The sequence below is a fragment of the Bufo bufo genome, chromosome 1 (genome assembly GCF_905171765.1).
Source record: "Bufo bufo chromosome 1, aBufBuf1.1, whole genome shotgun sequence".
Classification (NCBI taxonomy): Eukaryota; Metazoa; Chordata; class Amphibia; order Anura; family Bufonidae; genus Bufo; species Bufo bufo.
This window is the reverse complement of record NC_053389.1, coordinates 111,935,447-112,223,804: the sequence shown is the minus strand read 5'-3', so window position 1 is coordinate 112,223,804 and position 288,358 is coordinate 111,935,447. Positions and strand designations below refer to the sequence as shown.

General features: G+C 44.5%; 1 protein-coding gene across 1 annotated transcript; it reads right to left on the bottom strand.

Annotated features, from left to right (window-relative positions):
* Positions 1-88,315: 88,315 nt before the first annotated feature.
* Positions 88,316-271,167, bottom strand: TMEM88B (transmembrane protein 88B). The gene is made up of 2 exons (XM_040427982.1): positions 270,475-271,167; positions 88,316-89,625 (listed from the first exon to the last, which is right to left on the bottom strand). Exons 1-2 carry the CDS (start codon positions 270,742-270,744, stop codon positions 89,356-89,358), a joined length of 540 nt encoding a protein of 179 aa, XP_040283916.1. The 5' UTR covers positions 270,745-271,167; the 3' UTR covers positions 88,316-89,355.
* Positions 271,168-288,358: the final 17,191 nt, after the last annotated feature.

Sequence of the window (288,358 nt, the reverse complement as noted above, 5' to 3'; positions counted from 1 at the left end):
GGAAATCTTGAATTTCAGGTCTCTAGGATTGTGGATTCTCGTCTTGTCCGCGGTTCCCTCCAGTACCTCGTTCATTGGGAGGGTTATGGTCCTGATGAGAGGATGTGGGTCCCAGTGACGGACATTAAGGCCTCTCGTCTCATCAGGGCTTTCCATAGGTCCCATCCTGAGAAGGTGGGCTCTGAGTGTCCGGAGTCCACTCCTAGAGGGAGGGGTACTGTCACAGCCAGACAGCTGAGAAGCGCTCACAGGAGCTTCTCAGATCCTCCTCCTTAAATTTCTTTGTTTTGGTTTAGTTTTTCATCTCGTTAGTCTATCTCAGCTGTCATGCAGTTGGACTGATTGCTACCCTTTAAGTTCCTCCCCATAATGCAGTAGTGTGCGGCTGATACAACTTCCTGGAGTGTGTGTGCATGCTGTTCCCAGTTCCCAGTCGTCAGTCGTCTGCAAGATAAGTGCTGTTTATGTATTTATGATTTTGTCTTTTCTGGATCCAGGTGACCCTGACACCCTCCGTGTCAGTGTAGGGAGCCGGTGGTCGTGTCCCTTCACTATTGTAGGGTCTTCAGGTAATAGATAGCTGAGGAACGTGGATATGCGGCCATCAACCTTTGGGGTGTTCGCATAGGCTGAGCAGTGAGGGAGAGTGGCAGGTCTATTGCAGGGGTCTCCCTTTGTTCCTTAGTTGTGGATCCAGAGAGACATTGTTTATATGGTATTGTCTTGTTTCCTGTACACCATCCGTGACACATATGGGGTGTTTCTGTAAACTACAGAATCAGGGCCATAAATATTGAGTTTGATTTGGCTGTTAACCCTTGCTTTGTAACTGGAAAAAAAATTATTAAAATGGAAAATCTGCCAAAAAAGTGAAATTTTGAAATTGTATCTCTATTTTCCATTAATTCTTGTGGAACACCTAAATTGTTAACAAAGTTTGTAAAATTAGTTTTGAATACCTTGAGGGGTGTAGTTTATAGAATGGGTGGTTTCTATTATGTAAGCCTCGCAAAGTGACTTCAGACCTGAACTGGTCCCTAAAAATTGGGTTTTTGAAAATTTCTAAAAAATTTCAAGATTTGCTTCTAAACTTCTAAGCCTTGTAACATCCCCCAAAAATTAAATATCATTCCCAAAATAATCCAAACATGAAGTAGACATATGGGAAATGTAAAGTAATAACTATTTTTGGAGGTATTACTATGTATTATAGAAGTAGAGAAATTAAAACTTGGAAATAAGCAATTTTTTATAAATTTTTGGTAAATTTGGTATTTTTTTTTATGAATAATAATAATAAAAAAAATTTTTACTTCATTTTACCAGTGTCATGAAGTACAATATGTGACGAAAAGGGGTTAAAAACTGTAGAATATTTTTTTATGAGACAACCCCTTTAAGAAGCAAATGCCTCTTAATAAATTAGTCACGTCTCTGTGAGCCAGAAATTCGAGTCATAGCTAGCATACACTTAATTAAAGCTATAATAAAACTGGCGAGCAGGGGAAGCTCTGCCCCTCCCACTAAGCCCCACCCCATTTTTCTTCTTTTCAAAAAAATGTCAAAAAACTGAAAAAGTTGCAATTTATGTGCACCATAATTTGCAATAATTTTTTTTATTTTACGGCACTGGACTTCATAAAACGTCTCCTAGTATGTGTGATGTCTGCTATAAATGACTCCTGGAAATCATGTACAGGTCAACGACTGTAAACTCAAAAGAGCCAGATCTCAGCATTTCCTATGAATATCCCTCAGAACACATCGACCCATCTATTCCCTATGCAATTGCTTCCATGCTCTGTGATCTCCTCCAATACACTGTGCAGCATTTAATCTGCATTCTGCACTTCTCTTTCATCTTGTCCTATTTTATGAAATCTTAATTAAATGTAAAGTCAGTGACCGCTGCTGCCCCAGCAGGGAAATATTTGCATGTTTGAAATATTTAATAGCCATCTATTACTTCGGGTTTCATAAACGTCTCATCTATTATATACAGTCTTCAGTGTGGTGGAAAATCTCTGTCTTGTAACTTTTTGAGCCCATGATCTACAATTCAAAATAGGTCCCTGAGGATTTTACGACTTGAAGAGCCGGGAAAAAACACGTAAGAGTGAATATAGCATAGGTGTTACAGAAAACAAGACATTGAGGGTTTGCAGGATTGGTGAAAATTAATATCTCAGCTGAAAGAAACAAATTATTGTTATTATTAGTACTGGATACCCCACACAGAAATTGTGTTCATGAAAGCTTCTGTTCCCTTTCTTCTATGGAGTCTTCACTTTTTAGGGCATCAGGTTTGTGCTCCAGAGCTGCACTTCCTTCTTTTTTTTGTATGGAGAGCTGCTTTTGATCAGCTGGTCACCCAGCGGCATACAAATATATTGATTCTTCACTTCTCTTCCCTCCGAATCCCTGGATACTTGTTATTCTTGTTCATGGCTTTCCTAGTCTTGCTGCTTCACCATTAATAAGTCAAGAAGAGCAAGGCTCTCTATTCCTAGTATAAAGGAGCACACACATGACAGGTAACGTTTACTCCTGTAGCTGGCAATACAAACTCCACCTCAGGCAGTGTCGGACTGGGGTGCCTAGGGCCCACCAGTAAAAATGTAGTTTGGGGGCACACCATACGGATACATTCATGTATTACCTGCTCACACAGCAGTAAGAAGCCACCAGATGATTGAATATGGGAGACCTGCAGCAACTTTGAGAAGGTAGGTCCTGGGGAGAAGAGGACACTGGTAGCTTTCCTCTATACCCAGAAGCTATCTCAGCTCTGATCCTGTCTATAATAATAAACGGGAGTATCTATAATAATCTATCAAGTTTTTTATATGAACCTGGGCAGGTTGAGGTGCTGTACATTGAATATACAGTGGATATAAAAAGTCTACACACCCCTGTTAAAAAGTCAGGTTTCTGTGCTATAAAAAAAATGAGACAAAGATAAATCATTTCAGAACTTTTTCCACCTTTAATGTGACCTATAAACTGTACCACTCAATTAAAAAAAAACTGAAATCTTTTAGGCCTCGCGGGTGCGTTACGGGAACACCCGCGATTTTTCATCCATCACATGATTCATCACCCTGGTAAAAGATCATGTGATGGATCATGTGATGACCGGAGTGACGTCACCACAGGTCCTGTTCAGCAAAGGAGACAGAAGGAGATGCCGGGCTGCGCGAGCAAGTGGATTAAGGTGAGTTAAATTTTATTTTTTATTTTTTAACCCCTCCAGCGCTATTTAACTATGCATTCTGTATTCAGAATGCTATTATTTTCCCTTATAACCATGTTATAAGGGAAAATAATAATGATCGGGTCTCCATCCCGATCGTCTCCTAGCAACCGTGCGTGAAAATCGCACCGCATCCGCACTTGCTTGCGATTTTAACGCAACCCCATTCACTTCTATGGGGCCTGCGTTGTGTGAAAAACGCAGAATATAGAGCATGCTGCGATTTTCACGCAACGCACAAGTGGATAATGTGGATAAGTGCAAGATAATGCACCTGGGGCGTAAAAACCCAAGGGCAGAATATAGAATATTTGACACAGTCCTGACCTCAGTATCTGAGGAAAGGGATTTAGGAGTAATTATTTCAGAAGACTTAAAGGTGGGAAGACAATGTAATAGAGCAGCACGAAATGCCAGCAGAATGCTTGGATGTATAGGGAGAGGTATAAGCAGTAGAAAGAGTGAAGTGCTTATGCCGCTGTACAGAACACTAGTGAGACCTCATTTGGAGTATTGTGCTCAGTACTGGAGGCCATATCTCCAGAAGGATATAGATACTCTAGAGAGAGTTCAGAGAAGAGCTACTAAACTAGTACATGGATTGCAGGATAAAACTTACCAGGAAAGGTTAAAGGACCTTAACATGTATAGCTTGGAAGAAAGAAGAGACAGAGGGGATATGATAGAAACTTTTAAATACATAAAGGGAATCAACTCGGTAAAGGAGGAGAGCATATTTAAAAGAAGAAAAACTACCACAAGAGGACACAGTTTTAAATTAGAGGGGCAAAGGTTTAAAAGTAATATAAGGAAGTATTACTTTACTGAGAGAGTAGTGGATGCATGGAATAGCCTTCCTGCAGAAGTGGTAGCTGCAAATACAGTGAAGGGGTTTAAGCATGCATGGGATAGGCATAAGGCTATCCTTCATATAAGATAGGGCCAGGGACTATCCATAGGATTCAGATATATTGGGCAGACTAGATGGGCCAAATGGTTCTTATCTGCCGACACATTCTATGTTTCTATGTTTCTATGATGCATGAAATTCACCGCTCATGTGAACAGCCCCATAGAAATGAATGGGTCGGTATTCAGTGCGGGTGCAATGCGTTCAACTCACGCATCGCATCCGCGCGGAATACTCGCCCTTGTGAAAGGGGCCTTAGGTGGAGGGAAGAAAACAAAACAAAAAAATAAAAATGTTGTTGCATAAGTGTGCACACCCTCTTATAACTGGGGATGTAGCTGTGTTCAGAATTAAGCAATCCCATTCAAAATCATGTTAAATAGGAGTCAGCATACACCTGCCATCATTTAAATTGCCTCTGATTAACCCCAAATAATGTTCAGCTGCTCTAGTTGGACTTTCCTGAAATTTTCATAGTCGCATCCCACAGCAAAAGCCATGGTCCACAGAGAGCTTCCAAGGATATTATTGTTTAAAGGTATCAGTCAGGAGAAGGGTACAAAAGAATTTCCAAGGCATTAGATATACCATGGAACACAGTGAAGACTGTCATCATCAAGTGGAGAAAATAGGGCACAACAGTGACATTACCAAGAACTGGACGTCCCTCCAAAATTGATGAAAAGACGAGAAGAAAACTTGTCTGGGAGGCTACCAAGAGGCCTACAGCAACATTAAAGGAGCTGCAGGAATATCTGGCAAGTACTGGCTGTGTGGTACATGTGACAATAATCTCCCGTATTCTTCATATGTCTTGGCTATGGGGTAGAGTGGCAAGACGAAAGCCTTTTCTTACGAAGAAAAACATCCAAGCCAGGCTACATTTTGCAAAAACACATCTGAAGTCTCCCAAAAGCATGTGGGAAAAGTTGTTATGGTCTGATAAAACCAAGGTTGAACTTTTTGGCCATAATTCCAAAAGATATGTTTGGCGCAAAAACAACACTGCACATCACCAAAAGAACACTATACCCACAGTGAAGCATGGTGGTGGCAGCATCATGCTTTGGGGCTGTTTTTCTTCAGCTGGAACTGGGGCATTAGTTAAGCTAGAGGGAATTATGAACAGTTCTAAATGGCAGTCAATATTGACACAAAACCTTCAGGCTTCTGCTAGAAAGCTGAGCATGAAGAGGAACTTCATCTTTCAGCATGACAACGACCCAAAGCATACATCCAAATCAACAAAGGAATGGCTTCACCAGAAGAAGATTAAAGTTTTGGAATGGCCCAGCTAGAGCTCAGACCTTAATCTGATTGAAAATCTGTGGGGTGATCTGAAGAGGGCTGTGCACAGGAGATGCCCTCGCAATCTGACAGATTTTGAGTGTTTTTGCAAAGAAGAGTGGGCAAATCTTGCTGTGCCATGCTGATAGACTCATACCCAAAAAGACTGAGTGCTGTAATAAAAATCAAAAGGTGCTTCAACAAATTATTAGTTTAAGGGTGTGCACACTTATGCAACCATATTATTTAATTTTTATATTTTTTTCTTCCCTCTACCTAAAAGATTTCAGTTTGTTTTCCAATTGAGTTGTACAGTTTATATGTCACATTAAGGCCTCATGCACACGGACGTTTTTTTTTGCGGTCCGCAAAACGGATTTCCGTTGTTCCGTGATCCGTGACCGTTTTTTCGTCCGTGGGTCTTCCTTGATTTTTGGAGGATCCACGGACATGAAAAAAAAGTCATTTTGGTGTCCGCCTGGCCGTGCGGAGCCAAACGGATCCGTCCTGACTTACAATGCAAGTCAATGGGGACGGATCCGTTTGACGTTGACACAATATGGTGCAATTGCAAACGGATCCGTCCCCCATTGACTTTAAATGTAAAGTCAGGAGTTAATATACCATAGGATCGGAGTTTTCTCCAATCCGATGGTATATTTTAACTTGAAGCGTCCCCATCACCATGGGAACGCCTCTATGTTAGAATATACCTTCGGATTTGAGTTAGATCGTCAAAACTCAGATCCGACAGTATATTCTAACACAGAGGCGTTCCCATAGTGATGGGGACGCTTCAAGATAGAATATACTAAGAACTTTGTACATGACTGCCCCCTGCTGCCTGGCAGCACCCGATCTCTTACAGGGGGCTGTGATCAGCACAATTAACCCCTCAGGTGCCGCACTCCCCTGTATTTAACTCATTGGTGGCCAGTGCGGCCCCCCTCCCTCCCCTGTATTTAACTCATTGGTGGCCAGTGCAGCCACCCTCCCTCCCTCCCCTGTATTTAACTCATTGGTGGCCAGTGCGGCCCCCCTCCCTCCCCAGTATTATATTCATTGGTGGCCAGTGCGGCCTACCCTCTCCCCCCCACCTAATTAAAATCACCTTCCCCCCATGATTGGTGGCCAGTGCGGCCTCCCCTCCCCCCCCTAATTAAAAATCACCCCCCCATCATTGGTGGCCAGTGCGGCCTCCCCTCTCCCCCCCTCCCTAATTAAAATCACCCCCCCATCATTGGTGGCCAGTGCTGCCTCCCCTCTCCCCCCCCCCTAATTAAAATCACCTTCCCCCTTCATTGGTGGCAGCGGAGAGTTCCGATCGGAATCCCAGTTTAATCACTGGGGCTCCGATCGGTAACCATGGCAACCAGGACGCTACTGCAGTCCTGGTTGCCAAGGTTACTTAGCAATTTTAGAAGCATTATACTTACCTGCGATGTCTGTGACCGGCCTGGCTCTCCTCCTACTGGTAAGTGAAAGGTCTGTGCGGCGCATTGCCTATATAGCACAGACCTGTCACTTACCAGTAGGAGGAGCGCCCGGCCGGTCACAGACATCGCAGGTAAGTATAATGCTTCTAAAAATTGCTAAGTAACCATGGCAACCAGGACTGCAGTAGCGTCCTGGTTGCCATTGTTACCGATCGGATCCCCAGCGATTAAACTGGGACTCCGATCGGAACTCTCCGCTGCCACCAATGATGGGGGAAGGTGATTTTAATTAGGGGGGGGGGGAGAGGGGAGGCCGCACTGGCCACCAATGAATATAATACTGGGGAGGGAGGGGGGCTGCACTGGCCACCAATGAGTTAAATACAGGGGAGGGAGGGGGGCCACACTGGCCACCAATGAGTTAAATACAGGGGAGGGGGGTCTGCCCCCTCCTGCCTGGCAGCACCTGATCTCTTACAGGGGGCTATGATATGCACAATTAACCTCTCAGGTGCGGCACCTGAGGGGTTAATTGTGCGGATCACAGCCCCCTGTAAGAGATCGGGTGCTGCCAGGCAGCAGGGGGCAGTCATGTACAAAGTTCTTAGTATATTCTAACTTGAAGCGTCCCCATCACCATGGGAACGCCTCTGTGTTAGAATATACTGTCGGATTTGAGTTTTCACTAAGTGAAAACTCAGCTCTGAAAAAGCTTTTATGTGTGAAAGTAGCCTACGGCCACGGATCACGGACGCGGATGCCAATCTTGTGTGCATCCGTGCTTTTTCATGGACCCATTGACTTGAATGGGTCCGTGAACCGTTGTCCGTAAAAAAAATAGGACAGGTCTTTTTTTTTTTGACGGACAGGAAACACGGATCACGGCCGCGGATGAACAACGGTGCATTTACCGAGTTTTCAACGGACCCATTGAAAGTCAATGGGTCCGCAGAAAATCACGGAAAACGGAACAACGGCCACGGATGCACACAATGGTCGTGTGCATGAGGCCTAAAGGTGGAAAAAGTTCTGAAATTATTTATCTTTGTCCATTTTTTTACATCACAGAAACCTGACATTTTAACAGGGGTGTGTAGACCTTATATCCACTGTATGTATATAGTGCAGTAAGTCTACTGTGCTATGTGGCACTTGTGCAGGTGGTGGTAGACTAGGGGCCCACCTTGCTCAGGGGCCCACCAGTGGATTCACCTGTACCCCTTGGGCCAGTCCAAGCCTGGCCTCAGGTTCGTTAGAGTCACCTTATGGTTTCCATTAATTTCAATGAAGGGCACAACCTTGGAGAAAACAACTATGACAAATTGCCCGTCTGGAATTGCATATCGTGTATCTATACGAGCGAGTTTCAACACTGACAAGCGTTGGCAATTTGGAGTTTGATGCTCACTTAGCAGGCACTCTATGGGCTAGATGTGGGGGTGGGTGGTAGTGCAGCGACCGGGCCACAGGGGCAACACGTGAGCTACGGTGGGCAGATGGGGGTAGTAGTAGTTTTACTCATGGTTAGCAGCGCTCCCTGGGCTAGCGTGCAGTGAAGGGAAAGACGGTACCAGTTCCTTTGGGGAACTCTCTGTTTGTCCAGGGAATCCCGGCAGATTGTGTTTGAGGTGCCCTGAGTGGAATAGGTTTTGGTTAAGGTGCCTTGGCGGCAGGGCCCCTGGTGTTCGTGATGCCAGCACAGCTAGGTGCAAAGGAAGTTGGTAGAAAGGATGAGGAGCCCCCTCGCGCCGGCCCGCAACTAACTTTAGACAGGCAGGACAGTCAGTAGGAGATGAGCGCTTCCATTGTGAAAGCGCTCATCTCCAGTCATCTGTATCGCAGTCCTCAGGACAGCGATACAGATGGCTGTGCGGCAGGGGAGGGAGAGGTGTGTCCCTTTCCCTTCCTCTGATAGGCTGCAGGCACTAGACCAGCAGCCTATCAGAGGCCGGCGCAGGTGGTGCGATGACGTCATCGCGCCGCCTGACCCCTGAGCCGTACACAGCGCGGGACACAGGCCGGAAGAGGCCTGCATCGCATCGCTGCCAAGGAGGTAAGTATAAGTGTTTTTTTTCTTTTTTTTTCTTTCTGTACAATACTGGGGGGGCGGCTGGCTATGGCTATGGCTAGTGGCACATGATGGGGGGCCGCCTATGACTACTGGCAAATGATAGGGAGGGGCACTATGGCTATTGGCAAATGATAGGGGGGGCCCTATGGCTACTGGCACATGATAGGGGGGGCCGCCTATGGCTAGTGGCACATGATGGGGGGGCCGCCTATGACCACTGGCAAATGATAGGGGGGGCTATGGCTAGTGGCACATGATAGGGGGGGCCCTATGGCTAGTGGCACATGATAGGGGGGCCCTATGGCTAGTGGCACATGATAGGGGGGGGGGCCCTATGACTACTGGCACATGATAGGCGGGGGGCCGCCGCCTATGGCTACTGGCAAATGATAGGGGGGGCCCTATGGCTAGTGGCACATGATAGGGGGGGCCCTATGGCTACTGGCACATGATAGGGGGGGGGCTGCCTATGGCTACTGGCACATGTTGATGGGGGGCTCAGGCTACTGGCACATGATAGGGGGGCCCTATGGCTACTGGCACATGATAGGGGGGGGGCGCCTATGGCTACCGGCACATGTTGATGGGGGCTCAGGCTACTGGCACATGATTGGGGGACATCTATGGGGGCACTTCTTACTGGCACATTATTGGTGACACTATAGGGGCATCTACTGAGGCCACAAAGAACGGTTATTTTATATGGGGGGCTCTGTATAGGGGCATTTTATACAGGGACACATTGTGGTGGGTACTATGAGAAGGGGTATTTTATGCTTACAAATTATGAGGGACACTGAGGGCATCTACTGGTGCACTATATATCGGGCATTTTATACTGGTACATTATGGGGGGCACTAGGGGGGAGAGGAGCACTATGGGGGCATTTACTGGGGTCACTATATAGGGGTATTTTACATTGGCACATTATGGGAGCACTTTGGGGACATTAGCTCAACTGGGGGCATTACAAGGGGGTATTTTTTGCACATTATAAGGAGAATTATTTCTACTGGGGGGGCATTATGATGGGCTTTATTACTCCCCCATGGTATGACCCCCTAGTAGCAGCGCCATCCTCTCCCTGCTCTGCTATCCCTCTGCCCCTTCTCCAAATCCTTATTATGAAATCTTTCTCATTAGGATAAAGCACAACATCAGCTCCGCCGAGCCCCCGGCCAAAGTGTGGAAGTGGCGTCCGAGATCCCCAAGGGTCAGGTAACTGTAAGTGTTCATGTGAAATATGTTTATGTTATACACATATAGCCTCCACTGTGCCCCAAAATATACAGTTTCTTCTGTAAAAGTCATCAAGTGTCATGGGGGGGGGCCCCTTATTGTTTTTCGCCCCAGGGCCCCATTTCACCTAGAACCGGCTCTGGTAGTCAGTACAGTTCAATTGTAATTAGCAAACGTAAAAATCCAAATACTGTATTAGCTCAGCTGTTATCCTTGTAACAGGCTTGGCAATTGTAACTTGAGGAGTTCTTCTTCTCTCTATATCTGTCTATACTTTACCCACACTCCAGCAATCAGGTACTGGATATTATAACTTCTTACTTGCAATTAGCAATCCACAGGCAAAAACCTCTGCTCCATTATTTATACAGGATTCTTTCATATACTCTGATCCACAATGTCCATAGAGGCATGTGGTAATAGACAACTTTGCACCTAGTCACTGGTGCTGTGAAGTCCATAAGCTAATGCTGCTCCTATCTCCACTAGACTTGCTCTATATCCATACGTTGACTCTCTGGTCTGTGCTAGGTAGCCGTAAGAAATTTGTCCACACTACCTGTCACGGCCATGCCCATGACTGTGACTCCTTTACCGCATGCAGTTGCCTGCGGTTTTGTATGGGTGTTCAACCACGGGTGAGGGCCGCTTGTCTGTGGCCTCACTTGTGGTTGCTGCGGGCAACTAGTGTTGTATTTTGCAGCAGAGCAGCCTGAGCGTCGCTAGGCAGCTTGCTGCCCTGGCATGCGGTCACACCTAGCAACCTTTATGTTAGGTGTGTGTATGTTATGCACGTTGTATGTATTGTGTGCACTTCCCATTTATGTGTCTTTCCCTTCTGTGGTACTGGAAGGGTTAACTTCCTTCCCAGTGTGTGTGTGATGTCACTGGGTGTGTCCAACCCTTGGGTGTGGCCACTTGGGCCTATATAGACCCTCTCTCTATCAGGGCTCAGTAGGTTGCTTCAGTCTTGCTAGCTGAAGCAGCCTCCTGTGTTTTCCATCCGCCTGTGAGAGCCACCACTGTGGTCATAGTTTATGTTTATGTTTTCTTGTATGTCATGTTGTATGTGATGTTCTGTTGGGACCTTCCTTGTTACTTTGTGCAGTTTACGGTTCTGGATTCCTGTTGCACAGGGATCCAGTCAGCAAGGCTGTGGCAGGTTGGTGGAACTTCTAGTTCGCCTGCCATACCCGTAAAGCTGTTTGTGTTCCCCTTTTTCCCAACAGCTTGGCTAGTGAGACTCCTGCTCCTCCACGTTTAGGAGGAGTAGGTCGTCTTACCCTGAGTCCTAGCGCAGGGACCGGACGGAGGGTGAGTTAGGGATCCGAGGTTCCTGCGCATGGGTCCTCCTACCTTTAAGGTCGGCCCATGCAGTTAGGAGTTAGGGTCAGGGTAGGGACGCTGTTAGGAGGTGACCTGCTCCCTATCCTGTTCTCCTGGCCGAGTAGGCCAACAGCATCTGGCATCGCACGGCTGAGGATTTCCCCCATCCTCAGCCGTGACACTACCTCAGCTTGATCAGGGCCAAGGGACTACAGTGGCAGTTACATATTGGTCTTTTCTGGTTCGCCTCCTCACACATCACTAACTTGCTTCCTTCTACTCCTGTCCTACTTCCTCTCTTTTCCTCTCACTGTTCTTCCCTGCATTGGCACACCCTCAGCTATATACAGGTGAAACTCGAAAAATTAGAATATCGTGCAAAGTTCATTTATTTCAGTAATGCAACTTAAAAAGGTGAAACTAACATATGAGATAGACTCATTACATGGAAAGCGAGATATTTCAAGCCTTTATTTGGTATAATTTGGATGATTATGGTTTACAGCTTATGAAACCCCAAAGTCTCAATTTTAAGATACCCTTTGCTCAGGGGGTATGGATTAATTACTTAATTAGCTGACTAGAGTGTGACACTTTGAGCCTAGAATATTGAACCTTTTCAAAAAATTCTAATTTTAAGCTGCATTAATACAATACCTTTTAATTTGCATTACTGAAATAAATGGACTTTTGCAGGATATTCTAATTTTTTGAGTTTCACCTGTATATGTGGTGCCAGCACCACCTAGGGGTGAATAGATGTAATGACACACTAACAGCCTGTTATAAGGAATTTACAGTTTGATACAACAATACATTGACACAAGATCTACAGAAGTTTAAAGTCCCCACGACCATCACTGAGTGGGACACTGCAGTTGCGTGGAGGCTCAGGAAAGAGAGGTAGGTAGCTGGATAAATGGTTACAAAGCAGGGTACAGGGAAGAGTGCCAGGGAGGCTAGCCCGGATCTGACACACCCCAACAAGTTTGGAAGCCTGGTAAATAAGGGGGATGTCAGTTCATTGAGAGCACTGCTGCAGCAAGACACTTCTTCTGCAAAGTCAGGGGCATGTCAGCTCCAGTAAGCCAGGGGACCAGGAGAGCAGGGCAGGCCAAACAGGTGCTGGTAGTGGGACAGATAGGGTACAGATAGGGCGATCTGTCACAAAGACCGGGATCGTCAAACGGTGTGTTGTCTTTCTGGCGCTCAAGTTCCACATAACACGGATCAGGTTGACAGATTACTGGGAGGGGCTGGTGAAGACCCAGTAGTCATGGTCCACATTGGAACGAATGACAAAGTTAGAGGTAGGTGGAGCTTCCTTAAAAATGTTCCTGGAGAACTGGGCCGATTTCTTTGTCGGCTACAGGCTCTATCGTAGGGATGGGCTGCACCTCAATGGGGAAGGCGTAACTGTGTTGGGGGAGAAGATGGCTAGAAGGTTGAAGACCTTAAACTAGGGACTGGGGGAAGGTAATTACGTTATAGAAGGGGAAGATAGTGCAGATAGAGACCGGGGGCAAAAGAATGGAAGGAGGGACTAGAACAGTTCAGAAGGAAAGGTGTAGGTTAAAAATATACATAAACCTCTTAATTGTATGTATACTAATGCCAGAAGCCTGACTAATAAAACTGGGGAGCTGGAATTAGTGATGTGTGAGGAGGACTATGACATAGTGGGAATAACTGAGACATGAATGGATGATAGCTATGACTGAGCAGTTAACATACAGGATTACAGTCTGTTTAGAAAGGATCGTCAAAACCGAAAAGGTGGAGGGATTTGCCTTTATGTAAAGTCCTGTCTAAAGCCCACAGTCCGGGAAGCAGGGGCATTGCTAGGTTAAACAATTCGGGGCCTGGGCCCCTGATGTTTTGTCCCAGGCCCCGAATGTCCTGCCTGCCTGCTAGATACAACTGTATTACCATCCTCAGGACCGCAATACAATTGAATCTAATGCCCTGCAAGAGCTGAAGGACCTGTGATGACATCATGTGACCAGTGCAGGAGAGGACGGCTCAGCATTGAAGAGAAGTCCTGGGAAGAAGCTGTGGTGAGGTCTGCTACATGAGGAGAGGTAAGTGAAGGGAGAGGCAGAGCAATGCTGAGAGTTGTAGTTATTTAACAGGGACTGAATGTTAGGGCTGGAGGGAGGGAAGTTATTTACATAGGACTGTGTGTTGGAGGTGACTGGGGAGGGGGTGATGTTATTTACATGGAACTTCATGTTGGAGATGGCTGGGGCAGAGTGATGTTATTTACATGGGACTATATGTTGAGAGATAATGTTATTTACATGGGGTTGCATGTTGGAAGTGGCTGGGGAGGGGTGATGTTATTTACATGGGACTGAATATTGAGGTGTTGATGTTATTTACACGGGACTGTATGTTGAAGGCGGCTGGGGAGGGGGTGATGTCATTTATTTGGGACTGTATATTGGAGGGGGCAGGAGAGAAGGTGTGATGTTATTTACAAGGGACTGTATTTTGGAGGGGGCTAGATAGATGGTGTGATGGCATTTACATGGGACTCTATGGCGGAAGGAAGAAAATAATGGTATTTACATGGGACTGTATGGTGGAGGGGCTGAGGAATTATAATTCCTGAGGACACTAAATGGAGGAATATAACTACAGGGGGCACTATAAATACTGGGGGCGCTTCAGGGTGAGCATTATAACAGTAGGGGGCAGTATAAATACTGGGGGCACTGTAGAGGTATTATAAATCCAGGGGACATTATCGGCATTCTTCTTACTACTGGGGGCTCTATAGGAGGGACTTATAGATCCACCATATTTCTAGTAAGAGCACTATGGGGGGCCTTATTACTACTGAAGGGTCTGTAGATAGCTTTATTACCACTGGGGGAACAATAGGGGGCTTTATTTCTACTGGGGGCTCTGTGAGGGCATTATTAATGCTGGAGGGCTCTTCTACTAATGGAGGCACTCTTGGGGAGCATTACAGCTGTTGGGGGCAATGTAGGGGGCAGTATTACTAATGAGGGCATTCTAGAAGGGAATTATTATTGGTAATATGAGGAGCACTATTACTGTGGGGTGGGGGGGACTATCTGTATGGCACCATTATTTCTTCAGGATAGTATTTGGAGGTATTGGGGGCACAGTGAGCGGCAGGATAACACTGTTGGGACTCCAGGTTGGGGGATGATGATAGAAAAGTGAGGAACCTAAGATGTCCGTGTGTCACACTCTGCAGAGACGAGGAGCGACTGAAAGAAGATGTCCGGACCAAATGGAGAAGATGATGACAGAGAAGATCTACATCAGAGGAGACGTCACCTGGGAGGAACTGGATGTGACAGATATGTGCTGCTGTATAGTTGTATATCAAGTACAGTCAGGGCCGGTTTTAGACAAAATGTGGCCCTGGGCAAAATCAAAAGTGGGCCCCAATTCTTGTAATAATGTATCAACAACACAGTTACATTCTGTCAATTCCGGCCCTCCCTCACAGATTTACACTGCATAAAGCTCCTCACACAGTTCTTCACGCTCATGGCCCCAGAGTACGCCACATGCCCCCGCCCCTCACAGCAACGAGTTCCCCTCACTCACAGCATCTGAGAGTGTTAAAAAATTGAAGCGTGGGATTCCTCTTAAGGCACGCTTTCCCCCAGCAGAGATTGGGGAAAGCACCCTGTTCTATAAATAAGCCACTGCCTGTACTAGGCTTCCAGGCTCATTGTTAGTATATCCCAGTTCAGGCCACTAGATGGCAGCACTGAACTGTGATATAGTGATTTCTATACAGACTAATGGAGCAATTTACATCTGATGAAGTTGTGGTCCACTTGGGGTCTTAACAAAAAGTAAAAAAAAAAAAAAATGTAAAAAAAGTTTTGAAAATATAAAAAAAAAAGTTAAATTAAAATCACCCCCATTTTCCCTAAAATAAAAAGAAACAAAAAAATATTATTATGGGCAACGCCGCATGCAAAAACGCCCATACTATTAAAATATTTTTTTTAAAGTTAGCCCATATGGTGAATGGCTTAACAGATTTAAAAAAAAAAAAAAAGGCCAATTCATGTTTTTTTCATTACACTATCTTCCAAGAAAATTGAATAAAAAGTGATCAAGTCACACACACACACCAAAATGGTATTGTCAAAAACGACAGATCGTCCCGCCAAAAATGAGCCCCCACACATCTACGTAGACATAACTATAAAAAAGTTATGAGGGTCAGAATATCGCGATGAAAAGAAAAAAAAATTTTTTTACGCAGTCCTGATGAGGCTGATGAGCGGGGGTGCTGTTAGGGTTGCCACCTTTCCCAACAAAAAATACTGGTTACACAAGTTTAAAAAGTTGGTGTGGGTTAATACGGGTGTTATTTGATCACATTTTACATTTTGCTCCATTTTTTTTCTCAATAAAATCAAACTTTTCACTGTGTATTTAAGTTTTATCTAGCCTCTATTTTTAAAATGTATCTGTGTGGATTCGAACTCACAACCATCTACATTAAATGAAAGAACCTTAAGCACTGGGCTATAGAGCTCAATGCTAAGTCATTGCTGAAAAACCTCATAGAAGTTTCTCTTGTAGGAAAAACCTCATAGAAGTTTCTCTGCTTCAGGACTCCATTCTGGAGTCCTGAAGCAGAGGGCCCCTTAGAGGATCAGCCCAGTTTGCCACCCCCTAACGCAGGCCCTGAGTACAGTAAAATGTCTTCAGTGCTAGTTTTTTTGTTTTTTTGGGGGGGAGGGGCATTGGTCGACTTGGGCCATATGCATTGGGGCTTTGACCCTGAATCTTTTGAAACCCTAGCAACTCCTCTGCCGGGAAGATACAAGTCAGGGAAATGAACATTTGGAGTCATTGTGGGTAAAAATACATGGAGGAAAAAACAATAATAAAATACTTATAGGAGTTTATTATAAACCACCTTATATACCAGAGTCCACAGAAAATCTACTACTAAATGAAACAGACGAGGCTGCAAATCATAATGAGGTCATTATTATGGGGGACTAAACAAAAATCACAAAAAAAAGATTTAAAAAAACATCCTACATGATATGATAAATGAATATGCGGATATACTATACATGGCTACATTTATGACAGAAAAATCACATAATAGATGCAAATATTATATATGGACTAAGCCCTCACTCTGATATGATAAAATATGATGCAAAAAGTATGAATAATAGGAGGGCACTCAAAATATCCGGGACCACCAGGAATCAAATGTCTATTACCACATTTAATATAAAAAGTTAATAACATAAAATAGTACATACATGAGATAAAATATGATACGGTACAAGCGTGGTATGAATGTGCCCTCGGGCATAAAACACCTGGATGGCACCAAGCAAGCAATGCGATGGTACCACACAGGTAATATAGTAGCCGCTCTTACAAGCTGTGGGCTAAGTCCTGGGTAGGTAATCTGGATCCCAATGTAATGTCCTCTGGGAATCTATATTGATGTTGGTCTATAAATTAGACCGCACTGCCATAGGTAGTGTAACCATGGTGTATCGATAAATATAGCCCCATGGGGCAAGGTACATTAGCCCTCTTCTTTTGCTTGGCAGAGATGGAAAACAGTCTTTGCTTCGCCGCCCGGACTCACCTTGGTGTCCCGTGTGGTCTGTAGGTCTGATACGCGGCGTCCCACGTGACCTGGCGGCACACGACGTGATACACGCGGCTCATTAGGGAACAGCTCGATTAGTGCTATGTTGGGTCCTAGAGTCCGGACCATGTGATTGTCCACAAATCCAGTCGATAGAGATCCAGGGGTCTGCCTGTTGGTATCAGCACCTTAGGAACTTGAAAGAAAAAGAAGAACTTTGCTGTCTCAAACCGGACACGTTTCAGGGATCACAGCCTTTCCTCAGCGGTAATGACAGCATCTAGATCCAATACACCTTATATACCCTCCATTATTTCAATGAGGGATTCTGGGAACTCAGTGGAGTAGAACACCCGACATGGAACATTTGTATCTCTCACTTGCTCATGTGGTATTGGTACATTTGACATTATGACAATCTCTTCAAATACATAAGTTGCTGGGCTAAAACCAAAATAACAACATAATACAACATACATCAACTTTGTTTCCCATCCATTTACATCCCGGGATGTCCATATTACTTTGTAGTCAAAAAACGCACCTGCGGTAGAGTGTTGTAACGAGGGGTTATTTCAGTCAACGTTGCTCTTCTATCAGCTTGAATCAGTCGGCCCATTCTCCTCTGACCTCTAGCATCCACAAGGCATTTTTGCCCACAGGACTGCCGCATACTGGATGTTTTTCCCTTTTCACACCATTCTTTGTAAACCCTAGAAATGGTTGTGCGTGAAAATCCCAGTAACTGAGCAAATTGTGAAATACTCAGACCGGCCCATCTGGCACCAACAACCATGCCACGCTCAAAATTGCTTAAATCCCTTTCTTTCCCATTCTGACATTCAGTTTGGAGTTCAGGAGATTGTCTTGACCAGGACCACCCCCCTAAATGCATTGAAGCAACTGCCATGTGATTGCTTGACTAGATAATTGCATTAATGAGAAATAGAACAGGTGTTCCTAATAATTTTTTAGGTGAGTGTATATCCGATATAGAGGACAGCCTCCCCCGAATTCGAATTTTAGCATGCCAAACCATGTGTCATTCATGTAAGCATCCTTCAAGCCACATGTACATCCTATGATAAATAACCATACATACAGTACAGACCAAAAGTTTGGACACACCTTCTCATTCAAAGAGTTTTCTTTATTTTCATGACTATGAAAATTGTAGATTCACACGGAAGGCATCAAAACTATGAATTAACACATGTGGACTTATATACATAACAAACAAGTGTGAAACAACTGAAAATATGTCATGTTCTAGGTTCTTCAAAGTAGCCACCTTTTGCTTTGATTACTGCTTTGCACAGTCTTGGCGTTCTCTTGATGAGCTTCAAGATGTAGTCCCCTGAAATGGTTTTCACTTCACAGGTGTGCCCTGTCAGGTTTAATAAGTGGGATTTCTTGCCTTATAAATGGGGTTGGGACCATCAGTGGCGTTGAGCAGAAGTCAGGTGGATACACAGCTGATAGTCCTACTGAATAGACTGTTAGAATTTGCATTATGGCAAGAAAAAAGCAGCTAAGTAAAAAAAAAACGAGTGGCCATCATTACTTTAAGAAATGAAGGTCAGTCAGTCAGCCGAAAAATTGGGAAAACTTTGAAAGTAAGGGCTATTTGACCATGAAGGAGAGTGATGGGGTGCTGCGCCAGATGACCTGGCCTCCACAGTCACCGAACCTGGACCCAATCGAGATGGTTTGGGGTGAGCTGGACCGCAGAGTGAAGGCAAAAGGGCCAACAAGTGCTAAGCATCTCTGGGAACTCCTTCAAGACTGTTGGAAGTCCATTTCAGGGGACTACCTCTTGAAGCTCATCAAGAGAACGCCAAGAGTGTGCAAAGCAGTAATCAAAGCAAAAGGTGGCTACTTTGAAGAACCTAGAATATGACATATTTTCAGTTGTTTCACACTTGTTTGTTATGTATATAATTTCACATGTGTTAATTCATAGTTTTGATGCCTTCATAGTCATGAAAATAAAGAAAACTCTTTGAATGAGGTGTGTCCAAACTTTTGGTCTGTACTGTATATGGGATGGTATATAGGCTGAAAAGATATATGCTCTATTAGAATATTATTAGGCTCGGGTCAATGTAAATTTTAGTGTGCAGTGATAAAATAGTACAAATTATGGGATCTAATTTACGGCAGTAGAGTGAAATAAATACATTACTCCTACAGTGAGGTCACAGCTATCCCTAAGTCCAAATATGTAATTTTCAAAATTTCAAAATACAACCCATAGTCCGTGGTTGTTTACCAGACAGTGACATAGATAAAATCACTTCCGTCTGTTTCGATATACCAATAACTTTCATGCTTCACGCATGAGGACAATCTTCAAAGCACTGTAAACATCACTACAAGGCTAGGCCACCAGCCAGACACAGATATCACAGAACCAGCCACATTCATAAGAAACAGGAGAACGTCAGTCTTTCAATGATGCCCAAAGGGGCCTGAGATTTAAAACGATGGATCCATGTGCATTCCTTCTGTAAAATTTTCCTGTCCCAGTCCCCGCCTCTAGGTGACGGTTGGACTAATTCAAGTACAGAAAATTTCAGACATCCAGGATTGCCCCCATGTATTTCATTAACATGCGAGGCCACTGGGGTGATATTCTTTTTGATGACATCATTTACATGCTCGCAGATCCTTCTCCGTACTTCCCTAATTGTCTTACCTATGTAGTCCTTGGGACAGGGACATTGACAGATATATATAGCCCCCTTGATGCAGCAGTTACAGAAGACCCTGATCTTAAAGACTCGTCCAGTGGCCGTACATGTTATTGTTTTGGATGTTGATATGTATTTACATGCTTTGCATGATCCACACCTATACATCCCTATCGGCTTGTGATCAAGCCACGTACCCTCCCTAATGGGGGGCGTATAGTGGCTATGGACAAGTCGGTCCTTTAGACTCCTCCCACGTCTGTAACGGACACATGGTCTCTCCGTCAAGATGTCACATAGATCCTGGTCCATTCGTAGTATGGGCCAATATCTATTCAACGTCATCATGACCTGGTGATTGGCTGAGTCATATGTTGATATGATTCGGGGGGGAGGTTGTTGTGTCCCGTCCTGACCTTTATGTTTAGGTACTAAGAGGCTATTTCGGTCCTGTTACGCTGCATTCTTAAACGCTTCATTAAGGCATTCCTGAGGGTACCCCCTATCTTTAAACCTCATTTGAAGCTTTTTAGCTTCATGGTAAAAGGTCTGCTCCTCCGAACTATTCCGTCGTACACGGAGATACTGTCCCCTCGGTATCCCCCGTTTAAGTGGGGCGGGGTGGTGACTTTCCCAGTGCAAGAGGGAATTGGTCGCGGTCATCTTTCTATGGATGTCAGCAGTCAATTTGTCACCGATCATTGTGACACGGACATCCCAAGATAATGGGTTGCATCAAAAGGGGCATAGATGCCCGTGATGAGAACATAGTCCTACCACTTTAGGGTACTTTCACACTTGCGTTTTTCTTTTCCGGCACTGAGTTCCGTCAAAAGGGCTCAATGCCGGAAAAGAACTGATCAGATATATCCCCATGCATTCTGAAAAGATGACCCTATTGTGTCAGCATTCCTGTATATCTACACCATAAGCTTAAGTAATATTTTATAGGAAATCCTGAATTCTCCAGCCTATATACATGTTACAAGTGGTTGTTGTTGTATACAACAACCAGAGGCCCAGATTAGTGCTACACCTTATAACTAAATGTTGTTATCTGCTTTGGTTTTCGACCTTATTTATCTGAACTGTCTTACAGGAAAACGGTTGGTTGCCAATAGAACCAGTCAGTGCTCAGCTTTCATTCCATATACTGTTCTGAAAAAATTAAAGCTGTGCCCTGAAATGACTGCTAGGAGAACTATGAGACAATTGTAATAAATGCGGCCCACATAGTTGCCAACTGTACCGAATTTGGTGGGACTGTCCCTGACTGGGCTGTCCAAGGACCAGAAATTGGCATGGCTAACATACACCCTGTCCATAAGGGCGGGCCTTAGATGCCCCAATTTTAACAACCACAAAGTTAGTAAGTATGGGCCCATGGTGTGTGATGTGTGTATTCTTGTGTATCTGGCCTAGAAAAGTCGCAAACATTGGCAAAACTGGCCACCTTTTAAACCATGTTTTTCAAAAGTGGGGCAGTGGCATTAGTAAGAGGGGGAGTGGCCTACACAGCTGACAAGTTTAGCAATACTTTCACCAGAAAATAGGTTTCAAACAGCAGAGGGCCCGCAGTTAATATCTGTGACCGGCAATAATGCCAATCGTAGGCATTTTACTCTTTAGATGCAATGGTCAAGCATTACCAGGGCATCTAAATGGTGAAAAACCAAGAACTTATGACCAGTTACCCCGTGTAGCAATCAGGGAAGCCGGTCCTTCGTTCTAATACACTACTGAAGAGACCCAGCGTATTAGAGCTGCAGTGCCAAATGGAGCTTATACTATAGTTCTATGGATCTACAGTATTCACTAAAACAAATCTAACTAGTACATATTGTAGGCTAAAAAAAATTAAAATAAAGTTAGACATTTTAAAGTTAAAAATTTAAATCACCCACTTTTCCCTAGAATAAAAAAAATACCTAAACAATACAAAAGTAAACACCACTGGCATCGTCACATCCGAAAACGCCCATACTATTAAAATATAAAAATTTATCCAATCCATTTTTTCCTCGCTTCACTTACCCCAGGGGTGCACAACCTGCGGCCCGGGGGCCACATGCGGCCCTTGATACCATTCTGTGCGGCCCCCAACCATCTAGTAACAGACATGTATGCCTATGTCTTGTGGCTGCTCAGATGTATTTTTCATGTATTTCTCCCATTAGATGGGAGTCCTGGAAGTGTAACTAGACATTAATGGTATATAATGTGTGTTCAATATGCCATAAGTACAATATTTCAGTTGTTAATACACCTTTAAATTTTAATTTCGGCCCTCGTCATTGGTTCAGTCTGGCAATGTGGCCCCCAACCAGGAAACGTTGTGCACCCCTGACTTACCCCATGTGATCAAAAAGTCACACTTTCCAAAATGATATCAATAAAAACTAACGATCATCCCTCAAAAAATTTGCCCCCAAACAGCTCGGTAGACATAACTATAAAAAAATTATGTGGGTCAGAATATGGCAATGTAAAAAGTTTTTCTTTTTTCAGTATTAAAACACCAAAAAACGATACGTTATCTTTGTAGTCATGCTGATCCAGAGAATTAAGGGCACAGTTCAATCCACATAAGGATTGCGATAGGAACAACTCCACCCCAATTGGATTTTTTTCCCACTTCCCACTACGTTATATGCCATATTAAATGGTGGCATTAGAAAGTACAAATTGTCATTATATGGCTATGAGAAAGAAAAAAGAAAAAGTCATGGCTCCGTGAAGACGAAAACGCAAAAAAATAAAAAAAAATAAAAATAAAAAAAATCAGAGAAGACACTAGACTTAAGCCATTGATTTTACACCTTTTATTAGCAATAAGCAGAGGAGCCATTAAAGACAATGGCTTGTATTGTATCACAATAAATGATGGGAGTTGTGGTTCTTCTCTAAGGTCCAGCACGCAATGTTACTGTCCATAAAGAAGAATCATTGTTCTAAGGTCCTAAGAGAAGAATCAGTGATCCAGAGTAAGGTGAAGAAAAACCCTGGAGATCTGAGTCTCAGGGGAAAAAATAATTCCTTCCTTACCCCACATGTGGCGATCGGACATCACCCTGCGTCATATCTTCCCATCTGCCTACTGACATCACCTGCTCCGAGGAGCTTACAATCTACTAAAAGGACTCCCCTGCTGCTGAGTAATTATACCTCCTATTGTGCCCCCTATTTTGTCTCTGGTTGTAATAATGTCCCCGCAATGCCCCCCAGTAATATATCCCCCACTGCCCCCAATGTCCCTATAGCGCCCACAGTAACGACCCCCCCCCCCCACTGTCCCAGTAATGTCCCCAGTGCCCACAGTAATGTTCCACACTGCCCCCCGTGATCTCCCTATAGCGCCCACAGTAATGTCCCCCACTAAACTCCCTATAGTGCCTACAGAAATGTCCCTCCACTGGCCATCGCAATCTCCCTATAGTGCCCACAGTAATGTCCCCCCCCCCCCCCATTGCACTCACTGGTAACGGGGCCCAGTTATTGTACTTAATGCCAGACCCCCGTCAGAGTGCTTATCACAGCAGCATCACATCCAGTCGGTCCGGCATCTATCAGTCCCCAGCGGTGCCCTACTAGTAGTATTCACTAATGATGCGGGTGACTGATGTGCAGACATAGCCCCCAACCCAGCCAGTCACCCCATGACAGCAGTATCGCCAGAATGCTTTATCCGAATTCGATTCGCATAAAACTTTGTTTTAATACTGTACGGAGCGAGCACTCCGTACATTATTAGAATGTATTGGCTCCGATGAGCTGAAGTTATAACTTCACGAAGTCTCGCGAGACTTTGTGCAATAACTTCGGAAATTAATTTCTACTGTAAAAATCCTTAATACCGAACTTGGGTTCGGTTCCAAGGTACCACTTGGAAACGAACCCGAGTTCGATACAAATGTTTTTTACAGTAGAAATGAATTTCCGAAGTTATTACACAAAGTCTCGCAAGACTTTGAGAAGTAATAACTTCAGCTCATCGGAGCCAATATATTCTAATACTGTATGGAGTGCTCGGAAGCATCCGAAGTCGATTCGCTGATCCCTACTAGCCAGTAGCCCAAGCCCTGAATTTTGTGCTCTAACAGGTGCCCAAGGTACTGTTATAATACGGATGCACTGGCATACATGCAGGGGTCGCAGTTGTGACCGGGCCCGGCACTCCAGGGGCCCGGCCGCCTGTGGACCCCCCAGGCCGCTGGCAGGGGCCCCGCTGTACTCACATGTAATGGAGCACTCTGATGGGGCCCAGCATGAAGTACAGTGGCAATTTTGGGCTCCATCAGAGCGCTCCATGCCTCCATTACATGTATAATATGGTGGGGGAGCGTACTCACTCACACCCGGCCAGGCAGTTCCGTTTCCATAGTGAAGCAGGGAAACCTCTCTGCTCCCTGCTTCACTGATCTTCAGAGCTCAGGAGCTGCTGGCTGTGGGAGGAGAGCTAAAAGCCCGGGAATCTGCCACCTGTCATCAGGGAAGAAGGTAAGTATGTGTTGTTGTTTTTTTTCTAACGCTGCAGACTGGGGGCAGGGGGGGTGTTTGATGGGCACAACTAGAGTGAGGGGGCACAAAAGTGGGTATCTCAACTGAGGGGCACCTAATCTGCCATAACTAATTTGAGGGGACACATAATCTGGCATAACCACTCTGAGGGGGCACATATCTGGGCATATCTACTTTGAGGGGGCACATAACTGGGCATAAATACTGTGAAGGGGCACATAATCTGGCATTACTACTGTGAGGGGGCACATAATCTGGCATAACCACTCTGAGGGGGCACATAATCTGGGCATATCTACTGTGAGGGGGCACATAACTGGGCATTACTACTGTGAGGGGGCACATATTTGGCATTACTACTGTGAGGGAGCACATAATCTGGCATTACTACTATGAGGGAGGCACATATCTGGGCATAACTACTGTAAGGGGACACATATTTGGCATAACTACTATGAGGGGGCACATATCTGGGCATAACTACTGTGACAGGAACAAAAGGTGGGTATAACTACTGTGAGGGGCCACAAGGTGGGCATTAGTACTGTGTGGTTGCACTTAGGGGAAATGTCCTAGATTACCCTGCTATACATTGGCATGGCTCAGTCTTACAGGCCAGCACAGTGCCCCCTGCTGGTGATTTCACAGGGGCAGTCACCATCCCTTCCTAATGTGATTATTCTTTTTTTCTCACCACAGGGACCTTGTTCTGGATCCAGCGGACATCACGCCGACGCCAGCGACACCCTGGATGAGGTAGGACCAGATTTTATTAGGACTGGGTGAGTGTAGCCATGCATTGGGCTTAGGGCTCTTTCACACGAGCGGATCCCGTGCGTGGAATCTGCTGCGTGAAAGAGAGCTAAGCCCCGTTCCGGACTGCAGAGACACGGAGCATTAACATGACTGATAATGCTCCGTGCCTCTCTCTGATCTTTTTACTACAAAATCACAGTGAGATAAAGTTGTCACCGTGATTTTGTAGTAAAAAGATCACAGTCAATCATGTTACTGCTCCGTGTCTCTGCTGTCCAGAATGGGGCTTGGCACTCATTCACGCAGCGGATTAGCCGCACGAAAAGAGCCCTTAGTAAGAAAATCTGCCGCTTCTTTGTAAAAAATGTTTGCACTGTGACCCATAACACTATAGTTACACCACTGGTAGGTAGTAGGGGAGGGGTAAGTAGGTTGGGGGGGGGCAAAGGGAGGGGGCCCCATGGATCAGTTTCGCATCGGGGCCCCATGGATTGTGTGTACACCACTGTACTTTTGTCTTGCTATATAGCAGAGGAATCTTTGTTTCGTCAGGCCTAGATACAACTGATACCTCTTAACCACTATAGCTACGTCACTGGTCAAAGAGACTCTGCAGTGTTTGGGAGAACTTTTCATGGCGGGGGCCAATAGGGAAAAATAAAAAGGTGAATGACTCCAGTCAGACACATCAGTTGTGACTGGATTAAATATAAAAACATCCTTCTAGGAAATGAAAGGGTTAATCTGACACAGTATTATGACTCTCACTTCCTCAGTAACAAAAGCTCCAGTTAGGACACAACTTCCCATTCTTCATGCATTGTGGCCCTGCGGGGACTTGAGGCTTTAATTTGACAGTATATTGTGTCTAGATTGAAGCTGCTGCACTCGGAATTGTGCATGAGAAGAAATGTAGGGAGGTGTTTTTCTACTGTCAGGTTAACCTGCAGACAAAAGCTCTCAAAATTAATAGGGTTGTAGTTTTCTGCCTGCAGAATAAACAATAAAGAAGCTGCTGATAGGAGAACGATACCCTGAAGTCTCCTGATATATTTTTCTTCTAGAGTTTAACTGTTGTTCCATCTAAAGCCAAAGGCTCTTAAAAGTGAAATTAATTTTAAAGTAGCAGAAAACGATAGTATGGGTTATAAGGGATTTTTTGTAATTATTAACAATAAACTAAATTATAACACTCAGTGGTCAGTCTGCTAGCAAAAAAGTTATTTTTTAGAGATTTTCTTGTATTATAAGTGCAGTGACCCTGCCGAAAGGATTAATGCCAAAATGTGCTGTGTTTCACTGCAAAAAAGTTAATATGACTTATGGTGGCCAACCCCTTTAAGTATAAAAACAAATAAAGTGCCCCAGACAATAACTAAAGCCAAGAGGAATTTTTTTTTATAAATAGGTGGTTGGCTCTCACCTAGTGGCTATGACAGGTGCTACTAACTCACAATTGGGTGCCCGACCCCAAGGTAAATTAGTGAGAGAAATAGAAAAAAGGAGTGAGCACTCCCAACACTTGGACCATAGGAATATAAGGAATATATTTATTAATTGTAAGTAGAGTTGAGCGAACACCTGGATGTTCGGGTTCGAGAAGTTCGGCCAAACTTCCCGGAAATGTTCGGGTTCGGGATCCGAACCCGAACCGAACTTCGTCCCGAACCCGAACCCCATTGAAGTCAAAGGGGACCCGAACTTTTGGGCACTAAAAAGGCTGTAAAACAGCCCAGGAAAGAGCTAGAGGGCTGCAAAAGGCAGCAACATGTAGGTAAATCCCCTGCAAACAAATGTGGATAGGGAAATTAATTAAAATAAAAATAAAAAAAATAAAAATGACCCAATATCAATTGGACAGAGGTCCCATAGCAGAGAATCTGGCTTCACGTCAGCAGAGAATCAGTCTCTTCATGCCATAGCAAAGAATCTGGCTTCATGTCAGCAGAGAATCAGTCTCTTCATGCCATAGCAGAGAATCTGGCTTCATGTCACCCACCACTGGTACAGGCCACTGTCACATATTTAGGCCCCGGCACCCAGACAGAGGAGAGAGGTCCCGTAACAGAGAATCTGGCCTTATGTCAGCACAGAATCTGTCTTCATGTCATAGCAGAGAATCAGGCTTCACGTCACCCACCACTGGAACAGGCCACTGTCACACATTTAGGCCCAGGCACTCAGGCAGAGGAGAGAGGTCCCGTAACAGAGAATCTGGCCTTATGTCAGCACAGAATCAGTCTTCATGTCATAGCAGAAAATCAGGCTTCACATCACCCACCACTGGAACAGGCCACTGTCACACATTTAGGCCCAGGCACCCAGGCAGAGGAGAGAGGTCCCGTAACAGAGAATCTGGCCTTATGTCAGCACAGAATCTGTCTTCATGTCATAGCAGAGAATCAGGCTTCACGTCACCCACCACTGGAACAGGCCACTGTCACACATTTAGGCCCAGGCACCCAGGCAGAGGAGAGAGGTCCCGTAACAGAGAATCTGGCCTTATGTCAGCACAGAATCTGTCTTCATGTCATAGCAGAGAATCAGGCTTCACATCACCCACCACTGGAACAGGCCACTGTCACACATTTAGGCCCAGGCACCCAGGCAGAGGAGAGAGGTCCCGTAACAGAGAATCTGGCCTTATGTCAGCACAGAATCTGTCTTCATGTCATAGCAGAGAATCAGGCTTCACGTCACCCACCACTGGAACAGGCCACTGTCACACATTTAGGCCCAGGCACCCAGGAAGAGGAGAGAGGTCCCGTAACAGAGAATCTGGCCTTATGTCAGCATAGAATCTGTCTTCATGTCCTAGCAGAGAATCAGGCTTCACGTCACCCACCACTGGAACAGGCCACTGTCACACATTTAGGCCCAGGCACCCGGGCAGAGGAGAGAGGTCCCGTAACAGAGAATCTGGCCTTATGTCAGCGCAGAATCTGTCTTCATGTCATAGCAGAGAATCAGGCTTCACGTCACCCACCACTGGAACAGGCCACTGTCACACATTTAGGCCCAGGCACCCAGGCAGAGGAGAGAGGTCCCGTAACAGAGAATCTGGCCTTATGTCAGCGCAGAATCAGTCTTCATGTCATAGCAGAGAATCAGGCTTCACGTCACCCACCACTGGAACAGGCCACTGTCACACATTTAGGCCCAGGCACCCAGGCAGAGGAGAGAGGTCCCGTAACAAAGAATCTGGCCTTATGTCAGTGCAGAATCAGTCTTCATGTCATAGCAGAGAATCAGGCTTCACGTCACCAACCACTGGAACAGGCCACTGTCACACATTTAGGCCCAGGCACCCAGGCAGAGGAGAGAGGTCCCGTAACAGAGAATCTGGCCTTATGTCAGCATAGAATCTGTCTTCATGTCCTAGCAGAGAATCAGGCTTCACGTCACCCACCACTGGAACAGGCCACTGTCACACATTTAGGCCCAGGCACCCGGGCAGAGGAGAGAGGTCCCGTAACAGAGAATCTGGCCTTATGTCAGCGCAGAATCTGTCTTCATGTCATAGCAGAGAATCAGGCTTCACGTCACCCACCACTGGAACAGGCCACTGTCACACATTTAGGCCCAGGCACCCAGGCAGAGGAGAGAGGTCCCGTAACAGAGAATCTGGCCTTATGTCAGCGCAGAATCAGTCTTCATGTCATAGCAGAGAATCAGGCTTCACGTCACCCACCACTGGAACAGGCCACTGTCACACATTTAGGCCCAGGCACCCAGGCAGAGGAGAGAGGTCCCGTAACAAAGAATCTGGCCTTATGTCAGTGCAGAATCAGTCTTCATGTCATAGCAGAGAATCAGGCTTCACGTCACCAACCACTGGAACAGGCCACTGTCACACATTTAGGCCCAGGCACCCAGGCAGAGGAGAGAGGTCCCGTAACAGAGAATCTGGCCTTATGTCAGCACAGAATCTGTCTTCATGTCATAGCAGAGAATCAGGCTTCACGTCACCCACCACTGGAACAGGCCACTGTCACACATTTAGGCCCAGGCACCCAGGCAGAGGAGAGAGGTCCCGTAACAGAGAATCTGGCCTTATGTCAGCGCAGAATCAGTCTTCATGTCATAGCAGAGAATCAGGCTTCACGTCACCCACCACTGGAACAGGCCACTGTCACACATTTAGGCCCAGGCACCCAGGCAGAGGAGAGATTCATTCAACTTTGGGTTGCCCCGCAATATAATGGTAAAATGAAATTAAAAATAGTATTGAATGAGGAAGTGCCCTGGAGTAGAATAATATATTGTTAAGGGGAGGTAGTTAATATCTAATCTGCACAAGGGATGGACAGGTCCTGTGGGATCCATGCCTGGTTCATTTTTATGAACGTCAGCTTGTCCACATTGGCTGTAGACAGGCGGCTGCGTTTGTCTGTAATGACGCCCCCTGCCGTGCTGAATACACGTTCAGACAAAACGCTGGCCGCCGGGCAGGCCAGCACCTCCAAGGCATAAAAGGCTAGTTCTGGCCACGTGGACAATTTGGAGACCCAGAAGTTGAATGGGGCCGAACCATCAGTCAGTCCGTGGAGGGGTGTGCACAGGTACTGTTCCACCATGTTAGTGAAATGTTGCCTCCTGCTAACACGTTCCGTATCAGGTGGTGGTGCAGTTAGCTGTGGCGTGTTGACAAAACTTTTCCACATCTCTGCCATGCTAACCCTGCCCTCAGAGGAGCTGGCCGTGACACAGCTGCGTTGGCGACCTCTTGCTCCTCCTCTGCCTTCGCCTTGGGATTCCACTGGTTCCCCTGTGACATTTGGGAATGCTCTCAGTAGCGCGTCTACCAACGTGCGCTTGTACTCGCGCATCTTCCTATCACGCTCCAGTGTAGGAAGTAAGGTGGGCACATTGTCTTTGTACCGGGGATCCAGCAGGGTGGCAACCCAGTAGTCCGCACACGTTAAAATGTGGGCAACTCTGCTGTCGTTGCGCAGGCACTGCAGCATGTAGTCGCTCATGTGTGCCAGGCTGCCCAGAGGTAAGGACAAGCTGTCCTCTGTGGGAGGCGTATCGTCATCGTCCTGTGTTTCCCCCCAGCCACGCACCAGTGATGGGCCCGAGCTGCTTTGGGTGCCACCCCGCTGTGAACATGCTTCATCCTCCTCCACCTCCTCCTCATCCTCGTCCTCCTCGTCCTCCAGTAGTGGGCCCTGTCTGGCCACATTTGTACCTGGCCTCTGGTGTTGCAAAAAACCTCCCTCTGAGTCACTTCGAAGAGACTGGCCTGAAAGTGCTAAAAATGACCCCTCTTCCTCCTCTTCCTCCTGGGCCACCTCCTCTTCCATCATCGCCCTAAGTGTTTTCTCAAGGAGACATAGAAGTGGTATTGTAACGCTGATAACGGCGTCATCGCCACTGGCCATGTTGGTGGAGTACTCAAAACAACGCAACAGGGCACACAGGTCTCGCATGGAGGCCCAGTCATTGGTGGTGAAGTGTGTCTGATCCGCAGTGCGACTGACCCGTGCGTGCTGCAGCTGAAACTCCACTATGGCCTGCTGCTGCTCGCACAGTCTGTCCAGCATATGCAAGGTGGAGTTCCACCTGGTGGGTACGTCGCATATGAGGCGGTGAGCGGGAAGGCCGAAGTTACGCTGTAGCGCAGACAGGTGAGCAGCGGCAGGGTGTGAACGCCGGAAGCGCGAACAGACGGCCCGCACTTTATGCAGCAGCTCTGACATGTCGGGGTAGTTGCGAATGAACTTCTGCACCACCAAATTCAGCACATGCGCCAGGCAAGGGATGTGCGTCAAACCGGCTAGTCCCAGAGCTGCAACGAGATTTCGCCCATTATCGCACACCACCAGGCCGGGCTTGAGGCTCACCGGCAGCAACCACTCGTCGGTCTGTTGTTCTATACCCCGCCACAACTCCTGTGCGGTGTGGGGCCTGTCCCCCAAACATATGAGTTTCAGAATGGCCTGCTGACGTTTACCCCGGGCTGTGCTGAAGTTGGTGGTGAAGGTGTGTGGCTGAGTAGATGAGCAGGTGGAAGAAGAGGAGGAGGAAGCTGAGTAGGAGGAGGAGGAGACAGGAGGCAAAGAATGTTGCCCTGCGATCCTTGGCGGCGGAAGGACGTGCGCCAAACAGCTCTCCGCCTGGGGCCCAGCCGCCACTACATTTACCCAGTGTGCAGTTAGGGAGATATAGCGTCCCTGGCCGTGCTTACTGGTCCACGTATCTGTGGTTAGGTGGACCTTGCCACAGATGGCGTTGCGCAGTGCACACTTGATTTTATCGGACACTTGTTTGTGCAGGGAAGGCACGGCTCTCTTGGAGAAGTAGTGGCGGCTGGGAACAACATACTGTGGGACAGCAAGTGACATGAGCTGTTTGAAGCTGTGTGTGTCCACCAGCCTAAATGACAGCATTTCATAGGCCAGTAGTTTAGAAATGCTGGCATTCAGGGCCAGGGATCGAGGGTGGCTAGGTGGGAATTTACGCTTTCTCTCAAATGTTTGTGAGATGGAGAGCTGAACGCTGCCGTGTGACATGGTTGAGATGCTTGGTGACGCAGGTGGTGGTGTTGGTGTTACATCCCATGTTTGCTGGGCGGCAGGTGACAACGTTCCTCCAGAGGCAGAGGAAGAGGCCGAGGCGGCGGCAGCAGCAGCAGAAGAGGCCGAGGCGGCGGCAGCAGCAGAAGAGGCCGAGGCGGCAGCAGCAGAAGAGGTAGCAGGGGGAGCCTGAGTGACTTCTTTGTTTTTAAGTTGTTTACTCCACTGCAGTTCATGCTTTGCATGCAGGTGCCTGGTCATGCAGGTTGTGCTAAGGTTCAGAACGTTAATGCCTCGCTTCAGGCTCTGATGGCACAGCGTGCAAACCACTCGGGTCTTGTCATCAGCACATTGTTTGAAGAAGTGCCATGCCAGGGAACTCCTTGAAGCTGCCTTTGGGGTGCTCGGTCCCAGATGGCGGCGGTCAGTAGCAGGCGGAGTCTCTTGGCGGCGGGTGTTCTGATTTTGCCCACTGCTCCCTCTTTTGCTACTCTGTTGGCTCGGTCTCACCACTGCCTCTTCCTCCGAACTGTGAAAGTCAGTGGCACGACCTTCATTCCATGTGGGGTCTAGGACCTCATCGTCCCCTGCATCGTCTTCCACCCAGTCTTGATCCCTGACCTCCTGTTCAGTCTGCACACTGCAGAAAGACGCAGCAGTTGGCACCTGTGTTTCGTCATCATCAGAGACGTGCTGAGGTGGTATTCCCATGTCCTCATCATCAGGAAAAATAAGTGGTTGTGCGTTAGTGCATTCTATCTCTTCCACCCCTGGGGAAGGGCTAGGTGGATGCCCTTGGGAAACCCTGGCAGCAGAGTCTTCAAACAGCATAAGAGACTGCTGCATAACTTGAGGCTCAGACAGTTTCCCTGATATGCATGGGGGTGATGTGACAGACCGATGGGCTTGGTTTTCATGCGCCATCTGTGCGCTTTCTGCAGAAGACTGGGTGGGAGATAATGTGAACGTGCTGGATCCACTGTCGGCCACCCAATTGACTAATGCCTGTACCTGCTCAGGCCTTACCATCCTTAGAACGGCATTGGGCCCCACAAAATATCGCTGTAAATTCTGCTGGCTACTGGGACCTGAGGTAGTTGGTTCACTAGAACGTGTGGCTGTGGCAGAACGGCCACGTCCTCTACCAGCACCAGAGGGTCCACTAACACCACCACGACCATGTCCACGTCCGCGTCCCTTATTAGATGTTTTCCTCATTGTTCCCGTTCACCACAATTTTGAGAATGGCAAATTTGGGAATAGTTTTTCAACCCAGAACAAAAAGTGTGCTTTTACGGTCACTACAAATAACTTGACCAGCTAAAACAGTACAGATTTGCTTGAATAGAAATGTCAGGCCTGTTTTTTTTTTGCGCTGTGTGACAGGTATAGGTTTAATCACAGAATTAGACTTCTATCTGCACGGTAGCGTGTGTCTTAGGTTTTTCTGAATGACACTATCAGCACCTTCAATGTAAGATATCCTTTTTGGGATAGATTTCAAGTAGGCCTCATATACCAGAAACTAGTTATTTTGAGAATGGCAAACTTGGGAATAGTTTTTCAACCCAGAACAAAAAGTGTGCTTTTACGGTCACTACAAATAACTTGACCAGCTAAAACAGTACAGATTTGGTTGAATAGAAATGTCAGGCCTGTTTTTTTTTGCGCTGTGTGACAGGTATAAGTTTAATCACAGAATTAGACTTCTATCTGCACGGTAGCGTGTGTCTTAGGTTTTTCTGAATGACACTATCAGCACCTTCAATGTAAGATATCCTTTTTGGGATAGATTTCAAGTAGGCCTCATATACCAGAAACTAGTTATTTTGAGAATGGCAAATTTGGTAATAGTTTTTCAACCCAGAACAAAAAGTGTGCTTTTACGGTCACTACAAATAACTTGACCAGCTAAAACAGTACAGATTTGGTTGAATAGAAATGTCAGGTCTATTTTTTAGGCGCTGGGTGACAGGCTCAACTTGCTCCTGATGTAGTATATGGCCAAAAAATAACCACACTATTGATGGTTAAATGCACTTGGGTGACACAGGCTCAGCCTGCACCAGATGTAGTATATGGCCAAAGAATAACCAGACTGTTGATGGTTAAATGCACTTCGGTGACACAGGCTCAGCCTGCAGCTGATGTAGGATATAGCACAAAATAACCACACTATTGATGGTTAAATACACTTGGTGATAGCTTGTGCTGGCGCACCACAAGTCACAAAATGGCCGCTGATCACCCCAGAAAAAAGTGATCTAAAAACGCTCTGGGCAGCCTCAAAAAAGTGAGCAAGTCGATATTAGCACTTCAATGATCCACAGCTGCAGATCGATCACAGAATGAAGTCTTTTGGAGGAGTTAATCTGCCTAATCTCGCCCTAACGTCGCAGCAGCAACCTCTCCCTACGCTTGTATCAGCAGAGTGACGTGCAGCGCTACGTGACCCAAGCTTATATAGAGGCTGGGTCACATGCTGCACTGGCCAATCACAGCCATGCCAATAGTAGGCAAGGCTGTGATGGCCTCTTGGGGCAAGTAGTATGACGCTTCTTGATTGGCTGCTTTGCAGCCTTTCAAAAAGCGCCAAGGAAGCGCCGAACACCGAACCCGAACCCAGACTTTTACGAAAATGTTCGGGTCCGTGTCACGGACACCCCAAAATTCAGTACGAACCCGAACTATACAGTTCGGGTTCGCTCATCCATACACGCAAGGTCTCCCTCCTCACGCCAGCACATGTCCAGACCCATTTGAAGTTTGCCAATGACGATCTGGATGATCCAGAGGAGGCATGGGAGAAGGTCATGTGTTCAGATGAGACCAAAATAGAACTTTTTGGTATCAACTCCACTCGCCGTGTTTGGAGGAAGAAGAAGAAGAATGAGTACAACCCCAAGAACACAGTCCCAACCGTGAAGCATGGGGGTGTAAAAATCATACTTTGGGGGTGCTTTTCTGCAAAGGGGACAGGACGACTGCATCGTATTGAAGGGAGGATGGATGGGGCCATGTAACTCAAGATTTTTGCCAACAACCTCCTTCCCTCAGTAAGAGCATTGAAGATGGGTTGTGGCTGGGTCTTCCAGCTTAACAATGACCCAAAGCACACAGCCAGGGCAACTAAGGCGTGGCTCCGTAGGAAGCATTTCAAGGTCCTGGAGTGGGAGCTGAAACTCAATGTAGCCCAGCGACAGCCCCGACACTTAAAAGATCTGGAGAAGATCTGTATGGAGGAGTGGGCCAAAATCCTTGCTGCAGTGTGTGCAAACTTGGTCAAGAACTACAGGAAACTTCTGACCTATGTAATTGCAAACAAAGGTTTCTGTACCAAATGTTAAGTTCTGTTTTTCTATTGTATCGAATACTTATTGTATGCAATAAAATGCAAGTTAATTATTTAAAAATCATATAATGTGATTTTCTGGATTTTTTTTGCAATAAAAATCACAGACCTCTCCATTCTTTGTAGGTGGGAAAAGTAGCAAAATTGCCAGTGTATCAAATACTTATTTTCCCCACTGTATGTCTTGAACATTTTAGTGTTACATCTTGCAGAATATTTTAGCTTTAAGAACTGTGCTTTAGATGCCCTAATACAGATTCAAATTATTTCTCAGTTTTGTAGAACCAAAGATTTAATTTAGGGGATTGATCTTCAAAAGGGAGATTTCCTTGTTTTTATCATTGTATAGCTTCCCTGTTATGTCAGTAATCCCAAAATGCAGATATTTCAGTTTTACCTCCGCTAGGTAGAAATTCTGTATATATGAGTCTTGTTAAAAAAAAACACTCAACATATCATAAAGGCCTCATGCACACGACCGTTGTTTTGGTCCGCATCCGAGCCGCAGTTTTTGCGGCTTGGATGCGGACCCATTCACTTCAATGTGGCCACAAAAGATGCGGACAGCACTCCGTGCGCTGTCCGCATCCGTTGCTCCGTTCCGTGGTCCGCAAAAAAAATATAACCAGTCCTATTCTTGTCCGTTTTGTGGACAAGAATAGGCAGTTATATCAATGGCTGTCTGTGCCGTTCCGCAAATTGCGGAACGCACATGGACGCCATCCATGTTTTGCGGACCGCAAAACACACAACGGTCGTGTGCATGAGGCCGAAAAGTGATGTATTATGTTTTAGGGCGAGCAAATGTGTTCAGCAGAAGAACTTAAACTCAGCTGGGCATATACACTCACCTAAAGAATTTTTAGGAACACCTGTTCTATTTCTCATTAATGCAATTATCTAGTCAACCAATTACATGGCAGTTGCTTCAATGCATTTAGGGGTGTGGTCCTGGTGAAGACAATCTCCTGAACTCCAAACTGAATGTCAGAATGGGAAAGAAAGGTGATTTAAGCAATTTTGAGCGTGGCATGGTTGTTGGTGCCAGACGGGCCGGTCTGAGTATTTCACAATCTGCTCAGTTACTGGGATTTTCACGCACAACCATTTCTAGGGTTTACAAAAAATGATGTGAAAAGGGAAAAACATCCAGTATGCGGCAGTCCTGTGGGCGAAAATGCCTTGTGGATGCTAGAGGTCAGAGGAGAATGGGCCGACTGATTCAAGCTGATAGAAGAGCAACGTTGACTGAAATAACCACTCGTTACAACCGAGGTATGCAGCAGAGCATTTGTGAAGCCACAACACGCACAACCTTGAGGCGGATGGACTACAACAGCAGAAGACCCCACCGGGTACCACTCATCTCCTCTGCAAATAGGGAAAAAAAGGCTACAATTTGCACAAGCTCACCAAAATTGGACTGTTGAAGACTGGAAAAATGTTTCCTGGTCTGATGAGTCTCAATTTCTGTTGAGACATTCAAATGGTAGAGTCCGAATTTGGCGTAAACAGAATGAGAACATGTATCCATCCTCTGATGGCTACTTCCAGCAGGATAATGCACCATGTCACAAAGCTCGAATCATTTCAAATTGGTTTCTTGAACATGACAATGAGTTCACTGTACTAAAATGGCCCCCACAGTCACCAGATCTCAACCCAATAGAGCATCTTTGGGATGTGGTGGAACGGGAGCTTCGTGCCCTGGATGTGCATCCCTCAAATCTCCATCAACTGCAAGATGCTATCCTATCAATATGGGCCAACATTTCTAAAGAATGCTATCAGCACCTTGTTGAATCAATGCCACGTAGAATTAAGGCAGTTCTGAAGGCAAAAGGGGGTCCAACACCGTATTAGTATGGTGTTCCTAATAATTCTTTAGGTGTGTATATGGAGCAGCTGTCATTTAAAGAGGACCTTTCACCACTCCTGACATGTCTGTTTTAATAGCTTCATGCATTCCCCGTGTAATAACATTTCTGGAGCATCTATTCTTATGTCTGTATGTTGTGCCATTTCTTTATTATTTCTGCTAGAAATGATGAATTAATTACTAGCAGTCTGCAGTAAGGGTACAGAGGGGTGGTAAAAAGTTGGGGGGGTTGTTCCTGCACAGTCTGAAAATGGCAGCACTGATTGGATAGAGTAAGTCTGTGCAGGGACACCCCCCCCCCCCCCCCCAACTGGTTACTACCCTTCTGTACCCTTACTGCAGACTGCTAGCAATTCATTCATAACTTCTAGTTGAAATAATGAAATGTTTAAACTGTAAAGTGTTCAATTTCCCTGCAGCACCACCGCAGGTAAATTGAAGAATTGCACTGAAATCCATGTGCTGTCTGTGTAATGTATAGACACAATGGTCCTCCAAGAGACCCTCTTTGTAGCCACTCTTTGTGTGGCTAGCAGATGAAGTTCCTAAATGGAGGACCACCTTCTATCAACTCAAAATTCTCTTATTCTATCAAATACTATGTAAGCCCCTCCACATAGTGAATAGCAATAGTAATTTATTTTGTTCTTCTTTAAGAAAGGTATGAATAGTCAGTCATTCTAGTTTGGCTATAGCAATGGTCTCCAACCTGTGGATCCCCAACTGCTTCCACCTATACATTCAAGCATGCTGTGAGTTGCAGTGTCATAACATCTGTAGGAATAGAGGTTGGAAAAAAACCTGTCCAAGGCTGTCATCAGTAGTATCTGGGCCAGTGGCGTAACTACCGGGGAAGCAGGGAAAAGGGCTGCTTCAGGGCCCGGGCTGACAAGGGGCTCGTCCGCCCGGGAGCAGTGTCTCACTGTCAGACAACATGAGTATTATCTCAGGCCAGGCCCTTCACTTACAGTGCGGTCGCATCAGCATCAGTCCCTGGCCGCTGACAGCCGATCCCCCTCCCCCCACAGATTTTCCTCACTGCCTGTCTCTGCCAGCATAGCGCGCGGCTCCGTCCACTAGCGCGCTATGCTAATTAAGCCTGCCTACTAAGTTCTTGTCCTGACTGGAGAGTGTGGCAGGAGAGAGAGGAAGCGTGGCAGGCAAGAGGAGCAGCACGGCAGCGGCACAGCAGTGAGCGCACATCACTCACTCCTCGGCTTTTAAGGTATGTGCGCACTGCATGTGCCCCCCTGGCCCTTTCAGTGCAGCTCCTGGCCCCTATCTGCGCCCTCCTGGCCCTTGTCTGTGCCCCCTGGCCCCTTGGCCATTATCTGCACCCCCCTGGCCCCTGTATGTGCCCCCCTCCCCCGGCCACTGTATGCATCTCCCTGGTTATTGTCTGTGCCCCCTCTGGCCCTTATCTGCACCCCCTGGCTCTTGTCTGTGCCCCCCTGGCCCTTTCAGTGCATCCCCTGGCCCTTATCTGTGTCTCCCTGGCTCTTGTCTGTGCCCCCCTGGCCCTTGTCTGTGCCCCCCCCTGGCCCTTGTCTGTGCCCCCCCTGGCCCCTGTCTGTGCCCCCCCTGGCCCCTTTCAGTGCAGCCCCTGGCCCTTATCTGTGCCCCCCTGGCCCTTGTCTGTGCGCCCCTGGCCTTTGTCTGTGCCCCCCCTGGCCCTGGCCTGTGCCCCCTTGGCTCTTATCTGCACCCCAATGGCCCCTGTCTGTGCCACCCTTCCCCGGCCCCTGTCTGCATCTCCCTGGCTCTTGTCTGTGCCCTCTCTGGCCCTTATCTGTGCCCCCCTGGCTCTTGTCTGTGCCCCCCCCCCTGGCCCTTGTCTGTGCCCCCGGTCCCTTGTCTATGCCTCCCTGGTCCCTTGTCTATGCAACCCTGGCCCTTGTCTGCGCCCCTGGCCCTTGTTTGCACCCCTGGCTTTTGTTTGTACCCCTGGCTCTTATCTACGCCCCCCTGGTCCTGGCCTGTGCCCTCCGGTCCTGTGCCCCCCAGCCCCTGTCTGCACCTCCCTGGCCCTTGTATGTGCCCTCCCTGACCCTTGTATGTGCCCCACCTGGCCCTTGCTTGTGCCCCTGGCCCTTGTCTGCACCCCCCTGACCTTTGCCTGCGCCCCCCGGCCCCTGTCTGCGCCCCCCTGGGCCTGGCCCCTTTCTGCGATCTTGACTAGCCAAAGGAGTGGTGTTTCCATGGGAGGATGGAGTTGCTAACTGCGGCGGGGGTTGGGGGGGCCCGTATAAAAGTTTGCTGTGGGGCCCAGTCACTTCTAGCTATGCCCTTGATCTGGGCCCCATGCAAACTAAAGATTTTTCAGACTAAAGAATATATCAAATTTGCCACACACATTTCGGAGATCCGTGCTGCGAAGGCCAATAAGATTATAGTGTGCAATGTGCTTTAAAAGGGGCATAGATGCCCGTGATGAGAACATAGTCCTGCCACTTTACAAATCACTAGTCAGACCACACATGGAGTACTGTGTACAGTTCTGGGCTCCTGTGAACAAGGCAGACATAGCAGAGCTGGAGAGGGTTCAGAGGAGGGCAACTAAAGTAATAACTGGAATGGGTGGACTACAGTACTCTGAAAGATTATCAAAATTAGAGTTATTCAGTTTAGTAGAAAGACGACTGAGGGGAGATCTAATAACTATATATATAAAAGATTTCTCCCATCACCCACTTAAACCCAGGACTGTGACCGTGTTAAGGGACATCATCTGCGTCTGGAGGAAAGAACGTTTCTACGCAAACATAGAAGATTCTTTACGGTAAGAGCAGTGAGACTATGGAACTCTCTGCCTGAGGAGGTGGTGATGGTGACTTCACTAAAAGAGTTCAAGAGGGGCCTGGATGTATTTCTGGAGGGTAATAATATTACAGGTTAGGCTCCATTCACACGTCCGTAGTGTATTGCGGATCCGCAATACACCCGGCCGGCACCTCCATAGAAATGCCTATTCTTGTCGGACAAGAATAGGACATGTTATATTTTTTTCCGGAGCCGCGGACCGGAATATCGTCGCGCTCCGGAAATTCGGATGCGGACAGCACACTGTGTGCTGTCCGCATCCATTCCTGCCCCATAAAGAATGAATGGGTCCGCACCCGTTCCGCAATTTGAGGAACGGATGCGGACCCATTCTGCGGAGGTGTGAATGGAGCCTTAGGCCAAATGCACACGGCTGTGGAACATGGACATGAGCGGTCCGTGGTATCCTGGCCTGGCATCCTGCTGAGAGCAGGAGCGCACGGCGTCATTGGTTGCTATGACGCCGTGCGCTTCATGCCGCCGCTGCAGTACAGTAATACACAAACAATGACGCTGTGCGCTCCTGCTCTCAGCAGGATGCCAGGCCGGTATACCACGGACCGTTCATGTCCGTGTTCCACTGCCGTGTGCATTCGGCCTTATAGTTACTAGAGAGGGGTCGTTGATCCAAGGAGTTATTCTGATTGCCTGATTGGAGTCGGGAAGGAATTTTTCCCCTAAAATTAGGAAAATTGGCTTATACCTTATGGGGGGGGGGTTTTGCCTTCCTCTGGATCAACTTGCAGGATAACAGACTGAACTGGATGGACAGATGTACAGTGCCTTGCAAAAGTATTCACCCCCCTTGACTTTTTTTCATATTTTGGTGCCTCACAACCTGGAATTAACATGGATTGTTTGAGGATTTGCATCATTTAATGTACAGAACATGCCCACGACTTTGAAGATATTTTTTTTTATTGTGAAGCAAACAGCAAATAGGAGAAAATAACAGAAAAAGTCAATGTGCATAACTATTCACCCCCTAATGTCAATACTTTGTAGAGCCGCCTTTTGCAGCAATCACAGCTCCATGTCGCTTTGGATAAGTCTCTATCAGCTTGCCACATCTTACCACTGGGATTTTTGACCATTCCTTCTTGCAAAACTGCTCCAGCTCCTTCCAATTGGATGGTTTGCGCTTGTGAACAGCAATCTTTAAGTCTGACCACAGATTTTCTATTGGATTGAGATCTGGGCTTTGACTAGGCCATTCCAACACATTTACATGTTTCCCCTTAAACCACTGAAGTGTTGCTTTAGCAGTGTGTTTGGGGTCATTGTCCTGCTGGAAGGTGAACCTCCGTCCTAGCCTCAAATCACGCACAGAGTGATACAGGTTTTGCTCTAGAATATCCCTGTATTTAGCACCATCCATCTTTGCCTCAACTCTGACCAGTTTCCCAGTCCCGGCTGATGAAAAAACATCCCCACAGCATGATGCTGCCACCACCATGTTTTACTGTGGGGATGGTGTTCTTTGGGTGATGTGATGTGTTGGGTTTGCGCCAGACATAGCGTTTTCTTTGATGGCCGAAAAGTTAAATTTTAGTTTGATCAGACCAGAGCACCTTCCTCCATACATTTTTGGGAGTTTCCCACATGCCTTTTTGTTTTTAGCTGAAAGTAATGGCTTTCTTCTGGCCATAACTCTATGGAGCGTACGGCTTATTGTCGTTCTATGTACAGATACTCCAGTCTCTGCTGTGGAACTCTGCAGCTTCTCCAGGGTTACCTTAGGTCTCTGTGCTGCCTCTCTGATTAATGCCCTCCTTGCCCGGTCCGTGAGTTTTGGTGGGCGGCCATCACATGGCAGGTTTGCTGTTGTGCCATGTTCTTTCCATTTGGTTATGATAGATTTGATGGTGCTCCTGGGGATCATCAAAGATTTGGATATTTTATTTATAACCTAACCCTGACTTGTACTTCTAAACAACATTGTCCCTTACTTGTTTGGAGAGTTCCTTGGTCTCCATGGCAGTGTTTGGTTAGTGATGCCTCTTTCATAGGTGTTGCAGCCTCTGGGGTCTTTCAAAAAAGGTATGTATATGTAATGATAGATCATGTGACACTTAGATTGCACACAGATGGACATCATTTCACTAATTATGTGACTTCTGAAGGTAATTGGTTGCACCAGAGCTTTTTATGGGCTTCCTAACAAAGGGGGTAAATACATACGCAACATGCCAATTTTCTGTTTTCTAGTTCTAAACAATAGTTTTATTTATACAGTACAGACCAAAAGTTTGGACACACCTTCTCATTCAAAGAGTTTTCTTTATCTTCATGACTATGAAGGCATCAAAACTATGAATTAACACATGTGGAATTATATACATAACAAACAAGTGTGAAACAACTGAAAATATGTCATATTCTAGGTTCTTCAAAGTAGCCACCTTTTGCTTTGATTACTGCTTTGCACACTCTTGGCATTCTCTTGATGAGCTTCAAGAGGTAGTCCCCTGAAATGGTCTTCCAACAGTCTTGAAGGAGTTCCCAGAGATGCTTAGCACTTGTTGGCCCTTTTGCCTTCACTCTGCGGTCCAGCTCACTCCAAACCATCTCGATTAGGTTCAGGTCCGGTGACTGTAGAGGCCAGGTCATCTGGCGCAGCACCCCATCACTCTCCTTCATGGTCAAATAGCCCTTACTTTCAAAGTTTTCCCAATTTTTCGGCTGACTGACTGACCTTCATTTCTTAAAGTAATGATGGCCACTCGTTTTTCTTTACTTAGCTGCTTTTTTCTTGCCATAATACAAATTCTAACAGTCTATTCAGTAGGACTATCAGCTGTGTATCCACCTGACTTCTCCTCAACGCAACTGATGGTCCCAACCCCATTTATAAGGCAAGAAATCACACTTATTAAACCTGACAGGGCACACCTGTGAAGTGAAAACCATTTCAGGGGACTACCTCTGTGAAGTGAAAACTATTTCAGGGGACTACCTCTTGAAGCTCATTAAGAGAATGCCAAGAGTGTGCAAAGCAGTAATCAAAGCAAAAGGTGGCTACTTTGAAGAACCTAGAATATGACATATTTTCAGTCGTTTCACACTTGTTTGTTATGTATATAATTCCACATGTGTTAATTCATAGTTTTGATGCCTTCAGTGTGAATCTACAATTTTCATAGTCATGAAAATAAAGAAAACTCTTTGAATGAGAAGGTGTGTCCAAACTTTTGGTCTGTACTGTATATTGTATCTCATTTAACTTCACCAACTTAGACTATTGTGTTCTGATCCATCACATAAAATTCAGATTAACAAAACATTGAACTAAAGGCTGTATTGTAACAAAATACAAAAAAAAGAAAAGGGGGGTGAATACTTTTTGCAAGGAACTGTATTTTTTCAGCCTTACAAACTATATGACGTATTTTGTGGGTTCTATGTGCAATTTAAATATCATGAAACAAACATACCCTACTTTTTCCCATAGATTAGGTTTATTGTGCAGGTCTCATACAGAGACATCTGGGAGGCAAAAGAGAACTGAGAGGTGAAGATGGGCACCAGGGCTAATTAACTGAGCCCCAATATCAGAACACATGTATTGCCCATAGGGTGGCCATGCATTGGTCTAAACACCTCTGCTGATCTACTGTGCATGCACTATTCTATTGTTACCTTTAGGGTTGTAGTTCTTATACAAGTATTTCTCGTATCACTATTGACTTTATATGTTGGAATCATGCAGTAAATCCTGTTTATTTCATTGCACACAGTTACCAATGCAATTCACAAGACGTTCTTTACACTTCAGCGGGTAACTCAATCCCTCATCTGTTGAGTCATATTTGTCCTGACAATTGAGGCTTCCAATGTTCTTTTCTTACAGCTACTTTACAGCTTATTTCCTTGTACTACATGACCAGGGGATTTTACAATTTGAAAAACAAAAAATATAGAATTTCAACCTTTTAAGCTTCCATTATCAAAATTGCACAACATAGAGGGTTTTGCAAGGCCTAAGAGATATGTTGTGTAATTCAAGTCAAGGATGCAGGAACGATGTATGAGCACTGAAAAGACTATTTAATATAAGCTAAGTGCTGCCAGATTGGGTTTGCAGAGCAGAAAGGGAATATATTTTAATATAGCTGCTCAGCTTCATCCTTTGCTGCAGTAATGGACACGTGGATAGGGTCAACACTGTCACTGAAAAATTCTGTTAAATCTATTTTCTAATCTCATACAAACTCTCATGTCACCAGAAAATTCACCGGTAAACCAGGCACAATGTCTTGTAGGTCTAGCTTATCTAAATGTAATATTTTTCGCTTAGCAATCTATTGCTTCATTCTGGAGAAAAAGTACTTTTAACCCAAAAGCAAATGAGCAGTTAAGTGCACCAAGGGTTGACCCAAGCCACTCTGTGCACCGTTGCTCCACTGCCAGCCCCTCCTTCTCCTTCTTAATTCACCTACCTAGGTTCCTGCATCGAGATCTAACCTGGGTCGGTCAATCAGGAAGGAAAGGGAGTAGCAGGCCGAGGAAGCAGGAGAAGCAATGGTCCACTGTCTTGTTTCTGGGACAGGCAGCAGCTGAAAACAGCTGATCGGTTGAAGTGCCAGGTGTTGAACTCCCACCGATCTGATATTGATGACCTCATCTGAGGATACGTCAATATCTGGGAAAACTCCATTAAGGCCTTCTTTCACTTGGGTCGACTGACAAGGCAATGGTCAACAATGAACAGTTTGTTACAGATAATTGTCTCATTGTTGAGAATAGGGGAGAGGAGTGCTAAATTTCGCTTCTGAGATCACAAGTCCCCATACAGATTCATGTTTGTGACCAGCAGATCTCTGTATACACAGAATGATCTGCTGCTGGCAGACAATGATTTCTGGTGTGCCATCAAAGATTCAATCCTCCCCTGGACATGGGTCTGCTTGTTCATCGGGTGCTTGGTGGCATATTTACAGAGTTGGCATGTTCCTTCCTGATAATTGCACCGATTCTTGACATAAGTAAAGGGCCTATCACCTCTGCTATGGCAGGTAACAGACGTGCGGTGCGGAGGGGAGGGAAGAGGAGTATCACGAGGGAGGAGTGGTGACCCCCTAGCTCATCTGGCACTGGCACCTGGCTGCCCTGACGTCCCTAGATAGACTGCTAACCCATTCGTTAATCACGTGCCTCGTCCCTGGCTTACCCTGAAATAAGCCCTAGGTAGTGACTAGGGCGGTGGGAGCTCTAGTCCTCACCAGTGACACCTAGAGTAACAACAGGGAAAGGACAAACAACACAAACACAATAAACAACCCCTGAATGGAGACAACAAACAGAAGACAACAAACAGGAGAGAACCTGGGTCTAAGCAAGCAGGAAGGGAGAATATATAGTAGCTGGGAGTGGCTGACAGAGAACAGCTGAAAGGAAAAGATACAGATTCCTAAAAGGGACACAAAGGATCCCAAACCTAAACAGGAAAACCTGGACCGGAATCTATTCTCACCACTAGGTCATGGAGCGATCTCTTGAGAAACAGAGCGCGTAGCCACCTGCTGTGACCTTCTGAACCCAGGCACAACAGGGTCAACGAAAGGTCGTGACACCCTTGTGACATGGCCTTTAGGTTAAGTTTTGTGTTGGAGACTCTGTTGCAGATTCTATCTTGTACACAGCACTATTTTCTCCAAAAACCTTGATGGACCACATTATAAGTTAAAAGGCTTTATCTGGCACATTTGGTGTCCATCATGTGACGGATTTGGTTCTTTGCATTTTAAGTAGTGTTGAGCGAAGCAAAGCATTTACAGCAGAATTGGTTTGAGCTTCGTGTTAACGAATCAGTTTTTCCTAAAATGGCGGCTGCACGTGTTACAAAGTGAAAGTAAGAAGGCCGGGAACGCGAGATCACCCATAATGCCATGCAATCTGCAGATAGCCATCTCCTGCCATTGTCCTGTGAGCTGGGCATAGAGAGAGACATAGCAAGCCTCATGCGCTAGGGACAGTGTTGCTGAAAACGATTAGTAGACAAATTTAATACCAATAAGATGGAAGCGTTTATTATTCCAGTGCCCATCGTGCCATCCAACACCAACCAGTCTGCACCCTTTAGGAGGGGCCAAGTCTTAATGATAACCATTCTCATCTTTTAATGGCTTTAGAAAAGTCTGCAAGATGCAGAGAGAGGAGGAGCTGTCATGGATGGTGTTGCAGAAAACTAGAAGTCATAAATAAAGATCCAACTGACTTGATCCCAAACTAAGGAACATATGGGTGAGCCCTATAAAAGCCCTAGAGCTCTCCCTGACTGCTCAGCCCATGCAAAGATCTTTGTACAAAATTATTTGAGCCCGTCTGCCGCACGCCATTTGGCACCGGGAGTGGTGTGGAGTGGGCCCGGCGTGCATGTTGGTACCTGCATTCCTTGGATACAATGGAGGCCATTTTGGCACCAAAAATGACAGAAAGTAAGGCAGGCCCAGCATGCATGTGGAACCTACACTCGCTGAATTATATGCTAGCCGTCATGGCACATAAGAGATAGAATTTAGTGTTAGGTTCCCGTCTTCCAGAGATCGCCTTGACGTGCGGCAGATGGGCTCAAATAATTTTGTACAAAATTATTTGCCAAGCATCTCTAACTTATTAGTATAGCACGTGCAATTATTATGCATTTTTGTACTTTATTTGATTTGCAGAGAGCTGTTGCATTGCATGTTTTGTTTTACAGTGTTGTTCTCAGCCATAGAAACGTGCCCCTGCGCTTTGGGATGTGGAGACTGACCCCCTTTTTCTTTGCAATAGCCACTCCTCAGGGACAACTACAGCATCATCTACCTGGTTGAAACCACCTAAAGGTTCTTACCATTGTGGTGGATGCATCGCATGCCTATACATTAGACAGGGTCACACATTTAAGAGCCATGTGACTAATAAAATGTATGACATCAAACAATTTGTGAATTGCCGCACAAGAGGGGTAATATATCGGGCGCAGTGTGGCTGCGGACTTGAATATGTGGGCAAGACAAGACGGTAGCTGCGCAGGAGAATAGGGGAACATTTGGGGGACCTACGTCAAGGGAGGGATACCCCCCTGGCGCGTCATGTGACATCGGCCCATGGAGGTGACTACTCACGGGTCCGGTTCATGGGCATTGAAGCTGTCTTACCCCCCCTAGGGGGGGGGGATATTGGGATCAAAAGATCCTTCAAAGAGAAACTTGGTGGATTTTTTAACTAAAAAGTGTCCAGCCAAGAGGTTTAAATGAACAGCTTTCATTTGGCTGTTTCATTTGAAATAACCCTGAGTCTCCTGCACAGCCCCCAATATAGGTCTAGTTCAATCGGCCTATCTTGCTGTGGAGATACATCTTTATTTGTTGAATATTTCATGACTAAGAAATGCATCAGTAAGATCCCTATTTGATGGATGGGGAACAATGTGAATGACTTTGTTCATAACCTTTGAACTCTTTACTGGCCTTTAAATACTCTGGGCAATGGTCCATAAGCCGGAAGTCAAAACGGAAGCCTTTAAGAAGCATTCCGTTTTGATCCGTCATAATAGAAGTCTATGGGAATCATAATGGATCTGTCTGGTTCCCGTTATGCAAGACAGAAAACAAAGTCCTAAAAACAGGACTTTTTTTCCCTTCTGCATAACATAAACCAAACAGATCCGTTATGATTGCCCATAGAGTTCTATTACGACGGAAAGCAAAATGGAATGCCTTTTAAAGGCATCCATTTTGCATTCCGTCATAATACAAGTCTATGGGCAGAATAACGGATCCGTCCTGGTTTCTGTTATGCAGAACTGGACTCCTGCATAATAGAAACCAGGACTGATCCATTATGCTGCCCATAGACCTGTATTATAAAGGATCAGAACAGAACACCTCTTAAAGGCTTCCGTTTTGACTTCCGTCTTATGGATTCCGTTATTTTAGCTTTTTATTTTTTATTGTTAAAAAACACTTTTTTGTCACTTTTTGAAATTGTTATTTATGTCCCATTATGGGACTTCAACATTTAAGGGTCGGATCCCTGTTTCAATGCAGTACAATACATGCTGTATTGTACTGCATTGACTGCCAGTGTCTGTGGGCTGGGTCCCATAGGCCTCTAGCTGCCGGGAACCAAGGCCTTTGAAAGGTTTAGGGCTGCTGCAGCAACTATCGGGACCCTGTCATCGTAGCGCAGGACCCGATGGGGTGGGAGAAGAAGCCCCCTCCCTCTGCAAACCTCTTGCATGCCGCATGAGCGTTGATCGCAGTATATAGTGGTTAATACATCAGCATAAGTGTTTTCACCAATGCTGGTAGATACAGCCGGGCCCTTCAGATGTTCGTGATGGCGCATGGGGGGAAGGGGGCTAACTGCAGGACAAGAATGCTTGTCTAAGTACGAGAAGGACCCGCTATTTAGATTGAGCATTCTCATTCTACATTGCAAAGGACTTAATGTGCCCAAATGTGCATTTTAAACCTGGGGCATATTCGGCACTCAGTTGTATCAATTAATGAATCATGATTAGAGATGAGCAAATAGGTTCAGAAATTTGACCCGAATTTTTTTTAAAATACAGGGTTGGTAGAATTCTAATTTGTGTGATTTGATTTGGCAAAAGCGAGGCACGAGAAAGAAATATAGAGAGAAAGAGAAGGCATGATAGAGATACTTGATTTCCGTAGAAATTATTCAGACCGGAATCAAATAGGACTGGCAACTTGACCAAATTGGACCCTAATCAAATTTTAAGAAATTTGTTGATCTCAAATAATTATGACAGACCAAAACACATTGTGGGCTGCAGATTGTGCATGTGGGCTTCAGATGACATAGCTACATTGCAGTCACTGATCAGAGTTGTGTTGTACTGGAGAAGAGGTCTAAAGCAGCCTAAACTGAAGCAAATAAGTAGCAGGCAATTATTATGCTTAAAGACTATTTCCAATTTTGCAACCAAATGATTTTATGTTGTCCAAAAGCATCTAAAATTAAAAAGGAAGCAAAGAACCAGACCACACCGGATTTGTTTGTAGTCTGTAACTGTAAGTCACTTGGGCCTGAATAAGAGATGTAGACATGTACCATAGGATATTTTCAGTCAAGGCTATTGGTCAAGTTACTTCATTTTTTTATACAATAGAATAATTAAACCAAATGGTTCATACAAGAAGCTTGAAGATCTACAATAATATCACTGACATCATTGACAGATATGATTTTGTGTTAGAGGTGCTTCATAAAATTTGTCTGAGCTTTTCTGGAAGAAAAGACGGGCCATAGATTTTAAAAATGTGGTGTAATAAGATAAAATGTGGGGACTCGTAGATCCAGGGTGGTCCACAGCTGCCACTGTCACCAGACTGACCTTTTACCTGCTATGAAATTATATCATTTTCAGAAGGAATCAGTGGTTCCACTGCTGTTTATGCCATTACAGTTTCATAAAACTCATAAACAATTCTAAAAGAATGACACACTCCACATTGTAAAGTAATTATTTGACCACAATAAATTATGCAAAATTACGCAATGCAAGATAAACATTTTGTACCTTCCTGATTGAAAAACAGTGTTCTTCCAGTTTAAGTTAGGGAAGCAAAGAAGTAATATCACCAGGATTATGGACAACTTCCTGTGTCTACCTATCTTTCCTACTATATTTTGTAACTGCCATTTTGTATTTTCCATGTCACTGTGTGCTGTCCCAGCTATGGCTTCTGTACTAGAATCCATTATAATTGTATTGTGTTGTACCGATTAACCACTATACTTAGTGTACTTCGCTGACATCTAGTAGTCATTGTTATATTTGGTTTATGTAAGTTATCTATGTTGTAATTAATCCTGTAACGCCTCCTCCTCTGTGAGCTGATATGCTGTTCCTGCAGTCCTTTACCTTTTTGTTGGACATACATCACAGAGCTGGAGAGAGCATTTTCCTTTGAACTCTATCATCATTTCTTAATGTAATCACTGATAATGTGAAAAGTCTCTTATAGCATATCCTTTTAAGCTCGATATGAGCTTTGGATTGGAGAAAACTTTAAATCGATGTTTGGCTTACCGTCTAGCGTCTGCTGTCTCCCTATTGCTTCAATGGAGCTTTAAATATTTGCCGGCTTATTCAGTCGCTCCATACAGCAAGCTGGTTTAAATTTCGCAGGAGTTCCAAAGATCGCAGGAGTTGCCACTCTGTTCCGCAATTTCCTTTGGTGCAGCTTTCGACGATAAGAATAGTTAATCCTTTACTGTAGAGATTTTCTTCTGTATGGCCATACAATATTATCGGAGGCTTTTCAATGCAGGTACATCACTTGTTTCACCATACGCGTTACGGGTAGATTCACTCTCCCTTCCTCAGTGGTCAAGTGTCTGCCTGCTCTGCCTCCATTTTTATCCATTCCTTTGATTGCTTCCCAAATCTCGGACACCTGTTGTTCATGCTACTCCCAGTTTGCAAGGGAATCCTCCCACATAATCAAGGGATAATTCTATACAGCCTTGATTTTTACAAAAAAAATAATAATTTTTTTCCCTCTTGCAGTTTCCATGCGTTTTTTATGCGTTTTTTTGGGGACACATGCGTTTTTTGGCCCAGATGTCCCAATTGGTGTGATATATCATTATGTGAAATATAAACTTGATATCTGATTGCCAACACTTAGAAAATGACTTTTTATAATAAAATATTATTAAACAAATTTTCAAGATTAAAATATCAATATAAGAATATAAAACAATAAATAATAAATGTGAGGAATCTTGAAAGTTTCATAGGAATCCTAGAGTTTGATACAATTATTCGGATTTGATAGAGAAAGAAGGGTGGGTATCTCGGAGCCAAGGACACGTCGCAGCGCCGATAGACGGCCTAGCATGCGACGTGCCGTCGGCCACGAGACATCCAACCTACATAAATCCAAAAATTTCCAACTCCGAATTAAGGCCTTTCGGTTGTAGAGATTCAAATTCATAAATGCGTCTGGATTCTATCCTAGACATTTGTCTGATAAAATCACCGCCTCTCCAGTGTTTCTCCACCTTCTCCAGTGCCGTAAACACCAGACTTGATGGATCCTGATTATGCATCTCTTTATAATGTTTAGATAGGGAATGTTTATCGTACCCCTTCCTGATGTTGGCAATATGTTCGGCCACTCTTTTTTTGAATGGCCTCTTGGTACGTCCTATATATTGTCTGTTACAGGGGCACTGGAGAAGGTAGATAACTCCACTGGAGTCACATGTAAGACAATCTTCTATCTCCCAATTATAGTTGTTCTGAGTCGAGGGGACATTAGTCGTCAGGCGGGGTTTTTTATTCATTCTACAACCCATACACCTTCCACATTTATAAAAACCCTTCAAACTCAGCCAAGTTCCTGAAAAACTCAACTTATTCTGTTTCCACGGTTTTACGGTAGGGGCCACCTTGATACCTAGATTGGGTGCCCTAGTGAAGGTAATCGTCGGAACAGTCGGGAGTAAGTGTCCCACAATTTTGTCATTCAACACATGGTGCCAATGGGTTTTAATAATTTTCTGAATCTTCCTATAATTCTCATTAAATGGAAGAACAACTCTCATGGCTTCTTTATTTTGTGTTTTATCTTCCTCATTATCCATCTCATTTTTATCTTTATTGTCCTCCTTATTAAAGAACTCTCTTCTATCTAATTTCCTAATTTGGTTGAGTGACTCCTCCACTAAGTTTTCAGGATATTCCTTCTCAATAAATTGTCTTTTCATCTCAATGGCTTCCATCTCAAAAGTATGTCCCTCTGTGCAGTTCCGCTTAATCCTACGGAACTGACCAGAGGGAACATTTGTCAGCCATTTCGGCAGGTGACAGCTAGAAAAATCGATATAACTATTTCTAGCTGTGGATTTACAAAATGTCTCACATATATATTTATTATCAGATTGTGTGATTAATAAATCCAAGAATTCGGTGCTCTCCTGTATGTTTGAGGTAAAGACCAGATTTAAATTATTAATATTGATTGTTTCTAGGAATTTTTCCAATTCTTCTTTACTCTTTTTCCAGATGAAGATCACATCATCTATATAACGGCGCCACAGGGCCAGATCCGTCCCCAGCCTTGGCTTGATGAGGTTGTACTCCCACTCAGCCAAGAACAAATTAGCAAATCAAGGCTGTATAGAATTATCCCTTGATTATGTGGGAGGATTCCCTTGCAAACTGGGAGTAGCATGAACAACAGGTGTCCGAGATTTGGGAAGCAATCAAAGGAATGGATAAAAATGGAGGCAGAGCAGGCAGACACTTGACCACTGAGGAAGGGAGAGTGAATCTACCCGTAACGCGTATGGTGAAACAAGTGATGTACCTGCATTGAAAAGCCTCCGATAATATTGTATGGCCATACAGAAGAAAATCTCTACAGTAAAGGATTAACTATTCTTATCGTCGAAAGCTGCACCAAAGGAAATTGCGGAACAGAGTGGCAACTCCTGCGATCTTTGGAACTCCTGCGAAATTTAAACCAGCTTGCTGTATGGAGCGACTGAATAAGCCGGCAAATATTTAAAGCTCCATTGAAGCAATAGGGAGACAGCAGACGCTAGACGGTAAGCCAAACATCGATTTAAAGTTTTCTCCAATCCAAAGCTCATATCGAGCTTAAAAGGATATGCTATAAGAGACTTTTCACATTATCAGGATTCCTGTGGACACTTTATGAACATATTGCGCTCCCAGTGAATACACCTACAACATTTTCAGTGACATTCAGTTTCCCAAATTGGGATAGAGCGCTAGAAGATAATACCCCCTCTTTCCCAAATAACAGCATATACTTGAAGTTTCTTGGTGTGATATATATTATTGAATTTATCGACACTATTGAGTCATATGAATATAGTGTTGATCATATCTACCACAATATATGTGATTGTAATGTTGTATATTATTGCTACATTGTTCTTATAAATTTTATTACTTGTATTTTATGGGGATATAATAAATATTTTCTGCACATGTCAATTTGGTTGCCAAGTGTATGAGTGCTCGCTCATTACTCTATTACTACATTTGCCTTTAAGAGAGGGTGGGGTGATTCCCTCTATATGAGCTTGCAGCACCATACCTTAACTACTTGCTAGTGAGCCACCACAACCTACCACTATTTCTTAATGTACATTCAATAAAATACTTAAAGGCATAGCTATTGCATCTCTCTGTGGAATTCTACATGCAACTGGTGTCAATAGGGAATTAGTATAGTGAGTTCACTATCTTCCATTGCTTGTACAAGAGATTGCCACTGACACTCATCAAAGACTTCTATAATGTACGTCGGTGGCAAAATACACTGTATACTTCGTTCTTAACCATTGCTGTAGCACCAAGCTCCAAGAGTAGAAGTTGTACATGTTCATCAGTGCTTGATGGAGCCCAAAGTCCCCTCTGCAACATGAGAATACAACAGTATTATAAATGGCACATGGACCCATTACAGATCTTGCATTGGGGCCCAGGAGTTTCAACTAACTCGGTTTGAAATTTCACTATTAATAATCTTTGTAATGCTTCTGTATACTATATTAATGATTATACAACATTGCTAAATGCACTGCTCTCAAATTATGGGCTCATGCACACAAACGTATTTCGTTTCCTTATCCGTTTCGTTTTTTTCCGGACCGTATGCGGAACCATTAATTTCAATGGTAAGGGAAAGGATTTTAGCAGCTCTCACCTCTGGTCACCTGCCTGAAGCACGGAAAGGGAAGTGGCTTGAACCTAGCCACACTTGATAAGTCCAAGAACAAAGAGAAAGGTTGATTCCAGCTTCAGCATATAAAAAGTTTTCTTTATTCGGCTTGTAATAAAATCCAACAAAGATGTCACATGGAGAGACACAAGATTGTGACGCGTTTCGGGCTGTGGTATTAAGCCCTTCTTCAAGACAATACAAAAGTGTACTAAAAACAAATACTTTATATACCACACAAATGGGTTACTCCTCCTTCTTAGTTAATTGGAGACTGTGTCCCAGACCCAGGTGTTCCAAGATTAGGAGATCCTCCCTGGAGCACGTGGGTGGGGACGCAGTGCTTCACAGAATTGCACACTCAGAGACCACATATAAACATGTTGATGCACTACATATACTGCAGAGTTAAATCATGTTTTCTGTTCAAACCCTTTGGTATGCAAGTGTCAAGAATGAACATCCAATATGTTTCCCTACTTAGAAGCTTCTGTTTGCGATCGCCTCCTCTGACAGGTGTGGACACCACTTCCACTCCCTGTACAGAAAACGCAGAAATATCGCCCTTGTGAACAGTGGCAAAATGTCTCGTAGCCGCTGAGACATTACGGGACATAAAATGAGGGACATCGCTCAGATGTTTTCTTATACGCACCTTCAGTTCATTAGTGGTACAGCCCACGTATTGTAGGTTGCATATTTTGCATGTTATGACATAAACTACATGGTCTGTTTTACAATTTATATATTGCTTGAGTATGTGTTGTTTGTTATTGGCCCTAGATGTGACCTCTTTCGAGATGAGCATGTGTCGACAGCATATACATTTGTTGCTGCCGCATTTATAATTTCCGTTTGTTTTGGGCCAGCTGTTCATTCTGGGGAAATTCTCCCTATATAGACTGGGGCTGATTTTTTGCCCTACTGTAGGGGCTTTTTTTGCTACACATCTAATCCCTGTTGAAGCTATATTTTTCCATTCTTCATTATAGTTCAAAACATGAAGATGTTTGCGTATAATTTTGCAAATCTTAAAGTAGTCTCTACTATAATTAGTAATAAAAGTGATGGGTTTTTCTTTATTAATAGAAGTGTCCTTAATCATAATATTTTTATTTTTATTCTTATTTTTATTTTTATTTTTATTTTCGTGTCCCCTGTCATTAATGTCCCCATCAGCATTTTTGTTCTCATTATCTATGTTCTTATTTTTATGATTTTTTGGAAAAATTAGGGTTTCTCTATCTTTTGATCTGGCAAAATTGATTCCTCTCTCTATATTAGTTTGGGTGTAACCCCTCACCTTAAGTCTGGCTGCAATATTTTTAGCTTCTCTTTCAAAGAGCTCTGGGGTAGAGCAATTTCTCTTCGCCCTTATCATTTCTCCCTTGGGGATATTTTTTAGGACGTGTGGTGGATGGCAGGAGGAGGCAGAGAGAATGGTATTACCAGCTGTAGATTTTCTATGGGTGTATGTAACCACCCTGCTGGTGTCATTATCACCTTCCAGACATAAATCCAGAAAAACAATTCTCCCTGGATCGCTGGAAAAGGTGAGTTTTATTGATGTAGTACAATTATTTAGATATTCTATACAGTCAGCTATCCTCTCTGTGTCCCCCTGCCACACCCACAGCATATCGTCGATATAACGACCGTACCATTTGAAATCTTCTCTATAGGGATTGTTGTCAGAAAAGAGAAAATTATTCTCCCACCACGCCATATATATATTTGCTATTGACGGTGAGTATTTAGCTCCCATAGGGATTCCTGATTGCTGTAGGTAATATTTTTTGTTGAACATAAAATAATTATGTCTCATCAAAAAATCCAGAACCAAACATAAAAATTCCTGCAGTTCTAGAGTGTAATTACTATAATGTTCCAGAAACCATTTTAAAGCAACAATAGCGGATTCGTGGGGGATGTTAGTATATAATGAGGAGATATCTGCTGTCACCCATGTAAAGTTTTTATGCCAGTCAAAGGAGAGAAAATTAACCAAAACTGTGCTGGTGTCTCTTAGATATCCTGGTATTAATGGCACAAGGGGTTGTAGCAGGGAGTCGGCCCACTCCGATAAATTTTCGGAGTATGAGCCTATACCTGCCACAATTGGACGTAATGGGGAGGGAAACCAGGTTTATGGATTTTGGGGAGCGCATGAAAAATAGGTGTAATTGCATGTTCCACATACATGAACTCAACTTCTCTTTTGGATAGTATGCCCAAGGAGTGACCCTTATCCAAAACAGTTTTCAGGGTTTTCTGACAAGGGAGGAGAGGATTGCAATCCAATGAAAGATAAGTATTGGAGTCTTTAAGCATATCCAGTATCTGATTCTTATAAAGCTCACTATCAAGGATTACGACCGCTCCTCCCTTGTCAGCTTTCCTTATCACAACATCATGCATATTTTGCAATTCCAGAAAGGCTTTATGTTCGTTTTTTGTCAGATTATTTTTCATTACTTTGTCATCTGAGATAACTTTTAAAGCACATAAATCCCTCTGGATCAAATTCTGAAATCTGTCAAGGACCTCGGATCGGGACTGTATGGGGTAAAAACTCTTATTAGAGATTTTATATGTGGTGGATCTATTACACATACAGTCCCGCTCCAAACCCCCACACATTTCCTGGAGTGAGGCAATCTGCACCAGATCTGCAAAGGTAAAACATGGACACATGTTCTCAATTGTGACATCACATGGTGTATCATTAACATTAGATGCATCTTCTGTTGTAACATTAATATCATCATTAATAACTGAGAAATGTTTCTTTAGTGTCATTTTTCTAGCAAGTTTGTTGACATCTATTATTGTGTGATATAGATCAAAACTGCGGGATGGGGAGAAAGAGAAACCCTTTCTCAGAACCCTCTCCTGGAAAGGGGAGACGGGCCTTGAGGAAAGGTTAATCACCTGTATGTCATTGGCTGTTTCTTGCGGCTCGGATATCGCCGGCCTTTTTCGGTGTTTTCTCCCCGCCCTGCGTTTTTTGCTTGATTACGGTGACTGGCGCCTCCTGTTGCAGATCCCTCCACATGGGTATTGGAGCTTTCCGCATTGTCTGAATTAGAATCCAAAGAGTCCATGTCCGTGGAACTGAATGACACACCTGTATTGCGTTTTGCTCTGGATTTAAATCGATTCATTTTCTTGAGAATGGATCGGGGAGTTCCTGATTTGGTATTAGACCATGTGTATACTGAATTGGTACTGTAATCCAGGAGATCTCGATTAAATTTGTTCTGCTTGAACTCAATAAGCATGTCCTCCAGTTTATTAAGGTTTTCATTTAGTTTGGCATCCATATCCTGGAAGCTCTCATCCAATTCATGGTGTTTTAATTCCTCTTGTAATATTTTGATCTCATCATGGGTTTCTTTTAGAGCAGTTTCTTCATGTGAAATAATTAACTCCATTAATTTGATAGAACATTCTGATAGAGTGTTGTACCATTGTGTGGTAAAAGATTCAGAGTAAGTCGTGATTGGTTGCTTTCTTAGCCGCAATCCCCTAGGCACCATATTTTTATCTAGGTATTTCTTTAGGGATGTGCAGTCCCACCACGTCGGGGGCGTGGCTTGCTCATGGCAGAGTGAAGACGTGCGTTGCTGCAGCTCTCCCGCCATTCTAACGAATCAAGCTATTTCCACGATTCCTATCAGTCTATAACCGACAAATATGGGGAGGAAGACAGCCAAGAACACGGCGGACACTGACCAGCCGGGGGATGGAGCCGGTATTCAGAAGTTTTTCGGCTCCCAGTCGAGCACAGCGGGACATCAAGGAGCTCCCAAGATGGCCGCCGGCACCTCCACGCCGCTTACAGAAAGTGCCCCCCGGTCGGTTCCCTCGGACACTGACTCCAGGAGTCCCTCCTCATGCGCCTCCGATATCGGATGGGACCTGCGGGCACAACTGCGAGCCCTACCTACAAAGGACGACCTGGAACACTCGGTCTCCCGCCTCGAGCAAACATACAAGACAGAGATGGAGGTACTGAAGGGGGAGATCGTGCACTTGGGTCACCGGGTGGAGGCTGAAAAAACGCAGGAGGTTGTCTTTGATCACCTAGCAGACCATCAGCAGGTGCTTTCGGCCCACTCCTCACAGATATCCCAGATCTTATCCCACATTGACGACATCGACAATCGTCACCGTAGAAATAACTTACGGATTAGGGGTCTGCCGGAGTCCGTCACACCGACCGAATTGGAGGCCTCAGTTCAGGAGTTGTTTAGCTCCCTACTGCAGGGCTCGTCCGATTCCCCCATTGAGCTCGACCGAGTCCACAGGGCTCTTGGGCCTAAGTCTGCTGACCCCAATAGACCGCGGGACATTGTGTGCCGGGTACATTTTTTCAGAGTCAAGGAGGACATTATGAAAGCAGCGCGCCAGTCCGAGGACTTGTCCTACCAGGGGACCCCGATTCAGATCTTACCTGACTTATCAAGGAGGACACTGCAATTACGGAGAGCGGTGCGCCCTATTCTTACCTTGTTGAAGGAAAGGGACATCATTTACCGTTGGGGCTTCCCATTTCAACTTCATGCCAGGAAGGACGGCAAGACAGCGACGTTCCGAGACCTGGAGGATCTCCCGAGGTTCCTGGAGTCCTTTTCGCTGCCAAAGATTTCTCTCCCTGACTGGCCAGTGATGCCGTCTCCTGCACAGCTGCCAGACAGAGTACAGTGGGCACAAGTTTCTCCACGGTCCGCAAAGGCCAAGAAGTCCCCGTGACTTTGGGAGTTAATCTCCATTCTTTAGGCCCACATACTGGGCTTTCTGCCCATTGTTCTACATAATCTTTTCTGATTATTGTCGGTTCACATGGTTTTCATTTTTTTTTTTTTTCTCTATTACTCACCTATATGTGATTCCTGTATTGTTGCCAGCCCTGGCTGTGTCTAGGCCTTGATCTGGGATCGCTATATACGGGTAGTACTATGGTTATATAATAGCTATTCGCCTGTTTTCTGTTCAGTTTAAATGGCGGGAGAGTGTCTGCTCATCCTGGGCTTCTACTGCTCCCTCCGATTGAGGATGTGTGGCAGAGACTTCCCTGAGATGTTGTCTTCTCAGCTAGTTTGCCACTGGTTCATGCCTCTTGTTTTTAATGTGAGTTTATGTCTTGTCTTCCCTGTATTGTCTTGTTTTGTTTTCCTTGCTGTTCTTCCCCCTCCCCCTTCTGTCCCTGACAATAAGGTACTTTGGTCTTTTGCACCTATTTTCTTAGATGGCGTCCGTTAGAATTAGCTCTTATAATGTGAATGGATTCAATGAACCTGCTAAGCGCAATCAAATTTTGTATAACATGCATAAACAAAGGGTCTCTATAGCTCTTTTGCAGGAGACACATTTTAAAACTGGTCATGTGCCCTCCTGCAAAAACAGGTATTTCACGACTTGGTCGCATTGTACACATTCCGAGTCCAAATCTCGGGGCGTCTCCATTGCGGTACACAAATCGCTACCGTGCGAAATCTTAGACACAGTCTCTGACATTTCTGGTCGTTTCCTCTTTATTAAGGTCTCCATATCGTCAAAACTTTTGATAATTGCTAACGTTTACTTTCCTAATTCAGGTCAGTCTCATTTCGCGTCCAAGATGTGCTCCGCCTTGACTGAGTTCGCGGATGGCCTGCCGATCATATTGGGTGGCGATATCAACTTTCCTCTGGACGTGTCTCTAGATGCCTCCTCCGGTAGGTCCTCTATCTCTCCTGGGGTGGCCCGTAGCTTCAAGAGACAGCTCAGATCGCTCAAATTGGTAGACGTGTGGCGAATTTTATTCCCTACCACGAAAGACTACACATACTTCTCCGCATCTCACAACACATATCACCGCCTGGACTATGTATTTATTTCCCATTCCCTACTTGACTTGCGCCCAGCCGCGGGGATTGAACCTGCTTTATTTTCAGATCATTCCATGACATGGGTGACACTTGATATCGGCGACTCCTCCAGGTCATTTGGTTCCTGGAAACTCAATGACAATATACTTAGGGACCCTATCTGCGCTGCGGATATCAGATCCGCCCTCACTGACTTTGCCTTAAACCACGAATCCGACCCTTCAGTGGGAAGCCCTGAAATGTGTAATAAGAGGCAGATTTATTTCACACGCTTCTAGACTCAAGAAAATTAGAGCTGGGGAAGTCAAATCACTACTGATAAAACTGGCGGATCTGGAGCAGAAACATAAGGGATCACTCTCAAATGAGGTTTTTCAGGAGTTATGTGAGACCCGTACAGCCTTGAGGAAAATAATAGATCAAAAGTACCTGGGCGCTAGGGACAGACTGCAAAAGCTCTTTTATGGTCATGGTGATAAAAGTGGCAGATTGTTGGCGAGGATGCTGCGGCCCAAATCAAACGCCTCTTACATTCCTTCCCTGAATAGTAGATCAGGTGGGAAAATACATGCTACAAAAGATATACTGCAAGAGTTCCGCTCCTACTATGAAGAATTATATAACATTAAAGGGAAGTATGCGGATCTATCCTTAGAAGCTAAATCTAAAAAGATTAGGGACTATATGTCCAGTTTACTAGGTCCAACTCTGACCGTCGGACAGAAAGAGGAATTGGAAGGCGAAATAACAGAGATAGAGATCCATAGATCTATTAAGGGATTGGTAGTTGGCAAGAGCCCAGGGCCAGATGGCTTCACGCCTCGCTTTTATAAGAACTTTTTGAACGAGATCTCTTCCCCCTTTGCTAGAATGTGCAACTCCTTGGCGAAGGGCTCGTCTTTCCCTCCTCAGGCTTTAATGGCCCACATTTGTGTTATCCCGAAACCCGGGAAAGATCCGTTAGTCTGTGGCAATTATCGCCCTATCTCTCTGATCAACGTGGATGTGAAGATCTATGCAAAAATATTGGCAGATCGAATGAAGCCCTTCATTCCATCTTTGATCCATGTGGACCAAGCGGGCTTTGTTCCTGGGAGGGAAACGCGAGATAACACCATCCGGACCATGGCTATTATCGACCATGCTAGCAAGGGGGGATCTCCTCTCTGTCTCTTGTCGATCGACGCAGAGAAGGCGTTCGACCGAGTGGATTGGTCCTTCCTATCTGAATCCCTAAAGGCGTTTGGTTTTGGCCCCAACATGATAGACAGGATCTTAGCTTTGTACCGAGATCCTAGCGCCCAGGTCCGAGTTAACGGATCACTATCAACTCCCTTCCGTATCCATAATGGAACCAGACAAGGTTGTCCACTTTCCCCTCTGTTATACATTATGGTTATGGAATTTTTAGCTAGAGCTCTACGGGCAAATGACTCCATCAGGGGCCTAAGTACGGGTGATTTAGAGTCCAAGATTGCTATTTATGCAGATGACCTCCTGATTTTCTGCACAGATCCGCTAGTTGGCTTCCCTAACATTCTAAAGGAATTTGCGGTCTTTGGTGACCTCAGTAATTTTAAAGTTAATCTCCATAAGTCCGAGGTCCTCAATATCTCTCTGCCCCAGGTACTGATTAGTAACCTACAGTCCGCTTTTCCCTTTCGCTGGGCTCGTGGACACATATCTTATCTAGGCACGATCATTCCCTCCGACTTGTCCAGCCTCTTTTCTCTGAATTTTGCTCCCCTTATCGAGGAGGTCCGTAGGGACTTGAAAGACTGGAAGGGGTTGCCACTATCCTGGTTTGGTAGGATTCACACACTTAAAATGAACATTCTCCCTCGTATATTATACCTTTTCCGCACCATACCAATACCCCTCTCGAACACCTTTTTCAGGACTCTGAGATCTGTGATCCTTAAATTTATCTGGGCTGGGTCCTCCCCTAGATTGGGGATGAGATTCTTAACGCGCAACAGGGTGAGGGGAGGAGTGGGGGTTCCGGATTTACCAAATTACCATAAAGCAGCAATCCTTTCCTACATCTTAGATTGGTTCCATAATGGGCGCTCTAAAAGGTGGGTCCAATTCGAGAAGCAGGTGGTAGGGTTCCCATCCCAAAATCTACTCTGGATTTCTAAAGCCAGGAGACCCTCGCGACTCCCCTTACTGACATTGGGTATATTGAAAGTTTGGGACAGAATTGCAATTCCCTTGGGTCTTACTCAGTTCCCCAGCCCTCTAACTCCCCTTTTTAACAATCCTGACTTTCCTTTGGGCCTAGGTTGTATGTCCTTTTTGGGGTTAGACCGCGCGGACAATCCTACGGTTTCTAGGGTCTGGGTGAGGGGATCCCTTCAGCCAATATCATCCTTCCCGGGCGGGTCAGCTAGGGGGGCTTGGCTTAAATACATTAGTCTGAGAGATTTTTTAACTTCACTTGGCCCCAATAACACTTTATCCAGAGATCTTTTACCATTTGAGGCGCTTTGCACCCAAACATCCCCACCTACACATCTGGTGTCTCTGATCTACGGGCTGCTCCAGGGGAGAGATGATGCCAAATCTGACCTTCCATTTGTGAAGGCTTGGGAACGTGACTTGGGGAAATCTTTTCCTACTGACATATCGGAGAAGGCATTTGAGATATCCTTTAAATCATCAATAAGCAGTAGTCTTCAGGAGAAGAATTTTAAAATTATGTCCAGATGGTACAGGACTCCGGTCCTGCTGCACTCTTTTTTCCCTTCTTGTCCTAGTTCCTGTTGGCGATGTGGCCAGGAGGAGGGTAACATGTCTCATATCTGGTGGTCCTGCAACAAAATCACTCCATTTTGGGAGGCTATTAATGATCTATACGACATGGTTTGTGGCAGTTCCTCCAGATGGACTCTAGAAGGCGCTTTGCTTTCTATGTTCCCTAGCACTATATCTACCCTGAAAAAGGGTCTTTTGAGGTTCTTTGTTCAGGCTGCACGTCTGGTTATCCCTAGATTTTGGAAATCCACGCGCGCCCCTCTCCCCGGGGACTGGCTCTCCACTTTTGAAAAAATATATAGAATGGAGGAACTTTGGGCGGAAGACATGGGCAATACTAATAAGTTCCTGAAAATCTGGACTCCTTGGATTCTATTTAAGGGTTCTCCTGATTTCATCACGTGGCTGAACAGGGGGTCGTCAGTCCCCAGGGAGATTGCACATCCCATTGGATCTTAACTCACATGTATTTGGCACGCCTTAACAAATTATATTTTACACAGTCCTTTCTACCTCGACTTGTCAGTTCAGGGATTCCCCCCCCCCCCCCCTGTTTTCCCTTCTGGGTCCTGTCTTGTTTGTCTAAATTTGTTATGTATCCTATGTAGGAGCTCTTGATACCTCTTTCCCGCAACTGGGTCTTTAAGATGCTTTTATTCTGATGTTGGGATCATATGTTATTTCTTTGCTCAAATTCATGCTCACATGGTATTTGCATACTTTTACTGTGACCATCTTCCTGTATGATGATATTCTATTTGGTCCTGATTTATGTTCGGGCTATCCTTAAATGTAATGTGATTATTTTGGCTCTTGATAATAAAAGTATTTGAACAACAGTCCCACCACGTCTTCAACTCCTTTGCCAAGAGTTTCTCCAGTGACGTCATTTTTATTTTTAAATCAATTTCACCCTGTTTGGAACATCCAAACAGGGTGAAATTGATTTAAAAATAAAAATGACGTCACTGGAGAAACTCTTGGCAAAGGAGTTGAAGACGTGGTGTGACTGCACATCCCTAAAGAAATACCTAGATAAAAATATGGTGCCTAGGGGATTGCGGCTAAGAAAGCAACCAACCACGACTTACTCTGAATCTTTTACCACACAATGGTACAACACTCTATCAGAATGTTCTATCAAATTAATGGAGTTAATTATTTCACATGAAGAAACTGCTCTAAAAGAAACCCATGATGAGATCAAAATATTACAAGAGGAATTAAAACACCATGAATTGGACGAGAGCTTCCAGGATATGGATGCCAAACTAAATGAAAACCTTAATAAACTGGAGGACATGCTTATTGAGTTCAAGCAGAACAAATTTAATCGAGATCTCCTGGATTACAGTACCAATTCAGTATACACATGGTCTAATACCAAATCAGGAACTCCCCGATCCATTCTCAAGAAAATGAATCGATTTAAATCCAGAGCAAAACGCAATACAGGTGTGTCATTCAGTTCCACGGACATGGACTCTTTGGATTCTAATTCAGACAATGCGGAAAGCTCCAATACCCATGTGGAGGGATCTGCAACAGGAGGCTCCAGTCACCGTAATCAAGCAAAAAACGCAGGGCGGGGAGAAAACACCGAAAAAGGCTGGCGATATCCGAGCCGCAAGAAACAGCCAATGACATACAGGTGATTAACCTTTCCTCAAGGCCCGTCTCCCCTTTCCAGGAGAGGGTTCTGAGAAAGGGTTTCTCTTTCTCCCCATCCCGCAGTTTTGATCTATATCACACAATAATAGATGTCAACAAACTTGCTAGAAAAATGACACTAAAGAAACATTTCTCAGTTATTAATGATGATATTAATGTTACAACAGAAGATGCATCTAATGTTAATGATACACCATGTGATGTCACAATTGAGAACATGTGTCCATGTTTTACCTTTGCAGATCTGGTGCAGATTGCCTCACTCCAGGAAATGTGTGGGGGTTTGGAGCGGGACTGTATGTGTAATAGATCCACCACATATAAAATCTCTAATAAGAGTTTTTACCCCATACAGTCCCGATCCGAGGTCCTTGACAGATTTCAGGATTTGATCCAGAGGGATTTATGTGCTTTAAAAGTTATCTCAGATGACAAAGTAATGAAAAATAATCTGACAAAAAATGAACATAAAGCCTTTCTGGAATTGCAAAATATGCATGATGTTGTGATAAGGAAAGCTGACAAGGGAGGAGCGGTCGTAATCCTTGATAGTGAGCTTTATAAGAATCAGATACTGGATATGCTTAAAGACTCCAATACTTATCTTTCATTGGATTGCAATCCTCTCCTCCCTTGTCAGAAAACCCTGAAAACTGTTTTGGATAAGGGTCACTCCTTGGGCATACTATCCAAAAGAGAAGTTGAGTTCATGTATGTGGAACATGCAATTACACCTATTTTTCATGCGCTCCCCAAAATCCATAAACCTGGTTTCCCTCCCCATTACGTCCAATTGTGGCAGGTATAGGCTCATACTCCGAAAATTTATCGGAGTGGGCCGACTCCCTGCTACAACCCCTTGTGCCATTAATACCAGGATATCTAAGAGACACCAGCACAGTTTTGGTTAATTTTCTCTCCTTTGACTGGCATAAAAACTTTACATGGGTGACAGCAGATATCTCCTCATTATATACTAACATACCCCACGAATCCGCTATTGTTGCTTTAAAATGGTTTCTGGAACATTATAGTAATTACACTCTAGAACTGCAGGAATTTTTATGTTTGGTTCTGGATTTTTTGATGAGACATAATTATTTTATGTTCAACAAAAAATATTACCTACAGCAATCAGGAATCCCTATGGGAGCTAAATACTCACCGTCAATAGCAAATATATATATGGCGTGGTGGGAGAATAATTTTCTCTTTTCTGACAACAATCCCTATAGAGAAGATTTCAAATGGTACGGTCGTTATATCGACGATATGCTGTGGGTGTGGCAGGGGGACACAGAGAGGATAGCTGACTGTATAGAATATCTAAATAATTGTACTACATCAATAAAACTCACCTTTTCCAGCGATCCAGGGAGAATTGTTTTTCTGGATTTATGTCTGGAAGGTGATAATGACACCAGCAGGGTGGTTACATACACCCATAGAAAGTCTACAGCTGGTAATACCATTCTCTCTGCCTCCTCCTGCCATCCACCACACGTCCTAAAAAATATCCCCAAGGGAGAAATGATAAGGGCGAAGAGAAATTGCTCTACCCCAGAGCTCTTTGAAAGAGAAGCTAAAAATATTGCAGCCAGACTTAAGGTGAGGGGTTACACCCAAACTAATATAGAGAGAGGAATCAATTTTGCCAGATCAAAAGATAGAGAAACCCTAATTTTTCCAAAAAATCATAAAAATAAGAACATAGATAATGAGAACAAAAATGCTGATGGGGACATTAATGACAGGGGACACGAAAATAAAAATAAAAATAAGAATAAAAATAAAAATATTATGATTAAGGACACTACTATTAATAAAGAAAAACCCATCACTTTTATTACTAATTATAGTAGAGACTACTTTAAGATTTGCAAAATTATACGCAAACATCTTCATGTTTTGAACTATAATGAAGAATGGAAAAATATAGCTTCAACAGGGATTAGATGTGTAGCAAAAAAAGCCCCTACAGTAGGGCAAAAAATCAGCCCCAGTCTATATAGGGAGAATTTCCCCAGAATGAACAGCTGGCCCAAAACAAACGGAAATTATAAATGCGGCAGCAACAAATGTATATGCTGTCGACACATGCTCATCTCGAAAGAGGTCACATCTAGGGCCAATAACAAACAACACATACTCAAGCAATATATAAATTGTAAAACAGACCATGTAGTTTATGTCATAACATGCAAAATATGCAACCTACAATACGTGGGCTGTACCACTAATGAACTGAAGGTGCGTATAAGAAAACATCTGAGCGATGTCCCTCATTTTATGTCCCGTAATGTCTCAGCGGCTACGAGACATTTTGCCACTGTTCACAAGGGCGATATTTCTGCGTTTTCTGTACAGGGAGTGGAAGTGGTGTCCACACCTGTCAGAGGAGGCGATCGCAAACAGAAGCTTCTAAGTAGGGAAACATATTGGATGTTCATTCTTGACACTTGCATACCAAAGGGTTTGAACAGAAAACATGATTTAACTCTGCAGTATATGTAGTGCATCAACATGTTTATATGTGGTCTCTGAGTGTGCAATTCTGTGAAGCACTGCGTCCCCACCCACGTGCTCCAGGGAGGATCTCCTAATCTTGGAACACCTGGGTCTGGGACACAGTCTCCAATTAACTAAGAAGGAGGAGTAACCCATTTGTGTGGTATATAAAGTATTTGTTTTTAGTACACTTTTGTATTGTCTTGAAGAAGGGCTTAATACCACAGCCCGAAACGCGTCACAATCTTGTGTCTCTCCATGTGACATCTTTGTTGGATTTTATTACAAGCCGAATAAAGAAAACTTTTTATATGCTGAAGCTGGAATCAACCTTTCTCTTTGTTCTTGGACTTATTAATTTCAATGGGTCTGCAAAAAAAAGGAAGTTACTCATTGTGCATTCCGTTTCCGTATGTCCGTTCCGCAAAAGAATAGAACATGTCCTATTATTGTTTTCGCATTAAGGACAAGGATAGGACTGTTCTATTAGGGGCCAGCTGTTCCATTCCGCAAAATACGGAATGCACAAGGACGTCATCCGTATTTTTTTTCCGGATCCGTGTTTTGGGGACTGCAAAATACATACGGTCGTGTGCATGAACCCTAAGCCTCATTCACACGTCTGTGTCCATGCTCAAATCCATGCGAAGGTGGTCAGTGATGTATCCGTGAAGCTGTCCGTAAAGGATCCGTGTTGGGTCCGTGTGTCTGTTTTTTGCTGTCTGTGAGCCATCCGTGTTTCACTGACACTGCACAGATGAAAAAATTATTTTCAAAGCATTTCTTCCTAACGATCCGTGAAACACGGATGCAACACGGATGGAATCTGTGTTTCATCCGTGGTTTTCGCAGACCCATAGACTATAATGGGAGTGATTGATCCGTGAACACTGATATGTGAATACACACATTAAAATGAATGGGGACGTGTGCTGTCTGAGGAGAACATGTACAGCACACGTCCGTGGAAAACTGAGGCTTTGGCCTCATGCACACGACAGTATTTTTTCACGGTCCGCAAAACAGGGTTCCGTTGGTCCGTGATCCGTGACCGTTTTTGCGTCCGTGGGTCTTCCTTGATTTTTGGAGGATCCACGGACATTAAAAAAAGTTGTTTTGGTGTCCGCCTGGCCGTGCGGAGCCAAACGGATCCGTCCTGACTTACAATGCAAGTCAATGTGGATGGATCCGTTTGACGTTGACACAATATGGTGCAATTGCAAATGGATCCGTCCCCCATTGACTTTCAATGTAAAGTCAGGAGTTAATATACCATAGGATCGGAGTTTTCTCCAATCCGATGGTATATTTTAACTTGAAGCGTCCCCATCACCAAGAGAACGCCTCTATGTTAGAATATACCATCGGATTTGATCTAGATCGTGAAACTCATATCCGACAGTATATTCCAACACAGAGGCGTTCCCATAGTGATGGGGACGCTTCAAGTTAGAATATCCTACGAACTGTGTACATAACTGCCCCCTGCTGCCTGGCAGCACCCGATCTTAAGATCCGATCTTAAGATCCGGGGATTGGGCTGGCGACTCCATAACGTCAATCTTGTTGGTCTGGAACAAAGATGTTGCAGGTTTACTGGTGTATTTGGGGTCGTTGTCTTGTTGGAACACCTATTTCAAGGGCATTTCCTCTTCAGCATAAGGCAGCATGACCTCTTCAAGTATTCTGATGTATTCAAACTGATCCATGATCCCTGGTATGCGATAAATAGGCCCAACACCTTAGTATGAGAAACATCCCCATATCATGACGCTTGCGCCACCATGCTTCACTGTCTTCACAGTGTATTGTGGCTTGAATTCAGTGTTTGGGGGTCGTCTCCGGCCACTAGACCCAAAAAGAACAATCTTACTTTCATCAGTGCACAAAATGTCTCTTTAGGCCAGTCAATGTGCTCTTTGGCAAATTGTAACCTCTTCAGCACATGTCTTTTTATTAACAGTGGGACTTTGCGGGGGCTTCTTGCAGATAGCTTGGCTTCACATAGGCGTCTTCTAATTGTAACAGTGCTCACAGGTAACTTTAGACCTTCTTTGATCTTCCTGGAGCTGATTGTTGGCTGAGTCCTTGCCATTTTGGCTATTCTTCTATCCATTCATATAGTAGTTTTTCACTTTCTTCCACGTCCTTCAGGTTTTGGTTGCCATTTTAAAGCATTTGCGATCATTTTAGCTGAGCAGCCTATCATTTTGTGCACTTCTTTATATGTTTCCCCTCTCCAATCAACTTTTTAGTCAAGGTATGCTGTTCTTCTGAACAATGTCTGGAACGACCCATTTTCCTTAGAATTTCAGAGAGAAATGCACTGTAACCAGCATGTACAACATTTGCTGCCTTCCTTCCTTAAATAAGGGCAATAATTGCCACCTGTTTTTCAAAGAATGAATGAGCTCACTCATTGAACTAAACACTGCTATTATTTTGAACATGCCCCTTTCAATAAGTGATTGAATTATAGAGAATCAGTAGCATGCATGTCATGACTGTTGGGTCTGTTGGGTTTCTATTACTCTACTACACCTGCTGGTAAATTATTTGCCATGTAGAAATATAATTTCTACCAAAAACAGTGATTGATCAGGTTAGTGATGTCTGACTGCTATTATTTTGAACACAACTGTAGCATAAATACAAATTTTGGGCTTTAAATGGAATTTAAAAGAACAATAAATGTTGAAGGAGTTTTTCAAGATCACACACAATCAAACTCTGTGGGAAGGGGGAGATTGCATAAAAGACCCTTAAAGGGAACCTGTCACCGGGATTTGGGGTATAGAGCTGAGGACATGGGTTGCTAGATGGCCGCTAGCACATCCGCAATACCCAGTCCCCATAGCTCTGTGTGCTTTTATTGTGTAAAAAAAAGATTTGGGTATTGCAGATGTGGGTATTGCAGATGTGCTAGTGGCAGTCTAGCAAGCCATGTCCTCAGTTCTATACTCAAAATCCCGGTGACAGGTTCCCTTTAACCCCTTAGTGACCACCCATACGTGTTTTTACGGCGGTCACTAAGGGACCTTAGGCTGGGCCGCCGCGTTTTTACGGCGGCCCAGTCTAAGCGCTGCACGGCTCCCCCGTGCAGCGGGGAGCGCGGACCTGGCCCTGCTCTAACAGCCGGGACCGGCAGGAGTGCCGATCCGCGCTGTTTAACCCTTTACATGCTGGGCACAATGGCGCCCGCTGCATGTAAAGTGGTGACAGAGGGAGCGGACTCCCTCTGTCTCCCATCAGTACCCCGAAAATGCGATCGCGGGGTGCTGATGTGTTGGGAAGCTTACCTTGCTTCCGATCAGGGCCCTGAGCCTGTCTTCAGTTATCTCCAGCAGGCTGTGCTTCTCTGGCGCAGCCTGCTGGTCAATGTTTGAATAGCATTGCTATTGAAATGCAATGCATTATAGAGATAATGCATTACATTTTAAAAGCAATCAAAATACTGTATATTATAGTCCCCTTGTGGGACTATTAAGTAGTAAAAAAAATTGAAAAAAATACACATTTATTAAATAAAAAAATCCATAAAATAAAAAAATATGCTTTTTTTCCATTGAAAATACGCTTTTCAATGAAAAAAATTGCAAAAAGAAAATATCCCCCATATGTTTGGTATTGCCGCGTCCGTAATGACCGGGACTACATAAATATTACATAAATTATCCCCTATGGTGAACGCCATAAAAATAAAAAAATAAAAAGACAGAATTTCGAATTTATTCTTAGTTTCCACCGAAAAAAAACGTAATAACAAGCGATCAAAAAGCGGCATTTACTCCAAAATCATACCAATGAAAAATACAAGTCGTCTTTCAAAAATCAAACCCTCACACAATTCCATATAAAAAAAATAAAAAAAGTTATGGGTCTTGTGAAGTGGCAATGCAAAATAATTTTTTTGGTTAATAAAAGGGGTTTTATTGCAAAAAAAGTTGTAAAACGTAAACAAAATTATAAGTATTTAGTATCACTGTAATCGTACTGACCCAGAGAATAAAGATATTATGTTATTTGTACCTAAAAATGAACGCCATAAAATTTATAATGTAAAAACGCAGTGGCAGTATTGCTATTTTTCCCCATCTCCCTCCCAGAAAGAGTTAATAAAAGTTAATCAGAAAGTTATGTGTACCCCAAAATAGCGTCATTAAAAACTACAACTTGTCCCGTAAAAAACAAGCCCTCATAAAGCTATATAGACGAAAAAATGAAAAGTTATAGCTCTTGGAACGAGACCATATAAAAAGGAAGAAAAACGCTTGGTCATAAAGGCCCAAACAGGCTTGGTCACTAAGGTGTTAACACACCCAACCTGCAAGTACCACCGATCTGGTACTGACCACTGAACTTTGTTTAGTTGGATGCAGCAAAGACATGCCTGTCTACACATGTGACCACTGCAGCCAATCACTGGAATCAGCTGTGTACAGCATGAGATCACTGAAGCCAGTTAGATCGGATCTCGGTGATTTTTGGATATGTTGTTCACCCAGATCAGAGCTATCCATGGATGTATACATTATGGGGATGTGTGGGGTTTTGAGGTGTTTTCTGTGTGTTGGGAAAAATGTGTGTTTTCTGTCTGGTAGTGATTAAGTTAGCCTATTACGTTTGGTAATTGTATTTTGTGGATTGCGTCTCAGACAATGCCAGTGTGGTAGTTAATTGCGTCTCAGACAATGCTCATTGTATTTTGTTGATTGCGTTACAGACAGAGGGAAGGGGATTTTGTGTACAATTGCTGGGAGGGTTTCAATACTGTAAATTACAAGGGCCCCAGGGGGAGTGTCCCTTGCTAGGAGACCTGCATAAAAGGCTGAAAAATAACCCATTAAAGAGTTCCTGCTTTGCCCCTTTATGAAGTCTTGGCTCATGTTTGGGGGATGGGATAACTACACTCTTGGGGATTGCTATATCATAATACTCCCCTGAGTATAAGCTCTTGTAAGAGCTTGTTCCTGGTTCCTGTCTCTGCATTTAGGAGAGGTTCACCCACTGGAGCCTGGAGCCTTGTCGTAGGTCCAGGGTGGTTAGGAGACGGCGAGACCTCCACCAAGCTTCGGCGGTTCGTGGGGTCTGCAGTGCTGACGGTGTCAAGTGGAGTGCTTGGAGTCCTCTGGAAGCACTAGGAGCATCTATCAATGGAGGTACCCGGTCGGGGTGCTAGGCATTCCGTTACAGTGTTGATCCTTTTTTTCCCGGTAACTGATGAAGACTGCCCTTCAAGGATGTAGCTATAGTGGGTGCAGTGGTAACAGTCTCACCTGGGGACTTGGTGACTGAGAGGCCTCTCTACCGTGTTAAAAAGACACCAGTATTATAAATGATGCATGGTAGGTGGTGGTGGTGGTGGTGGTGGTCGTGGTCTTGTTATAGATTTTACACTGAGGACCAGGAGCTTCATGGCAGTCTTCTGTTGCCCTTCATGCTTAGGAAATTTCATGACCTTACACAAAAATAGACAGAGTAAACCACGGCACTCAATTGAAAGGTATAAAAGTGAAAAAAATGTATTCCATCCAAAGATTAATAATATAACATTTTTTCACTTTTACATTTTATCACTATTCAATTGAGTGTCATGGTTTATTCTGTCTGATTTCGTAAAAGCATCTACCACTGAGCACCTTCCAGTTACGACTAGAAGTGCCTACCAACCACGTCTGTCTTACACAAAAGTACACATGCGACTTCTATTCACCTAAATCCTCTGATCTTTCAACTAATTCAACCATTTCCAAACACACAACGTTTTGTTTCTTATACCATGAAGATTGTGATATTGCATCTGGATTTAGTTTCTAGTTCACAGCACTTGAGGCGGAAAGCTGTAAAGAGCTCTAACTGGCTCATCTGTTCTCAAGCCATTCTTTTCTTGTGTGAATAATATACCGTATGAGTGGATATAAAAAATAACTTGCCAAACTGTAACATTGACCTGCGCTATTTATGGCATTGCATTCCCTTGAGTGGTATATAAGTATATAGAGCTTTCTTAGAACATATTCTTCAGCTGTAAATAGCTCAGTATGTCCTATTGATTGAAATTAGTCACAAGGCTGATGGCACAGAGGCACTTGAATTAAATGTGTGCCTGTGTCAGTATATATTCTGTATCTATACATACACCTAAAATATCTTTTATGACATCCCCTTCTTAATCCACAGGCATTAATATGGAGCTGCCCCCCCCCCCCCCCCCCCCCCCCTTTGCAGCTAAAACAACTTCCAAGTCTTTCTGCAAGATTTTGGATTGTGTCTTTGGGATTTTTTGCTCATTCATCCAGGAGAGCATTTGTGAGGTCAGACACTGATGTTGGATGAGAGAGTCTGGTTCACAATCTCCGTTCTACTTCATCCCAAAGGTGTTTGATGGGGTTGAGAGCAGTCAAGTTCTTCAACATCAAACTCACCAACCATGCCTTTATGCATTGTGCCAACTGTAAAGTTGGTGGGAGGGATAATGCTATGGGGTTTGTAGAGGTAATCAGTTGGCACTCTGGAAGGTTGTGGTGCTCATATCCTGGGTTGCATGCCCATACATCCAAGTAGAAGAGGAACCGTCAAGCCCTCTCATCCAACATCAGTGTCTGAACTCACAAATGCTCTTCTGGACAAATGATCACAGATACGCGAATTTGAAAAAAATTCTATTCGGCCGCTTTGCCGAATTTTCCTAAATGATTCGATCCGAATTTATTTGCGGCGAATCACGTTAAAAAACAGCTATTTCCTGGCTGCAGAGAGCCTGTATAGTGGTGTAGAACACAGTGCATTGCAGTAACATGCATAGGGAGTCTGCTGTGGTAGTGAAACAATACTGTGAGTCAGTATGACACACAGATGACAGGCGTCGCTCTTAGAATCACTGCAAACTTCACTTATTTGGGCAGTTACGGGGCCAAAACTGACCAAATAACTCAAGTATGAACTCAGCCTTACAGGTCGATGTTAGCGTCAAGAAGAAGCGCACTCCATTTACATCATCGTCAGCTGATTCCAAATAGATGTCTACAGAACCTGTTCTATTAAGCACTTATACAAGTAGAGCCCCCGACAGAGTGGATAGGGTGTCAGCAGTAAGTTTGTGTTGACTTCACTGATTATTTTGCCCTTCCTCTGATGCATCAGAACAATTACCCCCAAAAAACGGATCCTGTCTATTGATCATCTGCCTTCACTCGGTCAGCAATCCATCAGAATTGCTAATGCCAAAAAAACAGGAGTGGATCCAAACCAGAGATGACCCGTGAATGGAACATTTGCATGTCTTCTGTGTTTTGTACCCACTCCTGCTTTTGGCTACCAAATCATAAGCCAATTCTGATGGGACCATACAGGCCTTACAGCTGCTACACAGACAGGATCCATTGTGTGTCTAATTTTTCCTTCCTTCTGACAGATCAGAAGAAGGGTCAAATAAATGGTGATGTCATCCAGGCCAAAAAGGCAAAATAGTGGCCCAGTCATGGAGTGGGGAGGGTGGGAGAACAACTTGAGAAGTCCACAGAGTGGCCCAATGACATAGTGGTGAGGTGGAAGCAGCATGAGGAGACCACAGAGTGGCCCAGTGACAAAGTGGTGAGGTGGCAGCAGCATCAGGAGGCCACAGAGTGGCAAGGTGACATAATGTGGAGGTGGCAGCATCCGCATGAGGAGACTGCAGAGTGACCCGGTGACAGAGTGAGGAGGTGGGTGGAAATAACAGTACAGTACAGTACAGATGATGGTGGGTGTAAGAAGGAGCACTTGGTATCAGATGTGTGGCATCAGGCGGGTGGCAGCATCAGAATAGTAGCTGAGGCAGGTAGCCAGAAGAAACCTGTCTCTTTTGTCAAGGTTTGGGTGAGGCAGCATGGATGATCTAATCTGATGCATCAGGCATTGGTAGGTGGAAATCCTGGCTGATCCACATTTGATTCATCTTGACAAAGGTCAGTCTCTCCACATTTTGGGTGGACAGGTGAGTTCTCCTTGGGGTAACTATGGCCCCCGCCACACTAAACACCCGCTCTGATGCCACACTACTGGCTGGGAAGAACAGCTTTTCCAGGGCAAACTCGGCCAGTTGCAGCCACAAATCCAGTTTGGCTGCCCAGTAGTCCAGCGGATCTTCGATGACGAGTGGCAGGGTGCACTCAAAGTATGCCACCACCTGCTGGTTCAGGTTCTGCTCTATGTCTAGCTGCTGGTGAGTAGTTTCTTCACTATGCGGGTGAAGAAATCTGCTCATCAGTGACTCTAGACTCAGGCTGCTACTGATGGAGCAGGTACTGCTCCTGCCACCCCCTCCCCCCCCCTCCAGCAGCCATGGCAGTGGAACATGAGCGCAGAGGGCCCCCCGGTCAGACCTGCGAGAGAATGGACAATGGCGCAGATAGGCAGCGGCCAACTTACTACATAGGATGTCTCTATAGTAGTTCAGTTTGTCCTCCCTCTCAGCAGGTGTAAAAAAGGCCCCCATTTTGGACCAGTAGCAAGAGTCTAACATGGTGGAGAGCAAGCAAGCGAGCACGCATCGGGGCATTTGCGCAAGTGACTCGGAGGGACTCCATCTCCACTGCATACTGCCACGGTGTGCCTGGGTCATCTGCCTCGTCTTCCTCATCTCCCTCTTGCTCCTCCGGCTGCTCCTGCTCTTCCTCTCCTGTCACCTATGTAGAAAAACCACCCATTTCGCTACACATTGCTTGTGCTCCAATGTCCTCCTCCTCCTCGCTCAGCCCCCACAGGACTCATGTGGTCGTGAGATGTAGGCGCCACATCTCCAGTCCCCTGACCAGCCAGATTTACCAGCATCTTTTCCAGGATATGAATCAGTGGAATGATGTTGTTCATCCCGTCCTCCTCAAAGGGCACAAGCAAACAGCAGGTGTCACGCATGAGCTGTCACTGGCTAACATCGAAGTTACACAGGAGAGTACCTCTGTCCTCCTGGATCATCAAGAAATTGTTTATGGTCTTTTTCTGTTCGTATAGTCGGTCCAACATATAGAGGATGGAATTACAACAGGTGTAAACGTCGTATATCAGCCTATGTTGGGGGACGCCGTTCTGCCTCTACAGCTCAAGGAGGGTGTGCTTGGCGGTGTACGAGTGGCTAAAGTGCATGCAAATTTTCCTGGCCATTTTTAGGATGTCTTGCAGATGGGTGGAAGACTTCAGGAACCGCTTTACAACCAGATTGAACACGTGCACCATGCAGGGCGCATGGCTCAGCCCTCCTTGACTCAGTTCTTCCCGTTGTCGTCACCATGGTTCAGATTTTGAGTTGTCGTGGAGAAAGCCAGGATTTGATTTCTTGATGAAGGACACGGACTCCGTTCGGCCAGGCAAATAAGGTGCAGAACAGCGTGACACCGCCGTGCCCTGAACATGTGGTATGCTGCTGGAGCACTGTGAATTGTCCCTGCAGTGGAGGCTGAGGACACGGTGGAGGATGAGGAGGCAGGCAGACATTGTCACAGGACCAACGGCGTGAGAATGTGGAGGCCAAGTTGCTGGTGTGGCTGGGCAGGAACCACATTTACCCAGTGGGCCGTAAAGGACATACAGTATATTGTCCTTCACCGTAGTTACAGCTACCGACCAATTTTCCCAAAAAAGGCTGTATCACAAACAAATTTCACAACTGAATGGCTAATCGACGAATTGTTTGTCCCTACGGAAGATACTCTACATTCACCGACCAATTTTCCCAAAAAAGGCGGTATCACAAAAAGATTTCACCACTGAATGACAATGTAAATTCACCGCAGAACGGCTAATAACACATACTTATTTTTGCTATTAATACAGCGCAACAATGTCTGTATGACAATGTAAATTCACCCAAAAATAATAATTATAACAATCACAATTCACCACAGAACGGCTAATAGGACACATGTATCTATCCTATTAATACACCCCGTAAATGGCTGTAGTACAATGAACTTTACTGCTGAACAGCAAATAATTTTTTTTTTTTGCCACAAATACACGCCAAAAAGGCTGTAATTTTTCTCACTTCAACACACAACGGCTAATACGCCCTTTTTCTTTTTCCCCACTAATACACACCAAAAAGGGCTTTAGAACATATAACCGCGGCCGTGAACGGCAAATACTTTTTTTTTGCCACTAATACACGCCAAAAAGGGCTGTATTTTTCTCACTTCACCACACAACGGCTAATAAACCCTTTTTTTTCCCCCACTAATACACGCCAAAAAAAGGCTTTAGTATATTTATATATAACTGCACCGCACAAGGACTAATAAGACCCCAATAGCAAGAACGGTTTGCTGGAATTACAGAGGTATTGCAAATCTGAAATGAGCAGCAGTATTATGGCAATTTGGATCCGCAGTTAGTGCAGCAAGGTGTAATAGGATTGTTCCCTTACCCAGGCTGTAACCTCTCCTGTTCTGCTTCAATACTGTGGAATGATTCCTCCCTATTAGGGATGAGCGAACCCGAACTGTATGAGCGGACCCGAACCCGAACATTTTCGTAAAAGTCTGTGTTCGGGTTCGGTGTTCAGCGCTTTCTTGGCGCTTTTTGAAAGGCTGCAAAGCAGCCAATCAACAAGCGTCATACTACTTGCCCCAAGAGGCCATCACAGCCTGGGTCACGTTGCGCTGCACGTCACTCTGCTGATTGAAGCATGGGGAGAGGTTGCAGCTGCGACGTTAGGGCGAGATTAGGCAGCGATTAACTCCTCCAAAAGACTTCATTCTGTGATCGATCTGCAGCTGTGGATATTGAAGTGCTAGTATTGACTTGCTCACTTTTTTGAGGCTGCCCAGAGCGTTTTTAGATCACTTTTTTTCTGGGGTGATCGGCGGCCATTTTGTGACTTGTGGTGCGCCAGCACAAGCTATCACCAAGTGTATTTAACCATCAATAGTGTGGTTATTTTGTGCTATATCCTACATCAGCTGCAGGCTGAGCCTGTGTCACCGAAGTGCATTTAACCATCAACAGTCTGGTTATTTTTTGGCCATATACTACATCTGGTGCAGGCTGAGCCTGTGTCACCGAAGTGCATTTAACCATCAACAGTGTGGTTATTTTTTGGCCATATACTACATCAGGGGCAAGTTGAGCCTGTCACCCAGCGCCTAAAAAATAGACCTGACATTTCTATTCAACCAAATCTGTACTGTTTTAGCTGGTCAAGTTATTTGTAGTGACCGTAAAAGCACACTTTTTGTTCTGGGTTGAAAAACTATTCCCAAATTTGCCATTCTCAAAATAACTAGTTTCTGGTATATGAGGCCTACTTGAAATCTATCCCAAAAAGGATATCTTACATTGAAGGTACTGATAGTGTCATTCAGAAAAACCTAAGACACACGCTACCATGCAGATAGAAGTCTGATTCTGAGATTTAACCTTAACCTGTCACACAGTGCAAAAAAAAACAGGTCTCACATTTCTATTCAAGCAAATCTGTACTGTTTTAGCTGGTCAAGTTATTTGTAGCGACCGTAAAAGCCCTTTTTTTTTTCTGGGTTGAAAAACTATTCCCAAATTTGCCATTCTCAAAATAACTAGTTTCTGGTATATGAGGCCTACTTGAAATCTATCCCAAAAAGGATATCTTACATTGAAGGTACTGATAGTGTCATTCAGAAAAACCTAAGACACACGCTACCGTGCAGATAGAAGTCTGATTCTGAGATTAAACCTTAACCTGTCACACAGTGCAAAAAAAAACAGGTCTCACATTTCTATTCAAGCAAATCTGTACTGTTTTAGCTGGTCAAGTTATTTGTAGTGACCGTAAAAGCACACTTTTTGTTCTGGGTTGAAAAACTATTCCCAAATTTGCCATTCTCAAAATAACTAGTTTCTGGTATATGAGGCCTACTTGAAATCTATCCCAAAAAGGATATCTTACATTGAAGGTACTGATAGTGTCATTCAGAAAAACCTAAGACACACGCTACCATGCAGATAGAAGTCTGATTCTGAGATTTAACCTTAACCTGTCACACAGTGCAAAAAAAAACAGGTCTCACATTTCTATTCAAGCAAATCTGTACTGTTTTAGCTGGTCAAGTTATTTGTAGCGACCGTAAAAGCCCTTTTTTTTTTCTGGGTTGAAAAACTATTCCCAAATTTGCCATTCTCAAAATAACTAGTTTCTGGTATATGAGGCCTACTTGAAATCTATCCCAAAAAGGATATCTTACATTGAAGGTACTGATAGTGTCATTCAGAAAAACCTAAGACACACGCTACCGTGCAGATAGAAGTCTGATTCTGAGATTAAACCTTAACCTGTCACACAGTGCAAAAAAAAACAGGTCTCACATTTCTATTCAAGCAAATCTGTACTGTTTTAGCTGGTCAAGTTGTTTGTAGTGACCGTAAAAGCACACTTTTTTTTCTGGGTTGAAAAACTATTCCCAAATTTGCCATTCTCAAAATAACTAGTTTCTGGTATTTGAGGCCTACTTGAAATCTATCCCAAAAAGGATATCTTACATTGAAGGTACTGATAGTGTCATTCAGAAAAACCTAAGACACACGCTACCGTGCAGATAGAAGTCTGATTCTGAGATTAAACCTTAACCTGTCACACAGTGCAAAAAAAAACAGGTCTCACATTTCTATTCAAGCAAATCTGTACTGTTTTAGCTGGTCAAGTTATTTGTAGTGACCGTAAAAGCACACTTTTTTTTCTGGGTTGAAAAACTATTCCCAAAATTGCCATTCTCAAAATAACTAGTTTCTGGTATTTGAGGCCTACTTGAAATCTATCCCAAAAAGGATATCTTACATTGAAGGTACTGATAGTGTCATTCAGAAAAACCTAAGACACACGCTACCGTGCAGATAGAAGTCTGATTCTGAGATTAAACCTTAACCTGTCACACAGTGCAAAAAAAAAACAGGTCTCACATTTCTATTCAAGCAAATCTGTACTGTTTTAGCTGGTCAAGTTATTTGTAGTGACCGTAAAAGCACTTTTTTTTTTCTGGGTTGAAAAACTATTCCCAAATTTGCCATTCTCAAAATTGTGGTGAACGGGAACAATGAGGAAAACATCTAATAAGGGACGCGGACATGGTCGTGGTGGTGTTAGTGGACCCTCTGGTGCTGGGAGAGGACGTGGCCGTTCTGCCACAGCCACACGTCCTAGTGTACCAACTACCTCAGGTCCCAGTAGCCGCCAGAATTTACAGGGATATTTGGTGGGGCCCAATGCCGTTCTAAGGATGGTAAGGCCTGAGCAGGTACAGGCATTAGTCAATTGGGTGGCCGACAGTGCATCCAGCACGTTCACATTATCTCCCACCCAGTCTTCTGCAGAAAGCGCACAGATGGCGCATGAAAACCAAGCCCATCAGTCTGTCACATCACCCCCATGCATATCAGGGAAACTGTCTGAGCCTCAAGTTATGCAGCAGTCTCTTATGCTGTTTGAAGACTCTGCTGCCAGGGTTTCCCAAGGGCATCCACCTAGCTCTTCACCAGGGGTGGAAGAGATAGAATGCACTAACGCACAACCACTTATGTTTCCTGATGATGAGGACATAGGAATACCACCACAGCACATCTCTGATGATGACGAAACACAGGTGCCAACTGCTGCGTCTTTCTGCAGTGTGCAGACTGAACAGGAGGTCAGGGGTCAAGACTGGGTGGAAGACGATGCAGGGGACGATGAGGTCCTAGACCCCACATGGAATGAAGGTCGTGCCACTGACTTTCAGAGTTCGGAGGAAGAGGCAGTGGTGAGACCGAGCCAACAGCGTAGCAAAAGAGGGAGCAGTGGGCAAAATCAGAACACCCGCCGCCAAGAGACTCCGCCTGCTACTGACCGCCATCTGGGACCGAGCACCCCAAAGGCAGCTTCAAGGAGTTCCCTGGCATGGCACTTCTTCAAACAATGTGCTGACGACAAGACCCTAGTGGTTTGCACGCTGTGCCATCAGAGCCTGAAGCGAGGCATTAACGTTCTGAACCTTAGCACAACCTGCATGACCAGGCACCTGCATGCAAAGCATGAACTGCAGTGGAGTAAACACCTTAAAAACAAGGAAGTCACTCAGGCTCCCCCTGCTGCCTCTTCTGCTGCTGCCGCCTCGGCCTCTTCTGCTGCTGCTGCCGCCGCCTCGGCCTCTTCCTCTGCCTCTGGAGGAACGTTGGCACCTGCCGCCCAGCAAACATGGGATGTACCACCAACACCACCACCTGCGTCACCAAGCATCTCAACCATGTCACACGGCAGCGTTCAGCTCTCCATCTCACAAACATTTGAGAGAAAGCGTAAATTCCCACCTAGCCACCCTCAATCCCTGGCCCTCAATGCCAGCATTTCTAAACTACTGGCCCATGAAATGCTGTCATTTAGGCTGGTGGACACACACAGCTTCAAACAGCTCATGTCACTTGCTGTCCCACAGTATGTTGTTCCCAGCCGCCACTACTTCTCCAAGAGAGCCGTGCCTTCCCTGCACAAACAAGTGTCCGATAAAATCAAGTGTGCACTGAGCAACGCCATCTGTGGCAAGGTCCACCTAACCACAGATACGTGGACCAGTAAGCACGGCCAGGGACGCTATATCTCCCTAACTGCACACTGGGTAAATGTAGTGGCGGCTGGGCCCCAGGCGGAGAGCTGTTTGGCGCACGTCCTTCCGCCGCCAAGGATCGCAGGGCAACATTCTTTGCCTCCTGTCTCCTCCTCCTCCTACTCAGCTTCTTCCTCCTCTTCTTCCACCTGCTCATCCAGTCAGCCACACACCTTCACCACCAACTTCAGCACAGCACGGGGTAAACGTCAGCAGGCCATTCTGAAACTCATATGTTTGGGGGACAGGCCCCACACCGCACAGGACAACAGACCGACGAGTGGTTGCTGCCGGTGAGCCTCAAGCCCGGCCTGGTGGTGTGCGATAATGGGCGAAATCTCGTTGCAGCTCTGGGACTAGCCGGTTTGACGCACATCCCTTGCCTGGCGCATGTGCTGAATTTGGTGGTGCAGAAGTTAATTTGCAACTACCCCGACATGTCAGAGCTGCTGCATAAAGTGCGGGCCGTCTGTTCGCGCTTCCGGCGTTCACACCCTGCCGCTGCTCGCCTGTCTGCGCTACAGCATAACTTCGGCCTTCCCGCTCACCGCCTCATATGCGACGTACCCACCAGGTGGAACTCCACCTTGCATATGCTGGACAGACTGTGCGAGCAGCAGCAGGCCATAGTGGAGTTTCAGCTGCAGCACGCACGGGTCAGTCGCACTGTGGATCAGACACACTCCACCACCAATGACTGGGCCTCCATGCGAGACCTGTGTGCCCTGTTGCGCTGTTTCGAGTACTCCACCAACATGGCCAGTGGCGATGACGCTGTTATCAGCGTTACAATACCACTTCTATGTCTCCTTGAGAAAACACTTAGGGCGATGATGGAAGAGGAGGTGGCCCAGGAGAAAGAGGAGGAAGAGGGGTCATTTTTAGCACTTTCAGGCCAGTCTCTTCGAAGTGACTCAGAGGGAGGTTTTTTGCAACACCAGAGGCCAGGTACAAATGTGGCCAGACAGGGCCCACTACTGGAGGACGAGGAGGACGAGGATGAGGAGGAGGTGGAGGAGGATGAGGATGAAGCATGTTCACAGCGGGGTGGCACCCAAAGCAGCTCGGGCCCATCACTGGTGCGTGGCTGGGGGGAAACACAGGACGATGACGATACGCCTCCCACAGAGGACAGCTTGTCCTTACCTCTGGGCAGCCTGGCACACATGAGCGACTACATGCTGCAGTGCCTGCGCAACGACAGCAGAGTTGCCCACATTTTAACGTGTGCGGACTACTGGGTTGCCACCCTGCTGGATCCCCGGTACAAAGACAATGTGCCCACCTTACTTCCTACACAGGAGCGTGATAGGAAGATGCGCGAGTGCAAGCGCACGTTGGTAGACGCGCTACTGAGAGCATTCCCAAATGTCACAGGGGAACCAGTGGAAGCCCAAGGCGAAGGCAGAGGAGGAGCAAGAGGTCGCCAACGCAGCTGTTTCACGCCCAGCTCTTCTGAGGGCAGGGTTAGCACGGCAGAGATGTGGAAAAGTTTTGTCAACACGCCACAGCTAAGTGCACCACCACCTGATACGGAACGTGTTAGCAGGAGGCAACATTTCACTAACATGGTGGAACAGTACCTGTGCACACCCCTCCACGTACTGACTGATGGTTCGGCCCCATTCAACTTCTGGGTCTCCAAATTGTCCACGTGGCCAGAGCTAGCCTTTTATGCCTTGGAGGTGCTGGCCTGCCCGGCGGCCAGCGTTTTGTCTGAACGTGTATTCAGCACGGCAGGGGGCGTCATTACAGACAAACGGAGCCGCCTGTCTACAGCCAATGTGGACAAGCTGACGTTCATAAAAATGAACCAGGCACGGATCCCACAGGACCTGTCCATCCCTTGTGCAGATTAGATATTAACTACCTCCCCTTAACAATATATTATTCTACTCCAGGGCACTTCCTCATTCAATACTATTTTTAATTTCATTTTACCATTATATTGCGGGGCAACCCAAAGTTGAATGAACCTCTCCTCTGTCTGGGTGCCGGGGCCTAAATGTGTGACAGTGGCCTGTTCCAGTGGTGGGTGACGTGAAGCCTGATTCTCTGCTATGACATGAAGACTGATTCTGCGCTGACATAAGGCCAGATTCTCTGTTACGGGACCTCTCTCCTCTGCCTGGGTGCCTGGGCCTAAATGTGTGACAGTGGCCTGTTCCAGTGGTGGGTGACGTGATGCCTGATTCTCTGCTATGACATGAAGACAGATTCTGTGCTGACATAAGGCCAGATTCTCTGTTACAGGACCTCTCTCCTCTGTCTGGGTGCCGGGGCCTAAATGTGTGACAGTGGCCTGTTCCAGTGGTGGGTGACGTGATGCCTGATTCTCTGCTATGACATGAAGACAGATTCTGTGCTGACATAAGGCCAGATTCTCTGTTACAGGACCTCTCTCCTCTGTCTGGGTGCCGGGGCCTAAATGTGTGACAGTGGCCTGTTCCAGTGGTGGGTGACGTGAAGCCTGATTCTCTGCTATGACATGAAGACTGATTCTGCGCTGACATAAGGCCAGATTCTCTGTTACGGGACCTCTCTCCTCTGTCTGGGTGCCGGGGCCTAAATGTGTGACAGTGGCCTGTTCCAGTGGTGGGTGACGTGATGCCTGATTCTCTGCTATGACATGAAGACAGATTCTGTGCTGACATAAGGCCAGATTCTCTGTTACAGGACCTCTCTCCTCTGTCTGGGTGCCGGGGCCTAAATGTGTGACAGTGGCCTGTTCCAGTGGTGGGTGACGTGATGCCTGATTCTCTGCTATGACATGAAGACAGATTCTGTGCTGACATAAGGCCAGATTCTCTGTTACAGGACCTCTCTCCTCTGTCTGGGTGCCGGGGCCTAAATGTGTGACAGTGGCCTGTTCCAGTGGTGGGTGACGTGAAGCCTGATTCTCTGCTATGACATGAAGACAGATTCTGCGCTGACATAAGGCCAGATTCTCTGTTACGGGACCTCTCTCCTCTGTCTGGGTGCCGGGGCCTAAATGTGTGACAGTGGCCTGTTCCAGTGGTGGGTGACGTGAAGCCTGATTCTCTGCTATGACATGAAGACTGATTCTGCGCTGACATAAGGCCAGATTCTCTGTTACGGGACCTCTCTCCTCTGCCTGGGTGCCTGGGCCTAAATGTGTGACAGTGGCCTGTTCCAGTGGTGGGTGACGTGATGCCTGATTCTCTGCTATGACATGAAGACAGATTCTGTGCTGACATAAGGCCAGATTCTCTGTTACGGGACCTCTCTCCTCTGCCTGGGTGCCTGGGCCTAAATGTGTGACAGTGGCCTGTTCCAGTGGTGGGTGACGTGAAGCCTGATTCTCTGCTATGACATGAAGACAGATTCTGTGCTGACATAAGGCCAGATTCTCTGTTATGGGACCTCTCTCCTCTGCCTGGGTGCCTGGGCCTAAATGTGTGACAGTGGCCTGTTCCAGTGGTGGGTGACGTGATGCCTGATTCTCTGCTATGACATGAAGACTTATTCTGTGCTGACATGAAGCCAGATTCTCTGTTACGCGACCTCTCTCCTCTGCCTGGGTGCCTGGGCCTAAATATGTGACAGTGGCCTGTTCCAGTGGTGGGTGACGTGAAGCCTGATTCTCTGCTATGACATGAAGATAGATTCTGCGCTGACATAAGGCCAGATTCTCTGTTACAGGACCTCTCTCCTCTGCCTGGGTGCCTGGGCCTAAATGTGTGACAGTGGCCTGTTCCAGTGGTGGGTGACGTGATGCCTGATTCTCTGCTATGACATGAAGACAGATTCTGTGCTGACATAAGGCCAGATTCTCTGTTACAGGACCTCTCTCCTCTGTCTGGGTGCCGGGGCCTAAATGTGTGACAGTGGCCTGTTCCAGTGGTGGGTGACGTGATGCCTGATTCTCTGCTATGACATGAAGACAGATTCTGTGCTGACATAAGGCCAGATTCTCTGTTACAGGACCTCTCTCCTCTGTCTGGGTGCTGGGGCCTAAATGTGTGACAGTGGCCTGTTCCAGTGGTGGGTGACGTGAAGCCTGATTCTCTGCTATGACATGAAGACAGATTCTGCGCTGACATAAGGCCAGATTCTCTGTTACGGGACCGCTCTCCTCTGTCTGGGTGCCGGGGCCTAAATGTGTGACAGTGGCCTGTTCCAGTGGTGGGTGACGTGAAGCCTGATTCTCTGCTATGACATGAAGACTGATTCTGTGCTGACATGAAGCCAGATTCTCTGCTATGGCATGAAGAGACTGATTCTGTGCTGACATGAAGCCAGATTCTTTGCTATGTCATGAAGAGACTGATTCTCTGCTGACGTGATGTCAGATTCTCTGCTATGGGACCTCTGTCCAATTGATATTGGGTCATTTTTATTTTTTTCATTTTTATTTTAATTCATTTCCCTATCCACATTTGTTTTCAGGGGATTTACCTACATGTTGCTGCCTTTTGCAGCCCTCTAGCTCTTTCCTGGGCTGTTTTACAGCCTTTTTAGTGCCCAAAAGTTCGGGTCCCTATTGACTTCAATGGGGTTCGGGGCGAAGTTCGGTTCGGGTTCGGATCCCGAACCCGAACATTTCCGCGAAGTTCGGCCGAACTTCTCGAACCCGAACATCCAGGTGTTCGCTCAACTCTACTCCCTATCCTTTCCCTACACTTCTAATGCTCTTTCCCCGAATTTCTATTGAGCAAAATGTACATTTTCAAGTCTTTCCTAGCACTGTCCCTAGCGCCTGCTAACGTCTCTCCCTGCACTAAGTACACTGAAAAATGGCTGAATCCAAGAATGCTGAGGCTATTTAAAGGGCTGTGACATCACCTGGCTGGCTGCGAATTGGCTGAATGTATGGCATTGTGGCTGATCCCTTGTTCCCAGAGTTCCTTGCTCCATGTCCTAACATGTGCAGCAGCCTTTTTAGGAAAAAATGTGATTCGTTACTACGAAGCGTGAGGAAATTCGGATTAGGTGCGAATCAAATAATTCCTAAAATTCAGATCTAAATCAACTTTGTCAGCTTCGATTCGCTCATCTCTACAAATGAGCAAAATTTCCCAGATATACTCAAAATTGTGTAAAAAGCCTTTCCAGAAGAGTAGAAGCTGTTTCCTTATTAATGAACATTGGATTTAGAATGGGATGTCATAAAAACTCATGTACATATAGGCGTAATGTGTAAGTGTCCTAATACTTTTATCCAGAGAGATTACAGTGAACTGTCTGTAATCCAGCAGTGATGGAGTCATTTTTTAAAGAAGAAGAAATTCACATTAACTTGGGAACAAACAGAACACTTACATAGTGACCTTCTTTTCAGCTGCAGATCCATACATTCCGTGGCCATCCATAATGGCCACATCGATTCTCGGACGAGAATTCTCGGACGATTCTCATCTGATGTACTCTTGGATTGGCTCACATGAACAGCGTTGGCCCATCCAAGAGCGGAGTTGAACAAGTAGGAAGTGTCTAGGGCTACCTACGCACAGTGTGCACCAGATAGTCTGAGAAGCAGTGTGGCTATTTTGGGTGGCTGAAGAGGAGCCAGATAAATTAGCGGATCTGCAAACAAAAAGATTAATAAAAGGTCAGCAGTTGACATGAATTTTTTTTTTTAATGGGAGAGTTGCTGAGTGAGTTTGTAGTGAGTCTGAGGGGTACTGCTCACCTTCCTGCTGCACAGCTAATCATTGGCTAAGGTCAGTCAACACTGTGGCCAGTGATTGACTGAGCATTCAATCCTTGCTTGTTGAGAGAGACTAGGAAGTAAAGACCAGCATGGACCCAAGAAGCCTGGACAACAGATTTAAAGCCCACATTTTACGATTTTGGGAACAAATTTTTGTGCAGTTGGCGTTGGAGGGTATACCAACTAACAAATATATTGGATCTAATTCAGTACCTTTAAGAAGGTTATACATACTATAGAATAAGTCCATGCAGTTATATCGCTATACCTCCAAACTGTTCCTTTTTTGAAGGGACAGTCCATACTTTTGGCCCATATCCCTATGTCACTCTTTGCTCTTTAAATAGCCCCTTTTGTCCAGAGAAACAAAAAATTGCATTCATTAATTTGCACTAAATGGTGTTTGTATGGTTGATAATTAAATATTTTATACACAGAAACTTGCATCCAACATCCTGATTTGATGCAATTTAGACCTCAACATTACTACTGTATATTCAAATTTTTATGTGGTAGCATGTAAGTAGAAAAATAGTAAACCATATATATGCAAGAAGAAATTAGATTCATGACACAGCAAATCAGAAGTGCTTCCTTGACTATCCACACAGTTGGGAAGTATAATAGTGGCCTCAAGAATAGAGGGTCCAACTGAGGCTACATTGTCACTCTTTTACGTGTGGGCAGCATGGTGCCTCAGTGGTTAGCACTGGTACCTAGCAGCGCTGGGGTCCTAGGTTCGAATTGTATGTTCTCCCTGTGTTTGTGTGGGTTTCCTCCCACACTCCAAAGACATACTGATAGGGACCTTAGATTGTGAGCCCCATTGGGGACAGTTGTATCCTAATGTCTGTAAAGTTCTGCAATATAGTAGTGCTATGTAAGTGCATAAAATAAAGAAATAAATAATACTAGACCTTCCACAGCAACATTAACAAGCAAATGTATGGAAATGGACTTTCAAGTTCATGCCCCCCTTCTATTCAACAAGTGGCAGTGGTAGGAAATAGAGGGTTTGACATGTACCTGCAAGGGGTCATATTTGTTGTTTTCTTCTATCCTTCTGCACTTGTAGACTTGGACTTAAAATATTTGTAATGCCCCCTTGTAAGAAACAAAAAACAACTAATAATTTATAAGTTTACTATGTTTTTTTGTCATTTTTATGTTTTGCTTTCTATAATTTACAATACATTTGGCTCTTTGATCAACCAATCATTTGCAGTCATAAATAATACAGACACATAATGACGAGTATACAGCATACTCAATGCTAATTTCACTTTAATAAAATATTACATTGCAAATTTGTGCTACTTCTGTGTGCTTTTACTTCAAGCTATGATATCACATACCTTATATTAATTACACAGTGAAAAAGTAGAGATTTGGTCTATACAGTGCAGAATCTACCACTGGAAATTACTGTACAATCACTACTTACATAATAACTACAAAATAAAAATTATTGGGGACATTTATCATTTGAGATTGTTTTCATGTCACTTTTACGTCTGGTTTTGCATTGTGTGGTTGCACCAAATGTATGAAATGGTGCACAGTTTTTACATATTTGGTGCAACTGCATTGTGTTTTATGACTTAGTCTTAAATACACCAGGAGGCTGCCTGGCGTAGGATGTGATCTTTTTGGTGACATTTCCAAGCAGGAGCGGACTCGCCATAGACCTTACAGGGAAAACTCCCGGTGGGCCGATGCCCAGGGGGCCGTCTGGGCCCTCCTCATGGCCGGCCAGTTTAAGTTTTTGGGGATGTATTTTTTGTGCTGCTGGCAGTATTTTGTAATGGACTATGTGAATTGGCTCTGTTAGGGTGGTATAATGTGCCACAAAATAGTATTGCTGGCCCTGCCTTCCATCAATTTGGACCCGACTACAAAACAGGGCCACTTTTAGTATTATTTCCAGGGCCACTTTAAGTTCCCAATCCGCCCCTGTTTCCAAGTGCCGCAGAATAGATGTGCCATAATCCAGATCTAATCTCACTTTTTAAACATAGACCATTTTGAAAAGTGGCGTGGCTCCGAAATAGTGCAGAAATGTCACAGAAAAAGAACAGAACATCATGTTGTGCAACATTTTTACACCAAAAACCAGATGTAACAAGTTTGATAAATGTCCTCCTATAAGACTTAAGAATTAAAGTTTTTATGGTACATCATAGACAATTAAATATCATCAAGGCAATCCTTATCTCTTTGCCCAGTTTGAACATATGGATGTCATAGATTGGGATCTACTGCTTGGGAACTTCCGCTATGCAACAGAGCAAAGAGTCAACAGCTTCCCCCTTGGTGGACCTCATCTACTACATGATCAGCCATGGCAAGAATGGCAAGGCAAAAAGTCCTCTGTTATCCTGTTCCGGAACACCAATAGGCTTTATATTATGATAGGTGAGGGTCCCCATGGTCAGACCCCCCTGCCCCCATTCAGACACTTATCACCTATCCTCTGGATAGGTGATAAGTTGCAATCTTTGACAACCCCGTTGAGCCTTTTGGGCATAATGAGAATATGGGGCCCCCACTGCAAGTGAGTGTAAATGTACAATTATTACATAATAATTAAGTATAATTATTATATATATGTAAAATTATTTAACTTAGTGGAAATAGAAATAAATAAGTATATGCTATGTTATATATTATACATCAAAATGAGATTACCACAACTTTAGGCTACAATGGGCATGAGGCTGGCTGTCCAGCAAACTACAGTGTTAGTTTCAATATACTGAATCAGATTCCATTAGACCAAAAGTTCACTTGATCTTGTTGTGTCCTTAGTCTCAGCATTGCCACCTACCATGGACCATTATTGTAGATAGTAATTAAAAATGAGTTGCACCAGTCTTATAAGCCTTTATACCCAAGCCTTCACATGATTATTCCATTCCCTCACACAGCTGCATAGACCACCCTCATCATACCACCTCCATCGAACCCCCTTGTATAGCGCTCTGGTATAAGGCTGAAATAGCATGAAGAGACGAAGGCGTCGGGCAAGGCCACAGTACACAGCCATGGCCAGCACAATGAGTGGAGACATCATCACAAAACCCAGAATGATGAGGGCAGAGGAGCTGTTGTCATCTAGAAGGGTCTTGCAGTAGGAGGCATCAGAATGAAGGACCTAGGAAAAAACACACAAAAAAAACAATCATTATGTCATCCTGTGCTTGACCACCATCTACCTGCTGGACACCAGGAACATGTATGCTGATTGGTCATCAGGGACTGGACCTCATGAACCTGTTGTGAGAAAGGTTCATTTTAACCTTCTGATGATGTGATGTCACAGTAGTAATCCTACTCAGTATGAGAGGAACCATGGGTTGAGACATTTGGGATGTGTTTCATCAGCTTTATCATAATAGCTCACGATTTTTGGTATTTTTTGGAATTATTTAATAGTATATTGACAAAGAATATGTTGGGGCAATACTAGGATGATACTGGGTTAGGTGTCATGCACCCAACAGAGCCAGTTGCAATGAGCCTGTACAAAGGCACACCCTATGGTTTAATTTTACAAAGGATTGCCACGTGGAGTTGGGATGTTCTTCCTGTGTTTGCGTGGGTTTTTCTCCGGGTACTCCAGTTTCCTCCCACACACAAAAAGACATACTGATTAGGGACCTTAGATTTTGAGCTCCACTGAAGATAGCAAGCAATGGTAATATCTGTAAAACGCTTCAGAATATGTCGGCACTAAATAAGAGAGTAAAATAATAATAATAATTGCTACTAGGGGTGATTGCCTCCATGATAACAGATGAAGCATGGCATGTTTTTTTTGGTTGCCCTTTCATCTGAATAAAACACCTCCCTACTAGTGGTACCGTGTGGGCACATAAACTACAGGGGTGTGGTTATTAAAGGGCTGTCCAAGTTAAATAAAAACTTGAGTAACCCCTGTACATATGGTTAAATAATAGCAGAAACAATACTCATCAATACTCTGCTGCTTCCAGTGCTCAGCTCCCCCGTTGCTAACGTCTCCATCCTGGCTGCCTTGCATCCTTTGCACACAACTCATCACTGCAGCCAATCACTGACAGCAGCGATGGTGACCTGTGTGCCCAGAATGTCACTGCTGCAGCCAGGAAGATGAAATCAGTCACGGGAAAGAACGAAGCTCAGTGCTGGAAGTAGCAGGGGATACTAAGGGTGACTATCAATCCTTTTGTTATTTTACCACATAACAGGGGCTGCCCACATTTTTGTCTAACACAGACAATCCCTTTAATGGTACAATGGTAGCAGTCACACCCAGCCCTAGTGCTGGAGAAGGCCACATGGCTCATTTGCCACATAACTTCAGTATTGCAAATTGCACAGGTTAGGTGGGGGTCATGTCACAGATTTTGTATTGGGACTCAGGTACTTCAATTTATATCTATGGCTTACAAAAAAATTAAAACTAGTGAACGCTTATTCTATAATGAATTCTGAGATTGCGGTAGAACCTGAGATTAGACCACAGGACTATTTTAATTGATGATAGAAGAATTGTACTGAAAACATAATTAGACTTGTAGATAAGATTTATTCAGAACCGTGAAGGTGACTTATAGCATTAGAAATACAAACTTTGCTTTCTCCTAATTACAAGGACTTGGTCTTCCTACAAATGACAGGTCAGTATTTCACGGCACGGTTTACTACCGAAACTAAACTTGTGGTCACATGATAACATAATGTTTTCCGCATTAAATATGGATCCCGGCACAGTTATAACATTGATTCAGGAGATTTGCCAAGGTCAGTCGACAGAGGCGATGAATAAAAAGGACTCTCCCTCCTCTACAGAAAGGCAGTAAGAGAACAAGGTCTGTGGGCAGCCATGCGAAAAATTACACAACCAGCAAAGCTTTAATATCCCAGCCTCTAAGTGCTTTTAAAGGTCAACTCCTCTTTGAACTATTACAGACCAACTTTTCTCCTTCTTCTCCCACTGTTCCTAAGTGACAATTTATGATCACATTAATTGCAAAGGAATTCTTCTTGTTTCGAAAGTGGAAAAAAGGAATAAAACATCTGTTCCAGAGCAGTGGTGTACATAGAGAAGTAAGGGTTCCATAGCAAGGATCAAGCCAGGCCCCCACACAGGACAGAAGGGTGTCTGCCTAAACCTTTTTCAATGACCCTTGGACCATTTTTCCACTGCCTCGTTTGCTAAAAGTTGTTCCTTTACAGGGTAGAGTCCTGACCAAGTTTTCTCCTCCAATAGAAGAGGGGATGATCCCAACTAAGACTGGGCTCCCTCTTGCCCAGGGCCCCATAGCAGTCGCATGGTCTGCCGCTATGGTAGTTACTCTCCTGTTCCAGAGTCATCATCACTGCATACATACAACATAGCCTTCCTGTAACACACCCACATTGTCTACCTGCTACAGCTCACACAGGTGAGATTTTTCCAGTATTGCAGATATTATATTTGCTAGAAATCATGAAGTCATGCCATGTAATAGAAAAATATTTTAAGTGTAACTCCAAAATTTAGTTTTTGCTCATATTAGGGACACTCTCCCACCTCCAAAATTGTATTAAAGGTTTTTCACCTTTAAAGGGAACCTGTCACCTCTACTACGCTACCCTCACTGAGCATTTCTAAATGTTCCTTGTGTTACCCGAAACATATAAATTACACTTTAAATTTAATTTGTAGACGAATTCAATAAGTATTATGCATTTTTGTACTTCCCGCCTTTTATGCAAATTAACATAAAAGAGTCATATCTTACTTGTGTGACCAGAGAAGAGTCATATTTTCAAGCTCTGACTCTCTCATCTCAGGTTCATTTGCATATGTATCAAATCGTTTTTTTGACACAATAAAAGCACACAGAGCTATGGGGACGGGGTATTGCGGATGTGCTAGCTGCCATCTAGCAACCCATGTCCTCAGCTCTATACACAAAATCCAGGTGACAGGTTCCCTTTAAGATATTCAGGTCATCAATATGAGATTGTTGTGGGTCCGACAACCAGCACCCCCATCAGCATCTTCTGCCACTGGAAACATAACAATAGACAGAGCCAGAGGCAGACAGCTGTGTCCACTGTGTAGAGGCCATGCCAGCATATTGAAGTTCAGGAAGCTCAGCTGCTCCCATTCAAGGGAGCTATAGTACACCAGCAGGGTCACTACACAGCAGATGGAGACTTTTATTTCTGGTGCCGGTGGCTGCTGAAGATGGCTGATCGGTAAGGGTACTGTGTGTCGGTCCCTAACTGATCTGACATTGATGACCTTCTCATAGGATAGGTCATCAATATCTAAAAGGTAGAACACCGCCGTATTTTGGAGATTAATATCTCAGGGCTTCACCAGGCCTTCATGCTCAGGGATACAACAACGACAACAATGTTCCCTCTAAACCTTTGTAGCTAATGAACAGGGCAGTATTGGACTTGGCACTGTTCTCTAAGTAAATATAGACTATCTATAGCACCCAAATCATTAGACATACACCAACCAGTTTCTAGAATCTAATGTTGGCTCCCTGTCGGTCTATCAGGGTGAGAAAGCATCCAACGGTCTAAGGAAGCACTTAAAGAGGTTGCCCAGGATTAGAAAAACATGGCCGCTTTATTCCAAGTGAATGAAGATAAGCTGTAATACCACACACAACCTGTGGACAGGTGTGACACTGTTTCTGGAAGAAAGCAGCTAGGTTTACCTAATCCTGGACAACCACTTTCATTCTTTACCTTTTGTGTCACCCCTATCTCCTTATAGATTGTAAACTCTTTGGCTCAGATGCAAAATCTGTGACAAGGCCATCCACAAACCTTTTAGAATTCTAGTGTCTTCTTATGTGCAGGGTCTATTTAGGAACCAATGGATATTTGCTACCGTTTTACCTCCAAAAATGTATCTACATATTATTTTTAGATGTGAATAATGTGCCTCTGTCCTTCAATTATAAGACATCACTCATGCTTCCTAATGTCAGTGCTCTTACATCAGGGAGGCAAGAAGCTGTGAACTTAAATACACTCATGTTTCCCCTGCAGCTATGATGTGAAGGGTCCATAGACATTGCTATTTACTTTCATTCATCTCCACCGGGGGGAATTTTTCTCATTAATGCACATTCTCATGAACATGTCTGCTCATAATGTCATTTGAGCACTTCATGGCCAAGAAAGCAGCAGTAATTGAATTAGCTTAATTCCACTTGTGGACTAGGCATATAAAATATAACTTTTACTAATAAATCGCTAAAAGCATAGGTGGTTGCAGTGGGACGAAACAAAGACATACATACATATATACACATATTATTGCCACCATCTGGGGCCGCGGTAGGATAATTATGGGTGGATCTTACCCCGTCCTGTAGACACACGACCAGCAAACAGTGGGTGGCGTCAGTGCCCCGGTGTAGCAATAGGACACTGGTGGCCAGTGCTTCTGTGGGTATGGCGGTATGGACACTCCTATTGTGCCCTGGTCTAAAGCCCTCCCTGTATAGGTGGTTATGGGGCTATCCTCATTGACCTGCCTCACCAACACAGAGCACCCGCCCCGACAGGGGCGACCCCATACGGAACCTGTCCCTATAATGGGGCCTAGTCCCTGTAAAGCCCTTACTAAATAGCCCTACATGCCATGTTTCATTCCATAGAGTTGGAACTCATCAGGGGCTTACTGAAGTCAAAGGGTTTCTAAAAAACAGAAAAGGACACGCAAGAGACCGTGATCACTAAGTATACTTAATCATATAGCTATTTGGTATGTATCCTCTACTTACTACTTCAGGATAAATGTTCCTTCCTTGTAGTTTGGATGGTGTACGGACGGTCAGTGGAACTCGTCCCTACAGGGTATGGGAAAGTGTCCCCAAAGATACCCTCGTCTCACCGCAAAATGCAAAGAGTGCGGAGATACGGCATGATGTGCCATATCGCCTTTTAAATCCGGCGCCTCGGTCAAATAACACCCCCCTTTTCCGCCTACTCACCGCTGTGGCACGCATGTGGAACGCACGCTGTTACTGTGCGCTCCGTTTCCACCGGAAGCTGGCGTCACATGATCATTGGGGCTGCCGGAAGCTCCGTGCGTCTGTGTCTGTGGTCCCATGTTGCCAAGCAACCGGATGACGTCCAGACACTGCACGCTCGCATGCCATCTCCAATGCCGGACGGCAGATTTATTCAATACAATCATTTAATATGAATTTATTTGCCAGGTTTCTCATCAGTACATATATTCTTACAAGGTTAGTTGTGGGATGCAGATGGAGGGGATGTGCAAATTTTTGCGCTAAACATGTTATGATGTCCTGATTTTGCAGCTCAATACAATTACGTCGATACCAAACTTGTATAGTTTTTATTTTGTTTTATTAGGCTACTTTCACACTCGCGTTTTGGCTTTCCGTTTGTGCGTTCAGGGCTCTCACAAGCCGTCCAAAACGGATCAGTTTTGCTCTAATGCATTCTGAATGGAAAAGGATCCGCTCAGAATGCATCAGTTTGCCTCCGATCTGTCTCCATTCTGCTCTGGAGGAGGACACCAAAATGCTGCCTGCAGCGTTTTGCTGTCCGCCTGACGAAGCAGAGCCAAACGGATCCGTCCTGGCACACAATGTAAGTCAATGGGGACGGATCCGTTTTCTTTGACACAATCTGGCACAATAGAAAATGGATCCATCCCCCATCGACTTTCAATGGTGTTCAAGACGGATCCGTCATGGCTATAGAAAACATAATACAACTGGATCCGTTCATGACGGATGCATGTGGTTGTATTATTGTAACAGAAGCATTTTTGCTGATACATGATGGATTCGCAAAAAACGCTAGTGTGAAAGTAACCTTACTTTAAAAAAATTAAAAACAAAAAAAAGTCAAAATTTTTTTTGGATCGCTATTTTCTGACAGCCATAACTTTTTAATATTTTAGTCTACAGACAGTTTTTGTGGAACGAACTGTAGTTTTTATTGGTACCATTTTTGTGATATGTATGATTTTTTGATCACTGTTAGGGTCCATTCACACGTCCGTAATTTGGGTCCGCATTCGTTCCGCAATTTGTGTACCCATTCACTTTCAATGGGGCTGGAACGGATGCAAATCCGCATTTCCGGGATATGCATCCGCATTTTCGGGACACGCCTCTGTTTTTTTGGGACCCGCAATTCCGTTCCTGAAAAAAATTTAACATGTCCTATTCTTGTCCGCAATTGCGGACCAGAAAAGGCACTTTCTATTATAGTGTCTGTGATGCGGATCGCACATGGCAGGTGTCCGTGTTTTGCGGCTCCGCAAAACACTTACGGACGTGTGAATGGACCCTAATTAAAAAAAATTTGGGTGGGACAAGGTGACTAAAAATTGTTGAATTGTGTGGTTTTTTTTTCTGTTACGGCATTCACTACACAGGACAATTTTTGGAATATTTTAATAGATTAGACATTTTTGTACATGGCCATACCTAATACGTTTATTTTTTATAGTTGAATTATTTATATGTTAAATTGGTAAAGGGGGTGATTTAAACTTTTCAATAATATTTTTTTTTTTTTTACTTTTTTCCCTTTATACTTAACTATTACCCCCCTTAGGGGCTAGAACCTGGGATCTTTTAATCCCTTATCCCATTCACCCTAAGGCCCCTTTCACACGGGCGAGTATTCTGCACGGATGCGATGCGTGAGTTGAACGCATTGCACCCGCACTGAATACCGACCCATTCATTTCTATGGGGCTGTTCACATGAGCGGTGATTTTCATGCGTTGCTCTATATATCATGCTCTATATTCTGCGTTTTTCACGCAACGCAGGCCGCATAGAAGTGAATGGGGTTGCGTGAAAATCGTAAGCATCCGCAAGCAAGTGCGGATGCGGTGCGATTTTCACGCACGGTTGCTAGGAGACGATCGGGATGGAGATCCGATCATTATTATTTTCCCTTATAACATGGTTATAAGGGAAAATAATAGCATTCTGAATACAGAATGCATAGTAAAATAGCGTTGAAGGGGTTAAAAAAAATTAAAAATAATTTAACTCACCTTAATCCACTTGCTCGCGCAGCCGTCATCTCCTTCTGTCTTCATCTTAGCTGTGTGGAGGAACAGGACCTGTGGTGACGTCACTCCGGTCATCACATGATCCATCACATGATCTTTTACCATGGTGATGGATCATGTGATGGACCATGTGATGACCGGAGTGACGTCACCACAGGTCCTGTTCCTCCACACAGCTAAGATGAAGACAGAAGGAGATGCCGGCTGCGCGAGCAAGTGGATTAAGGTGAGTTAAATTATTTTTGATTTTTTTTTAACCCCTTCAACTCACCTTAATCCACTTGCTCGCGCAGCCGTCATCTCCTTCTGTCTTCATCTTAGCTGTGTGGAGGAACAGGACCTGTGGTGACGTCACTCCGGTCATCACATGGTCCATCACATGATCCATCACCATGGTAAAAGATCATGTGATGGATCATGTGATGACCGGAGTGACGTCACCACAGGTCCTGTTCCTCCACACAGCTAAGATGAAGACAGAAGGAGATGACGGCTGCGCGAGCAAGTGGATTAAGGTGAGTTAAATTATTTGTAATTTTTTTTAACCCCTCCAGCGCTATTTTACTATGCATTCTGTATTCAGAATCCTATTATTTTCCCTAATAACCATGTTATAAGGGAAAATAATGCAATCTACAGAACACCGATCCCAAGCCCGAACTTCTGTGAAGAAGTTCAGGTTTGGGTACCAAACATGCGCGATTTTTCTCACGCGAGTGCAAAACGCATTACAATGTTTTGCACTCGCGCTGAAAAATCACGCATTTTCCCGCAACGCACCCGCCTCTTATCCGGGCCAAAAATATGACGCCCGTGTGAAAGAGGCCTAATAGTGATCTATTAGGGTGAATAAGATTTTAACACACTTTCTGCTGAGCTGTGCCTTGTGCAGATTACTATGCCAGCTGTGGTCCTGTGCCCATTAGATAATGGAGTATAAAGGTGTCCCAAATCTCTGTACGGCAGATAGTATTTCCACTAAGTTATTTGTGAATCAACTTGTCAACATTTTCGGGCAGCAGGTGATAGACCCAAATCATCCTCAAGTAGAGTTGTGTTCTAGTGTGCCTTTAGGGTCCATTATATATATATATATATATATATATATATACAGTACAGACCAAAAGTTTGGACACACCTTCTCATTCAAAGAGTTTTCTTTATTTTCATGACTATGAAGGCATCAAAACTATGAATTAACACATGTGGAATTATATACATAACAAACAAGTGTGAAACAACTGAAAATATGTCATATTCTAGGTTCTTCAAAGTAGCCACCTTTTGCTTTGATTACTGCTTTGCACACTCTTGGCATTCTCTTGATGAGCTTCAAGAGGTAGTCCCCTAAAATGGTCTTCCAACAGTCTTGAAGGAGTTCCCAGAGATGCTTAGCACTTGTTGGCCCTTTTGCCTTCACTCTGCGGTCCAGCTCACCCCAAACCATCTCGATTGGGTTCAGGTCCGGTGACTGTGGAGGCCAGGTCATCTGGCGAAGCACCCCATCACTCTCCTTCATGGTCAAATAGCCCTTACTTTCAAAGTTTTCCCAATTTTTCGGCTGACTGACTGACCTTCATTTCTTAAAGTAATAATGGCCACTCGTTTTTCTTTACTTAGCTGCTTTTTTTCTTGCCATAACACAAATTCTAACAGTCTATTCAGTAGGACTATCAGCTGTGTATCCACCTGACTTCTCCTCAACGCCACTGATGGTCCCAACCCCATTTATAAGGCAAGAAATCCCACTTATTAAACCTGACAGGGCACACCTGTGAAGTGAAAACCATTTCAGGGCACTACCTCCTGAAGCTCATCAAGAGAATGCCAAGAGTGTGCAAAGCAGTAATCAAAGCAAAAGGTGGCTACTTTGAAGAACCTAGAATATGACATATTTTCAGTTGTTTCACACTTGTTTGTTATGTATATAATTCCACATGTGTAAATTCATAGTTTTGATGCCTTCAGTGTGAATCTACAATTTTCATAGTCATGAAAATAAAGAAAACTCTTTGAATGAGAAGGTGTGTCCAAACATTTGGTCTGTACTGTATATATGAATATATGGGCATAATGGAGGTCAATAGGCCCTCTAGTGAGCCAGCCTCATCCTGTCTGGAGAAATAAATAACAGTGCTAGGTGTCCAGGAGCTGAACCACTGACAAATGTTTATTTGATATCTTATTGTTGCATTTCAGAAGAAAACATTGGTGGAAGTCCATTGGTGGGAGCTAAGACACCCGTTGATTCCTCCTTCAGTCCATGAGCTAAGACACTCAATGAGTACGTCTTAATAAAAGTCCTTTACTGTTCAGTAATGTACCTGGAAACCGTTGTCCACCAACATAAAGAACAGAGCTCTGGTGCACTGCTTAGAGTTGTAGGACTCTCAGCTCCTGGACACAAAGGTGTCATCTTACATGTCTATGCACTTACAAGATCCTCTGCTAACTGAAAGGTTTCATATAAAGTAACAATAGTCTAAATAATAGTGGAAAAGATGGTGTATGATCACACACAAATATAGATCACAAGTTATATGTGTGGTGAGTCTCTAGAATCACATCTACCATTCATATTTTTCATACAAGTTAATGCATCAATGAAAGGAGTCATCAAAAGCTATTTTCATCGGGCAGGAATGAGTTTATCATCTTCCAGAAAACAAGAGGCTCTTTCTTCCATTAGATTCCATCACAAAATTGCCTGTAATGGCCCAAATGACTGAGATCGGTATTATCCAAGGGACACAAATACCAGACACTGTCAGATGATGGAATGAAGTTTTTTTTACTGCTGTACTTTAGTCATTACATCTAAGAGCCCAGAAGATGAAAGTGCTAAGAAGTCTAGAGAGCAGTTTGAGCCTGGAACGTGTACAATGACTGCTGAGTCTGATCAGTATCAACAGCGAGGTCAGAGGGTCCTTATTGTGTAACGGATCGTAGAAGTGACATTAGCCTGGGCTTTCTGATGGCAGTGACACAATAACAAGAAAACATTCCTTGTTTTAGCTATCACTTGTTCAATTATCCTACGAACAGACTGTAGAGTTTTTGTAGAATGCAGTTTCACTTCACAAAATTGGACACTATCGTAAAGGCTTAAAGTGGTTTCCAGATTTTTAAAACATATAGTTCAACCCCTACCCGGCAGACCTGGGGAGGGAAGTATTTGAACCTGTTACCCACCACTCAGGTCAGTTGCTCCTTCGATCCCCAAGCACCACATGACCCAGTGATTTGCTGCTTAGTGGGCACGTAACTGCTGCGGCCAGTCATCGGCAGCAGCAGCAGCACACACAACCCTTGTCCATTCCAAACATTTACAAGCAGAAACCAGAGCAAAGCGAACGCAGCAGTGGACAAAAAGAGTAGGAACCAAACGGCTAAAAGTCGGTAAATTTTCCTCCCTCCACACAGATCCAATGGTTGGTTAGGCTGGGGAAAAAAAGCTTTAAAAAGCTGGACAACCAATTTATAGAACATTTTCTGCTGTTAAAGTAAGCTTCTATACAGGGCCAGATTATAAACAGGACACATGGGCCATATGGCCCAGGAGCTCCAGCACCTTAAAGGGTTTCTGTCACCCTGCAAAACTCATTATTTTTTTTTTGGATAGTTAGATTCCTCATAGTGCGATATAGGAGAATATAATGCTCTTACTTACTTTCATGCGGCCGATTCTTTATAAAACGAACTTTTATAATATGTAAATGAGGGCTCTACCAGCAAGTAGGGCGTCTACTTGCTGGTAGCTGCTGCAGAAATCCGCCCCCTCGCCGTGTTGATTGACAGGGCCAGCCGTGATCTCCTCCTCCGGCCGGCCCTGTCAGTAATTCAAAAATCGTGCGCCTCGCGTCATTCGGCGCAGGCGCTCTGAGATGAGGAGGCTCGTATCCTCAGCACTCCCTCAGTGCGCCTGCGCCGATGACATCACCGAAAGAGAAGACGTCATCGGCGCAGGCGCACTGAGGGAGTGCTGAGGAGACGAGCCTCCTAATCTCAGAGCGCCTGCGCCGAATGACGCGAGGCGCGCGATTTTTGAATTACTGACAGGGCCGGCCGGAGGAGGAGATCACGGCTGGCCCTGTCAATCAACACGGCGAGGGGGCGGATTTCTGCAGCAGCTACCAGCAAGTAGACGCCCTAATTGCTGGTAGAGCCCTCATTTACATATTATAAAAGTTCGTTTTATAAAGAATCGGCCGCATGAAAGTAAGTAAGAGCATTATATTCTCCTATATCGCACTATGAGGAATCTAACTATCCAAAAAAAAAAAAAATGAGTTTTGCGGGGTGACAGAAACCCTTTAAAGTTCAAAGGGAGCTCCACAAACCTGCCTAGGTTGGATTTTTTATCTGCCCTGCCAGACATTTTCTAGTTATGCCCTCAGCGGTCAGTATTTGTATTAATATTAACAATACCAAAAAGGATATATGGATACTCACTAAATCATATTGAATAATATACCAGAACAAGATGTAATCATACCATACAGGTGAACATGAGTAACTGAGATTAACACTCATAACAAGGGGATACCAATCTGCTCTAAAGTATGATATGATATCATATATGGAAACAAACATTAATATCTAGAAAAGTAGGAAGCAGCATTTCCTAGCCGGGGTGTACACAGAAAGTAGAGGGCCCCTGTGTAGGAACAGTATATTGGCCCTTGCGAGTTATAAAATTCAGGAATTTATATGCAATCTAATAGACAGTCGGGAGCTGCTGTAAGGTGACAGTAGCCTTTGTTATCTACTCAGCCCCTGTGCAGTTGCACCAGTGGTTCAGTATGTCCGCCTAACTCAAAGGGATCAGTGATCTCTTGTAGAAGCCATATTGTTTACATAGGTCAGTTGCTATATCTTAGGTGACATGTCATATCAGCCATAGGGCATTGAAAAAACAATGTAGTAAGCCACATTTTTAGGCACTGGTAAATTAGGACTCAGTCGTAACTAGCAAGTGTGGTAGACTTACTTTAAAGAACACAAAGGAGCTCAGCTTTTTCACTGAGTGTATGGAGTGCGGATCCATGGAATGCTCAGGGCAGCACTTGTGCACCTTTGTATATTTTACAAAGGCTTAGTTACCCTTTAATTCCACAGCTACCTACTGACTCATGAGACGTGCCACACCACAATATACCCCGTAATAGCTGAATTAATGATTATGATGTATGAGCATATTTGCTAATTAATATTGCTGAAGTATGGACACCATCCTCTGTCACTTAGGGAGTTGAGCGAGATTTTTACAGGTGGGCTCATTTGATGCTTTTTGCTATTTAGTCCCTAATTACTAGCAATGCATATGTTTTCCATGATGTTTCAGTTGGCACAACCTAAAATACTGTAGTCCCAACACTGTGGCATAAAGAGTCAGGGCTACATGTGACAAGGACGCCTTGTTGCTCTAGCAGAAGAACACTGCACACTACAATAAGCAGTAGTTTGGCAGTTGCTTACTTTTTATGGTTTGTTATATAACGTCAATAATTTATTTCATTCTTCTTGCTCAAACACTATAACAAGTGATACAGAACATCAGCTGATGATGCTCTCCTGGGGAAAGGTGAATACTGAACTGTTTTTCTCTGGTAAACGCATTGTACGCTTGTCTCTCCAGCTGGCTTTTTCCATTCAACAAATGTTGCTGTGTTTTTCTATTAAGTGAGTAATTGGTTTCGCTGATGCAAATATAATTCCAGAACTGTTATCACCAGTTAGATTAGAGAAAGTCAAGGTTGTAACAGCTGCTTCATGTCCCCAGGACTTTTCTTCTAGAAGCAGTCAGAAAAGCGCTTAAAGGGGTTCTCCGGGAATTTAAAAAATGAAAATACTTAGGCCTCTTTCACACGGGCGAGATTTCCGTGCGGGTGCAATGCGTGAGGTGAACGCATTGCACCCGCACTGAATCCGGACCTATTCATTTCTATGGGGCTGTGCACATGAGCGGTGATTTTCACGCATCACTTTTGCGTTGCGTGAAAAATCGCAGCATGCTCTATTTTGTGCGTTTTTCATGCAACGCAGACCTCATAGAAGTGAATGGGGCTGCCTGAAAATCGCAAGCGTCCACAAGCAAGGGCGGATGCGGTGCGATTTTCACGCACGGTTGCTAGGTGGCGATCGGGATGGGGACCCGATCATTATTATTTTCCCTTATAACATGGTTATAAGGGAAAATAATAGCATTCTTAATACAGAATGCTTAGTAAAATAGGCATGGAGGGGTTAAAAAAAATAATAATAATAATTTCACTCACCTTAATCCACTTGTTTGCACAGCCCGGCTTCTCTCTTCTTTCTTCTTCTTTGCTGTGCAGGAGGAAAAGGACCTGTGGTGATGACACTACGCTCATCACTTGGTCCGTCACATGATCCATCACCATGGTGATGGATCATGTGATGAGCGCAGTGATGTCATCAAAGGTCCTTTACCCAGGTCCTGAAAAAAGAAGAGAAGCCGGGTTGCGCGAACAAGTGGATGAGGTGAGTTAAATTATTTTTTTATTTTTTTTAACCCCTTCAGCCCTATTTTACTAAGCATTCTGTATTAAGAATGCTATTATTTTCCCTTATAACCATGTTATAAGGGAAAATAATACAATCTACACAACACCTAACCCAAACCCGAACTTCTGTGAAGTGAATGTTTTGCACTCGTGCGGAAAGATCGTGCATTTTCCCACGACGCACCCGCATCTTATCCGGCCCAAATCCATGACACCCGTGTGAAAGAGGCCTTAATGGGGTTGGCCATTAAGTATAAAAACAAATAAAGTGGCCCAGACAATAACTAAAGCCAAGAGGAATTTGTATCATGACAGATATACTGTATATATATCGTTTTTCTAGTGCATTTATCATAGCATGCTCCCATTAATGAGAGGCTGTGTGGGCGGAGCAGCTGCAAAGTGAAAGTAAAAATCCCAGCATGCATCACAGCAAGCATCTTCAGAGGAGTGATCACATGACATCCCTGGTCAACTGTGATACCATAGTAACAACAGCACCTTAGGTGTCATTTCATCAGTGCTTTAGCATATCTCCCAACTTTAGAATAGAAGGAATAGGGACACTATGTTCCTAAGGCTACTTTCACACTCGTGTTTTTTGAGGATCTGTCATGGATCTGCAAAAACGGCTCCGTCATGAACGGATCCGTTTGTATTATCTCTTCTATAACCATGATGGATCCGTCCTGAACACCATTGAAAGTCAATGGGGTACAGATCCATTTTCTATTGTGCCAGAGAAAACGGATCCGTCCCCATTGAATTACATTGTGTGTCAGGACGGATCCGTTTGGCTCAGTTTCATCAGGCGGACACCAAAACGCTGCAGGCAGCATTTTGGTGTCCGCCTCCAAAGCGGAATGGTGACAGAACGGAGGCAAACTGATGCATTCTGAGCGGATCCTTTTCCATTCAGAATGCATTAGGGCAAAACTGATCCATTTTGGACATACCTCCCCCGTACCAGGACCGCCGCTGAAATCCTGGACTGTCCTGACGGATACTGGAAGTAGGTATGGCTTTAGGCCTCATGCACATGACCATAGCCTGCTTGTGCCTGTATTGTGGCCCGCGAACAGGGGGTCCGCAATATACAGGCACCAGCCGTGTACACACCGTATCAAGTGAATGGGTCTGAAATCTGAAAGATACAGTGTAGTGCGGAATGGAAGCACAGATCGGAAACCTATGGAGTGCATCCATGGGTTTTTTGTCCATGCCTCAGCAAGGCGAAAAAGTAGTCGGATGCAGATTGCAGACCCACTTTAAGTGAATAGTGAATGAGTTCACGTCTGCAAACAGTGGACACACTGTCGGTGCCCATGCATTGCGCATTGCAATGTATATACACACATATATATATATATATATATATATACACATACATACATACACGTGTGTGTTAATATATGTATATAAATATGTATATATACATATATGTATGAATATTCATGTGTGTGTGTGTATATATATATATATATATATAGAAGATGAGAAAACGGACAGCACTCCAGGTAAAAGTAAATGGTGTTTATTCACCCATGTGGATGGCAACGTTTCAGCTCATACAAGAGCCTTTGTCAAGCTTGACAAAGGCTCTTGTACGAGCTGAAACGTTGCCATCCACATGGGTGAATAAACACCATTTACTTTTACCTGGAGTGCTGTCCGTTTTCTCATCTTCCATTACGGGGTAAGCTGCTACATCCCTGGACATAGCATCCTCCTTGTGTTATTCTTCCGGTGCCGCCATGGTTTTCTTTTTTTATATATATATATATATATATATATATATATATATTGTGGTGTCTCACAGGGTGAAGTAATTGAGGGTATATATGTGTCTCCCAGGTTCTTAGCATATGCTGAAGAAAGTTATTTAGGAAAGGGTTAAAAACCTAAGCCTGGGTCCTGATGAGCTGCACCTGGGGAGTTGCTAGATAACTGGGCTGACAACACACTTGCTCAGAACTTCCTGGGAGTGAGAGAAGCCACATCTCACTGAGGGACCCTGAAGGTCCAGAGCCTGCAAACTGCAAGTATCACAGGTTGCTGTTCAGACAGCGTGCTTATTTTGGGTGGACTGAGGATAGCTCATCCACGTCCTAGAAAGGGACCTATTGTTTAGTTAGAGCCTGGACAAGGCTAGGTGTTTTGTTTATGTTTTTGTGTTTTAATGCAACCTGTGAAATAAAAGCTGGCAGGATGCCAGTTGAAATGCACTTCTGTCTCCTGAGGTCTCCTTCTGCGAAATAATCTGACTAATCCCCCTACCTTTTCACCTCTGGAAAGGTGAGCCAAATAACGGACTGTCACAATTGGTGTCGGATGCGGGCAACGACACCTCAGAAAAGCTGAATGCTGCTGAATACTTTAACCACCTCCGGACCGCTGTACGCACAGACGCGTCCTGGAGGTGGTTGTTTCATTCCGAGTGGACGCGCCGGCGCGTCCTCTCGCGAGACGCGAGATTTCGGTCACAGCCGGCCCGTGCATGCGCATCGCGGGCTGGCAAAAGTTCGAGGAGAATTGCATCAGCAACCTGCCAGCCAATGATCGTCGCTGGCAGGTTGCTGATTTTTAAAAAATCGAATCACAAGCCATATAACAGATCATATTAGTAAATATGATCTGTTATATGGCTTCTCTGCTCCTGTGCTGGTCCTTTTCGTCGGTTGGATCCAGCAGAGGAGCAGACTGAACTGTGAGTACACCAACACTACACCTTAGCCCCAGATCACCCCCCTGCACCCCAATTAACCCTTTGATCACCCCTTTGATCGCCCCTGTCAATCACTAGTGAAAGACAAAAAGTGATCAGTGTAAACTGTCACTTTTTTTTCACTAGTATTGGCTGTTAGGTTTTAGGATAGTTTAGGCCCCTTGGTTAGGTAGTTAGCGCCCACCCCACCGCACCGCAGTCACTTTTATTCGCTGATTAGCGTATCGCTAATCAGCATTTGTACTTTTATAGTATCTGTAAGTGATCAAAACTGATCACAGTCAGATCTATAATAGTATTAGTGTCACCTTAGCTCGCCCTCCACCCAAAACGCAGTGTTTGCCCGATCAGGCCTGATCGGTCGCCCACACGTGCGTTCACCCACGCCCGCCCCACCGCAGTGACAAAAAATTATTATTTTTTGATCACTGCACATTCACTTTACACGCACTGCGGCGATAAAAAAATCAGTTTTGATATTTTTTATCAACCGCAGCGGCCTCCGGTACTTCGCTAGCCTCCCCTTTGTAAGACAGGTTTGCTTTTTTTTCTTGGGTAGTCTCAGGGAATACCCCTAAATTTAGTAGTCCAAAATGTTAAACAGGGGGTATTCTTCTGAAGAGGCCTACAGGATTCTGACCCAGTCGGATGAGGAATGGGAACCCTCATCTGACGAATCTAGCGGGTCAGAATATGAACCTGTAGAAAGCAGTGGCTCTCTGACCCAAAGTTCGGACGAGGAGGTTGAGGTCCCTGGCAGCACCAGGCGTACCCGGCCCCGTGTCGCTAGACCACAGGTTACGCAGGATCCGCTTCAAGAGCAGCAGAGTGGGGCTGTCGATGCCGGATCACGTGGTGAGGCATACACCAGCAGCGCAGCCCTTCCTGGACCTAGTACCAGCACTGCCGTACAACCTGGTGAAGTAGCGAGCACCAGAAGGGCAGTTGAAGCTGGTACGGTGGCACGTGCAGTAGTTACCCCGTCACAGCCACCGCGCAGACAGGCCCGTAGAGCCCCTAGAATCCCTGAGGTGCTGGCAAACCCTGATTGGCAGTCACCAACTTCAGCCGCACCTGTAGTTCCCCCTTTCACCGCCCAGTCTGGAGTTCGGGTTGAGACGGCTCAAATCGGTTCGGCCCTGGGATTTTTTGAGCTGTTCTTGACTGCGGAGCTCTTGGACTTAGTCGTGGCAGAGACCAACCAGTATGCCACACAATTTATAACCGCAAACCCGGGAAGCTATTATGCCCAGCCTTTCCGGTGGAAACCAGTCCAAGTTTCCGAACTTAAAATTTTTCTGGGCCTGACAAAAAAGCATGAATTGCGGTCATATTGGTCCACGAACCCGATTCATCACATGCCCATGTTCTCTGCTGCTATGTCCAGGACACGATTTGAGGCCATCCTGCGTTTTCTGCATTTTAGCGACAACACCACCTTCCGTCCCAGAGGCCACCCAGCTTTTGACCGGCTCCACAAAATTCGGCCCCTCATAGACCATTTCAACCAGAAATTTGCAGATTTGTATACCCCTGAGCAAAACATCTGCGTAGACGAGTCCCTAATACATTTTACCGGGCGCCTTGGCTTCAAACAATACATCCCAAGCAAGCGTGCCCGGTATGGGGTCAAATTGTATAAGCTCTGTGAAAGGGCCACAGGCTATACCCACAAATTTCGGATCTATGAGGGAAAAGATCAGACCCTGGAGCCGGTCGGTTGCCCTGACTACCTGGGGAGCAGTGGGAAGACAGTCTGGGACTTGGTGTCACCCTTATTCGGCAAGGGGTACCATCTTTATGTGGACAATTTTTACACAAGTGTGGCCCTCTTTAGGCATTTGTTTCTAGAACGGATTTGCGCCTGTGGCACCGCGCGAACTAGTCGCGTGGGCTTCCCCCAACGGCTTGTAACCACCCGTCTTGCAAGGGGGGAGAGGGCTGCCTTGTGTAATGAAGAACTGCTCGCGGTGAAATGGAGAGACAAGCGTGACGTTTACATGCTCTCCTCCATTCACGCAGACACGACAATCCAAATTGAAAGGGCAACCCGTGTCATTGAAAAGCCCCTCTCAGTCCACGACTATAATGCGCTCATGGGAGGGGTGGACTTCAATGACCAGATGTTGGCTCCCTATTTAGTTTCCCGCAGAACCAGACGCTGGTATAAGAAGGTGTCTGTATATTTAATTCAATTGGTGCTGTATAATAGTTTTGTTCTCTACAGTAAGGCTGGGAGAACAGGATCCTTCCTCAAATTCCAGGAAGAGATCATCGAGAACCTCCTTTACCCAGGAGGTTCCGTGGCCCCATCCACCAGTGTAGTTAGCCGTCTACACGAGCGACATTTCCCCAGTGTCATTGCTGGTACCTCAACCCAACCGCCACCCCGAAAAAAATGTCGTGTCTGTAGCAGGAGTGGAATAAGGTGTGACACCCGCTATTTCTGTCCTGACTGCCCTGACCACCCTGCCCTATGCTTAGGAGAGTGTTTCCGGAAGTACCACACACAGGTACACCTAGCATAGGGATTGCATCTCACAGGACAGGCACACAGGGCTATTAGGGCCCTTTTACTCACAGCTGCTGCAAACCTCTCCTTTCACCTGGGATAAAGTGCATAACGTACTTTGCCACATCTTTGGGCGATTTGCGCTTTGCACATTGTCCCATGGGGAAGGAGAGGTTTGTTCTATAAAGGTAAAAAAAAACTAAACAAAAAAAATAATTACCGGTAAGTAAAAAAGTTAATGTTCTGTTCTAAAGTTAATAAAGTTATTGCTTTGCGGCCTGGTTTTTTCTTTTTTGTTGTTTTTTTTACCTTCCAGGTGGACCAACCGATCGACTAGCTGCAGCACTGATGTGCATTCTGACAGAAGCATTGCGCTGCTGTCAGATTACACGCAAGTCGGTGTATGCGGCGCTGCAAGACGAGATTTCTCCTCTGCAGTAAAAGATATGCTTGCCGAGGCATATGAGCTGAGGAGGTGGCGGTGTTCATATACTTTGGCAAACACTTTGTATATATAAAAAAAAAAATTCCGGCAATGATTTATTCATCCACATCGATTGATGTGAATGGAGAAATCGGGTTTGCCAGGGCATACGAGCTAAGTGGGTATGGATGTTGGGCGGAGCTCCTATGTCCTGGCAGACGCCTTTCCCCTCCTTTTTTCTTTTTTTGGCAGAGATTTTTTCATCCACATTGATCGATGCGAATGAAGAAATCTGTGCCGTTCATTTTTTTCTTTCAGCCCAGAGGCTGAACGGAAAAAAAAAATCTCATTACCTGTATGCTCAATATAAGGAGAATAGCAGAAACTCCTAATGCTGGGCATACATGTAATGATTGCGGAGACCCTCAAATGCCAGGGCAGTACAAACACCCCACAAATAACACCATTTTGGAAAGAAGACACCCCAAGGTATTCGCTGATGGGCATAGTGAGTTCATGGAAGTTTTTATTTTTTGTCACAAGTTAGTGGAATATGAGACTTTGTATGAAAAAAAAAAATCATCATTTTCCACTAACTTGTGACAAAAAATAAAAAATTCTAGGAACTTGCCATGCCCCTCACGGAATACCTTGGGGTGTCTTCTTTCCAAAATGGGGTCACATGTAGGGTATTTATACTGCCCTGGCATTTTAGGGGCCCCAAAGCGTGAGAAGAAGTCTGGTATCCAAATGTCTAAAAATGCCCTCCTAAAAGGAATTTGGGCACCTTTGCCCACCTAGGCTGCAAAAAAGTCACATGTGGTATCTCCGTATTCAGGAGAAGTTGGGGAATGTGTTTTGGGGTGTCATTTTACATATACCCATGCTGGGTGAGATAAATATCTTGGTCAAATGCCAACTTTGTATAAAAAAAATGGGAAAAGTTGTCTTTTGCCAAGATATTTCTCTCACCCAGCATGGGTATATGTAAAATGACACCACAAAACACATTCCCCAACTTCTCCTGAGTACGGCGATACCACATGTGTGACACTTTTTTGCAGCCTAGGTGGGCAAAGGGGCCCACATTCCAAAGAGCACCTTTCGGATTTCACAGGTCATTTACCTACTTACCACACATTAGGGCCCCTGGAAAATGCCAGGGCAGTATAACTACCCCACAAGTGACCCCATTTTGGAAAGAAGACACCCCAAGGTATTCCGTGAGGGGCATGGCGAGTTCCTAGAATTTTTTATTTTTTGTCACAAGTTAGTGGAATATGAGACTTTGTATGAAAAAAAAAAACAAAAAAAAAAACATCATTTTCCACTAACTTGTGACAAAAAATAAAAAATTCTAGGAACTCGGCATGCCCCTCACGGAATACCTTGGGGTGTCTTCTTTCCAAAATGGGGTCACTTGTGGGGTAGTTATACTGCCCTGGCATTATAGGGGCCCAAATGTGTGGTATGGAGTTTGAAATCAAATTCTGTAAAAAATGACCTGTGAAATCCGAAAGGTGCTCTTTGGAATATGGGCCCCTTTGCCCACCTAGGCTGCAAAAAAGTGTCACACATCTGGTATCTCCGTACTCAGGAGAAGTTGGGGAATGTGTTTTGTGGTGTCATTTTACATATACCCATGCTGGGTGAGAGAAATATCTTGGCAAAAGACAACTTTTCCCATTTTTTTTTTTTATACAAAGTTGGCATTTGACCAAGATATTTATCTCGCCCAGCATGGGTATATGTAAAAAGACACCCCAAAACACATTCCTCAACTTCTCCTGAATACAGAGATACCAGATGTGTGACACTTTTTTGCAGCCTAGGTGGGCAAAGGGGCCCATATTCCAAAGAGCACCTTTCGGATTTCACAGGTCATTTTTTACAGAATTTGATTTCAAACTCCTTACCACACATTTGGGCCCCTAGAATGCCAGGGCAGTATAACTACCCCACAAGTGACCCCATTTCGGAAAGAAGAGACCCCAAGGTATTTCGTGATGGGCATAGTGAGTTCATAGAAGTTTTTATTTTTTGTCACAAGTTAGTGGAATATGAGACTTTGTAAGAAAAAAATAAAATAAAAAAATCATCATTTTCTGCTAACTTGTGACAAAAAATAAAAAGTTCTATGAACTCACTATGCCCATCAGCGAATACCTTAGGGTGTGTACTTTCCGAAATGGGGTCATTTGTGGGGTGTTTGTACTGTCTGGGCATTGTAGAACCTCAGGAAACATGACAGGTGCTCAGAAAGTCAGAGCTGCTTCAAAAAGCGGAAATTCACATTTTTGTACCATAGTTTGTAAACGCTAAAACTTTTACCCAAACCATTTTTTTTTTTTTTTACCCAAACATTATTTTTTTATCAAAGACATGTAGAACAATAAATTTAGAGCAAAATTTATATATGGATCTAGGTTTTTTTTGCAAAATTTTACAACTGAAAGTGAAAAATGTCATTTATTTTTGCAAAAAAATCGTTAAATTTCGATTAATAACAAAAATGTCAGCAGCAATGAAATACCACCAAATGAAAGCTCTATTAGTGAGAAGAAAAGGAGGTAAAATTCATTTGGGTGGTAAGTTGCATGACCGAGCAATAAACGGTGAAAGTAGTGTAGTGCAGAAGTGTAAAAAGTGGCCTGGTCTTTCAGGGTGTTTAAGCACTGGGGGCTGAGGTGGTTAAAAAAAAAAAAAAAGTGTGGCGTTAAAGGGGGCTTGCTGCTGGAAATTTTTCTGGTCCTTGAACAGCTGGTTGCTAAGGGACTGGACTTGGGAACAGGTATATGTCCTGGGTAAAACCTGCTACATTGCTGCAGAGAGACTCCTGACATGGAGGATATGTTAAAGGCTTTGCTGCAAGCCACCGCAGCCCAGCAACATGCAAACAAAGTGCAGCAAGAAGCTAATCGGCAGACAGAGGATCTGGCGCGGTCTATGGCAATGCAACTTACCACTCTAACCGAGATGCAAAACAAAGATCGTGTTGCTTTGACTGAGGTGGTGCAGCACTTTGCAGACCAGACCCCTTGGTCGACTGAAAGTGGTCCCATGGGGAAGAAGGACATATGTGCTGGGAACTACCTACAAAAGATGGCTGCCATGGATGATGTGGAGGCTTATTTGATGACCTTTGAGCGCACCGCTGAGCGTGAAAGATGGCCACTAGATCAGTGGGCGGGGTTGATAGCCCCCTTTCTGAGTGGAGAGGCTCAGAAGTCTTATTATGATTTGGATCCTGCCGACGCTCAGGATTACTGTAAGCTGAAAGCGGAGATTTTGGCCCGTCTGGGAGTTACTTTGTCGGTTCGGGCCCAAAGAGTGCACCATTGGGGTTTTCAGGCAGACAAACCAGCTCGCTCCCAAATGTACGACCTGGTACACTTAACCAAGAAGTGGTTACAACCATATGTTCTATCGGCTCCAGAGGTTGTCCAACGTGTGGTAGTGGACAGATATCTTAGAGCCCTTCCACCTGAAATATGCAAGTGGGTTACCCACGGTGACCCTAACAGCGCAGATGAGTTGGTCTCTCTGGTGGAAAGATATGCTGCGGCAAAGGACCTGCTACAAAAGCCCCGCCTAACCCAGGAAAGTACCCGGCAGGGGGGTACTCCTGCGTGGGGTGGGGCCCCTAACAGGGACACAAGGTCCAAAGCTGAACTCTGGCCGGAACGCTTCGAAAGGTCCAAGTCTGACTTTCTGAGACCAGAACCTATCAAATGCTTCCGGTGTAAGGGACCAGGACATATTGCTGCTAACTGTCCGTTAAACTCAGAGCCCATGCAGTGTGATATAAGTGCTATGCCAAATATGAAATCGATGTTTGCCCAAGGGGTTTGTTCTATTGTAACCCCTGAAAAGGTCTAAACATCTGTGTCCTGTTTCAGTAGAGGGGAGAGAGGTGCAGGCTCTCCTGGATACTGGCAGTATGATCACGTTAGTCAAAGCCAGTTTGGTAAACTCCGATAGCTTACAGACCCAGTCAGTAGGGGTCACCTGTATTCATGGGGAAACTCGTGAGTATAATAAGGCACGTGTTACCATAGGAACTGTGCTCAACCAGGTAACCTGTCAGGTAGCGTTAATACCCACTCATGTATGACTTAATACTGGGGAGGGATTTTCCTTTTTTCTGGGAATTGTGGGAAAAAAGGGTTAAAGAGCCAACAGTGGTTACGATCTCTGGAGAAAGGGCAACAGGAGTCACAGAACCTGAGCTTCTTCATGAGGTTCTGTCATCTCCTGATAAGACCGTGTTTCCTTTTGATGTAATGTCAGGGGACACCGAAACCACTGATGTAAGTGGGGAGCCAGAGGGGAGGGTTAAAAATGTCTTAGCGGATATAAAGGTTTCACGCGACAATTTTGCCACAGCGCAGCTGAATGACCCTACTTTGGTTCGGGCCCGGGAAAATGTAAAAATAATAAATGGTGTTCTGGTTTACCCAGGGGTCACGCTTGCTTATCCCCATATTGCGATGAAAAGTAACTTACTGTATCAGGTAGACAAGCAAGGTGAAGACATCGTAGAACAACTGATAGTTCCCAAGCCATTTAGGAAGATGGTCTTGGATCTAGCACATGGTCATTTGTTGGGGGGACATCTGGGGATGGAAAAGACAAAAGAACGAATTTTAATGCGTTTCTTTTGGCCAGGGCTAGTAGCAGAGGTACGAGATTACTGTGCATCTTGTCCCGAGTGCCAATATACATCTCCGTCCCCTAACTTTAGAAGCCCATTGGTACCCTTACCCATTGTGGAAGTGCCATTCGAACGAATAGCTATGGATCTGGTAGGCCCTATAGTGAAATCAGCTCGCGGACATCAGTACATACTGGTGATCCTAGACTATGCCACCAGATATCCAGAAGCTATTCCATTAAGAAATATGACAGCAAAGACCATAGCCAAGGAGTTGGTCCTGGTGTTCAGTAGGGTTGGGATCCCTAAAGAGATCTTAATGGATCAGGGCACCCCATTTATGTCCAGGGTGACCAAAGAATTATGTCTGCTATTCAGGGTGAAGCATATCCGAACCTCAGTCTACCATCCGCAAACGGATGGATTGGTGGAAAGATTCAATAAAACCCTGAAAAACATGTTAAGAAAGGTGATTGCCAAGGATGGTAGGGATTGGGATTGCCTACTTCCCTATTTACTATTTGCCATACGAGAAGTACCGCAATCGTCTACGGGGTTTTCACCCTTTGAACTAATGTATGGCAGGCAGCCCCGAGGGCTACTCGACATAGCTAAAGAGACGTGGGAGCACGAATCTACCCCGTCCCGCAGTATAATTGAGCATGTGTCACAGATGCAGGACCAGATCAAGGCAGTCATGCCCTTGGTTCGAGAACATATGCAGCAAGCCCAACAGGCCCAAAGTAGAATATATAACCGGGGTGCGAAACTGCGTCATTTTAGCCCAGGGGGACCGGGTGCTTGTATTAATACCCACAGTAGAGAGCAAATTCTTAGCAAAATGGCAAGGGCCCTTCACAATTGTTAAAAAGATAAGCGAGGTGAACTATCTAGTTCATCAGCCCGGGAAGAGAAAACCCGAACAGAACTATCATATTAACTTGATAAAGCCCTGGAAAGATAGGGAAGCTCTGGTGGTAAACTCGGTACCACGAAGCTACACCGTACCTGAGGTTAGAATTGCTGAGTCCCTGTTTCCCCATCAGAAACAGGAATCACAGGAATTCATTATGAGAAATAACGATTTCTTCTCAGAACTCCCAGGCCTCACTCATGTGATAAAACACGATATTGTCACAGAACCCAGTGTTAAGGTGAAGATTAAGCCCTACCGCGTCCCCGAAGCGAGGCGCGAGGTCATTACCCAAGAGATTAACAAGATGTTAGACCTAGGGGTAATAGAAGAGTCCGTAAGTGAGTGGTCTAGTCCCATCGTTTTAATTCCCAAACCTGATGGGTCCATAAGGTTCTGTAATGACTATCGCCAGTTAAACTTGGTCTCAAAGTTTGACGCCTACCCAATGGCGAGAGTAGACGAACTAATAGACAAGCTGGGTAGTGCTCGGTACTTAACAACATTGGACTTAACTAAAGGGTACTGGCAAATTCCGCTAACTGAAAAGGCCAAGGAAAAGACAGCTTTTTCTGCACCCAGTGGTCATTTCCAATACACTAGGTTGCCATTTGGCCTCCATGGGGCCCCGGCGACTTTTCAGCGTATGATGGATAGGATCCTAAGGCCACATATTGGTTATACATCAGCATATCTGGATGATGTAATAATTTACAGTAGCGACTGGGAGTCTCGCCTACAAAAAGTGCAGGCGGTCGTGGATTCACGAAGACAAGCGGGTCTCACCGCAAACCCTAAAGTGTGCCATCGGCTTGGAAGAAGCCAAGTATTTGGGATACACCATTGGGCGAGGTCTGATCAAACCCCAGCTAAACAAAATAGACTCAATACAAAACTGGCCTAGACCCCTAAACAAGAAGCAAGTGAGGTCGTTTTTGGGAATTGCAGGGTATTACAGAAGGTTTATCCCTAATTTTGCATCTATGGTGGTTCCCTTAACCGATCTTACAAAAGGAAAAAATTCAGTGATGATAAAATGGACCCCAGAGGCCGAGAGGGCGTTCCAATCCTTGAAACAAGCCCTGTGCTCCCAGCCGGTACTGGTATGTCCGGATTTTCATAAACCCTTCTCACTGCAAACCGATGCTTCGGAGGCTGGGTTAGGAGCAGTGTTATCACAAATAATTGATGGGGAAGAACACCCTGTCTTATACATAAGTCGGAAGCTGACCATGAAAAGAGGTATGCCACTGTAGAGAAAGAGGCTTTGGCCATTAAATGGGCCCTGGACGCTCTCAAATACTACCTACTGGGCAGAGAATTCACCCTCATCACAGACCATGCACCCCTAAAGTGGATGCAGAATAACAAGGAAAAGAATAGTAGGGTTACCAGGTGGTTTCTGTCCCTCCAGCCTTTTAGGTTCACAGTACAGCACCGAGCAGGCAGCCTCCAGGGAAATGTAGATGGTTTGTCTCGTACTTACTGTTTGTCAAGCCAGGGTGCCCCAACCCATAGGTTAGTGCAAGAGGGGGGGAAATGTGGTGTCTCACAGGGTGAAGTAATTGAGGGTATATATGTGTCTCCCAGGTTCTTAGCATATGCTGAAGAAAGTTATTTAGGAAAGGGTTAAAAAACCTAAGCCTGGGTCCTGATGAGCTGCACCTGGGGAGTTGCTAGATAACTGGGCTGACAACACACTTGCTCAGAACTTCCTGGGAGTGAGAGAAGCCACATCTCACTGAGGGACCCTGAAGGTCCAGAGCCTGCAAATTGCAAGTATCACAGGTTGCTGTTCAGACAGCGTGCTTATTTTGGGTGGACTGAGGATAGCTCATCCACGTCCTAGAAAGGGACCTATTGTTTAGTTAGAGCCTGGACAAGGCTAGGTGTTTCGTTTATGTTTTTGTGTTTTAATGCAACCTGTGAAATAAAAGCTGGCAGGACGCCAGTTGAAATGCACTTCTGTCTCCTGAGGTCTCCTTCTGCGAAATAATCTGACTAATCCCCCTACCTTTTCACCTCTGGAAAGGTGAGCCAAATAACGGACTGTCACAATATATACTCACCTAAAGAATTATTAGGAACACCATACTAATACGGTATTGGACCCCCTTTTGCCTTCAGAACTGCCTTAATTCTACGTGGCATTGATTCAACAAGGTGCTGATAGTGTAGTGTCCCACTAGGTAAAGGTGGGCACTGCACAAAAGGGGTTAATGTGTTTTTATTACCTGTAATGTTATGTGTATGCATTTCCCTGTGTTAGCTGGGTGTCAGGCCTGTCAGGGTGTAGTTTAGCCTCCCAGACGTTAGAGGGAGCTAGAGAGCCCTAGATATATATAGGAAGGCCCAGACAGGGGAGTGGTAGTTCATTCCAGGGGACTAGAGGAGTTACTTCGTCCACCTGAAGCTCCTGAGGCTAGGATTAGTTCAGTAGAGACACCCCAGCTGCAGGACAGCACCTCCTGGGAGAAACCTGCAGCTTCCCAACCAAGCAAGGATAATACAAGTCAGATAAGTAACCTGATGGGCAGAGGTTCTAGAAAGTACAGCAAGCGCCAATACTGGAGGAAGGATTTATATACCAAGGATTAAAGCCAGCATTTAGGCATCCGGGCCTTGGGATCCAGCCAGCTAGAATAGCTGAAGGGGATAGAGCAGCATTGCACTGCAAAGCATTAACCGTTGTGCCCTCCAAGTATCTTGCATGATCAATACCTGCCATTATTCAAAGTCTACCTGCTTATGAAGTATTGTTCAAGGGACTGCATTATCGTCACCTGTAACTGTATGTACAAAGTTGGACTGTGTTCACCAAGTAAAGCAACGTTTGGTTTATCCACTGAGTACTCAGTTATTCCTCCTATAAATCGGTGTGCCACCGTTACAGGCACTGGCGTCACGAAACCAACAGGGACCTTGCCCCAGGCACTAAAAATACCTGTAACATCCAGGGCACCTCATCCACCATCAGGCCTGGTCCCTACATACCGAGTGTGCCCCAGAGGAACTGTGTCTACCTCTCATTCACTGCCGCATGCCTGCCCAGGGTTCTCTAATATAGTGAGCAACCCTCGATTGCCTATAACCGTGACCTCGCTTCGCTATACCCTGCAGGTCTGGCGTGGTGCATAAATTGGCGTCACAAACAGGATTTACGGAACATTCCTGCGCCATTGCGGATATAAAACTGTGTGCTAAAAACTGCCTTAAAGTGACCAAGCCCTATTGTTTTATTCTAAATTGCTGGGCCAAAGAACTGTCATCATTAGCGGTGTGAAGATAGTGTTTTCTGGACTGTTTGCTGCTTGTTTGAGCCACCGCTTGCTGTCAGTGAATAGACAGCCATTTTGCCACTTAAACCTGAGGTGGATTACAAGTGCGCCCGGTGAACTGTTTGGCGCGAAAAGAACCAGGCGGAGTCATCACCCAGCCGGCGAGGAGGAAGAACGCCGCCCTGTCTGGAGGAAAAAGGTGCCGCCTACCTGAGTCCCGGAGCTACGAGAGGCCGCGCCCACCTGCTGACGCTGTACGCAGGACGTTCGACGCCCGTAGCCACGCATCTCGCGAGACTTGGAGCGAGCACCACCGGAGTGAGTACCAACTTAAAACTGTTGCCGGCTCTGCTATTTACCTTACCGGAACGTTCCCGACCCCTGCCAGGGCACCGGAGGGAGCCCCGTTAGCGACAAAAGACTTTTCTGTGAAAAAAAAAAAAAAAGTTATTATCATTGCCGCTCCGGTCCGCTCTGCTACATTTAAAGGGCCATACTCACCTAGCAACGCCATGTCCACCCCTGAGGAAATCTGACAGGTGGCCCCAGCCGACCCTAGGGCCCCTGCCCCCGCGGCACCGCCAAGCATGATGCCGCTAACTATGCCGTACTATTTTGGGGCCCCCTGGTTCCCACGTTATTCAGGGGGAGCCCATAAGTTAAAGGACTTTAGGGAACAGATACTGGCCTTGTTCCGGCTTTACCCCATAAATGCCGAACAGCAAATGGAGATCCTCCTAGCTCAGTTGGAAGGGGCCGCCCGCAGGGAAGTCATGTCGTGGCCCCGCTCTGAGAAAAGTAGCCTGGAACGGATCTTTGATCGCTTGGGCACCACGTTTGAGGCCAGAACGGTGTCAGAAGTTAAAATGCGTTTCTTCAGCAGAAAGCAGCAACCTGGGGAGTCGCTCCGTGATTTTGCCCTGTCCTTACAAGAGACACTGAGAGCTGTAGTCCAAGTGGATCCTAAAGAAGCTGAGGACCAGGACCGGACTCTTAGAGAGCAATTCATTGCAGGCGTAAGTAATGAGCATTTAAAGGGCCAGCTACGCATGTTGTCAGCTCAACACCCCCACTGTGCATTTCTGGACTTTAAAGAATTGGCCATCAGTATATTGGGCCAGAACCCTGCTCCAGGGCCGGAAGCCTCCTATGAACCCCAGGCTTGCCAACCAAAGACTGTTAATGTGGGACCTGCAGGAGTCAGTCAGGCGACCCAAGCTCCAGTTACAGACGTAGTGGCAGCCCTCATGGAGCAAGTGAACCATCTTACTCTAAGTCTAGAGAAGGTGTGCAAAAAGATAGAGGAATGGGAGAGACCATTATTACTAGAAGATGAAAGTCCTCTTCCTCCAAGGCTCCCACCTGCATATGGAGACGTATATCCAAAAGAGCCTGATGGGCGACCAAGGTACCGGCCCAGAAGCAGAAAACAGCCTGTCTGTCACCACTGCAAGAAATATGGACATACTGAATCAATGTGCTGGCAGTTAAACGGGCAACCCCTGAGGCAGAGGACCGCCCCTCGGGAGGTAGAACAGTAGGTCCAAAGGATCCAAGCTGGATGCCTAAGTATGTAGGATCCCGTCCAAAAATTAATATATGCATCAACGGGATACCCTTTGAAGCCCTCTTGGACACTGGGTCACAGGTCACCACCATTCAACGGCCTGCCTTTGACAAGTTCTGGGATCCAAGTCTTCTCACCCAGCCACCAGAGTCCTGGCTAGATATCATTGCCAGCAACGGTAAGCCAGTGAAAGTGCATGGGTATTGGGAACCTACCCTTCAAGTGGGAGAAGCCACCCTGCCACAGCAAGGCGTGATTGTGGTACAAGCAGGAGATAAAGGAGGACACCCTGTGATCTTAGGGACTAACGTTCTGAAAAATTGTTACTCTGAAGTGCTTGACGCCTTAAATCAAACTATATCTTCAGCCTCACCTGCTTCCAGAAGAGTTATCCAAAAGACTATTAGTGTGCTGAGTGCTCAACAAAAGTTTGCCAACAAGAAAGGAGAGATTTGCACTGTCCGGATCCGGGATAACCGGCCGGTAATTCTGCCTCCAAATTCCCAGATCCTCCTGTGGTGCCGTGCGGTGTTAGGGATCCAGGGCCAGGACTATCAAGCCCTAGTGGAACCTATTCCCTTTGAAGATCATCCCTTCGTACGGACAGCCAAGAGCATGGTGACTGTGTCTCAAGGTAAAGTGCCTGTCCGCTTAATTAACTTTGGGGATCATCCCGTTACTCTCCTTAAACACTGCCCCGTTGCTCAGCTTTTTCAAGTGTCTTTCCAGGGTGTGAATTTGTCTGCCTGCCACGGAGGCGTTCCAGACCACACAGAGCAGCAGCACCCCTACAACATCTTGGTGGGGAGAACTACATGTGGGGAACGAATCCACCCCAAAAGAGCAAATAGAGGGAGTCCTGAAGCTGGTGAAGGAGCACCACCAGGCTTTCAGCAAGCACTCCACGGACTACGGAGAGGTCAGTGTAATCAAACACACCATACCCACTGGCTCTCATCCTCCTATTAAGGAGAGGCACAGACCCATAGCACCTACTACCTATCAGTCTGTGAAAGAGATGATACAAGAGATGAAAGACTCTAATATAATCCGGGACAGTCATAGTCCCTGGGCTGCGCCCCTAGTTCTTGTCCGAAAAAAAGATGGCAGCATAAGGTTCTGCGTGGATTACAGGAAAATTAATCAAATCACCCACAAAGATGCATATCCATTGCCACGCATTGAGGAGTCCTTGACTGCTCTGGGGTCATCAGCCTATTTCTCTACCTTGGACTTAACCAGTGGGTACTGGCAAGTACCCATGGCCCCAGAAGATCGAGAAAAGACTGCTTTCACTACCCCTATGGGCCTGTTTGAATTCAATTATATGCTGTTTGGACTGTGTAACGCTCCAGGAACGTTCCAGAGGCTGATGGAACGTTGTTTAGGCCATAGGAATTTTGAGACTGTACTCTTATATCTGGATGACGTCATTGTATATTCCAAGACGTATGAGGACCATTTAAAGCACCTGGGTGAGGTGTTTCAAGTTCTTGCTAAATATGGCCTCAAGATCAAACCATCCAAGTGCCACCTGCTGAAACCAGCGGTCAAATACCTTGGGCACGTTGTCAGTGCCGATGGAATACAGCCTGATCCTGATAAACTGGCTGCTGTCCGAAACTGGCCTACTCCAACGACCGTGAAGGAGGTGAGAAGCTTTCTCAGTTTTGCAGGGTATTACAGGCGTTTCATCCCGCACTTCGCACAAATTGCGGATCCCATCCAGGAACTGTTGAGGGGGCATCCAAAGAAGAGCCCGAAAACCCCTATTTCTGTTGAATGGAACCAAGAACGGGAAATTGCCTTTCAAATCCTAAAGAAGAAGTTGACTGAACCCCCTGTTCTGGGTTACCCAGATTATCAGAAGCCGTTCCTCCTCTACACGGATGCCAGTAAAAGAGGCCTGGGGGCCGTGTTGGCTCAGGTGCAAGACAACAAAGAAAGGGTAATTGCCTACGCCAGCAGATCCCTGAAGGGAGCTGAAAAGAATGATCAGAATTACAGTTCTTTCAAGCTGGAGTTTCTTGCCTTAGTGTGGGCTGTGACTGAAAAGTTCAAAGACTATCTCGCTGCCACACCGTTTGTTGCCTTCACGGACAATAATCCCCTGGCGCATCTGAACACGGCCAAGTTAGGGGCACTGGAGCAAAGATGGGCCTCCCGCCTTGCCAACTATGACTTTACTGTGAAGTACCGGGCAGGCCGCTCCAATGATAATGCTGATGCCCTGTCGCGGCTTCCCACTACAGAGGCCCCAGATGATCTAAAAGATGCCTGGGAAGAAGTGGAAATGCCTGCGTTCTACAATAAGTTCGCTCAGCAGGATAATATCCGTACTGAATCTCCCTGCTGCTGATCTTCCCTCCTCAGATGATCCTGAGTCCGGAGGCGATCAAGAAAGATGGATTAAGCTCCAGTCCGAAAGTAGAGTCCTGGTCGAACTGCTGGACTTCCTTACCAGTGGGAAAATCCCTGAGAGAATCCGGAGGAAGAGTGCAGACCCAGAACTAGTAAGACTGTGGAGACATCGCCACCAACTAGTCCTTCAAAGAGGCCTGTTGCTCAGAAGGAGTCTGGATCCAGTGTCCTGTAATAGTCTACCAGATTCTCCTGCCACGTCGGGATGCCAGCCTGGTACTGGACATGTACCACAACCAGTCCGGACACTTCGGGGTGCAAAAAACTGAGGCCACTATACGGAGGAGATTCTATTGGATTGGGATTAGAGAAGATATCGAGAAATGGTGCCGAGAATGCACTGCCTGTGCTGTGGGGCGGACGGAACGCCATGACCAGAGGGCGCCTCTCCATCCTATTGTAAGTACAGCTCCTCTAGAATTGGTCGCGATTGATCATGTGAAGTTGGAGCCGAGTCGCTCTGGATATACATATGCCATGACTATAATTGACCACTTCACCAAGTTTGTCGTAGCAGTGCCTGTGAAAGACCTGACAGCCAAGACTACAGCGGAGGCGTTCTGGAAACATTTCCTTCTGCCCTACGGCTGTCCAGAAAGGATCCTCACCGATCAAGGGTCTGCGTTTGAGTCACAGCTGTTCCATGAGATGTGCCTGCTGCACAACTGCCAGAAAGTCCGGACCACCGCCTATCATCCGCAAGGTAACGGACTCTGTGAAAAGATGAATAAAACTCTCATTGAAATGCTGAGAGCGGTACCCCCTGATACGAGGGGTGATTGGCCTACTCTGTTGCCACAACTGATGTACACTTATAACAACACCATCCATTGTTCCACCGGTTACACCCCGTTCTACCTGATGTTTGGGCGACAAGGGAGATTACCTGCGGATCACTCCCTGGGGGTACAAGTGCCGGATGTGATCAACCCACTGCCCAGGACTGATTGGGTAGTGGAGCACCAGAGGCGTCTTCTTAATGCCAAGGAGATTGTGCAAGAACGCATGGAGAATGTCCGGGAACGCCAGCAAAAAGACTACGACCAGACTGCCCATGCGGGACCCCTGGCTCTTGGAGACAAGGTTTGGTTGAAAAACAACCACCGGACCAGCAAGTTGGACAGCAAATGGGAAAGGATTCCCTACCTGGTTACTGCCATACCTAATGCCGCAGCCCACATATACCAGGTCTCCAGAGAAGGAAAAGGTCCCCAAGTTGTTCACAGGAACCGCCTCAAGCCCTGTATTGAAGGAGAACCAGCGGTGGAGGAGATGGAGTCTGAGCCTGCTGAGGAGGAATTGCCGGCTCCACCTATGGACCCTATGCAGGCTGTGGAGAACTTGATCCATGATAAAGAGCCGCTCCACTGGGCCCTCACGCCTTGGCTGAATTTGCTGGTTCCTGCTCCTGTTCCTGTTGGTCTCCCGTCTCAGGAGACTTCACCTCCAAGAGCTCCTGAAGAAGTTCCAGAGGCAGTGAGCTCCCTTGACCTTACTGAGTCCAGGCAGGAAGAATCTCCGCCACTAAGGAGGTCTACCCATTCTACCAGGGGGCACCCGCCTGTGAGGTTTGAGGACTACATCATGAGCCCAGGTAGCCCCTCACGGGAAACCCCTGTTTAACTCTGTTGCAAGCCTGGGTACGGACTCATATTTGTTCCTTGAGCCTCCAAGAACTTTACATTGTTTTATATTGTTCTACTGTCATATTATGGACAATTTGCACTTATGGACTATCCTGGTATCACTGATACGCTGCACCAGGTCAGCGCCCCTGTTCCCTTCCATTATCCTGAGAGAAGAGAACGACGCCCCTTTTCACCATTCCTTCAGTTTAATGTTTGTATTGTTGCTGTGATATTTGCCATGTATGCCGGTTCTCATTTTGTCTTTCAGGCTGCAGTATCCAGCCAGGCGGGGCCCCTCCATGTTGCGCCGAGGACGGGCAACGTTATAGCGTGGTAGTATGTAGTGTCCCACTAGGTAAAGGTGGGCACTGCACAAAAGGGGTTAATGTGTTTTTATTACCTGTAATGTTATGTGTATGCATTTCCCTGTTAGCTGGGTGTCAGGCCTGTCAGGGTGTAGCCTCCCAGACGTTAGAGGGAGCTAGAGAGCCCTAGATATATATAGGAAGGCCCAGACAGGGGAGTGGTAGTTCATTCCAGGGGACTAGAGGAGTTACTTCGTCCACCTGAAGCTCCTGAGGCTAGGATTAGCTCAGTAGAGACACCCCAGTTGCAGGACAGCACCTCCTGGGAGAAACCTGCAGCTTCCCAACCAAGCAAGGATAATACAAGTCAGATAAGTAACCTGATGGGCAGAGGTTCTAGAAAGTACAGCAAGCGCCAATACTGGAGGAAGGATTTATATACCAAGGATTAAAGCCAGCATTTAGGCATCCGGGCCTTGGGATCCAGCCAGCTAGAATAGCTGAAGGGGATAGAGCAGCATTGCACTGCAAAGCATTAACCGTTGTGCCCTCCAAGTATCTTGCATGATCAATACCTGCCATTATTCAAAGTCTACCTGCTTATGAAGTATTGTTCAAGGGACTGCATTATCGTCACAATCACCTGTAACTGTATGTACAAAGTTGGACTGTGTTCACCAAGTAAAGCAACGTTTGGTTTATCCACTGAGTACTCAGTTATTCCTCCTATAAATCGGTGTGCCACCGTTACAGGCACTGGCGTCACGAAACCAACAGGGACCTTGCCCCAGGCACTAAAAATACCTGTAACATCCAGGGCACCTCATCCACCATCAGGCCTGGTCCCTACATACCGAGTGTGCCCCAGAGGAACTGTGTCTACCTCTCATTCACTGCTGCATGCCTGCCCAGGGTTCTCTAATATAGTGAGCAACCCTCGACTGCCTATAACCGTGACCTCGCTTCGCTATACCCTGCAGGTCTGGCGTGCTGCAATAGCATTCTTTAGAAATGTTGGCCCATATTGATAGGATAGCATCTTGCAGTTGATGGAGATTTGAGGGATGCACATCCAGGGCACGAAGCTCCCGTTCCACCACATCCCAAAGATGCTCTATTGGGTTGAGATCTGGTGACTGTGGGGGCCATTTTAGTACAGTGAACTCATTGTCATGTTCAAGAAACCAATTTGAAATGATTCGAGCTTTGTGACATGGTGCATTATCCTGCTGGAAATAGCCATCTGAGGATGGATACATGTTCTCATTCTGTTTACGCCAAATTCGGACTCTACCATTTGAATGTCTCAACAGAAATCGAGACTCATCAGACCAGGAAACATTTTTCCAGTCTTCAACAGTCAAATTTTGGTGAGCTCGTGCAAATTGTAGCCTCTTTTTCCTATTTGTAGTGGAGATGAGTGGTACCCGGTGGGGTCTTCTGCTGTTATAGCCCATCCACCTCAAGGTTGTGCGTGTTGTGGCTTCACAAATGCTTTGCTGCATACCGTGGTTGTAACGAGTGGTTATTTCAGTCAACGTTGCTCTTCTATCAGCTTGAATCAGTCGGCCCATTCTCCTCTGACCTCTAGCATCCACAAGGCATTTTTGCCCACAGGACTGCCGCATACTGGATGTTTTTCCCTTTTCACACCATTCTTTGTAAACCCTAGAAATGGTTGTGCGTGAAAATCCCAGTAACTGAGCAGATTGTGAAATACTCAGACCGGCCCGTCTTGCACCAACAACCATGCCACGCTCAAAATTGCTTAAATCACCTTTCTTTCCCATTCTGACATTCAGTTTGGAGTTCAGGAGATTGTCTTGACCAGGACCACACCCCTAAATGCATTGAAGCAACTGCCATGTGATTGGTTGACTAGATAATTGCATTAATGAGAAATAGAACAGGTGTTCCTAATAATTCTTTAGGTGAGTACTGTGACATCATATTTCCCTATAGGCCATTCGCACATCGCAGAGGCACAGAGATATGCAGTACGCATGCGCCGATTTTTACGCCAGTAACTGGCACATGCGCACTGCATATCTCTGTGCCTCTTCCCACTGTGGGCAGAACACTGCGCATGCCCGGGCCCGGCAGCGATTTCGCGAACAGCCTATAGGGATATATGAAGTCACAGAGCCACAGGGCTGGCCAGAGTTTACGGAGGGGTGGAGTTAGGCGCGAATGAGGCGGGGGAATTTGGGCACTTTCAGTAAACTCTCCGCCCCTGGGCACTTGCGGCGGCTCATTAGCATATCATAAAAACTCCTTTTTGGGCGATTTGGATGATCTGAAAACGAAACAAAGGTAACATCTGTGTCATGTCTTTGTGTCCCACTGAACTATGTGATCGGTTTAAAAACGGTCAGGTTGGTGACAGACTCCCTTTAAGTCTAATCCAAAGCCTGCTTTTCATATTTGGATCTTTACAGAACAATGGAAGATTTGTACAATACAACAGGATGAAGAATTAGGGGAGTGTGGGGAAAAACAAACAATATAAAATAGTCTAAGGCTACTTTCACACTAGCGTTCAGAGCGGGTCCGTCTGATGTCTGCTCAGACGGATCCGCTCCTATAATGCAGACGTTTGTATCCGTTCAGAACGGATCCGTCTGCATTATAGTTTGAAAAAAATTCTAAGTGTGAAAGTAGCCTGAACGGATCCGTCCAGACTTTACATTGAAAGTCAATGGGGGACGGATCCATTTGAAGATTGAGCCATATAGTGTCATCTTCAAACGGATCCGTCCCCATTGACTTACATTGTAAGTCTGGACGGATCCGCTTGCCTCCGCACGGCCAGGCGGACACCCGAACGCTGCAAGCTGCGTTCAGGTGTCCGCTTGCTGAGCGGAGCGGAGGCTGAACGCTGGCAGACTGATGCATTCTGAGCGGATCCGCGTCCACTCAGAATGCATTAGGGCTGGACGGATGCGTTCGGGGCCGCTTGTGAGCCCCTTCAAACAGAGCTCACGAGCGGACACCCAAACGCAGGTGTGAAAGTAGCCTAAGGTAAGCCACCTGGAGCATCAGAAGATATGGCATTTAAGGTTTGTAAAGAGCAGGTTATGCAGATACGGAATGGCGCAAAATAAATGGCAGACGGAGGCGTGCACATTTTTAAACACATTGAGCGATATTTTTCATCTCCCTACATCGCTTTTCCAGTGTAAGAAAGTTGCTTATTGGATTGATCTGGGGCAGGTGCTTCTGGGCAGGAACTGTGGCTCATTTTTCTCCTTTGCTTTCAGTCTCTGTAGCAAGGCCTAGTTCACCCCCAGCCTCTTCAGGGTGGTGACAAAGAATGCCACCACTACCTTGAAAATTGAATGGAAGACAGCACTGTAATTCGAAAACATCATTCATCTTCCTGAAAAGGGTTGCACCTCTTCATTACAACAATAATGTGCTGGGCACGTCACCAGGAGCAGGACCTTCACCCTCTCCTCAGAGGTATCTTTCTGTACAAGAAGACAAAGCTGCTGCACTGGTTCAGAGGAAGATAAAGCTTTTTAATTATTTGACCAGCCTCCTTGCAGTTTGCCCAAGAAAAAAAATTTACAAATGGGACAAACCCTTTAAAGCATACTTACACTTACATACTTACAATTTCACACAACTTGGTAAAATAAGCTGCCACATGTATATACATGAATGATAGCTCTATTTCTGGCAATTATATGATGTGTATCTGCCTTTTCTTTTTAGACGTTTTTATCTTTGCAGGCTGCATCTCAAATTCTTAGTTGTCCCCGAGATGGAGATGGAGACTAACTGCTATCATGTCTTTCCATGGAATACACCGAGACAGAAAATTCTGCTTCCTCTCTCTCTGTCAGAATAATGATATAGGACATTATATAGAAATACTGGGCAGTGATGTGAATAAAGCACTTGGGGTGAGATATAACACTATTAGCTGTTCCACCCTCCTAGACTGTCTCCCTCTGCTTGTTTCTCACTCTGAAGCTCAACCTCTCCTCCATTTGTCATCTTCACAAACTTCAGTGAGCAGTCTTGGTCTCACAAGATGGAATTAGCAGAATATTGCAGTCTTTGGTGATTGTGACAAAGACTGCATCTTCCTTGATTGTGACATCAGACCTTGCCACTATAGGAAGATTTATAGTTGCAGGTATACAATTCTTCAAAAGGCCCCAAGTTGCCATGACAACCATTCAGTACCCCACAATTTTGCCATGGGTGTGACTAAAGGACATATGGAGCCCCCTCCTTCTGTCTAGCTGCTAAGATGCTAAATCATTAAAGGGGTTGGCCACTTTCTGGTTATTGTTGACCATGACCAATATGTTTCTGAGATGATAATATGACACTTACTAATATAGCCTTTGTTAAAATTCTGCACCATTTTCTAGATTTTATAAGATATGCCCCCTTGTTTACAATTTCTTTTGTGCTGTCCACACAAAGGTCCTGTCCATAAGAAGGCTTCTGATAGAGGGTCAGGCAAATCACTGCCGTGTGATGTCTCCTCAATTCAGATACACCGCTCCTGCCATCTGCACTTGTTCTGTTAGGAGTTTAGTCCAGATTCAGTGTGTTTGAACAGAGAAGACATCACATGGGGGTGATTTGCCTGGTGACATGACTCTCCATCAGCAGCCATTTTATGGACAGGACCCATGCATGGACATCACAAAAGACTTGGCAAACAAAGGGGCATACCTTATAAAATACAGAAAATACCACAGAATTTCAACAAAGACTATATTAGTAAGAGTCCCATAATCATCTTACGAACACATTGGTCAACAGTAACCAGAAAGTGGCCAACCCCTTTAATGAAGAGGCCATCTGAGCAGAATTAGAGCTCACTGTATACACTCATCACGCAGCTGTAACATACATGTATGTTGCGATGTACAAAAGGGTTAAAATGTGTTGAACATATTCTACCATTTTCAGCTTGTAAGAAGCCTTGTGTAACCAAACCTTTATACGTAGGACCTATATGTTCTGGTGTCTGAGAAAATCTGTAATTATCTCCATGTAGCAGCATAAACCCCAGACATTGCTTTGCTTCCAACCCTCAGGTCCTCCATACATTGTAAAAGAGGGATTTCTTACTACCAACCTTTAATCGATGAAAAGTAAGTGCTTTTCCATAGTCTGAGAATAACTGTTCAAGCCAAAACCCGCTTTTAAAGGGTTTCTACCACCAGAAATACTGTTATGTAGCTGACTGATATAGTGATGCGCTAATGTCAGCACTACATAACAGTATGTTTCTAATGTTAGTCCCTGCAGCCGTTTTTGTAAAAAAAAGCACTTTTATTATATGCTAATGAGCCTCTAGGTGCTATGTGGGCGTCATTAGCACCTAGAGGCTCCGTCCACTAACCATTTCAGCTGCCCATCGCGTCCCTCCAGCCCGCCCCGCTCCTGTTGATTGACGTAAAACTTCTCAGTATCTCGTACCAATTACCGCGCCTGCGCCGTGCGCTTCTGCATTCTCCCGGCGCCGGCTTCCTCACTGTGCCTGCGCCAACTACGTTACAATGAGGAAGCCGGCACCAGGAGCGCGGAATTCACTGACTGCGCCTGCGCCGAATACAGAAGCGCACGGCGCAGGCGCGGGAATTGATACGAGATACTGAGAAGTTTAACGTCAATCAACAGGAGCGGGGCGGGCTGGAGGGACGCGATGGGCGGCTGAAATGGTGCTGATTTTACGCCCACATAGCACCTAGAGGCTCATTAGCATATCTATAAAAGTGCTTTTTAAACAAAAACGGCTGCAGGGACTAATGTTAGAAACACACTGTTATGTAGTGCGGACATTAGCGCATCACTATATCAGTCAGCTACATAACAGTATTTCTGGTGGTAGAAACCCTTTAAGGTCATCATAGTAACCATGTTCTATAGCTACACCCCTGCTTAAATGCCACATGATGTGGGATTCAAATATTGGTAGTCCAGGTCAGGGACTGCACACAACTATAGGAGGTGCAAAGGAGGTTGCCATTGGATCAATGCCCTAGAGCCTCAGGGTGCTGAAACTATTTGCTGAAAGGTGACTTTGCACAATTAACCTATTGCGTAACATATGGGTTTTAAACCCTGTCTGTTCCCAGATCATGTATTTACTATGGTTGAAAACAGACATATGTCCATAAAGCTGCCATTTTCTCAACTGCAATCCAATGCCTCTATTGTGTTATTAGGAGAACTGTTCCTTTAAGAAATGGGAGCAATTCCAGTTAAAGGACTGCATAGACTAAAATATTGATACTACTATTACTGAAAAATATATGTTGAAAAGAAATTCAAGATGATGGTAGAAATATTGTATTTTGTATATATATGTGCAGTGACCCAGTAGATCACTGCTAAGAGTTAATTCACTGCAAAAAAAAGGGTTAATATTTGCTAGTAAGGTTTGACGTGCATTACTATGCTTTGTATGTGGTCCCAAGAGCTGTATATTGGTGGCACAGCATAGTTATTGTGGCCGACTCAACTGGAGGAAGGCTTGCCCTCCCCCTCTGAAGGAGTAGCTGAGTAGTCTGATTGCATCAGCCAGTGAGTCTGGCCTGAGCATCCAAAGTGAGAGAAGCTGCATGGGCCTGTGCAGTGTAAAGCTTCCTTTTAGGATCCTCCATCCATCTTTGCTGAGGAAAGTACCAGAAAGAATCTGCAGACTGTCTAGGATCACAAGGGATTGTGTCCATTAGCAATGGTGACACTTGTTTACAGCAATGGACTATGCTGATTAAGGCTACTTTCACACTGGCGTTTCTGGGTCCGCTTCTGAGATCCGTTTCAGGGCTCTCACATGCGGCCCAAAACGGATCAGTTCAGCCCCATTGCATTCTGAATGGATAAGGATCCGTTCAGAATGCATCAATTTGGCTGCGTTTGGTCTCCGTTGCGTTTTTTAGACGCTCACTAAAATGCAGCTTGCAGCGTTTTGGTGTCCGCCTGACCATGCGGAGCCAAACGGATCAGTCCTGACTTACAATGTAAATCAATGGGGACGGATCAGTTTCTCACTGACACAATATGGTGCAATTGAAAACGGATCCGTCCCCTATTAACTTTCAATGTAAGTCAAGACGGATCCGTTTTGACTTAGACTTTTTTTTCATGAATAATGCAAACTGATCCGTTATTAACGGATACAAGCGTTTGCATTATTGGTGCGGATCCGTCTGTGCAGATACAAGGACACCAGTCATGTGCATTCCGCATTTTGCGGACCTCACATGGCCGGCTCTGTGATAGAAATGCCTATTCTTGTCTCTGGCTGCGGACAAGAATAGGACATGCTCTATCTTTTTTGTGGGGCTGCAAAACGGAACTACAGATGTGGACGGCCCACGGTGTGCTGTCCTCATCTTTTGCAGCCCCATTGAAATGAATGGGCCCGCATCCGTTCCGCAAAAATGCGGAACTGATGCAGACCCATTCATACGGAGGTGTGAATGGACCCTTATGAAGAGGGTATGATGCCACTTTTATAACGGATTGGCTGTTCGTTTGAAGAGCTGCACCCTGCAGTGGGAAATGCAGTACTGATTGTGAGAGTTTTGCATGCCTGTGGTCAGTTTGGGAAGATTGCAAAGATTGCATTGTTTAGAGAGAGACTCAGGGACTACTACTGCCATCATTGTTGCTGCCTATACACAGTTGTTAGGAAAAGCAAGCTCTGTGTGACACCTCAGAATTGTGCCCGATATATGCTTGTACTGCATCACCCAATATTCTCAGTGAAAAGGCTGTCCTTCGTTATCAGTAAAATGAGCCTCATTATTGCCTCTACCATCCACTGGGCCGTGCTCCTAACCTCCTGTTTTGCTCCCTGTCAAATATCCACAATCAAGGGCACCCCACCTAATGCCAGGCAGGTGCCCCAATACCAGGGTGTGCCTGAGACAAGAAAGGGTGCGCCCTCAATTCACTGCAAGACCCAGGGAGAGCCAGAGCGAGGACTGCCCCTGAGAATTGGGGGTACTACTACAACCATCAGTTATTAACACTTCCCACCCTCCCCTCCGCGTAACTGCATATGGGTTCTTGTAACCGTGAACATGAAATAGCAAGCAATATGCCTGGCAGTCCTTCCACTAGATATGACTGCTGCTACCCCCTCCCAATATACCACAAAGCGGCTCAGAATTTGTGATCACAAGACATGGAGCAATCTGTAGGGAGGGGACACTCTTGATTTCACCATATCTACTGAATATTTGTATGTACAGCATACCTCCCAACATTGTAAATGAACAAAGAGGGACACATTGTGCGGCGTGCGAAGAGCGCCGCAGCAAATTTATTCCGCACTAGGCCATGCCTCTAACTCCGCCCAAAACATAACTATACACCTAATCCCACTGAGTACCCTTAAAGGGATTGTCTCGCCTCATTAATCAATAGTCATTCTGTTCCTTGCAGTGTGATGATTGATTTTGCCATTTACTTCTGTTTTCCATTTTATCTCTGTGAACTCTTTTTCCCCAACTAAGACCCCCAAATTGCCTGCTCGTTTCTAGGGGTTATGGTCACCGCTCTAATGCGGTGGCCGCGCAGGAGCGGAAAGTGCTTTGGCCGGGATTTGCAGGAGCGAGCGCGCACATATTCAGGCGCATGTGCAGTGACTCCCAGCCCCAGCCACCTCGCGTGTTCTCGGTCACATTCTCCCACAGCTTGGAGGATCTATAACTAAGGCGCATGCACGCACAGGCAGGGGGTGGGATTGCATTATCCCTGCTCTGCTTTACTGTGCCGTCAATCAAATGTATTTGCACGTCCCCAGCAGGCTAGAAATTAAGGCCCTGAGAGGCATGTGTAAGCCAGGAGACAACCCCTTTAATGCCCCACATAATAATTATTCCCCCTTCATGCCTCCGCACAGTATTTATGCCCATATTGTGCCTCCTTTACAGAATTATGCCCAGCTGTGCCCCCATTAAGATACCCAGCTGTGCTCCCAGTAATATGCCCAGTTATGTGCCCCCAGTAATATGCCCACATTGTGCCCCCCAATAATATGCCCACATTTTGCCCCCCAATAATATGCCCACATTTTGCCCCCCAATAATATGCCCACATTGTGCTGCCAGTAATATGCCCACATTATGCCCCTCACAGAATGTAAATAAATAAACACCACATACTTACCTTGTTCCTAGCAGCAGCAGCAGGACATCGGCTTCTCTAGTCTGTGAAGGAGGCGGAGCCGAGGCTGATTGCCGGACTGCCCACCCACCTGCACTGTCCAGAGGTGTGGTGAGCCAGCAGGAAAGATGAAGCGGGGAGCTGATGCCGGAGACGGCTCTCTGCTTCATTATGGCAACTGTTTCTGCTTCCTATGGATGCCAGAAAACGGGACATAGCTCCCCCGTATTGGGACAGCGGGACAGCCACTGCAATCCGGGAATGTCCCGCTGGATCCGGGACGTTTGGGAGGTATGGTACAGTACTAAAAATGTTCTCTTTGTTTGTTGTTGGAGAGAGGTGAGATCTGAATCTGGAAGACTAAATTATAGATAATAAGACAAATAAATATACAGCCATAAAAATAGCTATGATATATGTACCATAGAGGTAGACCATGTGACCGCTGAAGAAAGGTGACCCAACAATTGGCTTAAGAGAGCTTTGAAGGCAAACAAAAAGCAAAACCTTCAGTCCTAGGGGGCAAAACTCAGCATCATAATAGGGGGCACATTTTGATCTTTGGTAGGGGTCTTCTGTCTTCCGCATAGTGATAGATGGATGAATGGATGGCTATTCAGATAGCTGGATAGTTAGACAGATCGCTAGATAATGGAGAGATGATAGCTAGATAGATAAATAGATAGATAGCCCCTTAAAGGGGTTGTCTGGGTTCAGAGCTAAACCCGGACATATCCCCATTTTCACCCTGGCAGCCCCTGTGATATGAGCATCAGCATCGCGCAGAGCAAAGGCATTTTCAGGAGATCCGGTGATGTACCAGGCTCTCCATGGAGGCTGGCAGGTGGAGGTTTCCGTCCAGCAGTGAGGCAGGTGACCTCACTGGCACTGATGGGTGGGCTTTAGCGCTGTCCTAGCCTGTAAAATGGCTAGGGCAGCGCTAAAGCCGGCCCATCAGAGGCGGGGACGTCACTGAATACCCTGCTGGGCGAAAACGTCCGCCCAGCAGTGTACAGAGGTAGACAAACAAGCCCTTGCCCTGCGCGATCCAGCGCAAGGCAAGGTAGAGCATCAGAGCATGAAATACCATCATAACACAGGGACTGCCGGGGTGAAAATGTGAATATGTTGACAACCCCTTTAGTAGCCACCGATATGGGTTTCTATGATGGTCATTACTGAGCTTTAATTTAGAGTGCCATGTTTCTACAGTAGCCTAGAATAAGGCCTCTTTCACACGAGCGTGACGGATTAGGTCCGGATGCGTTCAGTGAAACCCGCACCATTTTGCAAGCAAGTTTAGTCAGTTTTGTCTGCAATTGCGTTCAGTTGTTCAGCGTGAGTGCAATGCGTTTTGATGCATTTTTTACGCGCATGATAAAAAAACTGAAGTGTTAAAAACAACATCTCTTAGGCCTCTTTCACACGGGCGTTGCGGGAAAATGTGCGGGTGCGTTATCGGAACACCCGCAATTTTTCCGCGCGAGTGCAAAACAAAAAATCGCGCATGTTTGGTACCCTAACCCGAACTTCTTCACAGAAGTTCGGGCTTGGGATCGGTGTTCTGTAGATTGTATTATTTCCCCTTATAACATGGGTATAAGGGAAAATAATAGCATTCTGAATACAGAATGCATAGTAAAATAGCGCTGGAGGGGTTAAAAAAAAATAAAAAAATTTAACTCACCTTAGTCCACTTGATCGCGATGCCCGGCATCTCCTTCTGTCTCCTTTGCTGAACAGGACCTGTGGTGAGCATTCATTATAGGTCAAGGACCTTTGATGACGTCACTCCGGTCATCACATCATCCATCACCATGGTAAAAGATCATGTGATGGATCATGTGATGACCGGAGTGACGTCATCAAAGGTCCTTGACCTGTAAAGAATGCTCACCACAGGTCCTGTTCAACAAAGGAGACAGAAGGAGATGATCAAGTGGACTAAGGTGAGTTAAATTTTTTTATTTATTTTTTTAACCCTTCCAGCGCTGTTTTACTATGCATTCTGTATTCAGAATGCTATTATTTTCCCTTATAACCCTGTTATAAGGGAAAATAATAATGATCGGGTCTCCATCCCGATCATCTCCTAGCAACCGAGCGTGAAAATCGCACCGCATCCGCACTTGCTTGCGGATACTTGCGATTTTCACGCAACCCCATTCACTTCTATGGGGCCTGCGTTGCGTGAAAAAAAGCACAAAATAGAGCTTGCTGCGATTTTCACGCAACGCGCAAGTGATGCGTGAAAATCACCGCTCATGTGCACAGCCCCATAGAAATGAATGGGTCCGGATTCAGTGCGGGTACAATGCGTTCAACTCACGAATTGCACCCACGTGGAAAACTCGCCCGTGTGAAAGGGGCCTTAGTAACCATCATTGAAAAACGCATTGCAATCGCACTTACTTCCGGATGCAATGCGTTTTTCACTGAAGCCCTATTCACTTCTATGGGGCCAGGACTGCAGGAAAAACGCAGAATATAGAAGATGCTGCGTTTTTCACGCAACGCAGAACTGATGCGTGAAACAAAACGCTCATGTACAGAGACCCATTGAAATGAATGGGTCAGGATTCGGTGCGGGTGCTATGCGTTCTCTTTACGCATCGCACCCGCGCGGAAAACTCTATCGTGTGAAAGAGGCCTAAGTGCTGCATGGGTTTCCTGCTCGACCGTACCTTTTGACATTACATATATTTTGAATCCAGCCTGTAGGATAAGAAAGGGGGACTGCAAAATGTCACTAACTCTGAGGTATAACAAGGGCTCATATATTTATATGTATCACTTGTAAAATATGTTACATGAAGTTCTAACAAAAGCATTGAAAATATTTTTGTGAGAAGATGTACATTATGTCAACTGTAAACAATATTCTTCAACATGTAAATCTGTCAGCAGGAAACCCCGTCAGTTATCACATTATCACAAATCACTCCCAGGACTGGACTGCAGGACATTTGTTCATTTCACTCATGATGAAGCATCCTGTTTGCTTTTCCTAATGCTGGGTATTGACGGCTCATAGAATAGAACAGTCTATTACTTTTTATGAGCAGTCTATTATAACGCTATCCCATTAGTTCTCATCTGTGTAAAGGACCATTAAACATCAACATTTGATATATGGAAGAAAGTACCAAAATGCTGATTTTAAGGCCCCTTTCACACGGGCGAGTTTTCCGCGCGGGTGCAATGCGGGAGGTGAACGCATTGCACCCGCACTGAATCCGGACCCATTCATTTCTATGGGGCTGCTCACATGAGCGGTGATTTTCACGCATCACTTATGCGTTGCGTGAAAATCGCAGCATGCTCTATATTCTGCGTTTTTCACGCAACGCAGGCCCCATAGAAGTGAATGGGGTTGCGTGAAAATCGCAAGCATCCACAAGCAAGTGCGGATGCGGTGCGATTTTTCACGCACGGTTACTAGGAGACGATCGGGATGGAGACCCGATCATTATTATTTTCCCTTATAACAGGGTTATAAGGGAAAATAATAGCATTCTGAATACAGAATGCAAAGTAAAATAGCGCTGGAGGGGTTAAAAAAAAATAAAAAATTATTTAACTCGCCTTACTCCACTTGCTCGCGTAGCCCGGCATCTCCTTGTGTCTCCTTTGAGGAAGGACCTGTGATGACGTCACTCCGGTCATCACATGGTACGTCACATGATCTTTTACATGGTGATTCACCATGGTAAAAGATCATGTGACGTACCATGTGATGACCGGAGTGACGTCATCCCAGGTCCTTGAACTATAGTTAATGCTCACCACAGTTCTTTCATCAAAGGAGACACAAGGAGATGCCGGCTACGCGAGCAAGTGGATTAGGTGAGTTAAATTTTTTTTTTAGTTTTTTTTAACCCCTCCAGTGCTATTTTACTTTGCATTCTGTATTCAGAATGCTATTATTTTCCCTTTATAACCATGTTATAAGGGAAAATAATACTATTTACAGAACACCGATCCCAAGCCCGAACTTCTGTGAAGAAGTTCGGGTTTGGGTACCAAACACGCACGATTTTTCTCACGCGAGTGCAAAACGCATTACAATGTTTTGCACTCGCGCGGAAAAATCGCGGGTGTTCCCACAACGCACCCGCACATTTTTCCGCAACGCCCGTGTGAAAGAGGCCTAACTTTGATATAACTTTGAATAGGAATTTTTATTTTGTGCCCTTGATATTACTCTTAAATTAGGCCCCTTTCACACGAGCGTGACGGATTAGGTCCGGATGGGTTCAGGGTGCGTTCAGTGAAAATCGCACCATTTTGCAAGCAAGTTCAGTCAGTTTTGTCTGCGATTGCGTTCAGTTGTTTAGTTTTTTTCCGCGCGGGTGCAATGCGTTTTGATGCGTTTTTCACGTGCGTGATAAAAAACAGAAGGTTTACAAACAACATCTCTTAGCAACCATCAGTGAAGAACGCATCGCACCCGCACTTGCTCACTTTTGTGGGGCCAGGGCTGCATGAAAAACGCAGAATATAGAACATGCTGCGATTTTCACGCAACGCAGAACTGATGCGTGAAAAACAACGCTCATGTACACAGACCCATTGAAATGAATGGGTCAGTATTCAGTGCGGGTGCAATGCGTTCACCTCCCGCATCGCACCCGCGCGGGAAACTCGCTCGTGTGAAAGGGGCCTTAGGCCCCTTTCACACGAGCGAGTATTCCGCGCGGATGCGATGCGGGAGGTGAACGCATTGCACCCGCACTGAATACTGACCCATTCATTTCTATGGGGCTGTGCACACGAGCGGTGATTTTCACGCATCACTTTTGCGTTGCGTGAAAATCGCAGCATGCTCCTCTTTGTGCGTTTTTCACGTAACGCAGGCCCCATAGAAATGAATGGGGTTGCGTGAAAATCGCAAGCATCCACAAGCAAGTGCGGATGCGGTGCGATTTTCACGCACGGTTGCTAGGAGACGATCGGGATGGAGACCCGATCATTATTATTTTCCCTTATAACAGGGTTATAAGGGAAAATAATAGCATTCTGAATACAGAATGCAAAGTAAAATAGCGCTGGAGGGGTTAAAAAAAAATAAAAAATTATTTAACTCACCTTACTCCACTTGCTCGCGTAGCCCGGCATCTCCTTGTGTCTCCTTTGATGAAGGACCTGTGATGACGTCACTCCGGTCATCACATGGTACGTCACATGATCTTTTACATGGTGATTCACCATGGTAAAAGATCATGTGACGTACCATATGATGACCAGAGTGACGTCATCCCAGGTCCTTAAACTATAGTTAATGCTCTCCACAGGTCCTATACAGTAAAAGAGTGAGACGGAGATGCCGGGCATCGCGAGCAAGTGGATTAAGGTGAGTTAAATGATTTTTTTTTTTTTTTTTAACCCCTCCAGCGCTGTTTTACTATGCATTCTGTATTTAGAATGCTATTATTTTCCCTTATAACCATGTTATAAGGGAAAATAATACTATTTACAGAACACCGATCCCAAGCCCGAACTTCTGTGAAGAAGTTCGGGTTTGGGTACCAAACACGCGCGATTTTTCTCACGCGAGTGCAAAACGCATTACAATGTTTTGCACTCGCACGGAAAAATCGCGGGTGTTCCCGCAACGCACCCGCACATTTTTCCGCAACGCCCGTGTGAAAGAGGCCTTAGGCTTCTTCTTGCTTCAAAGGAGTCTAAGGCCCCTTTCACGCAACGCATAAGTGATGCGTGAAAATCACCGCTCATGTGAACAGCCCCATAGAAATGAATGGGTCGGTATTCCGCGCGGATGCGATGCGTGAGGTGAACGCATTGCACCCGCACTGAATACCGACCCATTCATTTCTATGGGGCTGTTCAGATGAGCAGTGATTTTCACGCATCACTTATGCGTTGCGTGAAAATCGCAGCATGCTCTATATTCTGCGTTTTTCACGCAACGCAAGCCCCATAGAAGTGAATGGGGTTGCGTGAAAATCGCAAGCAAGTGCGGATGCGGTGCGATTTTTCACGCATGGTTGCTAGGTGACAGTCTATTCACTGTATTATTTTCCCTTATAACATGGTTATAAGGGAAAATAATAGCATTCTGAATACAGAATGCATAGTAGGTGATCAATTGAGGGTTAAAAAAAAATAAAAAAATTAACTCACCTTCTCCTTTTGTTCGCGTAGCTCCAGGTCTCTTCTTTACTTCTCAAAAGATGAACTATCGGATAGGACCTGTGGTGACGTCAGATCACATGCTCCAATCACATGGTCCATCACCACGGTGATGTACCATGTGATTGGAGCATGTGATCTGACGTCACCAAAGGTCCTTTAGCCAATAGTTCATCTTTTGAGAAGTAAAGAGGAGACCCGGAGCTACGCGAACAAAAGGAGAAGGTGAGTTAATTTTTTTATTTTTTTTTAACCCTCAATTGATCACCTACTATGCATTCTGTATTCAGAATGCTATTATTTTCCCTTATAACCATGTTATAAGGGAAAATAATACAATCTACAGAACACCGATCCCAAGCCCGAACTTCTGTGAAGAAGTTCGGGTTTGGGTACCAAACATGCATGATTTTTCTCACGCGAGTGCAAAACGCATTACAATGTTTTGCACTCGCGCGGAAAAATGTGCGGGTGTTCCCGCAACGCACCCGCACATTTTTCCGCAACTCCCGTGTGAAAGAGGCCTAAGCCATCATATCACTGCTCTGGGGGAAGGGCATAAGATGTGCCACCATCCAGAGGGTCGTTCTGTAAGGCCCCTTTCACACGAGCGAGTTTTCCGCACGGGTGCAATGCGTGACGTGAACACATAGCACCCACATTGAATACTGACCCATTCATTTCAATGGGTCTGTGTACATGAGCTTTATTTTTTCACGCATCAGTTCTGCGTTGCGTGAAAAACGCAGCATGTTCTATATTCTGCGTTTTTCACACAGCCCCGGCCCCAAGTGAATGGGGCTTCAGTGAAAAACACATTGCATCCGGAAGCAAGTGTGGATGCAATGCGTTTTTCACTGATGGTTGCGTGAAAAACGCATCAAAACGCATTGCACTTGCGCGGAAAAAACTGAACGCAATTGCAGACAAAACTGACTCAACTTGCTTGCAAAATGGTGCGAGTTTCACTGAAGGCACCCTGAAAGCATCGGGTGTATTTGGGATTTGCATAGCACTTTGATTTTGTACAGCAGCATGTGGACACTGCATGGCCCCTTTCAGACGGGCGAGAATTCCGTGCAGGTGCAATGCATGAGGCGAACGCATTGCACCTGCACTGAATCCGGACCCATTCACTTCAATGGGGCTGTGTACATGAGTGGTGATTTTCACGCATGGTTGCTAGGAGATGATCGGGATGGGGACCCGATCTTTATTATTTTCCCTTATAACATGGTTATAAGGGAAAATAACAGCAGTCTTAATACCGAATGCTTAGTAAAATAGGGCTGGAGGGGTTAAAAATAATAAACAAATTTAACACACCCCATCCACTTGATCGCGTAGCAGATCTCCTTCTTTCTACTTTCTTCAGGACCTGGCTAAAGGACCTTGGAAGACGTCACTGCGCTCATCACATGGTCCATCACATGGCCCATCACCATGGTTATAACCATGTTATAAGAGAAAATAATAAAATCTACACAACGCTGATCCCAAAGCCGAACTTCTGTGAAGAAGTCCGGGTTCGGGTCTGGGTACCAAACATGCAGATTTTTCTCACACGGGTGCAAAACGCATTAAAACGCTTTGCACTCGCGTGTTAAAATTACACATTTTTTCCGCAACGCACCCGCATCTTGTCCGGCCCTCACACGCGACGCCCGTGTGAAAGAGGCCTATGGCAGTATTATTTGGGCTTAAGTTGCATTACTATTTGATTCTGTATGGCAGTATTTCTGTACTTCAGGGCAGTATTATCCAGGATTTTAACGCATTATTATTGTGATTCTGTATGGCAGTATTTCTGTACTTCAGGGCAGTATTATCCAGGATTTTAACGCATTATTATTGTGATTCTGTATTGTAGTATTTGAGCACTTTATGGCAGTATTATCTGGACTTTGAATGGCATTATTATTTTGATTCTGTATGGCAGTATTTGTGTATTATATGTCAGTACTTGTGAGCAAATACTATAGTAAAAATCTGAAACCACAACCAGCAAACTCAGAAACTGCTACCAGTCTTCCTTAACCATTACAGCTGGTAGGAGGCCAATACTACCACTATGTTCTTCCCCAAAGTCCACTGAAAGGCATGAAGGAATTGGCTGCTATGGCCCAGGTTACATCTGCAGAGTGAGGTAGCAGAGAATTGGTGTGAGTTCGCTAGAAGCACACCTACCAGAATGACCAGGGAGTAAAAGGTAGTAGAAAAGCAGGGTCAGAACTAGGAGAGACAGATAGGCCCAAACACCAGACTATTGGTGATCCACAAACTAGCCACGGTCATAAAACCAGGAGAACTAGTATAAGCCAATACAGCGGACGACAGGTTAAAGGTGGATGGAGGCAATTTTTTTAATGATTGAATGTTACCCATTTTTGGCCAAAAATCTTTTTTCTTTCAGTTGGCCTTTATTAAAACTATTGAGCTGTTCTGTCACAAAGGGTTAACAGTTTTCTAGCTGTGTGACTGGTACTTTCACTTTCACTTTATGCCTGGTCATCTAATAAACCTTATCTCTAAACTACTGAGAGGTCATAAACATTTATTTAAGCCACATTCATATCATTTAGGCTACTTTCACATAGCGTTTTGTCTTTCCATTTGTGAGATCCGTTCAGGGCTCTCAGAAGTGGTCCAAAACGTATCAGTTTTGCCCTAATGCATTCTGAATGGAAAAGGATCAGTTCAGAATGCATCAGTTTGCCTCCGTTCTGTCACCATTCCGCTTTGGAGGCGGACACCAAAACGCTGTCTGAAACGTTTTGCTGTACGCCTGACGAAGCGGAGCCAAACGGATCCATCCTGGCACACAATGTAAGTCAATGGGGACGGATACGTTTTCTCTGACACAATCTGGCATAATAGAAAATGACTTTCAATGGTGTTCAAGACGGATCCGTCATGGCTATAAAATATATAATACAACTGGATCCGTTCATGATGAATGCATGCGGTTGTATTATAGTAACGGAAGTGTTTTTGCAGATCCAATAAGGATCTGCAAAAAACGCTAGTGTGAAAGTAGCCTAAGATAAGAACTGAGCTATAATGAGTGTTTATAGTGTCAGAGAGCAGAGATAAGGAGTCAGTCTGCTCACCAGATGACGGAAAAGATCAAAAATCAAAAGGGTGCTACTAGGGCATCTCAGCTCTGTACAGAAAAAAGGATGCCTTATTTTTAATAAAGACCATTTAAAAAATATATATTTTTAGCTCAAAATGAGTACAATGCAATACTACAAAAAATAGCTCTCAAAGATGTACAGTACAGACCAAAAGTTTGGACACACCTTCTCATTCAAAGAGTTTTCTTTATTTTCATGACTATGAAAATTGTAGATTCACACTGAAGGCATCAAAACTATGAATTAACACGTGGAATTATATACATAACAAACAAGTGTGAAACAACTGAAAATATGTCATATTCTAGGTTCTTCAAAGTAGCCACCTTTTGCTTTGATTACTGCTTTGCACACTCTTGGCATTCTCTTGATGAGCTTCAAGAGGTAGTCCCCTGAAATGGTTTTCACTTCACAGGTGTGCCCTGTCAGGTTTAATAAGTGGGATTTCTTGCCTTATAAATGGGGTTGGGACCATCAGTTGCATTGAGGAGAAGTCAGGTGGATACACAGCTGATAGTCCTACTGAATAGACTGTTAGCTGCTTTTTTCTTGGCATAATACAAATTCTAAGTAAAGAAAAATGAGTGGCCATCATTACTTTAAGAAATGAAGGTCAGTCAGTCAGCCGAAAAATTGGGAAAACTTTGAAAGTAAGGGCTATTTGACCATGAAGGAGAGTAATGGGGTGCTACGCCAGATGACCTGGCCTCCACAGTCACCGGACCTGAACCCAATCGAGATGGTTTGGGGTGAGCTGGACCGCAGAGTGAAGGCAAAAGGGCCAACAAGTGCTAAGCATCTCTGGGAACTCCTTCAAGACTGTTGGAAGACCATTTCAGGGGACTACCTCTTGAAGCTCATCAAGAGAATGCCAAGAGTGTGCAAAGCAGTAATCAAAGCAAAAGGTGGCTACTTTGAAGAACCTAGAATATGACATATTTTCAGTTGTTTCACACTTGTTTGTTATGTATATAATTCCACATGTGTTAATTCATAGTTTTGATGCCTTCATAGTCATGAAAATAAAGAAAACTCTTTGAATGAGAAGGTGTGTCCAAACTTTTGGTCTGTACTGTACATAGCCTTTGATTCAAAAACTAGCCATGGTCAGAAACTCAGGATAAACAGAAGAATCCAATTCAGCGGTCAAGGGGATAATCCTGAAAACAAGCCACAGTCGGTACATAGAGAGTTAATAAGCAGATCTAGGGCTAAGGTACAAAGCACAGAGGTGCATACTGAGCCAGGATACATACGCAATCATGAGCATCAGCCTCGTCTGAGTAGCAGGCTTAAATGCCCTGCCTACCTCTGTATTGAACACTGAGCCAGAAACCTGATTGTCCCGGTTTCCAGCCTCACAAATTGGTCGACCATTCGGAGCTTGACTGATCGACATGACCTGATACAGAGCTCTGTAGCTCCTTACTTCACCCACACAGTCATAATGTTACTGTCATGCCCTGCCCTGTGGGTGGTTTGAGAAGATCTGTCAGAATTGTTGCACGTGACTCGATCTGACAGTTTGTTTGTTGTGCTTTGAGCACAGTTCCACCTTCTCCCAGGTGGTGTTCTTTTGGTGATTAGTGAAGCTATTTGTACCTCCCTTTTTCCCTATAGCCTTTGCAGGTTATAGTTCTACCTTGTGTGAACTTTGGATGCTAGGTGGATTATCTGCTCCTTCTTGTATCAGATACGTTTTTTCCCTTCTCTTTTCCCTTTTGGTTTATGTTTGGTCTAGGCCTCTAGTGGGGACGCTTGCGCTTTCGGTGGTTGAAGGCACTGGGTGTCTCTTACACTTTTTCCCTATTGCTGAGGGTCTGTTTAGTGTGTTATATCTACCATTGAGGTATGCACATGGGCTTAGCAGCCTAGGGAAAGTGTGTCAGGGATTGCTAGGAGGTGACCTTGTTTTTCCCTACCTTGTGGGTCATAGTCCGTTGTTTAGTTTGTCTTTCAGTTTGGTGTTCCCTTCCCTACCTATCGTGACAGTTACATGGTAAAATTCCAACTACCGACAGCCACCACTAGGGGAAGCTCTTCCAATGAAGTCAATGGAAACTGTATAAAAATAAATGCAAAAGATCTCTTTAGTACTACCACTAAGAAGGGGAGTTTGAAACTATAAGCCCCCTCTACTGTGCATACCCTTGGCAGCAACTAGGCATCTAAACAGCATCAGCACTGGGGACAGTCAGTAGAATACGTTCTATGTAATGATTAATCACAGGCAGGCATCAGTAGTGTGACCTGACAGCAGGGTAAGCGAGGTTGAAGGGCACTAGAGTCCAACAATGGCATACCCATCATGCCACTGTGACAAAACATAGTAAAACCACAAGCCTTTACCACTTAGGAGGATGGAGGGAGAGCAAGAGGCGGCACAGAGGATTAGGAGGCGGTGCAGAAGTCTGGAAAGGCGGCGCTGGGCACGAACGGCGGTGGGTGCGGCGGGCACTTTGCATCCCTTGACATCCCCTGACATCCCCTTGGGCACCTTATTTCTTTGAGTGACAGGTTAGTAAAACCTGTTTTTTAGCAAAATAAGGCTACGGATCACATTTAGAAGCCCACATTAGGAATCCTGATGAGGCCCTGAACATCAACATATGTTTAGCTGACAGGGGTGAAACCTGGTGACAGAATCCCTTTAATACAGACCAGCGGTGGCCAATGTGTGAATTGATCCTTAAGCCCTAGCTCTAACAATAAAGCTCTTTTCAGACTCAGACCTATTTGTATGCACGAAAGTCGCTTCCAGATTAAAAATAGTTATTTTTATCACATTTTGTGATCCGTGCAGACGCTTAGCGTGAAGGACCGGAGATGCATTTCACAGTTTATTGTACGTGAGAGTTGTGACAAATCTCAAAAGTGTTAATGGATAACCCGCGAGTGATAATGAAGAGTCGGAATGCCTTCCTTAATAGCACGCTTGGGTGATAATCTTGCTTGGCAATGTGCATTTCATAGAGATTAAAGCTAAAGATAGCTATTTAGAGTTTAAAGATCACTTTTTCAGTATTGTTTCCCATTGACAGGATTATTTTATCATCTTTAAAAAAAATCTCCAACTCCATCTAAACTCCATCTCACTTAGCAATATCATTCTGTTCACTGGAAATTGCTATTAGTGGGAGCTGACTGAATACAGATTTCTGCAGTTCCCAACTAGTGACTGCAGGTAACCAGGGTGTCATTATTTAACTCTCTCAATGTCGGTTGAATTAAGCAGATTAAGGCCTCATGCACACGACCGTTGTTCTGGTCCGCATCCGAGTCGCAGTTTTATGCGGCTCAGTTGCGGACCCATTCACTTCAATGGGGCCGCAAAAGATGCGGACAGCACTCCATTTGCTGGCCGCATCCTTTGCTCCGTTCCGTAGCCCCACAAAAAAAATATAACAAGTCCTATTCTTGTCCGTTTTGCGGACAAGAATAGGCATTTCTACAATGGGCCGCCTGCTCCTTTCCGCAAATTGCGGAAGGCACACGGACAGCTTCCGTGTTTTGCAGATCCGCAATTTGTGAACCGCAAAAAAAACCGAACGGTCGTGTGCATGAGGCCTAAGGGTCCTTTCAAAAATGAATTTGTCTCCGGCTTTTTTTTTACTACAAAAGAATTCCAAAAAGCATGCAGTTCTGGATTTTTTTTTTTTTACACAGTGGAGGTCATTTACTAAAAAATAGGTCTTTCCCACATTAGACTTACTAAAAAGTCCCCTGGAGAAAAATCCGACCAATTTATTGAGAGGAGTACGCCACTTAAATTTGTTGCATCTTTTGCTGTCCATGCGCCATAAGTGAAATGTACTCCATGGTAATGTGTACCAGTTTTCTGGTGTACATTTTTTTTTTTTTAAATGAGTCAGGCTGCTGAGCTCCTGCCCACACCCTGCCTACTTTTTGAAAAAGTGGCAAGATCATCTCGAAAAAAAACTAAAAAGTTGCAAATTTTGTCACAAAATGGCATTTCAGAAAAAAAAATTCTAATTTTCTATGCCAGAAAACTGGTAAAGAGCTATATTTAATAACCCCAGTGTGTCTTACCGTTTTCTTCATGACGTTTTTGTCCCTATGGAGGTGATCTCAAAATGACTTAAAACATGTGCCACAGCTTGATGCATTTTTTTAAAATTAGGCACATCCTCTGGCACTTTATGCAAATAAACTGAAATCTACGGGCAGCTTGGGGCTGTTGTACAGAATATTTCAGGCTTCTTTTACACCAGAAAACTGGCGTAAAAGAAGATATATATGCCTCCTCACTGGACCTGCCCTCATCAAGCCTCCTTCTCAGAAAAGTGGCGAGGACAGCGGAGAACCGCCAGTTGCTCCTAAATTTATGCACAATGGCAATAAAAAGCCACACAACTTTTTTATGCCAAAAAACTGGCATGGGGGGAATGATTAATTCCCCTTCCCCCCCTTCCCGCCATGTGCTTATGCACAAAACACAGATCTACTGCTTAAGTTGCTATAGCACATTTTTTGTTCTTTGCTTTTTTACCTTTTGGGGGTGGGTGCCACTGAGTTTTGTTATGGTCCCCTCTTACATGTGTCTGAACTTCTGTTTAGTCCCTAAAAATTCAGTGACTATAATGTCACTTATCAAATTCTGGGCCATCTAGAGTCAGACTCCATAAATGTCACTTCTCCCACTAGTCTTTAGTTACTAATGCTTGTATAGCGCCAGCATATTCTGCAGTTCTGTTCAGAGATGGTCATAATACATATGCAGTGCCCCAGAAGACAACTGCAAATGGTTAATTATTGCTAAAAAGGTTCATATAATTTATTTTATGCATTGTGTATCCCACAGGGGGCAAAAAATTTATTTGGCAGCCTTCTGGTATAGTTGCCAGGGTGATGTGCTGGACACACCCCTGTCTGGTTAGCTGTAGATAGTTTAGTCAGTCTAGTCTGGATCTGCAGGTGAGAGCAGCCTTTGAGTCTGACTAAAGTCTGTGTGAAGGAGAACCTTTTCTCCAGGAAAGGACACCATTCCTGTGGAGTTAAAATCTGACAGAGCAAAGCAATTGTGCCAGGAGGACCCTGAAAGAAAGTAAGAACAGATTATATTCATACTGTCTAGGATCACAGGGACTGTGCGTGTTAGCAATGGTAATGCTCATTTATGGCTATGGACTTTACTGCTTGTGAAGAGGGTATGTGCCGAGAGCGCCCACCACACTTATATAACAGATAGGCAGTCCATTAGGAGATCTGTACCCCATAGTGGAAACTTTAGGAAGAGACTAAGAACTACTACTACCATCACTGCTGCTGCCTATACACAACCATTGAGAAATGCAAGCTCTATTTTATTCTTCAGAACCGTGTCTGTTACTGCTTTCTGTACTGCAACTCTCAACATCCTCAGTATAGAAACTGTTCTTTGTTATCACTAAACTGCGCCTGGTCATTGACTCCACCATCCGTCCACCAGCCCCTGAATTTAATCACCTCCTTTGCACCCTGCAACTAAACACCATTAAGGGCACCCCAATTTCCATCAGGCAGGAGAACCAATCTCAGGCAGTGCCCCGAGGAAAGAAATGGTGCACACTCCATTCACTGTAAATGGTCCAGGGAGCCTTGGTGTGGGCTGCCACCGTCATCTGTGAGTACTACTACCATCATCATAGCTACTACCATTCCTCCCATCCTTGGCTCCCCTCTGGGGCTCACAATATAACATTTCCTATCTCATACATGCACACTAGGGTCAATTTTAGAGGACCCAACACCCAGGGGACACACCTTTACCACCCAAAGCCACCAGAGAAATTGTCACCAGTTTTATTCTATCCTATGCGAGGGCAGAATAAATTGGTGACATAACCCTGATTCAAACATTGGTGAGAGGTTCTATTGTGTATAAGAAGCAGGCCCAGACTGGCAATCTGCCCTTACCAGGCAGATTCAGGTGGGCTGTACTGCTGGATCGGGGTCTGATGAGGATTGGGGTTTGATGAAGAATGGGGGTCTGATCTGAGCTCTGATGAAGATTGGGGGTCTGATTTGTCAGTGTGATCTGAGGTCGGATGAAGATTGGGGGTCTGATCTGAGATATGGCCATTTTCATTGCCAGACGGATACCAATAAAATCAACGGGCCCATTTTTAACAGCTGTTTATACAGAATTGCTCCTGTCAAATGGCCGTTAAAAACAGATACATGGCCAGTGTATAGCAAAGTATTTTAGTGGTTCGTGCCCCTTTAAAGGGATTCTGTCATCAGGTTTTGGCCTGTAGAGATACGGACATGCACGGCTAGATCGCCGCTAGCATGTCCGCAATATATGTGTCCTATAGGGCTGTGTGGTTTTAATTTCTTTAAAAAAGGATTTTTATAGATATGCAAATGAGTGTTGAATGTGTCCGAGGGGCTGCACTAACCTTCCTTGTGCCCAGCCGTGCCCAGCCATGCCCGCCTGTGAAGGAGCCCAGCACTGCCTATGTCTCCTCCTTTCATCAACGATAGATTGCCGTAATCTCGCGATGCGCAAGCTCGCGCATGCGCAGTGTCGGTATAGTGTTCCTTCCCTGTGCTGGCATCAGCCTCAGGGAAAGAACTGCGCACACGCAAGCTCGCGCATCGCGAGATTACGGCAATCTATCGTTGATGAAAGGAGGAGACATAGGCGATGCTGGGCTCCTTCACAGGCGGGCGTGGCTGGGCACGGCTGGGCACAAGTAAGGTTAGTGCAGCCCCTCGGACACATTCAACACTCATTTGCATATCTATAAAATCCTTTTTTAAAGAAATTAAAACCACACAGCCCTATAGGACACATATATTGCGGACATGCTAGCGGCGATCTAGCCGTGCATGTCCGTATCTCTATAGCCCCAAACCTGATGACAGAATCCCTTTAATTCCTTGTAATGTAGTTAGTGGTGCCTGATACCTGGCTGCTCTCCAGAAGTCTGAAGTAACTGTACACGTGTACTGCACACTGAAGACCTTTAGGTGGGGCTAGGAAGGGCCAAGAGACTAGAAAACATCTAGCTATGTAATAAAGAGCTCAGCTCCATTGAAGACATCACCAGGGTAAGATGCGTCTTGCTTCCATCACTTCTCTTTGTATCATATGGGCGCCGGCCAGATGCCATGTTGGGCACTGGTCAATGGGGAGCTCGTTTATTTGTTCATGGCTTTGATGACTGTTACTCAACTCTTTACGCACCTAAGTCTTGTTAAGTCTACTATTTCCCGAATCTCAGAATTTACGATAATACAGCCAGAAAATGGATATACACACTGATGGAAAATGACCACGATAAACTGCCAGTGGGTCAGTGTGCGTGTAGCCTTAGTCTGTTAAAAACAGCATAAGGGCTCATACACACGACCATTTGTATTTTGCGGTCCGCAAAAAACGGATCCGCAAATATTACGGAAGACCTCCGTGTGCATTCCGTATTTTGCAGAACGGAACAGCTGGCCACTAATAGAACAGTCCTATCCCTGTCTGTAATGCGGACAATAATAGGACATGTTCTATTTTTTTGCAGAACGGAATACGGAAACGGAATGCACACGGAATAACATCAGTTTTTTTGATGGACCATGTGATGAGTGCAGTGACATCATCAAAGGTCCTTTATCCAGGTCCTGAAGAAAGTAGAAAGAAGAGGAGAACCGCTACGCGACCAAGTGGATGGGGTGAGTTAAATTTGTTTATTATTTTTAACCCCTCAATGGACATTTTGCTAAGAATTCTATATTAAGAATGCTATTATTTTCCCTTATAACCATGGTATAAGGGAAAATAATAAAGATCAGGTCCCCATCCCGATAGTCTCCTAGCAACCGTGCGTGAAAATCGCACCGCATCCTTACTTGCTTGCATGGCCTGCATTGCGTGAAAAACGCACAATTTAGAGCTTGCTGCGATTTTCACGCAACGCACAAGTGATGCGTGAAAATCACCGCTCATGTACACAGCCCCATTGAAGTGAATGGGTCCAGATTCAGTGCGGGTGCAATGCGTTCACCCCACACATTGCACCCGCACAAAATTCTCGCCCGTGTGAAAGGGGCCTTATTCATGGGCCAGAAAAAAAAATAACCCTATAGACTACCATTGTTCTTAAAATGGTCATGTGACAGTGGTTAATAAAAACGGCCATCACACGGCAATTTTTCCCTGATTGAATGTAGAAAGGGCAGCATAAACCTGGTGACAGATTCCCTTCAACTTCTTCACTACCCTAGTCCACCTGGTTCCTGGGAGGCTTTGTCATGCCGGGGGCCAAAGAGTTCTTTGTTCGGGAGCTGTAAAATCGAAATGCCTTCAAACAATCTTAAAGGAATTATTAGAACCTCCCAGTAGTTCCGAACACCTAATAATACAGAAACATATTTATCCAGAGCAAGCTCATTTGTCAGGGTTTTGCTTTAGTTGCTTCAAGTGAACTAATGAGTACTGCCAAAATATGTATTACTTAACTGTATTCAGTAATCCTCTCTGAAGAGTAACGTGTGGCAGAAATTAAATGACACTAGAATCCTTGATATTTTCAGTCTAATGAACCACAAAGTGCTAATTTCTAAAAATGTCTGTCTGTAATCAAATTACTCCAAGGATCATATATTTCCATTGAAGGAAAACTATGATGATATGTGCACATAATTTAAAGAAGTAGTCTGGTAATTTGAAGCTATTCCCTATCCACAGCTGGGCCCCCACCGATCACAAGACCAGGGGCCACAAACCCCACAGCTGGGCCACAGAATGAATAGAGCAGCAGGTCAAGCAAGCACTCCGCCGCTCTATTCATCTCTAGCACTGTATAGTACCCCATAGGGTACAGGGCCCCATTTCTCCTGATCAGTGGGGGTCCCAGTGATAGGACCCCCACCTATCTAATAGGTATCAACTATCCTGTGGATAAGGGATAACTTCATATTACCAGAATACCTCTTTTATACACAAGGAGTTACATTACTGCAGCAACCTTACACAATGCATAGCAATAACCTAAAGCAATGATGTGTGAACTGTGGCCACAAAGCCACCGTCCGTATTGGCCCATTTCCTTGGTAGCTTGTCACAACATTTAATTTAAAAAAGGGGGTTGCTTAGTATAATAAACAGTCCCGTGTCTTTATACTATATATTTGTTTCAATTTCTCACCAGTTTCCACATCTGTTTGCTGACAGTGAATGGAAATGGTCATTGTTTACACACACACCTGTCCTGATCTGTTAACAATCTTGTTTGTAAACCTCCTACCATTGTATGTCCACACCTCCTATGCAGATCTATATGTCTCCATTAGTGTTGGAGACCCTGGAAGTGGAATTCATTCCAAATTTCCAGGAAAATTCAATTCGGTGCAAATACGAATTTCTTGGTGCTTCGTGGTATAAATTTTTCCTGAAATGGTGATAAAAAAAATTATTTCTACTGGGGGGCATTATGGTGGGCTTTATTACTCCCCAATGGTATGACCACCTAGTAGCAGCACCATCCTCTCCCTGCTCTGCTATCCCTCTGCCCCTTCTCCAAATCATTATTATGACATCTTTCTCATTAGGATAAAACACAATAACAGCCCCCCCATGTGCCAGTAATAACAGCCCCCCCCATGTGCCAGTAATAACAGCCCCCCCAATGTGCCAGTAATAACAGCCCCCCAATGTGCCAGTAATAACAGCCCCCCAATGTGCCAGTAATAGCAGCCCCCTCAATGTGCCAGTATTAACAGCCCCCCCCAATGTGCCAGTAATAACAGTCCCCCCAATGTGCCAATAATAACAGCCCCCCAATGTGCCAGTAATAACAGCCCCCCATGATGTGCCAGTAATAACAGCCCCCCCATCATGTGCCAGTAATAACAGCCCCCCATTATAGTAACATAGTAACATAGTACATAAGGCCGAAAAAAGACATCTGTCCATCCAGTTCGGCCTGTTATCCTGCAAGTTGATCCAGAGAAAGGCAAAAAAAAAAACTGAGGTAGAAGCCAATTTTCCCCACTTTAGGGGAATAAAAAATTCACTCCCGACTCCAATCAGGCAATCAGAATAACTCCCTGGATCAACGACCCCTCTCTAGTAGCTATACACTGCGTGCAGAATTATTAGGCAAATGAGTATTTTGACCACATCATCCTCTTTATGCATGTTGTCTTACTCCAAGCTGTATAGGCTCGAAAGCCTACTACCAATTAAGCATATTAGGTGATGTGCATCTCTGTAATGAGAAGGGGTGTGGTCTAATGACATCAACACCCTATATTAGGTGTGCATAATTATTAGGCAACTTCCTTTCCTTTGGCAAAATGGGTCAAAAGAAGGACTTGACAGGCTCAGAAAAGTCAAAAATAGTGAGATATCTTGCAGAGGGATGCAGCACTCTTAAAATTGCAAAGCTTCTGAAGCGCGATCATCGAACAATCAAGCGTTTCATTCAAAATAGTCAACAGGGTCGCAAGAAGCGTGTGGAAAAACCAAGGCGCAAAATAACTGCCCATGAACTGAGAAAAGTCAAGCGTGCAGCTGCCAAGATGCCACTTGCCACCAGTTTGGCCATATTTCAGAGCTGCAACATCACTGGAGTGCCCAAAAGCACAAGGTGTGCAATACTCAGAGACATGGCCAAGGTAAGAAAGGCTGAAAGACGACCACCACTGAACAAGACACACAAGCTGAAACGTCAAGACTGGGCCAAGAAATATCTCAAGACTGATTTTTCTAAGGTTTTATGGACTGATGAAATGAGAGTGAGTCTTGATGGGCCGGATGGATGGGCCCGTGGCTGGATTGGTAAAGGGCAGAGAGCTCCAGTCCGACTCAGACGCCAGCAAGGTGGAGGTGGAGTACTGGTTTGGGCTGGTATCATCAAAGATGAGCTTGTGGGGCCTTTTCGGGTTGAGGATGGAGTCAAGCTCAACTCCCAGTCCTACTGCCAGTTTCTGGAAGACACCTTCTTCAAGCAGTGGTACAGGAAGAAGTCTGCATCCTTCAAGAAAAACATGATTTTCATGCAGGACAATGCTCCATCACACGCGTCCAAGTACTCCACAGCGTGGCTGGCAAGAAAGGGTATAAAAGAAGAAAATCTAATGACATGGCCTCCTTGTTCACCTGATCTGAACCCCATTGAGAACCTGTGGTCCATCATCAAATGTGAGATTTACAAAGAGGGAAAACAGTACACCTCTCTGAACAGTGTCTGGGAGGCTGTGGTTGCTGCTGCACGCAATGTTGATGGTGAACAGATCAAAACACTGACAGAATCCATGGATGGCAGGCTTTTGAGTGTCCTTGCAAAGAAAGGTGGCTATATTGGTCACTGATTTGTTTTTGTTTTGTTTTTGAATGTCAGAAATGTATATTTGTGAATGTTGAGATGTTATATTGGTTTCACTGGTAAAAATAAATAATTGAAATGGGTATATATTTGTTTTTTGTTAAGTTGCCTAATAATTATGCACAGTAATAGTCACCTGCACACACAGATATCCCCCTAAAATAGCTAAAACTAAAAACAAACTAAAAACTACTTCCAAAAATATTCAGCTTTGATATTAATGAGTTTTTTGGGTTCATTGAGAACATGGTTGTTCAATAATAAAATTAATCCTCAAAAATACAACTTGCCTAATAATTCTGCACTCCCTGTAGTCTGTAATATTATTACACTCCAGGAATACATCCAGGCCCCTCTTGAACTCCTTTATTGTACTCACCATCACCACCTCCTCAGGCAGAGAGTTCCATAGTCTCACTGCTCTTACTGTAAAGAATCCTTTTCTATGTTTGTGTACAAACCTTCTTTCCTCCAAACGCAGAGGATGTCCCCTCGTCACAGTCCTGTGGATAAATAGATGATGGGATAGATCTCTGTACTGACCCCCTGATATATTTATACATATTAATTAGATCTTCCCTCAGTCGTCTTTTTTCTAAAGTGAATAACCCTAATTTTGATAGTCTTTCAGGGTACTGTAGTTGCCCCATTCCAGTTATTACTTTAGTTGCCCTCCTCTGGACCTTCTCTAGCTCTGCTATTTCTGCCTTGTTTACATGTGTGGTCTGACTAGCGATTTGTAAAGTGGTAGGACTATGTTCTTATCTATGCCCCTTCTGATGCAACCCATTATCTTATTGGCCTTGGCAGCAGTTGCCTAACACTGGTTTTTGCAGCTTAATTTGCTGTTTATTAAAATTCCTAGATCCTTTTCCATGTCAGTGTTACCGAGTGTAATGTGCCAGTAATAACAGCCCCCCATGATGTGCCAGTAATAACAGCCCCCCAATGTGCCAGTAATAACAGCTCCCCCATCATGTGCCAGTAATAACAGCCCCCCAATGTGCCAGTAATAACAGCTCCCCCATCATGTGCCAGTAATAGCCCCCCAATGTGCCAGTAATAACAGCACACCCCCCACCAATGTGAGAGTAAAAGTATTGTATATATAAAAAAAACAAAAAAAACACTAATGCTTACCTCCGTGTTAGCGATGCGATGCAGGCCTCTTCCGGCCTGTGTCCCGGTCTGTACGGCACAGGCGGCGCGATGACGTCATCGCGCCACCTGTGCCGGCCTCTGATAATTGCCCCGTTGCCCCCCCCCCCCCCCTGGATCCGCCAGTGGCCCAGAAGCTAGCTTCCAGGCATTGACAGTTCCAATGTAAATTACAGTTGTCATTATGGTGAGATCTCCAATTGTGGTATCAACACAAATGTGACATGGGACAAATGTCTCCTATAATATTCAGTAGACGATACATATGAGTGATGGAGAGCAGTCCGGCATACTGTGAATATACCGCTACCCCAGACAGAGTCTTCTCCTGCTTTGTGTGGATACAATATGAAGCAAGTCTTAAAGGGGTTATCCCATAACTAATGTAAAAAATTTAAATCCTATAGCCATCATACAGTACATGACAATGTCTTTCTAACAAAGCTAGAACCAGCCCTGTACCTCACATGGATCCAGAGATCTCCCCATTCATGGTTCTGCTAGATTGATATCAACCTGACAGCTCAAGGGGAGTGTCTTTTCTGCTGCAGCTCAGGCGGTGTGTCAGATCTCCCCATCACAGCTCAGGGGGCGTGTCCATGCTCTCCCTATCACAGCTCAGGAGGCAGTTGAAGGATAAAACTGAGCACGTGCGGCCTTCTCAGCAGGTGGCGCCATACAGATACATTTTATTGAATAAGGCCTCATGCACACGACAGTATGCACGTTGTTCCGTGATCTGTTTCCGTTTTTGTTTCCGTGTGTCTTCCTTGATTTTTGGAGGATCACCAGACATCTAAAAAATCTAAGTCAAGTTTGCCTTGCAAATGATAGGAAAAAAACGGACGCGGATGACAATCTTGTGTGCCTCCGTGTTTTTTCACGAACCCATTGACTTGAATGGGTCCACGAACCGTTGTCCGTGAAAAAAATAGGACAGGTCATATTTTTTGGACGGCCTGGAAACACGGATCACGGACGCAGATGACAAACGGTGCACTATCCGAGTTTTCAACGGACCCATTGAATAACAGAAAATCACGGAAAACGGAACAACGGACGCGTTGCATAAAAATGGCTTCACAGGCAAGGATATTGTGGCTACTAAGATTGCACCTCAAGCAACAATTTATAGGATCATCAAGAACTTCAAGGAAAGAGGTTCAATTCTTGTTAAGAAGGCTTCAGGGCATCCAAGAAAGTCCAGCAAGCGCCAGGATCGTCTCCTAAAGAGGATTCCGCTGCGGGATCGGAGTGCCACCAGTGCAGAGCTTGCTCAGGAATGGCAGCAGGCAGGTGTGAGCGCATCTGCACGCACAGTGAGGCGAAGACTTTTGGAAGATGGCCTGGTGTCAAGAAGGCCAGCAGAGAAGCCACTTCTCTCCAAAAAAAACATCAGGGACAGATTGATCTTCTGCAGAAAGTATGGTGAATGGACTGCTGAGGACTGGGGCAAAGTCATATTCTCAGATGAAGCCTCTTTCCGATTGTTTGGGGCATCTGGAAAAAGGCTTGTCCGGAGAAGAAAAGGTGAGCGCTACCATCAGTCCTGTGTCATGCCAACAGTAAAGCATCCTGAGACCATTCATGTGTGGGGTTGCTTCTCATCCAAGGGAGTGGGCTCACTCACAATTTTGCCTAAAAACACAGCCATGAATAAAGAATGGTACCAAAACACCCTCCAACAGCAACTTCTTCCAACAATCCAACAACAGTTTGGTGAAGAACAATGCATTTTCCAGCACGATGGAGCACCGTGCCATAAGCAAAAGTGATAACTAAGTGGCTCGGGGACCAAAACGTTGACATTTTGGGTCCATGGCCTGGAAACTCCCCAGATCTTAATCCCATTGAGAACTTGTGGTCAATCCTCAAGAGGCGGGTGAACAAACAAAAACCCACTAATTCTGACAAACTCCAAGAAGTGATTATGAAAGAATGGGTTGCTATCAGTCAGATATTGGCCCAGAAGTTGATTGAGAGCATGCCCAGTCAGTGGCGTAGCTATAGGGGTCGCAGCGGTCGCAATTGCGACCGGGCCCCTAAGTCAGCCTCAAGCCAGGAGAACGCGGCCCGCAGGCGCAGCTGATAACTGTCTGAAATCAGATTCACAGGACAGGGGGCGGAGCGGAGGCCGAGAGCCAAGCCCTGCGTGACGCGCACTGTGCAGGGTAGGGCCAGGCGAAGTGAGGAGGGGGAGCGGCTTCAGCCTTCAGTTGAGGTCGGAAGAGGAAGCTGCTGTGTGCAGCGCGCGGTGCTGCGAACTTGTGAGACGAGTGAGAGTCAGGCCGGACAGGAGCGCAGCGGGGGCGCGGCCAGAGGGGAGACTGAGGAAGAAGGCGGAAGTAAGAGCAGTGTGGCCAGGAGACTGAAACGCCCACCCGCCCGTCCCTATTGGAAGTGGAAGTTGGTGAGTGTTGGTGTTGTTATATGTCGCGGCAGTCGTGGAGGCGGGGGAGGTCCTTGAAGTGGAGGAATATGGTGGTACCTGAGGATGGGAGGGCCCCGCGGGAGGGGCTGGACTCTCATTGAGGAGCTGGTAGGAACTAATTACGCGTCCATCAGTTGCTGCCTCCGAGCTGGGTTCAACGGCTGGGGGCAAGATGGAGACGCAGGTGTTCCAGTGTTTATAAAGTTATTGGGGCTTCTAGGACCTCCCTCGTCATTGGTTAACTTATGTTATATTTATGTTGTATTTATTCAATAAACGGCTGCTGTGGCCGATTAAATCCAAGCAGTGGTGTGTTGTGTTTATTTCTATGGGTTAGGGTGAGGGGTGGGGGGTAAGGGATGGGTAGGCTAATGGGGACTGAACAAATAGCCAATGCCCTCTTCATGACTCACTGACTGTCTGACTCCGACCTCTCTCCCTATCCTGCGAGTGCAACTTCGAGACAGTCACTGACACTGATTGACTGACTACTGACTTACTCAGGTGAGCATGGCGCCGGCCCGGCGGCGTGATAAACTGCCCGAGCCCGACCATCCGACCGGGGTCCTGGTCCGGTCCAGACTCCAGTGAGTGACTGTCCCTGAGTGAGTCCGGGCCCCCTGACCCGCCTGGTAGGAGCGCCGGTGGTGAATCGTGATAACTTAAGCAAGCCCAGCCCCAGACCAGTCAATACCCCCTTTAGGAAATCTCAGTCACTCTCGTCATCAGATGTGACTGCAGCAGGCCAGCAGCGATCGATCAGCCAGGTCTGCCAGGATTAATGTGCATAGCCTGCGAGGCCCCCCTTAGGCAAGTGACAAACTGCCCCCCCTCAGTCTTAGGCAAGTGACAAACTGCCCCCCCCCCTCAATCTTAGGCAAGTGACAAACTCAGCTCTGCTACATCTACAATGAGCAACTACAGCAAATGTAATGCCAAACTGCAGTTCCTTGTGATGCCTTGGATAGCTTCCACTGGACCCACAGCCTCTGGGTCCAGTGGAAGCTATCCAAGGCATCACATAGAATAGATGAACTGCAGTTTGGCATTACATTTGTTGTAGTTGCTCATTGTAGATGTAGCAGAGCTGAGTTTGTCACTTGCCTAAGAATGAGGGGGGGGGGCAGTTTGTCACTTGCCTAAGGGGGGGCCTCCCACTGTGCACATTAATCCTGGCTGATCGATCGCTGCTGCTCTCACATCTGATGAGAGATTTCCTAAGGGGGTATTGACTGGCATTAGGGACAGGCTGGTGGATGAGGGCAGCCACCCGGTCCTGCCTATTGATCACCCAGTTTGCACTTAGCTATGCCCAGGCCCCATGCCAGGGGGTCCCTGATGTATTAACTGACCAATAACATGGATGGAGATCCCAGTGCCAGCTGCCTTGCTGGTGGACGATTGGCATATACTTCTGCTGTGGCCCACAGCAGAAGTATATGCCAATCGTCCACCAGCAAGGCAGCTGGCACTGGGATCTCCATGTTATTGGTCAGTTAATACATCAGATTCAGGGATGTATTAACTGGCAGCGTGATAAACTAACCCCCCCAGTCTGTGACTGTCCCTACTGGCTGCTGCAGATGAGGAATCTCATCTGTCCCTCCCTCTTGACTGATAGAGCTGCAGGCTCTGGACATGTTGTGGGGCCCTAAAATGTCTCCCTCCTGCACTGCTGCTGCTACAATGGTTGCAGTGAATGCACAGTCTCTGTTCCAGCAGAGCCTCTGACTCTGAGCACATGCGCCACTAGGCGTGCAATTGTCCTGGTACGGCGAGATAGGACTGGACCGGTCTGTTCCTCCCAGCCACTATCGTATGTCTAACTGTCATAAAGCTAAACTAACAGGATTGTGCTCCACACCTGGTGATGACATACCGCCATATGTATGAAGTGTACTTCAATAAAAATAAAAAAAATTACTACTTTTAGATGGCATCCTTATCATCATTATTATTATGCACTTATTGGATTAAAATGTATTTTCTCTGTGAGATTTTAGTTCTGCAATTGGACATGGTGGGCGTGCAGGGGTCTGGTGGTGTTAGGAAACGGTATTGAGGGTAGGGGGGCCCAAATTGAACTCTTGCACCAGGGCCCATGAGCCTATAGCTACGCCCCTGTGCCCAGTCGAATTGCAGAGGTCCTGAAAAAGAAGGGCCAACACTGCAAATACTGACTCTTTGCATAAATGTCATGTAATTGTCGATAAAAGCCTTTGAAACGTATGAAGTGCGTGTAATTATATTTCACTACATCACAGAAACAACTGAAACAAAGATCTAAAAGCAGTTTAGCAGCAAACTTTGTGAAAACTAATATTTGTGTCATTCTAAAAACTTTTGGCCACGACTGTAGAATACTTTTCGTGGGACAACCTCTTTAACAACAGCAACGAAACATTTGTAAAGGACACATTGTCCAGGAAATAATTTGCCTCCTGTTTCCCAGCTGGAATTGAGAACTTTTATGTTTCTACTTCCAATATTTTGCAGGCCCTCCAACCCCCATGTGCTACAAAGGGAATCATGACAGGACAGTATCAGAGATAACTGTATTGCAATCTGAAACATAAGTACCGAAATGTATCATTAGAAATGACCTATTATTTAAATCACATTTTTAATGTTAGACATTTCATTTGGTGATTTTTAAAAAAAAAAATTCCCATTTCAATATATTTAAACACAAAATCCTAAAATCCTGCTATTTTCGCACCAGTGACTAAGCCTAATAATATGTAGAGACTATGGGGGAGATTTATCATTTCTCTGTGCCAGTTTTCTGGTGGCAAAAAAGTTGTAAACACATTGTTTGCAACTTTTAAAACACCATTGTGACAAAATATGGCGTTTGTACACAGACCTCGCCACTTTCCAAAAAAAGGGCTGTGGTGGGGAAGGGGGTGGCCAGTGGGCTTTGCACATTGATCTTAATTTATGCCCGTTTTCTGACATAAATAAAGACAGAAATCTATGGCAGCAAAGAGCTGCCATAGATTTCTGTCTGGCGCACGGACTGCTAGGGGATGCACCTAATATATGACGAGGTGCGTGCCTCCTCATAAATCAAGCTCATCCTCTGGCATTGTGGGGGTATCAAGGACTGGCATAAAACTCCCAATTTGTGTTCTTTTCAGCAGCCATGTATTTAGCCTCACAGGTAGTATTACAATGACAGATGACATCTATATATATATATATATAGGTAACACAATGATCTACCCTGTTTAACGTAAACACTTGTGGGGTCATTTATCAAAGTGGTGTAAAGTAGAACTGGCTTAGTTGCCTATAGCAATTAAAGGGTTTCTGTCACCCCGCAAAACTCATTTTTTTTTTTTGGGATAGTTAGATTGCTCATAGTGCGATATAGGAGAATATAATGCTCTTACTTACTTTCATGCGGCCGATTCTTTATAAAACGAACTTTTATAATATGTTAATGAGGGCTCTACCAGCAAGTAGGGCGTCTACTTGCTGGTAGCTGCTGCAGAAATCCGCCCCCTCGCCGTGTTGATTGACAGGGCCAGCCGTGATCTCCTCCTCCGGCCGGCCCTGTCAGTAATTCAAAAGTCGCGCGCCTCGCGTCATTCGGCGCAGGCGCTCTGAGATGAGGAGGCTCGTCTCCTCAGAACTCCCTCAGTGCGCCTGCGTCGATGACATCACCGAAAGAGAAGACGTCATCGGCGCAGGTGCACTGAGGGAGTGCTGAGGAGACGAGCCTCCTCATCTCAGAGCGCCTGCGCCGAATGACGCGAGGCGCGCGATTTTTGAATTACTGACAGGGCCAGCCGGAGGAGGAGATCACGGCTGGCCCTGTCAATCAACACGGCGAGGGGGCGGATTTCTGCAGCAGCTACCAGCAAGTAGACGCCCTACTTGCTGGTAGAGCCCTCATTAACATATTATAAAAGTTCGTTTTATAAAGAATCGGCCGCATGAAAGTAAGTAAGAGCATTATATTCTGCTATATCGCACTATGAGCAATCTAACTATCCAAAAAAAAAAAATGAGTTTTGCAGGGTGACAGAAACCCTTTAAACCTACAAAAAACCTCTCTGTCTAAACCAGACAGCAAAACATTCCACCTGAACGATGTCCAATGTCGTAGCAAAAAAGCAAGTGGAGATAGTATACCAAAGTATCAATTTATTATCAAATATAAAATATGGGGAAAAGACAGGATGAAAAACAGTGTACAGAGAAGCAAAGGGCAGTTTGCACAACTGAGTTCACATGTATATACACACAGCAATAAGCATTAGGTGGCTACCAGGTAGGGGGCTGTAGTTCACGGACACCCAAATCTGCATGATTAATAAAAATAATCCCAAAAATGGGCCATATAGTATGTTTGCAGAAAGTAAAAGAAAATAGCTAGATGTCCGTGAGTTACACCACACCGTCCGAGGATCATAGACAACAGAGACTGACAATCCAATACAAAATATCTACAGTCTAATCTGTGACTCAATTCCAAGGTATAGCAATGATATGAAAGACCTGATATGGATGTAATAAGGGCCATATATAGGTATCAAGCTATGCCACACACGGGACGTACCTGAAGACATGACGGGAACACAGGAGGATACTGAACGTTTCACCTCTGCGGCTTCGTCAGCAACCAATCAGATTCCTCCTTTCATTTTTGACAGCTACTTTGAAAAATGAAAGGTGGAATCTGATTGGTTGCTATGAGCAAGTAAGCCATTTCTACTTTACACCACTTTGATAAATGAGTTGACCCCATTGATTTAAACAATAGACCATTTTTAATGACACATTCCCTTTAAGAAGCAACCCAAAGTTGCATATTATTGTCATACTGCATATCAGATCTTAAAGAAGGAGAATCCGCTAAGTTGAGATGGACAGTAAAAATTACCACAGGGGCTTCACACGCGGCAGATTTTGTGGCAGAAAATTCCACCACTAAGTTCCATTAAGGCCTCTTTCACACTGGCGTATGCAATGCGGGCCGCAATGCACGAGAACAGTCCGTGGGGCAGCCGCAGCGGATCATAAAAAGATAGGACATGTTCTATGCGGAACGGAAGTACGGGATGAAACCCCACGGAAGCACTCCATAGTGCTTCCGTGTGGTTCTGTTCCGCACCATTCCGCATCTCCGGATTTGCGGACCCATTGAAGTGAATGGGGCTGCATCCGTGATGCGGAATGCCCACGGAACGGCACCCGTGTAGTGCGAATCCGCAAATGCGGGCAACTGGTCACACACGCCAGTGTGAAAGAGGCCTAAGGGCTCGTTCACACGACCGTCTATCTTTTTGCAGTCCGGAAGCACGGAACGGAGCCTCAGAAAGCACTCTGTAGTGCTTCCGTAGTGTTCCGTTCCATTCCGCACCTCCGGATTTGCAGACCCATTGAAATAAATGGGTCCGCATCCGTGATGCGGAATGGCCACGGAACGGGACCCGTGTATTGCGGATCCGCAAATGCGGTCCGCAATACGGGCACGGGCTTCACACGGTTGTGTGAACAAGCCCTAACTTGAATGGGGGCAGTTAGCACATGGATTTCTTCAAGCTCCATTAAGGTGAATGAAACTGATTTTCAGTCGCAGAATTTTCTGCCTCAAAATCTGCCGAGTATGAAGGCACCCATATAGGGATTCTTTCAACTGGAGATTTCGGAAATCTGTCTACACTGGCCAATTTTGTATGCCGACTCAGTGAATTCTGGCAGTCTGTTCATCAGTTAAAGTTAAAAGCACAGATGTGAGCCCAGCCTAAAAGAGACTGGGGGACATTTATTAAGCATGTTGCACCAGAATTATGGCATAAAATGTGCCAAAAAGTATGGTGTTTTGATTTGCTCCAAATATATGAACTGTTTTCTCCATAAAGAATGCATCACGCCAAAGGGGGTTATCAAATTGGCTCATATTTCGCCAATGGCTCAAATTGTTGCGGACAATTAAGCCAGCTTATGTGGTGGTGTTTTCTGTAAAAAGTCGCATTTATGAAAAGAAAACCAACCCTTTGTGGGAACACGTAATAGGTGAGTATTAACACAGGATGCGTTTATTTTTATCTGATAAAAATGAGCTGAACAACGGCGTTCTGTCAGTAAACTGACATTCAACAAAAACAAAACAATAACAAAAACGTCCCGAGTCTGACACAAAAGTCGCAATTTACCAGTGGAAATGTCACAAATATGCTTTAAAAGTCTCAAATACAGTGGATATAAAAAGTCTACACACCCTTGTTAAAATGTCAGGTTTCTGTCAAGTAACAAAAAAGAGACAAAGATAAATAATTTCTGAACTTTTTCCACCTTTAATGTGACCTTTAAACTGTACAACTCAATTGAAAATCAAACTGTCCAAATAATGTGGTTGCATAAGTGTGCACACCCTTTAATAACTGGGGATGTAGCTGTGTTCAGAATTAAGCAATCACATTCAAAATCATGTTAAATACGAGTCAGCATACACCTGCCATCATTTAAAGTGCCTCTGATTAAAGGGGTTGTCCAAGTTATATTTATTGATGACCTATCCTCAGGATAGGTCATCAATATCAGATCGGCGGGGGTCCGACACTCGGCACCCCCGTCGATCAACTGTTTGAAGAGAAGGCGCGCGCCGTGCCAGCGCTGCCTCCTCTTCATTGTTTATCTGCTAGCAGTTGCATCTGCATCTGCGGTGAGCTGGTGTAATTACACCCAAGCCGTCTCATTCATTTCAATGGTACGGATCGCTTCTATAGCTATCCGTACCATTGAAATGAATGGGACGGCTTGGGTGTAATTACACCTGCTGACAGCTGCAGATGCAACTGCTAGAAGGTAAACAGTGAAGTGGAGGCAGCGCTGGCACGGCGCGCGCCTTCTCTTCAAACAGCTGATCGGCAGGGCTGCCGAGTGTCGGACCCCAGCTGATCTGATATGATGACCTATCCTGAGGATAGGTCATCAATAAATATAACTTGGACAACCCCTTTAACCCCAAATAATGTTCAGCTGCTCTAGTTGGTCTTTCCTGAAATTTCCTTAGTCGCATCCCACAGCAAAAGCCATGGTCCACAGAGAGCTTCCAAAGCATCAGAGGGATCTCATTGTTAAAAGGTATCAGGTATTAAAAGGTATCAGTCAGGAGAAGGGTACAAAAGAATTTCCAAGGCATTAGATATACCATGGAACACAGTAAAGACGGTCATCATTAAGTAGAGAAAATATGGCACAACAGTGACATTACCAAGAACTGGACGTCCCTCCAAATATGATGAAAAGACAAGATGAAAACTGGTCTGTGAGGCTACCAAGAGGCCTACAGCAACATTAAAGGAGCTGCAGGAATATCTGGCAAGTACTGGCTGTGTGGTACATGTGACAACAATCTCCCGTATTCTTCATACTGTATGTCTGGGCTATGGGGTAGAGTGGCAAGATGAAAGCCTTTTCTTATGAAGAAAAACATCCAAGCCAGGCTACATTTTGCAAAAACATATCTGAAGTCTCCCAAAAGCATGTGGGAAAAGGTGTTATGGTCTGATGAAACCAAGGTTGAACTTTTTGGCCATAATTCCAAAAGATATGTTTGGCGCAAAAACAACACTGCACATCACCAAAAGAACACCATACCCACAGTGAAGCATGGTGGTGGCAGCATCATGCCAAGGGGCTGTTTTTTTTCAGCTGGAACTGGGGCCTTAGTTAAGCTAGAGGGAATTATGAACAGTTCGAAATACCAGTCAATATTGGCACAAAACCATCAGGCTTCTGCTAGAAAGCTGAACTTCATCTTTCATCATGACAACGACCCAAAGCATACCTCCAAATCAACAAAGGAATGGCTTCATCAGAAGAAGATTAAAGTTTTGGAATGGCCCAGCCAGAGCCCAGACCTGAATCTGATTGAAAATCTGTGGGGTGATCTGAAGAGGGCTGTGCACAGGAGATGCCCTCGCAATCTGACAGATTTGGAGTGTTTTTGCAAAGAATAGTGGGCAAATCTTGCCAAGTCAAAATGTGCCGTGCTGATAGACTCATACCCAAAAAGACTGAGTGCTGCGATAAAATCAAAAGGTGCTTCAACAAAGTATTCGTTTAAGGGTGTGCACACTTATGCAACCATATTATTTTATTTTTATATTTTTTCTTTCCTCTACCTAAAAGATTTCAGTTTGTTTTTCAATTTAGTGGTACAGTTTATAGGTCACATTAAAGGTGGAAAAAGTCTCACTGCCAGGACGCTTCCTCTGTTCTCCATGGAGACGGCTCGCTGGTGACAGGAGTTATCGTCATTTGACGCTTGATTCTCCTCCCCAGTGAGGGCCTCGGAGGGAAAGGCGGAAGAATTTCATACCAGACGAGGGGAGATTCCATCATGCGTCGCTATATGGCGATCCTCAGTAATTAGTCACATGTCTTGATAGCTTACATTTGATTGGCACAGGCTCCTTTTAAATCATAGGAGACCACTCCTCTTGACGAGGCTTAGTAACCTTACCCTTGCGCTTTTATCTCTGACACTGTTGGAAAAGGGGTTACCCAGTTACAAGAAGCTAGGCTTAGGCATATGATATGCCCAGCACTATCTAAAAGGTTTACATGATTACCTCATGTTAATTGCATTCTGACACACACAATTCCCTGGTGCCCGCTGCTATTATTATATTAATAGTGTCATAGTGGTGTGGATTTTAGTTTCTGATTGATCATGTTACAATATGGAATAATGAGGCATTTTTAAGTGGCATTAATCTATTGTATTCACTACTATTTTGTATTGATTTATATGTTTTAATTATGACACATTAATAAATATTTATAGATAATTAAGGAAAGTTTTTTACTCGTATTTATTGGAGGAGATAAGTGTATCTCGAGTGTTCCGATGTAATTTGCACAAAAATATTTGGTGATAATAATTTTAGTGCCATTGGTGTTAAAATGTCGCTAATCGAGAGAAATAGGCGGATAATCAGATTTTAAAAAGTCACATTTTAAAAGTGGAGTGCGCCTTTTGAAATATGAGGTGAAATAAATCACTACTTTTAAATAGTAATGTTAGTATTTTTTTGGCGCAAATTACGCCATCATTGATGATTGTCCCCCAGTTGTCTTTGTTGCCCAAGGCAGCTAATCACAGCGCAGGTTTCATTTTCCAAAGCGCAAGAGAAATTAAAGTTGCGCTGTAATTGGTTGTTATGGACAACAAACACAGGAGAAGACTAGTTCTTCATAGCAACCAATCAGATTCCACCTTTTATTTTCCAAAGGAACTCAAAAAAATGAAAATTGGAATCTGATTGGTTGAGGTCGGCAACTAAGCTAGATTTCCTTTACACCATTTTTTAGAAACCTACCCACAGTTTCTCTTTTCGACAGTTTTCATAAATTTCTCCCAAATTTCTCCCATTGTGTTATCCTAGGTACTAAAAGGAGGCAAAGCACAGCACACCATAGCGAATATCCCTATGTCGTGCTCCACCTCGAGGCCCACCGCTAGACATGACACTCTGTATCAGGTCTGCATGGAGTGTTCCTTGATTTTTGATTGGTTGCTATAGGCAATAAGGCCGCATGCACATGACTGTATTTTCCATCAATGTGTTATTTGCATTTTGGTGGCACATGGACCTATTTCTATGGGTCCACAAAAAAAACCCAGACAGATGTCAACTGTGTGCTGTCTGCATCTGTACGTCTGTTTCCCAAATTATAGAACATGTCTAGTAGCCTGGTAGTATTTGGGGTGTCCTTGATGATGAACAGTTGGCAGGGTGCAGGGCAGATGCAGTGGTCAGTGGATGGATGGTGGAGTCAATAACCAGGCCTGTTGGTTTTAGTGAATAAAACATTTCTTTACTCAACCGATGATAGAAGTAGCAGTAGTACAAAAAGTAGCAAAAGGCTGGGTTAGGAAGTATGACAGTGCAGTCTTTCTCCCAATAGTAGTGTAAAGGCAGAAACAATGATGGAGGTAGTAGTACTCCTGGACATACTCTCTATAAAGGGCACTTTATAGTCTCTCCATATATCAACAGACATGGAAATCTGTACTTGTTAACCCTTTCTGCAGTTACAGGGCTGAGGGGTGCAGAGTTTAGACACGGATGGCCAATCTGTCTCAAAGTGTGGTAGGTGCCTAAGGCAATAATACTTTCCACAGCAGCAAAGTATTTTATGCCATAAACAAGTGAATACCTTACTAACATTATCTTGCACAGCCTGAATGGTTCTGAACCTTCTATAAAGTATGGTCTCTCTTTTTTCAGGGGTATGCTAGTGGTAGAGTTGCTCTTTTGACAGCTGTAGTTTCACAGACAGAGGTTCTCTGGACTTGGTCCTGGTCTGCAAGAACTCTCTCATACATGTCCTTCCTGTAGCTCTACTCCAAGTAGACTCTTTACTAACTTGCCGGGGTATGGACCCAGTACATCACTCTGACAACCTAAACAGTCTGCCAGTGTTAACCCTATATTTCCCATATGTTGCTATTAGGTTTACACAGTGCATAGAAAGACAAGTGTTTTGACAACAAAATCAAAACATTTAATTAGGTAACCTCAAATTAACCCTTTTGGCAGTAATTAAAGGGGTTGTCTTGCCATATACACTCACCTAAAGAATTATTAGGAACACCATACTAATACGGTGTTGGACCCCCTTTTGCCTTGAGAACTGCCTTAATTCTACGTGGCATTGATTCAACAAGGTGCTGATAGCATTCTTTAGAAATGTTGGCCCATATTGATAGGATAGCATCTTGCAGTTGATGGAGATTTGAGGGATGCACATCCAGGGCACGAAGCTCCCATTCCACCACATCCCAAAGATGCTCTATTGGGTTGAGATCTGGTGACTGTGGGGGCCATTTTAGTACAGTGAACTCATTGTCATGTTCAAGAAACCAATTTGAAATGATTCGAGCTTTGTGACATGGTGCATTATCCTGCTGGAAGTAGCCATCAGAGGATGGATACATGTTCTCATTCTGTTTACGCCAAATTCGGACTCTACCATTTGAATGTCTCAACAGAAATCGAGACTCATCAGACCAGGCAACATTTTTCCAGTCTTCAACAGTCCAATTTTGGTGAGGTTGTGCAAATTGTAGCCTCTTTTTCCTATTTGTAGTGGAGATGAGTGGTACCTGGTGGGGTCTTCTGCTGTTGTAGCCCATCCGCCTCAAGGTTGTGCGTGTTGTGGCTTCGCAAATGCTTTGCTGCATACCTCGGTTGTAACGAGTGGTTATTTCAGTCAACGTTGCTCTTCTATCAGCTTGAATCAGTCGGCCCATTCTCCTCTGACCTCTAGCATCCACAAGGCATTTTTGCCCACAGGACTGCCGCATACTGGATGTTTTTCCCTTTTCACACAATTCTTTGTAAACACTAGCAATGGTTGTGCGTGAAAATCCCAGTAACTGAGCAGATTGTGAAATACTCAGACCGGCCCGTCTGGCACCAACAACCATGCCACGCTCAAAATTGCTTAAATCACCTTTCTTTCCCATTCTGACATTCAGTTTGGAGTTCAGGAGATTGTCTTGACCAGAATGCCCCCTAAATGCATTGAAGCAACTGCCATGTGATTGGTTGACTAGATAATTGCATTAATGAGAACTAGAACAGGTGTTCCTAATAATTCTTTAGGTGAGTGTATATTGATAGCCTATTGCCAGGATAGGTCATCAATATCTGATTCATATCTGACCTCCGGCGGTCAGCTGTTTGAAGAGGAGGCGACACTCCATGTAAGCACTGTTTCCTGGTCATTACTAGTGTTGAGCGAGTATGCTCGGCCAAACTGCTGTTCGGCTCGAGCATCGCTGTGCTCGGCCGAATACTGCGGGTGCTCGAGTACAATTTTATACAATGAAGGTCAATGGGAGACCCGAGCATTAAACAAGGCACCCCCTGCTCTGAATAAGAGAGGGTGTCTGGTTCACAAAAAAAGGTTAGAAATTGATGGAAACCCCATCAAAATGGTTTGGAAACAGCATTAAGAGGATGGCTTGATGCGTCTTGGATGGCTATTATCTACGACATACAATAGACAACCACACAAAGGCTATATGCCAAAAGCCAGGTACAGTGCCTTGCAAAAGTATTCACCCCCCTTGACTTTTTTTGTATTTTCTTACATTACAGCCTTAAATTCAATGATTTGTTAATCTTAATTTTATGTGATGGATCAGAACACAAAAGTCTAAGTTGGTGTAGTGAAATGAGAAAAATATATAAATAAAACTATTGTTTAGAAATAGAAAACAGAAAAATGTCATATGCGTATGTATTCACCCCCTTTGTTAGGAAGCCCATTAAAAGCTCTGATGCAACCGATTACCTTCAGAAGTCACATAATTAGTGAAATGATGTCCACCTGTGTGCAATCTAAGTGTCACATGATCTTTCATTACATATACACACCTTTTTTTTAAAGGCCCCAGAGGCTGCAACACCTAAGCAAGAGGCATCGCTAACCAAACACTGCCATGAAGACCAAGGAACTCTCCAAACAAGTAAGGGACAATGTTGAGAAGTACAAGTCAGGGTTAGGTTATAAAAAAATATCCAAATATTTAATGATCCCCAGGAGCACCATCAAATCTATCATAACCAAATGGAAAGTACATGGCACAACAACAAACCTGCCAAGAGACGGTCGCCCACCAAAACACAGACTGGGCAAGGAGGGCATTAATCAGAGAGGCAACAAGACCTAAGGTAACCCTGGAGGAGCTGCAGAGTTCCACAGCAGAGACTGGAGTATCTGTACAAAGGAAGACAATAAGCCATACGCTCCATAGAGTTGGGCTTTATGGCAGAGTGGCCAGAAGAAAGCCATTACTTTCAGATAAAAACAAAAAGGCACGTTGTGAGTTTGCGAAAAGGCATGTGGGAGACTCCCAAAATGTATGAAGGAAGGTGCTCTGGTCTGATGAGACTAAAATTGAACTTTTCAGCCATCAAAGAAAACGCTATGTCTGGCGCAAACCCAACACATCACATCACCCAAAGAACACCATCCCCACAGTGAAACATGGTGGTGGCAGCATCATGCTGTGGGGATGTTTTTCAGCAGCCGGGACTGGGAAACTGGTCAGAGTTGAGGAAAAATGAATGGTGCTAAATACAGGGATATTCTTGAGCAAAACCTGTACCACTGTGTGCGGGATTTGAGGCTAGGACGGAGGTTCACCTTCCCGCAGGACAATGACCCCAAACACACTGCTAAAGCAACACTTGAGTGGTTTAAGGTGAAACATGTAAATGTGTTGGAATGGCCTAGTCAAAGCCCAGATCTCAATCCAATAGAAAATCTGTGATCAGACTTAAAGGGACACTGAAAGGCCCGATAAACATATTTAGATATTCCTATGCAGTCATAGGTCTATTAAAGTGTATTCCAATGATATAAGAGTACCCCCTGTCCGCATTTTAAACCATGTAAAAACAAGTGAGGCCAATGCCCATACGTTTCTATTGGGCATGCGCCGGTTCGGCAGGATCGAGGACTGTAAAAGCCGCCTAGCGCAGTGAATAATAATGAGCTGGGCGGCGCTAGGAAACGACAGTCGGGGTGTGGCTGGGCACAAAAGGTAGGAGAAAAACCGCCCCTTGGGCATAAAGGAAGGTGATTGACAGATGAATATAAAGTTGTTTTTACATGGTTTAAAATGCGGACAGGGGGTACTCTTTTATATCATTCTAATACACTTTAATAGACCTATGACTGCATAGGAATATCTAAATATGTTTATCGGGCCTGTCAGTGTCCTTTAAAGATTGCTGTTCACAAGCGCAAACCATCCAACTTGAAGGAGCTGGAGCATTTTTGCAAGGAGGAATGGGCAAAAATCCCATTGGTAAGATGTGGCAAGCTCATAGAGACTTATCCAAAGCGACTTGGAACTGTGATTGCTGCAAAAGGCGGCTCTACAAAGTAATGACTTTAAGGGGGTGAATAGTTATGCACATTGACTTTTTCTGTTATTTTGTCCTATTTGTTGTTTGCTTCACAATAAAAAATAAATAAAAAATCTTCAAAGTTGTGGGCATGTTCTGTAAATTAAATGATGCAAATCCTCAAACAATCCATGTTAATTCCAGGTTGTGAGGCAACAAAATACTAAAAAAGTCAAGGCACTGTATATGCAAGCCATCAATCTATCCGTGAGACAGATGACAGTGCACAAGGCTGTCATTGTAAGGTATGCTGACTAAGCCTATGAGACATTCCAAACCAGCTCTCATCTGACAGAGCCAGTAAGCCTCAAAGTTACTTCAGATCTTTTGGATGGTTTGGGTGGACCTGCGCACCTAGATCAATATCATTAGGGAGACAAAAAGCTTTCTGATTATCCTAACATAATATTCAATAACCTTTCTATACAGTTTTGTCATGTAAAAACTAATTTGCATAAACATGGGCATATGGGAAAGACATGCAAATGAGCAGAATCTGCCTTGTTTTTCAGCTGAAAAACCATTTTCATGGAAAATTTGTGATCTACACTATTCATGAACAGCACCATCTATTGGTTTCATAGTCTTATGACAAGACGATTACTCTTGTCATAAGACTATGAAACTAATAGATGGCGCTGTTTATCTTGTTGGGGCACTAGTAAGTGGGGCACACTGCTCAACAGAGTCCCCACACCATGTAGCACTCAGCCTATAATAGCCTACGCTAACACTGAGGTGTATATCGGATTGCTGCTATCATTCACACATCTTTTAGCACTTTATCTGCGGTAATATAAGCTTGCTAGGGTGTATCTGAGGACTATTGCCCTGCTTGTAATGACTCATGAACAGTGCCATCTATTGGTTTCATAGTCTTATGACAAGATTATTAGTGTAGCCTTTTGCATAGAAAATTCATGATAAAAATTCGCGATTAGAATATTCGCTACCTACACTACTCATGAACAGCGCCATCTATTGGATTCATAGTTTTGTCATAAGGCTATGAAACCAATAGATGGCGCTGTTCATGAGTCATTCATGAGTAGTTTAGATCACAAATTTTTCATGCAAATGATTTTTCTGCTGAAAAACAAGGCAGATTCTGCTCATTTGCATGACTTTCCCATATGCCCATGTTTATGCAAATTAGTTTTTACATGACAAAACTGTATACAAAGGTTATTGAATATTATGTTAGGACAATTAGAAAACCTTTTGTCTCTCTAATTAGATTGATCTAGGTGCACAGGTCCACCCAAGCCATCCAACAGATCTGAAGTAACTTTGAGGCTTACTGGCTCTCAGTCAGATGAGAGCTGGTTTGAAATGTCTCATAGTGCACAAGGCTGCCATTGTAAGGTATGCTGACTCAGCCTGTTATCTGTCTCATGGATAGATTGATGGCTTGCACATACGTGGCTTTTGGCATATAGCCTTTGTGTGGTTGTCTATTGTATGTCGTAGATAATAGGAGTCCAAGACGCATTCAGCTACCTCTTAATGCTGTTTCCAAACCATTTTGATGGGGTTTGCATTCATTTCTAACCTTTTTTTGTGAGCCAGACACCCTCTTCTCTTCTGAGCAGGGGGTGCCTGGGGTTCTCCCATTGACTTCCATTGTGCTCGGGTGCCCGGTAGAGCACACGTGCATACCGATGTGTTCGGCCACAGCACACAAGCATTTTGGTGCTCGATCAACACTATTATTACACTACTTGTCGTCACCTGTGGAGTCAAAGTAGAACATTTATGGCACACCAGAATCAATTAATGCTTTTCAATCAGTAGACATTTTACATCATTTCATATATATAGTATATAGTACATCCGGATTAGATAATATAGGTTAAAGTCGTATAGTTTAGTCCCAACGTTTCGGTCATGTGATTGACCTTTTTTCAAGGGATCTATGGAAAAATATGCAAGTAAGAATCACTTATAGGTTTATATAATGATTAAGTAACAAGTGCAATTCACGTTATAACAAAAGAAAGGTCATGTCAAAAAAAAGGGGGGAAGAAAAAGGGAGAAAAAAAGGAGATTACGCAAATATCATCAATGTTGAAGTCGCAGTGGGGTAAGATTCCTCATCATGCAGCATGAAAAAGTACATGAACAGACTCTAGGTGCCCTATGATACATTAAGAAGTACTATCTGTGAAACTTACCTGAATGAATCCCACTGCTCCTAATTATGTGTGATTACTGATACACAATATATTATGTGGTGATATATACACTAAAAGGGATTTACTTTTTCATGCTGTATGATGAGGAATCTTACCCCACTGTGACTTCAACATTGATGATATTTGCGTAATCTTTTTTTTTCTACCTTTTTCTTCTCCCCTTTTTTTGATATATATACCTGACCTTCCTTTTGTTATAACGTGAATTGCACTTGTTACTTAATCATTATATAAACCTATAAGTGATTCTTACTTGCATATTTTTCCATAGATCCCTTGAAAAAGGTCAATCACATGACCGAAACGTTGGGACTAAACTATAGGACTTTAACCTATATTATCTAATCCGGATGTACTATATACTATATATATGAAATTATGTAATACGTCTACTGATTAAAAAGCATTAATTGATTCTGTTGTGCCACAAATTTTCTACTTTGATACCAGACGACAAACCGTCCTCCGTGAGCACCCAACCCTATACAAGGGTGTTCAGATATCATCCCGTCACCTGTGGAGTGGCAGTGCACTGTAATGACAAGTGAGTACTTGCCATTACACTGCACTTCCGAGACGACATGCAGTGTAATGAAGAGGAAGCAGTGCTTGCATAGATCATCACCGGAAAGCACTTGCCGGGTTTGGAGTTACCCCAATGATACGCTGAGTCCCCTGGCACCGTTCAGGTGTCACCACGTGTTGCTGCTTTCCAGAAGGGATGTTAAGGCGTGGTGCACCCCAATGGGAAATACGTCCAGAAGTCAGGGTCTGCAGTTAACCAATGCCCTTCTTTACTGAAGGAATTCAGGTGCAAAACAATACAGGTGAGGCATAGGGCTGGCTTCTCCAGTCTCCTCCCTGGCAGCAGAAGGGTTTGATGCTGAGGAAAGGCCTGAGCTAGCTGCCCCCCTCTCTCTCTCTCTCTCTCTCTCAAAAGGCTGGTTCCCTGGCCAAAGGCTGGAGGCCCACGGTCTGTAGCTCAGTAGTCTGGATGGTGACCAATGGTCTGTGGCTCAGCATCCCCATCTCAGCATCTTCTGGTCACTCATGCAGGCTGGTATGAGTCTCCCACTCCAAGCACTGGTCCATAACTGCAGAACACTAGGGGCTCTGACTGCTCTCCTTATATACAGTTTATAGCTGAACTAGAACCTTCTAGTAGGAGGGGTGGAGTGGAGAAGTTCAGCACAAACAGATACATTGTAACACTTTCCATCTCTCATAGACTTACATTAGAGCTTCAATGATACCCAACTGCAATGACACAGTAGTTTTTACAGACAAAAACAAGTTCCCAGACTTAACAACATAGCTAAAACCAGACATTCAAAAGGTCAGTCCGTCTGGTTTTGGTGGTAAACAAGTCTGGCTTTTTCCCTCCAAAACATGCTCTTCTTTAAACCCTATGGCAGCTTTGGAAAATTACAAGCTTCTTATTTAAAGTTCCAAACGTCTCTTAGTATTCATTAACCCTTTCCACAGAGCCTTGCAAATACAATGCAAATGGACAGGATATATATCACAACATATATATATATATATAAAATGCAGTCACACAGTATTGAACAGTGCAAATTAACCCTTTCAAGTGAAATAAAGTTAGACGTTTATAAACTTTACATAGGGGAAATAGGCAAATGTCCACAAATGTCCAGACTTCAAAGTACCCCTACTCCAGGGCACTACACTTCCTCTTCAAACTGCTGATTTATGGGTGTAGCAGGTATCAGACTTCCACCGATTATATATTGATGACCTATCCTGATGATAGTTCATATATATATATATATAGCAAGACAACCCCTTTTAGCAGTAGTCCTCTGGAGACATAAAAGCTGAGAAATAACATTGCTTGTTTTATTATCCTCCAACTCATTGTCAGGGTGTGGTTGCTAATTAACACAATTTACTACTGATGCTTTGATAGTAAAAAAAAAAGGGAAAAAAATCCTAAATCTCAGGTATCATCAAAAACATTGGTGGAGCACAGTGGGGTAATGAGAGATGACGTTCACAGTGCAGTCTGTAGAGATTGTGTCTGTACTGATGCCACTGTTTGTTCATTTCCATGTTAAAAACAGCTACAAGCTTACTCATGTATATATAACTGGCACGCGATCTCCGCTGCAGCAGCTTCCACAGATACATCAATGCCAGCTTAAACTTCATGCTTTTCTGACGCGCTGGATACACAATGTGGACACATCACGCATATCAGCCAATTGTCCTCCTGGACCCCAGTAAAAAGACTTTATTGGTTGTAGGATCTGTCCAAGGTATTAAAGTGAAGATCAGCCTGAAGCTGCCTTGCATATTATGATAGGGCATTTCATTTCAGGAAAATGTCCTAATATAATATTATTGCTATTGCTTAATTTACAACCAGGAACACTGGGGGACATTTATCAAGACCGGCATTTTATATACCGGTCTTTGATATGCCCTGTGCCTCTGGAGGGTGTGCTTAATTTATGATGAGGCACATGTCTCATCATAAATTAAGCACATCCTCTAGCATTTCACGTGCCTAAAATGAAATCTATACCAGCTCGTGGCTGGCATAGATTCATTCAGCATTTACACAAAAAAACTGGTGTAAATTATGATAAATTTGCCAGGGCCAATGGCCCCACCGACACCACTACTTTTTGGAAAATGCTGAGGACAGTGTGAAAATGTCATTTGAACACTTATTTTTTTTTGTTGCACAAATGGCTTTAGAAAGTCACAAATCCATGAGTTGTTTTTTATGCCAGTTTTCTGGCATAGAGAGTTGATAAATGAACAGCAATTCTGGAGATGTATGTACAAGGCTTGAAACGGGGTGCACTTCCTCTTACAAAGAAACCGTATGCCTTACAGTTAAACCTACTGCTATGAGTGACAGTTGACCCTTTCGGGAGGCAAGAACCTGCCTGTTACATGAATGTTGCTGTACCTTCAAGTGGCTGTGTAGTACCCCAGACCTGGGGGGGTTCTACCATTGTATATAGTTTTGTCTTATGCATTTTGTATGCTATGGCCATATATTCCAGCAAGTTTATGGATAGCAAGGGTTAACAAGGAACAGGGATAACCTCCCTGTTCCAACCCTCTTGGTAGGAGTGGGCTGGTCCTGGTTCCTGCCATGAGGGGAGATCCTGTAAAGACATAGAAAAGAAAGGAAGCACACTGCAGAGCTCCTGCTCCTGAAGAGGATTCTCCATAGAGATCAACTTTTTTCAAGACTCAAGTAAACCTTTAAAAAGACAAAGCAGTGTGAACAGCTGCATCCAGCATCAAAGACACTGCTGTGTGGTGAGGAACTTTGGCTAAGACACCCATCATCCAAACTGCTACCAGATCTGTACAAAACTAGTGCTAAACTGCAGCCAACCAACCTGCCTCGATCATCCTTACTGGTGCCAGAACATTGGACTCAAAATCAGCTTTTAGCTTCTATTGAATGTACTGTAGTTAAAGTTCTGTGTTGCACTTAGTAAAAAAAAGACTGTTACGTTTAATTCTGCCCTGATCCTTCAATACTACCTTTGGGAGTACACAGTGGCAAAACACTTTAGCAGGGCCACTACTACTCCCATCCTATGCACCGGCTCCTCCTCCTCCTCCTGCTGTTTACATACTTGCACTGATTTATGTAATGTGATGTGTTGTATATGTGCTATGTGGGTGTTACACCACTGAAGAAATGCCAACTGGGGTACCATAAAAGATGGTATTGCACCAAAGGCCCTACACATGGCTGAATAATGGTGGGTAATGTCATGGGTAATCTGGGGGAGTAAAGAGCACTGGGAAGAATGTGATGGACATTGCAGATGAGCTGCACTGGGAGAAGCACCTTGTGGATATACTGTAAATGTATTGCACTGTATTATAACCAAGCAAAGAATTTTGATTATATGTCTAGTGGTATAATATAATAAGCAATATGTCCTTTTTTCCAATTTGACAGTGTCCCCATATGCAATGCAGTTGTGCGCTGTACACTGTTTGCTGGATTTACAAGTATTGTTTTGGCCCAGAAACTATTTTACAAAGAGCTTCTCAAAGGCCATTTCCATAGCCGGCTCTTACTCACATATGGCCCCTATTTCCTTTTAATGGGCCACTTAAAAGATGTCCAATTACAGTGAATAGAACACAAATGGTTTGAAAGGCTCACAAACGTTTCTCCAAGGCAACGCAACAATGCCCCTGTGACATCAACATAATGACATTTCTATGGAGACTCTTTCCTTCCATCCAGACTATGCCCTTTTTATGAGCCAGAGTGCCAAACGTGCAACTTTTTTCTTTCATTTCCAACCCCTGTGGTTTTATATGGTCTCTTGCTGTACATACAAGTGGAATTAACCTAGTTTTCCTAACCAAATTAAACACATAGGTCACTAAGCAGCTTGACATCCTAGAGGCACAATAAACCTGACCTCATTTGAAAAGGCGTCCTACGTTGTTGATAGAAGTGCGGGAAAAAGTTTATGTAACAGCGAAGATGACTTTTCATTATGTGAATTACAAATACTGTTGCTACACAAAACAGGAGAAACCTTGTAAGACCCGAACTGAACATTTCAGGCTGGAAGATATGATAAAAAAAACAAACGTTGTTTTATCAGTTTCATGATCAGAGGATTACTGCTCCTACAAGATCAACGCATTCTTGTTCTGATGCTTACTACAGTGGATTGATTGGGTTCATGGATCATGCCATTAACGTAATTGAAGCCCCTGGGCCTAACCTAATATTTGCAATTCATAATGGACTCTTCATCTGTGATGGAAGGGCCTTTGGGCCCTCTCAGATTTCAGGGTCTTGGTGTGATTGCTACCTCTGTCACACCTTATAGATACACTCCTAGATCATGCATACAACCATGTTAGGAAACCAAGTTGTACAGATCCATAATACAGTACTCTTAGCTTACTATCTACCCATACTGTACCCCCATGCCACCCGGGAAGCCCAGAGATTCACTCATTTATGGCATAAAGACTTTGCTGCTGTGGAAAAGATGTATTGCCTCACCCAGCACCCACCATGCCTTGAGCCAAGGAACTGCTGAAGGGGTTAAAAAGAACAGAAATGCACACCTGTGGTTTTTTGGAAAGACTTTAAAGTGTCAGGAGGAGAGTAAGGAACTATTACCACCATCATTGTTGCTGCCCGTACACAGCTATTGAGAGGAGACTATACTATGATAAACTGGAACTGTGCTTTTTGCTGCTATGTGTACTACTACTCCCATCATCAATTTAGTAAATAAAGACTTGACTTATTGCAACCAACTCTGCATTGGTACTCCTGCCATGCACCCTGCCAATCACTAAACATTAAGTGCACCCCAACTACCCTCAGGCAGGACCCCCAGAAAGTCAGGGTACGCCTTGAGAGAAGAAAGGGTGCGCCCTTCATTTGCTGTGCATGGACTGCCATAGTCAAATTTGAGTACAACCACGTATCTCAGGGATACAACTACCACTCCCATCCTCTCTCCCCTGCGCCTTTTCCTCCGGGTCGCTGCATATCAAAATTTGGGGTCACAAACAGGATCACATCATCTGTGCCTTATTGTAATCTGGCTGAATTATTGTGCTGCGTTGAGAACCCTAAAGAAACTTTATTGTGCTAAAGGTGACTGTAGTGTGGATTCACCGGCCACACTGTGCTGAAAGACACTGTTGTGGGCATTGCCAATAGCCTCACTTGCTGATGTTGAACTGAACCACATCCTTTACTGTGGGCTTGCTCACAAGGGATAAATTACCCAAACTGAAACTGCACTAATGAGGATCTGCCAGCCAAGTGCGGGAAGATTGCAGAGTCTGCCCTGCACGGAGTGGGAAGGATGCAAATGTCTGAGCTCCTCGTTCCTGGAAAAATACACCATCACCCTAAACCCACTTCCAGAAAAGAGAAGGAGAAAAGAAACCCTGTTTCACTTCTGCAAGGGACTGGGGCAGTATCTGCCAAGCTTTGGCCCAGTTCTATTCAGCTTATGAAACCGGACGACCTTCTACAGAGAATCGTCTCGAGTGAAACTCTAGTGATATAGACTTCATTCACTTTAAGAGCCTCTACATCAAAATCTGAATCTGGTATGAGGTGAGGCCTTTTGGCTTATTAAAAAAGAACATTTTCCCTGCTGAGGAACTGAACTAAATAAGTCCTTGAAAAGAGGGACAGAGGACTACAACTAATCTTGGAGAGGATTGGCTGTCTGATTCACCACCTCTGCTGGAAGATGTGTGTGTTATAGAAGTGGATATCATTCTGTGAAGATGGCGTCCACATCCTGCCTCAAGGCCCGAGACAACACCTTGGCACATCTGCAAGCAAGGACAAAGAAACCAAGGCTTGTGCCCATACATGAATATGTTTTGCAGTTGCTTCCAATGTATGAGAGTATGCAGATATATTTTATCTTATTGTCTAATTGAGGGAGTCTGCGTATGGTCCCTCTCCCATCTCTCATGAGGGTATAGAATGCTTATAATTCCATAGTAAAGTTAAGAACTGCTTTGACCCTGGCTGTTGTCAGTTGTGTTTCTTCCATGCATGTTAATATCCTAGGACAGTGGTCAGCAACCCGCGGCTCTGGAGCCGCATGCGGCTCTTTTGAACCTTTGCCGCGGCTCCGGCATGGGCATGCATAAGCAGTGTGTGTGCGGCATGAGCAGTGTATGTGCGGCGGCGGGGCAGGCACTGTGCGGCGGCGGCTGGGCAGGCACTGAGATGAGCGCTTCCATTGTGGAAGCGAAGCGCTCATCTCCATAGTGATCTGTTTGCATCGCCGTCCTCAGGACAGCGATACAAACAGAAGGCTGTGCGGATGAGCAGGGCAGGGAGGTGTGTCCCTTTCCTGTTCCTCTGATAGGCTGCCGGCACTACTAGGGCGGCAGCCTATCAGAGGCCGGCGTAGGCGGCGCGATGACTTCATCGCGCCACCTGAGCCGTACAGCGCTGGAGTCGGGACACAGGCCGGAAGAGGCCTGCATCGCATCGCTCCAAAGAGGTAAGTAGAGGTGTTAATTTTATTTTTTTTTTAACTGGCAGTCTGGCACATAATGGTATTATACTGGCACATGATTGGGGAATTTGGGGGGGCCCCTGGAATTACTGGCACATGATTGGGGGGGGGTCTGGTATTACTACTGGCACATGATTGGGGGGGTCTGGTATTACTACTGGCACATGATTGGGGGGGTCTGGTATTACTACTGGCACATGATTGGGGGGGGTCTGGTATTACTACTGGCACATGATTGGGGAGGTCTGGTATTACTGGCACATGATTGGAGGGGGGTCTGGTATTACTGGCACATGATTGGAGGGGGGTCTGGTATTACTGGCACATGATTGGAGGGGGGTCTGGTATTACTGGCACATGATTGGAGGGGGGTCTGGTATTACTGGCACATGATTGGAGGGGGGTCTGGTATTACTGGCACATGATTGGAGGGGGGTTTGGTATTACTGGCACATGATTGGAGGGGGGTTTGGTATTACTGGCACATGATTGGAGGGGGATCTGGTATTACTGGCACATGATTGGAGGGGGTCTGGTATTACTGGCACATGATTGGAGGGGGGTCTGGTATTACTGGCACATGATTGGAGGGGGGTCTGGTATTACTGGCACATGATTGGGGGGGGGTCTGGTATTACTGGCACATGATTGGGGGGGGTCTGGTATTACTGGAACATGATTGGGGGGTCTGGTATTACTGGCACATGATTGGAGGGGGGTCTGGTATTACTGGCACATGATTGGAGGGGGGTCTGGTATTACTGGCACATGATTGGAGGGGGGTCTGGTATTACTGGCACATGATTGGGGGGTCTGGTATTACTGGCACATGATTGGAGGGGGGTCTGGTATTACTGGCACATGATTGGGGGGGTCTGGTATTACTGGCACATGATTGGGGGGGTCTGGTATTACTGGCACATGATTGGGGGTGGTCTGGTAAAGGTAAATTAAATATTTTAATTAGCTATTAATTTGAAAAAATATATTTTACATTGTTAAGTGAAAAAGTCCTTTTTTTCTTCAGATTGACAGCTGACTGCACGATCCTGTATATAGCATTAAGGTAAGAAACAATATATGCAGTGTTATATTTGTTTTAAATGTCGCAATGGTTTTGCAGCTCCCAGTTTTTTTTTTCCTTCGGAAACGGGTCCAAGTGGCTCTTTATGTCTTAAAGGTTGCAGACCCCTGTCCTAGGATGCTGATAATTTGGAGCAGAAATACAAACTAAAAGCTCTGTTTGAGAGAATCGATATCAGTTGGTGCCCAACATGGGGCTTGAGAGAAAGTAACATTGGTAGCCAAAGGTTTGGGTTCCCGGAGCATGGTGGATGACACTTGAGGATGGAGACTGCAGCCCCAGATACAAGGCAAGAAAACTGGATATCTTGTCTGCCTCTAGTTGTACCCCACCGTGCTGTGGTAATCTTTTCTGCTGGTCGATTGTTACACTGTGAGTAGCAGCCCTCGGCTGATGTTGAAATCTCGAGTCCCTAGAACCTAGTCTATAAATGGAAGTTTGTCTTTACTGTGCATATCTGTTGAGTGTGTGTGTGTGTCTCCCCTGAGAGGAGGGGCGAGAGAGAAAGCAAGCCTGAGAGTGGAACATAGCAGAGGATTATAAATTCCTGTAGTGATTCTTTGAAGTTTCAAAGGTCAGGGACAGATGGGATAATCCAGACATGGGAGCGCTAATGGGAAGAAGGGCTGTCAAGGGTCGAGTCCAGTTGTGACTGCCATTCCTTTCAGGAAGTGTGGTGTCTTTCCTGTCTGTGTGGTTTGTCTGTCTGACGCCCTGTGCTATGGGAGGTACTGTGTCTCTGCTACCCGGTGAATACACTGCTCCGCAGCTCGTGGCTGAGGAAGAGGGGAAAAAACCTGTGAAGAATTGTAAGAAATTTATGAAAATAGCAAGTTGTGACAAGAGTGGCAAGTTGGAGCCAGAGTTGTGGAAGAAAGTGTTGAAAGATAAGAGGAGTTCTGAGTGATGGTAGAGGTGGAAACTACCCCAGATCCCATGATGGTGTCCCTAAGCATTACTCGCAAATTTACCGGGGTACCGACCCACGATTGACTCTCTTGTCAATAGCGTATTGGTAGGACGCACCCCTCTACTGAGACCTCATGGGTAGTCTGTTGTGAGTGGGCCTTGCATGAAGCCGATGTCGGTCTCTCTACTAATAAAGGCCCTTTCAAAGCCACATTGGGCCTGAGGAATGGACCTGGACTCCTGTCAGTCCATTAGGGATCCTACTGTGTTGGCCGTACTCACTCCATCTACTGTCACTACTGTCACCATAAGGGGCCAGAAATACCATGGTCATCAACCAGATCATTTCCATCACTACCAGGTTGGGCTCCTCCTGCCTTGCTTCCAGCCAAGAACCTAACATAAAGGGCATCTCAACTACCATCAGGCACCACAACCACCACTTCCATCCTCTCTGCCCTGCGCCTCTCCTCTGGGTCTCTGCATATACAGCAATGAAATGTGCATGTACCCTTACAGCAGAGATGAGTAAATTTATTGAAAGAAATTTTGGGTCTGTTTCACACAAGTCAGTCATCAGATTTGTTTCAGGTCTGGATAAGTTTAACCCAAAATGAAAGTGCTTCAATTGCCTTAAAAAGTCATGTATAACACTCTGAGGTCTCCTGAGACTTTATCCAACCCCTTTCAAGCTCTAATACCAAGACAGCATTAATAATGTCAGAGAGACAGTGACATATATAGTTATGGGTAAACGGATGTTAGCCAGTAGTAAAAAACTGTCTATTTTAAAAGTGGCCATTTAATGCTTTTTAGAGCTTTTTAAAATTAAAAACAGTTTGGTGTCATGTTGCAGCAGATATACAGTAGATAGATATATAGAATATACTGTATATTGTATATAAAATGGGTATCAAACACGCAGTCCCAGAGGCAATTATCTGTGGCCTGTGGCAGCGACCTCCCTCTGAGCTGCCCACAGGAGCCTATGATTCCCATCCCTGCCGTTCAGCCTCATAGGCTACTTTGCTCCCCCGCCGCTGCCTTTGCTCTCCGCTTTCCCTGTGTCGACATCTGGTTTCACAATGGTCACGTGGCCGCTGCAGCCAATAATTGGCCCTCATGCATCACGTCACTGGCTCATGTCACTTAGTCATTGGCAGCAGCAGTGATCCTCCTTTTTCATCTTCCCTGCCCTGCTGTCTTCTGATATGATCTTTTGATCATTTGTAGCTACTGTAACCTTTGCCATGCCCTTATTGACTACATGATCTTCTATCCTAACATCATGAGACTTTTTCCATATCTGTCTAAATTTAACAGATAGGCCATCGCCTTTCTATAAGATCAGCACACTCCTCTCCCACTGCTTTCATTATTTTGAAGAACCGAATGCCTACATGCCTACATGTTATGTTTAAAGGTGCCTAAACACATTACTTGAAAGTCACCCAGGCCCCAATTGGCAACTTTTTTCAATGCTAGTTCACTATAGAGCAAGGTGTACATGTCTACTGCCTTGGCACAAATGAAAATGATCTGTGGCAATAGTATTGTCACAAATTATGCTCAGATGAAAGGATAACAAAATACTGTATCTTATTACCTATTCTTGAATTTGGTCAATGATGTAAAAAATTGTACAAATCCATTTAGGAAAAACTGAGGAAAAGTCTAAAAGACCATAAAAGTTGTCACAGTTTAAAGAGGACCTGTTGCCACTTTTCAAAAATAAAATCTAATTGTTTCCGTTTCGCACCCAATATATAAATGTGCAGTAAAGGTACTAGGAGGGGGAGACCTCAACTCTCCTCAGGGGGCCTTCACTTCACAGCCAGGAAGAAGACATGCTGTGATTGAATCTAATTTCAGGAGAACAGCCTATATAAAAAGTCATTCTGGAGTCAGCTCCAGCCTGTTCTCGCAAGGAGACTAAGGGTCCCCTCCCCGTGTACCTTTACTGCATATTTACCTATTGGGCGCAGAAAAACAAAGGAGATGTTGAAATAAAATTAAAAAAATTAATTAAAAAAACGTTGGAATTTGGGGAGCAACAAGGTGCTCTTTAAACTATTGTCATAGATGTTCTACAATACATATTCTTTAGATTTCTCAACAAAGTGATTACTATTTTTTTCCCATTCCTTGGGAATACTACACATAGAATATCTCTTCTTCAAGGGTCAAACTGCCCGACCAGAAGATCCCTGTTTCTGAAACCATAATGGGCCCCACATTTCAGTAGAAGACAACCCCATTTGGATGTGACTTTTGAGACAATCATTTGCCATCATATTTCTTATGGGATGATTCACATGTGTACAGTGATAGCAAAGATTACAATAGAATTTAGACTCCTGTACTCCACTTGGTTTTCAAGAATAATGCTTTTATTAGTGTGCGGTTCCAGTCAAAAAACGTTTTTCTGCTTATAGCCTTCTTCAGTACAACCGGTATGAACCATCTCCTATTACTCACGCAAACAGATTGGAGTACTATCCAACCTTATACTACTACTAGCAAAGATTACAATGCTATTAAAAGTGGACATGATGGAGGGTGGACCTCAGATCTCCTGTGAGCCCTAAAAACCTCAGTTCAATCAGGAAGTAACTGCTGTTGGCATCTCAGACTATATTGTTATATGCAGTTTATGGTATTGTGCGCTTTCAGACTATAGAGCTCCGTCTGTTACACAGAATATACTGAACACAGTCACTTAATTAACGGATAAGTGCCTATTACAATATTGGGGCTAGGTTTCGATTAGAAGGCAGCAAAAAACTATATTCATCAGTAACACTTTACATAAATATTTATCTGCTATTGAAATCTTCTGGGAAATTTCATATTTGATTTTGGAAAATTCAAGGAGCACAATGTTGGACTAATTAGTGTAATGAGCATATTGTTCCAGTTTTGTAGTCCTCTTTGTCTCCATTTCTGCGGGAAATGACATGTTATAGAGGATGTTGTCATAGGTTAAATCAAGATAAAAGGATTTTCTCTTCTTGTTTACACTTTGGGTGGTGATAGAGGTTTTGCTGTACATATGATGTTAATTGCACAATTATTATTACTGGGAGCAGTATAACAAATTTTTATCAGTCTAGGAAGAACTGTGTCAAAAAACAAATACTTCAGATTTAGATTGTATATTGAACGTATATATTATGGAAGAGATAGAGCTAGTTGGTCAACTGCATGATCAGAACTGCATCAAATAGATATGAATCTACCGTATTCTAATGATTAGCTATAAAGAAGCCAAATATACAATTGTAAATAGCATCCAGGCAATTAGTTTTGGACCCAGGTCTAGTGTGCTGAGGGCTTTTGTCTACATCCTTTGTGATGTACGGCAGTGAAGGGGTTAAAGTCTGTGTCCCTGGTAGTCTAAGGCAGGGAAGGGGTTAATATCTTTTCAGTGTCCTGAAATACACTGCAAAGCATTGAAAGTGTTAATATCATTGTATTTTATGTATTATATGCATGTACTACAAACCCCATTAGACTGTATAGGGAGGTCCCATGAGCCTAGTCAGGGATGGCTCCACCATTCCTCTCTAGGAGGAAGATTCTGGAGTTAATGGCTGACTGCTGAGGCATGAACACCTTAGAGCAGCAAGGAGCAGGGAAAAGATCTATAGAAGGTTTAGCGGAAACAAGGGTATTGCGGACTTTGGTAAAGAAGGTAATCGCCACTAATCTGGCTACAGCCTCCTCTGCATGTAGTGGAAACACTGTAAGTTACATGCTACCATAACCAAAGGACAGGAGGGCCCTCTGCTCATAGACTGTATTCCTCCAAATATATCTGATGACAGAGAAAGTGCATCCCTTTAGGCCCGGGAAAAGGAGAGATTAATCAGTCTCAATGAGAGAAGCTAGCCTCCATATACAACCTCTGGGAACTACTTGAATCTACTGTAAAAACTGCATTTCATGTGAATAGTGCTTGTGTGGATCAGCTGCTGACCGGCTTAAGTAAAGTACAGTGGATTTGTTATACCAACACTGTTCTCATCATTATAACATACTACATTTGCAGCACAAGGTGGTGCAGTCACGACGACCCTGCCTCGCACCATAAAACAGCAACATCATGGGTACCTCAACCGCCGTCAGGCAGGAGAACCCCATAACCAGAGTTTGCCCTGAAAAGAAGAATTGCTGTGCCCTGCCTGTTACTGCTCGCTGACCCAGGGTGCTTCAGGAAACCGTGAATACGACTACTGTACCCATCCGGCCACCCACACATGTGCGTCCCTGTGACCTGGTTGCTGCATCTGTAGGTCTAGTAGTCTACAGCAGTAAAGGTGCAAGTGTCTGCATTTCTGGTGACCTGGCCATGAAAGGGTTAATGTCAGAATCCCTATGGGTCTAGGGCAGTGAAGGGGTTAATCATAGTATATCTGGTGGCCTATGATAGTGTCAGTTGTTCTAAGCCAATTACTTCCCATCTCAAATGCACTACACCAGGCATGCTCAACCTACAGCCCTCCAGCTGTTGAAAAACTACAACTCCCATCATTCCCTGACAGCATACAACTATCATCCTACAGAAGGGCATTGTGGGAGTTGTAGTTTTACCACAGCTGGAGGGCCACAGGTTGAGCATCCCTGCACTAGGCTAAAGTACCTCCAAGGCTGCTGTTATACACTGTGCTGCATATTAAAAGTACAGCAAAGGAACACTGCACGTGCATCCAAAAGACATGGCATGTACCCTTTTATGGTACATGTACCACAGGCTCATTAACCTAGGATTTAGGACTATGAAGAGGTTAATATAAGGATTCCTGGTGGTCTTGGCCAGTAAAAAATATTATGTAAGGATTCCTAGTGGACTAGGGCCGTGAAGACGTTAATGTATGTATACCTGGTGGTCCAGGACAATTAAGAGGTTAATTTCAGAATCCATGTTGGTTTAGTATAGTGAGGAAATTAATATATAAATTCCAGATGTGGTCTAGGACATTAAAAGGGTTAAGGTTTGTATACTTGGTAGTATAGCACATTGAAGAAGTTAATGTCCATAATCCTAGTGGTCTATGGCAATAAAGGACTTAATTCTAGTATCCCTGGTGGTCTAGGGCAGTAAATTGGTTACAGTTAGAATTCCTAATGGTCTAGGACAGTAAAAGGGTTACTGCTGCATAACTGGCCTTCAATAGTCATTCACCTCTCTAGAGTCCAATGATACACTGGCTATAACTTCCTGTTTCCTCTCTGTACTGATCAAAGAGATAAATGAAATACAAGAGATTAGGTGAGGTCCCAGAACTATGGGGGCCCCTACTAACCTTAAAAGCTATGTACACCTTTGGGGGCAATTTTTTTTATTATTATTATTATTGCATTGTACTTATTTTCATCTAAAAATCTTTTTTTCAATTGGTCTTTATTAGAAAAATGGAATCCTTTTTTATGTACAGCGCTGACATGTTCTAGTAGCTGCCTGTGGATTTTCTGTCTTTTCCCGTCATCTGGGGAGCAGGCAGACTCCTTATCTCTGCTTCCTAACATTATAAACACTCATTATAGCTCAATTCTTATCTTACTGATAAGAATGTGGCTTAAATAAGTGTTTATGACCTCTTAGTATTTTAGAGATAAAGTTTATTAGATGACTGGCAAAAAGTGAAAGTCCCAGTCACACAGTTAGAAAAACAGTTAACCCTTTGTGAGAGGCTCAATATTTCTAATCAAGGCCAATTAAAAATATGATTTTTAGCCAAAAATTAGTAAAATGCAATCATAAAAAAATTACCTCCAAAAAGGTATACACAGCCTTTAAACTCTACATGATGAATGCCATTTGCTGAAGTGAGAAAACTCCTTTAAACTTGGTCCTGTATACACTTCAACATACAGGAATTTGTATGCATTATACATACTGTACATATTAGGAAAAGTGTGCTAAACTGAATCTTTGCCACGGGGAAAGAAAGTCCTTGTCCTCAGTGTGACACCATTACCAGGTAATGGAGTTGTGCCAAGTTTTGAAGTTATCCCCTATCCTCTGCTATCTCTGGCAGTCCCATATATAATGACTGGAGCATAAGGGCTCATTCACATGAGGAAAGGGGATGATTTTGAAACTTAGCATAAACCTAAAGCCATCTGGCCCAAGTCTAGCTTTGGGGCCCAGAAGCTTCAAGCTACCTTATTGACAAAAGAATACCAGGTCGAAAATCCTCAGAACAAAGCAAATAAAAGTTGTAGCAACACTCCAGTTAATACATGCTTTATTCACCCAAACAAAGATTTTGCTCAAACAAACCTTCTTAAGGCTTATTTGAGCGGAAATGCTGCATGGGTGAATAAAGTCATGTATTAACTGGAGTGCTGCCTCAACTTCTATTTGAGGAAAGGATATTATAAGAAGGCATGGGAACCCCAAAGCATAGTATGAGAATAGGAAAGATAAAAGTTTTGATGATGTTACTCCATAAGCACATGGATGCACGCAATGTACAAAATAGAACCACATAATGGATTCTGATCTGTGTGAGATACAGAAAACCACTGCCATAGATAATCATAGTTGCCAACAATCCCGAATTTGCTGGCAAACCCTTTCACACGTCCGTGTCTGTGATGACAAGATGGTCCATGGTATATCCATGAAGATGCCCGTGAAGGATTCATGTTTGTTCCATATGTCAACTGTATTCCACAGACACTTCTAGGCTGCAAAATTAATTTCCTAAGCATCTCCTACCAATAGTCTGCAAAAACCACGTAAGAAACATGGATGGTTTTCACAAAACTCATAGATTATAATGTACAAGTGGAATCTGTAATCATGGGCAAGATAGGGCATGCTTCTGTGGTATCACCAGGGAGCCACGGTCCATGGAAAACCAATGATGTGTAAATGAACAAATGAAAGTCAATAGTGGAGACCAAGGACAGCACAGGTCCATGATTCACAGCAGCATCATCGCCATAGACTCTAGCCACTAGGAGTTCACCCTCCCATTGGTCACCGACCATATAAACCCATATGTGGAAAACCACCATCCTGCATTAGCATGACTAAAGAATTTTCTTAAAGTCACAAACATAGGATAATAAAATATGCAGATAATACATATTATCCCTTTCCCCCTATGAGTCTGCCTCAGAAGGAAAAGAAGGTGCAATCCAATACACAACAATCAACATTTGGAATTGGAAAGTGCAAAGGGAAAACACACATTTATTATGTTCAGAACTCAACCATATGGACAAAATGTCCTGAAAATCAGTTCTTGGTAAGGTGGGTGCATTTCCGTCCCTACAAGGTTACTAGTACACCATGATTTCTGGATGAAACACAATGCAGACATAGCTATGGATCAATAATAAAACTATTTGTAGAAATCTCAGGCTGTGCTAAATCAAAAAGCATATGAGACACGAAAATGTCACAACTGAAAACCAACAGGGAATCATTTTTTAATTATTATTATTTCTGATAGATCGAAATAAGAGGGGGCACTTAAATAGCTTCGACCATATGTGCAATATTTGCTTTTCTTGCTCGTTCCATTGATTGCTTAATACGTCCTTCCTTCAAAGATGTTGCCCAGACTCCTGTCGTCTTAATCAACTATTTTGCTTTCTCGTTATTACCTGCATCAAAACTACACTACACCAAAGCCTAATAGACTTAGGGTTATACATATGACACGGTCATGTATGTGTACCCTCTACAGCACCATAAGGAGTTTCTGTGCGTCCATGTATTTTGAATAGAACTCAGCTGCAATATCAGACCCTACGGGTAAAGAAGAGTGGCACTGTTAGTGGAAAAAATACAGATCCTTTTTGCTGATCTCAGACCTTGAATATAAAAATCTAAATAAGTCATACCCACTGAGCCATTGTGCACGCTCCTGCAAATTATTGAACTTTATCTGTATGACAAAGGTGAAATGGCTTGATATATCAAAACGACGCAACAATGGTCCCATTGTGAGGCTGCAACAGACAACAAAGCACAATATGCTGACATACCCACTTCTCCAAGCCCAGCTCTCTTCTGCCCTACAGGTAGTAGCCCTTCTTCTGCCATCTGCTTTTCCTCCTTTTCCACATCATCTAATATCGATGAGAATATGTTATCAGAAACATCTAGCTCCTCCTCTCTCTGCATCTTGCTGACTTTTCTAGGAGGTAAAGCCAGCAAAAGATGAGGATGGTCATTAGTAAGACGTGACCCCCTAAGGGGTGCAGACTGGATGGTATTGGTTGGCATGCTGGCACCGAAATAATAAAGGCTTCACTCTTATTAGTACTAAATTCTTCTATTAATCGTTTTCAGCAACACTGTCCCTAGCGAATGAGCGCTTGCCATGTCTCTCCTTATGCTCATCTCACAGGACAATGTCGTAGACCACGCGAGATGAGGCTTTTATAGGGCTGTTACATCACAGGGGATGGCTATCTGCGGATTGGCTGGCTGCACGGCATTATGGGTGATCTTGCATTCCCGGGCTTGTCTCCTTTACACTTAGTTTTGCTTTGTAACATGTACAGCCGCCATTTTAGGAAAACCTGATTTGTTACCCTGAAACGCGAGGAAATTTGGATTTGTTGCGAATCAAAATTTTCCTAAACTTCGGACTGAATTCCGCTTCGAATGCTTTGCTTCACTCAACACTAGTCATCATTATCAGATTGGCAGGGGTCCAACTCCCTCAGCCCTGTCCATTAGCTGTTTGAAGGGGTAGTAGTACTGCTTCCGCTTCAAAGATGCATGCATGCCATCCCCTTTCTAGAGGCGGTGCAGTGTAACTAAAACTGCTCGTCCCATTCAAGTGAATAGGGCGAGCAGTTGTAATTACACTGCGCAGCTTCTGCAAATCAGCCGGCACACAGGTAATTTTGAAGTGGAAGAGGCGTTCATACTGTACCTGTGCCACTACCCTTAAGCAGCTGCCGATCGGATATTGATGACCTCTCCTGAGGATAGGTCATCAATATCTTTGCATTGCACAACCCTTTAAGCTTCAATATTTGGCAGAAATAAAGGAGCGAATATGCTCAAGGCATCATTTCCACCACCTCACATCTGGGTATTACCAAGCAATGTCAGCACAGTCCCGTTCAGAGAATCCAGCTCCTTCAGTTTCCTGATATGTATCTGCACTGACTTGCAATATGAAGAGGGACTCTACATGGATAAAAGGTGATTAGAAATGTAACTAATGCAGCAGGTTTTGCTGAACTGTCTGTATCAGCAGCATGTATTGTGAGCATTTTTGCCATCTGGAATAGTGTAAGCTCTAAAGAAACCTGTGCTGTCCTGCATTGCATAGATATGACTATTCTTTTGAAAAATTCCATCATAGGACATCCTTAAGTAAAAAATATTTAGAACTTTAATACAATAGGCCAGTGTCTGGAATATTCTAGACACTGTTCTTTATTTTTAGCTATGGCTTTATTTGGCAGCATAAAGTGGATTTCCTTCTTCAGTACACTGTAAATAAGTGTTTCCTATAATTGTGTCTGGAGAATAAGATTAGCATTACCTGGGGACAGTTTACATTCTCTCTACTTAAAATATTTTGTATATCCTAAATTCTACTGTTACATCCTAAATCCTACTCACTCAAAACCTAAATTGTCTGTGCAGCAAGTACCGGAGGATCCAATGCAGAAGATGGGAGTGGTAGTGGCCGTTATGAAGTGTTTGTCAAGGCGTACTCTCTCAGGCTATTGCTCACTGTAGATTGGTGCAGGTGAAATCCAATATTGAAGAGTGAGGCCAGAATTAAATGTATAAAAGTCTGTTTTACTAATTGCAACATAGAACTTCAAATACAGTCAATAGCATCTGATTTCAAGTGCAATTTTTTTCTTTGTCACCATTGAGGAATATGTAGGCAGGTTGGTTGGCTGCAGTTTAGCACTTATATCGTACCAGCCGTGTAGTATTCTGGGTGATGGGTGTCTTAGCAGTAGTCCCTCACCTTACAGCAGTGTCTTAAAGGGGTTGTCTTATCTCGTCCTTAATAAGGCAAGATGAGACACAGTCCTTACCACCTTCCGGCCAGGAAAATCACGTAGCACAACAAGCTATGCTGTTTCCCTAACTCAAAAACAGCTTGTTGTGCTACACTGTTTCCATAGCTCTCATGCACGGCAATGAGAGCTACTGAAAGAGCAGAGCGCCAAAGTGCTCTGCTGTTTCACAGTTGGTAAGTGGTCGGGACCCTGTCTCATCTTGCCTTAGTAACGGCAAGATGAGACAACCCCTTTAAATGCTGATATAGATGTTCACTCTGCTGTCTGTCTTCTCAAGGATTTACTTGAGGCTGTATATCTTTATATGTAATTCTTTTAGGAGAATGCTCTTTGGGAGCAGGAGCTCAGGCTTGTGCTTCCTCTCCACTCTCTGTTTTCACAGGAACTGCCCCTCCTGGCGGGAAGCAGAACCAGCCCACTCTTACCAAGAGGGGAGAAACAGGGAGGTTAGCCCTGTTCTTTGTTAAAGCTTGCAATCCATATCCTACTGGAACATACGGCCAGATAACACATAAAACAATACATAACAACATATAAAATAACCATTTACAATTATAGTACCCCCAGCTCTGGGGTACTAAACCTGCCATTGTGCAAGTGCCCACACATCACCCCAAGGCTATGTTCACACTCACTCTGGAGGCTTCATTTGGATCCTCTGTCACACATTACAGGAATAGCAATGCATGCAATACTTCTTAACAAAACAACAGACTTCACAATGGAACTCTAACAGAATCCACTATACGATGGATCCAATATTTGCAATGTAGTTTAGCATTGGCTGACAAATGGGGTATATTTTCGGGAAGGATCTCAAAATGGAGAACTGCTTTAAGCCCAGTGGATCATGGGGCTGCTTAATCCTATATAAAACAATTTGAATCACAAAAATTCAGCTTGCACCCTTCTCCCCTCCTCCTTTGGTCTACAAATCATGGTAGAACAAAGACCACCTCAGTTCAGAAACTGTAATAGCTGGAGAACATCAGAAGTAGTGGACCTCAAAGTGGTCAAGATCAGGTACAGGTTGGCAAAGTAAAATCATTACGTTTACAAATCTGGTAAAGAGCTAATCAGCCTAGACACATGGTTGTTACCTGACAGTGTCATTAGAAACAGATGAGACATAATGGAAGACAGAAAGAGCCAAGTTACAAATTATTGATTCGTTTTGATCTCAACAGTAACGGGGGTGATTTTTAGCAAGAAATGTTATCACTAGCACCTTAATAGTGCCAGAAGTTGATCTAAAGTGTCTAAAGTGTACCTCCAGTGAGTCTCTTAAAAACCTCATCAGTTATGTGTGAATTCAAGTCGTCAAATGGTGACCATGACCAGGTCTTCTACCATAATAACTTATCTTCTGATTTTTGGTAAAACCATCTGGAAGCTGGATTTTGTTGTATTTGATTTTCTGTCCCTTTTTAAAAATAAAAAAAATTCTTTATAAGTTTTTGCATAGGAGTAGGAGAGGGACTTAAAGAGAGAAAGGGAAAGGGGTAGTTGATAAGGCTACTTTCACAATAGCGGCAGCCTAGAGTTGGCCTGCCTTTATGCCAGACCAATATCTGTCCCTCAAATAGACCAAATCTGTTCCTTCTACAGGCTGATTGAGCTTCAGAATAAATCCTCATTTGCTTCCTCAGAGGCAGGCGGTTATGCTCTGTCTCAAGCTGGCTGGCTAATTTTTCTCCAGAGCTGCTTTTTGCTTCCCCACTTTCTCAGTTAATCCACTCTCTAGGGGGAGGGTGTAGTGGCCCCACCTAGAAACTATATCTACCAGAGCCAATTAACCCTTTTGCAGTCTGTAGACAGGAAATATACTTTACTATAATTCCCACACATTTTTAACCCTTTTAGCAGTGGGCTACCAGCCCACTGCACATTTTAGGGTAGAAATTTTTTGCTCTGCTTAGGAAGGCCAAAAATGTACCCAGTAGAGATAAGCAAATCGATTTGTACAAATTAATTCACCTCATCAACCAGAATTCTTCACCTGCAAGGGGCTGTCCACTTTGATGACGAATCTCCCCTTGCTACTTCACTAACAGGGCCTGACATCTCTATAATAACTAAATCCTCTAAATCTGCAGCCAAGTTGGCAATGGTGGAGTAAGTAATCAAAGCTACACAATGATAAGAGATGCAATTACATTGGGGGACATTTATTAACCCTGAAAAAAATCGGACAGCTCAATGTCTGATTTTTTTTCAGGACCCATTGAAAATGAATGGGTACAGAACTGGTCCAGATCTGTCCGCAAAAAACGGAACAGATCAGGAAAGAAACAACGGACGTGTGAATGGACCCTAACACCAGAAAACTGGCATCAAAGGTAGCAAAGTTTGGCATGCGCAGCAATTATGCAACATCTTGCAACTTATTGGGTGGTTTTTGCCCCTCTTGGCACTTTTCAAAAAGGGGGACAGGGTAGGGAGTAGTTTGTATGAAGCTGAACATAGCTGGTTTGATATTATAATTTCTACCGGGAAGATTATACCTGAAATGTACATCAGCTCCAGCGTGTGAAATACCCATCTTAGTAAATGTCCCGCATTGTAATTACCTGACATTCTTAGGGCACTTTCACACTTGCGGCAGAGTGATCCAGCAAGCAGTTCCGTTGCCGGAACTGCCTGCTGGATCAGGCAATCTGCATGCAAACGGACAGCATTTGCAGACGGATCCGGATGCGGATCCGTCTCACAAATGCATTGCAAGAACGGATCCGTCTGTCCGTTTGTCATACGGACAAACGGATCCTTTTTAAAATAAATTTCACATTTTTAAAGGTCTGCCCCTGAACTGAAGACATCCTGATGCATCCTGTACGGATTGCTCTCCATTCAGAATGCATTAGGATAAAACTGATCAGTTCTTTTCCAGTATAGAGCCCCTGTGACGGAACTCTATGCCGGAAAAGAAAAACGCTAGTGTGAAAGTACCCTTAGAGCAGAATAAAATAACCCATTTATGACTCTTTTGGTTATGAAATTCCTTCTCAAGAAACTGATTTAAAAACTACTACCTCTTGCTTTCTACACTTGATATTCCATATTTTATTTAAAAAGATCTTATTGTAATATGATGAAAAGGCCTTTTTTTGGCCATGAAACGCATCATCTTTATTAATAAAGTCATCCTGACGCTCACCTTCTCCCTGGCTATGGCACGCTCCGCTGTGATTGGATTGCGGCACAGCCAGGGAGAAGGAGATGCCCATTGAGAAAGCCCAGCGTCTCCTCCTCCCTGCACCGATGCTTAGTATTAACATACTGAGCGGGAAAACTGCAGGGGGTGGCAGCATCAGCAGGGGGTACCCCGCAAGGAAAGGTATTTATCTAAACTAAAAAAAAAAAACACATGAAAGGTTCTCTTTAACTCTATGACTGTTAACTAGCCAGAAAAATGTTACGCTCATCAATTTGAGTTTGTTAAAAAACAAATTGTAAGTGTTTCTATTTGAAGGGCTTGCAGCAAATAAAGTATTTTTATCATCTTAACACAATTAACTAGCAAATCAGGACATTTCAAGTGCTTTCCAGACGGCTAGGTCATTTTCAGTTTTTTTCCAGTAGTGGCTTAAAGTTTAGGTCATAGAGTTTACCATATGGATTATACAATCCTCATCTCCAGGGAGACCCATCAGTCACTGGGTCCCATGGAGAGTGGTAAACCCCTTAGTAGTTACTACAGATGCCAGCCCTTCTGGTTGGGGGGCCATGTTCAGGACAAGGTTTTTCAGTGGTCCTGGGACAGTTCAGATTGGGAGATTTCTTCCAACGCAATGGAATTAGCTGCGCTTCTGAATGGTTTGCAGAGGATTCTGCCTTGGCTTCAGAACTGACATTTAAAAGTTTTGTCTGACAATGGTTCCATGGTAGCCTACCTGAATCATCAGGGGGGAACTCGGTTCAAAGAATTGGTAGGAATTGCGAGTCACATTTTCTCTTTGTTAGAAGGGAAGGTGTTGTCACTATCTGCCCTGCATTTCAGAGGTGTGGACAATTGAAAGGTGGAATACCTGAGTCAGCACAGTCTGGACTGGAAAGCGCCTGACTGTATAGGGAGGGTGCTTAGGGACTGATGGTCCTCCCCCTCCCCCTTTTCCCCTTAGGGGCATTTAGGAATCTGGCCCCGTCTCAGTAATGGTTAAGTAGGTTGCAGATTAGGGTCATTGAGGGTTAATCACTGGGGAACCTCCTTAGACAGGATGGGGGCGGTGCAGGAAATCCCGAAGGTCACATATACCTCCTCTGTCCTGGTCACTTCCTCTTGCAAGTGGAAGCAGATTGGTATGGACATACCCCTTTGCTCTGTCCACACCAGGAGTCCACAGGTGGTTCTGCCCTTTGGCTGCTTCCTGGTGAGTTACATGAGGAGGGGAGGGTTAGCTGTGCTCTGTTAGAGCAGCTTGAGCTCTACCCTGCCATCCTCCTCCCCTGTGCCTGCTTCTGGGGCTTTGTGCAGCTGCTGCTGCGGTATACATGCAGCTCCAGCGCTTCAGCGAAGGTCCGGCGGTCTGCTCGCCATTCCTCCTAACCCCCCCGACTTTTATTATCCCCCAGCTTCCCGCGTGTGTGCGCCGTTTCTTTCGACCCATCCTGTGATGTCTGTGGTGCTGCGCTGTGTCAACGCCCCCCCCCCCCCCCTCCCAGCTTCTGTTCCATGGCGTTAGGGCTAAGCAAGCCGGGCGGGATTGTTGGTCTCCCCGGTAATATAGGGCAATATGGGGTCCTCACCCCTCCCCCTGCTGCTTTGGACTGCCTCCTTTAGCTCCGAAGGCGCAAGCTAGGTCGCTTCGCCTAACCCCCGCCCCCCTTCCCCTGCAGCGTTTACTGGGTCCCGTACCGGGCACCGCTGGGCAGGCGAGTTTTTTATATGTGGTTCTTGTTTTAGCTTCCCCCAGTCTCCTGTCCAGTATTCTAGATTAACCCCTCGTGCTTGCCATGTCCGATTTCGGTGCACCTGTGCCTATGGCTTCTAAGGGGTATTCCTACTGTCCCAGCTTTGCGATCAGAGCCCCTTCCGTACAATGAGACTCTCTGGGTCTTATTTGCAGCCATTATGGCGACACCCCCCCCTCCTTCCTCCCCTTCACGCAGGCACAGGTGCAATTTTTTCTTCCCTTAGGTTGCCTGGAGGCATGGCCGTAATGGATTCCACATGCGCCAGTCCTGTCGCTGTTCCTGGGTTTCAGGGAGAAATGGGCGCTCCAGATCCTCAGGTGGCGCTTATCATCGTCTTTAGGACGGATGTCAGGCGCATCGGAGGAGTCTGGTTATACAATCACCGTATCGAGGCTGTTGCCTGACCGTCACTCCAGGGCTCGGCCTGGTCGCTGCAGCTCGTACCCGCTCCTTTGGAGGTGCCGTCCCTCTCTGTGACTGATGAGTACTGCGGGGAGGATGGTTCTTGTGCAGAGTTAGAATCACTGGTAGAGGCGGTGTCCCTGCCTTAATAAATAAAAAAATTTAAAATACAAAAAAAAAAAAAAACAATCTCGATGGTCGCTTAATGGCTTCAGGGTGGATTTACAGAGCCTGTAGGTTACCCGCACATATTTTCCTGGAAATTGGGCAACTCAGGTGCAGCCCTGAGCAACGGGATTTTATTAGCATATATGGAGGTTTTTTCTGTCTATACGTTTTAAAAAAATAAAAAAATTAAAAAAAATACTAACCGAATTAATATATTATAGGCATTAAAATATACAAATAAATAACAAAGGGTATTATAAAAAAAAAAATAAAAAAAAATGGAACTGAGTATATATATATATATATATATCTAGGTATTATATAAAAAAAAAAATTAAAATAAAACGTGATTAAAGAGAATGAAATGATACTAATAATAAATGATTTAACAATGTAATTTTATGGATAAAAAAAAAAAAAATATTAATTCTATCTTGTGTCTTGGAATATATATATTACGATAAAGGTATAAAAAATAAAAAAAAATTAATAAAAAAAAAAAATGAATAAATACATATATAAATAAATAAACAGGTTTGATCGATGTATATATTTATTATGTATGTTTATATTCTCCTGCATGAGAAGCCTTGCTTCTATCTTGTGTCTTGTTTATTGGCTGGCCTTTTTTGCGGATGTTTTTCAGGATAGATCAGTCCTGTCGGGTGTTCTCCCAATTTCCCTTTCAGCATGGAGTGTAGTATTTAAAAATAAATAAATAAATAAAATAAAATAAAAAGTAGTACTGCCTGTTATGCTCCTATCTGCGGGCACTAGGCCGTGTGTATATTAAAAAAAAAATAAAAAAAATATATAAGCGTTTTATTTGGCCTTTCAACAATGACATACAGGACATGGTTAGTACACGTATACGGAGGTGAGGCGCAGTAGTAGTAATCCCTCTAGCATTCAGCTCTATAGCTCGTGGCTATGGACCTTCCTTTAATGTAAATGGTTCTGAGTTCATATCATCACAGCCGCAATTACGGTTTTCTCTTTCTGCAGTCTACGGTACGGGTCACCGGCCCAAGGTTCCGTTGGTATGGTTGATACCTGGGCACTGCTGCTGAGCTTATAACATGTCTGTGCAGGCGGGCAGCTTGGTGGTGATGCACTTTCCTCATGTCCAGTGCTACAGGAGTTACAGTGCGGTGGGATCCAGTAGGGTCGAATCCAGGGGAGATGTACACGATGTTAGCAGTTCATGAGACTTTCTTCTAGTCCAGCTGGGTTGGTTGCCGTGAGGGCGGTATTAGTATACTGGTGCCACATGGTTTGTACGAAGCAGGGCGTTCCCCCTTGTTGAGTGGATATGGCGGAATCAGTAGTCGCAGGTATAACTAGATGGTAAGCCAGTAGCGGATAACCAGGTCCGTTCGTAGACATCGCTCAGGGGGAGCCTTGATATTAACACCATTCATGGAGTTACACTGTTAAACTGCAGCCTTTCATTCCATGTTCGGATCTAGGTTGTGATGCGGGTCAGACCCACTGACAGGTCCTCTTGACAGGACTTCACAGGTCGGCATGGTGACCCTCCAAGCATTATTTGCATGTATCGTTTCATTGTATGGTAGGCGATACCGGTATAGTTAGGGAGTATTTAGTTTGGATAGTCACGTCCCGTCTCCTTCAGCCTTCTGTTCTGGCTGATTGATATTTTCTCCAAGGTGTTTGTCTCTTCATTCAAGGCCGCACTGCGCGGGGGGTTGTTATTCCAGAATTTTTGTATGGGGTAATAGTACTCGGGATTGGGGTCCGTCTATACATGTCGATCCAGTTAATATAAAGGGGTGGGTACCTCCCCTCCGCCTGGTTTCGATCCGGCTGGTCGGTTCGTTTGGTATTCTGTAATGACTTCACGCATGGTGGGGATCCAATTGTTTTTCCCTTTAGGTTAGGTTTTCCCCAGGCAGTTTGACAATTTGTGGGTGATTTTGGCCGGCGCTCGGGGCGCCCGGGGGGGTGTGTACCCGGACTGGTTAGTTCGGGTACGGTAAAATAAAATAAATCTGGTTGCATTTATTTATCTATGCCAGTCTGGATAGGCACATCCCTGTTCTCTATATAGAGCTTTGAGGATACAATTCTGATTACTCCACTGGGACACAGCTTTTATCATCTCCACTGGGACTCACCCATATGATATGGGCTTATTACACTGGGACTTTAATTGTGAGAAACATCTAGGTCTCCAGGAAAATCGAGTATTCATCGATTAAGGATATTGTTTTGTTAGTTGCTTTTTAATTTTATGCATGTATCTTACCTTCTCCAGAGCAAGGGGTGGCTCTCTTCGTCCAGAGCACCTAGCGTGATCACTCACAGTGAGCCATCCGTTTACTCTTTCCAAGTGCACTATGGTTTGACAATTTACCTTGGTCTTTAAAAAAAAAAAAAATAACAAAAAAGAAAATACTTTTTGGATGAAATATAACTATTCTGTGTCTAGTTATGCGATCCTCTTTTGCGTGTTGTGGCTCGGGCTAATCGTTTTTTCTTTCAGATTTGGGGCGTTTAGCGGTTCGATGGCTGGCTTTCGTATACCTTCTGTGCGGTGCGGAGAGAGGAACAGAGGCTGGTGGGCGCTCTTTGGTTTTTCGAGAGGTGGAAGTCTTTTGGACGGTGATCCTGGAATTCTGGTGGTCATAACTCCTTCCAGAGGTGGTTGGTATAGAGTTCCGCCGGAGGCGCGGTGATGCTGGTGACCCGCGCTGTGGTAATGCACCTTTGTCTATTCCAGAGCTCTGGACCTCAGGTGTCCTGACATATGATTATCCCTTTCTCATCCACCTCCTCAGGCAGAGTGTCCCATAGTCTTACTGCTCTTACTGTAAATAATCCTCTTCTATGTTGTGAAAATACATTCTTACCTCCAGACACAGAGAATGTTCCCCTTGTCACAGTTCTGGGGATGAATAGATGAGGGGAGTGATCTCTGTACTGACCCCTGATATATTTATACACAGTTATTAGATCTCGCCTTAGTAGTCTTTTTTCTACAGTGAATAAACCTTATTTTGCCAATCTTCCAGGGTACTGTAGTTGCCCCATTCCAGTCATTACTTTAGTTGCCCTCCTCTGAGCCCAGAGCTGTACACAGTACTCCATGTGTGGTCTGACTAGTGATTTGAAAAGTGGTTGGACTATGCTCTCATCACGGGCCTTATTGGCCTTGGTTTTTAATGGGACCTGATGGTGTCTTCCTTTTGGGTGTTAATTTGGACAATTCCTTTTCTGGCCTGTACGTGAGCTAAAACAGACTCGGTTATGCTGGGTGGTGGTCGGAGCCCCGTTGGGAGAACGGGCCTCCTCCGTGGCGGCATTTGAGTACAGCGGAGATATGGTGGTTGCAGATGGAGTAACTGCCCGCTGGGAGTCCAGCGGTTGGCAGACAGCTCTGATGATTACGGTTTAACTTGCCCGCTGGGAGTCCAGCCTTTGGCATACCGTTCCGATATTATGGTTTATTAAGGTTTGCCGCTTTAATAAAGAAGCTTTGGCCGATCACCATCCAGCAATAAAGTGATACAGTTGTCGTGTCTTTTGTTATGGGTCAAGGTTGGATAAAGGGGCCAAGGGTGAGTTAAAGGTGGTATCCCCTCCCCCTGTTACCCTGGATACCAGCAGTCTGGAAAGCGCCTGACTGTATAGGGAGGGTGCTTAGGGACTGATGGTCCTCCCCCTCCCCCCTTTTCCCCTTAGGGGCATTTAGGAATCTGGCCCCGTCTCAGTAATGGTTAAGTAGGTTGCAGATTAGGGTCATTGAGGGTTAATCACTGGGGAACCTCCTTAGACAGGATGGGGGCGGTGCAGGAAATCCTGAAGGTCACATATACCTCCTCTGTCCTGGTCACTTCCTCTTGCAAGTGGAAGCAGATTGGCCCTCCCTCCCTCCCTTTGCGGTTATTCTTGGGAGGCGGGTCGAAGTGCACGGTTCTGTTCAGTTATGGATACTTGGTTATTCTGTTTTGTTTTTCTATTTTTAAGAGACCCTGCTGGGAGTCCAGCGGTTTTGGATATTGCTCCGATGATTACGGCTTTGGAGAGCTGCGAATTTTGGTCGAGTTTATCAATAAAGTGAAAAAAAAAAAAAGTCACAGCTGGCAGCATTTGAGTACAGCGGAGATATGGTGGTTGCAGATGGAGTAACTGCCCGCTGGGAGTCCAGCGGTTGGCAGACAGCTCTGATGATTACGGTTTAACTTGCCCGCTGGGAGTCCAGCCTTTGGCATACCGTTCCGATATTATGGTTTATTAAGGTTTGCCGCTTTAATAAAGAAGCTGTGGCCGATCACCATCCAGCAATAAAGTGATACAGTTGTCGTGTCTTTTGTTATGGGTCAAGGTTGGGTAAAGGGGCCAAGGGTGAGTTAAAGGTGGTATCCCCTCCCCCTGTTACCCTGGATACCAGCAGTCCAGCAAGAATGGTCCTTAAATCAGGAGGTCTTTGCCAAGATACTAAGTCTGTGGGGGTTGCCGGATATAGACCTTTTCGCTACAAGAGGGAACAGAAAGGTGAAAAGATTATTTTCCCTTTGTCCGGGGGATTCTCCCACAGCAGTAGATGCCTTCCACCGGCCCTGGAACAGGGGGCTTCTGTATGCGTTCCCTCCTCTGCAGTTAATCCCCAGAGTATTAAAAAAGATAAGGGAAGACAGGGCTTCTGTGATATTACTAGCCCCTTTTTTGGCACCGTTGAGCATGGTTCACCTGGTTAAGGCTACTGTCGGTCAGGGATCTATCGGTAAATCCCAGCTATCTTGTCTCAGGGCCCAGTAATGCATCCCCCAATCACGGTAGTCTCTACCTTGTTAAAGAGCAGGAAGGAAGTACAGTTAGGTCCATAAATATTGGGACATCGACACAATTCTAACATTTTTGGCTCTATAAACCACCACAATGGATTTGAAATGAAACAAACAACATGTGCTTTAACTGCAGACTGTCACATTTAATTTGAGGGTATTTACATCAAAATCAGGTGAACAGTGTAGGAATTACAACAGTTTGCTTATGTGCCTCCCACTTGTTAAGGGACCAAAAATAATGGGACAATTGGCTTCTCAGCTGTTCCATGGCCAGGTGTGTGTTATTCCCTCATTATCCCAATTACAATGAGCAGATACAAGGTCCAGAGTTAATTTCAAGTGTGCTATTTGAATTTGGAATCTGTTGCTGTCAACTCAAGATGAGATCCAAAGAGCTGTCACTATAAGTGAAGCAAGCCATAATTAGGCTGAAAAAAACACAACAAACCCATCAGAAAGATAGCAAAAACATTAGGCGTGGCCAAAACAACAGTTTGGAACATTCTTAAAAAGAAGGAATGCACCGGTGAGCTCAGCAACACCAAAAGACCCGGAAGACCACAGAAAACAACTGTGGTGGATGACCGAAGAATTCTTTCCCTAGTGAAGAAAACACCCTTCACAACAGTTGGCCAGATCAAGAACACTCTCCAGGAGGTAGGTGTATGTGTGTCAAAGTCAACAATCAAGAGCAGACTTCACCAGAGTGAATACAGAGGGTTCACCACAAAATGTAAACCATTGGTGAGCCTCAAAAACAGGAAGGCCAGATTAGAGTTTGCCAAACGACATCTAAAAATGCCTACACAGTTCTGGAACAACATCCTATGGACAGAGGAGACCAAGATAAACTTGAACCAGAGTGATGGGAAGAGAAGAGCATGGAGAAGGAAATGAACTGCTCATGATCCTAAGCATACCACCTCATCGGTGCAGCATGGTGGTGGTAGTGTCATGGCGTGGGCATGCATGGCTGCCAATGGAACTGGTTCTCTTGTATTTATTGATGATGTGACTGCTGACAAAAGCAGCAGGATGAATTCTGAAGTGTTTCAGGCAATATTATCTGCTCATATTCAGCCAAATGCTTCAGAACTCATTGGACGGCGCTTCACAGTGCAGCTGGACAATGACCCAAAGCATACTGCAAAAGCAACCAAAGAGTTTTTTAAGGGAAAGAAGTGGAATGTTATGCAATGGCCAAGTCAATCCCTTGACCTGAATCCGATTGAGCATGCATTTCACTTGCTGAAGAAAAGACTGAAGGGAAAATGCCCCAAGAACAAGCAGGAACTGAAGACAGTTGCAGTAGAGGCCTGGCAGAGCATCACCAGGGATGAAACCCAGCGTCTGGTGATGTCTATGCGTTCCATACTTCAGGCTGTAATTGATTGCATAGGATTTGCAACCAAGTATTAAAAAGTAAAAGTTTGATTTATGATTATTATTAGGTCCCATTACTTTTGGTTCCTTAACAAGTGGGAGGCACATATGCAAACTGTTGTAATTCCTACACTGTTCACCTGATTTGGATGTAAATACCCTCAAATTAAAGCTGACAGTCTGCAGTTAAAGCACATCTTGTTTGTTTCATTTCAAATCCATTGTGGTGGTTTATAGAGCCAAAAATGTTAGAATTGTGTCGATGTCCCAATATTTATGGACCTGACTGTAACTACTGGCATATATGCTAGGATTTGGTCTGTGTTCTTTAGGTTTTTAGGGGTTCCTCCTTCCCCTTCCTGTCAGCTTAGCATTCCAAAGATTTAAAAATTTCTCCAGAGGGGGTTAGATAGAGGGTTGGCCTTGAGTACCTTAAAGGTTCAGATTTCGACCTTAAGTGTCCTGTTTGATACAAGTTTGTCTGCTCATCTTCTACTTGCTAGGTTTTGTAAATCTGTTTCTAGGAACACCCCGGCCAGGGTCGCTAGAGTCCCTCCCTGGGACCTTGGCCTCGTTCTACAGGCCCTGGTTAAACCACCCTTTCAACCCCTCCCGGATATCTCCATTAAGATCCTGACATTAAAATGTGTTTTTTTAGTGGCCATCACATCTGCCAGGAGGTTAGGTGAAATGCAAGCTCTTTCCATTAACCCTCCTTATATGTTCATTCAGGAGGATAAGAATGGATAACCTTTTGTCCCGATCCGGCTTTCCTCCCCAAAGTAGTTTTGGATTTTCATAAAGCCCAGGAAGTGGTTTTCTCTTCCTTTTGTAATAATCCGAAGGAAATTGAGTTCAATCATTTGGACGTTAGGAGATGTGTTTTAGATTATTTGGAGGCTACTAAAGAATGGAGGAAATCAACTTCATTGTTTATACAGTTTGCAGGACCCAATAGAGGGAAATCAGCTAGTAAAAGTTCCTTAGCAAGGTGGATAAGGCAGGCTATCTGTTTAGCTTATGTTTCCCTGCAGAAGCTGGTTATCTTGGGATGGTCAACTCACTCGACAAGAGCGGTGGCTACTTCTTGGGCAGAAAGAGCAGAGGCATCGATTCAAGATATCTGCAAAGCCGCTACTTGGTCCTCTGCATTAACCTTCTATAGGCACTATAGGTTGGATCTTTCCTCAGCTTCTGACTTGAGTTTCGAAAGACACCTGATCTGATGGACCTCAACAGCTACAGAGCGGTGGCATTGACTTTCCACTTGATGAAGGTCTTGGAGAGGTTGGTTCCCACAGCATCTAGTGAGCTTATCCATGGACCCCTCCAGTTTGCTTATTGGTCTGGCACTGGGGTGGATGACACTATCACCAAGCTCTGTCTCATCTAGATAGCAGCCTTTTATGGTACATCTATGTATATAGCCAATGGTAATACATCGTTTTAAAGCATATGAAGAAGTTCTATCAAACTCTTGTTAAAAGCTTAGACTGTTACATGACTGACCTTTCTATCTTTCGGTGACGATATTCTTCTATGAGGCTTATGCTTTCTGAAAGTTATTGTGATGCAAATTTACACAACCGAGCCCATGTTCTATAGCAGGGGGTAGTAATTTTACAGTGATGAGGAAAAAGATGAAAAGAGCTCTCGCTGTTAGTATTTAGTCTATCAGCCGTACTGACAAGCTCAGGAGAGACAGACAAAAGGAAGCCATCAGCATCACACTCAGACGCACACATCAACCTTCCCTCAGTGTAGTTGTTGTGGTGAGCTGCCTGTCATAATGTAATTGTTAGGTAGAAATTGCTGTCAGCAAGAAGCAGGGGAGTTTCACATGTAATTAAAGATAACAATTGACAAGTACTTTCAAAAAATGCTTTTTTGTGATTTTATCTTTTCATTCATATTCCTCCCCCTGATTTCCATGGGGAATCATGTCTACCAAAGGAGGAAGAACGTGAAAGAAGAAAAACGATTAAATAAAAAGACACAGCATGTTTTTTTACCTTGGTCTTCTTAGTACATTTCCCAAAAAAATAAGAATTTTGTCTGGACTTGCAATTCCTCCATGGGTCCTCAAGACAAAAAAAAAAAAACACAAAGAGACAAGGGGCTCACAACCATTTATAGCCAAGTGCTCGTGATGGTAGGAAAAATACAGCCCCCCAAACATTGCTTTGCTAAATTTATTTCATCTGGCAGCTCAGGGGGCATTTAGTTTCTGGGGGGCTGTTTTTTCTCAGGGGGCATGTCCTTTGTCAGAGGACATGTCCTTTCTGCTATAGCCCTCTCCTTGTAACTGTCACAGTTTCTAAAAGAAGACCTGGCTGGTCGTAATTGAAGGATGGAATAACCTGTGTTATTGAGGTGGATGGAAGAATAAGGGAAAAAACAAACAGCAGGTAGAGCAATACCCCTAGATTTTATTGATGCAATTAGAAAAATATTCAAATCCAGGTGCTGGCTTGAAAAATGTATAAAGGAAACCCTTTAAGGCATGGGTGTCAAACATGCGGCCCGCAATGAATATCTTTGCGGCCCGGCAGTCTAGTATCTCTGAACATGAGCGCTGCTATCGGCGCGCTCATGTTCTCTCAGCAGCACGGGGAGAAGGAAGCTGTCCTCCCTCCCCCCTGTGCTGCTGCCGCTGCCACCAATGAGAAGAGAGGGGGGGAGGAGGGGCGGGCGCACTGCGCCACCAATGAGAAGAGAGGGGGGGAGGAGGGGCGGGCGCACTGCGCCACCAATGAGGAGAGAGGGGCGGAGGAGGGGCGGGCGCACTGAGCCACCAATGATAGGACTATTCCCATTTCCCACACAGAGCGGCGCCCAGCGATGTCTCAGCACTCACCATTAGTCCTGGGCGCCGCTCCGTTCGCCCGCAGTGCCCCATTACTGTCTCCTCTCCTGCTCCACATGCTGCTGATTACTATCGGAGCGATGGGAGGAGACATCAGCTTCACTAGTGGGCGTTCCTTCTCCCTGCGCTGCCATTGGACAGCGCTACAGCCAGGAAGAAGGAACGCCCACTAGTGAAGCTGATGTCTCCTCCCATCGCTCCGATAGTAATCAGCAGCATGTGGAGCAGGAGAGGAGACAGTAATGGAGCACTGCAGGCGAACGGAGCGGCGAACAGAACTAATGGTGAGTGCTGAGACATCGCTGGGCGCCGCTCTGTGTGGCCTGATAGTAAGAGTCAGTCTTTAACACAATACAGGAGGCGGGTGCCGGCAGCAGAATCGCATTGCCGGCACCCTGCCGCTGACAGGGAGCTGCGATCAGAGGCAGTTAACCCCTTAGGTGCTGCACCTGAGGGGTTAACTGCTGATCTGCCAGTACCAGCCTCCTGTATAAAGGGGAAATTTATCATTGGTGGTGCAGTGTGCCCCCCTCAACCCCCCATCCCATTAAAATCATTGGTGGCACAGTGCGCCAGCCCCTCTCAACCCCCCCAGTATTAAAATCATTGGTGGCAGTGGCCACAGGGACCTCTCCCCTCCCCCTCATTGGTGGTGCAGTGGCAGCTTCTGATCGGAGCCCCAGCTGTGTAAGCCTGGGGCTCCGATCAGTTACCATGGCAGCCAGGACGCTACAGAAGCCCTGGTTGCCATGGTAACATCCCTCATGCTGTGTGCACAAGGCACAGAGCAGCAGGGACAGTGTGAAGTCCTATTCACCCTAATAGAGCTGAATAGGACAAGGGATGAAAGATCCCAGGTTCTCGCCCCTAAGGCTACTTTCACACTTGCGTTCAGAGCGGATCCGTCTGAGACGGATCCGCTCATATAATGCAGACGGTGGATCCGTTCAGAATTTTTTTTTTTTTTTGATGCGGCCCACATAAACTTAAATTATTTTTTTTTTGGCCCATGTTAGCCTTTGAGTTTGACATGCTTGCTTTAAGGCATCTCTTTTTTTTTTTTTTTTTTTTAAATATATTTTATTTTCCAAAAGACAAAAACAAGAAGAAAAAACGACAATCTTCCACTTCAGTGTCACATAATAATAGAGTCAGTATATTAGATTCATCTTGTATTAAATTTCTCTTTTACTAATCAGCCCCCCTGTCCCTCCCTCCACCCCCCCTTTTCTTTCCGCGGAGCTGCCGTGTCTACATTGATTGTTAATTCATTATTATTTCTAGTTGTCCCCTTTCTGTTCCATATCTACATCAACTATCATTGTTTCCAGTTACCCCAGATCCGCTGCCAGACTACCTTTTTCCGAGCTGTTTGGGCTAATATGTGTTCATACTGCCTAACCCTGTTCATCCACTCCATCCACTCCCAAAAACTGGGGTATTTCATTGTGCCCCAATGCTTAACAATTATTATTTTGGCTAGTGCTGTGCCCCGTAACCAGAGTGTCTGCTCGGTTTTATTTTGATCTGTCTCTGGGAAAATCCCCAGAATAGCATAATCAATGCATGCCTGGTACTTCATCGGGGAACAGTCCTGCAGTTTCCGAAATATTTTGATCCAGTATTGATTTATCCCTGGGCATTCCCACAGCAGGTGTTTATAATCTCCTCTATCTTTGTTACATTTATAGCAGTTCTGTTTCCTATCTTTATAAAGGGTATGGAGTAATGCTGGTGTGTAGTAAAGGCGGTGTATGATTTTCAAAAGAATCCATGCATGGGCGGGCGACACAGTCGATCTTTTAATATTTCTATAAACAATATTCCAAAAAATGGGTTCCCCCTTCTGTAAATCTCTTTCCCATTTATCCTCACCTCTAAAAGTGATAGTTTTTGTGTATTCATATTTTAACTTAACATAAATGTGCGATATAGACGTGTTGAATGTCATATCGTGGCAATCATCTAAAAGTGTTTTTTACTATCTTCAAATAGTTCTTATTATCCGTGTGGTGTATAGCGTGACGTAATTGTTCATATCTAAATTTATCCATAAATCCTAGTTTAGTGTCTAGTAGTATTTCATTTAGGGGCTTAATCTGTCCCTTATGAAAAACTTGTGTTACTAAGTGTATCCCATATTTTTCCCAATATTCAGCTTGACCCAGTTGCATAACTTGTGGCAAGTGTGCATTGCCCCACAGTGGGGTGTACTGAACTGCTTCAGATGCACCTACCATATCTCTAATCTGTTGCCAGATGTAACCAAGCATTCTACTTAACGGATTTGTTATTGTTTTCTTCTTTAAGATACCGGTTTCGAGAATATGGAAGAGGTCCGACCATGGTCTACAATGCTCCCCAAAATGGAGCCGAATGCATTTATTCTTTCGATTCCTCACACACCATCTCAGTTGAGCAGCAAGATAATATCCTTTTATGAACGAGATGGACATTCCACCCCCTTCTTTATACAGATACCGTATCTTGATTCTGACTCGTTTACGGCCCCAAATCAGTTCGTTAAATAGGCTCTCTAACTTATTAAAGAATTTATCTTCTATCGTAATTGGACTGGCATTGAAAACGTATAGTAACATTGGTAGTAATGTCATTTTGATGAGGGCTATTCGGTTAATTTGTGACAGGGGAAGTTTAAGCCATGTTCTAATTTTTTCCTTAACTTTATCTATTATTGGGAGTATATTCAGTTTCTTATAATGTTCCAACTTGGTCCCTATCTGGATACCCAGGTAAAGTAGGGAGTCTGCTGGGGTCAGTATACTGACCCGAACATTATGGCCCTGTGGAACTGGTGGAACCGGGCGTCTCAATGGAAGAAATTTTGATTTTTCCCAGTTTATATCATATCCAGACAGGCATCCAAACTCGTCCAGACTTTCCATAACCCTGGGTAAATTTGTATACCCCTTCCCCAAAAAGAGCAGCATATCGTCCGCGTATAAACTAATTTTATCAGTTTCTCCCTCGCACCCAAAGCCAAATATTTCCACATCTGATCTAATTTTACATGCAATTGGCTCCAGGAACAGTGAGAAGAGCAAGGGGGAGAGGGGACAGCCCTGACGTGTTCCTCGGGTCAGAGAAAAAGGGGCAGAGTATTCACCATTAACTCGGACCCTGGATACCGGAGTTTGGTACAGAATGCGCACCCATCTGGAGAAGTATTCGCCTATCTTTACCCGGGACATTACCCTCCAAAGGAAGGGCCACTCCGCCCTGTCAAAGGCCTTAGCGGCATCCAGTGACAGGATGGAGCAGTCCTCCCCATCCCCCAGCTGGATGTTCAAAAAGGCCCGCCTTATATTGTCCTGTATATTCCTTTTGGGGATAAACCCGGTTTGGTCTGCATGAACGATTTTATGAATGACGGTTTTTAATCTGTTGGCTAGCAGTTTTGCAAGAATTTTATAGTCTGTATTCAACAGAGAGATGGGGCGGTAGGAAGTGACCAACAGCGGATCCTTCCCCTTCTTGGGGATCAGTGTGATGGTGGCCTCCATCCATGAGGGTGGAAGGGAACCCATTGTCCAAGATTGATTTAGCACCTCCAGCATTTGAGGGAGAATGGTTCCCTCATGTTTCCGGTATAGTTCGAATGGAAAACCATCCACCCCTGGAGATGTATTGCCCTTGATGGAGTGCAACGTAATCTGTAGCTCGGTCAATTGAATAGGTCTATTCAGCCAGTCGATATCTTGTTGACCAAACTCAGGGATCTCGATATTGTCCAGGTATTGATCTATTTCCCCCCCCCCTGATTTTTGGATCCAGATTGATATAGCATCGAAAAATACCTGCTAAATTCCCTTAAGATATCGTCGGTATCTCGGAGGGTATCTCCTGCCTCTGTCTTAATTCCAGTAATGTTGGTACCACCCCCTTGGTTTCTTACTATGATAGACAGTAGTCTACTTGGCTTACCGGACTCACTGAAGGTCCTTAACCCTGAAAAGAACATTTTGTTCTGTGCTTTTTTATATAGATATTTTTTATATTCGTCTTGTGCTTTTTTAAATTGAAGTTGTTTTTCTGGGGTATTTACGTGTCTGATCTCATTCAATATCTGATCCATTGTCCCTTCTATTTCTTTTTGGGTTTGGGCAAAGAGAGGTTTCCTGATTTCATGTGAATATGTACCCCGAAGAAATGCCTTAAGTGAGTCCCAAACCATATGGATATGTGATGAAGTAACATTGTCCCTCCAAAATTTTTTAATTTCCTCATTAATTTTTCCTAGATCCCCTATCAATGTCAACCAATGAGGATTAAGTTTAAAAATTCTATTGGGGTTTGGTTTATTCGGACTTTCCAGTACAACCATAACCGGACTATGGTCGGAAATACCATGACATTCATAATTCATTTTTTTAACTCTGTTGATCAACCCAGGGCTGGCGAGGGCCAGATCAACTCGGGACATGGACCTGTATGTGTTACTAAAGCATGAAAATGCTTGCTTATTCCCATAAATAGATCGCCATATATCGACCAGTGCCATCTCTGTACAGATTCTGGAAAGTACTGTACTTGAACCTGAAATTGGTTCGTAGTTGGATATGGTGGAGATCCTATCTTTTTTAATATCCATGACCGAGTTGAAATCGCCCATCACCAGCACCGGGCACTCCTCTCGTGCTGCGATATACTCCATCAACTTGCACAGTACAGTGGTTGTGAAAGGAGGTGGTATATAAATAAACGCAATAATTCTCCTTTGCCCCTGCCAATGACAGTATAAAAAAATATACCGGCCCTCTTGATCAATTAGCTGATCTATTGGATCGTAATCTACCAATCTATGAATATAAACACTGATTCCCCTAGAGTATATAGAGTGACAGGAATGGTATTCGTGAGAGGCCCATCTCCTTCTGCCCAGTGCTGCAACTTTTTCACCTGTAAGGTGTGTTTCTAACAGGGCCACTATTGCTGGTAAATGTCTAGAGACTAAATCAAACACTGCGCACCTCTTAATTTTATCCGCAAAACCGCGGATATTCCATGTCAGTATGCTAGACATTGTAAGGTAGTGAGGCAGCACTGAGCAGAAGGGCAGGGGAACCCCCAGCAACCTACTCTCAACACCACGACAGTCCTCCGCGGAAAGAAACCCCCTCCCCCAACCCCCCAAACTCCACTCCCATTCTGACCTGCGAGTCGCTGCTTGCGGCTCATAGGTCTCTAACTATAGGCTATCCCCCCCCCCCCCCCCCCGCAGTAAACCCCCCCGGCCCCACCCCCCACCGCCACCATGAGCAAATTATTTATTTATTTAATCCCCTGGACATCCATCCAGTCAGCTACATCGCCTGGGTTAGTGAAGAATTGAACGGTTTCATTGTAGATAACCCGTAGTTTAAGGCATCTCTAACGAATGGGGCAGTAAACAGTCCATGTGCAACAACTCCAAGATTTGTTTCTTCAGTTTGTCTAACATTGTAAATACACAGGTCTCTTTCACCTAGTCTCACTGAAAACAACCAGAACATATATTAGTCATATACACTGCTCATAGTTTGTTATAAAGAGCCTTTTTTGCCAAGATATAGCTCTGGTAAGAGACTGTGCTATGCAGCCATAGCTATTGGGAATAGCACTACCAGCAACATTTACAGATTGTGCCACCATTAATTATGACTTTTGGCTTCATGATTTTTCCTAGATGAAGTATATAATTTATCATTGACCTTTACCAGCATTCCTACTAGTCAGTTACCATTGCAATAAAAAAAGACAATCAGCTAAAGGCTCTTTGGCCCTGGTGCAAGAGTTTAGCTTGGGGCCCCCCTTCCCTCAGTACTTTGTGGCGAAGGGAAGGGCTGAAGTAAATATTGAAACTGCACAACCCCCCTCCCCCCCCCCAATGCCAAATTCTTGATCTAATAAGATTAGGTGGTCACTTGGACCTTAGCGTGACTTTGCAGCCTCTCTGACTAGTAATAAAACTAAATCTTTATTAATCGCTATATTAAAAAACATAAACTTCTGGGGACCTTGATATTTAAAACTCTCAGGAATTATTGGATCAGGGAGATGAACGCTTCTAATTGTGTGTGTGTTCTCATGTCAGACTCTACCGACCATGAGGGGTTAACCACCCCCTAAGTCTCCAAATTCTCTCTCTCTCTCTCTCTCTCTCTCTCTATATATATATATATATATATATATATATATGTTGCATATATACAGTTGCAAGAAAAAGTATGTGAACCCTTTGGAATGATATGGATTTCTGCACAAATTAGTCATAAAATGTGATCTGATCTTCATCTAAGTCACAACAATAGATAATCACAGTCTGCTTAAACTAATAACACACAAAGAATTAAATGTTACCATGTTTTTATTGAACACACCATGTAAACATTCAAAGTGCAGGTGGAAAAAGTATGTGAACCCTTAGACTAATGACATCTCCAAGAGCTAATTGGAGTGAGGTGTCAGCCAACTGGAGTTCAATCAATGAGATGAGATTGGAGGTGTTGGTTACAGCTGCCCTGCCCTATAAAAAACACACACCAGTTCTGGGTTTGCTTTTCACAAGAAGCATTGCCTGATGTGAATGATGCCTCGCACAAAAGAGCTCTCAGAAGACCTACGATTAAGAATTGTTGACTTGCATAAAGCTGTAAAGGGTTATAAAAGTATCTCCAAAAGCCTTGCTGTTCTTCAGTCCACGGTAAGACAAATTGTCTATAAATGGTGAAAGTTCAGCACTGCTGCTACTCTCCCTAGGAGTGGCCGTCCTGTAAAGATGACTGCAAGAGCACAGCGCAGACTGCTCAATGAGGTGAAGAAGAATCCTAGAGTGTCAGCTAAAGACTTACAAAAGTCTCTGGCATATGCTAAAATCCCTGTTAGTGAATCTAAGATACGTAAAACACTAAACAAGAATGGATTTCATGGGAGGATACCACAGAGGAAGCCACTGCTGTCTAAAAAAAACATTGCTGCACGTTTACAGATTGCACAAGAGCACCTGGATGTTCCACAGCAGTACTGGCTAAATATTTTGTGGACAGATGAAACCAAAGTTGAGTTGTTTGGAAGAAACACACAACACTATGTGTGGAGAAAAAGAGGCACAGCACACCAACATCAAAACCTCATCCCAACTGTGAAGTATGGTGTTGGGGGCAACATGGTTTGGGGTTGCTTTGCTGCGTCAGGGCCTGGACGGATTGCTATCATCGAAGGAAAAATGAATTCCCAAGTTTATCAAGACATTTGGCAGGAAAACTTAAGGCTATCTGTCCACCAGCTGAAGCTCAACAGAAGATGGGTGTTGCAACAGGACAACGACCCAAAGCATAGAAGTAAATCAATAACAGAATGGCTTAAACAGAAGAAAATACGCCTTCTGGAGTGGCCCAGTCAGAGTCCTGACCTCAACCCGATTGAGATGCTGTGGCATGACCTCAAGAAAGCAATTCACATAAAAAAAACAAGAATATTGCTGAACTGAAACAGTTCTGTAAAGAGGAATGGTCAAGAATTACTCCTGACCGTTTTGCACATCTGATCTGCAACTACAAGAAACGTTTGGTGGAAGTTATTGCTGCCAAAGGAGGTTCAACCAGTTATTAAATCCAAGGGTTCACATACTTTTTCCACCTGCACTGTGAATGTTTACATGGTGTGTTCAGTAAAAACATGGTAACATTTAATTCTTTGTGTGTTATTAGTTTAAGCAGACTGTGATTGTCTATTGTTGTGACTTAGATGAAGATCAGATCACATTTTATGACCAATTTTTGCAGAAATACATTTCATTCCAAAGGGTTCAAATACTTTTTCTTGTAACTGTATATTGCTCTCACTACATTGCATACCCCATTGTGGGGTCTCTGCCTATGATTCTTGACCAAAAAAATTAGAATCCTGTATCCCTACATGTTTCGCCGTTTGCATATGTGCCTCCCACTTGTTAAGGAACCAAAAGTAATGGGACAGAATAATAATCATAAATCAAACCTTCACTTTTTAATACTTGGTTGCAAATCCTTTGCAGTCAATTACAGCCTGAAGTCTGGAATGCATAGACATCACCAGACGCTGGGTTTCATCCCTGGTGATGCTCTGCCAGGCCTCTACTGCAACTGTGTTCAGTTCCTGCTCGTTTTTGGGGCATTTTCCCTTCAGTTTTGTCTTCAGCAAGTGAAATGCATGCTCAATCGGATTCAGGTCAGGTGATTGATTTGGCCATTGCATAACATTCCACTTATTTCTCGTAAAAAACTCTTTGGTTGCTTTTGCAGTATGCTTTGGGTCATTGTCCATCTGCACTGTGAAGCGCCATCCAATGAGTTCTGAAGCATTTGGCTGAATAGGAGCAGATAATATTGCCCGAAACACTTCAGAATTCATCCTGCTGTTTTTGTCAGCAGTCACATCATCAATAAATACAAGAGAACCAGTTCTATTGGCAGCCATTCATGCCCACGCCATTACACTACCACCACCATGCTTCACTGATAGGGTGGTATGCTTAGGATCATGAGCACTTAATTTCCTTCTCCATACTCTTCTCTTCCCATCACTCTGGTACAAGTTGATCTTGGTCTTATCTGTCCATAGGATGTTGTTCCAGAACTGTGAAGGCTTTTTTAAAGTCATTTGGCAAACTCTATTCTGGCCTTCCTGTTTTTGAGGCTCACCAATGGTTTACATCTTGTGGTGAACCCTCTGTATTCACTCTGGTGAAGTCTTCTCTTGATTGTTGACTTTGACACACATACACCTACCTCCTGGAGAGTGTTCTTGAACTGGCCAACTGTTATGAAGGGTGTTTTCTTTACCAGGAAAAGAATTCTTCGGTCATCCACCACAGTTGTTTTCCGTTGTCTTCTGGGTCTTTTGGTGTTGCTGAGCTCACCGGTGCATTCCTTCTTTTTAAGAATGTTCCAAACAGTTGTTTTGGCCACGCCTAATGATTTTGCTATCTCTCTGATGGGTTTGTTTTGTTTTCTCAGCCTAATGATGGCTTGCTTCACTGATAGTGACAGCTCTTTGGATCTCATCTTGAGAGTTGACAACAAGATTCCAAATGCAAATAGCACACTTGAAATGAACTCTGGACCTTTTATCTGCTCATTGTAATTGGGATAATGAGGGAATAACACACACCTGGCCATTGAACAGCTGAGAAGCCAATTGTCCCATTACTTTTGGTTCCTTAACAAGTGGGAGACACATATGCAAACTGTTGTAATTCCTACACCGTTCACCTGATTTGGATGTAAATACCCTCAAATTAAAGCTGACAGTCTGTAGTTAAAGCACATCTTGTTCGTTTCATTTCAAATCCAATGTGGTGGTGTATAGAGCCAAAAATGTTAGAATTGTGTCAATGTCCCAATATTTATGGACCTGACTGTACTTGTCCCTTTTATTCTATTACAAATATACCAGATATGCTCTTATAGAGATTACAATATTGCAGAGCAAATTCAATTTACAAGAATGAAGCAAAGGTAAAACCTTCATTTAGCCCATTCGGGGCTAGAGAATGGAGACGATAGATCCATTTAGTCTCCTCTTGTTGTAATTTACGATCCACACTGCCTTGTCTAGGGGTTCCCTGTATTTTTTGTAGCGTTGCAACCTCCTGTGGGATCCTCTCATTTGTCATTATAATAAATTCTTGATCTAATCCCTAACCCCTTCACAAGCATGAACCTTCTTTAATACCAGTGTCTTCTTATGCGGCACAAGGGTCTTTTGGCCTCCTCAGGCTTCTTGGCCCGGTAGTGAATGCTACCTCTTATAGCTATGACCCTGCATGTTTGTTCTTTTTTATCCTTCCATGTATGTAATGAATGCAAATGCATAATAAATTAAGAACAAAACTTTAAAGATATACCACCATATAAACCAACCAAATGCATTGGGCACCAGAGATCAGAGGACCCCCAGCTGTAGTGCCGTTTTAAACACAGGGCAAATAGTAGGCCTCTGCACCAGGCCTCTGGCAGCCAGACTTCCCTGGGAGCAACACCACCAGAATCAGAGCATCGTCAGGATGTGTATATAGTTGAATACAATGGTTAAGGAGGGAGCCATCATCTCCCTGATCCACCATTTACCCTGCATTTAGTGGTTTAGCGCTGGCAGGCGTGATGAAGTGATGCCATTACACCTGCTGCATCTAGCCACCAGACAGACTGAAGCAGATCTTTAGTGAGAAATCTGCTTCATTCAACCTGTGAACATGGGCTAAGTGAGTATTCATTTTGGAGACACTAAAGCAGTGGTGGCAAACCTATGGCACAGGTGCCAGAGGTGGCACTCAGAGCCCTCTCTTTGGGCAACCACACCCTGGAAAAATCTAAGGTGTACCAATAAGCCTTAGACTTTTCCTGCCATTCATCAGTGCAGGACGCGCTATGAACGGCACAGGCAGCGCATTGAATGTAGGCAGGCTATTATAACTAGATCATAAGATACATGGAAGATATACTATATTGGACTGTAGTCTTCAGGTTAAATTGCCGTATAGGCACTTTGTGATAAATAAGTGGGTTTTGGGTTGCAGTTTGGGCACTCAGTTTGTAAAAGGTTTGCCATCACTGCACTGAACGGACACCGTATTGTGTTGGGGGCATATAAGGGGTCACCATATTGTGTAGGGGGTACATTAAGGAGACATTATGCTGTGTTAGGGGAATGTAAGGGGTCTCCATATTGTGTTGGGGAGCAAACTTACATGTTTGGGCTCCAGCGGCGAAATCGCCAGCTTTGGCGCGACCTCGCTGGGAGAGAAATGCTGCGAAACCATGATCCCTGGTGACATGAAAGCATCCCTAGCAACAAGATGCAATGCTCTGTTTCTCTCCACAGCGGGTGTGTGCCCGAGGAAAACTAGCAGTGCATGATTATTCAGCTGTTCTATTCCTGTGTGCTGTGTCTAACTAATGGAGCATCTAGTCATGGACCTATCAAGTTCTGATCCTGGTACTCAGTGCTCTATGTAAATTCCTTCTTGGCGATACACCTTTGCCAGTGATAGCTTAAGACTCCCTAGCTTTGCTCCTGGTTCTGCGTGCGTGTGGATTGCTATTATTGTTATTGACCTCAGCTTGCCTTTGATCGCTCTCTGTCTCGTGTTTTGGTATTATGCCTCCTGCCTGGTTCTGACTTTGGCTTGACTTTGACTACCCTCTGTCTTACGATTCCGTACTGTTTTGTCCTTCCGGTTCTGACCCGTTCCCGTACAACGCCATCTCTGTGTTGTTCTGTCTCTGTGTGTGTGTGTCTGTCTTGCATTGAATCAGGGTAGGGAACGTCGACCAGTTGCGGACTTGCCGCCTAGGGCTTGTACTACAAGTAGTCAGGGAAAGCGGACGGGGTTCCAGTTAGGGCTCACTGTCTGTGTGTTCCTGCCTACTGTGCTAACAGTGTGGGGCACATAAGAGGACATCATATTGTTTGGTGGACACATCAAGGGGCATCATATTTTGTGTAGGACACACAAGAAAATTAAAGGTGAAGATTGGATAAGTTGCCACTGGGTAGACTATTTTTACTTTCAAGTTGGAGCCATCAAAATAGTCTAAAATAAAAATTTAAGCCAGATGGAGTGGCCAAGTCTGCGTGTTGATTTCAATAGGTCCAACCGCTCTTACAGCGCTTAAAGCGTTTGTGCAGGATTAGAAAAATGTGATTGCTTTGTTCTGGAAACAGCGCCACAGCTGTGCATAGGTTTTATCTGGTATTGCAGGTCAGCTTCATTGAGGTGAATGGTACTCAACTGCAATGTAACTAACAATCTGTGGACAGGTGTGGCACTATATGGCGAAGAAGAACATTTTCAGGTATCATAATAACCCCTTTAGATACCTAGGACAACATATTAGGATGCAACATCTAATTTCCATCGTAACCTTGACTGGTCCAGACATCAAAATCGAATGTTTGCAAAATGTCTACAGAGATTAGTTCTGCTTAATTGAGATTAATGTCCCTCTTGGTGTGAAAAGATGAAAGAGCTAGAACTCTTCCTACATATACAGGCTGAATTCCCATCATGCTATCGACAGTAGGCTAGACCTAATCTTTACTATACCAGTATTAAGAAGCCACAAAGAGGACTGACCGACCTTGAGCATGACATGTGAATGTCTCCATTTCTGCATTATATCCTGCCTGTTTCATTTTGTGTCAAGATTCCCGGGACAGAATCCGTATAGAGAAAATTTTGATTTTCAGCCGTAATCATAATCGTTACTCTCCAATTTCTCACATTACAGCTGTAAACCCTTGAACCAAAAAACAATTCTTAGACCTCATAATTATAGTTATGATCGATGCATTGCATTATGGAATTAACCAAAGACTTCCCGCTCAAATATGGATTCTCGCAATGGTTTTAATATACAAACTTATTAAAGCAATCTATTACGAGAAGTAATTTAATTGAATGCTAATGGAAAATGTCTGGCTTCTGCTAACATTAACTTTATTATAGAGCCAGATATTGGTGTGGGCATAAAAGATATGATTCAAAACACAAATGCCCAAATGTATTAAAGTAGTTGTCCAGGATAGGTCATCAATATGAGATTGGCGGGTGTCCAACTCCCGTCACCCCCATGATCAGCTGTTTGAAGGCGCAGCAGCACTTGTGCGAGCACGTCATCCTCTTCAATGTTCACCTGTAGGCTTTCTATATTGCAGCGATGGTGCAGTGTAATTACCACTATTTGCCCCACTTAAGTGAATGGAAGAAGAAGCTCTAAGCTGTGAACACTGAAGCGGGTGCAGCGCTTTTAATAGTGCTGCTGCCCCATCAAACAGCTGATGACCTATAGCGCCTCAATATAAAATTGACAGATGTCTGACTCTAGGCACCCCTTGTGGCGGACCACCCCAATGAGATACTGATGACCTATCCTGAAGATAGGTCGTCAGTATTAAAATCTCAGAAAATCCCTTTAATGGCTTTAATGTTAATAAATCTGTCTAAAAGTTATAGGTCATGCCATCTTCATGAGTATGGTGTGAAAAGAGAGATTGCTGAGAAAACTTCAACTTTTTACAGCCAAATCTCTGTCTCAAAGTTCTTGATAAATTCCACCTGCTGTATATCTGTAAAATAAAAAAAGTAATATGCATCCTAAGTACCCCCATACTACAAGGCTGAAAGCAAACTGTCAAACCACCAGAAAGAAAATTGGACACTACAATTAATAGAATATAGCAAAAAAATTAATAAAAATCTCACAGTGCCCTCAACAAATTCAAGTAGGTTATATTCTATTTCCCCTTTTTCAAATTTGGAGAATGTACATATGCAAAATGTGAATCTCTCTTTTATTCATGTCATTACACCATCTTCATAACTAGACAGTGTAGACCCTTTGATTAATTTCGACAAAAAAAAGAGGGACTTATGACCCTTGAACTACTTGTCCAGTTTTCCTAATGTGGACCCTGCGCAGGGAGAGCCTTGTGTAGGCTGAGGAAAAAGTAAGAGGATATTCTTCCTTCATGGTCCCATGGCAGCCTCTGAGTTTGGGTGACTTGGGGACCATGAACTACTCTACATAGCCTCCAACATCCAGTTGTCCCATTCCCCCCATAAGAGAGAGCAGCTGTAGGGTACACATTTCTGCTCAAATAAGTAAAATACTGATTAAGAAAAGAGGTACATGGATAGTTTTATTAACTGGAACAAAGGAAACTTCACGTTGGCCTCAACTTCACCTATGCTATGTGCATACAAGGATTTATTAGCAAAACACTTAAAGATAGAGATCTAAGGATAAGATTAATAAAGCAGCATGAAATTTTAATAGTATAACATGTTAACTGCTCCTGAATGTGATTTACATCCCTCCAAACTGTATGGAGATGAATTCTGGCAACTTATCCCAATAGTCAGTCACTTCATGTGATGGAGGGAATAACGTTCCGGCTGCTCGGAGCCGCACACTCATTGTTATGCTATATTCTTTAAATATTGATATGCCGGAGGGCGAGAGGTCACTACCCATCATTAATTAGAATTTGCCAGGAACATTGATGAAGCTCCATGACGGACAGGCACTAGGAAAGATTGTTCTCTTTATAATTGGATGTGGGGCTAGCTGATCCCCAGACTAATAAATATTATCATGAGTGCACTGAAAAAGGTCCATCAGGCAATTTCGGTCAAATTAGCACATTTGTTAGATGAATACATAATCGCATTCATGGACAGGGCGTCAGGACATTGTACACAGGAGACAGTTTATATACAGTAGCAACGAGATAAATTGTTTCCACTGTAGCATGCTGTGAAGAAATATATCTTCATGAACCATGATCTCACTTTAACTATTTAGACTTAGCGCATAGTCCCCACATGGCTGAATTAGCCAGATAAGCAGCACTCATGAAAAAACATACTTACCACGGAGTTCACTGAAGTTTGGGAGAGTCCCCAAACTTCCTGCAGGATAGAAATATCCCTGGAGAAAGTTGTTGTCTCTAGTTTAGGAGGAGCTTGCTGCATATCTATTTGTATTTTGTACCACTTCCATTGACATTAAAGGGGTTGTCTCATCATAGACAATGGGGGCATATCTCTAGGATATGCCCCCATTGTCTTATAGATGCGGGTCCCACTGCTGGGACCCGCACCTACAGTACAGACCAAAAGTTTGGACACACCTTCTCATTCAAAGAGTTTTCTTTATTTTCATGACTATGAAGGCATCAAAACTATGAATTAACACATGTGGAATTATATATATAACAAACAAGTGTGAAACAACTGAAAATATGTCATATTCTAGGTTCTTCAAAGTAGCCACCTTTTGCTTTGATTACTGCTTTGCACACTCTTGGCATTCTCTTGATGAGCTTCAAGAGGTAGTCCCCTGAAATGGTTTTCACTTCACAGGTGTGCCCTGTCAGGTTTAATAAGTTAAATTTCTTTCCTTATAAATGGGGTTGGGACCATCAGTTGCGTTGAGGAGAATAAGTCAGGTGGATACACAGCTGATAGTCCTACTGAATAGACTGTTAGAATTTGTATTATGGCAAGAAAAAAGCAGCTAAGTAAAGAAAAACGAGTGGCCATCATTACTTTAAGAAATGAAGATCAGTCAGTCAGCCGAAAAATTGGGAAAACTTTGAAAGTAAGGGCTATTTGACCATGAAGGAGAGTGATGGGGTGCTGTGCCAGATGACCTGGCCTCCACAGTCACCGGACCTAAACCCAATCGAGATGGTTTGGGGTGAGCTGGACCGCAGAGTGAAGGCAAAAGGGCCAACAAGTGCTAAGCATCTCTGGCAACTCCTTCAAGACTGTTGGAAGACCATTTCAGGGGACTACCTCTTGAAGCTCAAGTGAATGCCAAGAGTGTGCAAGGCAGTAATCAAAGCAAATGGTGGCTACTTTGAAGAACCTAGAATATGACATATTTTCAGTTGTTTCACACTTGTTTGTTATGTATATAATTCCACATGTGTTAATTCATAGTTTTGATGCCTTCATAGTCATGAAAATAAAGAAAACTCTTTGAATGAGAAGGTGTGTCCAAACTTTTGGTCTGTACTGTATATCGAGAACGGAGCCCCGAAAGTGAAGGAGGGCGCACTGCGCATGCACAGCCGCCCTCCATGAATTTTCTATGGGGCCGGCGAAAATAGCCGTCGGCCCTATATAAATGAATGGGAGCGGGGGTCGCGCATGTGCGATATGCTTCCATTCACTTCTATGGGAAGCCAGCTTGGTGGTGGCCGGACCGGAGTCCTCCAGCCACCACCTTGCCGGGCTCCGTTCTCGATATAGGTGCGGGCCCCAGTGGTGAGACCCACAGCTATAAAAAAAGCTATAAGAAAAAAAAATACTCAGTTTATCCATTTGATTGGGTAGAGGCCCCCACGGTCATCTTGATTGAAGACACGGTGTGAAATCTCATGTTGTCATGATGCTGGCCTGCGTGGTGATGGTATACATGACCGCACATGAGATTTTGTGTGATATCTTCATTCAAGACGGCCATGGTGGCCTCTACGCGAGCAAATGGATGAGGTAAGTAGTTTTTTCCCCCCACCATTTCAGGGAAAATTGAATCGTTACTATGAAGGGCTTGGAAATTATACTTGGAATTTTTCCTGAAATTTGGATGTAAGTCTATTCGTCTGACTTCGATTCGCTCAAATCTCATAATATTATAGATTATAGTTATTAGAATTTTGGAGAAAGGTCATTGATCCAGGGAGTTATTCTGATTACAACATAGTATTTTCCAATAAGATGAGAAAAGTTGGATTCTTCCTCATGTGTTTTTTTGCCTTCCTCTGGATCAACATTGCAGGATAACAGGATGAACTGAATGGACAGATGTCTTTTTTCATCCTTACAATTATGTTACTATTCTTCCAATCTTAGGCTCTGTTCACAATTATGACATGGCTTCTGCTCTTAACAGAGTTACTGGTATAATGGAACAATTTCCAAACAGATCCCGCTGGCTGAGATTTATTATAAAGGAAGGGAAGTACAAGATAATATACTGAAAGACCCAGTAATAATCCCCAACTACAGCACACTCATTATTTGTGCAATGGACCAAATTAGCAGCTCTCATTTCCATCAGTCATGCAACCACAGCACTAACTAGATATAATTAGTAACACTAATCCAACCTTGTTTCTTCAAGCCCCCAATTACTTCAATAATGATGTATTCTTTGTGGACAGACTGATTTACCCCATTCTATTCCTAGTTCCCAAAACCGGTACCAGACAAAGTTCGGCAATGGTAAAGTATTGTTAAATTGTTTTCTGAGAATCAATAATTTATTGTAAAATCCCAGAAGAGCCTCAGAAGTGTCAATGTCTGCTAACCCCACCATACACATTCAATAGCTGTCGGCAGAATGATCGCTCGGCCAACAGCTCTCTCTCCCGACTCCCCCATACACTTATACATTTGGTTCGGCCGATTGTGTGGTTTCAGTAGGGAGAGAGGAGAAAGCTACTCCGAGGCACTTCTAGTGGTGTCTTATCTTGTGGGAAAATAGAAGGATTGGTGAAAAAATTCAATACACCCAATCCTTCTCTTCCTCAACATCATTATTAGACTGTCAGTTGAACCTGCAGTTCTCGGCTGGTTCAGCCACTAGCTGTCTCTCCCAACGCTCTCATAAAAATACACGTTCAGTTTGGCTAAATGCATATGTGTGCCTAGAAGTAATCTCTGCCACTTGATGCATCTATAATAATAAACTACCGATCTACACTACTCACTAAAAGTTAGGGATATTTTGCTTGTGGGTAAAATATCACAATGTACTTAAAATGCACTCTAACCTTTACAGGTGAACTTGATGTGACCTTCTCTAAACCTTTGAATGCACATGTCCAATTGTTCAATGTTTCAGTACTTCTTGCACAACTTGCTGTTCTCTAACAAGGAGCTTAATGGCAAAATTCACAACAGGTGTTTGATTCATGATCCAATACATTATCTGATTCAATTAGGATTGGTATTTAAACAGTCCTCCTCATGATGCTGTTCACATTTTGACATCATGAGGCCAGAAAGACACCTAACAATTGATCAACAGTACCTTGCCATTGCAAGGCTTCAGGCAGGATGTTCTCAGATGGAAATGGCCACTGAGCTTAGAGTGTCACAGGGTGTCATCAACAGGTTGCAACAGAGATACAGAGAGACTGGAAGAGTCACAGAAAGGCAGAGAAGTGGACGTTTTTTGGCCACATCCCACACTGATGACTGCTTCATTGTGAACAATGCCTTGTGGAACCGGATGATGAATGCCACACAACTCCAGACACATTTAAGGGAGGTGAGAGGCACCCAATTGTCACTTCACACCATTTGAAACCTGCACACTAGACTACCTGCAAGGGTACCTGACCACACCACCAGTCACAGGTGCATCTACACTGGACGAGGGATCAGTGGGCCTCAGTGCTGTTCACTGATGAAAGATGATTCACACTGAGCAGAAATGATGGCTGCCAACAAAGTTGGAGATGTGAAGGAGGGCACTATGCATCAGCCACTGTTGTCACCAGACCAGCCTTTGTTGGCGGTGGTGTGTCTGCCCTACACTTTGTGAATGGTACAGTGACAAGCCCATACTACTTGAATAACATCATTAATACAGTTATTGTGCCTCTGCATGAACAACACTCGCCTAATTTCATCTTCGTGGATGACAATACGCCAGCTCATCGAGGCTGCATCATTAGGGACCAGCTGCTGGAGACTAGGGTACCTCAAATGGAGTGGCCTGCACTTTCTCCAGACCTGAATCCCAACAAAAACATATGGGATCAGCTGAGTCGCCGGGCCGCCCTTCAAGAAGAGTGGGATGCCATGCCTCAGCAGACAATAAGTTGACTTGTGAACAGCATGAGACATTGTTGTCAAGCTGTAATTGATGCTCAAGGCCACATTGACATTTTTTGTGGAGGTATACCCACCACTGTCGCTGGCTTTTGTTTCCATAAATATTTGAGATGAGGAAATCACCATTGTATGCTTCTACTTAAATGCCCTACTTTCATGATATAATATCACTGTATCGTGAACTTCTAGGGTGAATAAGGTCTGTCCATGAAGAACCCGACCATGCATCATATGGCTGCACATCTTTGTAATAAAGAGTCGTGCTACCTATAAGTACTGCCATCCAGGCTGAGAGCATATGGCTCCCCCATGAGACCTTAGGTGTTGAAACACTGTACTATGGAGAGCAGGAAAGGACAAAGAAGTGCAGAACAGCGAGTAGCGCGATATGTGTGGGAGCACGTCGTTAGGGAAGCAGGTAAGTATTTGTGTGGTTTTTTTTTTCCTTTCATGTAGCTAGAGAGGATACTGGGGGCCACAAGAAGGACATAACTCTTTGAGGGGGCACAAAAGTGGGCATAACTACACTGAGGGGGGCACATATCTGGGCATAACTACTCTTCAGAAGAGTTATGCCTTTTGAATAAGGGACTGAATTTCTACCCAAATGGATCTACACAATTTTTTTAGACGTTTAAAGTTGAAAGTACACTTTAGTGAGCAACATCCTAAACCTGATGGGATTAGAAACTTAGTCTCAGTGACATGGGCCTGTTTATAAAAAGTGATTTCCTACCCCCTATAAATCACAAAGCTGTTGACACATATATCTCATTGGTTAAAACAGAAATAGAGAAGTTAAGAAAAATACCAAAATTTACCCATGAAGTCAACTTAACAAAAGGGGAAAAAGGTAGCTCTGTCTAAACTAAAGAATAGAAAATAAATTACCATAAAAAGAGCGGATAAAGTTGGTGCAACAGTGGTGTTAGACACAGATAAATATAGGGAGGAGATTCAGAAACAATTACAGGACACAGAAGTCTATAAACCCCTCAGTAAGGATCCCAAATGGGATATAACACGTCAGATTAGACTATTGGCAGACAATGCGTTTGCTAATGATCTGATCGATGAAAAATTACATACCTATCTGATACCGTCAAATCTAGTTACTCCATTACTGTATGTTCTCCCAAAAATCCATAAAAATCTTGAGAACCCTCCGGGGCGCCCGATAGTATCGGGTATTGATTCTGTCTTCTCTAATGCAGCTATTTTCTTAGACAAGGTGTTAAGCTCTTTTGCCATAGAAGCAAGGTCATATGTACGTGATACAACAGATTTTTTATCCAGACTACAGGACATGGGATATGCTGAAGGTGAGTGGCTGGTGTCATTTGATGTCACCAGCCTTTACACCAGCATTGACCATGAACTAGGTCTGGAGGCTGTAAAATGGGCATTAGGAAGATCTAAATATACAGAGGAACTCAAGGAGTTCTTAATATCATTATTGGAGATACTATTTCCTCTTTAAGGAGGAGTTCTATGAGCAGTGTCGGGGTACGGCAATGGGCTCAAATGTAGCCCTGACATATGAAAATGTGTATATGTCTTTCGTTGAGGAACAATATATATACCCAACCACCCTCTATGCACAAGCACGAGAGTGGTGGAGGTCTATAGATGATGTGTTCCTGATCTGGAGAGGAACAATATCAGAATTGCAGGTATTTCATGACCAGATAAATCTCATACACACTCAATTCAAATTTACTAAGGTAGTGTCTGAGGAATCTCTCCAATTCTTAGACACAGAGGTCTATGTAAAAGAAGGTAAACTGGAAACAGATCTCTATGTGAAGACAACAGATCGCAATAATTTATTGCGATTCGAGAGTGTTCTGATACTAAACGGATAGTATCAGACAGTAAAAAAGTAGAAGGCCAGATGATAGCTATGGGGAAGAAATTTAGAGACAGAAGTTACCCTCAGAAATTGATAGATCGACATCTAGTAAGAGCTAAAAATAGTAATAGGGGACAACTGTTAGAAGTAACAAATAAAGTAATAAAAGAAAAAATGAATAGAATACCATTTGTATCTACTTACACAGGGATGAGTGGAAAAATAGCAGGAATATTGAAGAAGAACTGGAGAATACTTTCTCAAACCTTCCCCCACAGATAAAAAAAATTCCAACTACCCCCATTAATGTCATATAAATGGGTTAGGAGTTTGGGGGATGATCTGGTAAAAACAGACACGAGAGGAAGAGACAAACAAGAGGGAAGGAAGGGTTGTTTCCCATGCTTAGGCTGCTGCACAATGTGGACATTACTACTATGAGGGGGCACAATGTGGACATTATTACTGTGAAGGAGGCACAATGTTGGGTCTTTCGTTTATTGCAAGGTGTATTGGTACCGCCGTGTACCCTGTGATAGATTTTATTACACTGAGCAAAAATATAAACGCAACACTTTCGGTTTTGCTCCCATTTTGCATGAGCTGAACTCAAAGATCTGAAACATTTTCTACATACACAAAAGATCCATTACTTTTAAATATTGTTCACAAATCTGTCTAAATCTGTGTTAGTGAGCACTTCTCCTTTGCCAAGAAAATTCATCCCACCTCACAAGGTGCTGATTAGATAGCATGAATATTGCACAGGCGTGCCGTATACTGCCCACAATAAAATGCCACTCTGAAATGTGCAGTTTGATCACACAGCACAATGCCACAGATGTCGCAGCGTTTGAGGGAGTGTGCAATTGGTATGCTGACTGCAGGAATGTCTACCAGAGCTGTTGCCCGTGCAATGAATGTTCATTTCTCTACCATAAGCCGTCTCCAAAGGCGTTTCAGAGAATTTGGCAGGACATCCAACCGGCCTCACTACCGCAGACCAAGTGTAACCACACCAGCCTAGGGCCTCCACATCTAGCATGTTCACCTCCATAATCGTCTGAGACCAGCCACCCGGACAGCTGCAGCAACAATCAGTTTTTATAACCAAAGAATTTCTGCACAAACTGTCAGAAACCATCTCAGGGAAGCTCATCTGCATTTTCTTCGTCCTCATTTGGGTTTGGACCTGATTGCAGTTCGTCGTCGTAACCGATTTGAGTGGGCAAATGCTCACATTCGATGGCGTCTTGCACGTTGGAGAGGGATTCTGTTCACGGAGGAGTCCCGGATTTCACTGTTCAGGGTAGATGGCAGACAGCGTGTGTGGCGTCGTGTGGGTGAATGGTTTGCTGATCTCAACATTGTGGATCGAGTGGCCCATGGTGATGGGGGGGTTATGGTATGGGCAGGTGTATGTTATGGACAACGAAAACAGGTGCATTTTATTGACAGCTTTTTAAAATGCGCAGAGATACCGTGATGAGATCCTGAGGCCCATTGTTGCGCCATTCATCCACGACCATCACCTCATGTTGCAGCATGATAATGCACAGCCCCATATTGCAAGGATCTGTACACAATTCCTGGAAGCTGAAAACATCCCAGTTCTTGCATGGCCAGCATTCTTACCGTCCCCGGACATGTCACCCATTGAGCATGTTTGGGATGCTCTGGATCGGCGTATACGACAGCGTATTCCAGTTCCTGCAAATATTCAACTTCGCACAGCTATTGAAGAGTGGACCAACATTCCACAGGCCACAATCAGCAACCTGATCAACTCTATGCGACGGAGATGAAGAGGCAAATGGTGGCCACACCAGATACTGACTGGTTTTCTGACCCCCCCCCCTCCCTCCCCGAGTAAGGCAAAACTGTGCACATTTCAGAGTGGCCTTTTTTTGTGGGCAGTCTAAGGCACACCTGTGCAATATTCATGCTGTCTAATCAGCACCTTGATATGCCACACCTGTGAGGTGGGATGGATTATCTCAGCAAAGGAGAAGTGCTCACTAACACCGATTTAGACAGATTTGTGAACAATACAATATTTGAGAGTAATGGGTCTTTTGTGTATGTATAAAAAAGTTTCATATCTTTGAGTTCAGCTCATGCAAAATGGGATCAAAACAGTTTATATTTTTGCTCAGTGTAGATGGGACTGGGTGAGTATAGTTATGCACTGGGCAGACTTAGAGGAGTGGCTTAGTTTTAAAAAATAAGTGCGACGCTTAACTACCCCCTCTTTAAGTAAATTAAGTCATGGGGGGCAAATCTGAGTCCTTGCCTCGCGTGGCGGAAAGCCTTGCTACACCTCTGACCCAGCATGTCTATGCATTAGGGTGTGGCTACACGGCAACATTGGTCATGTGACAGTTATCCTGGCCACAATTGCAGAGTAGCGATGATCCAATAGAAATTAATAAGATCTCTACGCCAGTCGCAAGAAATCCAGCACAGACAGCCCATCTGTTTCAGTAAGAACTGTGCAGTGCTTTTTTTCCCCAGCTGTGGTGCTGCAGGGAAATCAAAGACTAGCTGTTGTGTTCCCCACAGATTCATCGGAATTTATTGGAGTTCAAGCACTGGCGCAGAATTACTAAAATGCATTTTTATTGGTATCACAAATTGTATAAAACAGTATAAAAATCTGTGATATACATATATCATATATTAATTAACCGATTCAGATTAATTCGTGGCACATCCAATGATCAGCTTTTGCTGGGGAAATTTTTTGACAGAAAAAAACTGGTCTAAGCAACAACAACAAAAAAAAAAACTCCAAGAAATTATTAAATACATTTGGTCGCTTTTTTAAAAGTTTTTTGGTATGGAACTGCTGATGGTTTTATTAGTAAAGGACACGTTAAATAATTAAAGCTAATGTAACCTGCTAAGTGCAGTATATAAGCTGAAGTATTATTTGTCTTGGTAGATGAAGAAAAATTGATTTTCCTCTAAGTGTATTGACCTACACACAGTGAACTTCAGAATCTGACGGTAAACTCACATTAATTCTATAGGGAACACTTCAAAGTGCTTCTCTGATATTACATTGCCAACATTCATAAAAATGAAAAGAAAATAGGCCTGTAAATGTTTTTAGCTTAAAACACTCCTTTAATATGGTCTTTTCTGTGTCAGAAATGCTTAAAGATGCCTAGTCCTCCCATTAGCTGGTTCGGGTGCCGATTCTTACTAATGGATTAATGTACATTCATTGAGTACATATAATAGATAGTGGACAGAAAAACCACATGGGTGGCCAGATTGGAAGAAGAATTGAGATATAACTAGGAATGTTGGATATCTGTGTCCTCAGCTGAGATTCAATGCATAAAAGTTCCCATACACATTTAATAGCTGTCGACCAAACAACATACACGTTGGTTCTGCCGAGCATGCGCATGTTGGAAATGGGGACAGAGGCGGCAACTGGGTGAACAAAAAGATTAGGCAAAAAAATAACTTAGCCAGATCCGACGGTCGGGAGCTCCCCATACACATTATACTGTTGGCCAAACCCACCCAAGTTCATCTGACAATAAACAAATGTGTATGGGCACCTTAGAGAGGTTGCCCCACGAAAAATATTCTACATTTTTAAAACCAGTACCTGGATCGGAATACTTTGGTAATTGCATGTAATTTTGTAAAGTCGCAGAGATATTCACTGAAATCTATCTGTATAGCGCCACCTACTGTTTGTTATTTTTCTAATTTCTCTGTCCTGCTCACTTAGATGGAAGCACATGCTCTGGTCTATCCTTCAACTGCAACCATCTGCAGCAGACTGAACACCGCCCCCTGAGAAACAACATGCCCCTGAGCTGCCAGCTTGAAATAAATCTGAAAGAACAACTAGATCAGTGAATGGGGAGATTCTCACTCTAGATCCATGTAAGGTACAGGACTGGTTCTAGTTTTGTAATAAAGCGATTGTCATGAACTAGATTATGTATACTTTCATTTATACATTAAACATGGGATTACCCCTTTAAAGGGATTGTCTCATCTCAGACATTGGGGGCATATCACTAGGATATGCCCCTAATGTCTGCTAGATCCGGGTCCCACCTCTGGGACCTGCACCTATCTTTAGAACGGAGCTTGCAAAGTGAAGGAGTGCACACCGCGCATGCACGGCCACCTTACATTCATACCTTAGGCGAGCGGTGCGCTCAACTATTTTAAGCAGTCCCACCTCTACGAGACTGATGGAGTCAGTGTTCGGCTATTTTCCGCGCTCCCATAGGAATGAACGGAGGGTGGCCGCGCATGCATGGTGTGCCCTCTTTTCACTTTGTGGGCTCCATTCTAAAGATAGGTGCAGGTCCCAGAGGTGGGACCCGGATCTAGCAGACATTAGGGGCATATCCTAGTGATATGCCCCCAATGTCTGAGGTGAGACAACCCCTTTAAGTAATCGGATTATATTAGTAATAGGAGAGAAATAGTTGTTGAGGGGCACTCAAATATCTGGGAGCCCCGGACAACAGTGTCTGTCATAAAATCAATGTTTAATAAACACCACTAAAAACATACATCAAGAAAAAAAATGAAATAAAATGTACATAAGAATGTAGCTAGATAGCAAAATTACCAAAATAGCGAATTATATCTGCGGTGAGACTTAATTTAGAAACCATATAGGAATGCTTGTATGAGCGTAGGTAACATATATAATACACCTCTATATTGTAGACAAAGGCCCCCCTCTACACGACCGTTTTTTCCCCCCGTTTACTGGCCGTTTTTTGCGTTCCATATACGGAACCATTCATTTCAATGGTTCCGCAAAAAAAAAACGGAATGTACTCCGTATGCATTCCGTTTCCGTATTTCCGTTTTTCCGTTCCGTTTAAAGATAGAACTTGTCCTATTATTGCCCACAAATCACGTTCCGTGGCTCCATTCAAGTCAATGGGTCCTCAAAAAAACTGAACACATACGGAAATGCATCCGTATGTCTTCCGTTTCAGTTCCGTTTTTTGCGGAACCATCTATTGAAAATGTTATGCCCAGCCCAATTTTATCTATGTAATTACTGTATACTGTATATGCCATACGGAAAAAAGGAACGGAAAAACGGACCAAAAACGGAAACACAACGGAAACAAAAAACGGAACAACGGATCCGTGAAAAACGGACCGCAAAACACGATCTCGGTCAAGTGTGATCACAGCGTCTAAACAGTGAAAAGCCCAGGAGTGCACGCATCTGAGTTATTACCGGCATTCCCTGTGCGGCCAATGGGGATGCCAGCAATTTACTTAAATACGCTGGATCTCTCCAAAGAGACCCAGCGTATTAGAGCTGCAATTCTTATGTTGGCCAGCAGGTGGAGTGTGGTAATATTGAATTAAAAAAAAAATAGGAATATTGTAGCCTCCTACACTGGCTATATTAACATTTTATTTTATTTTTTTATATATAGAAAGAAAATTAAAAAATATAAAAATTAGAATCCCCCCCCTTTCCTTAGAATAAAAAAATAAATACATAAAAAATAAAAACATCAAGGGCATGACTGCGTCTGAAAACGCCCATACTATTAAAATCTAAAAATATTTTTCCAATTCAGTGAATGGCTTCTCTTACCCAAATAAATTGAATTAAATGTGATCAAAAAGTCACACACACATTTCAAAATGTTATTAATAAAAACTACAGATTGTCCTGCAAAAAATTAGCCCCCACACAGCTAAGTAGACATAACTATAAAAAAGTTATGGGGGTCAGTATATGTAAAAAATGTTTTAACATTGACCACCCCTTTAACAGTGACCTCCACAGTATCTATCCCTTCAACAGTGACCTCCACAGTGCCCGCCCCTTCAACAGTGACCTCCACAGTGCCCACCCCTTTAACAGTGACCTCCACAGTGCCCGCCCCTTTAACAGTGACCTCCACAGTGCCCGCTCCTTTAACAGTGACCTCCACAGTGCCCGCCCATTTAACAGTGATCTCCACAGTGCCCACCCCTTTAACAGTGACCTCCACAGTGCCCACCCCTTTAACAGTGACCTCCACAGTGTCCGCCCCTTTAACATTGACCTCCACAGTGTCCACCCCTTTAACAGTGACCTCCAGAGTGCCCACCCCTTTAATAGTGCCCGCCCCTTTAACAGTGACCTCCACACTGCTCGCCCCTTTAACAGTGACCTCCACAGTACCCGCCGCTTTAACAGTGACCTCCACAGTGCCCGCCCCTTTAAAAGTGACCTCCACAGTTTCTATCCCTTTAAAAGTGACCTCCACAGTGCCCGTCCCTTTAACAGTGACCTCCACAGTGCCCGTCCCTTTAACAGTGACCTCCACAGTGCCCACCCCTTTAACAGTGCCCTCCACAATGCCCATCCCTTTAACAGTGACCTCCACAGTGCTCACCCCTTTTACAGTGACCTCCACAGTGTCCGCCCCTTTAACAGTGACCTCCACAGTGCCCACCCCTTTAACAGTGACCTCCACAGTGCCCACCCCTTTAACAGTGACCTCCACAGTGTCCACCCCTTTAACAGTGACCTCCACAGTGTCCACCCCTTTAACAGTGACCTCCAGTGTCCACCCCTTTAACAGTGACCTCCACAGTGTCCGCCCCTTTAACAGTGACCTCCACAGTGCCCACCCCTTTAACAGTGACCTCCACAGTGTCCGCCCTTTTAACAGTGACCTCCACAGTGCCCACCTCTTTAATAGTGCCCGCCCCTTTAACAGTGACCTCCACAGTACCCGCCCCTCTAACAGTGACCTCCACAGTGCCGGCCCCTTTAACAGTGACCTCCACAGTGCCCGCCCCTTTAACAGTGACTTCCACAGTGCCCGCCCCTTTAACAGAGACCTTCACAGTGCCCGCCCCTTTAACAGTGACCTCCACAGTGTCTGCCCCTTTAACAGTAACCTCCACAATGCCCGCCCTTTTAACAGTGACCTCCACAGTACCTGCCCCTTTAACAGTGACCTCCACAGTGCCCGCCCCTTTAACAGTGACCTCCACAGTATCTGCCCCTTTAACAGCGACTTCCACAGTGCCCATCCCTTTAAAAGTGAACTCCACAGCGCCCGTCTGTTTAATAGTGGCCCCTGTCCCCCATGCATGTAGCAGTGTAGTTGTGCCGTCATACGTCATATGACTGAATATTTAAGGACCTGCGAACTGCTAAAACCTGTGATCAGTTGTTATGGCAACCTGGAGTAGAACCTGCGAGCTTCTATTGGCTAATAAGGGACATGTGACCGTGTAAATGGCAGTTTGGATTTAAGTGAAAGGCTTGCTGGCTTCTATTGGCTAATGCAGGTCATTTTTTGGGAATATCTTAGTAAGTCCTAGAGAGCTGACATCTGGTCTAAAACCTTCCCGGACACCTGATGTACCTGTGTGCCAAATTTGGTGAAGATTGGTTCAGTCGTTTGGTCGCGCATAAGGAACGTCCAGACGGACGTCTAGACAGACAGACAAAAACTTATTTTTATATTATATATATAATTAGATGGATCCAGAAAATGGACGGCACTCCGGTAAGATGAAAACAAGTGATTCCTTTATTCACCCATATGGTGCAACGTTTCGGCTCCAAAAATGAGCCTTTTTCATTTTTGGAGCCGAAACGTTGCACCATATGGGTGAATAAAGGAATCACTTGTTTTCATCTTACGGGAGTGCCGTCCATTTTCTGGATCCATTGGTTGGGGTAAGAAGTCCATTCCCCTGGAACGCGCACCCGATTTCTCCTTTCAAGCCAGTGCCGCCATTTTTCTTGGATATATATATAATTAAATATAGAATATTTAGAACAATTTTATGCAGTGAAGTATTTATTTTTTCTTGGATGATGCATGAAAGGTGATTATATACAGCTAGTTATTATAACTACTAAATAATCACCAAGGCATTACTGAGGTGTGGGACACATGATGCCTCATATGACAAAACCTATTGTGACTATTCATTTAGTTACCTACCACATGAAGTGACTCCAAAATTTGAGCGGCTGCCTCTGTGGTGTATCGATAACAGAAGAACCATCTATTCTAATTTACATTTTACATCAAAATTAAATGCCCGTGGAACATTGAACAAGCATAGCAATCCTGATACAACAGCTTTATGAGGGATGCAGGAGAGCACGGCCAGGTCATAGGTCAGCTCACATTACTTTTACATGATTTAATAGCTGACCGTCTTCAGGTGAATTTACTACATAATATCTGCCTTTTGAAGCTACAGATTAGAGAGCTGTCACCTCTGTGGGATGAGGTCCAACAGAAGAGGCTTCAGAGAAAGTGTATGCTCAGTGAAAAATAAAGACCTCACAGTGCTGTTAGATTCTCATGTATCGCTATGTGCAGGGGCGGACTGGGAACTCAGTCGCCCTGGGAAAAACGTAGAAGTGGCCCCAAGTTTTAAGCAGAGCCAAACTGCTAGAAGGTGTGGCTACACCAAGTAGGCGGGGTCCGCTACCAGTCTGTGTAACAAGAGCCATAACTTTTTTTTCCGTTCACATAGCCATTGTACCTTTTTTTGTGGGGAATAACAATATGGCGGCTTTTTGATACAACATGGGTTTTCTGATATACAGTATGGTGCTACTATACATACCTTAAATTATTGCTAATTTTCTTACACTAGGTGATGGGGGCCCCGTCTTACTTTGCAATGGGGTCCTATGAATGATAGTTACGCCCCTGCCTACAGGGGGTGTCTCCTCTGACTAAAGTCGCTCTCTTTCCCTTTTTTTCCCTCAGTCCTGCACAGGTCATTATGAAGACTTCTCCGGACCACAACTTGTTTCTGTATAATCGGACATACAGAACACACCTATTTAGTAATAATGCCTCCATTATATGTCCCACTCCATTTAGGCCCCAGTAGTTATAAACCCCCACAGTAGTGCCCCCTGTACATATAATGTCCCGCATAGTGCCCACTGTACATATAATGCCCCTGATAGTGCAATCTGTACATATATTACCACCCATAGTGCCATCTGTGCATATAATGCCCCCCAATAGTGCCCTCTGTATATATAATGATATCCACATCGTGCCCCCAGTAGTGACAACAAATTTTAAAAAAGCCTAAATATTTACCTCAGTCCCACCGTCTGCGATTCAGGCCACAGACCTGTGGGCCTGGTTGCCTGCATCCCGGAGCAGGTGGTTGCAATGACAACATCGGGACCTCCTGTGTCAGGTCTTAGGCGCTGTGATAATACAACCTCCTGCACCATTCCACTGCCTAGTAGGCCTCAGGTCTAGTGGCCTTCGGGTGATAAGGCAGAAAGGCGGCGACGGGAACCATTCTGCTCCCCCATGTGGTGTCTGGGCAAATGGCTCCCGCCCGCCCTCCCTCCCCCCATGCTATGCCACTGTGTACCATGGTCATTTTTGAATGCAAATGTAATTGTACATGTCATGCTGTTCTAGGAAAATTTACAGGACAACAACCTGCCATCCGGATCAACCTTATCAAACCAGGCATAATGCCTGCTAAGGCTTTCCTGAATCGTTGTAGCATTTAGGAGAAAGCAGTTTTAAACAATACGCAAATTAGGGCTTACGTTTACCCAGTGTCGGACTGGGGTGCCTGGGCACACCAGGGAAATTTATTTTGGGGGCCCACCGTACAGATACATTCAAACATTACCTGCTCGCACAGCAGCAAGATGCTACCAGATGATTGAATATGGGGTCCCTGCAGCACCTTTGAGAAGGTAGGTCCTGGGGAAAAGAGGACACTGGTAGCTTTCCTCTACACCTAGAAGTTCTCAGCTCTGATTCTGTCTATAATAATGGGGAGTTTCTTTAATAATTATCAAGTTTTTTATATGAACATAGGCTGGTTGAGATGCTGTACATTGAATATATGTAAGTAGTGCAGTAAGTCTACTGGGTTATGTGCCAGTTGTGCAGGGGGTCGGAGACTAGGGGCCACCAGGGGATTCACCTGTCTCCTCCTCCTTGTACCGATGCTATCTATTAGCATACAGGGCGCAAAAACAGAACAGGGAGCACATCGGGGCAGCCGAGGGGCATTTGAAAAAAGGAAAAGCATCAGCGAAGCGTACCCCACTTGTAACTTAGGTACTTAGGGGCATATTTATTAAGACCGGCGTTTTAGACACCGGTGTTAATAAAGCCCTAAGGTGGAGCTGGCCTCTTCCTAACTTCGGTGGATCCTCCGCCACTTCTAAATGTAAGACAGCTTCCGAGCTGTCTTACATTTAGGCCTCATGCACACGACCGTTTTTGTGGTCCGCATCCGAGCCGCATTTCACTTCAATGAGGCCGCAAACGATGCGGACAACACTCCGTGTGCTGTCCGCATCTGTTGCACCGTTCCGTGGCCCCGCAAAAAAAATATAGCATGTCCTATTCTTGTCCGTTTTGCGGACAAGAATAGGCATCTCTACAATGGGCTGCCCGTTACGCAAATTGCGGAAGGCACACGGGCGGCTTCCGTTTTTTGCGGATCAACGGTTTGCGGATCGCAAAAGACTGCACGGTCGTTTGCATGAGGCCTTAGACCTTTTTCTACACCTGAAACAGATGTAGAAAATCGTAAATGAGGCGGGCCTGTCGGTCCACCCCCTTCCCCGCCCATGCCACTCCCGCTTTTTTAGACCTGGCATGAGAAGAGAGAAGTCGCAGATTGTGGAGCAACTTAAATGACCCCCTTAGTTTAACACAAAAAAAAAACTTAAAAGGTCCTCTTTAAAGATCATTGTTACTTTTGCGTTTTGTATGACTAATCATCACTCAAACTAATGTAGATTCTGAATAAGTAATTATATAAAAAATTGCACTTTTATAATGTTATTAATACAGATTTTGTTTTGTATGGTTCCAAACTATGAAAACAATAATCTCTAATTATGGTCATAAAACAACTGTGGAGAGCAAACAAACATCTCTAAATAAACCTCTTGATGCTTATAATGTTCTGTACTACATGGGTTATTCATCACGTAGACCTTAATAAACTGCAAGCATCGTAAACAACCCAATTAATTCTCCGATCAAGCAACCCAAAAACACCCACTATCCACACAACCAGGACTCCACCAGAGAATCAGAAGCTAGTAAACTAGTAGCATATCAAATATGGCCCCCCCCCCCGCTGATCTGATATTGATGACCTATCCTCAGGGCAGGTCATCTATATCATGACACTGCAGAACCTCTTTAAAATCCATCATCGTCAACTGTAAAAATACATGACTGGCCACAGCCCCTTCAAACAGCTGATCATTTGGGCTACCAATGATGACCTACCAATGATGACCTACCAATGATGAGATTCAGTAAAACTTCCATTTTATTCATTTTCTCTTCTCTTTCTGAAATCAGTTGTTCCCTGGGCCGTCTATCAGTGATTGAAAGCATTCCCTGTATAAGTATGTATACCCAGACACCTTTGAGGTGTCACCACGTGTTGCTGCTCTCTGGAGGGGATTGTAAGGCGTGGTGCACCCCAATTGGAAATAGGTCTAGAGGGTTAGGACTCTTTCACACGAGCGTGTCCGGATTAAGTCCGGATGCGTCCCGGTGCATTGCGGCAAACCCGCGCGAGTAGGAACGCAATTGCAGTCAGTTTTAACTCACCTTAATCCACTTGTTTACGCAGCCGGCATCTTTTCTGTCTTTAACTGTGAGCAATAGGACCTTTGATGACGTCACTGCGTTCATCACATGGTCCATACCATGATCCATCACCATGGTGATGGATCATGTGATGAGCATAGTGACGTCATCAAAGGTCCTATTGCTCACAGTTAAAGACAGAAGAGATGCCGGCTGCGCGAACAAGTGGATTAAGGTGAGTTAAAAATATATTATTTTTTTTTTAACCCCTCCAGCCCTATTTTACTTAGCATTCTGTATTCAGAATGCTATTATTTTCCCTTATAACCATGTTATAAGGGGAAATAATAATGATCGGGTCCCCATCCCGATCGTCTCCTAGCAACCGTGCGTGAAAATCGCACCGCATCCGCACTTGCTTGCGGATGCTTGCGATTTTCACGCAACCCCATTCATTTCTATGGGGCCTGCGTTACGTGAAAAACGCACAAAGAGGAGCATGCTGCGATTTTCACGCAACGCACAAGTGATGCGTGAAAATCACTGCTCGTGTGCACAGCCCCATAGAAATGAATGGGTCAGGATTCAGTGCGGGTGCAATGCGTTCACCTCACGCATCGCATCCGCGCGGAATACTCGCCCGTGTGAAAGGGGCCTTAAGGTTTGGAGTAAACCAGTGTGCTTTACTGGAGGAACTCAAGTGAAAAACAATACAGGCAAGGCACTGGGCTGGCTTCTCCAGTCTCCTCCCTGGCAGAAGAAGGTCCTTTGTTGAGCTAGCTGTCCCTCTTTCAGAAGACTGGCTTCCTGGCTGAAAGCTAGTGGCCCAGGGTCTGTGGCTCTATCGTCTGTCTGGCTCGAGTATACCTGTCTCAGCCACTTCTTTTGGTCACTCATGCAGTCTGGCAAAGTCTCTTCTACTAAACACTGGGCCCTATTGTCACGGCCTCAGTGTTGTGCGCTGTGACATGTTTGCCATATATGCCGGTTGCCAGGCATGTGTGTGCCTTGCTCCCCTTCTCCTGGTTCCTCCTCTGTCTGGTGCTGGAGGGCTTAACAACTTTGCTGGGTGTGGTCACTAGGTGCTTCTCATACCTGTGGCTTATGGCCATGGTCAGTTATACTCCAGCCTTGGTGTGTGCTGGAGTTATGCTCCTTGTCTGGATGTTCCATCTTCCAGTGTGAGGGCCACCTAATGGGACATCGATGTCTCAAGCTATGTCTTCCTTATGTCTCCTCCATTTTCCCTAACTTACCTGTTGTTATGTTTGGTGTGGGTATATGTTCTGGGGTTGTTGTACATCTAGTTGTTGTTCCGTGTCTGGTTAGTGTTTGGTGTATTCTGTCTGGCAAGGATGCTAGATGTTCCCCTGTTTGTCTGGTATGGCCCCCAGAGGGGGAACCAAAAGTCAAGTCAGTGAGCTGTTGCTAGAGTGCTGGTTCCTATGTGTGTCAGTACGTACTGAGTCTGGTATGGTGTTTGGATTGCAGTACGGTTGCATGGGTTCCAGTTCACCTGGGTGTGGTCTTCTGTTGTGCCATTCAGCAGCTGCGTGTCACGGATGAGAGTGGGGGAAACTCTCATCCGTGCGATGTTAACGGAAAAGGAAGCTTCTAGGCCAAAAACAACAGAATTAGGGAGCAGGTCACCTCCTACAGCGTCCCTAACTCTGACCCTAACTCCTAGCTGTATGAGCCGACCCTGATGGTAGGAGGTCTCATATTCAGGAACCTCGGGTCCCTACTAGTCCTCAAGGGATCCCTGAACTTAGGAGCAGGGTAAGACGACCTGTTCCACCAGGACATGGACGAACAGGAGTCTCACTGGCCAAGCTGCAAGCAAGGGGGAACATCAACAGCATAAGGATATGGCAGGTGAGTGAAACACTTCCACACCTACAGTACAGACCAAAAGTTTGGACACACCTTCTCATTCAAAGATTTTTCTTTATTTTCATGACTATGAAGGCATCAAAACTATGAATTAACACATGTGGAATTATATACGTAACAAACAAGTGTGAAACAACTGAAAATATGTCATATTCTAGGTTCTTCAAAGTAGACACCTTTTGCTTTGATTACTGCTTTGCACACTCTTGGCATTCTCTTGATGAGCTTCAAGAGGTAGTCACTTGAAATGGTCTTTCAACAGTCTTGAAGGAGTTCCCAGAGATGCTTAGCACTTGTTGGCCCTTTTGCCTTCACTCTGCGGTCCAGCTCACCCCAAACCATCTCAATTGGGTTCAGGTCCGGTGACTGTGGAGGCCAGGTCATCTGGCGCAGCACCCCATCACTCTCCTTCATGGTCAAATAGCCCTTACTTTCAAAGTTTTCCCAATTTTTCAGCTGACTGACTGACCTTCATTTCTTAAAGTAATGATGGCCACTCGTTTTTCTTTACTTAGCTGCTTTTTTCTTGCCATAATACAAATTCTAACAGTCTATTCAGTAGGACTATCAGCTGTGTATCCACCTGACTTCTCCTCAACGCAACTGATGGTCCCAACCCCATTTATAAGGCAAGAAATCCCACTTATTAAACCTGACAGGGCACACCTGTGAAGTGAAAACCATTTCAGGGGACTACCTCTTGAAGCTCATCAAGAGAATGCCAAGAGTGTGCAAAGCAGTAATCAAAGCAAAAGGTGTCTACTTTGAAGAACCTAGAATATGACATATTTTCAGTTGTTTCACACTTGTTTGTATGTATATAATTCCACATGTGTTAATTCATAGTTTTGATGCCTTCAGTGTGAATCTACAATTTCCATAGTCATGAAAATAAAGAAAACTCTTTGAATGAGAAGGTGTGTTCAAACTTTTGGTCTGTACTGTACCTGCCACAGACACACTGACTGGAACCCGTGCTCAAATGCTGTTGTCCAGACCAAACACAAACGGACACAGCGCACAACATGACTCACACAGGAAACCAGATCCATATAGCTGCAGCAAGAAGAGACATCACAGGAACATAAAGTAAACATCACGACATTCTTTATGACCGCAAGGGTGGCCCCCACTGCAGAGATGGCATAAGGCTACCAGGAGGATGACTCCAGCAACATGCCTGGAGTACCCCTCAGACTCCTGGCTTCCAGCAGGAGCTAAATAGGCCAAGCAGCCACACCCACACACACAAGGAAAGGAGTTAACCCTTCCATCACCAAACAGGGAAGTGAAGCCACTTAAAGGGAAAGTGCACACACACACATAAACCCCGTGCACACCAAACAGGAAATTTGCACACATATAAACACAAGTTGCCATAGGCAACCGCATGCATAGACAGTGAGCAGCCCAGCAACAAGCTCAGGCTGCTACACTGCCAAGAACACCATGTTGCCAGCGGCAACCGCACGTGAGGCCAAACACTCACAGCCCACAGCTGCGGTGAACAACAAAACAACCGCTGACAACTGCATGCGGACTCTAAGAGTCACGACCACAGCATAGTCGTGACACTGCGGCAGGTAAGCTACCATGTCTTCCTGGGTTTTTGGTTCAGTGGTTATCCCCGCCACTGGATACTTACCTGCCGTTTCATTTGGCTTTTCTCTGCAACTAGGCCAGTTGAGACTCCTGTTCATCCATGTCTAGGAGGAACAGGTCGTCTCTTCCCTGCTCCTATGTGAGGGATTATCAGGGCGACTCAGGGTCCTAGGTATCCTGGGTATGAGCCATCCTACCATCCAGGTCTGCTCATACGGTGAGGAGTTAGGGCGAGGATTAGAAATGCTTTAGGAGGTGACCTGCTCCCTTATCCCGGCATCCTGGCCTAGCTTCTTCCCCGCATACCCATTATCGTACGGTGGGGAGTTTCCCCCACTCCCCACCGTGACACCTATCTGCAGACAACTAGGAGCTCTGACTCCTCTCCTTATATACTGTTTCTAACTGAATTGGAACCTTCTATTGGGAGTTTCAATGCAAGTCTACGGGAATGACTAAGCAGATTTTCCAGCCAAAAGCAAGCCTTCAGACGTAAACGGAAGAGCTAAATCAGACAGTCAAAGGGTCAATGTATTAAACGTTAGGGTGGCTCACCCCCCAATGGCCATGGATAGGTGCTAAAACCCCAAAATTTAATCACAAAATAATAATACAATTGACCTAGATGGGCAAGCACTCAAAACATAATGGATCGAGCAGAAAACAGAAATTTAATAGGTGCATTAACACTTCATTACAACATTAAAATGCATAAAATTGCAACAATAAAAATGAATAAAATACGTGAAATGATCACTTTGGAGGAAGGTTGATTGTGCAGGGAAGAAAAGTTCCTACGGAAAAGAAAGTTGTTCCAAATAGTGTCCTTTATAACGCATCAGGTATTGTATAACAATGTTGCCTCTGAATTTTCCAGGATTAATGTGCCAGCCAATATACAGCTGTTAGCAAACGCTCTGATGTAGCGTTTGTATCTTGCCTGCAGTCTATATCAAATTGCGAGATAAGAGGGTTTGTATCCGCACTAAAGATATACTATGCGGATAATGGAAACTTGCTCACTGAGCACTCACCCCACCTAATGACGGATGGTCTTCACACTGGCTGGTGTGTGCTCTTGTGTGCGCTCTTTGAGCGAATCGATAGAGTAGAGTGGGGTCCGAATCTCATGTGGCTGTTCGATATCCTCTGTATGTGGCTCAGTGTGTGGTTCTCGCGGGAACCTGGATGCAAAGTCACGGGCCTTACCTCTTCTCGTGATATTTTCTGTGATATGGCTGGAAAATCGTCTAACAGACCGATGAACTCGTTCATAGAGTTTTTATCGCATGGCCATGCTTAATGTAATTCTGGAGTCTTCGAAAGCATCAGTATGCAGCACCAAACATTCGGCAGCGTTTGCTAGCAGCTGTATATTGGCTGGCACATTAATCCTGGAAAATCCAGCGGCAACATTGTTATACAATACCTGATGTGTTATAAAAGGACACTATTTGGGACAACCATTTTCTTTCCTCTAGGAACTTTTTTTTCTTCCCTGCACAATCAACCTTCCTCCAAAGGGATCATTTCACGCAATTTTATGCATTTTAAAAGGGTCAATGTATCTTATTTCTTCCTTCCAAAACTTTGCATAGTCCTTTTTAGTAACTGTGGAAGATTTCTAACTTCTCAGTGCATAGATAGAAAGTTCCAAAGTCTCTCAGTATTAGCTGGAAATGCATTAACCCCGTTTCCACAGTGCAGTGCAGATATAGTGCAAATAAACAGGATATATTACAATAAATATATAAAATGTAGTTAAACAATATAAAACAGTATGTGTAAACAATGGCATAAATCATAGAGCAAGTTAACTCTTTCAAGTGCACTAAAAGTAGTGAGTTGATGGCTTTGCATATCAGCAATAGGGGCAAATGTCCACAAACGTCCATAATCCTTGCTCGAGGACATTACAAATGTATAAAATACAAGTTTTGCTAAATCTTTTCCTACAAAATTATATATCAATCTGCTCAGCTCCTGCTGCTCTAAGGGTTTGTCCGAGATTTTGATATTTATGGCTCACGATAGGTCATCGATATCTGATTGGTGGGGGTCTGAGGCACTCCTCTCAGCTTACCAAGCACAGTGCCATACATTCTATAGCAGCGGTGCTTGGTACTGCAGCCTAGGCCAATTCATTTTAATGAGACTGTGCCTAGGCCATGTGATTGATTAATGTGACATCACCAGTCTAGGAAGAGGGCACCTGAGGATAGACCATCAGTATCAAAATCTCGGACAACCCTTTTAACCCTTCAAGCAAAAGCAAGTTTGGACCAAACAACAGAGCCCTATATTTCTAATCTGATGTGTCACTTTATCTGATAATAACTCTGGAACGCTTTTACTCATTCAGTTGATTCTAAGACCGTTTGCTCGTGACACATCTTACTTTATGTTAGTGATAAAGTTGAGTTTATATGTTTTACCTTTTATGTCTAAAGAAATCCAAAATTGATTCTGCAGTTTACATAAACACTCCATGTGTGGTGCCATGTCACATTTGAACAGACCCTGAGATACCCCTAGAAAGAAAACCCCAAAAAGTGACCCCATTTTAAAGTGAATGCTTTGCCCCAAAAAGCATTTCATAAAATTTAGAAACACTTGGCTGGGAAAATGAAAAATTACATTTTAGTTCCAAATGCACCCCACAATTTGTTATGCATTTGTGGTCATATATGGTCGTAAATTGCTGTTTGGGGCAGCATTTAGAAGGGAAGGAGTATTATCAGGATTTTCTAACATAGGATTTGCTGAAATTGTTTTTAGGGGCCATAACATTTTTATTTTTTTTGTTGAAAGAGCTGTGTGAGGGCTTGTTTGTTGCAGGACAAGCTGTAGTTTTTTTGGTACTATTTTGGGGTAAAAATAACCTTTTGATTGCTTTTTATACCATTTTAGGAGGTGAGGTGGAAAAGTGTTTTTTTTATTTTTACCTTTTATGGGGCTCCTCAAGCAGTATATATGATATGATAATTTTATTCTGTGGGTTATTACTGTATAGCAATACCAAATTGATATATAGAGATGAGCGAATTTCAGGTTATAAAATTCGTTCACGCTTTGTTTATTGGTAAAAGGTGAATTGTGTTATGGATTCCGTTACCACCGAAAAGTTGTGCATGCAGTTGTGCATTGTCTCCGCTTCGGAGCGAATTATAGTCTATGGGGCCCGTGGGCTTCGTTTGGCTCAGTTATGTGCCAAATCCGTCCTTTCCGTTTTCCTGCCCCTAAACCAGCCCTGTACCTCACATGGATCCAGAGATCTTCCCATTCATTGCGTCAATTGTTCTTCTAGATTTAGGCTACTTTCACATCTGCGTATTTGTTGGGTCCGTCATGGATCAGCAAAAACGCTTTTGTTACGATAATACAACCATCTGCATCTGTTATGAAGAGATCCGGTTGTATCTCTAAAATAGCCATGACGGATCCGTCTCTAAAACTATTGTAAGTCAATGGGGGACGGATCCGTTTTCTTTCGTGTCAGATTGTGTCAGAGAAAACGGATCCATCACCGTTGACTTACATTCTGAGTCATGACGGAACCGTCTTTCTCCGCATCCCAGGACACACTCAAAAACGCTGCTTGCAGGGCTTTGTGTTTCATGGGAACGCAATTAAACGGAATGGAATGCATTCTGGTGCACTCCGCTCCCTTCAGTAGAGTTTTGTCCCTATTGAGGATGAATGGGGACAAAAATGAAGCATTTTAACCCCGCTATTGAGACCCTATGCCGAATCTCAATAGCGGAAAGGGAAAGTGCAGATGTGAAAGTAGCCTTATTTCAAGGTTGCAGCTGAGGAAGCTTGTCCTTTCTCAGGAGGTGTGTCCTTACTGCTGCAACTGGTAGCTGTTAAAGGCTAGAATTGAGCATGTATGTCAACCTCACTAAGTTAAAGTGTAACTGCCATTTCACTACCAAAAATGAAATTCCTAACATATGTGATGCTGAAGGGAAGATATTTTTTGATATTCAGCTCTTAGCAACCATATTTCTCTGTGACTATTTCAGCATCTTCCTAAGATTGCCTCTGCTGCTCTTCCTGTGATGATCTTTGCCCTTCCTTGAGGCCATCCTGTATTTCCCTCACTTCCCATAAGCCCTTGCTCTCCTCACATGGACTAGCAGGACCAATCAGAACGCAGATAACTTCCCACAGTGCCCAGAGCACTGTGTATCCTCACATACAGCTAACCAGAGACAAGCCCTGCAATTACATTAAATCAGTAAGGGTATTTTAACACTAGCGTCAGGACGGATCCAACAGGCTGTTCACCCTTTCGGATTCGTCCTGCCGAAATTTCGCCGTGCCGCCGCTCCGTCCCCATTCACTATAACGGCAGTGCATGGCAAAAGGCCGCCGGACTTAAACTACGACATGTCTATCTTTTTAGCCCGACGGCCTCTCGCCGTGCACTGCCGTGCTGCGCCAGAGCTCCGCCCCCATCCCCATTATAGTCAATAGGGACGGAGTGGCGGTCTGGCGGCACGGCGAAATAGTGGCAGGATGGATCCAACAGGGTGAACAGCCTGTCAAATCCATCCTGCCGCTAGTGTGAAAGTACCCTAAGTATTTATTTTAACCTATTAATAGCTCTCCCTCATTCTCTTCCAGACTAACAGGGAGGGGTGGGGCTGCTTTATCTGCTTATATCTCTGATTTGGTACCAGCTACAAATATGGGCATCATATTGTCTGAAAGCTGACATTCCAGTAGACAATACCAGAATGACATAAATCTGTTCAGTACAGGGGAAGATATCAATGATAGAAATCGGGATGCTGTGAATGAAGCTGAAAGTAAAAGCTGATTTTACACGCAATTATTCCAGACTCCATTATTAAGGGCTCGTTCATACGAACGTTTTTTGCGTTCCGTATATGCGCCATTTTTTGCGTTTAGTATACGGTACCATTCATTTCAATGGTTCCGCAAAAGAAACGGAATGTACTCCGTATGCATTCCATTTCCATTCCGTTGAAATATAAAACATGTCCTATTATTGCCCGCAAATCACGTTCCGTGGCTCCATTCGTCAACGAGTCCGCAAAAAAAACATATTCCGTATGTCTTAGGTATGCCCAGCAATTTTTTCTATGTAATTACTGTATACTGTATGTACGGAACCGGAAACACTACTAAAAAAAAAACCCTGATAAAACGGCCCGCAAAGCACTGAAAACAGTACGAGCCCTAACAGTAACTTCTCCTCTGTTGCTTGGACTAGAGCTGTCATCCTGGTCTTGTATGAAAGCCTGGACTGTCAGCTTTCAAACAAGACTAGTTGCAACCATGGAGAAGATATCACCTTCTAAGGTATGGTATCGCGGAACGGAACAGCTGGCCCCTAATAGAACAGTACCACTTTCTGCCTCAGCCCAGCTCCAGGCTGTCAGGGCTGAGCTCCTCCATCTATTATTTATTTCTTTATTTTAGGCACTTATATAGCACTACTATATTCTACAGCGCTTTACAGACATTAGCAACCAACTGTCCCCAACAGGGCTGACAATCTAAGGTCCCTATCAGTAAGTCTTTGGAGTGTGGGAGGAAACCCACACAAACACAGGGAGAACATACAAACTCCATGCAGATGTTGGTCAGATTCAAACCTAGGACCCCAGCGCTACTAGGCACCAGTGCTAACCACTGAGCCACCATGCTGCCCTTGTTATAATACTGAGAAGACGGACTGCACATGGCAACGCTGTGAGATGAGAGCTGCTGAATAGGAAAGTAGCATGCATTTTGTGGGAGTTATTAGCAGGTAAAACTGAAAATGATCAAATTTTTAATCACAAAAGAACTCATACAGCAGGGTCTGGTATAACTATACCATTAGGGAATAAAAAATGAAACGGCAGTTACACTTTAAGAAAAAGAGGAAACAGCAGGTGGCGCTGTACAGATAGATTTAGGTGAATAACTCAGTGGCTATAATACATTTTTAATTGCATGCAAGTACAAAAGTATTTAGATCTAGGTGCTGGTTTGAAAAATGTTGAATATTTTTGGTGGGACAACCCCTTTAAACCACTGCCAAACACCTCTAGAGTTGGTTTATCTCCCAGAGAATGGCCTCTTGAAATCCAACATAACACAAGGGTCTTGAGTCTGCCCAGCTGATCAGGATTTTAGAGACACCTTGATCTATTCTTCCATTAATTAGAATTAGATAATAGACCCCACAGGGATTGGGGGTGGATTGACATCACGCAGCATGACCTCTATGTTTGACCTGATTTAATTGGCTACATTGCTATTTTAAAAGACTTCCTACGAGATTATTCATGAAGTTTTCACAACAGGGAAAAATTGTCATTAACTGGGATTTATGCAATTAATGCATCCATTATGATGACAAGAAAACAAGAATGAATTGCAAATGCAAATCCCGTCACAGATGTTAAGTACTTTGGAATAACATGAGTACAATTCGAGCAGCTTTTAGATACAAAATCAGGCCTGCGGGGGGCTTACACTCTGTTTATTACAATTAAGTACATTTTCAGGTATATGTTGAATTTATGACAATAAACCTCAACAGGGTGATGCAGGATGAAGAGGGGGCTGCTTTCACACTTCGTTGTTAATTCCGGTATTGACATCTGTCAGAGGATCTCAATACCGGAATTAAACAGATACAGTTTGATTTTGCACATCAGGATGCATCCGTTCCCTTCATGCACACAAACGTATTTTCTTTACATGTCCGTTCCATTTTTTTTGTGGACTGTATACAGAACAATTCATTTCAATGGGTCCGCAGAAAAAAACGGAAGTTACTCCGTGTGCATTCCGTTTCCGTATGTCCGTATTTCCGTTCCGCAAAAAAATAGAACATGTCCTATTATTGTCCGCATTACGAACAAGGATAGAACTGTTCTATTAGGGGCCAGCTGTTCCGTTCCGCAAAATACGAAATGCACGCTGACGTCATCCGTGGCCGTGTGCATGAGGCCTTAGGATGCGGTTCTGTGAAGTCAAAACGAAAAAAAAAAATGGATCCATCACTAATTACATTGAAAGTCAATGGTTTAGGTTCCTTGCAACGGTTTTGTGTCCGGTTACAAAACAGAATGCTGACGGAAAGGAAGACATCCTGATGCATCCTGAAACAGATCTCTTTCCATTCAGAATGTATGAGGACTAAACGGAAACGCTTTTTTACCGGTATTGAGATCCTCTGCCGGATCTCAATACCGGAAAACAACAACGCAAGTGTGAAAGTAGCCTAAGTTCCCATAGACCAGGCTTAGTGCACAGCAGTGCAGATTTATTTTATGTCCCTTTTTCTTTTTAAAGTCTTTCTTAGGCCTCCTGCACACAATCATATCCATTTTTGCAGTCTGCAAAACACGGATAACAGCTGTGTGCATCCCGCATTGTCTCGCATTATGTTACAAATGTCCTATCCGCAAAACGGACCAGAATAGGACATGTTCTATTTTTTTATTTTTTTTGCAGGGCTGCGGAATGGAAATACAGGTGCTGGCAACACACGAATTACTGTCCGCTTTTTTGCAGCCCCATTGAAGCACCTTTTGCACCTTTAGGCCTCATGCACACGACTGTAGCTTTGGTCCACATCCGATCCACAAACAATGCAGACCAAAACTACGGTCGTGTGCATGAGGCCTAAAGCAGCCATTAATTGTCCTCGGAATTAGACCGCTTCAGTTTGGAAAAAGGCAGCTGAAGTAGGATGGACCAGCGCCACAGATGACAGCGCCTCAGAGAGGGTGAATTTGAGTTTTTTTATTTTTTTATATTTTAAGCCTGTATTACACCTGATGATTTTTCGGCAGATGATCACTAATGAGCGTTCGTATGAATGTTCATTAGCGATTGTCTTGAAGTCATATACTGCCGTCGATTGCCAAATGAATGAGCAAACGTTCTATAATCTGGGAATCCAAACCTTTTGACATATTAAAAAAGTTATTGTTTGCAGGTAGCAGGTCGTGGTGTCTAATCACGATCTGCTGCCGGCAAACCACTATACAGCATGCTGACGAGCGCGGCATAACGATCGCTGTACCCCATACTGTGGAGGAGATCGCTGCATGTGCAGCGTCCCACTCAGGGCACGTGGGAACTGCAAAATTACTGTGAAACGGCATTATCATCTTGCATGTCATTTTGTATTGCAACACCTGTTGTATCGCTTTTCATAGGCTGGCCAGGTGTAATTTATACATCCCACCACTAGATGGGGATAGCACTTAGGTCATATAAATACTTAGGTCAGGCCTAGTGAAACACATTAGTGGGAGTGGAGCAGATTAATAGGTTGTAGTAGTAAGAGAGAAGATGAGAGGAGTAGAGCCAGTTGTTAAACTGAGGCTACACACCACAGATTAGTGGGTGAAGCCAGATGCAGAAATGAGGTAGAGCCAAGGTATGAGCGTTTTCCTGTGACCTTCTTAGATCCTAGATCCTACAACCAGAGGATAGTGTTTGCGTCCCTGGAAGAAGATAACCAAGCTAAAGAGAGACATCGGTGATAACAGCCGTTACTTAAGGCTTAAAGGGCTTCTGTCACCCCACTAAACTCATATTTATTTTTTTGGGTACTTATAATCCCTATCCTGCCATATTGCCATACATTATGTTATTAATAATTTTCGTTCAGTAGATTCGATGATGTCACCGAAAGAGAAGACGTCATCGGCGCAGGCACACTGAGGGAGTGCTGAGGAGGCGAGCCTCCTTATCTCAGAGCGCCTGCGCCGAATCAACACATGCGCGCGATTTTTGAAATGCTGACAGTGCCAGTCGGAGGAGGAGATCGCGGCTGGCCCTGTCAATCAACAAGAGGAGGGGGCGGTTTTCTGCGGCTGCTACCAGCAAGTAGATGCCCTACTTGCTGGTAGATAGGTAATTAGCATATCATAAAAGTAAGCTTTTTGCTAAATCTACTGAACGAAAATTATTAATAACATAATGTATGGCAATATGGCAGGATAGGGATTATAAGTACACAAAAAAAAAAAATATATGAGTTTAGTGGGGTGACAGAAGCCCTTTAATGGGCACCTTTGCACATGGTGGAGGACAATCTAGCTACAGGCAGCCTCACCATACATTGAAGAATTCAGACTAGCTACCTGTTCAAGGGCTTGGAAGATACAGAAACAAAAGGACTAAGCATACCAAATAAGCATTACGCGAATATTTCGAATATAGTTCTATATATTTGCGAAATCTAATTTTTATTTTTTCATCTGAAAATATCTGATTCCTCCCTGCTTCTTGCTTGTGGGTCAATGAGCCATTGGCCCACAAGCAACTGAATTGACGCTGGAAGTAATCACGTTTTCAGATGGACCAAATATGACGAATATTCGAAATAAAGAATATATTGCTGTATATTCGATTTTAGAATATTCGTCCTATTCTAATCTAAACCAATAATCTCGGTTGTAATATTCGAGTTCACGAATATTACAACAGAAAAATCGTAATGGTTAATACGTGTGCCCGACGCATGACAAAATCGTTATTTAATCAACTTCAGCACACACCACCCCGACAAGCGTCCCCGTCACCATGGGAACGCCGGTGGGTTAAAAAATACCATCGGATCTGAGTTTTCCCTGAGATCGTAAAAACTCAGATCCGATGGTATATTCTAACCCACAGGCGTTCCCATGTTTACGGGGACGCTTGTCGGGGAGCAGTATGCTCTAACTTCGTCTTTTAGAATATTCGTAATATTGCTCTAACTTCGTCTTTTAGAATATTACGAATATTCTAAAAGACGAAGTTAGAGCAATATTAAGAATATTCGTAAAATACACATATAGATTGTAATTTACCTAATATACTGCTATAGTAATTTTTTTAATAGTGTACATATTTTCCAAAACTGAAGTTCAGAAGAGGCAAAAAAAAATTGAGAAAAAAAAAAGGATTATAGCACTATATTAGCTAAATTACAATCTATATGTGTATTTTACGAAAATTCGTAATATTGCTCTAACTTCGTCTTTTAGAATATTACGAATATTCTAAAAAGACGAAGTTAGAGCAATATTAAGAATATTCGTAAAATACACATATTAGCCTAGCCATAGTCAATTAGTCGAACGTTGCCTTATACTGTCAAAAGAACAATCGCAATACGCGATTAATTAAATCGCATATTATTCGCGATAAATGGAATAATGACGAATATTCGATTTCGACGAATATAAGACGAATATTCAATCGAATATTCGCGAAATATTGCGAAATCGAATATGGCACCTCCCGCTCATCACTACTAAACACCACTGCCGCCAAGGGCACCTCAACCTCCATCTAGGCTGGTGCTTCCCTACCACAGAGCGTGCCCCGGAGGATTTCATGCTGTCTTCCTCAACACTGTGCTGCCGGCCCAGGGAGGCTTTCTGCTAACAGTGAGTAAACCGATGAACTGTGTTGTTGTTTGGCCCCTCATCGGCCCACCGTGCACCCCACGTGTAGCCCCTGCGGTTCTGGCTGGCTGCACATGTAATAGCACTGGTCTCCGCTAGCGAGTAGGTGATTTCCGGGAGGGAACTTAGTGCTGGGCGAGCATGCTCTTCTGAACACCATTTTGACTTGATGCTCGAGTCTCCTCCCAGCACATTTTTTTACTGCTATGCAGCCAATAAAGGTGCGGGGAAGTACTGGCACTCACTGTTATGCCGTAGCCATGTTTGTTACTGGCATTACAGTGATTGGCTGGCCGGAATGCGTCATCGGGTGCTATATAGCACGAGATGACACGTGGTTCGGCTCAGTCTTAGTCAGGGAGAGCTGCAGCAGAAGGGACAGATAGTGTAGGGACAGGAATTGTTTTTGGTTTTTTTAGACAGGGTTTAGTATTGTAAGGTGTTAGAGACCCAAAAGTCCTTTTGAGGACTCTTTTTTTTATCTGGCTGCAATATATATTATTAGCACAGCCTGCGCTAAATTGCATGGAATTGTTTGGCCGCTGCTGACAGTGACACAACCTCTGCTACATCTGTTGTGTTACATTTGAACATCCTAAATATCTGTGATATTCACGCAATTGTTTGGCCGCTGCTGACAGCGACATTACCTGCGCTACATCTCCTCTATAACGTTTGCACATCCTAAATATAAGTGACATTCAGTTTAATATTTTCGCGGCTGGTGACAGCGACATTACCTGCGCTACATCTCCTGTATAACGTTTGCACATCCTAAATATCAGTGACATTCAGTTTAATTTTTTTGTCGCTGGTGACAGCGACATTACCTGCGCTACATCTTCTGTATAAAGTTTGCGCATCCTAAATATCTGTGACATTCAGTGTAATTTTTTCTTAGCTGCTGGTGACAGCGACATTACCTGATCCGCCACATGGCTTCAAAGCACCCTAATAGGTGGCCGAACACCTGGATCCACAATCAGTGTCTGCGGGTCACACCACTGCCTCTTCTTCCCAAGTGTTATGTGCTGGCCAATGCCCTGTTCAAGACCTGGACCTTCGCAAGCACCATGATCTAGCACATCCACTTCTGTGTCCCAGCGCAGTGTACAGATGTCCATACCCCAGGCCTTTGAACGAAAGAGCAAATACCCAGCCACCCACCTACAGGCCAATGCACTAAATGCGCACCTTTCCAAATTGCTGGCCCTGGAAATGTTGCCATTTAGGCTTGTGGACACAGAGGCTTTCCGCAGCCTGATTGCGGTGGCCGTCTCTCAGTACTCAATCCGCAGCCGCCACTATTTTTCCTGGTGTGCCATCTCCGCCTTACACCAGCATGTGTCCCGTAACATCACCCGTGCCCTGACCAACGCAGTTATTGGGAAGGTCCACTTAACGACTGACACATAGAAAAGTGCTTTTGGCCAGGGACACTACATTTCCCTGACAGCACACTGGGTGAACGTTGTGGTGGTGGGAGCAAGTCGTACCCTGGGATGGCACAGGTGCTACCGACACCAAGGATTGTGGGCCCTACTTACATAAGGATTTCCGCCACCACCTACATTAGTGGCTGCAATCCCCCATTCTCCTCCTCCATATCCTCCTCCACTTCCACATCTGAATTCTCAACTTGCAACACCAGTCAGCCATCAGTCAGTAGTTTGAAGCAGTGTAGCACTGCAGTGGGGAAGCGGCAACAGGCCATACTTAAACTAATTTGCTTAGGTGACAAACAGCACACCGCTGCAGAGCTGTGGCAGGGTATAAGGGACCAGACTGAGCTGTGGCTCTCGCCACTCAACCAGGCATGGTTGTGTCTGATAATGGCCGTAACTTGGTGGCAGCTTTGGAGCTCGGCAAGCTCACACACATACCATGCCTAGCCAACGTGTTCAACTTAGTGGTTCAGCGGTTTCTCAAAACCTACCCCAATTTGCCTGAGCTACTGGTAAAGGTGTGCCACATGTGTGCCCATTTCCAAGTCATCTACAGCTGCCCCTGGTCTGGCAACGCTGCAGCATCGCTTGCAATTGCCAGCTCACCGACTGTTGAGCGACGTGAGTACGCGCTGGAACTCCACGTTCCACATGTTGGCCAGCCTTTGTGAGCAGCAGAGGGCAGTTGTGGAATACCAGCTGCAACATGGTCGTCGCCTTTCCAGTCAGCTTCCGCTCTTCACAAGCGACGAGTGGGCATGGATGTCTGACCTCTCTGAGGTTTTACGCAACTTTGAGGAATCAACACAGATGGTGAGCGGCGATGCCGCTATTATCAGCCTAACCATCCCACTTCTGTGTCTACTGAAACGCTCGCTGCTCACAATGAAGGAGGACGCTTTGCATGTCGAAGAGGTGGAAATGGGGGAAGACAGTACACAGGGTGATAGCCAGACCACATTCAGTTCGTCTTCTCAGCTCAAATTGGATGATGAGGAGGAGCAGGAGACTGTTGCCTCCGCTACAGAGGGTAGTACCCATAGCAGGTTTATTCCATCTGTTCAGCGTGGATGGGCCGAAGAGGATGAGAAGATTGAGAGTCATCCTCCTGATGAGGACAGCGAAGTCTTGTCTGTGGGGACTCTGGCACACATGGCTGACTTTATGTTATGCTGCCTTTCCCGTGACCCTCGCGTTATACGCATTTTGGCCGATTACTGGTTGTTCACCCTTCTCGACCCCCGCTACAAAGACAACTTCTCATCTCTCATTCCTGTGGTGGAGAGGACTAGGTGGATAAATTGCTCAAAAAATTTCCAGCAGTCAACACTGGTGGCAGAGTAGGTAGTTTCTTGGGCAACCGAGGAGGGGAGACAAGGGGAACACATAGCAGTTCCAACAGAGGCAGGGCAACACTCTCCAAGGCCTGGGACAGTTTCATGACACCTCACCAGCACCCTCACCCTGATGCGCGGCCTAGTGTCACAAGAAGGGAAAAGTTTTGGAAGATGGTGAGGGAGTACGTAGCAGACCGTGTCAGCGTCCTCAGTGATCCCTCAGTGCCTTACAACTATTGGGTGTCCAAGCTGGACACGTGGTACAAACTGGCTCTCTACGCCTTGGAGGTGCTGGCCTGCCCTGCCGCCAGCGTTTTGTCAGAGCGGGTATTTAGTGCTGCTGGGGGCATAATAACTGATAAGCGCATACACCTGTCAACTGAAAATGCTGACAGGTTGACTCTTAGCAAAATGAACAAGGCCTGGATTTCCCCTGACTTCTCTACTCCATCAGAGGAAAGCGGCTGAACATAAAGGCACTTTAAATGTGGCTTTTATGGCGTATTGAATACACTGTATTCCCATGCACCCCTTCCACCACAAAAAAGGGTATATGGTTCAATCTTCCTTTTCTCGTCCTCCTCCTCCATCAAATCAACACGCTTATTAGGCTGCTCACGCTACAAATGTTTTAGAGCAGGCATGCCCAACCTGCGGCCCTCCAGCTGTTGCAAAACTACAACTCCCAGCATTCCCAGACAGCCTATAGCTATCAGCCTATAGCAAGGCATGGTGGGAGTTGTAGTTTTATAACAGCTGGAGGGCCACAGGTTGAGCATCCTTGTTTTAGAGGGTCAGCTCAGCAGCAGACCCTCACCCCTAATGTTTTAGAGGGTCAGATCAGCAGCAGGCCCTCACCCCTAATGTTTTAGAGGGTCACCAGCAGGCACTCGCCCATAATGTTTTAGATGGTCAGATCAGCAGCAGGCCCTCACCCCTAATGTTTTAGATGTTCAGATCAGCAGCAGGCCCTCGCCCCTAATGTTTTAGATGGTCAGATCAGCAGCAGGCCCTCGCCCCTAATGTTTTAGAGGGTCACCAGCAGGCCATCAATCATAATTTTTCAAGGGTGTGCATGATCCCCTCCTTTATGTGTAATAAAGGGTGTATTGGAGTGCCGGTTCCTTGTAATTTTTGGCAGCCCTTTCACTTAGTGCATAGGATTTATGAGTGTAGGAGTCCCACTACCTGAACAATTGTACCACAATGTGAATGAGGCCCTCCTTTATGTGATATAAAAGTTGTATCGGAGTGCCTCTTTCTTGTAATTTTTGGCAGCACTTGCACTTTATATAGAAGTAAATATGCAGGAAAGAATGTTTCCTAACAATTTTTCATCTAAAATCGATTTTATCTTTGGTTTTGTGTGTATTATTGTCAGTCTGTAAAAGTGACGTACTACTCTGACAACATCGTTCCCAGCAGCGACCTGGGAGTAGTGATGGACGAACATCGGCAGGGACGTTTCGAGAATGAATGTTCGCGAACCGCGCGTTCGCGGCGGGCCCCATTCACTTTAATGGCAGGCGAACCTGAAAAACCTTCAGGTCATATTTGCAGCCACTAAATACTTACTAGGAGTGCACAAATAGTCCCACAAAATGGACAGTAACATACCAGAGGGAGTTCAATGGCAAAAATTCCCACAAAAAATATGTATTTTAATTAGGAGCCATTTTTATGCATCTTAAAGGGAAACTCTCAAAAATGCGCCCTGCTGGAGCCTAGAAATTTTTTATTTTAGGCCACGGGAGTGCGGGCCCCAAAAATTAGGCATTAACCTGACAGAAAAGAACAAGTGATTATGTGGCTGGAGGTATATTAGACGGTCAGTGGATAACAATTTTACTGTAGGCCAGTGGAGTACAGGCCCCAAACATTAGGCATTTACCGGACAGAAAAGAACAAGTGATTTTGTGGCTGGAGGTATATTAGACGGTCAGTGGATAACAATTTTACTGTAGGCCAGTACAGGCCCCAAAAATTAGACATTCACCTGACAGGAAATTACTTGTGATGATGTGTCTGGAGGTACATTAGGCGGTCAGTGGATAACAATTTTACTGCAGGCCAGTGGAGTACAGGCCCCAAACATTAGGCATTCACCGGACAGAAAACAACAAGTGATTATGTGGCTGGAGGTATATGAGGCGGTCAGTGGATAACAATTTTACTGTGGGCCAGTGGAGTACAGGCCCCAAAAATTTGGCATTCACCTGACAGAAAAGAACAAGTGATTATGTGGCTGGAGGTACAATAGGCGGTCACTGGCTAAACATTTTACTGTAGGCCAGTACAGGCCCCAAAAATTATGAATTCACCTGACAGAAAGGAACTAGTGATTATGTGTCTGGAGGTACATTAGGCAGTCACTGGATAAAAATTTAACTTTAGGCCAATGGAGTAGAGGCCCCAAAAATTAGGCATTCACCTGACAGAAAAAGCCTTTTATGCCTCTGTATATACATAAGACAAGGACCATTCTTTGTTCTGGGTAGTGGCGGATATGTGTGGGCTGGCATGAGGAAATTCAATTACACGTGGTCATCACAGGTGTTGAATTCCTCCAAGATCCATTCCTTATTCATTTTTAGAAATGTGAGGTAGTCCACACTGTTGTGAGCTAGGCTGGTGCGCTTATCGGACGCGATCTCCCCTGCTGCGCTGAACGTCCTTTTGGACAGGACATTCGACGAGGGGCAAGCCAAGAGTTCCATGGCAAATTGTGCCAGCTCTGGCCACAGGACAAGCCTGCACACCCAGTAGTCCAGGGGTTCCTCGCTTCTCAGAGCGTCCACATCGGCCGTTACCCGATGTAGTCGGACACCTGTCAGTCTAGGCGCTCCCTGAGGCTGGATGTGGAGGGCGGCTCTTGATGGGTTGGCTGCAAGAATGATCTCATATCCAAAGTGTCCAACACATCTTCAAACCGCCATCTTCTTGTAGGCGAGGTAGGTTTGGTACCCGCACCTGTTTAGCTGTGGGTGGAAATTCTTCCCGCAACAGCAGAATGCAGCATCTATCACAGCAAGGCCTGGAAATGCTGCATTCTGACAGCCCTCTGTGATGCTGGTAACATGTCTGCCATTTTGTGTTTGTACTGGGGGTCTAAGTACCTTGCCACCCAGTACTGGTCCTTGCCCTTTATGCTTTTTATACGGGGGCCCCCATTTGCACTAAATTGAAAGCGGTGGGGCACCCTGACTCCTGCTCATCGCCCAGGAGAATGTCGTCCTCGGTCTCCTCCCCCCAGCCACGAACAACACCAGGGATCGCTGAAAAGTTTAAAGTCCCCCTCAAAGCCTGCTTTTCTTGCTCCTCCTCCTCCCCCCATCCACCATCCTCCTCTGACTCCTCTTCAGACTCCTGCTGACTTGTCTCAGATGGAGTAGCCCCCCTGGGAATTCATTCAGCATTGCGACTTCCTCATCTTCCAGCTCCTGCTCCTCGACGGCTTGATCAATGACACGACGCAATGCACGCTCCAGAAAGAAGGCGTAAGGTACGATGTCACTGATGGTGCCCTGACTGACCAGTTTGGTGATCTCATCAAATGGCCGCAGAAGTCTGCATGCATCGCGCATGAGCAGCCACTGGCGCGGTGAAAAGAAACCAAGCTCCCCAGAACCTGTCCTGCTTCAGAGTTCGTACAGGTAGTCGTTAACGGCACGTTGCTGCTGGAGCAACCTATCAAGCATATACAAGGTGGAGTTCCAACGCGTCGGGCTGTCACAAATCAGACGTCTGACGGGCAGGTGGTGTCGCCACTGAACGCCAGCAAGGCGAGCCATGATCTTCTAAAATGTCCAGAGATTTTCCTGGCCTGCCGCAAGACGTCCTGAACCCCGGGGTATTTGGCAACAAATCGCTGCATGACTAAGTTCAGGACGTGTGCCATGCATGGCACATGTGTCATTTTGCCTTATTTCAGCACGCTCAGCAGATTGGCATAGTTGTCGCACACCACTTTACCAACTGTCAAATTGAGCGGGGTTAGCCACTGATCGGCCTGTGACCGCAGAGCTGAAAGCAGTGCAGGACCAGTGTGGCTCTTGGCTTCCAGGCACAACAGGCGCAGCACAGCATGGCAGCGTCTCACCTGGCACGTCAAATTGGTTCTGGGGAGCTTGGGGGTGCAGTGGAAGAGGCGGTAGCAGTGGAAAAGGGGGAGTCAGCCGAGACGGAGGATGGAGTAGGAAGAGGAGAAGAAGCCTGCCTTCTGCCAGATGAACGCGATGATGGCACGGTGGAAAGTGGAGTGGAGGACAAATGGGAGGAGAAGGAGAAGAGGCAGACGTGGAGCGCCGGGAGTGTGGTTTTGTGGGTTCTGATGGCGTTGCTCACACTGGGCTCGGTGATGGGAGGCCAGGTGCCTTCTTAAGGCGGTCGTCCCTAGGTGAGTATTGGGCTTACCGCGACTTATGCGTGGACAGCACAGGCTGCAGATGGCAGCACTATTGTCATCAGCTGACACGTTAAAAAAAGCCCACACTGCGGAGCCATGTGCCGGCGTCCTGGGAACGCAAGATGTGACCGTGCATGGTGGATGGCTCGCACCAGATACATTTGCAGTCTGCTTTTTGCCTCCTGTGCACTGTGAGTTCTGCCTGCTTCTCTGTAGTAGGCAGCAGCAGCAGGGACCACCCTCCTTGGGCTGATCTGGGTACTGTCGTCAGACTGCTGGGTGGCGGCCATTGCTACCTCCTCTTCCTCATCCGATGCCAAGAATGGCTGCTCATCGGTAAGGTCTGAGAATGGATGGGAAAATAATTCCTCTGACTCGAGTGGAGGAACTATGGTGGTGGTGTCTTTGGGGGTGCACACAGCAGAATGTGAGGAGGGTGCAGATACAGAGGATGAGGAGGGTGCAGAAGCAGAAGGCTGAGTGAGCCACTCATCCAACTCTGGTGCGTCCTTTGACGTAATCGCACGCACCTTTAGGCTCTGGCCTGGTGCGCCTGCCCGACCCCTACCATCCCTGGGGAACGGCCTGCCTCTTCCTCTGCCTGTCATTTTCAAACTGACCCTGTGCCAAAGTCTCTAGAGAAGAGCAGTATTTTGTGGAAGCAGGTATATGGCATACTTCAATCAGTATTTTGCGGAAACAGGTATATCGCACCCCTCAATCAGTATTTTGTGGAAACATGTGCAATAGAGCCGGACCGGGGTGTGCACTCTGACGCCAAATTATGCAATGGCTGGGTCAGGTGTAGGTGATAGTGTATAGTTTTGTTCATGACACAAATTGCAGCATGCGCAGGGTACTGTCACAGGGCCCTTTAAGGTGTTATAACTCACACCCCAGATTAGGAATGCCAGAGTGGTGTAATGTCTCTGTATGGTGGTGATAATGCTGTCAACGGTGTCTCCTACCTGGGTACGGCTGGACTCCTGGATCCTGGCTCACTTGCAATAAATTGAGTGTAGTGCTAGTAGGAGTAATAGAGGGATTTTGCAGCAGAAATTGAGATCCAGACCTTTGGTAAAGTTCAAACTAGTCTTTACTGGTTGTAACTTTCATCCAAGTGAGATACAGCTTTTGTCTTCGGTCCCAGCAGGTATTGGCAATGGTTGGCAGGAATTTATCTTCTGCTCTCTCATGTACCTGGAGCTTGCAGGAAAAGACATCTGCTTGTTAGCTCTATACTGTGGCAGGAATTTGGCTTCTGCACTCTCTATCTTCTGCTGTTTGGGGACTGACTAGCTGAGGAGGAATATGGCTTCTCCTGGGTCCCTGGACTTTTCTCACAGTTATCTTCTCAGGGATGCTTTCTTCCTGGAACTGGAGTTGTCTGCTTGCTTCATCCAGCCAAGGCTGCAGGGCTCAGGCTGGGGATGATGATCAATGTCTTAGCCGAGACAAGATCCTGGTTTCCTTCTCTACCTCAGGGAGCTCCTATCACGCACAGCTCCCAACAGGGGTGGCTGGCACACTGACACTAACTCCCTTCTCTCCCACTCTGCTCACAGAGGGGGAGCTAAGCTGGAATGAACTATCCCAGCTTAGATGTACTAAACTAAACCTAGCTCTTTGATAACACATTGCTGCCACCTGCTGGTGAACATGGAAACTACAGCAATATACACTTAAGGCTACTTTCACACTAGCGTTCGGGGCTCCGCTTGTGAGTTCCGTTTGAAGGCTCTCACAAGCGGCCCCGAACGATGCGGATCCGCTCAGAATGCATCAGTCTGGCACCGTTTGTCCTCCGCTACGCTCAGCAGGCGGACACCTGAACGCTGCTTGCAGCGTTCGGGTGTCCGCCTGGCCGTACGGAGGCAAACGGATCCGTTCAGACTTACAATGTAAGTCAATGGGGACGGATCCATTTGAAGTTGACACAACATGGCTCAATTTTCAAACGGATCCGTCCCCCATTGACTTTCAATGTAAAGTCAAAACGGATCCGTTTGCATCATCATGAACAAAAAAAAAAATATATATATATATATATTTATTTATTTTTTTGTTCATGGTAATGCAAACGGATCCGTTCTGAACGGATCTAAACGTTTGCATTATAGGTGCGGATCCGTCTGTGCAGATACCAGACGGATCCGCACCTAACGCAGGTGTGAAAGTAGCCTTACATGGTTTATAATGCACATCTGTGAGGATATAATGTAAAATTACATCAGATGACAAAGTAAATGCTTTTAACAGATTGTAGCGGGGTAAAAGAGTTTAGTAACACAACTCTGGGGTGTTACACATGTATATAGAACACCTGAATCAATATTTGGTGGAAGCAGGTATATCGCACCCCTCAATCAGTACTTTGTGGAAGCAGGTATATCAAACCCCTCAATTAGTTTTTTGGGGGGCAACAGGCATATCACACCAGTTGCAATTAGTTATTCCAATAGCGTTTGTCCCTCTATATAGCTGCGGTATATCACACCCCTGAGTATATTACACCTATCGATAGCACACCTATACCAGTCCTTAAAAGGACTTTTGTGGCCCTATTAGCTAGCGTTTGGTGTCCCTAACAGTCTGTCCCTGCTCCACACAGCAACCTCTCCCTACACTGGCAAAACACAGAATGTAAAATGGCTGCCAGATTGGGTTCTGTTATAGAGTGGGGGTGTGTCCATGTGCTGAAACGTCTCAATTGGCTGTCCTTTCCCACCTGATGGATGTGTTATCGGTCAAAGTTCGGCGCAATGCAAAAGTATGTGGTGCATGCGAACATCACCATATGTTTGCATGTTCGGAGAATCGCGAACGAGCAAAGTTCGCCGCGAAACGACCGCCGGGCGAACCTCAAGGCCATCTCTACCTGGGAGTTCAAGATGCCTCCAGACAGCCTCCCCATGCTGTTCCCGAACCATTTCAGTGGTGTTTCCATCAATTTCTGACCTTTTCCTGTGAACCAGACACCCTCCCATCTTCAGAGCAGGGGGTGCCTGGTTTAATGCTCGCGTTCTCCTATTGACTTTCATCGTGCTCGGGTGGTCTGTAGAGCACCCAAGCATCGGGAAGTGTTCTACTCGAGCACACGAGCACTTTGGTGCTCGATCAACACTAGAGGGAACGCTTCCCTCCTGACAAATCATCTGCCACATCGGGCTGTGTAATACAGCCTTTAGGCTATTGCAGGGCTTTTCCAAGATTTTTAATTATCTCAGACAACCCCTTCAAAAGTTTAGGCTTCTGGCAATTGCCACTAGGGGGAACTCCTAATGGCAGCAGAGAGGACAGCTAAGGACAGCGGTTGACTTTTATTTAACACAAAGAGCATGGTCACATGGCAGCTTCTTCAGCTGGGAAAAATCCTCTGCAGAAATCCAAGCCTGAACCTCAGATTTCTGCTGCAAATATGCAGTTGTGTATGGCGTAGGTCCATAAACAGATTCAATGGGGCTAATCCGCTGCGGTTTCCACTCAAATGAAGCCAAGAAGTGAAATGCTGACAAATTGAGAATAATGGGAGGTGGATTCTACATGAACTCCACACAGATTTTGGCGCAGGATATGTACTAAACTCCACGTTGGAAGTCCACAGTTGAACTTCTCAGATCCAGGTACAAGTAATCTTTGCCCTTGATCAGAATGACGAGTAGTGCGGCTGTAAAGACCACACTTCTTAGAATATTAATTGAACATTAAATTGTCAGGGAATACTGGGACATAGGAGTTCAGAGAAGCTTTTATGCTGATATTAAATGTGCAATGATGCTAACAGAAGCCATTATTATTACTACTGAATACTTAAAAGGTTTTGTCCAGGAGCAAAACATACATGAAAAATGTTGTGATGCTGCATAAACTAACACCACATAGCCGACGTACCAGTCATGCTCACTTATTCTATGCACACTAGTGTTGCCCCTAATATTTACAATGCAGAATGTGATTGACAGTCCTGGCATCAGGTTCTGTTTCTTCACTGTTTAGGTGGTTATGCACATTACATTAATGGTGGTCGAACCTGAAGTTTTTGGTGAGACCTGAAGATCATCTAATGTATATGCGGATGTACAGACTTCCCCTGATAGCTGCTGAATTTCATCATGCCAGATCCTTTTATTTTTTTTTAACAAAGATAAGACGCCACCAGAGCTGCCTGGCAGTGACTTCTCCCCTCTCCTCATTCAGAACACATGCATGCTCGACCAAGACCAGCTTGCGGTAGCAATAGCGGTTGGGAGTGCGAGAGAGAGACCTTGAACTCAATAGGAACAGTGATAATCCATAGGTTAGAAAATCTGTAACTTAGCACTACAATTATATGAAAGGGAGCAGGGGGTTCAAAGGGCATCTGTCAGCAGATTTGTCCCTATGACACTGGCTGACCTGTTACATGTGCACTTGGCAGCTGAAGGCATCTGTGTTGGTCCCATGTTCATATGTGCCCGCATTGCTGATATATGCACATGAGCCTCTAGGAGCAACGGGGGCGTTACCATTACACCTAGAGGCTCAGCTCTCTCTGAAACTGCCGCGCCTCTGAAAATGTCATCATGCCTGGCTCTGTTAATCCAATTGGACAGGGCACAGCAGTTGTAGAGAGCAGAGCCTAGAGCAGGGGTGGGCAATTATTTTTTCGATGGGGCCACATGAGAAACTGAAAATATTTTGGAGGGCCGGGCCAAAAGGCTAAACTCAATACTGCATAAAATCAATTGTATTTCTTTATAAAAAGCAGTAAATATCATTGTTGGACAACTGGTACAAGTACTTGTTATAGTTAAACAATGAAAAAGTGAGGTTGCCTTACAAGAAAAAAAATTAAATTTATTAAACAAAATTTCCCAAAACAATGAACATTTTCACTATTTGTGACTCATATTAGTGAAAGCCATTGTCCCCCTGTGAATCCAGCCATTGTCCCCTGTGAATCCAGCCATTGTCCCCCTGTGAATCCAGCCATTGTCCCCCTGTGAATCCAGCCATTGTCCCCCTGTGAATCCAGCCATTGTCCCCCTGTGAATCCAGCCATTGTCCCCCTGTGAATCCAGCCATTGTCCCCCTGTGAATCCAGCCATTGTCCCCCTGTGAATCCAGCCATTGTCCCCCTGTGAATCCAGCCATTGTCCCCCTGTGAATCCAGCCATTGTCCCCCTGTGAATCCAGCCATTGTCCCCCTGTGAATCCAGCCATTGTCCCCCTGTGAATCCAGCCATTGTCCCCCTGTGAATCCAGCCATTGTCCCCATGTGAATCCAGCCATTGTCCCCCTGTGAATCCAGCCATTGTCCCCCTGTGAATCCAGCCATTGTCCCCATGTGAATCCAGCCATTGTCCCCTGTGAATCCAGCCATTGTCCCCTGTGAATCCAGCCATTGTCCCCCTGTGAATCCAGCCATTGTCCCCCTGTGAATCCAGCCATTGTCCCCCTGTGAATCCAGCCATTGTCCCCCTGTGAATCCAGCAATTGTCCCACTGTGAATCCAGCCATTGTCCCCATGTGAATCCAGCCATTGTCCCCTGTGAATCCAGCCATTGTCCAATGTGAATCCAGCCATTGTCCCCTGTGAATCCAGCCATTGTCCCCTGTGAATCCAGCCATTGTCCCCTTGTGTACAGAACACCCCCCCCCCTTACAATAGTACACACCCCTCCCCCCCCCCCCTTGCCTTTAGAAACGTAATGCTCAGAGATGATCAGCCATGTGTTAGTCACACTGACTACACACAGCACAGGGGGAGGCGGCCGCAGCTTCATGCTTGTCGGCTCTGTGACTGTCAGTGTCAGACAGTCACAGCCGATACTATGAGAGCCGCGGGCGCTGCGCTGTTACAGAGAAGGGAATAATTGCGGCCGGCCGGGTCCCGGGTACGGCTCGCACGAGGCACCCCCCCCCCTGCTGTGTCTTACCTAGACAGTACTGCCGCTGACGCTGCCTCCCTGCCACCGCGCCATGCCACACGCAGCACGCCGAGTCGGAAGTCCTCTTCATTCGCGGAGGAGGGGTATCGTTGCTTGGCACGCCTCTGGCTCCGCCCGGGGGCCGGATTAAAAGGTCCGCCGGGCCGTATACGGCCCGCGGGCCGTAGTTTGCCCAGGTCTGGCCTAGAGGCTCATTTGCATATATTAAAGCATCACTTTTCTCAGCCATGCGGCCACATATGAACACGGACCAACACAGATGTCTTCAGCTGCCAAGTGCACATTCAGGTCTGTTGACAGATGCCCTTTAAAGATCTGTTTTATCTTTTTCCTTATGTCTTTTGTGCCCATTGCTTAATAAAGTGCAATATCACTTGAATGGGATTGTATTGCAGTTTTCTACACAGCCCAAGCGCCTTGTGAATTTTGAACATGTTATAGATATCAAAATCCGCACCGCAGGTCAATTTCAGCGTGAAAAACGTCAGCTTTTGAAAATCTTATTTATTTATCTGTTACTTTATTATGCCGTTGATTTTCCACATGACAATCCGCATAGAAAATCTGCATGTAATCCGCACAGTGTGCATGTACCCTAGTAAACACCATACATCAGGAGAGTCACCTTTGTTTGTTTTCGCAGGTTACATACTTTAGCTACAGTAATAAAAATGTGCGCTAGACTACTGGATACATAAAGTGCCGTCAGGCAGCAGGATGCACATCGCACTTACGCCTTCACATGTGGTAATTGTAGCTGTCACACTGTCCCGTGGCACTGATTTACTGTCAGCACCATGATGCTCTGGGACCAGTGTATATTCAAGATGAAGGAAAAACAATTTAAAGGTACACCTTATCATGAATGCATTGGACATGTGCCGCGTTAACTCTGGGGACATGACCTTAATAGTGAAGACTTAAAAGAGAAAGAAAGGAACACGTAGAGAAGAGATAGCTAGATTATTATATACCTGTGAGATCCTAAAGGCAATCCAAATCCTCTTGTGCATAATTAGGTACATATTGCACATGAAGATAAAGTTGTAAAAACATTAGATTCAATCAAACGAGCCAATTCTCCATTGATTGTGCACTAGGCAACGATTAGGCACATTTGCTCGATATAATGATTTTTTTTTACACAAAAATTGCCCTTTAAGTGCTTCACCTTTATAATCAGCAACCATTCCTGTAAGTGATTGCTAGGAATAGCAGAGTAACAGCCAAGACAAAATGCAGCTTTTTTTTTATTTCAGGGGAGCTGATGTGCTCTCTTTAAAGGGGCTATCCAAGAGTAGAACAGACCCCATCCCAGATTGACCAACTGGTGGTGGAGATCATAGAGACCAAACCCAGCAGCGGGGACCAGGTAAGTACCACACCCAGGACGGCGCTTCCTCTCCCCGCTGCACTGAAATCAACATCTGTCCACAGGGGAAAACGTGTTCCCTGCAGTGACATCCCTGCCGTTCATATGACAGACCTGTAGGAACTCCTTATGAGGTGCCACACACATCATGGTGCTTCCATGAGGCACCAAAACTGCTAAAAATAATAAAGCATGTGCTGGAGCCATACAGCAGTGTGCATGATGTCTAAAAACTGTCAAGTTCTTTTCTTTTTTTTCTTTTTTTTGACCTGATGATGGCTTTCTAGAATTCAACCAACCTCAATATCAGAAAACTCTTTGACACTTTTTTTTTTATTTGGGCGGTTTTGTTATTTTTATCTGCATTTTTTAGGATATTTTTGCATTGCATTTTGAGTTTTTTTTGCCATTGTTTACAAAACACAGTATGCTCTATGTATGGGGGGGGGGGGGTTTCTGCCATTTTACTGTTAGGTATCCGAGTTGAAAATCATCTCAAAGGAATGTATTAAAGGGCCGTTTCATCTCGCTACTACTAAGGTGAGATGGGACCAAACCCCGACCAGCAGCTGGCCAGAAAACAGTGCATCGGCCCAGCGATGTAGCTCCCATTGCTGTTTCTGAGTTAGAGAATAACGCTATTTCCATACCTCACATGTACTGCAATAGGAGCTACTGGAACAGCCCAGCATCGGCACGCTGTGCTGTCTCCTGGTAAGCTGGTGGTCAGGGTTTAGTCTCATCTCTCTGTGGCGGAAAAGAGCAAAAAGTTTAAAATGTTGCCGCAAAACAAAATACTTGCCAAAATTTTCACTTTTGCATGCATGCCATCTTGTTACATTCCACCTGTGTGTGAATGATGCCTAAGGGAACTGCAAGTAATGCAAACAGAAGAAGCATCATGTGCATAGATCCAATCAGCCATGTATTCATTGTATGAGAACAAAGCATCATTTCATCATAGCCAATCAATGTTGATCATGTATATTTAGAACTCTACGTCCACTAAGGTTGGTTCTACATTGCCATAAGATGGCCATATTCTAAGGTCTACATTATCTGATCTGATGGGTCGATCTACAGAAGTTTTCTTCACTTTCCTAACAGCTGACAGGTTTGCCATGCAAATGATAGGAAAAAAACAGACGCGGAAGACAATCTTGTGTGCCTCCGCGTTTTTTAGCGGTCCCATTGACTTGAATGGGGCCGCAAACCGTTTTCCGCAAAAATAATAGGACAGGTTATATTTTTTTGACTGACTGGAACCACGGATCACGGACGCGGATGGCAAACGGTGCATCAGCCGAGTTTTCAACTGACCTATTGAAAATCAATGGGTTCGCAGAAAATCATGAAAAATGGCGCAACGGACACGGAATAAAACAACGGTCGTGTGCATGAGGCCTTAAAGGCATTTGCCATCTCAGACAATTGGGCATATCGCTAGGAAATGCCCCCATTGTCTGATAGGTGCGGGTACAATGAGAACGGAGCAAGGAAATGAACGGAGGGCACACTGCGTATGCGCAGCTGGCCTCCATTCATTTCTATGGGGCCGCCGAAAATAGCTGAGCTATTTTCGTCTGCCCCATAGAAATGAATGGGAGCAGGGGCTTTGCGTGTGTGCTGCGCTCCGAATCACTTCTATGGGGGAGCAGCGCTTGGTGGTGGACGGACCCCAGGGTCCTCCAGCCACACCTCTCCCTGCTCCGTTCTCATTGTAGGTGCGGCTCCCAAAGGTGGGACCCGCACCTATCAGACAAGGGGGGCATATCCTAGCGATATGCCCCCTTGTATGTGATGGGAATACCCCTTTAACTGAGTGTTTATTAGCTGTTAAGAAACTAGAGATAAGGGCTACAGACTTAGGCTAGTTTCACACTAGCGTTGACACCTTGGGCAAACTGTTCCGGCATGGGAGCAGCCTGCCGGAGATGGCTGGATCTAGCACTGCCGAATGTTAACTGACACCTGCTGGCCCATTCACTATAATGGGGACCGGCGGAGATCTGGCTGCAACCAGGGAAAAATGCAGCGAAGCAGGCGGACGGAAACCGCCAGCCGATTCTCAGCATATTTGCTGAGTTTGTGGCCGGAGATGTGAAGATGACGTAGATGCGGTTGCTTCTGTCAACAGGACTTTCTTTTCCGACCTGTATAACGGAAACCAGATGGATCCGTTATGCGTACCCATAGACCTCTATTATGATGGTTCAAAACAGAATGCCTCTAAAGGTTTCAGTTTTGAATTCCGTCTTACGAATTCCATTATCGGAATTCATAACGCTGATGTGAACCCGCCCTTATGCACATTTGGCATCCGTTTCAGCCATTTCCGTCTGAGATCCTGCATGCAGTACTTTTTTCATACAGAAATGACTTAAACGGAAGCCAAATGTGCATAACTGATGCACAGGATTTACTTTTTACAGGATCCTGTTTTTTTTCTGTTTTTTTGACAGATCAGAAGAACAGAAAATGAAACGGTGATGTGAACCCAGCCTAAGAATTTTTTTTGAAAAAATATTAGTGTGGGACCTCATTGTGAAAAGTTCCTTGTATGGCTTGAACACCATGTCCAGCACCATAACTTTGCCTACAACTTCATGCCCTAAGGACAATGTGCAGAGAATATATAAAGGGCCTATTAGACTACACGATTTTCGGCACATTATCGGGAACAAGCGCTCATAGGAACAATCATTTGTGACAATTGGTTTGTATAATTGAACAGCCGATGATCATTCTTCGGCTGATGGGCATCTTTCATCAGATGCTCGATTATCGGCAGCACATATCTGTGTAGTCAGGGATGTACTGCCAAGAATGAGAGAAGAATGACTGAAGTAGCAATGGCTCCGCCCACATTCAGTTTGCATCGGCCTGTGTAATCAGGCTGGGGCAAACGAGCGCCGATGGATGTGTTCTCATTCATCGATGCTGATACTGTCCATACATCAGGCAGTGTTATAGTACCTTAAAGGGAATCTGTCACCCTGATTTGGACCTTTGCCTACAGTAATACATGAATAGTACTGCAGATATGGAGTCCAGATCATTATTATTTATTTTCCTTCTGCCTCTCGTTCCCCTGTTGTCAGAGCTGCGTCAATATGCATTGTCAGGACTGCCAATGCCATACCTGCGCTCATGAGTCCTCTCCATCCTGTTAGAACAGCACAGTAGTCCGGAATGTATATTTCAGTGCAGGTTTGAGTGCTGACAGCGGGGAAGTATTTAAATAAATACTTACTAGACTTCAGTTCCCCTCTCATCGAGATTCCTAACATCAATCGATATCCTGTAATCCCCCCTAATCGCAAACCCTGATTGTACAGAACAAAAGCCATGGGCAGAAAAGACCTCTTACAATGATCAGCACTGCACCTCTTCTGAGATAACCCTCCGTTGTCTTTCAACCAATCTATAAAGGGGGTGGTATTGATTATTCCTAATAACCCTAAACTTACCCTGAGTCTATTCTCTCCTTTGTAGACTGCCAGGCAAAGTAAGCTTTTAACCCCTTGCTCCTCTGGACTGGATAGCACATGCAAGAACTATTACATAGATCCTTACCAGTTTAGATCTTGCAGAGACAAGTCATACAATTTTAATGTACTTACCCTTGAATGGCATTTAAATCCGAAATAAACCACTACGATGGTTGGAGTCAAAACGATGGTGAATATGACAGCCAGGATGATTATGTTAACAAGAAAAGCCAAAAAGTTGGCTCCAGAAACAAACAAAGTCCAAATCCAGCACCCCCACCTGCTCCGAGACTCCATGGGCAAGAGCTGGTCTTCCATATTATAAGGGGGGAGCCCCGGGATCATTCTTGAGGTGTCTGACATGGTGTCTACATCAAAGTCATCAATCTCTTGGTCAGACATGTTCAGCTGTAATATACTCTTAGATTCTCCAAAATATTCTGAAAGGTACTCCTGGCAATGTGTTCTTTCAATGTGATCACACTTCGCTTTTTCACACTTCAACAATCAACATGTGCAAAGTGCAATGGCACTGACATGGAGTGTAATCTTGCTTCTTCTTGCAAATCTATAAATGACCAATAAACTTGGTTAAATGTTCTTCTTACATGTAAAAAGCCTTCACAGCTAGGTCCATGCATAAGATGCTTGGCTCAGCTAAGGAGAAGGATTCCTCAGGCCAAGTTATCATAATGGTCTTCCTCCTGGCATTGAGACGAGTGTTCCTTACAATAGACCCTGTATCCAGAAGTGATGCTTGTAGACTGAGAAGCTGCTCTGTTTTGCCACTAGTTCTTTCAGGCTTGATGCTTCCCTGTTCACCGCCTCAGCTTTGTGAGCTTGCTTCGGAGAACTGTCTACTGCTACTAGCCAATCGGCTGCTGACTGAGCCACACAACCTGCCTCTCTGCTTAGCATGCATGCAGCTAGCACATCTACACCTAGGTCCTGCTCCATCAATTCAGGTTCTACCAGGTGGAAGCAAATGTCATTATCCTGTAAACCATCTTTGACTTTGTCACACTTCTCAGTTGGGGGGTAATGAGGCAGAGGTTTTTTCAATCTCTGAAGCTTTGATGTCCCTGCTAGGTGCGGATGTGTGTCAGTTTGTGTTTGCCACATGTAGGGATGAATGAACGATGACATGATCTTCTAGGATATGGCTATATACATGTAACAAGAATGAATGTAGTCAGTGGACAAAATGTAACTGTGATTGAATATATTCATCATTTAGGACATCTGCACATGGCCGTGCTATGGTTCAGTATCATCTCTGAGTTGTATGGAGCTGTAAAACGACATCTATTAGGTGTATATTGGGTGCTGCTGCACCCCCATATCCCTCCAATTTCATACAGAGGATTTCCCTGCCAGATTCCATACATGTTCCATCAAATTCTGTATGACAAAGATGTTCTTCTCTAGAAGAGCCTCCGAGCCATTAAGCTAGAAGATCTTGGATGGTCCAGAGTTATAGCTAAAAATACCTAGTAAAGAAGCATGCCTGCAAACACGCTAAGGGGTATTCGAGTTACAGTAAATAAATATAATTCATGATGTGATGAAAAGGTTTACAATTTTCCGATATGCTTTCTTGGATATAAACTATGAGGCTTCACATTTTATGACTACAAGCAGAGATCTTGAAGACCCTCAGGAGGCAGTATAATGGAAAATTTTCATTACACAATGAATAATCTTTATTTGCTAAAGGCAGAGTAGTCATTTAAATAGCAAAAAAATTTAAAGAAACGTGTTTTCTTAAATTGCTGTCTACGTTTAAATACTGCATAAAAAATAGGGTAATGCCATGACTGAGCTTACTGGCCAATATATCATAGAATTATAAGCTCCGTTCTTGGCCGCCATCGCAGCACGTGACCACCGCTGTAACTGATTAACAAAACACTGCAGTGTGGACCAGAGGGCAGTTTCTCAGTTCATTACACTCTAAAGATGCTGCGTGGATTGGACAGTTAGAGCGGGGGTCGAGTGGGGCAATGGCGGCTGGGAACAGAGCTTATAATGTTACAGTATAGAGGCCGGGAAGATATGCAATAAAAAATACACGGATTGCTTCACAGGCTTTAACCCCTTTATGACCAGCAACAGATATATTAGCTACAGAGGGGTGCTAGTTGCCATATTGTAAGCGATATATCCATTATGATGATCTTCTAGGTTCTGGCAATGTAGTGATTGTAGCTACTGTGCTTGACACAACAAAACATTCAGATAAAGGTACTTAAAGGCAGGGTCGTACACAAATCTCACAGGGCTCCATTGAAAAACTTAGTATAGGCCCCCCTGTCCCACCCATTTTTCCACTAGACCAGAGGACTACTGAAAAGGGTTATTATTGCCACACGAGCTCGTAATTTATTGTTACCGAGTTAACTGGTGTTAAAGCACTTATTATCCTTCTATACACTGTGTAAACCTAATAGCCATGAGCAAATAGCAAGGGGGCCCGCTGTGGAGGATAGGCCCCGCCGACAAATTACACTTGTATGGCTACCTGAGAATGTGAGAAGTGGAGAAGGACCTTTGGTGATGTCATGAACCATGTGACCAGTGCAGGAAGCCAAAGAATAGCAGAGCTGCAGAAGTCTATAGGACCTTTGGGGATGTCATCATCATGTGACCAGTGCAGGGGACTGGTGAAAGACCTGAGGGATATCACTGTGAGGGGGTGGAGCTTCTGTGTGGTGTCTGGAGGAGAGGTTAGTGGTGCCCTGAGATAGCCCATAACATCCTAGAAAAGCTGGGAGTTGTAGTTCTGTCCTATTATATCCCTCTCCATATAATTTAAACATATGCCCTAGTACAGTCTGGTAATTCTGGGAGTTGTAGTTCTTCTGGCCTATTGTATCCCTCTCCATGTAATTTAAACTTTTTCCCTAGTACAGTTTGGTAATGCTGGGAGTTGTAGTTTTCTCCTTTTATACCTCCTCTCTGTAATGTATAGTGATGCCCTATAATAAGTCTGGCCATGCTGGGGGTTATAGTTATTTCCTTTTAAATCTATCACCTAATACAATAAAAAATGAGCTAACTGGTGAATAAACGGAATATTTTTTTGGAAGTGCCGTGGAGCTAATTTTTTATTATTTTATGGTTGGTGGATCGCCTCTACATCCGCTAGCACTCCATCCACACATCATTGTTGCTGTGCTGCCCGAGAACTTCATTTTTTGTATCACCTAATACAACTAGATGATGTCCTATAATAATCTGGACATGCTGGGAGTTGTAGTTCTCTCCTCTTGTACCTCCTCTCTGTAATATATACTGATGCCCCATAATAAGTCTGGCCTTGCTGGGGGTTATAGTTATTTTCTTTTAATGCTCTCACCTAGTACAACTGGATGATGCCCTATAATAATCTGGACATGCTGGGAGTTGTAGTTCTCTCTTCTTAGGCTGGGTTCACATCACCGTTTAGTTTTCCGTTTTGCGTGCAGGACTTTATTCTATCTAAATTAATGAATCAAATGGCATAAACAGATGTCAAATGTGCAGAACTGATCCTTGAAATACATGATCCGTTTTTTCTTTATTTCTCTGTTCTTCTGACCGATCAGACGTACGGAAAACTGAACAGTGATGTGAACCCGGCCTTATACTTATAGTGTATTATCCACTTGTATCCCATAATAACAGCCGGGACATGCTGGGAGTTGTAGTTCTCTCCATTTTACCTCTCCCTGTGTTACTCCCTAATTTACAATAATAGCAATCTGGTGATGATGAGACTTGTAGTTCCCTTGTCACTATTGTGATGTTCTGCAGCTTCTGAGGTGTTTATTATGCTTTGTTCACATCTGCGCTGGTGACTTTCATTATTCTGCCGTCATAGGAGCAAATCAACGAAAATCACTGTAGTTCCGAATCTGGCTCTTCATGGACGACAACACCTGACGGATCCCACTGACCATGATGAGATCTGATGGGTTCCATCTGCCAGGCTATAAAATCGTGTGCAGAATTTATGACCTGATCTGCGAATGAGGCCCCAACACAGATGTGATCAAAGCCTTATATGTTCTAGCATCAGATTATGATGTTCTACAGCAGATGAGATGTGTATAAGGAGGTTCTGCAGAAGATGAGGTGTGTAAGGAGCTCTTCATCAGCTGAGGTGTGTATTAGGAGGTTCTGCAGCAGATGAGGTGTGTAAGGAGGTTTTCATCAGCTGAGGTGTATATTAGGAGGTTGTGCAGCAGCCGAGGTATATTATGAGGTTCTGTAGCAGCTAAGGTGTGTATTAGGAGGTTCTGCACTAGCTGAGGTGTGTATTAGGAGGTTCTGCACTAGCTGAGGTGTGTATTAGGAGGTTCTGTAGCGGCGGAGGTGTGTATTAGGAGGTTTTGCAGCAGCTTGTTTGTGTACTATGAGGTTCTGCAACAGCTGAGGTGTGTATTATGATGTTCTGCAGCAGCTGAAGTGTGTACTATGATGTTCTGCAGCAGCTGAAGTGTGTACTATGATGTTCTGCAGCAGCTGAGGTGTGTACTATGAGGATCTGCAGCAGCTGAGGTGTGTATTATGATGTTCTGCAGCAGCTGAAGTGTGTACTATGATGTTCTGCAGCAGCTGAAGTGTGTACTATGATGTTCTGCAGCAGCTGAGGTGTGTACTATGATGTTGTGCAGCAGTTGAGGTGTGTATTCCGAGGTTCTGCAGCAGCTAAGATGTGTATTAGGAGGTTCTGCAGCAGCTGAGGTGTGTATTAGGAGGTTCTGCAGCAGCTGAGGTACGTATTAGGTGGTTCTTCAGCAGCTGAGGTGTGTATTGGGAGGTTCTGCAGAAGCACAGGTGTGTATTGGGAGGTTCTGCAGCATCTGGTGTGTGTACTATGAGGTTCTGCAGCAGCTGAGGTGTGTACTATGATGTTCTGCAGCAGCTGAGGTGTGTACTATGATGTTCTGCAGCAGCTGAGGTGTGTACTATGATGTTCTGCAGCAGCTGAGGTGTGTACTATGATGTTCTGCAGCAGCTGAGGTGTGTACTATGATGTTCTGCAGCAGTTGAGGTGTGTATTACGAGGTTCTGCAGCAGCTAAGATGTGTATTAGGAGGTTCTGCAGCAGCTGAGGTGTGTATTAGGAGGTTCTGCAGCAGCTGAGTTACGTGTTAGGTGGTTCTTCAGCAGCTGAGGTGTGTATTGGGAGGTTCTGCAGAAGCAGAGGTGTGTATTAGGAGGTTCTGCAGCATCTGGTGTGTGTACTATGAGGTTCTGCAGCAGCTGAGGTGTGTACTATGATGTTGTGCAGCAGCTAAGGTTTGTATTAGGAGGTTCTGCAGCAGCTGAGGTGTGTATTAGGAGGTTCTGCAGCAGCTGAGGTGTGTATTAGGAGGTTCTGCAGCAGCTGAGGTGTGTATTAGGAGGTTCTGCAGCAGTCAGAGAAACATCAGTTGTGACTGGATAAAATCCTTTAGTTTTCTGTGTCTGCACTTTGTAAAATGTCCCTGTCCTGTTCCTCTGCCGCCACTCGTCGCACTGTGACCTGACTGACCAGATCCAGCAGCGTCTCCAATCCAGACTCCGGTCCAGCTCGGTGAAAATCTGCCCCAGGCCCTGACTGCGCTCTGCCAGCAGCACAAACAGTAAGTCAGCATTGAGGAGGAGGTGAAGCAGCAGGTACAGTCCTTGGGGGAATGATGACACACTATCGGTTCATCGGGTAAGGCCAGGTAATCACTTGCCATCAGATTTGGGTATTCTGTTCCAGCCACCAGCAGAATTCCAGAATCGCCAGATCCAGCATATGCCAAACACTGCTGGCACCTGCCGGATCCCATTCACAATGATGGGGTCATTCAAGATTGTTTTGCCCTTTGTTTTGCCAGAATCTGCAACGGAGGCTTCTGCTGGAACCTCTGCAGTAGATGTGCTTGTACCCTAAGGGGTGCGATGGATCACTCACAAGGGGAAACAATTCAGATTCTTGCCATGGGGCCCAGTGATTTCTATGTACGCCCTTGTGGCAGACTGATTAGGTTACCAGGGTGATTTACTGGGTCTGCCCCTGGTTAGTTGGGGAGTTTAGACCGAGCAGAGATACAAGAAGGACATGTGTGTGGGAGTTCCTGCAGACCAGACCCAAGTCTGTCTCTGAGTCTACAGTCGTGGCCAAAAGTTTTGAGAATGACACAAATATTAGTTTTCACAAAGTTTGCTGCTAAACTGCTTTTAGATCTTTGTTTCAGTTGTTTCTGTGATGTAGTGAAATATAATTACACGCACTTCATACGTTTCAAAGGCTTTTATCGACAATTACATTACATTTATGCAAAGAGTCAGTATTTGCAGTGTTGGCCCTTCTTTTTCAGGACCTCTGCAATTCGACTGGGCATGCTCTCAATCAACTTCTGGGCCAATTCCTGACTGATGGCAACCCATTCTTTCATAATCACTTCTTGGAGTTTGTCAGAATTAGTGGGTTTTTGTTTGTCCACCCGCCTCTTGAGGATTGACCACAAGTTCTCAATGGGATTAAGATCTGGGGAGTTTCCAGGCCATGGACCCAAAATGTCAACGTTTTGGTCCCCGAGCCACTTAGTTATCACTTTTGCCTTATGGCACGGTGCTCCATCGTGCTGGAAAATGCATTGTTCTTCACCAAACTGTTGTTGGATTGTTGGAAGAAGTTGCTGTTGGAGGGTGTTTTGGTACCATTCTTTATTCATGGCTGTGTTTTTGGGCAAAATTGTGAGTGAGCCCACTCCCTTGGATGAGAAGCAACCCCACACATGAATGGTCTCAGGATGCTTTACTGTTGGCATGACACCGGACTGATGGTAGAGCTCACCTTTTCTTCTCCGGATAAGCCTTTTTCCAGATGCCCCAAACAATCGGAAAGAGGCTTCATCGGAGAATATGACTTTGCCCCAGTCCTCAGCAGTCCATTCACCATACTTTCTGCAGAAGATCAATCTGTCCCTGATGTTTTTTTTGGAGAGAAGTGGCTTCTTTGCTGCCCTTCTTGACACCAGGCCATCTTCCAAAAGCCTTCGCCTCACTGTGCGTGCAGATGCGCTCACACCTGCCTGCTGCCATTCCTGAGCAAGCTCTGCACTGGTGGCACTCCGATCCCGCAGCTGAATCCTCTTTAGGAGACGATCCTGGGGCTTTCTGGACTTTCTTGGACGCCCTGAAGCCTTCTTAACAAGAATTGAACCTCTTTCCTTGAAGTTCTTGATGATCCTATAAATTGTTGATTGAGGTGCAATCTTAGTAAACACAATATTCTTGCCTGTGAAGCCATTTTTATGCAATGCAATGATGGCTGCACGCGTTTCTTTGCAGGTCACCATGGTTAACAATGGAAGAACAATGATTTCAACCATCACCCTTCTTTTAACATGTCAAGTCTGCCATTTTAACCCAATCAGCCTGACATAATGATCTCCAGCCTTGTGCTCGTCAACATTCTCACCTGAGTTAACAAGACGATTACTGAAATGATCTCAGCAGGTCCTTTAATGACAGCAATGAAATGCAGTGGAAAGGTTTTTTTGGGATTAAGTTAATTTTCATGGCAAAGAAGGACTATGCAATTCATCTGATCACTCTTCATAACATGCTGGAGTATATGCAAATTGCTATTATAAAAACTTAAGCAGCAACTTTTCCAATTTCCAATATTCATGTAATTCTCAAAACTTTTGGCCACGACTGTACATCTGTCCAAGAAGCAATCCCATTACCACGTAGGAAAGAGACCAGACCAGACAACCCATAAAGGAAAGAGACCAGACATCTTAGAATGTACAGAACCATTAAGGCAGTGCAGGATTCCAACAGCAAGGTATTTGCTTGTTTATGGCATTGAGATTTTGCTGCAGTGGAACCTAGTTAACTTTGAGATGGGCTGGCCATCTGTATCTAAATTCTGCACACCTCAGGGTTAACAAGAAGAGAATAGCATGCCTTTGGTTATCTTCGGAAGATTTCAAAATGTCCTTAAAGAGAGAGGGGAATCAGGGAGTATTACAACTACCATCATTGTTGCTGCCTGTACACCGCTATTGGGAAAAGACCATACAGTGATCTATCTTGCATCTGTGCCTTTTACTGCTGTATGTATTACTACTCCTATCATCAAATAGTAAAGAAGGACTTTATTTATTGCAACCAACAGGCCTGGTTACTGACATCAACATCTGTCCACCTGCCCTTGGTCCCGTACACCCTGCCAACTATCTACCATCAAGTGAACCGAACTACCACCAGGCAGGAGCCCCAGGTGTGTCCTGAGGGTAAAAAGGGTGCACCCTCCATTCACTGTGCACAGCCTAGTGAGCCAGGGTGGGATTGCCACCATGAACTGAGAACTACCCCCACCATCATAGTCACTATCACTCCTCCTATCCTTGCCTCCTTGCAGGTCGTTGCATATACATGCAGGGATTGTGGAATGCAAAGCCTGACTCCCCGAATTTCACATGAATATTTTTTCTTAAAAAAATTAAATGGAAGACATTTTTAATAAAAGAAATCATAATAAATAAAAGTTGCCCTCCACCTGACCCACTTAATTCGACTTCTATGTGGGAAAAAGTGGAATAGGTGCTTCATAAATATGGCACTCGTTCTGAACACAATATTTCTCAGTGTATTTACACCCAACAACTGGCAAAATACATTGATAAATCTTTTGCTTCCTTAGGCCTCATGCACACGACCGTTGTGTGCATCCGCGTCCGTTCCGTAATTTTTCACAGTTTAGCGGAGGTACCATTAATTTCTAGGGAGCTATGAAAAAAAACTGATAGTCCTCTGTTTTTTCTCCGCGTCCGTGATTCCAGTCCGTCAAAAAAATATAACCTGTCCTATTCTTGTCAGTGGAAAACGGAGGACGGACCCATTCAAGTCAATGGGTCCGTCAAAAAAAACGGATGCACAACTGGGATGTTATCCGTGTCCACGTCCGTTTTTTTCTACAAGACCTTGGTGCAATAAAATTACACTTTTCATTAACCTTCCTTTTTTTTCCCCTGTCAGACAAAAAAAAAGGAAGACACAAGGAAGCACAACTGAAGCAAAATCGTACACGGACCACTGAAGCCAAATCACTGACAGTGAAAAAACACTGTCGTGTGCATGAGGCCTTACACACAGTATGCCGCTGCTTAAAGGGGTTGTCCAGCTACATAAAAAGCTGTTTGGATGTTTTGCAAATGGAAATGAATAAAATGTACTATTTTATTTTAATTATAAAATCTACACCTTTGACTCGAATTCAGTGCTCATTCCGACACAGGTAGAAATCTTGCCAATCTTACGCCCGTCCCCATGTTAGGCTACTTTCACACTGGCGTTTTGAATTCCGTTTGTGAGATACGTTTCAGGGATCTCACAAACGGTTCAAAACGGATCAGTTCAGCCCCAATGCATTCTGAATGGATAGGGATCCGTTCAAAATGTATCAGTTTGGCTCCGTTCCGCCTCCATTCCGCTCTGGAGTCGAGCGTTTTGGTGTCCGTCTGGTGATGCGGAGCCAAACGGATCCGTCCTGACTTACAATGTAAGTCAATGGGGACGGATCCGTTTTCACTGACACAATATGGTGCAATTGAAAATGGATCCGTCCCCCATTGACTTTCGATGTAAGTCAGGACGGATCCGTTTTGACAGACTTTTTTTTGACAGAGTAATGCAAACAAATCCGTTCTGAACAGATACAATCGTTTGCATTATAGGTGCGGATCCGTCTGTGCAGATACCAGACGGATCCGCACCTAACGCAGGTGTGAAAGTAGCCTTAGTTAGCTGCTTGAACGGTGCTGGCTGTCAAGCTCTGACCATTAGCTGGCCTCCTTCTCTATTAAGGCTACTTTCACACTAGCGTCGGGGCTCCGCTTGTGAGCTCCGTTTGAAGGCTCTCACAAGCGGCCTCGAACGCATCCGTCCAGCCCTAATGCATTCTGAGTGGATGCGGATCCGCTCAGAATGCATTAGTCTGGCAGCGTTCAGCCTCCGCTCCGCTCAGCAGGCGGACACCCGAACGCTGCTTGCAGCGTTCGGGTGTCCGCCTGGCCGTGCGGAGGCAAACGGATCCGTCCAGACTTACAATGTAAGTCAATGGGGACGGATCTGTTTGAAGATGACACTATATAGCTCAATTTTCAAACTTCGTCCCCCATTGACTTTCAATGTAAAGTCTGGACGGATCCATCTGAACAACTTTCAGACTTAAAATTTTTTCTAAACTATAATGCAGACGGATCAGTTCTGAACGGATCCAAACATCTGCATTATAGGAGCGGATCCGTCTGTGCAGACAGCAGATGGATCCGCTCTGAACGCAAGTGTGAAAGTAGCCTAAAGCTGATACAGAGGTTTTCTTCTTACATGGCACCCCCGGGTGCGATTGCTACCTCTGCATCCCATGTAGCTGGATCCCTAGATGGCAGCTATAACTGCATGTTGTGTGCCTCATATCTCTTCTGCTGTGCTTTTAAGGCCCTATTACAGATACACGAAGGGGTAATTCATGTTATTCGTTCTGCTCCGCTAAGAACTGATTATGCACAAAAATGTTTGGGGCAAATTGTAAACATGGATCTCCTTGAGAAAGTGACAGCTCTCTGCTGATGAGGCGTCTTTATTGAAGCGTTGAGATCATCAAGCTCATCAATTAGCAGCGGTTTCATAGATAATTATCACTTTTCCTCTTGAAAGGAGAGGAAGCTACAAAACACGACTTTGCTCCAGTACCATAAATCCTTGCTCTTTTGTTTCTGCTTAGTACTATTAGTGGAAGGAGCTAAAAGTAATCTCCTACAACATGAACGAATGGTGAATATACATATGAATACAATATACAATATACATTAATGAATAAAAGGCACTCTTAGCCTTCGGAAGTACAGACATGGATATTGCATTGGTCCCTGCAATCTAAGAGGACCACAGTATTATGAATGGGTAGTGACTATTGAGGGCTGTTACAAGTTTTTCATTGAGCTGCCTGGATTTGCTCAGTCTATATAGTCAAGTAAAGATGAAAGTCATACGTGGCAATGGTTGACACAATGAAAGGTTTATTCCCCAATACATCCATAAAGAGATGGAAGTGCTATGCTACTGAATTCAGTTTACATTTTTAAGGCGTGACTACAAAGAAAGGCACACCTGCTTTAAGGTTGCAGACCATGAAGATACAGTGTTTCTGCATATACGGTAAATGGTTGCAGTGAAAGTTATACCTTTTCCTTTATCAGCTCTATTTGAATGTCATCGACACCTCCCTGCTGCTGGGGCAACTTTGTGTCTATTGCGGTCTCCTGGTTTAATTCCACTTGAATCACTATCTCCAGGTATGACACAATCTGATAGGAACAGTGTCCTTTTATCATATTTGTACCTCAAAGTGGAGCATTCCTAGGAGCATCCCTGAAACGTTGACACTCATGGTCACTACTGTCACGGCCAACATGAACACCTCCTCTAAGCATGCCAGACTCGGCTGGTCTCTTCCTTACTGTTAGGCTACATGCACACGGCTGTGCCGTTTTTTTGCAAAACACAAACCGCGGATCTGCAAAAAACAGAAGTCGCCCGTGTACCTTCTGCAATTTGCGGAACGGAACGGGCGGCCCATTGTAGACATCCCTTTTCTTGTCCGCAAAACGGACAAGAATAGGACATGCTATATTTTTTTTTGCGGGGCCACGAAACGGTGCAACTGATGCGGACAGCACACGGAGTGCTGTCTGCATCTTTTGCGGCCCATTGAAGTGAATGGGTCCGCATGCGAGCCGCAAAAACTGCGGCTCGGATGCGGACCATAACTACTGTCGTGTGCATGTGGCCTTAGTCCTAGAATGAAGTGACACAAAATACATATATATGCCATGGACAACAGTAGAATCACATTAGAATACGATCACAACAAAATAGCATAACATATGTATATGTACATGCATGACAAAGATGGACACCAGAAGAAGGACCACTTCCCACAGTTGGAGAATCCCACCAAAGAAGTCAGAAAGGATTTCACTCATTGTGATGTTCCATTGCCGTACTAGAGAGGTATGTAATACTCAGCAGTATGGAGGCACTATATGGCTGCACACACCTAAGCAGAGAACCATAAGGACTTTATATGCCACAATTTAGGACCATGGAGTTTACCATGTTCATGAACCCCAAGGAGAATTTTATCCCTAGCCAATGTGGATCAGCAATGCATGGAGGAAACAAACAAATTATGTAACAGAAGTAAATACATTACAGTTTTAGTTATTGGATTCCAAAACTATTACAATTTGTAAATTAGGGGGGGGGGGCATTTTCAATAATGTATGATATGAGGTCTGGGTGAGGTTGGAAAATATAATGTGTAGCCAGGAAAAGTCAGCAAAATTGTTTCCCGAGCACACGGCTGACTATAACAAAGTCGGACCACCACATAGGTCAGGAAGGAAATTTTATCCCCTTATATTAAAGAGCCTCTGTCAGCATGATCAACCCTATAAAACTGCCTGGTAGGGTTGATCATGCTGATTAAAACAATATCTTTCTTATATCTTTAGCCTATACTGCTGAAGAGAAATTGCTAGAGCACTGAGGGACTGGCTGTAATGCTAGGTGTTCTGTCCCCACATGAAGGCGAATGAAGGTGTAACTGATAATGACTTTGTGACTGTCCTACCTTCGTATCCAAGCAGTGGAGCAGACCGGAGCGGCAGATACTCAGGTTAGATGGATCCAGACGGAGACATGAGGATGCAATCAAACGTGTGTTTATTTGATCCAGAGCAGTGACATACGGTGATGCAGTACAGGAATGCAGTAGCAGAGTAGATGCTGTGATGTGGATGTCTTTCCTAAGGCTAACTGCTGGTCAAAAACTGATGCCTTCACAAGCCGAGGTGTGTGTCTCCAGTCACAAAAGAATGCAGCACTGAAAATGGCTACAGGAAGTGACCAGGACCAAGGCTGCTAAAACCACGCCCAGAGAGAAAAACTTTATTTAACAAGAACAAGGCGTGCAGCATACGAATTGCGGCCAGCAGATGGCAGCAGAGAACAATACATTGAAACAACAACATGGTAAAAGGAGATAATAATGCAGTGCAGGAATTAAATTTGAAAAGAACAGCACACTAGAAGACTGCTGAAGCTCCACCCCAGTGCTCAGAAAGCACCTGCTGAAGCTCCACCCCAGTGCTTAGCATTTTCAATTCCGCTTTTGAGATCAGTCATAGGATCTCAATAGCAGAAAAAAACGCTTGAGTTTTGTCCCCATTCATTGTCAATGGGGACAAAACTGAACGAAACGGAATGCACCAAAATGCATTCCGTTTCGTTTGGTTGCGTCCCCATCGCGATGTGGTGCGGAGCAAGACACACAATGTAAGTCAATGGAGACAGATCCGTTTTCTCTGACAATAGAGAATGGATCCATCCCCCATTGACTTTCAATGGTGTTCAAGACGGATCCGTCATGGCTATAGAAGACATAATTACAACCGGATCCGTAAATGACAGATGCATGAGGTTGTAATATTGTAACAGAAGCGTTTGTGAAAGTAGCCTTAAAGGAGTTGTTCACCCCTGGGGACCTTTTCTCCAAACCTCCAAGAGTGGCCAGAATGGTGAATTGTCACCCATTCGTCACCTCAGTGCCATGATGCATGAGTGACATGTGACCTCTGTAGCCAGTCATTGGCTGCAGTGGCCACTTGACCTGCGTCAAACTGGATGCTGGGAGACACAGGACCTGCAGAACCAGAGGGGGAGCAATAGAGCTGAAACACAGTGGCAGAGATCAGGTTTGATTATCACCACGGTTTCAGCAACACTGGGGAGTCTGCAGAAAATGCCGACAAAGATGAACAACCCTTTTAAAGTCCTTTTCCCTTTCTGAAATGCCTTCAAGGAAACTTTGTAATATATAACATTTACAAGGCAATCTGTTTGAAGAAATTAACCCTTATTTAGGGCTAAATACATCATGTCACAATCAACATTAAGAAGGTAAGGTGGCAGAAATGCATTCATTACCTATGATACATCCCATTACTAGCCTTTCCAGTTGTTTGTGTCTATAACACTATAGACGTACAACAAAGCCCGGGATCGTAGTGATTTTTTTCCCATCCGTCTTACATTTTGGCTTCAACATTCATCATGCCTGTCACGTTTATCGGGCAGAAGCTGACATCTATCTGTGATTAACCCCCATTCTCTCTCCTGATATATTACCGAGCAGCTCACACTAAATTGTTAGGACGATCAATCTAACCTTTAAACATGAAAAGGAGATCACAGATGAGCAAATTTCCTGACATTCTTTTTGGGTCTGCTTCCATCGAATCAACAGTCAGATTTGATTGGTCAAAATAAATTCGACCCAAATCAAAAGTTCCTCAATTGCCTTATAAAGACATGTATGACACACTGGGGTCCCTAGGACTGTATCCAACCCCTTTCATGCTCTTTAATGCCAAGACACCTATGTGTCTTGGCATTAAAGACTATGGGAAAACGGATGTGAGTTTTCTAAAATTAGGGGGGGGGGGGGAAGGTCCAAAAATTATCAATATTTGGGGGCAGTTTCAGGTTTGTTATACTGTACTATGCAGGGTAGGGTTCCCAGCAGCACTAATACAGTGTCGAACATAAGGGACAAGGTATGAAATATGTGGCTGCTTGGTGGTAGAAGTAGTAGCGGTAACAGGACATTATGAGACATGATGGACAAGACAGGAGATGTGAGGTTGTGTAGAGGCCAGATCCTGTCCAACACACAATCATCATCCTGTCAGACTCATGGGGTAGCAACATCATCCTGCTGCGACTGAGAGGATAACACATCCTTTTCACAGTGTCATCCGCAATAATAATCTATGACTACCAGAGGCGAAGACTAACTGTGGCTTGCTACTACTGGAGGGTACCTGTACCAACAGTGCTTCTGCTGCTATTTGCGCTAAAGCCACCCACATTCTCTCTGGCCTATATAAGGTGGCACGGATATGTTGTCTTATATTACCAAGTCCATTGTTACTCTTTTACTTGACATTTTATTGTTAAGCCTATTAATGAAGAAAAACAGAAGTCGCACTGTCTAACCACTAAAAGTGCACTGTATTGTTCAGACTGTACAGCGTCCAGAATAATTGCTGTATACCTGACACACAAAAAAATCCGTCAGGCTGCAGAGCAACAGAATTTATTAAACTTTTTTATTTATTTTTATTTGAAGAAAAAATGGTCACTTTGACAGTGTTCAGTATAATTGCTGTATAAGGGCTCATTCACACAACCATATTGTCGCCGTGCCCTTGTTGCGGACCACAAGACCTGTCCTAGGTTGCTAACATAGCTTGTATGTTTATGCAGCTAGACCTGTCAATAGCCTTAATACATTTCATATGTTTATACTGTTGTGCCTTTTCATAGGTAAATACATTCATATCCAATTCATTATTGTCAAGATGGATGTTCATTACCTTTAAGAGCCATGCTCGACTATAGTTGCAATTTTGTATATCTTGAGTAGGCCGAAGTAAGGTCGCACAAAGGTTTCTGCTTTTTAGTGTTATTCTTCCCATGAATGTACCAGTCTGAGAAGAATCCTCCTTGTCTACTTTTAAATTTATGACGAGAGATAAAGATAAGCTCTATGCAGCTGGTGATAATTACCTATACAATTAGGTATTTATTAATGAAGCAAAATATATAATTCATATATTCATTTAATGAGCCTTAGTTAGTCCTTAGCATAAGACAATCAGTAGGACATATATATATATATATATATATATATATATAAATAAAAGAGAAAATAATGGCGGCACTGGAAACAAGCAATATGGGTGCTAGGTCTAGGGATGTAGCTGCTTACCCCAGATGAACAATGACGAAAAAAGGACAGCACTCCAGGTAAAAAAGCAGTGGTGTTTAATCACCCATGTGGATGGCAACGTTTCAGCTCAAACAAGAGCCTTTTTCAAGCAATGAACACAGTGTATGCTGGGGTATATATAGTCCAACCCCCATTACATCATAATACAATCAATCAACAACAAAGATTAAAAATAAAGTGCAGGAGTGCATATACAGTATCAAAATACAGATACACATGTGTAATACCCATAGGCGAAAAAATCGCTACAGTGATGTATCAAAAATATAATACATAGTGTACATATTATAACCTACAAAGAGGTAATTAGTGATTAGGAACAGGTGTACACAAAGTGGGAGGAACAAGAAATGATAATGCTGCAAAAAGGAGGGGAAAGCGGTGACATACCCAGCGCCGTTCATCGTGTCAAACATGTCGCATACCGCTGGATCCGGCGTTCGGATACAGGCAATGCGCAGACGCCAGAAAGTGTCCGATCACGGCATGACGTCACCACCAGTCATTGCGGAGACATGCGCACTACTGCTAAGAGTCTTGGTCGGCCATTTTACAAAAGGTCAATGTGTCCCATCACTGTGTGTGCGCATGTCCATGTAAAAATTGACAGGACAGCGCAACACGGAAGAATAAGCCGTGTTATGTGACATGAATTCATGGGGGACAAGTGAGAAACTGTAGCTCATAATAGATACAGATCCCACACTATATGGGCAAAAGATATAATGGAGACCACAACAGAATATGCTGCGATCCTCATATACATCGCCCATAGATCCCCCACAAATCCATCATAAATCTATACCACACAGTGTGGAATGACACAAAATATTAAACAAAAGCATTGAATAGCTAACCAAACCAGAAAAATGTAAATAAAGTTAAAAACTCTAATATAGACAAGTAGAGACATGTAGACACAATGTGTATGCACCGGGTACGTCCCACTTCTCGATTCTGCAGCGTCATTCTTGTCTGTGAAGAAAAAAGAAAAAAGAATCAGAAAAAATGGCTTAATAGTGTTCATAATACACTATGTAACACAGGAGGAGAGTCGCATATCACATATAAAACCATTAGGGGCAAACCGCTCATCTAAACATAAATCCCCGGATTGTAATCCACATTAAGGCCATTGGGTTTCAAACTGTTAAGAGTGTAGATCCAAAAAAGCTCTCTCTTTTTAAGGATCAACGCCCTGTTCCTCCCACGTCTGGGCATGGGTACATGATCAATAGCCCAACATTTGAGATCTTTTTCGGAATGTTAAAATTCTGCGTCTGCGCATTGCCTGTATCCGAACGCCGGATCCAGCGGTATGCGACATGTTTGACACGATGAACGGCGCTGGGTATGTCACCGCTTTCCCGTCCTTTTTGCAGCATTATCATTTCTTGTTCCTCCCACTTTGTGTACACCTGTTCCTAATCACTAATTACCTCTTTGTAGGTTATAATATGTACACTATGTATTATATTTTTGATACATCACTGTAGCGATTTTTTCGCCTATGGGTATTACACATGTGTATCTGTATTTTGATACTGTATATGCACTCCTGCACTTTATTTTTAATCTTTGTTGTTGATTGATTGTATTATGATGTAATGGGGGTTGGACTATATATACCCCAGCATACACTGTGTTCATTGCTTGAAAAAGGCTCTTGTTTGAGCTGAAACATTGCCATCCACATGGGTGATTAAACACCACTGCTTTTTTACCTGGAGTGCTGTCCTTTTTTCGTCATTGTTCATCTGGGGTAAGCAGCTACATCCCTGGACCTAGCACCCATATTGCTTGTTTCCAGTGCCGCCATTATTTTCTCTTTGATATACCGCTTCAGTGGCTGAGCACAGAATTTTATTAATTTTTTTGAATACTGCCTTTCATTATGGCTGAGACTGACTTTCCATGTGGCTCTATGTACTCCCAGGAGGAGACTGATCGCATATTGCATGACATTGGGGGAGATGCTGCTTTTTTAAACACCCCCTCTATCCTTGAGCTCAAAAAAAGATATGAGTTTTTGTCTAAAAAGACGGCTTCACTTCGCCTGCATATGACCACACTTGGGGAATACTTCAAAGTACAAAGGATCCCACGTGGCATGAGGTCCAATTT

Bases quoted from the DNA above. Each gene is read 5' to 3' on its own strand.
- TMEM88B (XM_040427982.1), bottom strand. From the start codon at position 270,744: ATGTCTGACCAAGAGATTGATGACTTTGATGTAGACACCATGTCAGAC. The intron at 89,626-270,474 runs GTAAGTACATTA...GTTTTTTCCTAG, and splicing joins GATTTAAATGCCATTCAAGG to GTCCTTCATTCTGATGCCTC.